Source organism: Hypomesus nipponensis, chromosome 2 (genome assembly GCF_054491055.1).
Source record: "Hypomesus nipponensis isolate SF chromosome 2, ASM5449105v1, whole genome shotgun sequence".
Lineage (NCBI taxonomy): Eukaryota > Metazoa > Chordata > Actinopteri > Osmeriformes > Osmeridae > Hypomesus > Hypomesus nipponensis.
The window spans coordinates 22,892,673-23,112,692 of NC_140362.1; the positions used below are offsets into that span (position 1 = coordinate 22,892,673).

General features: G+C 49.1%; 15 protein-coding genes and 2 non-coding genes across 42 annotated transcripts in view; 9 read left to right on the plus strand and 8 right to left on the minus strand.

Annotated features, from left to right (window-relative positions):
• Nucleotides 1-4,631, minus strand: part of esrp1 (epithelial splicing regulatory protein 1) — a 12,936-nt gene extending 8,305 nt beyond the window's left edge. For all 4 annotated transcript variants that reach the window (XM_084669087.1, XM_084669086.1, XM_084669089.1 and 1 more), the window contains exons 1-5: nucleotides 4,323-4,631; nucleotides 3,943-4,068; nucleotides 3,316-3,432; nucleotides 2,460-2,571; nucleotides 426-530 (exon numbers count right to left, since the gene is read on the minus strand). In XM_084669087.1, the coding sequence (XP_084525213.1) occupies nucleotides 426-530; nucleotides 2,460-2,571; nucleotides 3,316-3,432; nucleotides 3,943-4,068; nucleotides 4,323-4,454 (592 nt within the window). In that variant the 5' untranslated portion in view covers nucleotides 4,455-4,631. The remainder of the gene's footprint in view (nucleotides 1-425; nucleotides 531-2,459; nucleotides 2,572-3,315; nucleotides 3,433-3,942; nucleotides 4,069-4,322) is intronic.
• A 628-nt stretch (nucleotides 4,632-5,259) lies between these two features.
• On the plus strand, nucleotides 5,260-21,608 carry virma (vir like m6A methyltransferase associated). The gene is given in 28 exon segments (XM_084669090.1): nucleotides 5,260-5,364; nucleotides 5,781-5,893; nucleotides 6,216-6,302; nucleotides 6,653-6,701; nucleotides 6,819-6,981; nucleotides 8,163-8,282; nucleotides 8,415-8,657; nucleotides 9,470-10,179; nucleotides 10,281-10,418; nucleotides 10,918-11,144; nucleotides 11,271-11,792; nucleotides 11,967-12,121; nucleotides 13,116-13,198; nucleotides 13,287-13,380; nucleotides 13,536-13,924; nucleotides 14,042-14,197; nucleotides 14,749-14,984; nucleotides 15,680-15,932; nucleotides 16,390-16,607; nucleotides 16,907-17,039; nucleotides 17,150-17,308; nucleotides 17,595-17,749; nucleotides 17,878-17,974; nucleotides 18,127-18,293; nucleotides 20,301-20,665; nucleotides 20,933-21,079; nucleotides 21,205-21,272; nucleotides 21,274-21,608. Coding segments are annotated over 28 exon segments (5,463 nt in total). The 5' UTR covers nucleotides 5,260-5,298; the 3' UTR covers nucleotides 21,424-21,608.
• rnf41l (ring finger protein 41, like) lies at nucleotides 21,595-27,735 on the minus strand. Of its 4 annotated transcripts, XM_084669096.1 has the most exons (8): nucleotides 27,537-27,735; nucleotides 26,097-26,292; nucleotides 25,767-25,973; nucleotides 25,023-25,129; nucleotides 24,297-24,323; nucleotides 23,080-23,242; nucleotides 22,884-23,004; nucleotides 21,595-22,762 (listed from the first exon to the last, which is right to left on the minus strand). In XM_084669096.1, the coding sequence occupies exons 3-8, from the start codon at nucleotides 25,970-25,972 to the stop codon at nucleotides 22,415-22,417; spliced, it is 972 nt and encodes a 323-aa protein (XP_084525222.1). In that variant the 5' UTR covers nucleotide 25,973; nucleotides 26,097-26,292; nucleotides 27,537-27,735; the 3' UTR covers nucleotides 21,595-22,414. The 4 variants fall into 4 exon arrangements, with proteins under 4 accessions (XP_084525222.1, XP_084525219.1, XP_084525221.1 ...); XM_084669093.1 differs by lacking the exon at nucleotides 24,297-24,323 and having other exon boundaries at nucleotides 24,990-25,129; nucleotides 26,097-26,290; nucleotides 27,541-27,733; XM_084669095.1 differs by lacking the exon at nucleotides 24,297-24,323 and having other exon boundaries at nucleotides 24,990-25,129; nucleotides 26,097-26,267; nucleotides 27,537-27,733.
• An 845-nt stretch (nucleotides 27,736-28,580) lies between these two features.
• LOC146301720 (fibrinogen silencer-binding protein-like) lies at nucleotides 28,581-33,286 on the plus strand. The gene is made up of 3 exons (XM_084669092.1): nucleotides 28,581-28,754; nucleotides 30,366-30,772; nucleotides 32,140-33,286. Exons 1-3 carry the CDS (start codon nucleotides 28,719-28,721, stop codon nucleotides 32,693-32,695), a joined length of 999 nt encoding a protein of 332 aa, XP_084525218.1. The 5' UTR covers nucleotides 28,581-28,718; the 3' UTR covers nucleotides 32,696-33,286.
• Nucleotides 33,287-34,718: 1,432 nt separating this feature from the next.
• rad54b (RAD54 homolog B) lies at nucleotides 34,719-39,819 on the plus strand. Its single transcript, XM_084669091.1, has 13 exons — nucleotides 34,719-34,970; nucleotides 35,079-35,375; nucleotides 35,573-35,735; nucleotides 35,835-36,060; nucleotides 36,199-36,285; nucleotides 36,382-36,502; nucleotides 36,709-36,848; nucleotides 36,936-37,220; nucleotides 37,547-37,710; nucleotides 37,920-38,181; nucleotides 38,341-38,407; nucleotides 39,056-39,253; nucleotides 39,373-39,819. Exons 1-13 carry the CDS (start codon nucleotides 34,856-34,858, stop codon nucleotides 39,597-39,599), a joined length of 2,352 nt encoding a protein of 783 aa, XP_084525217.1. The 5' UTR covers nucleotides 34,719-34,855; the 3' UTR covers nucleotides 39,600-39,819.
• Nucleotides 39,820-45,321: 5,502 nt separating this feature from the next.
• Nucleotides 45,322-47,526, plus strand: gem (GTP binding protein overexpressed in skeletal muscle). The gene is made up of 4 exons (XM_084671488.1): nucleotides 45,322-45,991; nucleotides 46,141-46,217; nucleotides 46,336-46,540; nucleotides 46,761-47,526. Exons 1-4 carry the CDS (start codon nucleotides 45,640-45,642, stop codon nucleotides 47,042-47,044), a joined length of 918 nt encoding a protein of 305 aa, XP_084527614.1. The 5' UTR covers nucleotides 45,322-45,639; the 3' UTR covers nucleotides 47,045-47,526.
• A 3,574-nt stretch (nucleotides 47,527-51,100) lies between these two features.
• cdh17 (cadherin 17, LI cadherin (liver-intestine)) lies at nucleotides 51,101-60,610 on the plus strand. Its single transcript, XM_084669184.1, has 18 exons — nucleotides 51,101-51,136; nucleotides 51,763-51,858; nucleotides 51,956-52,093; nucleotides 52,258-52,393; nucleotides 53,664-53,822; nucleotides 54,458-54,616; nucleotides 54,925-55,124; nucleotides 55,264-55,395; nucleotides 56,037-56,187; nucleotides 56,269-56,478; nucleotides 56,581-56,657; nucleotides 56,847-57,035; nucleotides 58,600-58,844; nucleotides 58,949-59,079; nucleotides 59,244-59,468; nucleotides 59,566-59,676; nucleotides 59,744-59,860; nucleotides 59,968-60,610. Exons 1-18 carry the CDS (start codon nucleotides 51,101-51,103, stop codon nucleotides 60,054-60,056), a joined length of 2,601 nt encoding a protein of 866 aa, XP_084525310.1. The 3' UTR covers nucleotides 60,057-60,610.
• A 6,661-nt stretch (nucleotides 60,611-67,271) lies between these two features.
• On the minus strand, nucleotides 67,272-73,249 carry pdp1 (pyruvate dehydrogenase phosphatase catalytic subunit 1). Of its 3 annotated transcripts, none has more exons than XM_084669099.1 (10): nucleotides 73,167-73,249; nucleotides 72,522-72,566; nucleotides 71,725-72,016; nucleotides 71,432-71,599; nucleotides 71,065-71,276; nucleotides 70,158-70,239; nucleotides 69,977-70,071; nucleotides 69,612-69,780; nucleotides 69,183-69,401; nucleotides 67,272-69,105 (listed from the first exon to the last, which is right to left on the minus strand). In XM_084669099.1, the coding sequence occupies exons 3-10, from the start codon at nucleotides 71,962-71,964 to the stop codon at nucleotides 68,728-68,730; spliced, it is 1,563 nt and encodes a 520-aa protein (XP_084525225.1). In that variant the 5' UTR covers nucleotides 71,965-72,016; nucleotides 72,522-72,566; nucleotides 73,167-73,249; the 3' UTR covers nucleotides 67,272-68,727. The 3 variants fall into 3 exon arrangements, with proteins under 3 accessions (XP_084525225.1, XP_084525226.1, XP_084525223.1); XM_084669100.1 differs by having other exon boundaries at nucleotides 71,725-71,828; nucleotides 72,522-72,579; nucleotides 73,167-73,246; XM_084669097.1 differs by having other exon boundaries at nucleotides 72,522-72,579; nucleotides 73,167-73,246.
• Nucleotides 73,250-73,784: 535 nt separating this feature from the next.
• On the minus strand, nucleotides 73,785-85,688 carry tmem67 (transmembrane protein 67). Its single transcript, XM_084669101.1, has 28 exons — nucleotides 85,469-85,688; nucleotides 85,087-85,175; nucleotides 84,906-84,996; nucleotides 84,698-84,797; nucleotides 84,453-84,522; nucleotides 84,044-84,124; nucleotides 83,037-83,099; nucleotides 82,774-82,928; nucleotides 82,507-82,615; nucleotides 82,245-82,331; nucleotides 80,411-80,476; nucleotides 80,080-80,233; nucleotides 79,829-79,949; nucleotides 79,604-79,709; nucleotides 79,476-79,532; nucleotides 79,290-79,388; nucleotides 79,016-79,114; nucleotides 78,025-78,111; nucleotides 77,837-77,936; nucleotides 77,621-77,760; nucleotides 77,315-77,455; nucleotides 76,623-76,703; nucleotides 76,366-76,482; nucleotides 75,400-75,516; nucleotides 75,212-75,319; nucleotides 74,739-74,841; nucleotides 74,148-74,290; nucleotides 73,785-74,053 (listed from the first exon to the last, which is right to left on the minus strand). The coding sequence occupies exons 1-28, from the start codon at nucleotides 85,659-85,661 to the stop codon at nucleotides 73,973-73,975; spliced, it is 2,958 nt and encodes a 985-aa protein (XP_084525227.1). The 5' UTR covers nucleotides 85,662-85,688; the 3' UTR covers nucleotides 73,785-73,972.
• Nucleotides 85,689-89,561: 3,873 nt separating this feature from the next.
• Nucleotides 89,562-97,129, minus strand: LOC146301726 (uncharacterized). Of its 2 annotated transcripts, none has more exons than XM_084669113.1 (12): nucleotides 96,990-97,129; nucleotides 96,674-96,749; nucleotides 95,662-95,692; nucleotides 93,945-94,025; nucleotides 93,725-93,864; nucleotides 93,485-93,610; nucleotides 92,956-93,001; nucleotides 92,785-92,850; nucleotides 91,539-91,939; nucleotides 91,338-91,442; nucleotides 90,287-90,404; nucleotides 89,562-90,028 (listed from the first exon to the last, which is right to left on the minus strand). In XM_084669113.1, the coding sequence occupies exons 2-12, from the start codon at nucleotides 96,746-96,748 to the stop codon at nucleotides 89,985-89,987; spliced, it is 1,233 nt and encodes a 410-aa protein (XP_084525239.1). In that variant the 5' UTR covers nucleotide 96,749; nucleotides 96,990-97,129; the 3' UTR covers nucleotides 89,562-89,984. The 2 variants fall into 2 exon arrangements, with proteins under 2 accessions (XP_084525239.1, XP_084525240.1); XM_084669114.1 differs by lacking the exon at nucleotides 96,990-97,129 and adding an exon at nucleotides 96,941-96,959.
• A 187-nt stretch (nucleotides 97,130-97,316) lies between these two features.
• On the plus strand, nucleotides 97,317-109,123 carry tex10 (testis expressed 10). 5 transcript variants are annotated; one of them, XM_084669109.1, is made up of 17 exons: nucleotides 97,317-97,449; nucleotides 97,968-98,165; nucleotides 98,762-98,949; nucleotides 99,037-99,378; nucleotides 99,504-99,719; nucleotides 99,824-100,070; nucleotides 100,147-100,259; nucleotides 100,377-100,624; nucleotides 100,768-100,903; nucleotides 100,986-101,155; nucleotides 102,641-102,818; nucleotides 103,658-103,746; nucleotides 103,858-103,991; nucleotides 107,715-107,795; nucleotides 107,887-108,071; nucleotides 108,239-108,449; nucleotides 108,655-109,123. In XM_084669109.1, the coding sequence occupies exons 2-17, from the start codon at nucleotides 97,983-97,985 to the stop codon at nucleotides 108,763-108,765; spliced, it is 2,832 nt and encodes a 943-aa protein (XP_084525235.1). In that variant the 5' UTR covers nucleotides 97,317-97,449; nucleotides 97,968-97,982; the 3' UTR covers nucleotides 108,766-109,123. The 5 variants fall into 5 exon arrangements, with proteins under 5 accessions (XP_084525235.1, XP_084525238.1, XP_084525232.1 ...); XM_084669106.1 differs by lacking the exon at nucleotides 97,317-97,449 and adding an exon at nucleotides 97,546-97,652; XM_084669111.1 differs by lacking the exon at nucleotides 97,317-97,449 and adding an exon at nucleotides 97,729-97,748.
• On the plus strand, nucleotides 105,103-105,175 carry trnat-ugu (transfer RNA threonine (anticodon UGU)). The gene has a single exon. It is a non-coding gene; the product is annotated as a tRNA-Thr (tRNA).
• Nucleotides 105,585-105,657, plus strand: trnat-ugu (transfer RNA threonine (anticodon UGU)). Its single transcript has one exon. It is a non-coding gene; the product is annotated as a tRNA-Thr (tRNA).
• Nucleotides 109,117-128,469, minus strand: invs (inversin). Of its 5 annotated transcripts, none has more exons than XM_084669105.1 (19): nucleotides 128,254-128,469; nucleotides 127,728-127,840; nucleotides 121,567-121,654; nucleotides 121,099-121,262; nucleotides 120,000-120,173; nucleotides 119,553-119,720; nucleotides 119,237-119,417; nucleotides 119,038-119,147; nucleotides 117,935-118,106; nucleotides 117,498-117,653; nucleotides 116,303-116,424; nucleotides 116,101-116,208; nucleotides 115,763-115,869; nucleotides 115,079-115,288; nucleotides 114,039-114,319; nucleotides 112,628-113,162; nucleotides 111,415-111,578; nucleotides 109,978-110,064; nucleotides 109,117-109,838 (listed from the first exon to the last, which is right to left on the minus strand). In XM_084669105.1, the coding sequence occupies exons 2-19, from the start codon at nucleotides 127,734-127,736 to the stop codon at nucleotides 109,723-109,725; spliced, it is 2,952 nt and encodes a 983-aa protein (XP_084525231.1). In that variant the 5' UTR covers nucleotides 127,737-127,840; nucleotides 128,254-128,469; the 3' UTR covers nucleotides 109,117-109,722. The 5 variants fall into 5 exon arrangements, 4 of the variants coding, with proteins under 4 accessions (XP_084525231.1, XP_084525228.1, XP_084525229.1 ...); XM_084669102.1 differs by having other exon boundaries at nucleotides 121,099-121,265; XM_084669103.1 differs by having other exon boundaries at nucleotides 121,099-121,265; nucleotides 127,728-127,843.
• Nucleotides 128,470-128,672: 203 nt separating this feature from the next.
• On the plus strand, nucleotides 128,673-136,106 carry erp44 (endoplasmic reticulum protein 44). Its single transcript, XM_084669115.1, has 11 exons — nucleotides 128,673-128,825; nucleotides 130,503-130,575; nucleotides 130,895-130,934; nucleotides 131,632-131,747; nucleotides 132,323-132,507; nucleotides 132,635-132,750; nucleotides 132,864-133,038; nucleotides 133,175-133,286; nucleotides 133,428-133,569; nucleotides 135,052-135,154; nucleotides 135,589-136,106. The coding sequence occupies exons 1-11, from the start codon at nucleotides 128,769-128,771 to the stop codon at nucleotides 135,688-135,690; spliced, it is 1,221 nt and encodes a 406-aa protein (XP_084525241.1). The 5' UTR covers nucleotides 128,673-128,768; the 3' UTR covers nucleotides 135,691-136,106.
• A 3,128-nt stretch (nucleotides 136,107-139,234) lies between these two features.
• stx17 (syntaxin 17) lies at nucleotides 139,235-148,488 on the minus strand. 6 transcript variants are annotated; one of them, XM_084669117.1, is made up of 8 exons: nucleotides 148,382-148,488; nucleotides 147,510-147,829; nucleotides 147,362-147,427; nucleotides 145,280-145,499; nucleotides 143,383-143,700; nucleotides 143,013-143,063; nucleotides 141,885-141,971; nucleotides 139,235-139,645 (listed from the first exon to the last, which is right to left on the minus strand). In XM_084669117.1, exons 3-8 carry the CDS (start codon nucleotides 147,379-147,381, stop codon nucleotides 139,400-139,402), a joined length of 942 nt encoding a protein of 313 aa, XP_084525243.1. In that variant the 5' UTR covers nucleotides 147,382-147,427; nucleotides 147,510-147,829; nucleotides 148,382-148,488; the 3' UTR covers nucleotides 139,235-139,399. The 6 variants fall into 6 exon arrangements, with proteins under 6 accessions (XP_084525243.1, XP_084525242.1, XP_084525245.1 ...); XM_084669116.1 differs by having other exon boundaries at nucleotides 148,295-148,417; XM_084669119.1 differs by lacking the exon at nucleotides 145,280-145,499.
• Nucleotides 148,489-153,201: 4,713 nt separating this feature from the next.
• nr4a3 (nuclear receptor subfamily 4, group A, member 3) lies at nucleotides 153,202-177,480 on the minus strand. Of its 4 annotated transcripts, none has more exons than XM_084669124.1 (10): nucleotides 177,193-177,480; nucleotides 175,727-176,313; nucleotides 174,111-174,281; nucleotides 172,994-173,075; nucleotides 169,115-169,944; nucleotides 163,408-163,537; nucleotides 162,357-162,520; nucleotides 161,685-161,884; nucleotides 156,323-156,501; nucleotides 153,202-154,150 (listed from the first exon to the last, which is right to left on the minus strand). In XM_084669124.1, exons 2-10 carry the CDS (start codon nucleotides 175,922-175,924, stop codon nucleotides 153,891-153,893), a joined length of 2,214 nt encoding a protein of 737 aa, XP_084525250.1. In that variant the 5' UTR covers nucleotides 175,925-176,313; nucleotides 177,193-177,480; the 3' UTR covers nucleotides 153,202-153,890. The 4 variants fall into 4 exon arrangements, with proteins under 4 accessions (XP_084525250.1, XP_084525249.1, XP_084525251.1 ...); XM_084669123.1 differs by having other exon boundaries at nucleotides 175,727-176,828; XM_084669125.1 differs by having other exon boundaries at nucleotides 175,727-175,815; nucleotides 177,193-177,263.
• Nucleotides 177,481-220,020: the final 42,540 nt, after the last annotated feature.

Genomic DNA, 220,020 nt, shown 5'->3' on the forward strand with positions numbered 1-220,020 from the left:
ATTAACCACTAACCCTAACCCCTAACCCTAATCCTAATTAACCACTAACCCTAACCCCTAACCCTAATCCTAACTAACCACTAACCTTAACCCCTAACCCTAATTAACCACTAACCTTAACCCCTAACCCTAATCCTAATTAACCACTAACCCTAACCCCTAATCCTAATTAACCACTAACCCTAACCCTAATCCTAATTAACCACTAACCTTAACCCCTAACCCTAACCCTAACTAACCACTAACCTTAACCCCTAACCCTAATCCTAATTAACCACTAACCCTAACCCTAGCTAACCCCTAACCCTAACCCTAGCTAACCCCTAACCCTAACTAACCCCTAACCCTAACCCTAGCTAACCCCTAACCCTCAGAGAGAGCACTGGTGTATCAGTGTGAGGCTTGGCATGGTGTGTGGTCCTTACACAGGGGCTCTGAGAGCAGGGCGAGGATGACCATGGCCATGCTGCGGACCTGCTGTGCAGGCAGAGCGCTGGAGTCCACGTCTGGCTCCACACTCACACCTAGAGCTGGACACGCGTCAAGGAGCACACAGGAACCAGCAAGACATGTTTGATGGACACATGGTCGTGAGACTTTGTGTGTGTGGAATGGAGGGGGAAGCGGTGTGTGTGTGTAGGAGAGTCCTGTTGTAATGGGCGTGTGGGGCAGATCCTGTTGGCTAAACACAGTCTTTCTCTCAGGGCTCAGAGAAACGCCTCCATTGTGTTTTTATTTGCATTTCAAAACCTCCAGTTTTGCAGCCAACACCCTGTGGCCTGTGAACTGTGTGCGTGTAGGTGTGTGTAGGTGGGTAGGTATGTGTAGGTGTGTGTGTGTGTGAGTAGGTGTGTGTGTATGGGTATCTGTGTGAGTAGGTGTGTGTGAGTAGGTATGTGTGTGTGTGTGTTTTCTGCTGACAGCGTAAAGCTCACCCCTCAGGGGAGACATGGAGCAGTTTGGCAGGATGTGAACCCTCCTCTGTATCAGCTGTGTTCTGACAGCAGGAGAGAGGTGCTGTGTTCTGACAGCAGGAGAGAGAGGTGCTGTGTTCTGAGAGCAGGAGAGAGGTGCTGTGTTCTGACAGCAGGAGAGGGGTGCTGTGTTCTGACAGCAGGAGAGAGGTGCTGTGTTCTGACAGCAGGAGAGAGGTGCTGTGTTCTGACAGCAGGAGAGAGGTGCTGTGTTCTGACAGCAGGAGAGAGAGGTGCTGTGTTCTGACAGCAGGAGAGAGAGGTGCTGTGTTCTGACAGCAGGAGAGAGGTGCTGTATTCTGACAGCAGGAGAGAGAGGTGCTGTGTTCTGACAGCAGGAGAGAGGTGCTGTGTTCTGACAGCAGGAGAGAGAGGTGCTGTGTTCTGACAGCAGGAGAGGGAGGTGCTGTGTTCTGACAGCAGGAGAGAGGTGCTGTGTTCTGACAGCAGGAGAGAGAGGTGCTGTGTTCTGACAGCAGGAGAGAGAGGTGCTGTGTTCTGACAGCAGGAGAGAGGTGCTGTGTTCTGACAGCAGGAGAGAGGTGCTGTGTTCTGACAGCAGGAGAGAGAGGTGCTGTGTTCTGACAGCAGGAGAGAGAGGTGCTGTGTTCTGACAGCAGGAGAGAGAGGTGCTGTGTTCTGACAGCAGGAGAGAGGTGCTGTGTTCTGACAGCAGGAGAGAGAGGTGCTGTGTTCTGACAGCAGGAGAGAGGTGCTGTGTTCTGACAGCAGGAGAGAGGTGCTGTTTTCTGACAGCAGGAGAGAGAGGTGCTGTGTTCTGACAGCAGGAGAGAGAGGTGCTGTGTTCTGACAGCAGGAGAGAGGTGCTGTGTTCTGACAGCAGGAGAGAGAGGTGCTGTGTTCTGACAGCAGGAGAGAGAGGTGCTGTGTTCTGACAGCAGGAGAGAGAGGTGCTGTGTTCTGACAGCAGGAGAGAGAGGTGCTGTGTTCTGACAGCAGGAGAGAGAGGTGCTGTGTTCTGACAGCAGGAGAGAGGTGCTGTGTTCTGACAGCAGGAGAGAGGTGCTGTGTTCTGACAGCAGGAGAGAGAGGTGCTGTGTTCTGACAGCAGGAGAGAGAGGTGCTGTGTTCTTACAGCAGGAGAGAGAGGTGCTGTGTTCTGACAGCAGGAGAGAGAGGTGCTGTGTTCTGACAGCAGGAGAGAGAGGTGCTGTGTTCTGACAGCAGGAGAGAGAGGTGCTGTGTTCTGACAGCAGGAGAGGGAGGTGCTGTGTTCTGACAGCAGGAGAGAGAGGTGCTGTGTTCTGACAGCAGGAGAGAGAGGTGCTGTGTTCTGACAGCAGGAGAGAGAGGTGCTGTGTTCTGACAGCAGGAGAGAGGTGCTGTGTTCTGACAGCAGGAGAGAGAGGTGCTGTGTTCTGACAGCAGGAGAGAGAGGTGCTGTGTTCTGACAGCAAGAGAGAGAGGTGCTGTGTTCTGACAGCAGGAGAGAGAGGTGCTGTGTTCTGACAGGGGTAAGGATACAGTCAGCCATGAGCTGCACATCCAAGCCTTTCGCATCAGACGAGGGGAAGTGCTTCCTGAATTCTTTCCGTAGGTCGAAGAAAGAGAAGAAGCACTCTGGAAGCACAAGGTTCTGGAGGAGAGGGAGTCAGCCAATCAGCTTTGAAAGAGCTTGTCAGAGGATGATCTAGGCTTTTGCCTTGGTAACAGTTAGATGGCTAAGGCCAGCTAATGAAAGCTTATTGGCATTATATAAATATTTACTCATCATATAAATATTTACTCATCATATAAATATTTACTCGTCATTTAAATATTTACTCGTATCAGGACAGGTCTCCTAAATGGATGTGTGTAACACAAACAGGTGTAAGGCAGACTCGGCTCCAGAACTAATTAAATAAGGGGCTTTTTTTTCACAAGGGGGACACGCATTTACAAAGCATGTATGAGAGTCAAAATAAGAGCAGACCTGCATATTCTGCAGGAAAGCGTAGCAATCTTGATATTTAATTTATAGCCAATGCCAGTATTTATTATTTATACTTTAACAAAATAATGTTTTGAGGGGGCACAGTATGCCCCCCTTGGAGTCGACCCTGGTGTAAGGTGCGAAGGAATCTGATATGAAGAGGAAGAACAATGTATTTGTGTGTGTACCTACTATGCAACTTTCACCTTATGGGTCAACAAGAACTTTTTCACACAATCTTTACACTTTAAGCAAGGCTCACATTTCAACATTGTGTAAAACTACAAAAAGGAGTACAAGTTCTGACATAACATGTTCTTTTGTGGTTCTGTGAGCACAAACAGGTTATAGCGGTGGCTGAGGTCCACCCTGGCTCCGAGGTCTGTGACAGAGACGAGCTCTCACCTTGCCCGCAGCCTCAGGGTGGATGACTTGGCGGAGGTGGAGCGGCCCGTCGGTACACAAACACAGCGACGTGCCTGTGCCTGAGCTGTTCACTTCGTTCGTCAATCCGAGATGAAACTGCAAGAGAGGCGTTATAGAGAGAGATATTAGCCACAGGTAAGATACGGACACCTGCTGACATCATCCATGTGTGCCATGCTCGTACTCACTTTGGTTTGGGGAAACAGTAAGTAACAGTGAGTATTGGCTGTTTCTAAAGAGGCTGCACAGCCAGACAGGTTCTCGTCAACCTCATTATGTAAAGTATTCTCATTTGCCTTCAGGTCTAGTAAGATCCACACCTCCTTATCTATCAGCTCAACGGACTTTCTACAACAGTGACAACTCACACTAATTCAATTCCAGCATAGTGTGACCCTCGTCAATAAAGAAGGATTACTGACAGTGTTTCATTTCCCAAAATGACATGCAGGACCAAAGGTGACCATACCGTGTAGGCTAGGAGAACACAGTGGACTAGTGTGTCTATATCAACACGTCCGAAGAGAGACGATCAAGGCATTATTAACTGTGTAATTAGGACAATGAACTCAAAGAATGTAAAGACACACAGACTGTATATGATACCTGTCTTAAAGCGTTGTCGAGGTTGGTCACTGAGGGGCAGGCCAGAGATGCTTCCTCCGCCGGCTCGCTCTCAGCTGTCCGGTCCGACAGCTCTGGTTTTATGAACAACTCATTTAACTTCCCCAACTGGACCAGAAAAAACACATACCATACTTTACACAAACCGGTTTTTAGTTCATTGAATATCGGAATGATGAACCCGTAGAGGAACCATGACTATATGAAGCTAACATATAGCTTTTTAACAAAGTCACACCGTTATAAACTATAGTCTTTTGTGTGGCGCCCCCAAAAACGTAATAATCATGGATGGGAAAAGTGTACACTCTTATTTAACAATTTGATAAAGTAAGAGACAAAAATAGTATTGGACTTCCTACGTTTTGGTTCTTGAGATCCACCAGTTGCCAGACCAGCTGTACGATCTCCTTCTCATCTGATCCCAACAGGTCCCCGCTCGCGCCAGATGTGGTCGTGAAAAACAAAACCAGGTAGTCTACCTGTGCCGTCATTTTACAATAAATACCAAGAAACTACCCAAATCACAAGCAAAGTGAACGAAAAGAAAGTACAAACGCACCCTGGAGAGATACAGAATGCCACCCACACCTAGACGAGACACCTAAGCACACAGGTGTGCTGAGCACCTACAGGTATGTGGCTTTTGATTGCGTTAGAAATATAAACGCTCGCGCAGCTTCATAGCAGAGTAATGGCTGCAGGTTACTGCTCCGTCCGCAGCTACCTGGAGCCTGCGGACCACGTGACTCATGTAGATACCTGCCTGCTGCAGGTGGCCTCGCGGTGCTCTCAGAAAGGACGTGGCACTGCTCACTAGTATGGCAACTAAATAATATAACAAAAGATGTATCGCCATTCACATGCTCATTTTACATCGGTTGTTAAGACCAAAACCTAGAGTGATGCAATTAACGCCGATACCATCCATTAACAATGCAAACACTATAATATAATAAATAAGCCTTGTACACTTTAATTTGAATGTATTTTTTAATAATCTGATTATCTCGTTACTGTACATGAAAGTTAGTGAGACTAATATGTAGTCCTAAACACTGCAGTCATGTTTTTTTATACAAAAAAAGAAATAATTCTATATTTAAAACAAAGATTCTATAAAATAGTTCAAATTAAAAGTTCATAGCTGCTTTTAGGTAGCTATCGGGCGTACGATTTTAGAATCGTGTTATGTTTGATTACTGTAGGCTACTCATATCAAATCATATACATTTGGGAAGACAAAATGCTATCGATTGTAGAAACGAATGTGGAACAACCCGGAATTAGTATTAGCAAAGCGGAAGCTGTGTCAGTACCCCTGAGTAACAACAACGAATGATGGCGGGGGATACTTCAACAGAGCTTCTGTTTTTAGATACATTTAAACATCAGAGCGCAGAGGTAAAGCCAAGATTGTCCCAGATTACGCCGATTTTATAGCAAAGTGCACGTTGCTTAGACGTAGCCAGCGATATATCTAGTTATTAAGCAAAGCGGCTAGGAGTCACGTTAGCCAGACCGGGGCTTAACTAGCTAGCTTAGCTAGTCTACTACCTTCTCTAAGATCGCCTGCTAGCTAGCTCACCTTCGTAACCCACCTGTTAACTACTCTCTTCGTTTTACGTTAGACCCACTGCCCTAACAAATAGCCTACCAGCCAATCCGCATACTTTGACAATGTTACTAGGGGTTGAGCTAACTACACTACTGACGTTAGCTTGTCTGGCTGGGGATGTTGACATTTTAGCTAGTTAGCTATGCAAATGATTGTTGCCATGTGTTAATGTATTGGTTTTATACTACTGTTTATTCAACAGTTGACCAACGTAGACGTGGTTCGTTTCCCACGCGGCGTTTTGATCACAGAGGTGCGAGTAATTCCCCCGGGAATCAAAGCACACAGCAGTTTACCCGACTGTAGGGCATTTGGGTAAGCGAACGTATGCACACTTGCACATAAATAATCCCCTCCGCGAGTATGAAACCAAAATATATGTGTGATTCCCACTAAGCATGTTAATTACAATGTGTTTATACAGACACGTAATTTGGTCTGGATCTATTTTGGTCTAAAGGAGGTTGCCTGGTTGTGCCATTTCTAATAGAGCCTATGCAGATCACCATGTTACAGGACAGTTGATGCATTCTAAGAATCTCCTCTCTGTATAAGCCTGCCCAGAGGACATGCAATGTCAGTGCATCATGTGGAACAGTGTATTTGTAATGGGATCATGCTCTGGTTCTTCCTCCAGGGAGACATCTCCCCATGCCTTCCAGTTGGAGCTGTACTTCAACAATGTCACCAAACCCAATAGCCCGACGTTCCATCGACTGGGCAGGTCAGTCGCCCTTTTTCCTCCACCCCTTTTCCTGTCATTGCTGAGAAATATTCCCCCCTGCCTTCCCCCTCCCTCATTTGTTTCTCACCCTGGCTGTGTGTCTGCACAGGGTTCAGAGTGTTTAGGAAGTAGGTCAGTGTTTCACCTGTAAAACCTGTTGGGGTGGGGCTGGCCCTTAAGTCTGTCCTGACAGAGAGCCAAGAAGCAAGCGGGTGTGGTCTGATACCTCAACAGGTGTCTTTGTTCTCCAACTGGTCTCTCCAGTAACAGCAACCCCTAACCACACACCCCCATACACACACAGAAAATGTAATAGAAATGTCATCCATTGTGTTCTTGTCTTCCCTCAGTCTGGAATATGATGAAAACAAGTCCATCATCTTCAGGCCCAGTGGAAAGGTAGATCTTTCTCTCACCTCCTCACCTGTCTGGCTGTGGCTGGAGGCACTGAGCAGCCATGAAGAACTGATAGAGCTGACTGTGTGTGTGTGTGTGTGTGTGTGTGTGTGTGTGCAGGTGAACACAGACGGGCTGGTTCTGCGGGGGTGGTACACCAGCCTGACGGTGGCAGTGTATGGCACGGCAGAACGCTCACATGGACACGACCGAGACTCCCCCCCTCCCCCTCCCCCCCCACCCCCACAGCAGCAGGGCGGAGCCAAGAGGGTCATGAAGCAAGGTGGGTTCATGCCCCACACACACACACATCCACACCTAACATTCCCCCCATCTCAGGTTGATAAAGGACTGTTACTTTAACTCCTTCACCCATTCTAAACCTGGAGCTCATGTTCAAATTCTAACCACAACCTCCTCCAATCTTCTCCCTTCATGTTCAGATCCTAACCATAACCATAGAGCCACGTAAAAACATCAGCCACCAGGCGGGTAACCTGTACTTAGCTTGTCTCTTCTAACTTCCAGAGATGGCAAAAGTACACACATCCTTCACTCAAGTAGAAGTACAGATACTCATGTTTAAAAATACTCTCCCCCCCAAGTAAAAAGTAGCCATTACTACCAGCTGTTGGACCTCACATCATATTCATACATAAAGACACTATAGACACGCAGCACCTTCACCATCTCCCTCATGGCCATGGGTGGTCTAGGATGTCTCTGTGCTCAGTCATGTGGGCATCGCTAACTCGCTAACTCTCTCATCCATAACGTACCTATTAAAAAGATATATATTTGTCACCCTTTTTGAAACACAGTGTGAGAGGGGAGGACAGAGAACCCTAAAACAGAGTAATGCAGAGCCGAGCACAGTAGAGCACAGTAGAGCACAGTAGAGCACAGTAGAGCACAGTAGAGTACAATAGAGTACAGGAGAGTCCTCATCAATGATGCAATTTTTTTTTAACCTTATTAACACATTTGACAAATATTTTTTCAGCCTTTTAGAAAAGAAAAAAACACACCCAACATGCCACAAAAAGGTCTCTAGTTGGTTTAAAAAAAAAAATTCTAGAAGTTTATGTATTTAATTTTTTTACCTTTCAAAAGTTTTTTTTCCACACAACACGACAGCAAAACGTTTATAGTTTTATTTTTGTAAAAAAAAAAAATCACTTCTGGCTGGCTTTTGAATGTAAGAAAGTACAGATATTTGTGTAAAAAATTTAAGGGGTGAAAGTAAAAAGTTGTCAGTTGTCACTTTTTTTGTCACATATTTGTAGAAAAATGTGTTTTAAACCATTAGAAACTTTGATTAGAAACAGTTTTTCAAAAATATTTTTTCAACCTTTCTAAAAGAAAAATCTACTTCAGTACAGTAACAAAGTATTTGTTCTTTGTTACTTCCCATCTCTGCTAACTTCTCTGACATGTTTTCTCTGCACACGTGTGTCTGCTCAGAGTGGGATAAAGATGAACAGTACAACGGCAGCCCCCCGAGACCAGCCCCCCGGGGACCCCGCACCCCCCCAGGACCCCCTCCCCCAGACGATGATGAAGAGGAGCAGGTCCCAGTGGCAGGTCAGACACACACACACACAACACATCTATCAGTTTTAAAGTGACTGGTCATGCCAACATGCTCAGTTATCGGTATCAGAAGGACTCCTGAATGATGGTACTAATAATAAAACATGATGCTCTGTGACACAGTGGGGGTGGCGGTCAAAACGGAGTCATGCTCGGGGCGTGAAGACTCCCTGGAGGCCGTGACCCCTGAGAGGTCACTGCCTCTGGACGAAGCCTACTCAGATGCTGAGCCAGAGGGGGAGGAGCCAGAGGAGGAGGAGGAGCCAGAGGAGGAGGAGGAAGCACGGACGGACGAAAGTGTTCCAGACGAGGAGGAGGACGAGGAGGAGGAAGATGAGGGTGAGGAGATGGAGGAGATGGAGGAAGGTAGGGGGGCTCCAGTGTGTGAACAGGAACAACAGACAAGACGCCCTTTCCCAAACTGACCCCCCCAGCCCGTCACCACTAAGTTACTCTCCCAATGTGCCATGCCAAACACATGACAACATCCCAGAACGACCCAGTCCATCCAGACACACTGAGAGGGGCAGGCCAGGCCAGGGCTGGTTTGGGACTGGGCACTAAGACAGTGTGTGCTGTGGCATGCTGAGACAGAGTGTGTGTGCTGTGGCATGCTGAGACAGAGTGTGTGTGCTGTGGCATGCTGAGACAGAGTGTGTGTGCTGTGGCATGCTGAGACAGAGTGTGTGTGCTGTGGCATGCTGAGACAGAGTGTGTGTGCTGTGGCATGCTGAGACAGAGTGTGTGTGCTGTGGCATGCTGAGACAGAGTGTGTGTGCTGTGGCATGCTGAGACAGAGTGTGTGTGCTGTGGCATGCTGAGACAGAGTGTGTGTGCTGTGGCATGCTGAGACAGAGTGTGTGTTCTGTGGCATGCTGAGACAGAGTGTGTGTGCTGTGGCATGCTGAGACAGAGTGTGTGTGCTCATTACAGAGCAGCCTTGACCAGCTGCTTGTTACAGAGAACCGCCTCAGCTGTGACTGCTACTTGTGCTTCTGCTTGGGAACTTCAAATCCTATTAATTCGCTCTCCCCCCTCTCCTCTCCCCCCCTCTCCCTTCCTCTTATTCTTACCCTGCCTGCCTTGCCTTGCCTTGCCTTGCCCCACCCCTCCCCTTCTTCCTCTCTCTTGCTCTCCATTGCACTTCTCTCTCCCTCCCTCCATACCCTCCCTCTCAGGTGATGATGGCTATGAGCAGATCTCCAGTGACGAGGATGACCTGGACAACAGTTTCAAGCTGCCCAGCTTCGACATGGACTACACCCCCGAGGACCTGGCGTCTGTGCCCCCCGTCCAGTACGACCCATACGAGCGCCAGCTCCGCCCCCTGCTCTTCTTCACCCCCCCCTACAAGACCCGCTTCGACACCCAGCTGGAGAAGGCCAGGGGGGGAGCCGCGCCTGGGGGCGTGGACGGGCCCGAGGTGGAGGCTGTGGCCCAGCTGAGAGAGCTCCTGGCTGGGATTGGAGAAGACAGGGGGGCTGGCTGGGTCACAGCTCTGGAGCACGCTTCTGGACTGCTGGCAAAAGGGCTCGGCTGTTTAATTGGACAAGGGGAGGGAGAGTGGGAGGAACCTTTAGGGGTTCTGGTCCAATGGGCTCTTCAGGGTCTGAGTATGGATATTGCTCTGACCCAGCCCATCGCACTGAACCTCAGACAGCTGAAAGCTGGTGCTAAGCTGGCATCCTGCCTGGCAGAGTCCCCACAGGGCCTCACGGTGCTGCTGCGCGAGGGGGCCCTGGGCCTCCTGCTGGAGCTCCTCCACAGGGACCACATCTCATCCACACTGAAGCTGAGCATACTGAGGGCGCTGGATGCCTTGACCAGCGCCCCTGCTGGTGTGGAGGCCTTCCTACACTCAGAGGGAACACAGAGGAGTGGCTACCAGGTAAGAGGTTCTGGCAAACTCCAGAACCTGATCCTTTCAAAACATTTTTTAAGTTTGTTGTTCTGGATCTTGGTAGTTATGGGATGTTTTGCTCCTGGCAGCGCCTGGTTCAGCTGTTCCTCCGCGATGAGACAGTGAGGGTGGTAACTGCTGGCAACGCTGTGCTGCAGAAGAGCCACGCCTACGAGGTGCTGACTGACCTGCAGCGCACGGCCGCCGCCTGGAGCGACCCCCCACAGGTACACACACACACACACACCTGGAGCGACCCCCCACAGGTACACACACACACACACACCTGGAGCGACCCCCCACAGGTACACACACACACACACACCTGGAGCGACCCCCCACAGGTACACACACACACACACACCTGGAGCGACCCCCCGCAGGTACACACACACACACCTGGAGCGACCCCCCACAGGTACACACACACACACACACCTGGAGCGACCCCCCGCAGGTACACACACACACACCTGGAGTGACCCCCCGCAGGTACACACACACACACCTGGAGCGACCCCCCGCAAGTACACACACACACACCTGGAGCGACCCCCCACAGGTACACACACACACACCTGGAGCGACCCCCCGCAGGTACACACACACACACACACTCTCACACACACACACATACACTCACATACATCCCCGCAGGTACACACACAGCTGGAAACCACATGATGAGAGTTTACCTCCATGTTTCATTATGTCCTGGTGTCTCAGGAGGAGATGGAGGAAGCTGAAAGCCCCATGGAGGAGGAGCCAGTGTTAGGCCCCTCCCCTGTGAGTGAGGCAGAGCTGGACAGGATGGCAGGGGTTCTAGAGGAGCTGCACCACTTGTTGGAGACGGCCCCCCACAGCATGGTGCAGCCCCCTGGGAAAGCCTTCCCCACCAGCGCCCGCATCACTGGCCCCCAGGAGAGAGACGACCCCTACCCTACCCTGTACAGGTACACACACACACACACAGCCGGGATACCGCACACTGGCACTGTTGAGTGTAACCATACAGGGCAGTGAATGTAGCTGAGAGTAGCTGTTTGTTGAGTGTTAACTTGTTGAACCTGTGTCATCAGGTACATGCACGCGTGTCACTTCCTGGAGAGCATGGCGGTGGTGCTGGCTGCAGGGGCAGGCCACGTGGGCGTCACTCAGGCCCTCCGAGAGCTCCTACGCTTCCTGTCTCTCACCCAATCAGGGCTGCTGTTTCTCCTAGCCCAGCCCACTCCAACCAACCTGATTCTTCGTCTCTTAGCAACTGTGGCCGAGGCTGAGGGGGAGGAGCCTGTGTTCTGCAGGAGCGACAGCGAGCACAGTGGGCCTGGGGTGGGTGAGGAGGGTCTGGGGGCGTGGCTCATGCAGGCTCTGCACGCGCTCCAGAGCGTGTCAGAGTTGATGAGTCACGTAGCGGCGGGGGGTGAGGGTGGGGAGGGGCTAGAGGAGGGCGACAGTGCGGACGTGCTGGGCATGCTCCATGCCCTCTACCTCATCACCTTCACACAGACGGGCCGCAGCGCAGTGGCCCACGTCTTCAGCCTGGACAACAACCTGACATGCCTGCTCACCCTGCTGCAGCACCACGGCAAAGACAGCCTGGGGTGAGAAAGGGCTCTGTGTGTGTGTGTGTGTGTGGAGACAGCCTGGGGTGAGAGAGGGCTCTGTGTGTGTGTGTGTGTGTGTGTGGAGACAGCCTGGGGTGAGAGAGGGCTCAGTGTGTGTGACAGAGCATGCAGAAGGTCATGCATAAGATCATGTGTGTTGCCCTCCTCCAGAGAAGCTAAGGCCAGGAAGGCGGTCACCTATAACTACGCCTGCATGCTGCTGCTGATGGTGGTGCAGAACTCCAACGACCTGCGCATGATGGAGCAGTCAGCCTGCCTACTGCTGGCTCACGCCAAGACCGACGACACCAACACCAAGCTGCAGGGTAACACACACCACACACACACACACACATTCCACACACACACTGCTATCTCATACACACACCACTCTCACACACACACACACACATCCAACAACTCAGTGCTTGTTTATGTCACTTGTGATGATGAGTCGTGTCTCTCCTGAGAGGCACAGGAGAACCCAGATGACATGCAGACTAACGTGTGTGTGTGTGTGTGTCATACAGACCAGTGCAGACTAACGTGTGTGTGTGTGTGTCATACAGACCAGTGCAGACTAACGTGTGTGTGTGTGTGTGTCATACAGACCAGTGCAGACTAACGTGTGTGTGTGTGTGTGTCATACAGACCAGTGCAGACTAACGTGTGTGTGTGTGTGTCATACAGACCAGTGCAGACTAACGTGTGTGTCATACAGACCAGTGCAGACTAACGTGTGTGTGTGTGTCATACAGACCAGTGCAGACTAACGTGTGTGTGTGTGTGTGTGTCATACAGACCAGTGCAGACTAACGTGTGTGTGTGTGTGTGTGTCATACAGACCAGTGCAGACTAACGTGTGTGTGTGTGTGTGTGTGTCATACAGACCAGTGCAGACTAACGTGTGTGTGTGTCATACAGACCAGTGCAAACTAATGTGTGTGTGTGTGTGTGTGTGTGTCATACAGACCAGTGCAGACTAACGTGTGTGTGTGTGTGTCATACAGACCAGTGCAGACTAACGTGTGTGTGTGTGTGTGTGTGTCAGTCATACAGACCAGTGCAGACTAACGTATGTGTGTGTCATACAGACCAGTGCAGACTAACGTGTGTGTCATACAGACCAGTGCAGACTAATGTGTGTGTGTGTGTGTGTGTCATACAGACCAGTGCAGACTAACGTGTGTGTGTGTGTCATACAGACCAGTGCAGACTAACGTGTGTGTGTGTGTGTCATACAGACCAGTGCAGACTAACGTGTGTGTGTGTGTGTGTCATACAGACCAGTGCAGACTAACGTGTGTGTGTTTGTTTCAGAGCTCAGTAAGTGGCTGGAGCCTTTAGAGAAACTTCGCTTTGATATCAGCAGCATTCCTGCCCTCATAGACTACATTAAACAGGTATGTTCTGCCCCACACTCACTCACACACCTGCCCTGAGGTGAGTCAGGCTTCTGGAACATGCATGTGACTGAGTGTTCTGTACTAGAACCTGGAGAACATGCTGACTCTGGAGGGAACCGGCATGGTGACTGCTCTCAGAGTCCTCTCCCAGCTCGCTTGCCCTCCGCCTGCAGTAGAGGGTACGCACGCACACACACGCACACACACACACACACACACACACACTTTGAATCCCTTCTTTGTGTCCTCACCACACATGACCTCTTCTCCACTCTGCCCTGTAAGTATTCCAGTTGTGTCCTCACAGTATCTCAGCATCTCTGTCCTCCCGCAGGCCAACAGAAGGATCTCAGGTGGAGTTTAGCCGTCATCCAGCTGTTCTCGGGTGAGGGTCTGGACATGTGTGTGCGTGTTCTGCAGAAGCTGTGCAGCGTGCTGCTCCAGCCCTGGCGAGTCCATGGCCACATGGGGCCCTCGCCGCCTCGCTTCCTCATCCTCAGCGTGTGTGTGAACACGCTCCGCCTGCTTCGCTCCATGCTGATGGAGCTGCTGCGGGGCGGGGCCTTCCAGTTCAGGGACACGCGTGTGGCCTGCGTCCTCGTCTCCCTGCATATGATCGTGTGCTCAGTGCCAGCGTCTGGGCGGCTGGACGGAGAGGAGAGCAGGGTGCAGGCGCTCATCGTAGACGTGCTGCTCACCTTCACCCAGGGGGTCAGTGAGCAGGTGGGGCTCAACACACACACACACACACTGCCTGCCTGCCTGGTTGTTTTATTCATTAGATGAAACAGGAACACTCAGTATTTAGAGTGAATGTGAGTGTGTACCGTGTTCCCCCAGGTGACCCACACGGAGGAGACCCTGGCCAGCAACACGTGGTCTCTGATGTTGAGGGAGGTGCTGGGCTCCTTGCTCAAGGCTCCTGAGGGTATCTTCTCTGGCCTCACCCTGCTGTCAGAGCTGCTGCCTCTGCCCCTGCCCATGCACAGCACCCAGGTACCCTGAGCAGCACACAGCTGCCCATGCACAGCAGTAGACAGCTACCCTGACCAGTAGACAGCTACCCTGACCAGTAGACAGCTACCCTGACCAGTAGACAGCTACTCTGACCAGTAGACAGCTACTCTGACCAGTAGACAGCTACCCTGACCAGTAGACAGCTACCCTGACCAGTAGACAGCTACCCTGACCAGTAGACAGCTACTCTGACCAGTAGACAGCTACCCTGACCAGTAGACAGCTACCCTGACCAGTAGACAGCTACTCTGACCAGTAGACAGCTACCCTGACCAGTAGACAGCTACCCTGACCAGTAGACAGCTACTCTGACCAGTAGACAGCTACCCTGACCAGTAGACAGCTACCCTGACCAGTAGACAGCTACTTTGACCAGTAGACAGCTACCCTGACCAGTAGACAGCTACTCTGACCAGTAGACAGGTGTGTGGTATTTTGGCCAGGTGAAGAAAACCAGGTGTAGTCCAGTTTTTGTGATCCCATGCCCTGTCCCTCCATCCTGGTGATCCCATGCCCTCCCTCCCCCCCAGGAGATCTCGCTCCAGGATGTGGCGGTGGCCCTGAACACCAGGAAGCTGTGGAGCATGCACCTGCGTGTGCAGTGGCGGGGGTTTTCCGAGGCGCTGAAGTGTGTGTGTGGCACCAGCTGCCCCCCCCTGCTCGCCATGCTGCGCCGGGTGTGTGTCCAGCTGGCTGACCTATCCTCACCCACAGCCTCCCTCATCATGAAGAGCCTGCTGGAGCTGCTGCTGGGGGAACTGCAGCAGTAAGACACACACACACACCAGAACACACACACACACACCAGAACACACACACCAGAACACACACACACCAGAACACACACACACCAGAACACACACACACCAGAACACACACACACCAGAACACACACACACCAGAACACACACACACCAGAACACACACACACCAGAACACACACACACCAGAACACACACACACCAGAACACACACACCAGAACACACACACACCAGAACACACACACACCAGAACACACACACACACACACCAGAACACACACACACACACACCAGAACACACACACACACACCAGAACACACACACACACACCAGAACACACACACACACACCAGAACACACACACCAGAACACACACACACCAGAACACACACACCAGAACACACACACACCAGAACACACACACACCAGAACACACACACACTAGAACACACACACACCAGAACACACACACACCAGAACACACACACACCAGAACACACACACACTAGAACACACACACACCAGAACACACACACACTAGAACACACACACACCAGAACACACACACACCAGAACACACACACACTAGAACACACACACACCAGAACACACACACACCAGAACACACACACACCAGAACACACACACACCAGAACACACAGAAATGGAGAAGGGACTATGATGTGTGTGTGTTTCAGGGTGGAGGGGAAGTGTGTGTGCTGGAGCCAGGTCCTCCGTGTCCTGTCCCTATTGGACGCCCTGGTGTCTCAGAGAGCCTGTAAGAGCGCAGCTCTGAGCCTGCTGGCCAGCGTTACCCCTGGAGATGAGCCACCATTGGCCGACCTCTTCCCCTTGCTGCTGTCCCTATTGGCTGTCCCGGCTGACCCCTCCCTCCAGCAGCAGCACTGCAGCGAGCTGGTGGCGACCATCCTGCAATCTCTGTGTGACCAGGTACACCACACACACACACACACACCATACACACCACACACACATGCCATACACACACACACACCATACACACCACACACACACGCCATACACACACACACCACACCACACACACACACACACCACACACACACACACACACACCACACACACACCCATACACACACCATACACACCACACACACACCATACACACACACCACACACACACCATACACACCACACACACACCATACACACACACCACACACACACCATACACACACACCACACACACACACACACACCATACACACCACACACACACACGCCATACACACACACACACACCACAAACACACCCATACACACCATACACACCATACCATACACACACACCACACACACACACACCATACACCATGCACTGTCCCTCTGTCTACATTCCCCCTAACAGAGTGAGTGTGTGTGCCGTCAGGATATCTCCCTGGTGCAGTCGTCTCCAGGGGAAGGCTGTGTCTCCGAGGTAGATCAGCTGGCCCACGCTCTGCCAGGGAGAGAGCTGATGCCAGCCGTGTGCAGCGCCCTGCTGGAGGCTGCTGGAAACCCAGACAGCAGCCCTGCCCTCCTGCTCACCTGCATCAGAACCCTGATGTTCCTCACAGAGCACGACTATGGACTGTACCACCTTAAGGGGTACACACATCCATTTTCCTTCTGTCTTTCTTAGTTTTCTTAGTGTGTGTCTGTATGTTGTGTGTGTGTGTGTGTGTGTGTTAGTCAGATCGGGAGTCGGATGGCTGACCGGTTAGGGAATTGGGCTATTAATCAGAAGGTTGCCGGTCGATTCCCTGGCCGTGCAAAAATGTCCCAGGGCAAGGCACTTCACCCTACTCCGGGGAATGTCCCTGTACTTACTGTGAGTCGCTCTGGATAAGAGCGTCTGCTAAATGACTAAATGTAAATGTGTGTGTGTGTGTGTGTGTGTGTGTCAGGGCTCTGAAGAAGCATGGTGCAGGTTTGTGTTCTCTGTTGAAGAGACAGACGCTGTCCTTCAACAAGGACTCTACTGAGCTGCTGTCCGCTGTGCTGGACCTGCTCCGACAGACCCTCCACACCGACCCACTGGTACAACACAACACACACACATTGTAAATGTCTCTCCTACAGACACATGTTGCCCTGTGTGGTTTGTCACCTGTTTCCAGACAGCAGCTTGTGTTTGTTCCTGAGTGCAGAGCTGCCTGGGGGAGGAGGTGCAGGGCTCTGGGGAAGAGGCGCAGGGCTTCCCCCCCCCCTCCCGCTCGCTGGCCCTGACCACCTCGGAGATGAAGGCTGTGCTGCAGTGGGATGAATCTGACTCTCATCCTCTCACAACCCTGGAAAAACACATCATGGTATTCACCCAGTGCTCAGCCAGAACAGGCAGGCAGGAGGAAACTATCCCTGTGCTTGTTGGTTATCATCAGAACAAACCTTTTGACTGTGGTACCATATTTTGGGGAAAAGGGATTTTTTTTAAGGCTTTTCTTTGAGTCTCTCTCTCTCTCTCTCTGTGTGTGTGTGTATTATAGAAGCTCCTCTCTCTCTCTCTGTGTGTGTGTGTGTATTATAGAAACTCCTCTCTCTCTGTGTGTGTGTATTATAGAAACTCCTCTCTCTGTGTGTGTGTGTGTGTTATAGAAGCTCGGCAAGGAGGATGATGCGTTGGAGGTTCTGCTGGATAACGTAATTGGTTTGAGACAGATGTTGATAAGCTCAGCAGACACACCTCCTTCCCCAGACACCGAGCCTATTCTGCCCGCCCCTGAATCCCTATTGGTCCAGTTCAACCACAGGTACCGCCTCTAAGTGGCACAGGAATACATCCAAGTCTGTTGACACCCTTTATATAGCATGTGGCCACATTCCTTTGGTGTTGTGATTTTGGGAGACATGACTGTGTGTGTGTGTGTGTGGTCTCCAGGACTGTGTTCATCCTGTCTGAAGCTGTGGATGATCAGCTGAAGGCTCTGTGGTTCTCCCCCTTCCACACTGAAGACTTGGAGGCTGAGCTGCACACTGTGAGTGTGTACCGTCTGGTGTGTGTGTGTGTGTGTGTGTGTGTGTGTAAAGCCTGGTGTGTGTACCGTCTGGTGTGTGTGTGTGTGTGTGTGTGTAAAGCCTGGTGTGTGTACCGTCTGGTGTGTGTGTAACGTCTAGTATGTGTGTCCAGGTGAAGGTGGACCTGGTCAGTCTGGCTCAGGAGTGCTGTCCTGACCTGGACCTGAGGGCAGAGCTGGAACATGCCTTCCTGTCAGAGCCCTCCTCCCCTGGGCACAGCAAGAACCCCAAGAACCTCCGCCTGGGCAAACACAAGCATGAGACCTTTATCACCTCCAGGTCTCTCCACTGTTCCTCTCCACTGTTCCTCCACACTGTTAGACAGGGTTAGACAGGGTTAGACAGGGTTAGAGCAGGGTTAGAGCAGGGTTAGAGCAGGGTTAGAGCAGGGTTAGAGCAGGGTTAGACATGGTTAGAGCAGGGATAGACTGGGTTAGACAGGGTTAGAGCAGGGATAGAGCAGGAATAGACAGGGTGAGAGCAGGGTTAGAGCAGGGTTAGAGCAGGGTTAGAGCAGGGATAGACAGGGTTAGAGCAGGGTTAGACAGGGTTAGAGCAGGGATAGACTGGGTTAGACAGGGTTAGAGCAGGGATATATTGGGTTAGACAGGGTTAGAGCAGGGATAGACTGGGTTAGACAGGGTTAGAGCAGGGATATACTGGGTTAGACAGGGTTAGAGCAGGGATATACTGGGTTAGACAGGGTTAGGGCAGGGATATACTGGGTTAGACAGGGTTAGAGCAGGGATATACTGGGTTAGACAGGGTTAGAGCAGGGATATACTGGGTTAGACAGGGTTAGAGCAGGGATATACTGGGTTAGACAGGGTTAGAGCAGGGATATACTGGGTTAGACAGGGTTAGAGCAGGGATATACTGGGTTAGACAGGGTTAGAGCAGGGATATACTGGGTTAGACAGGGTTAGAGCAGGGATATACTGGGTTAGACAGGGTTAGAGCAGGGATAGACTGGGTTAGACAGGGTTAGAGCAGGGATAGACTGGGTAAGACAGGGTTAGAGCAGGGATAGACTGGGTTAGACAGGGTTAGAGCAGGGATATACTGGGTTAGACAGGGTTAGAGCAGGGATATACTGGGTTAGACAGGGTTATAGCAGGGATATACTGGGTTAGACAGGGTTAGAGCAGGGATAGACTGGGTTAGACTGGGTTAGACAGGGTTAGAGCAGGGATAGACTGGGTTAGACAGGGTTAGAGCAGGGATAGACTGGGTTAGACAGGGTTAGAGCAGGGATATACTGGGTTAGACAGGGTTAGAGCAGGGATATACTGGGTTAGACAGGGTTAGAGCAGGGATATACTGGGTTAGACAGGGTTAGAGCAGGGATATACTGGGTTAGACAGGGTTAGAGCAGGGATATACTGGGTTAGACAGGGTTAGAGCAGGGATATACTGGGTTAGACAGGGTTAGAGCAGGGATATACTGGGTTAGACAGGGTTAGAGCAGGGATATACTGGGTTAGACAGGGTTAGAGCAGGGATATACTGGGTTAGACAGGGTTAGAGCAGGGATATACTGGGTTAGACAGGGTTAGAGCAGGGATATACTGGGTTAGACAGGGTTAGAGCAGGGATATACTGGGTTAGACAGGGTTAGAGCAGGGATAGACTGGGTTAGACAGGGTTAGAGCAGGGATAGACTGGGTTAGACAGGGTTAGAGCAGGGATATACTGGGTTAGACAGGGTTATAGCAGGGATATACTGGGTTAGACAGGGTTAGAGCAGGGATAGACTGGGTTAGACAGGGTTAGAGCAGGGATATACTGGGTTAGACAGGGTTAGAGCAGGGATAGACTGGGTTAGACAGGGTTAGAGCAGGGATATACTGGGTTAGACAGGGTTAGAGCAGGGATATACTGGGTTAGACAGGGTTAGAGCAGGGATATACTGGGTTAGACAGGGTTAGAGCAGGGATATACTGGGTTAGACAGGGTTAGAGCAGGGATAGACTGGGTTAGACAGGGTTAGAGCAGGGATATACTGGGTTAGACAGGGTTAGAGCAGGGATATACTGGGTTAGACAGGGTTAGAGCAGGGATAGACTGGGTTAGACAGGGTTAGAGCAGGGATATACTGGGTTAGACAGGGTTAGAGCAGGGATATACTGGGTTAGACAGGGTTAGAGCAGGGATATACTGGGTTAGACAGGGTTAGAGCAGGGTTAGAGCCCCTAGAAGACCCCAGGGGTTTGAAGCAGCCCAGCTGGGAGCAGGGGTAGCAGGGGTAGTAGTTGAAGTTTCTGACGTGTTCCTGTCTCCCTGCAGTGGGAAGTCTGGCTACGTGGAGCCGGCCAAGAGAGCTCACATCATGGCGGCGCCGCGCGGCCGGGGGGGTCGGGGGGCCTTTGGACAGCTGTGCCGTCCTCACGACATCTTCCGCCAGCGCAAGCAGAACACCTCGCGGCCTCCCAGCATGCACGTAGACGACTTTGTGGCAGCGGAGTTCAAAGACATTGGAACACCTCTGGGGCTGCTGCCCCCCAAACGGCCCCCCAAGACCTCCCCCAAGCCCCCCACCAGAGGCCTGTTCATAGGGAACCGAGGGGGGGGAGGAGGGGGGAGAGGAGCGGCCTTCCACAGCCAGACACGCTTCTTCACTCCTCCACAGCCCAAAGGAGTGCTGCTGTCTGGTACACATGCACACACACATGCACACACACATGCACACACACATGCGCACACACACATGCACACACATGCACACACATGCACACACACATGCACACACATGCACACACACATGCACACACACATGCACACACATGCACACACACATGCTTTGTATTTGACATCCAGAGTGATCTCATGAGCTGTGTTTCTTGGTCAGAAAAGCCAGCAGAGATCTTAACCTTCCCTTGTCTTCACCCGTCTTCCTCTCTCCCTTCCCACCTCTCCAGGTAACTATGCTCGTAGAGAGGGGGGGCGTGGAGCCTCGTGGAGCGGTCAGATGGCGGCCCCCCCCCACAGAGCCACGTACAGCGAGCCCCGAGGAGGACAGAGTAACTTCACACGTGGCCCCATCCCCTCCAGACAGCCCCCCGCAGGTACACTCTCACACACTCACTCTCTCACACACACACACTCTCTCACCCACACACACTCACACACATGATCCTGTTCCCCTCTCTGTCTCTGTCTGTCTCTCTCTCTCTGTCTCTCTCTGGCTCAGGTGCGTATCGTCTGGCTCCGCGGGACCGCGCTCCAAGAGGCCGAGGAGGGGCAGGCCTGTCGTGGATGGGAGGAGGGGGAGGGGGAGGAGGAGGAGGAGGGGGAGGAGGAGGAGGAGGGGGGAGGGGGAGGGGGGAGAGGCTCTCAGGGGGGCAAGTTTAGCAGCGGGGGAGGAAGTGGGGGAGGGAGGGGGAGACATGTGCGCTCCTTCACCAGGTAAACTCACCTGGACAATGACTGCTGCCTGCCATGGGGCTTATGGACCAATCAGAACAGTGAGTGTAGACCATCTTCAAGGAAACGTGTCCTTCATGGGATTATGAGTGACGATGTGGACTTTGTGTTGATGTTTTATGTTTTGTTATTTTACATTGTGTTCACACTCAATAAAGACTTGTGAATGAGGATGTTTAATGTCAATATTTCCTGGAGAATTCCTTGGCATCTCTACCTGACACAAACACAGCATAGCAGTCATGGAGCAGCAGGTATATTGAAGACAGGAGATTCTGGGCAGTATTAGCAGAGTTACAATATGATTGAAACAGTCCAGTTCCAGAGATGACCTGCTTTATCACTGAAATGAGTATCGATGATTACACATTTGGCCTCAAATGCAACTCTTCTGTAGATTTAGTGAGACTAGCACAGTAATGTGCTGGAATCCTGATGTACACTACTGATGGTAATGTGTGTTCCAGACAAGGTTAGGAGAGACAAGAAGCATGTGAACAGCTAAACAGTAACTGGCAGGGTGAGATGGGGACACTAGTCTTTCCTTGCCCAGTGGTTCTCAAACAGTGTCAGGCCCCCCTAACCCTTTCAAGAAAAATATATCTTCCTCTAGCATTTCCCTGCCCTCATTATCACCCCTGTGCAACCACTGCCCCCCTCCCCTCAAGGCAGAGCCCCCCACAGTCTGTGGTTCAGGAGGGGGAGGGCAGGTTCAGGAGGGGGAGGGCAGGTTCAGGAGGGGGAGGGCAGGTTCAGGAGGGGGAGGGCAGGTTCAGGAGGGGGAGGGTAGGTTCAGGAGGGGGAGGGCAGGTTCAGGAGGGGGAGGGCAGGTTCAGGAGGGAGAGGGCAGGTTCAGGAGGGGGAGGGCAGGTTCAGGAGGGCAGGTTCAGGAGGGGAGGGCAGGTTCAGGTTCAGGAGGGCACGTTCAGGAGGGGAGGGCAGGTTCAGGAGGGGAGGTTCAGGAGGGGAGGGCAGGTTCAGATGACGGTGACCTCACGGTTCTTCTTCTTGATGCAGTCAAGGGCCATGCGGGGGCCGTCACCCAGCTGCGGCGATAAGGGCGGAGCCAGCACCAACAGGGACTGGGTGGAGGACAGTGATTGGGTGGAGGCTTGCAACGCCGCCTCTCTCTGCAGGCCTCTGGTCAGCTGCTCTCTCCACATTGGCTCCTGGTCTTCCTGCTGGCTTCTGATTGGCTGGTCGGCTGTGTCCTGTCTCCTGGTTGGCTGCATGGCTCTGAGCTCCGCCTCCACCAGCTGCTGTCTCCGGAGACGCTCCGCCCCCAGCAGAGCCCGTACGTCACACATCACCCTCGACAGCTGGCCCTGCACGCACACACACACACACACACACACACACACACACAGGTATGAGTCAGGTACACATGGACCTAAGAAGCAGTGATGCAGTGACTGATGGTGAGGAGCGTGTCTTGTGACTCATGACCTTGAGCTCCTCCACTTCACTCTTCAGCATGGACTCCTTCTGCACCATGTGTCTCCTCTGGGAGTCGAGTCGTGACTCCATCTCACTCCTCACCTCCTCCACCTTGTTCAGCATCTCCGCCCTGAGGGACGTTCACCACACCATCACAACCCCACCCTCCTTGCAGCTTCACTCACAGACTCCTTCAAGAACACACCTTAGCATCTCCACCTCAGCGCGCAGCATGGCAACACAGTTGTGCTGCGATTGGTCCACTGAGAGGAGGGTGTGGCCACAGCCGTTTGGACACGCCCTGCTTCTGAAGCCACACTCGGTCAGGTGATCCTCCAGACCCCGCCTCTCCACCTGCACCGGGCAGCCTAGCGGAGGGGGGGGGGGGGGGTGAGCTACCTCAGACAAGTCAGCTTCAAATACCAGATTTTTACATCTTAACTTCCCTGCCCCCACCTTCCCTGCCCCCACCTTCCCTGCCCCCCACCTTCCCTGCCCCCACCTTCCCTGCCCCCACCTTCCCTGCCCCCCACCTTCCCTGCCCCCACCTTCCCTGCCCCCCACCTTCCCTGCCCCCACCTTCCCTGCCCCCCACCTTCCCTGCCCCCCACCTTCCCTGCCCCCACCTTCCCTGCCCCCCACCTTCCCTGCCCCCACCTTCCCTGCCCCCCACCTTCCCTGCCCCCACCTTCCCTGCCCCCCACCTTCCCTGCCCCCCACCTTCCCTGCCCCCACCTTCCCTGCCCCCCACCTTCCCTGCCCCCACCTTCCCTGCCCCCCACCTTCCCTGTCCCCACTCCACAGCAACACCTCCACACAGACACTGATAACTTCCCTGCCCCCACTCCACAGCAACACCCCTTCACACAGACACTGAAGAGGACATAGAAAGATTTTGTAACAGTCTATAACAGGAAGTCACTCGTTTCCATTTGGGAATATCATAAAGACAGGACCAGTAGGTTAGGGTTAGAGTACACACATCCTTCTTCAAATAGAAGTGCAGATACTCACGTTTAAAAAGATAAAATGTTCAAAATGACTTTAAAATTGAAGTACTCGCTTTTTCACACAAGTTAAAGTAAAGAAGTGTGGGCTCTGACATATACTTAGACATAAAGTAGTCATTACTACTAGCTGTTTTAGTGTTTTAGTAAAAAGTTTTTTCTTAACCTTTCAAAACTTTTTTTTCACACAGTGAAAGGAGAGAACAGAAGATCCTAAAACAGTAGATTACTGCAGAGCAGAGTACAATACAGTATAGTAGTCCTTATCAATGAAGCTATCTTTTTTCTAAACTGTTACAAAAAGATGTTCTCACCAGTTCAAAACCCTATGTATTAGTATTTTGTTACTTCCCATCTCTGGTACCCAGTAATACACACCTCCCATGCACACTCAAACTGAAACCATTAAACATACCACAGTGGAAGCATAGATACTCTCCACCTGCAAGAGAGATGTCATACACATGTTGAGAGCCTGGCAGCACTCATACAACCATGGACTGTTTGGTAACCATTTCTCAAGTACAGTATGTACTATATGTTTAGCTTCCTTCTATTGACAGACAGGTTAGCTAAACAACCACACCCTTGTATGAATGTGTGTGTGATGTGTGTGTGTGATGTGTGTGTGTGATGTGTGTGTGTGTGATGTGTGTGTGTGTGATGTGTGTGTGTGATGTGTGTGTGTGATGTGTGTGTGTGTGATGTGTGTGTGTGTGATGTGTGTGTGTGATGTGTGTGTGTGTGATGTGTGTGTGTGTGATGTGTGTGTGTGTGATGTGTGTGTGTGATGTGTGTGTGTGATGTGTGTGTGTGTGATGTGTGTGTGTGATGTGTGTGTGTGTGATGTGTGTGTGTGATGTGTGTGTGTGTGATGTGTGTGTGTTCACCCTTCCTGAATGATCCCACAGTATCACCGTCTGTATAACATCCCCATGACAACCAGACTACCACCTGCCCCCCTCACAGCGATGGTGTCATGTATATAAAACCTTTGTTCTCTCTGACTCAGGGTCCACTCGCAGTGACTAACATCCACACAGCCCAGCTAGAGCAATAATGTAAACTACAACCACACACACACAGTCAGAAGAACAGAGAGCTGTACCTATGTTGGAGCAGCGCATGAGTGTGAACTCACACTCGTCCTCGTGTGTGTGTAGAGTCTCGAGGGGGCAGATCCTGTTACAGCCCTGCTCTGCATTAACACAGCGCACCTGCAGACGGCTCAGGTCGTTCCTCATGTACCTACAGCACAGAGAGAATGTTCCTCATGTACCTACAGCACAGAGAGAATGTTCCTCATGTACCTACAGCACAGAGAGAATGTTCCTCATGTACCTACAGCACAGGGAGAATGTTCCTCATGTACCTACAGCACAGGGAGAATGTTCCTCATGTACCTACAGCACAGAGAGAATGTTCCTCATGTACCTACAGCACAGAGAGAATGTTCCTCATGTACCTACAGCACAGAGAGAATGTTCCTCATGTACCTACAGCACAGAGAGAATATTCCTAATGTACCTACAGCACAGAGAGAATGTTCCTTATGTACCTACAGCACAGAGAGAATGTTCCTTATGTACCTACAGCCCAGAGAGAATGTTCCTTATGTACCTACAGCACAGTGAAAGGAGAGACAGAGAGAAAATGCAAACCTTGCCAGGAAAGAACATGAGAGAGTGATGGAGATCGAGAGGGTGATGGAGATCGAGAGAGTGAGAGAAGTGGACAGACGGAGAGAGCCGTGGAGAGGCTGTACCTGTGCAGGGGTCTGAGGGTGTACTTGTGCAGGGGTGTGAGGCTGTACCTGTGCAGGGGTCTGAGGGTGTACCTGTGCAGGGGTGTGAGGGTGTACCTGTGCAGGGGTCTGAGGGTGTACCTGTGCAGGGGTCTTAGGGTGCTGATGTCCAGGGGAATCCTGTCCTCAGGGCAGGACTGGTGCTGCAGTAGCCAGGCACTGATGCAGGCGCTGCAGTAGGCGTGCTCACATGGAGCCTGCAGGGGGCGCTCCAACACGTCCCGACACACACAGCACAGCAGACCCTCGTTTACATAGCCCACAAACCTCTCCAGATCATAACCCATGCTGCACAACACACACACAAGCACCAACACACACACACACACGTTAGACAAAACTGTCTCCACAAGTGTTACTCGTGTTAGTTTTATTACTCTAGTATTGAACGCCTCCGATCAGGAGCCTTACCTGACATGCACTCCGGTCTGTCTCTAACAGACTCTCCTTTTCTTTCTTCTTTTCCCTTTCTCCACTCCCCTCCCCCCTTACTCTCCTATGTTCCCTGTGGGACTCGTCTCCGTGGTGAGGTCTCCGTGACAACGGGGGTCCTGAGCCCCGGCAGCCAGCTGTTGGACGGAACTGTAGAGAGACAGAATTACACTCTCTCACACACACACACACACACCTTTATTAAAATGCAGGCTGGACATCTGCAGTCTGACTTATTACCTTTGTTATAACCTGATTGGTATTTTGACATTGTCTTTATAAAACATACACAACAGAACCATATACAGGACCGGCTCTGCAGGTGAGCGTCACAAACATCAAACTATAAGGACTGTTCAGTTATTCTCTCTCCCCTCTTTTCTTTTTTCTGTCATCAATATCCCCTCTTTCCTCTCTCCTCTCCCTCTCTCCTCTCTCTCTCTCCTCTCCCTCTCTCCTCTCCCTCTCTCCTCTCCCTCTCTCCTCTCCCTCTCTCCTCTCTCTCTCTCCTCTCCCTCTCTCTTCTCCCTCTCTCCTCTCCCTCTCTCCTCTCCCTCTCTCCTCTCCCTCTCTCCTCTCCCTCTCTCCTCTCTATCTCTCCTCTCCCTCTCTCTCTCTCTCTCCTCTCTCTCTCTCCTCTCCCTCTCTCTTCTCCCTCTCTCTCTCTCTCTCCTCTCTCTCTCCTCTCCTCTCCCTCTCCTCTCTCTCTCTCCTCTCCTCTCTCTCTTCTCTCCTCTCCCTCTCTCCTCTCCCTCTCTCCTCTCCTCTCTCCCTCTCTCATCTCTCTCTCTCCTCTCCTCTCCTCTCCTCTCCTCTCCTCTCCTCTCCTCTCCTCTCCTCTCCTCTCCTCTCCTCTCCTCTCCTCTCCTCTCCTCTCCTCTCCCTCCTTCCTCTCCCTCTCCCTCTCTCTCTTCTCTCTTCTACTTTACTCTCCCTCTGTCCTCTCCCTCAGTCTCCTCTCCCCTCTCTCCTCTCTCCTCTCCCTCTCTCCTCTCCCTCTCTGAGGATATGGGATTAACATGGATTACTCTCTCCTTGCCTCTGATTGGATTACAGATCAATGACAGAATCATTGCTTCCCACCCTGACTACAGGAATCAAACAGCAAGCGGCACACTGACATTACAAAAACGTTCGACCTATGTGTATGGAATGCTTAAAACACCAATGCAATTTAGGGAATTCTGCATGTAATGCACAGTTGGTTGTCAGATAAAGTCAAGATTAATCTAATATAAAAGTTCCAAAAGCATTGTTCGCAATATCAGTATTGTATAACATTGGAAATATCATTGTGTTTTTCCATCTATGTACTTTTCATTTTAGTGAGTGACATAAAATATATTTTCCAAGGAGCCTGCAAATACTGGGGTTCAAGGATTTGAAAGTGAGCGTAGAATACTATTCGAGGACACTTACCTACTTTCACTTCATGTCTTCTCAGTCAGAAGAATGATTTCGTTGTGAAAACATCACGGATTTGCCATTGCGTTTTCCACATGCCAATCCAACATTATTGCGAATCGGAGAAGTCAGTGATCGGACAGTGAAAGTCAGATTAAGAGGTAAACCCAATTTATTTGTCCATGATTGGGTGACGCCGGGGCCTATCGAGAACCAGAGAGCGTCTGCCCGGCGCAGATAACAAATCAGCCAAAACGAGTATGCCAACAGCAACTCTCAACTCCTCCCATTTAATTTGCATGCAGCCAATGGCGCTGCCAATCTGCGGAGCGGGACATTCGCCTACAGCAGCTGTGCTCTTGCATGAAAACCTCCACACACTCGTAACACAGCAAGAATGCAGTTTAGATATGTTGGTGAATAATATTTGTTTAGCATACTCTATTAAGGTATGTAACTAAGAAATGTAACCGAAATGTATGCTGTCAATTACTATGTGTGAGAACTGAAATGTGTTTTCCCTGAATAGACAAGCTTGCTAGCTACTAGCTAGCTAGCCAGGTTAGCTACCCTCAGCTTACTCAACACAAACTAGTTCTGTAGTTTACTAATATTTCGTAGCTAACTGACCAGTTTAATGGTCATTGGTAGTATTTAAGGTTTTTGTTTGCGACAGGTCGCTGGCCCGATACATGCTTGACAGATGCTGTCATTCTAGAACCATGCGCCGCTCCGGAGCTCCCAGCCAGCTGGGGAACCTGTCGAAAAAGCCTAGATTCGTCCCTCCCGGTGCCTCGGTGTCCGGTTCTCCTGTCTGCTTGCCCGAGCAGCTGATGCCCAAACTCAGCTTTGACCACGCGCTAAACAAGGTTCTAATACATCCGTTATCACTCAAAAAGAGCCCCATCCCAGATGTGACGGTATCTGATGTGGTCTGAGTGGGGCTCCTGTCAGTGGAGGAGCGCGAACTGAATACGTGGCTGAAGTTACAGATGGACAGCAAAAATAGAGTAAAAATAAATCTGTTCCAGGTCCAGAAGAGGTTGGCAGCCACCTTCTTACCCAGGGTGATATGTGATGAGAAGCCCGTGTCCTCCCCTGGGCTGACCACCAGAGCCCCAGCACCACACCTGTCCAGGGCCCTGTCCCGGGTTCTGAGTGCTACAGAGAGCAGTGAGAATCAGACTGATCCTGGAGATGGGCCTGCAGCTGAAGGCGACACAAGACCTGCAGGTAAGATCTACCTGCCACGGCTATGTGTGTGCGTGTGTGTGCCCTCTCCCTGCACGGTCAGAAGTTTCGCTGGCAGGCAGGAGCGGTGTTGGAGTTAAAGGAAGAATAATTTTGTGGCAAATTGCGTACTGTTAATTTATTTTATTTTATATTTGAACTCATCGTGGATATTTTTTGACGTTATGAACCATTTTTATTTTCTTTGTTCAGATGTAAACGGTGGTATGCTACAGCGTAACTTGTGGGTTACTATTGTCAGAGCACTATGAGACAGGCTATGTTGATTGTTGCTGCACACCCGGGCATGTGTATCCGTTCCGGTGATGGGCAGTTACTCCTGTCAATCACAAGGACGGTCTTGATATGGCTCACGTTTTCATCACGTCTGTACAGGAATATCCTTAACTGATTGTTATAATATCCTATCAAAATTATGCAGCCTTACCGCCTACCCTGCAGGACGTTAATACGTATTTTAAACGCCACAGCGCGACGCCAGTCTAGATAACTAGATAACGATAGTCGTGGTGAGGATTATTTTAATGCTGCGTCGCTAGCTTTTATAAATACACAACACACACGCACGCTTTGCCCAACTCCGATGAACCTTGTTTTAACCGGATGAGGCTGTTGGACGGACAGAAGGTCCAGCGTCATGCAAAACAGGCGGCGGTGCAGCGGCAGCGCGAGGCAGATTAGGACCGTGCTCAGGATCAGTGGGCACACGCGCTCAGGCTCCCCCCTCTTCCACAGAGCAACTAGTGCCTCGCTCTTTTCTCATTTCACACATTTTAACGTTTACTTTAGTTATATGTTTTACCCTGGACCACCTCCCCCTTCTTCCATCCATGCCTGGGCTTGATTCGTATGTTTATCGGTGAAGCGGATTTGGGATTTCTTTTGTCTAAAACCGCGCTTCCTCACGGGCATGCGCAGCACGCGCATGGTCTCGGTTAGTTAAACCAGTACTATTTTCATCTCACTTGCTCAGAACACATAAAGCTTTTTTCTTATACGCCGATTATATGTTATGAGACACATGATTTCCTCCTATCTTCTCCTCCTCCCACACCTTTATTAGAAGTGTACTGTAATGCAGAGTGTATGAGCGCGGTGTGCCTGGTTTGAGGTTTATCGAGACCGAGCTGTAAGTAGGTCGGGCTGGGTTTAAGCAGCTTAGCTACGTCAGACTAAGCTGGGAGGAATTCATCCAAAGCCCTCCGCGGTAGGCGGGGGCCTAAACGAGGCTGGCCTAGTTAAGCCTGATTCTTATTGTGTGCGCAGCCTGTTTGTGTTGTATAGCAGAGCAGAGCAGGGAAGACCTCGTCTGACAGTCTGGGTCTGTCTAAATGCATGTTAGACAGTTGTGATTGAGAAGAGGGGAGACAGACAGATTCAGGGGAGAGGTAGGAGAGAGTGAGACCTAAACCAGCATTAGCCTCATCTGTGTGTGTGCTCAGAAAGGTACAGACCAGAGAGAGAGAGAGAGAGAGAGAGAGGGAGAAACAGGAAGGTAGAAAAGGGAGAACAGAAGGCAAGTCTAAGCTAGTGTGCGGGTGTGGAGACGTGTTTAGGCCTGGTTCTGACTTGATGAATCCGCTATGCTCTAAGATGGCTTCAGGCTCAGTGTTCATGTCCAACATGGTGGGTAAGGCTCGCTCCTCCAACTTCACCCTGTCTGAGAAGCTGGACCTGCTGAAGCTGGTGCGCCCGCACGTGCGCATCCTGGAGGAGCACACCAACAAGCACGCCGTCATCGTGGACAAGAACAAGTGCTGGGACACGGTGGCAGAGCAGTACAATGCTCTGGGGGGCGACCGCCCACCCCGCACCGCCCAGGGCCTCCGCACCCTCTACAAGAGGCTGAAGGAGGCGGCCAAACAGGAAGTGATGCAACGCAGACATACCCAGAGAGAGTACAGAGGGAACATCTCGGAGCCCACCAGGAGAGTGATGGACATGATCCCTAACCTCTTCCACCACGTTCCCCAGCACGACAAAGAGCAGGCACTGCACAGGTATGGGAAACACACTCCATTACAATCACACACACTACTCACAATCACATACACCCACACTTCTACAAAGCCATAGTCAGTACTCCAGAAGTAGTGAGATGGATGGACATGCTCAGAGCGGGAGCCACACGGTGGGTGCTCCCTGTCACAGCCAGCCAGGCACACTAGTGTGCTGGGCCACACAGAGGGGAGGGGCTGGGCCACACAGAGGGGAGGGGCAGGGCCACACAGAAGGGCTGGACGACACAGAGGGGAGGGGCTGGACGGCACAGAGGGGAGGGGCCACACAGAGGGGAGGGGCCACACAGAGGGGAGGGGCTGGGCCACACAGAGGGGAGGGGCTGGGCCACACAGAGGGGAGGGGCTGGGCCACACAGAGGGGAGGGGCTGGGCCACACAGAGGGGAGGGGCTGGGCCACACAGAGGGGAGGGGCTGGGCCACACAGAGGGGAGGGGCTGGGCCACACAGAGGGGAGGGGCCACACAGAGGGGCTGGGCCACACAGAGGGGAGGGGCTGGGCCACACAGAGGGGAGGGGCTGGGCCACACAGAGGGGAGGGGCCACACAGAGGGGAGGGGCTGGGCCACACAGAGGGGAGGGGCAGGGCCACACAGAAGGGCTGGGCCACACAGAGGGGAGGGGCCACTAACACCCCACACCCTGCTGTCAGCTTACACACTCGTGTTGTTACACACTAGGGCATCCTTCCAATCACGCACACACACACTCCATAGTGTCCAATTGGTTATTATCGTTCTGTTGTGTGTATCTCTCTCTTTGTCTTTATAACTGCTGTCTTATGACTTGATTACTGAAATAAGTTAGCCAAATGTCATCAAATGTTATAACAAATTGTAGCCGATTTAATCTAGACAGATGTACTAATGGAGTTTGCCATTGAGGTATTTTTACATCAGTCATATATTCATTTAGCAGATGCTTTTATCCAAAGTGACATGCAGTAGATAAACTAAGATACATATACTGTATGTATATATATGTATATGTGTGTGTGTATATATATATATATATATATATATATATATATATATATATATATATATATATATATATATATATATATATATATATATATATATATATATATATATATATATGTATGTATATGTGTGTGTGTATATATATATATATATATATATATATATATATATATATATGTGTGTATATATATATATATATATATATATATATATATATATATATATATATGTGTGTGTGTGTGTGTGTATGTATGTATGGTAAGTAATGTAAACATATCACAAGTGGATGGTAATGCTGGTGTCCTAGGGAACATGGTGTCCTAGGTAACATGGTTTCCTAGGTAACATGGTGCCTGTGTCCCCAGGTTGGTGTACGCCAAGCCCAGCTCCCCCCTAGAGCACCCAGGGAGCAGCTCCTCTCTGCCTGGCCTGTCTGACTACCCCAGCGCCCCCCTCACCATCCACCTGGACGGGGCCCTGGCTAGGCCCGAGCAGGAAGACGACGTCAAGCCTCCGCCTGACCTCACCATCCTCTCCACCCGCGTGGGCCTGGACCTGGAGGCGGACCAGCTGGACCAGGAGGATGTCGGCAGCGTCCATGGTTACGATGGATCCCTCTCCCCCTGCCCCTCCTCCGTCAACATCCCTCTCTCCGCCTCGCCACTGCCCCTGCGGCGCGACCTCTACCCCCACGACCTCTACCCCCGCCACGAACCGGACAGGGTCCGCCCACTGCAGCTGGCCAAGGAAGAGCATGAGCTGGTGCTGGCCAATCACAGGAAAGTGGGCGTGTACCTGGAGGAGAAGAGGGAGGGGCTGAAACGGAAGCAGGAGTTGGAGGAGGAGCTTCTCAGAACAAAGATCAAAGTGGAGAAACTCAGAGCTGCCAGACTCAGACACGGCTTACCCCTGCCCCTGTAACACACACACACACACTTCCCCTGTAACACACACACTGCCCCTGTAACACACACAAACACACTGCCCCTGTAACACACACACTGCCCCTGTAACAAACACAAACACACAAATGCTGCCTACTCTTTTGCTTGAGTACACCATCAAAACACACTCAAACTTCTAATGTTACACATTATTATTATTCTTACTAGAAGTAACAAGCAATTCTGTTACACACACACACACACACACACACACAGGTGGTGTCCAGCTTTCAAAGTGGATGGAAAGAGATGGTGCTGGGATGTGCATTGCAGCTTGTGTCTGTGGATGACCCAGACCCCAGTCCCAGACCCCAGTCCCAGATGGACCCCAGACCCCAGTCCCAGACCCCAGTCCCAGATGGACCCCAGTCCCAGATGGACCCCAGTCACAGATGGACCCCAGTCACAGATGGACCCCAGTCCCAGACCCCAGTCACAGATGGACCCCACGGTGGTGGGGGGGCTGGGGGAGAGGGATGAAGGGATGTTTCAGTGCTCTGTGTTGTGATCTCTGTAGTCCAGACTTCTATCCTACCTTTCTTTTTTATTATTAAATCTGCTTGTTTCAGATCCTCTGGTCTTCTGTTTATTACACTTGAGACTGTCCTGCTAGACATCTGACCCCCTGCTCCCTCCTTCTGTCTGCGCTAGATCACTCCTGTCTGCTCTAGATCACTCCTGTCTGCTCTAGATCACTCCTGTCTGCTCTAGATCACTCCTGTCTGCTCTAGATCACTCCTGTCTGCTCTACATCAGTCCTGTCTGCTCCCTCCTTCTGTCTGCGCTAGATCACTCCTGTCTGCTCTAGATCACTCCTGTCTGCTCTAGATCACTCTTGTCTGCTCTACATCACTCCTGTCTGCTCTAGATCACTCCTGTCTGCTCTACATCACTCCTGTCTGCTCCCTCCTTCTGTCTGCGCTAGATCACTCCTGTCTGCTCTAGATCACTCCTGTCTGCTCTAGATCACTCCTGTCTGCTCTAGATCACTCCTGTCTGCTCGACATCACTCCTGTCTGCTCGACATCACTCCTGTCTGCTCTAGACCACTTCTGTCTGCTCTACATCACTCCTGTCTGCTTTAGACCACTCCTGTCTGCTCTAGACCACTCCTGTCTGCTCTAGATCACTCCTGTCTGCTCTAGATCACTCCTGTCTGCTCTAGACCACTCCTGTCTGCTCTAGACCACTCCTGTCTGCTCTAGACCACTCCTCTCTGCTCTAGATCACTCCTGTCTGCTCTACATCACTCCTGTCTGCTCTATATCACTCCTGTCTGCTCTATATCACTCCTGTCTGCTCTAGATCACTCCTGTCTGCTCTACATCACTCCTGTCTGCTGTAGACCACTCCTGTCTGCTCTACATCACTCCTGTCTGCTCTAGACCACTCCTCTCTGCTCTAGATCACTCCTGTCTGCTCTAGATCACTCCTGTCTGCTCTACATCACTCAGCCCTTATGAGGATGTCTCATTCTCTTGTCATCCATCAGTCATTAACTTGACAAGAGACCCAACTCCTGTCTGGAGGAAGGATGTGATCACCTGGAACCTGATGTATTTATTATATCATACATGCGTCATTAAGCACCTGCAGCTGTACTGCAGGACTTGTTAACCTTGCTTGGGACCTTGCTTGGGAGTCAGGTGGCTGAGCGGTTAGGGAATCGGTCTAGTCATCAGAAGGTTGATCGATTCTCAGTCGTGCCAAATGACATTGTGTCCTTGGGCAAGGCACTTCACCCTACTTGCCTCGGGGGAATGTCCCTGTGCTTACTGTAAGTCGCTCTGGATAAGAGCGCCTGCTAAATGACTAAATGTATACTAGCTAACCAACAACTGGTGGCTCTTCCTGGGCATGGAGCTGAAGGAAAGCCCCTGGCTTTAGATATTTGGATGGCCTCAGTGGATCGGTGACACCTACTGGTGAAGGAGTTTATTTCACCTTGTCATTGATTGTCATTGGTTAATCGTGTTTTCTTGGTCTGGTTGTTCCAGGGTCCCCCCAGGCCGGCCCCAGGTCCCCCCAGGCAGGCCCCAGGTCTCCACAGGTCCCGGAGCTCCTGGTGCAGTTGTCTTCGGTGCCTGGAGTGGTGGGGTCTGGCTGCGGTCAGGGAGAGGTGCGGTACTTCAGTGTGATGTGGTGCAAGGCCAGTAAGAAGAAGCATAAGCGCTGGGAGGGTGATGCAGTGCTAGTGACCAGAGGACGGAGCGCCACGCTCAAGGACATGGAGGGAAAAGACATCGGCAAGGGTGTGACACCTTTCCTCTCTGACTCCTGCCACTCTACCAGAGAATTTTTTTTCATTCTAATTTCTATCCCCAGTTGAATACACTGTGTGTGTGTGTGTGTGTGTGTAGGTAGTGGATACAAGGTGTCGGAGCTGCTCTCTCTGAGTGAGGGGAAGAGTCTGATGGTGGGGGGGAAGGAGGTGGAGATTATGGGGGTGATTTCAGACCAGGATTTCGCCAGAGGTCGCTGTTTTCATGACGTCCAAATCGACAAAGAGGAGCCACAATCAGTCCCGCCCCCTTCCCGAAGACCCGCCTCCAAGCCGTTCTGTCGACCGACGCTATTGGGTGCAGCGCAGATGGGAGGGGCCAGGCAGCCACAGGGGGAGCACACCTGCAGGCCTCGTCACGACCCACTAGCTCCAGGTACGCTTCCACCTCAAACCCAGAGCAATACATAGTGCCTCTGTCTGAATGAATGATTAAACAGTTAGATAGTTTGATCCTGTGTCTGTCTCTGTCTCTCCCTCTATCTCTCTATCGCACTCTGTCTCTCTATCTCACTCTGTCTCTCTCTCACTCTGTCTCTCTCTGTCTCTCTCTGTCTCTCCCTCTCACTCCAGGTGCTCTAGTGATGCCGCGACCCTCAGCCAATCACCAGTGGGCGTGTAACAAGGCGGGCCTCCCTGTGGTGGACGTGGTGGTCGACCCTCACCTGACCTCTCATCTGCGCCCCCACCAGAGAGAGGGGCTGCTGTTCCTGTATGAGTGTGTCCTGGGGATGAGGTGAGACCACATGACCAAACCCAGCTGGGTAGGAAGTGCTGTTCTTACAAGGTGCTGATATTAAACACACTCTGTGTGTGTGTGTGTGTGTGAGAGCAGGGCTGCAGGGCGCTGCGGGGCGATCCTGGCTGATGAGATGGGGCTGGGGAAGACGCTGCAGGGCGTGGCCCTGGCCTGGACGCTGCTGAGGCAGGGGCCCTACGGCGGAAGGCCCCTTGCTAAGCGGGTGCTAGTGGTTGCCCCCGGCAGCCTGGTCCAGAACTGGGTGGCGGAGTTTAACAAGTGGCTGGGCCGTGAGAGGATCAGTGTGTTCCCTGTGGACCAGGTGACACACAGCACATGTCCTGTTCACATGTTCACAGCACAATATAATGTGGCTTTTCATAATGTTTAAAATAACATGCCTTCTCAGTACTCATCCGTGTGTGCGTGTGTGCGTGCATGTGTGTGCCTGCACGTGTAGGACCACAGGGTGGAGCAGTATGTAGCGTCTCCTCTACACAGTGTTCTGGTCATCAGCTATGAGATGCTGCTGCGCTCTGTGGAACAGGTGGGTGGGGCCATCATGTCCTTTAACACCAGGGTACACCCCCCACCCCCGTCTCACTGTGTGTGTGTGTGTGTGTGTGTGTGTGTGTGTGTGCAGGTCCAGAAGCTGGACTTTGGGCTGGTGATCTGTGATGAGGGCCACAGGCTGAAGAACAGCAGCATCAAAACGTCTTCAGCTCTCAGTGGCCTCAGCTGTTCACGCAGAGTTATACTGACAGGTACACACACACACTCACACACAAACACACACACTTACACACACACTCACACACACACTTACACACTATCACACACACTATCACACACAAACACATATATTCCAGAATCTCTCTGCTAGGTCAATTTCATAATACACTTTGATCATTTAGTACAAACCATAAATCTAAGCTCAGCTTGCTGGTCTCCGTGGTAACCTTGGTGGCAGGCACCCCTGTGCAGAACGACCTGCAGGAGTTCTACTCCATCATAGAGTTTGTGAACCCGGGAGTCCTGGGGTCTGCTGCTGCGTATAGGAAGGTGTACGAGGAGCCCCTCCTGCGTTCCAGACAGCCCTCCTGTACAGAGGTACGCTGCTCCCCTGTCTGCGGCACAGGAACACCTGTCTGGCTGCACTCCATAGAGAAGTGCTTCATCTCTGCTGTGTGCCTGCAGGAGGAGAGGGTGTTGGGAGAGGAGCGCGCGTGCCAGCTCTCACGTCAGACTAGCTTGTTCATTCTGAGGCGGACCCAGGAGATCATCAACCGCTACCTGCCCCCGCGATCTGATTGGACGTTGTTCTGTGGCCCCGCCCCCCTACAGAGGGAGCTGTACCAGATGCTCTCCCAGCGCGTGTTCCGCACCTGCCTGCAGGGGGCGATGAGCACCACTCACCTGGCCTGCATCACCGCCCTGAAAAAGCTCTGCAACCACCCAGGACTGCTGTACTCCACTGTAAAGGTACACACACGTGCACACACACACACACACAGGGACACACACACAGGTACACACACGTGCACACACACACACAGCCTTGAGAGGAGCATGAGAGCCTCCCTGGACTGGACTAGCTGTTTTGTCAGATTAGCTGTTTTGTCAGATTAGCTGTTTTGTCAGATTAGCTGTTTTGTCAGATTAGCTGTTCTGTCAGATTAGCTGTTCTGTCAGATTAGCTGTTAGTTCCAGTTATTCTGCACCCAGATGTGAGGGATTACAGTGCATGTTTAGTGTGTTAGGGCGATCCATAAGAGTGTGTGTGATCCAGGAGAGTGTGTGTGATCCAGGACAGGACAGAGAGTGGTTTGGTGGAGAGCTCTCTGTATGAGGGGCTGCTGCATGCCTTCCCAGAGAACTTCTCCTCAGGAGGGTTCAGGAGTGCTGACTCAGGGAAGCTGCTCGTGCTGTCAGACCTGCTGGCTGCCGTCAGATACCTCAGCCCTTCAGACAGGTGAGTCTGCCTGCCTGCCGGGTCTTTCTGCAGGGTTGTCCTGGTCTCTAACTACACACGTGTGTGTGTGTGTGTGTTTGCAGGGTTGTCCTGGTCTCTAACTACACACGTGTGTGTGTGTGTGTGTTTGCAGGGTTGTCCTGGTCTCTAACTACACACGTGTGTGTGTGTGTGTGTGTGTGTGTGTGTGTGTGTGTGTGTGTTTGCAGGGTTGTCCTGGTCTCTAACTACACACAGACTCTGGATATTCTCCAGGACCTGTGTGTCCACCTGAGCTACACATTCTGCCGTCTAGACGGACACACTCCAACCATGCAGAGACAGCGACTGGTCGACAGCTTCAACAGCCCCCACTCCAAGACCTTCGTCTTCCTGTTGAGCTCCAAAGCAGGGGGGTTGGGGCTAAACCTGGTGGGTGCCTCCCACCTGGTCCTGTATGACATTGACTGGAACCCTGCTAACGACATCCAGGTTAGACAACGATAGACAACAACATGCTTGCTCTCCTCCACCAGGGGGCAGTGTCTGCTCTCCTCCACCAGGGGGCAGTGTCTGCTCTCTTCCACCAGGGGGCAGACCATGTGTGATGTGTGTTCAGGCTATGGCAGACCATGTGTGATGTGTGTTCAGGCTATGGCCCGCGTGTGGAGAGATGGTCAGAAAAAGACTGTGCATACCTATCGTCTGCTCACTGCTGGTTAGTACACATACATAGACACACATACACACACACATACACACACACACACACATACACACACACACATACGCTGGAGGTTGGTGACATTACATGTCTCTGTCTGTGTCTGTCTGTGTGTGTGTGTGTGTGTGTGTGTGTGTCTCTGTCTGTGTGTGTGTGTGTGTGTCTCTGTCTGTCTGTGTGTGTGTGTGTGTCTCTGTCTGTGTGTGTGTGTGTGTGTGTGTGTGTGTGTGTGTTTCTGTCTGTCTGTGTGCGTGTGTCTCTGTCTGTGTGTGTGTGTGTGTGTCTCTGTCTGTGTGTGTGTGTGTGTCTCTGTTTGTGTGTGTGTGTGTGTGTGTGTGTGTCTGTCTGTGTGTGTGTGTGTGTGTGTCTCTGTCTGTGTGTGTGTGTGTGTCTCTGTCTGTCTGTGTGTGTGTGTGTGTGTGTGTGTGTGTGTCTCTGTCTGTGTGTGTGTGTGTGTGTGTGTCTCTGTCTGTCTGTGTGTGTGTGTGTGTGTGTGTCTCTGTCTGTCTGTGTGTGTGTGTCTGTGTGTGTGTCTGTGTGTGTGTGTGTGTGTGTCTCTCTGTCTGTCTGTGTGTGTCTCTGTCTGTGTGTGTGTCTCTGTCTGTGTGTGTGTGTGTCTCTGTGTGTGTGTGTGTGTGTCAGGCACCATTGAGGAGCGTATCTTCCAGAGGCAGGTGTCCAAGCAGGGCCTCTCTGGGACAGTGGTGGACCTGGGGAAAGGGGCGGAGCACACCAGCTTCTCCTCCAATGAGCTTCGAGATCTTTTCAGTTTTACGGACACGCCCTCTCTCACTCACGAGCTGCTGGACTGCAGATGTAGCATGGACGGCTCGGCCCACGGTATGGAACACCCACACGCCACCTCTACAACCGTCATGCTCCAGTATTCATCAGTTAAACACCCACACGCCACCTCTACAACCGTCATGCTCCAGTATTCATTGGTTATCTGTTTTCAGTACCAGAGGAGGAGGAGGAGGAGGAGCCAGGAAGTGACAGGCCTTGCCAACTGGGTCGTCGAGGTGACCGTGGGGGCGTGGGCCAGAAGCATCTGAGCATGTCTGAGCTGATGCAGTGGAGACACTTCTCAGGAGACACACACACCTTTACAGATCCCTACCTGGAGCAGGCTCGCAACCACATCTCGTTCGCCTTCCAGTCTACCGTCTCTCTCACACCTCACTGACACCAATACACTCACGTCACTGCACCCAACCACACACTCACAGAGGTGTCAAGTAACAGACACCTTATGAGAAAATGTTATGGTTGACATGAATTATATTGTATGTATAAAGCATTGACCTCAGATTTCCCACCAGAGAACACAGCTTTGACTGGAACATTGTCGGGATTAACTGGATCATTTGTGTCTACATTTTTCATAATAAAATGAGGAAGCTGCAGTAATGTGTGTTATGTAGTGTTAATGTTAGCAATGGACAAATATCCTCTTGTAAATAATTGTGGGTTAATGTATTAAAGTATGTTTAATATTCATCTGAAACCTCACATGATAAACTAGATTAGCTATGCTGCAGTGTGTAAGAGAGAGAGATGAAAGCATTCAGGAAGCATGCAGGTCAGCTTTATCTAACATCCCCTCTGTCTCCAGTAATACTGGCCATGTTTCGGACAATTCAGTTATATTCCCAAAGATATGTTTTTTCCACACACTTAAACACAGACAGCATAGTTGGCATGGGAAGAATGTTTCTACAAGCTTCAACCAAGAAGAAAATGAGGATCTCTGCCCACACTTATTAGGTCAATAACACTTATACTCAGTGGCCTCTGCTGCCAGCCTGTGGGAATGTGAGGATGTGGTGGGCTGTGAGGACGTGGTGGGCTGTGATGACGTGGTGGGCTGTGAGGACGTGGTGGGATGTGGTGGGCTGTGAGGATGTGGTGGGCTGTGAGGACGTGGTGGGCTGTGAGGACGTGGTGGGATGTGGTGGGCTGTGAGGATGTGGTGGGCTGTGAGGACGTGGTGGGCTGTGAGGACGTGGTGGGATGTGGTGGGATGTGGTGGGCTGTGAGGATGTGGTGGGCTGTGAGGACGTGGTGGGCTGTGAGGACGTGGTGGGCTGTGAGGATGTGGTGGGCTGTGGGGATGTGGTGGGCTGTGAGGACGTGGTGGGCTGTGGGGACGGGGTGGGCTGTGAGGACGTGGTGGGCTGTGAGGATGTGGTGGGCTGTGGGGATGTGGTGGGCTGTGAGGACGTGGTGGGCTGTGAGGACGTGGTGGGCTGTGAGGATGTGGTGGGCTGTGGGGATGTGGTGGGATGTGAGGACGTGGTGGGCTGTGAGGACGTGGTGGGCTGTGGGGATGGGGTGGGCTGTGGGGATGTGGTGGGCTGTGGGGATGTGGTGGGCTGTGAGGACGTGGTGGGCTGTGAGGATGTGGTGGGCTGTGGGGATGTGGTGGGCTGTGAGGACGTGGTGGGCTGTGGGGACGCGGTGGGCTGTGAGGACGCGGTGGGCTGTGAGGACGCGGTGGGCTGTGAGGACGCGGTGGGCTGTGAGGACGCGGTGGGCTGTGGGGACGCGGTGGGCTGTGGGGATGTGGTGGGCTGTGAGGACGTGGTGGGCTGTGAGGACGTGGTGGGCTGTGAGGATGTGGTGGGTAGTAGGGATGTGGTGGGCTGTTAGGATGTGGGGATGTGATGGGATGTGGGGATGTGAGGACGTGATGGGCTGTGAGGATGTGGTGGGATGTGAGGACGTGGTGGGCTGTGGGGACGTGGTGGGCTGTGAGGATGTGGTGGGATGTGAGGACGTGGTGGGCTGTGGGGACGTGGTGGGCTGTGAGGACGTGGTGGGCTGTGAGGACGTGGTGGGCTGTGAGGATGTGGTGGGCTGTGAGGACGTGGTGGGCTGTGAGTGCCTGCTAATCCAGAGAGAACCAAGCTGCTGCGTGGGAGTTATGGATGAGGTGTGTGTCCCAGTTTGTCACAGCTGAATTCATGTGTGTCAGATGAGTGGCAGATTGAATGGACTCCAATGTGTCATGTTGTTACACAAACAGTGACCATGACCACTCATGCTGGTGATTGTTAGCCAGGGGTGTTGTGTAATCGCTTGGTTTCCAGGCTGTTCAGTGTTAGCAGTGTGTGTGTGTGTCAGTGCTGAACATGAGTCAGTCAGTAGATGATCTGAGTCAGTCAGTAGATGATCTGAGTCAGTCAGTAGATGATCTGAGTCAGTCAGTAGATGATCTGAGTCAGTCAGTAGATGATCTGAGTCAGAGTTGTGGTCTACAGAAGAAGATCCAGGGAAAAATCTTGGCTTGTGACCCGACGTCTTAGGAGACGTACGTCTGGGCTCTGTCACGTGGTCGGATGAATTACCCCCAAAACACAAGCAATCGTCTCTAGGCAACGCTGCTGCAGGCTCCTCCCCTCGCCTGACAGGCAGCACCTTGAACCGTACAGAGGGAGACCTCTGACAACAGGCGTTAGAACAGGCGTTAGAAGGTCACAAATGTCTCGTGTCTTCAGCCACAATGCTCCTGTATGTTCAATCCTCTTTCCCAACTCTGCCCTCTGGCTGCTGCTTTAAAATAACCCAATGCTGGTAGACTGAAAGAATGTTCTGTAGCAGTGATGGTGGAGCAGGAGGAAGAGTGAAGGGATGAATGACTGGGAGTCTATCCCCTGCACAGCCTGGTGTTTATCCCCTGCACAGCCTGGTGTTTATCCCCTGCACAGCCTGGTGTTTATCCCCTGCACAGCCTGGTGTTTATCCCCTGCACAGCCTGGTGTTTATCCCCTGCACAGCCTGGTGTTTATCCCCTGCACAGCCTGGTGTTTATCCCCTGCACAGCCTGGTGTTTATCCCCTGCACAGCCTGCTGTTTATCCCCTGCACAGCCTGGTGTTTATCCCCTGCACAGCCTGGTGTTTATCCCCTGCACAGCCTGCTGTTTATCCCCTGCACAGCCTGGTGTTTATCCCCTGCACAGCCTGCTGTTTATCCCCTGCACAGCCTGGTGTTTATCCCCTGCACAGCCTGGTGTTTATCCCCTGCACAGCCTGGTGTTTATCCCCTGCACAGCCTGGTGTTTATCCCCTGCACAGCCTGGTTCTCTGCAAGGAAGAATGGTGAAACCAGACTGTTCACCAGACTGGAGGGACCCGGCAGCCATTGTAACATTACTTTCCATTCCATAGAAACGGATAAACCTTAAACCATAGACGAGAAGCTTTACATGCATATCCATTCCCAAGATTAAAAGAGTACTGTGTGTCCCATCCATATGGGGGCTGTTCACAGAGGGGGATGTGTAATAGAGCAGATGCACCCTGCCATGTCGTGTGACTCCATTTCTTCTCCCCCATCAGGGTGCGTCATTACTGGGAGTGGGAGGTGGGACTGATGGGTAACTAGAGGTCGAGGAGATGCTGGTCCACCCAGGGGTGACAGGGCCGTGTGTACATCAAGCTCAGTTTGCCTCGCTCTCAACCTCTCTCCAGGAAAAAAAGACACTCACCCCATTAACCTGTTAATCCATCTCGCTTTCTCTGTTAATCTCTCTCTTTCTTTTTCTGTCCATCATTTTCCTTGCCCTGTTTGTCCTTCAGGCTGTTGAGAGGCACAGTGGGAGAAGAGAAAGAGACTGTTTTGCATGTCTAACCTTCTTGTCTCACACCTAAGGAGCTGAAAGAGAATCCTCTTGTTGGTTCTGTTCCAACCCTACCTTCCTCTTCCTCACTTGAGTCCTTCCTTCAGCCTCTAACCTCTCCGTGTTTTTAGCTTTACACCACCCTCCCTCAGTATCATCCTTCCTAAGCCTCACCTTGACCCTGCCTCCACTCCAGCCTCTAACACTCCTCTCCAACTCTGATCCTAAGCCTCAAACCTTGGAACCTCTAACCTTGGCTCTCGCTCTCACACCCAGCCTCACCCTGAGCCTTGGGCAGCGGTCCAGCCTCATGACGCCTGTCCTGGTTAGTCGGTAGAGACCTGGGGCTGTCACTCTCCTGGCTCACTGCAGGAGAGTGCTCATTGGCTCATTGAAGTGTTGTGCGATTTTGCCAGTGTTTGTGTGTGAGAAGAGAGAAGCTGCTATGAGACATCTGACTCTAAAATATGATGCAGTTTTACTCATTATGAATCTATTTCAATCTCAACATCCAGCTCCACCTGCCTGCAGCCTCTGGCCTGTACCAGTGATCTAGTCACGCTCCAGCACTTAACAGAGATTTGATCTCTCTCTATCATCTGTCCTGAAGATCAGATCAGACCAGGCCTTTAATGCATAGCAGCAGCTCTGACATCAGGACCCGATATAGCTGCCTCCTCGTAATCCTGAAAAAAAAGATTAATGACAAGCATAATCCTGCTATTACTGTAATAACTAACTCTTATTTCCATCCCTCGCTCACACGTAGTCACAGTATTTCTGCTTTTGTGGATCAACGCTGTTAACAGGTTTAAAGAGCAGCAGAGGGGTGCTCTGTGTGACAGAGGGGTTCTATGGGAGTGTCTTCAAAGCTTCATTGACAAAAACAACTATCTCAAAGTTCTCCCTGGTTGCTGAAAGCCTGCGTGGTATTGAAAGGAGAAATATACAATAGCTGCTCAACATGCATGACAACTTGTTTTAAATGTAATGATAAGCTTATATACGAGCTTGCCTTGTATTCCTGCCTGGTTCAGAGAAGCCGATATCTCTACTTGAGTTTGTAGTCTTCTTAAAATGGTTTAGTTCCTGTAGAAACTGGATTCTGGTTTCCACTAAACCATCAGACATACCAGCAGCCTGTCACTCATCCGCCACCTGATTATTCTGTTCAGCATCTGACTGCTGGCATATCTTTAAGCTATTTCCCCTTCAGGTGCAGTGTCACATGCCACTGTGTGAGTGTCTGAAGGGGCTCTGTTCATAGTTATGCACTACAGGAAACACATCTCAACACACCGTCCAGCCAGCCTCTGTCCCAGAGTGACACTCAGGAGTCTCACCCTGCTACTAAAACAGCACTCTGGATATTGGGATTAGAGATTAATCTACTGTACGTGCTGTTCAGCAACAGGTAGTGATCTCAATTATAGATCTCATTGCCTGAAACATTAGATCTCAGCAGGATTACTGAGTCAATCTAATGGCAACCCCTTCCTGGTGGTGTGTGGGTTTATATATAGCTGGTACAGTACTGTAGAGTCTGGTGTGTATGCGTTTCAGTTGGGTTGTGGTAAACACAAGTCCTGTTTGTGCTGTAGGTAGGCCGACTGCTCATTCACTGTCTCTATGTGTCTGCTAAATGACTAAATGACTCAATGTAAATGTATATCGTCATTCAGAGATGAAGTTGAAGAGACGTACACATTGGCAGCATTACAATTATCCTTAAGTGGAAATATATTAACATCAGCAGCAGCACCAACAACAGTACTGTTACACCGTGCCATCTGTTTGTGTCCGCGCTTTGGTCTGCCACAGCGGCTCTGTACTGAGCAGACTAAACGCGGTGGACTCAGGGGCAGGCCTACCCAATCTGTTCTAAGGCCTACCCAAAAACGAAAATACTATCTAGTATACACCGGGTGCACATTGCAAAGTAAATAAGAAAAAAACCCTGAAAACATGCCTATCCATATTTTTCTAGGCCTACCCAAAAAGATGATTCTGGCTACGCCCCTCAGTGGACTCCCATTGTAATAGATGACACTCTAAACTTGTCTTTTGTCAGCCGTTCTAAACAGTGGGAGGATAAAAACCAACCCCTCTTTGTGAACTATAGTCTGTCGATACTCCTCGAGCCTCCCTCCTCGTGGGAGATGACAATCCATGCCACCACCAGGCCCAGAGTGAGGGAGGGGGGGGGGAAGGAGGGAGGGGAGGGGAGGGGAGGCGGATTGGACTGGAGGGCCGAGTGACGTCAAGGAAACCCTCTCTCGCTCTGAAACCGTCTTTATTTAAAGCGCGGGGGGAAAGCTCATTAGAACATTACACTGAGACTGACTTAGCTTTGGATTACCCGGACTCGCGCTGCCGGAGGCATCAACAACCGGACAGCTCATCTGATTCGGTCCGTCGAGAACGCTAACCCTAACGCTAACCCTAACCCTAACGCTTCACTCCACTGGACAACCTGCAGCTCCTCACATCTGCAGTAGCAACATTTTGCGGATACCCAAATATTGACCATATCAATAATAATATTCCTACAGGATTTCGAATCAACAATTTATAGTTTAACGAGTTTTTTAAGTTTGATCAACATGCTTGGAAACATGCGTCGGCACAGTCTGCGTTTGCAGCACGAGCTTCACCGGTGGAGCATCTGCGACACCGGCAGCCACCTGCTGTCTGACAGCCTGACGCGGGTCCCGTCCTGCATCTCGCGCTCCAAGTCATACATGAGCTCTGCTGGGGAGTCGAACGGAAGCCGCGAGAGCTGGTCGTCTACCGAGTCTGTGGTCTCTACTGATTCGGTGTGTGATGTCGAGGGCAGCAAGGACCAGTTCCGCGTGGTGCTTCTAGGAGCCAACAGAGTCGGGAAAACTGCTCTCGCCAGCATCTTCGCGGGCGCAGCAGACAGCATGGATAGCGATGACTGCGAACTGTACGCAGGTGAGAAACCTAGATTTAACTACTTGATAGTTTCCTTTTTATTTGAAAGAGTTCAACTTTTGGTTGTCATTTCATCATCTGACTAAATATGAACAAGGTAATTACCAACGAATATGAATTTACAGTCCCTCATATTCTTGCTCTTTCAGACAAAGTCTGTGAGCAGGTTCTTACTGTGGATGGAGAGACTGTAACGTTCACCCTGGTGGACACGTGGGATGGAGAGGTAAGCCTAAGCATTGTCCATAACCAACTATTAAACTGCCATGTCTGCATTGCAAAAGACATAAATACCCACCACCAAAGCACAAGGGCCGTTTTCAGACATGTTTGCTGTGTTACAGGATGAAGGTGGCTGGGCTCAGGAACAGTGTATGCTGACAGGTGACGCCTTCCTCCTGGTCTACTCTATAACTGACCGGGCCTCCTTCCTGCGAGCCTCAGAGCTGCGTATATCCCTCCGCTGCCTGCGCGCAGCGCACCACACACCAATCATCCTGGTGGGGAACAAATGTGACCTGGTCCGCAGCAGAGAGGTGTCCATCAGTGGTGAGTGACACGTGTTTTGTTGTGCGATGTAGAACTATTTGTGTGTGCCAACTGATTTCTGACTAGTGTGTATCTACTTCTAACAGTATGTGGGTGTGTGATGAGTGGGCGTGTAGGCTATTGTATGTTTGGTTGTCAGGAGTTCCGACAAAGTTAGATGTGTTTCTCTGAACCTGGTGTGTGTGCTGCTGTCTGACTGGATTCTGTGCTGTGTTCCCAGAGGGCCGTGCGTGTGCAGCTGTTTTTGACTGCAAGTTTATCGAGACGTCGGCGGCCATGGAGCACAACGTGTGGGACGCCTTCCACGGCATCGTCAGGCAGCTGCGGCTCCGCCGCGACACCAAGGAGGCCAACGAGCGCCGCAGACACACGCACGCACGCGCACGGCGCCAGAGCATGCCCAGGAAGGCCAAGCACTTCCTGGACAAAATGGTGGCCAAAAACAACTCCAACGTGGCGTTCCGGCTCAAGTCTAAATCCTGCCACGATCTCTCTGTGCTCTAGGACCCAGAAGACACCTGCACCCTGGTCCACGCCCGCCTCTACACCACAGTCTACATTAGACTGATCCGTCTGAACTCAACTGTTATCCCAGTCGCCAGCCTCTGTGATGGACTGGAAAATCAGCCAATAGACGTATTGGCCTTGTCTGACAGACAGATCTGTGGAGAGTAATGACGCTTTCAAAGTGTGAGAGACAAACTAACGAGAGACTCTGAAAGAGAGAGCAGTTTAGAGGAGCAAGATGATGTCAGATGTTGGAGAAAGACAGCAATCCCCTCCCCCTCTCTCCTTCCTGCTTTTGTCTCTCCTCCTTCTCATCCATCGTTTGTGCGCCCTACCAAGTGCCAAGGTTACCCCAGCAACAGTAAGCCTACACCAATGAAACGTTGTTACTGTTATTTTCTAATCAGCGTCTGTATTGAGCTGGTCAACACTGTGTTGTCTGATTTGTGAGCACTGTCTATTGAATTAGTGAATAAAAAACATGAAATTCTTAAATGTAACCCTCTTTCTGTTGTGTGCAGTTCACTTTAGACCCAGTCACAAACCAAAGACCACAGAACTAAATATAATACACAATGAATATAATACATGATTAAGTTCAAGTTACTTACTGAGACAATGATCTTGTGTATACACAACAAGCAGTATACACACCAAGCAGTCATGGAATATAACCTTTAGACCTTAAAACCAAAATGGCGGAACAACCTCCATGGAGGTGTGTGTGTGAGTGAGTGAGTGTTTGAGGGTGAGTGAGTGTGCTTGTGTGTGTGAGTGTGTGTGCTTGTGTGTGTGAGTGTGTGTGTGTGTTTCTTATCTCAGTGTGATAGACAGATACTCCTGATCTTCAAAGTTTTGAGTTCCTCTGCCAGGCTTGAGGGTCAGAGCACAATGAGACACAATAAGGGCTGTGGGTTCCCAAGCTCTTAACGCTAAGAGCTTCGTAAGAGCGTTCTAAGAACGCTCTAGAACACTCTTAGAACGCTCCTAAGAAGCTCGTAGCGTTAAGAGCTTCTTAACAAATCTGGGAAACCCGGCCAAGGAGATTTACTCCTTGCTTTAGCATTGTACTTTCTGTTATTCTAATTTTGAACTTTTCGAACTCAAGGATTAAACAATTCAGAAAGGACATTTCCTACTTATGAAACGGTTTTGAGTTGTGTACATACACGACAACCCAGAATCTAATGTTGTTTACTTCCTCACTGTAGCCCCGGCCTGTTTGTATGTTTGGAATATTTCCCTGCTGTCAGCTGCTTTCTAAGAGGTCTCTAGGAGCATTTCAGGGTCATCTTATCTTTGTTTAGATGAGAGAGAAGAATATCATATTACAGTTAGATACAGTGACTCTGCATCCCTGGTCTGTGTGTGTTCAGTTACTCCTAGTAGTGGAACAGCCGAGACAGGAAGCAGTTCAAAGGTTGAAGTCTGATGAAAACCCTTCCGGTCAGGATCAGTCCTTATGAGGAAATCCAGTCACTTAACCAGGTCTGTAACTGATGAAGGTGACCAGGCTAGTCCAACAACCAGTCATGGGTTTAATCCCACAAATCTGCACACACACACTGCTAAAGGATAGACAATCTTGAGGTAATCAAATTGGGATTAACTGAACACTGAAACTTCCAAGTCCCATAATGTACGAGTACAATACCTCAGCTTCCTGTCTGACTTTCCTGTATCAAGTCAATTTATTAATTTATTGCATCCTTGGTACTCTACGCCCCTGCCTGTCTCTATCCTGGTTGCCATCCTGATTGGCTGAGCTAATCAATGGGGAGGGATGATTGGACAATCATTAGGTCCAATAAAACCTAGCAGGTTAGGCCTGGTTAACGTTTCACTAGCCGGACGGGGCTGCGGGGATACACTACAACCCAGGGAGAGACACAGAACTTCTCCTGCCAGGTACGTCTCTGTCTCTCGCTGCCTTTGCTAAGTGAGTTTCTCAGAGTCCTCCAGGACTGAAAGACTGGATCGTGTTGCCAGACGCAGTAGGCTGAGGGGGCTATATGTTGTTGGACTGAACGAAACCTGTGTGTTTGGTAATGTATGCTTCTCCTTGGGTGTGGGCTATGATCTTGACTTGACTTTGGTTGGGCCTGAGTCTCAGGTGTTCCCTTGTACTGTTTGTGTGTGTGTATCGAGGTTTGTCTTTGTAGTCTTTGTAACGCTCACATCAGGCAGTTCCTGTGAGAGAGCCTGTGTTGGAGTTGATGTCAGCAACAATGGAATCTTGACAAAGCAGAGGTCATTCTGTTTGAAGCTGTCAGGAGAGGCCTGTTGCAGCCTGACAGGCAGACCAGCACAGGACAAAGTCTGCTCATCTGAAGGACTTACTTCCATCCAGATTGGGAAATAATGATTATTGTTCAATAAGGAATTCTGTATAGTAGCGAGATTTTCGCATGCCTTGCCACGCCTTGATTTCATGTCATCCATCTTGGGTTATTTTCCGATCTTCTTTTGTTTTCTTCAATGGTCAGCTAGTTTGCTGTCTGCCAACCATGTGTGTGTCAATAGGTTGTATCTCTGTACTGTTATGTGTCTGTCAGTCTGCAGAGCTGGTCTCTTCCGTAGACGGTAGGGGAGAGATGTAGAGAGACCCTTGTAGAGTACGGGCGTGTGAAGGTTAGAGAGAAGGTGGGTTAGGGTTACAGAGAAGGTGGGTTAGGGTTACAGAGAAGGTGGGTTAGGGTTACAGAGATGGTGGGTTAGGGTTACAGAGAAGGTGGGTTAGGGTTACAGAGAAGGTGGGTTAGGGTTACAGAGAAGGTGGGTTAGGGTTACAGAGAGGGTGGGTTAGGGTTACAGAGAAGGTGGGTTAGGGTTACAGAGAAGGTGGGTTAGGGTTACAGAGAAGGTGGGTTAGGGTTACAGAGAAGGTGGTTGTAGCTTAGGGTTAGGGTTAGGGTTAGGGTTACAGAGAAGGTGGTTGTAGCTTCAGGGTCAAACAAAAGTTGCATACTGAGTGTGAGGTGAGGAACATGACAAACAGACAGACATGGTGAAGTGTGTTTGTGTCAGCCAATCAGAGCTCGCCATGGCAGACTGCTCAATGTCACCTTCAGTCTCTCTGTGCAATCCTGTCATGTTCCAAAGGAGTTACACACACACACAGACACTCAAACAAAGACACATATACACAGTGACATCCATTAGTGATAATGAATATCTGTAGGAAACTGATCAGGTCTGTGAACCGAACATTGTATTGAATTTCTCAAGTTATGAGTGTTTGTGGGTGTCACAAGAATAAGAAAACCTGGGAGCCTAGTTAGAGTTCAAACCCTCTGCAGTACTGCTGTTAGGAAAGAGAGTTTCCTGAACCTGAGCTCCACCCCTGAAGGTAGGCAGGAGGGAGGGGGAGGTGAAATCTTTATGGTTAAGGAGTGTCAGTAGCCAGGAGATAAGAAGGTGGTGGTTTGTCTCTGCATCCTTGTATGCGACTGTTTGGATAGAGGGAGATTCACAGACTGACAAAACTTCATAAAAACAGAAGCTCTCTCTCTCTTTTTCTCTCTAAACCACATACACACTCACTCACACACTGACTTTAGGCTCAGAGACCATGTCACATGGGAGGGTGACCTATTAACACCTGAGTTATGAGCAGGGGAAGGAGATGCAGGGTCACACCTCAAAGGTGACACGGCCCACCAGTGCTTTCACCGTCCCCATATGGACAGTCATCATATGGACAGTCATCAGTCATCAGTCATCATATGGACAGACAGCAGTCAGCAGCCTTTTCATTCTGACTTTCTGTTGCTTGCCAGGGGGCGGGGTCACCCTGTAGTATGGGAGGAGTTAAAAAAAACTCCTATACTAAAGGCCTCTGACTTCCTTTCTTTACTAAAAGTCTGAGAGTTTGAGATTCTACAATCCACAACTGGAGATGTCCATGTTTACACACATACTACAACATGTGCTTGCTTTTGTATGGATCATACTGAAAGTTTCTCCCTCTATCTCTTTCTCCTCCTCCTCCTCTCCATCTCTCCTCCTCTTCTTCTCAGAGTCTCCTCACTGAAGCTCATCAGAACTCCCACAATGCATCTGTTTCTGTTCTCGCTCCTCATCGGCATTGTGAGTACACTACCCCAATAGTACCAGTCATCAACACACTCTCACACACACCCTCACACACACATACACATGCTGGGTCAATTTCATAATACTGTTTGATTACTCATTACCTTTAAAGAGCTTTACCTATTAACTTCTATACTTTGAATGTTGGCAGTTCTGTTTGAATTATTTATTTCTGTGATTTCTGTGACCTTTATTTTACAAGGCCGGTTAGTTAAGAACCGACCTGCTCCAGTGCAGCAGGAGACCGTCACTAGAACCTACTAGTGACGCAATACAGAGTGTGTGTGTGTGTGTGTGTGTGTGTGTGTTTGAGGCTTGAGTTCTGAGTGCAGACAGCATGACAATATGCTGCTGGTATACTCAGTATCCATAGTGAATTATTACAGTGTTACTGAGAGAATGGCGTAGGGTGAAGGACACACACACACTCTCACAAACACACACACACATTCACACACACACTCCCTCAACGCCTGTGTAGACTTTGCTCTCCCAATCTCCAGTGTGGTGGAGGAATTTCATTACAATAAATCTGTCAAGTGAGTCAATGAATAACTGTCCTGTATGAGGAGTGAACAGATGTCAGCTGACCCCTGAACTCTGATGCTTCATTCTGATAGGCTGCTGGTGGAGGTCTGGATGACAAGAAGGGACCCCTGGAAGACAAGGTTCTGGACGTTCCAGAGGCCGCACCTGTACCCTACGCTCTTTATCAGGTAACACACACCCTACGCTCTTTATCAGGTCACACACACTTTTGATAAATCAAATCTGTGTCTCAATCCTTCTAATTCGCATTCTGGCCCTGTGCAGTTCCATGCAGCTAACCCTGATGTGAACAGCTTCAGGGTGAGTGGAGACTCGGAGGGGAAGATCCAGATCTCCAGAGATGGATGGCTCTACCTGGAAGAGGCTTTAGTCTGGGCCCACGCACACACACACACTCTGCAGGTAACACACACTCTGCAGGTAACACACACTCTACAGTTATTGTAACATATGTCGTTGCTTGTATTACATCAATGTGTTTGCGTGTGTGTGTGTTTGCATGTGTGTGTTTGCGTGTGTGTTTGTGGGTGTGTTTGCTTGTGTGTGTGCGTGTGTGTGTGCTTTAGGTGGAGGCGCTTGTCGACACTGAACCAGTAGAGGGTCCGTTCACTGTCACCATCAACGTGCTGGATATCAACAACCACGCCCCTTCCTTCAACCAGACTGACTATGTGGCTGTAATCAGGGAAGGCAGTGTTGCAGGTGTGTGTGTGTTTTAGACTATGTGGCTGTGATCAGGGAAGGCAGTGTTGCAGGTGTTAGTATTGTTAGCAGAGTCTGGTGTGTTACTGTATACCGTTAGCAGAGTCTGGTGTGTTATAGTATACTGTTAGCAGAGCCTGGTGTGTTACAGAGTGTTAGCAGAGCCTGGTGTGTTACAGTATGTTAGCAGAGCCTGGTGTGTTACAGTATACTGTTAGCAGAGCCTGGTGTGTTACAGAGTGTTAGCAGAGTCTGGTGTGTTACAGTATACTGTTAGCAGAGCCTGGTGTGTTACAGTATGTTAGCAGAGCCTGGTGTGTTACAGTATGTTAGCAGAGTCTGGTGTGTTACAGTATACTGTTAGCAGAGCCTGGTGTGTTACAGTATACTGTTAGCAGAGTCTGGTGTGTTACAGTATACTGTTAGCAGAGCCTGGTGTGTTACAGTATGTTAGCAGAGTCTGGTGTGTTACAGTATGTTAGCAGAGCCTGGTGTGTTACAGAATGTTAGCAGAGTCTGGTGTGTTACAGTATGTTAGCAGAGTCTGGTGTGTTACAGTATACTGTTAGCAGAGTCTGGTGTGTTACAGTATACTGTTAGCAGAGTCTGGTGTGTTACAGTATACTGTTAGCAGAGCCTGGTGTGTTACAGTATGTTAGCAGAGTCTGGTGTGTTACAGTATGTTAGCAGAGTCTGGTGTGTTACAGTATGTTAGCAGAGCCTGGTGTGTTACAGAGTGTTAGCAGAGTCTGGTGTGTTACAGTATGTTAGCAGAGCCTGGTGTGTTACAGTATACTGTTAGCAGAGCCTGGTGTGTTACAGTATGTTAGCAGAGTCTGGTGTGTTACAGTATGTTAGAAGAGCCTGGTGTGTTACAGTATGTTAGCAGAGTCTGGTGTGTTACAGTATGTTAGCAGAGCCTGGTGTGTTACAGTATGTTAGCAGAGTCTGGTGTGTTACAGTATGTTAGCAGAGCCTGGTGTGTTACAGTATACTGTTAGCAGAGCCTGGTGTGTTACAGTATGTTAGCAGAGTCTGGTGTGTTACAGTATGTTAGCAGAGTCTGGTGTGTTACAGTATGTTAGCAGAGTCTGGTGTGTTACAGCATGTTAGCAGAGTCTGGTGTGTTACAGCATGTTAGCAGAGTCTGGTGTGTTACAGTATGTTAGCAGAGCCTGGTGTGTTACAGTATGTTAGCAGAGCCTGGTGTGTTACAGCATGTTAGCAGAGTCTGGTGTGTTACAGAGTGTGTAACTGCGTGGTGTTCTAGGTGTTCCATTCACGCGTGTGTTTGCATCTGACCTGGATGACCCCGAGTCGCCCAACTCCCATCTGAGCTACAGCCTGGTCAACCAGATCCCCAACAAGCACAGCAGCCCCTTCTTCCAGATCAACATAGAGACAGGGGAGATCTCCACCACCGAAGAGGGTACCACACACACACACTCCCTCTCACACACACCAAATCAGGTGGCTGAGCGGTTAGGGAAGCAGGCTAGTAATCAGAAGTTTGCTGGTTCAATTCCCAGCAGTGCCAAAATGAAGTTGTGTCCTTGGGCAAGTCACTTTACCCTACTTGCCTAGGGCGAATGTATTTGTACTTACTGTAAAACGCTGTGGATAAGGTCGTCTGCTAAATGACTAACTGAATCCAATGCAAACACACAATTTTTTTCACACACACAGACACACAAACTTTCTCACACACATATTGGTTTTATGTACATAAGCAATCATTGGGAGAGTGAGGCCTTTAATCTGTCGATTTTAAACTGTAATCTGACAGTAGAGCAGCAGTAATCCCACACCAGGCCAGATTACCCTTGATCTGCTCCTATGCCTCAGATTGTCACTTAACTAATGTCAATCTGACCACACATTCAATGAGATATGTTGGTTTTTCAACCAATGAATCCCAGACTGTCTAACTGTAAAAACGTTCAACATTTAGCAATAGCTACATTGCTAAGGTAGATCAAGTTAGTCAGCTGGTGTGTGCAGGGCTCATGACAACAGCTTTGCAACAAGGATGATGTGTTGTGTGTCATTGTGTGTGTGTTACAGGACAGCGCTTGCTGAAAGCCAGAGAGGGGGTTGTGTATTCCAGAAGTCAGGATGGCAGCAGCCATGATGCCTTGAAGAGGAAGTTTGATGAGTACTGTTCCCCCATAGAGGATGTACCATACGAACTCAACCCCTTTTACACCTGTGTGGAGAGAGCAGGTATGACTGTGTGAGTGAGTGTGACGTGGAAACTATTCTACCAAGTCAGAAGGGAAGTCAGATGGCTGAGCGGTTAGGGAATTGGGCTATTAATCAGAAGGTTGTCGGTTCGATATCTGCCCATGTAAAATGACGTTGTGTCCTTGGGCAAGGCACTTCACCCTACTCCCCTCGGGGGGATGGTGTGGTGGTGTCTTTATATCCGTCAATGGTTCTGTCTCTGGTGTCAGCAGCTCTGAATGGGCCTATTCTCCTTTGGTCTCCTTTTACCGAACTCATGGAGCCCTTGTCTTCCTCTGTGGTTCCAGAGATGCGTAGGCTGAATCCCCTGGAGGACCCAGACTTTGTTCTGGTTGTGCGTGTGGAGGACCTGGGCGGGCAGTCAGAGAATGCTCTCAGCTCCAACACCAGAGTCAACATCGCTGTGCAGCAGAACCTGTGGGTCACCCCTGGACCAATCACAATCAAGGAACATCTAGTGACCACATACCCCATGTTGATTGCTAAGGTATGGAGTGGGATTCACTCAATACAAACAATACACTGAAACACTCAAATACACTGAAACACTCAAATACACTGAAACACTCAAATACACTGAAACACTCAAATACTGTACTCTTTGTACATTAACCCCCCCCCCCCAGGTCCAGTCTAACACGCACAGCGCCCTCTACAGGCTGGTGCAGAAGGAGCGCCTGCTTCCCTTCCCCTTCAGTGTCACCCCCGAGGGAGAGGTCATGCTGACAGAGCAGCTGGACAGAGAGGAGAAGAGCAGGGTAACACACACACACACACAACCGCCCACTCACACACACACACACACACACACACAGACAGACATACAAACCTAGCACCTAGTATTGTCCAGATGGTTGATGCTACATATGTACTGTATATATATGTAGCATATTACATTTACATTTATTCATTTAGCAGACGCTTTTATCCAAAGCGACTTCCAAGAGAGAGCTTTAAAAAGTGCATAGGTCACTGGATATAACAACAAAATAGCCCTTAAAACATTGCGGGTAGCCAAAACATGAAGCACATATTGTGAACAACCAAAATAAGAGAAAAGTTTGAGGGGGTTGGAAGCAGAGTTCATTTTGTTCAGAAATCTGTGGGTTTTAGCACCAGTTATGTGAGAAAAGAAGGATTTAAGGAGGGAGTGATACTTATCTAGGTCCAGACCGTCTTTGGACTTGAGCCATCTCCTCTCAGCTGCTCGAAGGGTGGACCGTTCTTCACGAATAACATCCGTAAGCCACGGGCAGGAGGGAGAAGATCGTGCAGGCCTGGTTGACAGGGGACAGAGTCAAGAGGGGAGAGTCAAGTGATGCAGTCAAAGTGGTTAACAGGGTGTCGGTGGCAGTGTTAGTGGGTATGTATACTGTTTATATATGTGTGTGTGTTCCAGTACACTGTGGTGGTGCTGGCTGAGGACCATGAAGGGAACGAGCTGGACCCTCCCATTGAGATCCAGGTGCTGGTGGAGGACGTGAACGACAACCCTCCGGTCTGCCACCTGGACGAGACCGTGTTTGAGATCCAGGAGAACGAGCTTCCAGGTAGAACCTCCTGCAGGTCAGGAGCACGTGACTCTGGTTCTTCTGGTTCCCTCCTGTGAGAGATGTCTTGCTTGTTCTCAGGGAGCCCTCTGGGCCAGCTGCAGGTCAGCGATGCGGACGAGGAGAACACAGTCAACTCCCTGCTGTCCTACACGCTCCAGGTCCAGGATCCTGAAACCAGCTCCCCCATGTTCTCTATCGATGACATCACGGGCCGTGTCCAGTCCAGACAGCTGCTCAAGAGGAGAGACGCCGCCGAGTATCGTCTCACCGTGAGAGTCCACGACCCAGGTAAAACACACACACATATGTACACACACACACCTAAACACACACACATATGTACACACACACACCTAAACACACACACACTCTTCCACTGTCCTGTCCTAGGGTTCAGCACAGAGTGCAAGGTCGTCATCAAGGTCATAGACGTCAACAACGAAGTGCCAATCTTTGAGCAGAGCGATGTGAGTATCTCCATAACGATGTGAATATCTCCATGATGATGTGAGTATCTCTACGACGATGTGAGTATCTCCATGACTGCTACATGCTCGTCTGGTGAAACTCAAAAGAAATGAGACCTTTGACTGACCTTTTGTATGTGTGGGTGTGGGTGTGTCTGTGTGCGTTTGTGTGTGTATGTGTGTTTGCAGTACGGTAGCCACACCCTCTCTGAGGACACCCCAGTAGGCCACACCCTCCTCACAGTGAAAGCCACGGATGCTGACGACCCTGGCAGCGGGAGCTCACGCATCGAGTTCCACATCACCGCTGGCAACGAGGATGGAGTCTTTGCCATGGAGACAGAGTCCAGCGGAGAGGGCAGGCTCGTTCTTGTCAAGGTATGAGGGAAAAAGAGACACACACACACACACTAGGGTTGGGTACCAAAACCCGGTTCCACTATGGAACCAGTTCCTACGCAACCGGTAGGAATCAGACTTGGTTAGAACGCAAATTTTGGTTCCTCATTTCGGTTCCACTTCTTGTGTCGACTGAAATATTTTCCCTCTGTCGCTCCGAAACGGATGTCAAAATATCACACTTTCTCTGTAGTCTACCGTTAGCTAGCTACCGTAAATGTACTGTAAATGACATATTTTCCCTCTGCGCTTACCAATACGGACGTAAAAGCATATTCACCATTCGCTGCACGTGATCACTGGTAAACATATTACACTTATTACACACATATTACGCTCATCTAAATAAATAAAAATGACGAAATGAAAATGTAGGTTATCGTTAGCTAGCTAGTTTTTAGTGCATCTAAAATGCCTAAAGTGAAGTGGTTGAAAGTGTGGCTCTATTTCACAGACAAGGATTCCAACATCGCAAAATGCAACAAATGTTTCAAAATGATTACATGCAAAGATAGCCTGGGTGCCAGCCGAACTTAGCCCCGCCCACAATTTTTTTTGGTTAGGTCTGGCATTGCTCCGTTGGGGAAAAATTATGCCTGAACCAGAGCTGTTCGGACCAATCAAATTGTCAGGACGGGCTTTATACGATGATGGACAGGTGACCAACAATAACGTAATCAACCACGTCACCAAAGAGCGCTTGGGTTGAATTTGTTTTCAACAAACATGGCTGCAGCTGGAGACCTGAGATGTGTAGATTCTGCTATCAGGTCTGTTTTAGAAGACTTCGACAGCGCATTCATTTTGAAAGAGGAACAGAGAAACGCGATGAAGGCATTTGTTGATCGAAAATATTTTGTTTTTGCCGTCCTTCCTACGGGGTTCAGTAAAAGTTAACATACTATGTTGCTCTGATTGGTTGTAGGTCTATCCATTTGAGCGAAGAGGCATTTTCTTTCCGGGTTCGGTTGAAACACTCCCCATAATCACAGCCCATTGGATCAGTATCAGACTCTGACTCTCAGATGACAACGTCAGGCTAGTGCAAAGGGGGAAGCACTTCGAATTTATTGAAACATGCGGCGACACGGGATACTTCTTAAAGCAGAGGGGTGCACCGCGTTCGACAGTTTGCAGACATCAGTCCCTGGTCACGGGACAGCCTCCCTAATTAGTCTGCCCTTTCAAACTCATACCTGTGTGTACAGGCCTCTTCGACACCATCTGAGAGAGTTTACTCCTGTGCAGGACATGCCATAAGTCAGGAGAGGTGTTGTATCTTGTATCTTAAAAATATTTAAGTAGGCTACTTTAAAACGTTAATATATAGTCAACATTTCAATCATTTTCAATTTAAAAAAAAAACTATAAAAGAGCCTTTCTTTGTTGTCATTTTTCAGTTTTTCAAGAATTTAAAATTGTTTTAAAAGTACCGGTTCAGCATCAGAATCGTAAAAATCCAAATGACACCCAACCCTAACACACACACACATTAATGTCACGTTATGATAACCCCCTCCCCCCACCCAATGTTCTCCTGCAGCCTCTAGACTTTGAGACCACACCCTCCACCAGACTCCAGATCGACGCCCGGAACCCAGAGCCCCTGATGGCCGGAATGCAGTACGAAAACCAGTCCACTGCCTTCGTCACGGTGGAGATCAATGATGTGGATGAAGCTCCGGAGTTTGACATGGATATACTAGACGTGGTCCTACCAGAGAACACCAGCCTGGGAGCGTCTGTGGTCACAGTAGGGGCCAAGGACCCAGAGGGAAAACTCATTGAGTATGGAAGCTGAGCCTTAGTTGCACCTGAACAACAAGAGGCGGTAGTTTGATACAGCTACCATACCAAATGCAGTTGAGTGAGTGTGTGTGTGTGTGTTGTAGATTCAAGCTGGAAGGTGACACCAAAAGCTGGTTAGAGATCGATCCAGCCACAGGCGAGATCAAGACCAAGGCCAAGCTGGACAGAGAGGTGCTGGAGGCCTTTGATGTCACAGTCATCGCCTTTGAGAAAGGTGAAAAACACAGCCAGTCACACAACCAGTCACAGCCAGTCACACTAGTCATGAACAGATCCATATGGATTCCCCATGAATCACAGATCAACACCCGATGTAAACAGTGTAAACCCTAACCCTAACTGTAAACAAACCCTGCTCATCTCGACGTCATTTCACAGCCAATCCCCAGCTGTCCTCGGAGCGTGTGGTCTCTGTGCGCCTGCTGGATGTGAACGACAACGTGCCCAAGCTTCTGGAGACCCAGGCCTTCATCTGCGTCAAGAAGCCCAAGCCTGTCATCCTGTCAGCCACGGATGCAGATAGCGCCCCCTACAGCCAGCCCTTCACGTTCACCTTCCCCCAGAGCAAGAAGTCTCCTAACTGGGACATCAGCAGCATTGATGGTGACGACCAGTTCTACCCCTAGTGGTGTCCCTCAGCTATGTCCCTCAGTCATGTTCAGCATCTGAGTCATTCTGGTCCCTGGTGTGTTTCCTATAGGTACATCTGCTAAACTGACCATGAAGAAATCTCCAACGGAGGACAAAACCTTTGTGATCCCCATAAACATTAAGGACAGCGCAGGGATGGGCGTCACACACAAGTTTGAGGGTGAGTTGGTACAGTGAGTGTTTGTGTCTTTTTCAAGGTTGTGTGTTCATGTGTTCTCCATCCACAGTGAGGGTGTGTAACTGCACAGAGCTGGGGTACTGTTACACCAAACCAGGTGAACACGGCTTCAAGTACGGAATGCCCAGCACCATCGGGATCCTTGGTGGAACTCTGGGATTCATTGGTGAGTCACGTTCATCTCCACCAGACCTCACACACTGCTGTAGTGTGTGCTGCCCAGAACACGGAGATGTGTGTTTGTGTTGTTGACTGTTTTCCTGTCCTCCCCAGTCCTCCTGCTGGTCATCGTGTTCCACCGCATCAAGAAGGATAACGAGAAGAGGAAACTGCAGGAGGAAGACACACATTCCATGCTGTAGAACAGCTGCTTGTTTATGTCAAAAGACAGTACACTAAAGGTTTTAGTTTTATGGATGTTATACACTATAGCTTGTCATAATCAAGTGTTTGTTGAAGTTCAATAACTTATTTACCTTAAAAGTTGACAAAATATAAAATAGTGATTTATTCATTTAGGTATGAATTTCAGTCATGATTGATGCTTTCAAACCTTTGTCTGAAGTTTCTATGCTACCAGTTAGGCGTATCAGTCACACAGTGAGGCTTTTACTGTGTGTGTACAAGCATCACAAAGAAGTCCTACTGTTATTGTAAACATTGTAAATGTACATTGAATAATTTTCCTCTGGCTGTTTGAATAAGTTGGTCATTGTAGAAGCTCACAATAATCCAGTTCTTTTCTGTTAGTAAGTGACTTGTAGCCAGGGTGGCAGCGTTCTAAAGAAGTGATCCAACAGCACAGATCAGTAACACCTTCATTCTCTCCTGGAGAGGTCCTGCGTGTGGACATCTGATCCAGCCTCAGTGATACTGTGGACAGGGGGTTTCACAATAAAAAAGAGTTTGAACTTTGGCTGTTTGTGTGTGTGTGTTTATGGACGTTTGTTTTGACAAAGGCTGTCCGGAGACATGTGATTGGTCCTTTGTTAGAGTTAACATAACAGCCAGTAACTTCAGGAACAACATGAACACCTCCACACTGCAGCCGTCTGTCTTCCTGCCTCTCTGAGTGACTAACCGGCCACTGACCTGTCTCTCTGACCTGCCTCTCTGACCTGCCTCTCTGACCTGCCTCTCTGACTGTGACCGGTCTCTCTGACCTGCCTCTCTGACTGTGACCGGCCTCTCTGACCTGCCTCTCTGACCTGCCTCTCTGACCTGCCTCTCTGACTGTGACCGGCCTCTCTGACCTGCCTCTCTGCCTCTCTGACCTTCCTCTCTGACCTGCCTCTCTGACCTGCCTCTCTGAGTTTTCTCCACCTCTTTGTCTATCCAAATGTTTGGATAGACTCATCTCTCAGTGTGCGTGTGTGTGTGTTAGGGTGTGTGTGTGTTAGGGTGGGTGTTAGGGTGTGTGTGTGTGTGTGTGGGTGTGTGAGAGAGAGAGTGGGAAAGAAGGAGCAGTGCTTTGTTCTCTGATAGATTCTTGTTTGTAAGACTTGCCTTTGTTCAGTGCATAAAGAATTGTACACACACACACATTCACTCTCCAAGTGACAAGGGAGCGCACACATACACATAGGTACACACCCACACACTCAAACAGCCCATGTGAGAGCGGAGTGTGTGTGTGCTACACGTGCTCTGACTGAAGGAGAGCGACTGAAGGAGAGCGGGGGTTTGTCTTACAGCTGCAGTCTGTGTGTATGACAGGGGGCCAGTACTGTGGAGTGGTACTGTGGAGTAGTACTGTGGAGTGGTACTGTGAAGTAGCATTGTGGAAAAGTACTGTGGTGTAGTACTGTGGTGTAGTACTGTGGTGTAGTACTGTGGGCTAGTACTGTGGTGTAGTACTGTGGTGTAGTACTGTGGTGTAGTACTGTGGGCTAGTACTGTGGTGTAGTACTGTGGTGTAGTACTGTGGTGTAGTACTGTGGGCTAGTACTGTGGAGTAGTACTGTGGAGTGGTACTGTGAAGTAGCATTGTGGAAAAGTACTGTGGTGTAGTACTGTGGTGTAGTACTGTGGTGTAGTACTGTGGTGTAGTACTGTGGGCTAGTACTGTGGTGTAGTACTGTGGTGTAGTACTGTGGTGTAGTACTGTGGGCTAGTACTGTGGTGTAGTACTGTGGTGTAGTACTGTGGTGTAGTACTGTAGTGTAGTACTGTGGTGTAGTACTGTAGTGTAGTACTGTGGTGTAGTACTGTGGTGTAGTACTGTAGTGTAGTACTGTAGTGTAGTACTGTAGTGTAGTACTGTGGTGTAGTACTGTGGTGTAGTACTGTAGTGTAGTACTGTGGTGTAGTACTGTGGTGTAGTACTGTGGTGTAGTACTGTGGGCTAGTACTATGGTGTAGTACTGTGGTGTAGTACTGTAGTGTAGTACTGTAGTGTAGTACTGTGGGCTAGTACTATGGTGTAGTACTGTAGTGTAGTACTGTGGTGTAGTACTGTGGTGTAGTACTGTAGTGTAGTACTGTAGTGTAGTACTGTGGTGTAGTACTGTGGGCTAGTACTGTGGGCTTGTTGATGACCAGAGAGGGGAGGTAATAAAAGGTACAAACACTTTGTTACTGTACTTAAGTAGATTTTTCTGGTATCAGTACCTCACAATTTTACTTTCACTCCTTAATTTTTTTACAAAAATATCCATACTTACAATTTCAAACCAGGCTCATTACATTAGTTTACGTAATATATGTTTTGGTGGCATGATCAATATTATTTCATTATTTTAGTCATTGTGCGCCTTTTTTTTCATTTCCTGACTAGAACAAACAAACAATCGTAAGCTAACATGGAGCAAGGCAGAAAGCAATAAGAAAAATTTCTGAAATGTTTAAATTGCTAAAACACTATAAAACCCCCATTGGCTGAACAAAGTTCTCAGTTGCCTGAACTCATGTAGTTTTGTGCCTGTCTGTTGTCAATACTGTAAACCATATCACATGGTAAAACACAATTTGCAGAATTCACTTGGACTTTTCAGCAAAACTCTTAACACATTCTGCACTCTTATGCACATGTCATCCATACTGGTAAACACAATTGGCAACAATCAAATACAAATAGAGAAAACATGTCATTGACTAAACACAACCACTCAAAATTGATTTCACTTGTTTTAAATGATGTGACACAACCCATATAAGCCAGTTCATAGAGCAAACAGGTTGTTGAAGGTGAGAAAATATTGCTTGTGATGTCTACCAAGTGCTCTGGCCTAACCCAGCCCAAAGACATGGAGAAGCACTTTGATCACATGTTTACTCCTTTGATTTGTGTCCCTTTTACTGTAGTATTGTGTACTGTAGTACAGTGCATTGTAGGCTGTATACTATACAATGAACAAATTGTATGGCCCTGAGCATTGTGCTTTCCATTTGTTACAGTAACAGTACTGACTGCTCAATAGATTTTGACTGGTTGCAGGTTCATATCAACAAAGAACAAGAGTGAGTTGTGAGTAGTGGAATACAGGGTACAGTACTGTATAGGGGTACAAGGAGGAAAAAGAACAAAAACAATTGCAAAGAGCAAAGCTGAGTAGTAATTTCTGATCAATTTTGAGCTACTATGATGGAAGATGTTTTCGTTCATCAAAAGACAATGACGAATAAATATAAAATGTATTTTAAGATTAAAAATGTACTTATCCCCGACAACTATATGTTTCAAACAATGTGTTTTCTATTTTTTGGTGTATTGTTTACTGACTGCTTGATAGTGTATATCATTTTAATCACTTTGTTTATGATTTGAGAGCAGTGTTTGATTTTAAGTACAGGTAAATCTGTTTTGAGGCCAAAGTCTGATTTTGAGCACAGATAAACTGTTTTGAGGTGAAAGTTTCATTTTGCAAGAGGATTCAGAGATTTTGTAATTAGTGCTTGAAGATGAGGTTTTGCCTTTACAGTTTTGAGAAGAGACATTTCTGATCACCCATTCCCTTCAGTACATGTCAGAGCCCATACTTCAGTATATGTCAGAGCCCATACTTCAGTATATGTCAGAGCCCATACTTCAGTATATGTCAGAGCCCATACTTCAGTATATGTCAGAGCCCATACTTCAGTATATGTCAGAGCCCATACTTCAGTATATGTCAGAGCCCATACTTCAGTATATGTCAGAGCCCATACTTCAGTATATGTCAGAACGTCTTTACTTTAACTTGAGGGAAATGGTGGTCAGTCTTTTTAAACACGAGTTTCTAGTATTTCCAAAAACAATGGACAGTGTTGATTAGTCATTTCGAAAGAGTATTACAGAGGAATACTGTCAACACAGGTCACATAACAACCAGCTGAGATGTGTGGGTGAGAGAGATAGAGATAGAGGGAGAGAGAGGGTGAGATAGTGGGAGAGAGAGAAGGAAAGAGAGAGAGGGAGAGAGAACAATGGGACAGGGAAAGTAACAAAATGAGAGTTACAAGCACATCAAGTATATCACGTCGTAATGTTACTGTTTCTCGAACAGTAACCTGGCAACACGTTCCACAACAACACACACAGCCCTGCCGGTGGGAAAGGGAGGGTTAGGGTTAGGGAGAGAAAAGGAGAAAATAAATGATGGGATGCATTGACCATGTTAGGCCACCTTTCTGACAAAGACACACACACACTCATACACACGTCGACACACAGCTGCATACACTCACATTCACACACATTCACTCACATTCACACATATTCACTCACATTCACACATATTCACGCACCATATATACATTTAGCAAAGTTTGCTGCATCAGTTGTTGTGGTGTTGATTCACATATTTTCTTGATTACTGTGATCAGATGTATTTTAAATCAAAGTTTAATTTAACTGTTTTTGGGCCCTGGCATAAAATGACAGGTAACATCATTTCATTAAGTCAAATCATCAGCAAATGTGAACTAGTTCTAGTCAGGTGAAATCATTATCATTCTGATTGGATTTTAAGAGCAGACTGATTGCTGTAAAAGAGGGGACTATTTGAACATACTGAACGTTTTTGCCAATAAAAGCTTTTAAAACCTAGGAAACGTGTATTACTGTTTCAGAATCACATAGAAACACGTGAACAAATTATCCACAAATACTGAATCAGCAAACTTTGAAAAACACTAAATTCATCACTGCCAATATTTTTGGCCACAATTGTAAACACAAAACACACACGCACACATTTACATTTAGCAAATTACTTATATTATAAAACTTATTTAAGATAATAATAATTCATAATAATTCAATCTTTTATTTTTTTATTATTATTATTTTTAGGGGTGCTGAGATGAAACTCAGGGGTGCTTGAGCACCTCTAAAAAGAGACTAAAATCGACACTGATGTAGTGTCAACCCATAAACAGTACAGTAATGTCCACGTTGGACTAGCTACTGTAGGCCATATTAAAACGTTAGCCAAAAATCCCAAGATTCAGCAACCCTTCAACCCTGAAGATAATTGACACGGAAACACTTATCAACTAAAATTACAGCAATAGACAGGGCCAGGGAGTTTTCAGGCCTTCTTTATGAGAATGGATCAATACTTTTTTGCAAGGTCTGTCAACATTTAATCGACCATATTCGGCGTCAAACTGTTGTGGAACATCTTCGGTTGCTCCGATTTAAGAACAGGAAGGCTTGCGGAATTACCGCAGATTTTTTTTTTTATCAACGGATTTTGTTTGGGCTTGCTCATCACTGAGTAAGTCTCTCGGTTAACATAATGTTTTACGTAGGAGAGAGAGAGCACACACGAGCATGTGTTAATATAAGTAAAGCCCTATTTGGGGTGGGCCCATTCACTGGACCTTTTCAGGGGCCCGGCAATTTCTATGGGCGGGCCTGGGTGTCTGGTGTGTGTCTGAGGGGAGTACGTGTGTGTCAGGAGCCAGAGTTGAGATATCCCAGGCTGGGAACTTTCTCTGTGAGGTTGTGTTATGAGTGGGGGAGGGCCAAGAGTGAGGATGATGCAGGTCATCTCTCGGAAATCAAAATGTTTAGATTGTCAGAAGACACAATGTGATGTGTCACACCCACACCCTGTGGACCAAAACTGTTTTATTATAAAGAAGTACAGAACATCCTGTTATATCGACAGACCCATACAATCAATCAGACAGTGAGCTGCAACTCTCTGCAGAAACATGCATCACCACCAGTAACCCTAACCCTGTCCTCTACTCTGTGCTCTACTCTGTGCTCTCCATTTCAGTGTGTCGGTGGAGAATCACCTCAAGGCTTTCTGCAGGAACATGCTTTAAAGGTAGATTGATGCCAAACAGACAATAAATAATAATCACATATACCAAGGCCAAACCCATGAAACACTAGCTTCCAAACAGACCTTTGTGAATTCATAAATAAATATGCTACTAGTAAAGAACTGGAATGATGATAAACACAATCCTGCCATTTCTTTGAAAACAAAACAGGAAACTTATGTAAATGTTTCCTTCATGGAAATAGAAAGCTATGCCAAAGTTAACAGTCAAAGGTGTCAAGGGGCACACTAACCCTAACAGATTAAATTTGGAGTGACAGAATGTCCCGATGCTAAAAAGAGACTAAACACAATAGAAAATAAGAATGAATAGCTGAATGTTCATCAAAAAGATGCTAAATCTACAGATTAACAGATCTTATTAATAAACATTTTAAGACATTTAACAAACTGATTCCCTGCAGAGGGCTGGGTTACATAAGCACAGAGATGGCCATGGCATCAGGACTGGGCACAGTACCCAGGCTGACAACATCCTAGCATCCTCTAGTGGAGAAGAGTTTATGTGCGTCGCTACGTTTTAGTTCTGTGGTGAACTTAACTCTCCACTTGTTGAGTCGTCAAACTAAACTGACCAGAGTTAGAAATCTGATCAAATGACCCCAGTCCTGTGGCTACGACTTCTTAAAGACCACTGCTTAAAGTGACATTCAACTCCTCTACCTAAATTTAACTTTGAATTTCTGTGTGTAAACACCCATTGGCACTTTCCTTTATGTGAGACTATGTTTAGCCTGTGTTCTGCAGCTCTCTCTCACCAACCGTCTCAGGAGGAGGGGATCCCTCACTGAATTGCTCCTCCAAAGGTTTCTAAAATCTTTACTCAAATTAGTTTTTTACTTGTCTTCCTTGAGGGTTTAGGCTGGTTGAGGGGCAGTTCTATGGGTGTGTGTGTGTGTGTGAAGCCCTCTGTGACACTGCTTGTAAAAAGGGCTGTACAAATACTGTACAAATACATTTGATTTAGAGTTGAGGGGGAAGATAAAGGATTGAAGAGTTCAAGAACAGACAGAACTGAGATGGAAGAGCAGAAAGTTTGTGTTGAAGCGTTGTGTGGCCGAGTGACGACTGTGAGCGAGACGACACCACACTGACCTTCACACACACACATGTACACAGTCCACACACACATTCACCTTTGGCGCTGCCAAACTACAATGTGTACTGTAACTGGAGACCAGGACAACCTTATGAGGGGCCTGGTGGAAGCAGCAAAACCACATTCCAGGGGCGAGGCAGCTAAGAGGACAGCCAATTCTGACGCACTCTGGTGTCTCCACACACTCACGCAGAAACAAATCACCTCCAAGTACTGAGTTTTATTAAAACATTTCAAATACAAAATCGTTATATTCCGGAAACCAAACTGTTAAGGATAAAGCACTCAACAGTGACTTACAGTATACAGTGTGTATAGTTGTGTGTATAGTTTAGGATATACACACATTTTGTATGGTTAAAAGTAAAAGTAACCAAGTATTTAGCCGGAGTCCCCTTGCTTTACATTCTCTCCTCAGCTAATCTAAACCCCAACCACAGTGGTCTGGTTATGACCATCTGAACAGTATGGTCGAGCTCTGACAGATCAGCATGACGACGACAGAAGACACTAACAATCAGGCAACCACCATAAAAAAATACAAATAAGGCTCACATTCAATTCTTGTGACCATTTTTTTTTACACCAAACTGTCTGAACACCCATAATGTAGGGCACCTCTTTGATTTACACCCCCGACACCAAACATTTACTGTGGGAGTAAGTATGGTGGGAATCCAAACCCTGTCATGTCCTTTCCTTACCTTCCTAAACATAGAATTACCTCTCCACAGCCCAGGCCTGCAGCAGTGCATTCTGGGATAAGGAGTTCTGTGGGACAGAGACTGGTCGAGCAGGAGGAGATTCAGTTACTAACCGTCACAGACGGTTAACGTCTGGAACTTCAAAGGGTCAAAACTTCATATCCTGGAAAGTTAAAGACTGAAGTTCTAGAACGTGTCATTGCGATATTAGTATTTAAACATATCAATAGAGATTTTACCACAGTGTTATTTGCTGTAAAGGACATAATAAAATGTTATCAAAAAAACATTTCCACATGCAGCTGGATGGTGCAGCTACAGTCCCTGCTATGCTGGAAGGAGAAGATTGGAAGCTGATGTGCAAAAGATGAAAAGGTTTATACACAAATGGAGTGTGTACATATTTTGAAATACAGTACAAAGCAAGACCAAACAGCATGTGCACACGCAATGTAACAGCAGTTGGGCAACCACAGCCCCCGGGAGCAAATCAGCTTTGGTTGGTTGACTCACTTGGCACATGAAACATGGATATGACCTTTTGTCTGATCTCCTGAGCCATGCAGCCACGTGTCTCTACAATGAGGGCAGCATGATAAGTCTACGATTATATATATATATGTGTGTGTGTGTGTGTGTGAAAGCATGGTACAGAATAAGTTGAATAGTGTGTTTGTGTTGATGGTAGAGAAGAGGTTAAATAGTGTTTGTTCCTGTGTGTGTCAAATGAAAAGAATGGGTTAAATATTGTGTGTGATGATGGTGAAGAATAGGTTAAATAGTGTGTTTGTCGCTGGTAAAGAATAAGTTAAATAGGGATTGTGTGTGTGTGTGTGTGAATGGTAAACTGCCCATGCTGCCTCCTCCACATTGTCCCTGTGCTGCTCCTGTTCAGGACTCTCCTCCCTTCCTCTGTGTTCCAATCACGTGAGGGTTGAACTCTGTGTTCCAATCACGTGAGGGTTGAACTCTGTGTTCCAATCACGTGAGGGTTGAACTGAGTGACGATAATGGTGATGTCATCGCGGTACATGCGTGCTAGCTCCTCGGGCAGGGACAGCATCTTGGACAGCCTCTCGTGGTCCACCGTGCCAAACTCGTTGTTCCCCACCGCGTGGCGCATCAGGTGTGTGGCTGCATTCTGATCCTCAAACGCAGACGACACGCGGGCCTTCCTCTCCTCCAGGAGTCCCTGCATCTGTCCCAGGGTGACCCTGTAGCCCCCCACCGTGAGGGGCTGCCGCTGGTGCACGCCTGTTAGGTACTCGCCCACGATACGGACCACTTCCTGTCTGTGGAGGGTCTCCCATAATCCATCTGTGCCCAGTACCTGTGAGAACAGAGAGGAGGATGATCAGGTGTCAGGTGATCATGGTGCCATGTGAGACACACTGGCTCCTCCCCTACCAGGAAGCGATCCTGCGGCCGCAGCTTGTGGTGTGTGATCTCAGGCTCGGCCGTCAGGTAGGGAGGTGTGTGGTAGTTAGGAGGGATGAACTTGGTGTGTTCGTTATCATGGAGCTGGTCAGGACCAGACTCCAGCACGCGCTTCTGCAGCTCGATGCTCCACTTAAACTTCACGTCCCCGAACGCCCGGAATGGCATGAGGAGGCCTAGCAGCCGGTCCTGAGAGAGAGGGGGAGAGAGATCACAGTGAATCAGGTACAACCCACGTAGTAGGGTTAGATGGTAGAGCACCTAGTAGGGCCGGGGTAGGAGGGCCAGGGTTAGAGGGTTGGATAAACAGGGCTGGGTGTAGAGGGGTTACCTGTCGTATGACGGTCTTCCTCTCTGAGGGTTAGGGCTGGGGTTACAGGGCTGGGTTAGAGAGGTTACCTGGCGTATGACAGTCTTCCTTTCCGAGGGCGGGTGTTCTGAGCGTATGCGTGTGACCTCGTCCTCGTTCTGGGCGCTGTGGTCGTTGGTGAGTGTGTGAGCGCTGAAGGAGCCGTCCTCCTCCTGCACCCCCAGCACGGCCCGCCCGTCCCCTGTGTTAGCCAGATACCTGAGGACACCCAGGCCAGCTCAGACACACGCAACATGGAGCTACTACTGACCTGATCCTGAAGCACTGGCTTTTCATTCAACTTGCATTCAGTCAGATATATTGGTAATAAATTCAGTCTTGAGTTCTGTATAGCATATGGAAGTATGGACAGAGAAGGGTGGAAGTGTGGATAGAAAAGGTGGAGTGTTCGTACAGGTCGGATCCATCGATGTGGGCCACACAGGCAGTGGCCCCAGAGAAAGCCACTCTCAGAACCCAGTAGTGCAGGAAGGCGTTAGGGTCTCCCACCTAGACAACACAACATCAGTCAGACAGCAGTCTGACATACACACACACACACACACATATACACAGACCTAACTGGGGTTTCCCACCTGAGCTTCCAGGGACAGATCACTGTCCAGCCTCTTGAAGGCGCTCTGCAGCGCCTCCCTCGTGTCGGGTACATCCCCTGGACTGAGGACGAGAGAGAGACCCACATAGAGAGAGAGACACAGAGAGAGAGACACACACAGAGAGACACAGAGAGAGAGACACAGAGAGACACAGAGAGAGAGAGACACACAGAGAGAGATACAGAGAGAGAGACACAGAGAGAGAGAGACACAGAGAGAGAAACACGGGGGAAGGAGACACAGAGAGAGACACAGAGAGAGAGAGAGACACAGAGAGAGACACAGAGAGAGAGACACAGAGAGAGAGACACAGAGAGAGAGACAGAGAGAGAGACACAGAGAGAGAGACAGAGAGAGAGACATTGGGAGAGACAGGAAAGGGGGGAAAGAGAGAGAAAAGATGAGAGAGGAGTGACATACGGTCTCCTCCCCCCTCAGGGTAGCTTCCAGATCATAACATTTAACACTTAGATGAGTGAGTTCTACATATTCCCGACGCTCCCACCGGAGTGAGTTATTTCTCAGAAACGGAAGCTAGCCAGCTTTAGTTAGCTTCCGTTACCTAGCAACCTAGCATAATACTTGTAGCAATGCTAATACCTGCTAGGGTTACTTGTTAGCTTCCTCCTTGTAAATTTTGAAGCCATACTATAGCGTTTGTCATATCGTTTTTGTCTATCGGAAAATAGTCAGTTGGAATGTTCAGAATCACACGTGTGACGGTACTCTGGGGGCCTGCTTTCGAAGGATCACATGTGACCCTCTTGCACTAGGGCTACCAAAAAGACCAATTCGCAGCAGCAATGTGCAAATAACACACCTGCTTTACATAACATAACAAACGGCACTATGACGAGAGCTCAGGCCTGGCCTTTGTCCCGCCCACCTGCTGAGGTCAATGAGCTCCTGCCAGTAGGTTCTGAGGCTGTTGAAGTAGAGCGTCTGGGCCTCCCTGCTGAAGTAGTCGTTGGGCTGTTTGTGCCACTGCAGGATGGGGCTGAGCGGCCGGCCAGCCTCCACCGCCGCCTCCAGCTCACACAAAGTGGAGTGAGGGAGCAGCGACACTGCCACGTAGTAGAACAACCTCTCACTCAGCGCCTGCACCGGGGAGTGCACACAACAGGAAGTACTTAGCCAGCATGCTCTGTTTACTACAGTACTACACCCGCTTAATCATCTAGATTCTCTAGTACCACTGTGACAGCTTCCACACTACCAAAGGCTGTAGGTGAGTGTTTCAGCCTGGTGGGTACCTGGGCACAGGCACAGCCGGCGTGGCCGTCAAACACGCCCAGCAGCATGCCTCGGGTCTGCAGGCAGGTGGCAGCACTGCGCCGGTCCTCAATTGGTGCATTGGCTGGCAGCTGGTTACTGTCAAACCCCATGACTGATGACACATTCTTCCCATCAAACTCTGGAACCTGGAGTCAACACCATACAACATACACCTTTAGCAGAAACTCTGAAACTGTATTGGGAAGACTTGAGTGTTTTGGTATGCGAGCACGGGTTAGGGTAGCCAGCATGTGTGTACGTGGGCTCTGACCTTGAAGCTGTACTCGTTGGCTTTGAGGATGGAGTTGACCTGGGGGGGGGTGAGGTTGTAGCTGAGCAGGTCCCAGGTGGTGTGGAAGCCCCGGTGGGTGGGGCCTGGAGGCAGAGGGGCATGCTGGGAGTTGGAGTACGGAGGGGAGGGGCGGTGGGCCTGACGTTGGCATGGTAACAGGCTTGCTCCCCAAAGCTTGGCACGGGGAAATCCTCGGAGCAGCTGTGATGTAACAGGCATGACTCCCAGTACACACACACACACTCCCTCACACACACTCTGTCAAACACACCTGAAGGAAACGTTAAGACATTAGTGAGAGGGTTCAACTACTCTCCATTTCATACATGTTCATTGATAACACATATTCAGTTGTTGTTGATCCTGTGGTAGTTTCAAGTATAACTAAATCAAAACCCCCAATTTCAGCATTAAGCAATCCCTTCACATAAAAAATATTGTTATAAGTTGTGCTTATAAGTTGGGGATTTTCACATTAATATTCAATGTGGCGGTTCCTTGGGTGCTAGGGATCTCATTTAAAAGAAAGGTTTTGGAGTTTAGTTACACTTTAAATACCCCTGGGAACTAACTGTTTGCCCATAAGTGGCTCCAGCATAAGCCAGCAGTGTTCAGGGTCAACAGGGGGAAGGCTTCCTATTTATAACCCTGAAAACTGATGTCCTGATGTTTGTTCCTAAACCGTCCTGGCCGGCCATGCCCATGACCTACTGAACTAGATACTTGGCGTGACTGTCTCGCCATCTCCACCCATTTATTATGTAATAATCAGTTACCTGTCTATTTGTAGAGCGCTGTCGCAGTGACTGATGTCTCCAGGCCTGTGAAAAGCGACTGGTAAAAAGCCAAAAATGTTGTTGAGTCACCGACTCTACTGTAACACAATAAAATATGAAAATACAAGCGCTATCGGCTATTGGCAACAAAAACTAACTAATGTTGATCATTTTTTAGACCTGTTTAGCCAACTAACGGTAGTGCATCCGCATGGTATAGCGGCCGCAGATAAGATGTCGAGTACACAACAAGCTGTTCCTGCCCATCCCATAGAAAGTTACCGTACAGCTAGCTACAGTAGTGTGGTCGTAGTTAGCGGTCGGGCAGGTTTGCTGAGGTCGCCAGCTCTTTCTGTAAACCTTGTATCAGTCTATTTGTGCATGCTATTATCATCTAATTGGGTAGAAAGGATACCATTTTACAATTCTTAGTCTAACTATTACAGTAGAGAAGTAGCTAAAGCGGTCCAACACTGTCCTGCGGCAAGTAGCCAGAACAGGCTCGCATGCTGGCTAGCTGCTTTAGATAACAACGCTGTCGACTAAACAGCAAGCCATTTATTGTCATATTTGGATGTGGATGTTACTTTTTCAGTGAAAATGACTTACAAATGCATTAAGTCAAGTAGCTAGCTATATACTCACCTTAATCGGTTGATTGTCGGTGAGCGGTGTAGTAACAGTGTCTGAACAACTCAACCCGCCTGCCTCACCGCCCACATCCTGATCTGGACCTGCACACGGGACGTTGATTGGCTCAGCTCATCTCTCTGACAGTTAACCCAGTACACACCGGTAATAGCCTCACAAAGTCCCTTCACTGGAGAAAAGGGTCATGTGTTGATGAACTGCCATATGCATAAGCAGTGGAGTACAGAAGCAAGTTATTACCTGCAGGTGACACTGTTCAGACAGGTCAGTAAAGGTACAAAATACTCGGTTAAAGATAGTATTTAATCTACAGCTCACTGTAGGGCCAATAAGGAGAAATAGTCCTAAGCATGCCTGGTACATCCAGACATGCCCAAGGTGTTGCTGTAGTCTGAAGGCCTGGGAGGGGGAAGGGATTGAGGTACCAGAGATGATAAAGAGCATTTATAGCACCATAAAATCTGCCCGTAATCACACCACCTTAGTTTACTATTGGTACCTGTGTGTTAGTGATGAAATGTCTGCAGCAGTGTGTTTAATTTGTGAAATGTGTCTGCAGCAATGTGTTTAAAGTTGGGTAATTTAGTAAAACAATATTAAAAACATAGTAAGTCACATTTATTTTATTTATTATAAAACATCAAATACAAAAGCGCAATCAGATATTTACATCATTTGCCAGGCGGTGAACAATTAGTAAAATACTGTATCTGTGTAAACAAATGGAACAAAATCACATGTACAAAACAGAAATGCTCTGTACACATAACTACGAAGGCTTAGACAGCAGGAAAATAACCCTAGATAAGGAACCTCTGATCCACCAATGTCTTGTTTGCAAGATTTCTCCGGCCAAAAGCGTTGCGGATTAAACGGATGATCTGAAAAACAAATGTGAATCTTTATCCGGTGTTCAAGCAACAAGGAACTTATTGTTGTGCAACTTCATCACCATACACACACACGCACACGCACCATCTGCTGTAGATATGTGAGCACAGCAGCCAGGGGGAAGCTCTGAGCCCCAAGGTCGACCACGCAGAAGAACAGGGTGTCGAAGACCAGCAGGGTGGCCTCGTTACCGTAGAACAACACATCACTGAACGAGTGGGACTCATCTGCAGGAACACACACACACACACACACACAGGAACACACACACACACAGGAACACACACACAAACAGGAAGGAAGGAAACACACACAGGAACACACACACAGGAACACACACACACACAGGAACACACACACAGGAACACACACACAGGAACACACACACAGGAACACACACACAGGAACACACACACAGGAACACACACACAGGAACACACACACAGGAACACACACACACACAGGAACACACACACACACAGGAACACACACACACACAGGAACACACGCACACACAGGAACACACACACACACACACACACACACACACACACAGCCAGGAGACACACAGGAACACACACACAAACAGGAAGGAAGGAAACACAAGTCAACAATGCTCTTGCTCCCATACTAAATGACCATCCTAAACAGAGGTTGGTAAAATGAGGTCAATACCATTATAGAAGATGCTTTTGTCGATAGGCTCCATGAACTCCATCCCAATGACCTTCTCAAGCAGGAGCTTGTCCTTCACTATGTAGTCCATGTCCCGATGGGCCTACACAGGATACACAGTCACTGATCTGGACCACGCATGCTGGTTAGGGTCAGGGCTAGGGTCAGGGCTAGGGTCAGGGCTAGGGTCAGGGTTAGGGTCAGGGCTAGGGTCAGGGTTAGGGTCAGGGTTAGGGTCAGGGTTAGGGTCAGGGCTAGGGTCAGGGCTAGGGTCAGGGTTAGGGTCAGGGCTAGGGTCAGGGTTAGGGTCAGGGTTAGGGTCAGGGCTAGGGTCAGGGCTAGGGTCAGGGTTAGGGTCAGGGTTAGGGTCAGGGTTAGGGTCAGGGTTAGGTTGGTTTGGCTGTTCTAGGACACTAACTCAAGGATGGTCCTTTACTACCAATGATGTGTGAGTGCACTACTGTGCTACTGACATGGTCTATAATGGAGCCCAAGAAGCGGTTCATGGTGTGGTAGGCCTTGGTGCTCTGGTCAAAGGGGTTGTTCAAGGACGCGTCCACCAACCGTGACGGGCCGTTCCTCTGGAGGACACAGGAGAGTCATCGTCACCCCTGTGACATATCTACAGGACTTGATACAACCATCCATCCCTCACACACACCCTGCTGAGGGGTTCCCGTATGCGGTCGTACTGCTGCCTGAGGCGGTTGGTGATGGATATCTGGAAGGTCTGGGTGTCTGTGTTGGGAAGCAGACCTCTCTGACCACACAGGGCCTCCTTCACACAGAGGACAGGGAGAGTGTTAGAGACACAGAGAGAGTTGGAGAAGGAGGCATTAGGAGGGAGGAGCAAGAGATAGAAAGTGAGAGAGACAAAGCAACAAAGAATGGGGTGTATACAAGAGAGATGCAGTAGCAGGTGGGAGTGTGTGGGTGTGGAGGATGTCACTGTGTGGAGGATGTCACTGTGTGGAGGATGTCACTGTGTGGAGGTGTGGAGGATGTCACTGTGTGGAGGTGTGGAGGATGTCACTGTGTGGAGGATGTCACTGTGTGGAGGATGTCACTGTGTGGAGGATGTCACTGTGTGGAGGATGTCACTGTGTGGAGGTGTGGAGGATGTCACTGTGTGGAGGTGTGGAGGATGTCACTGTGTGGAGGATGTCACTGTGTGGAGGATGTCACTGTGTGGAGGTGTGGAGGATGTCACTGTGTGGAGGTGTGGAGGATGTCACTGTGTGGAGGATGTCACTGTGTGGAGGATGTCACTGTGTGGAGGATGTCACTGTGTGGAGGATGTCACTGTGTGGAGGTGTGGAGGATGTCACTGTGTGTGGGTGTGGAGGATGTCACTGTGTGGAGGATGTCACTGTGTGGAGGATGTCACTGTGTGGAGGTGTGGAGGATGTCACTGTGTGGAGGTGTGGAGGATGTCACTGTGTGGAGGATGTCACTGTGTGGAGGATGTCACTGTGTGGAGGTGTGGAGGATGTCACTGTGTGGAGGTGTGGAGGATGTCACTGTGTGGAGGATGTCACTGTGTGGAGGATGTCACTGTGTGGAGGATGTCACTGTGTGGAGGATGTCACTGTGTGGAGGTGTGGAGGATGTCACTGTGTGGACGTACAGCCTCTCTCTTCAGGTTGCTGTTCATCTCCTCCATGTTGGTGTCTGCGTGGCCGTGAACAGAACGCCCATGGATGTAGTAACCAAAACACCTGTGTGACAGCAGGAGTACAGACACCTACACACACACGCACACTTAGAACAGCTGTGACTGCAGCAGTGCAGACCTACACACACTCAGAACAGACCATGTTTTCTGTGTCAAAGTGTTTCCCAGAGGTCTTACCAAGTTACTAATGCAGCAGAAGTCTTACTCACGTTACTAATGGAGCAGAGGTCGACAAACTGCCGGATCTTATCTTCCACAAAGCGCTCGTGGAACACCGTGAAGAACACCATCTGTCCAAACACACAACACGTGTTCTATCATCTTGGACTGTGTTTAGAGGCGGGTGTTGTGTTCGAACAGAGATACGGGACCCTCCATTGAGGCCAGTCGCCCCCTCACCCAGGTGTACCTGCAGTAGGCCCCTCCCCCTCACCCAGGTGTACCTGCAGTAGGCCCCTCACCCAGGTGTACCTGCAGTAGGCCCCTCACCCAGGTGTACCTGCAGTAGGCCCCTCCCTCTCACCCAGGTGTACCTGCAGTAGGCCCCTCACCCAGGTGTACCTGCAGTAGGCCCCTCCCCCTCACCCAGGTGTACCTGCATAAGGCCCCTCCCCCTCACCCAGGTGTACCTGCAGTAGGTCCCTCCCCCTCACCCAGGTGTACCTGCAGTAGTCCCCTCCCCCTCACCCAGGTGTACCTGCATAAGGCCCCTCCCCCTCACCCAGGTGTACCTGCATAAGGCCCCTCCCCCTCACCCAGGTGTACCTGCAGTAGGTCCCTCCCCCTCACCCAGGTGTACCTGCAGTTGGTCTCTCCCCCTCACCCAGGTGTACCTGCAGTAGGTCCCTCCCCCTCACCCAGGTGTACCTGCAGTAGTCCCCTCCCCCTCACCCAGGTGTACCTGCAGTAGTCCCAGGCAGAGCCAGAGGGAGGCCGCAAGGCCGTAGCGCAGTGTCAGGCTGGAGGGAGGGCTGAAGGCCTGCGGGGGGCGCTCCAGCACGGCCCAGGGCTCTCTGAGGGTCAGACTGGAGAAACCCACCACCTGGACAGAGACACAGGATGGGACAGGCTAGGACAGGACAGAGAGGGGATGGGACAGGCTAGGACAGGACAGAGAGGGGATGGGACAGGCTAGGACAGGACAGAGAGGGGATGGGACAGGCTAGGACAGGACAGAGAGGGGATGGGACAGGCTGTAGGGGCGTACCTCGAGAAGAAAGAGAACAGCCATGATTTGGAAGGTTGGGTTAATCTTGCGAATGGTCTGAATCTCGTTCCATTCGTTAGCAACAAAGTAAGTCCTCCAGATACTGACAGGAGATGGTTCCCGTTTCCCCTCAGCACAACCTGACAACACACACAGTAGATACTAGACACTGCTCTGATCACATGCACTCATCTAGAGGAGGTCCTGTGTATGTACCCTGGACAGTCCTGTGGGCTTTGCCGCGTGGTCTTTCCCAGTCTATAAGGAACACGTCCACAGACAGCTGCAGCACCAGCTTGTGGAGAAACTGAACAGTCTGAAACACAGATGCAGACAATGACCAGAAACATAATTCCTTGACTTACAGACACACACACAGTAAACTGAGCAGGATGAGGCCTCACCTTTAGTGCGAAGGCACAACCAATGTAGGTCACAAAACGCTCCTCTTGTGCAGGCAATGGCAAGAGCACAGAAACAAACTGCTGGGCCTGAAAACACGAGGGACATTAGATCACATGCAGCATATCTGATTTTCATGAAGCTAGCCTGGTATAGAGAGACAGCAGGGGATAACAGGACAGGAAAAGAGGGGAGCAGAGAGGGGCAGAGAGGAGAGAGGGGAGGAGAAAGGGGAGGAACTTGCCTCTAGCGTCTGATTGTGCAGCCCAGAAAAAAAGAAGATACGGAATAACCAAACATTAAAAAAATTAAAGAGATAACTGAATAAACTACCGTATTTCTTCGAATAAATGCTGCAGCGTTTAAAAAGAAAAAAGCGTTCATTTTTGGTGTGGCGTTTATTAAAGGGAGACGATTATTCGAATTTATCAATTATTTGTAGCTGCAGTGCAGCAATAGACAACTTTATTGCTGGCATTGTGACAAATGAATCATGCAGCTAAAAACGCAGGTTTCATTTACTACCGCTGACCTTCTTGTCTATTCTTTGTTTGTCTATGAGTGCGGCAACTCCCTATCTCATTGGCTATCAATTAGGTGTGTGTTGGTAGTAGTCTCAAATACAAGTGTTCTACATTGTGTAGAAATCTGAAGCAGCATGCCTAAATGTTCATACACGTTAGCTTTCAAACAGAAAGCTGTGCAGAAAGTTACGCACATGTGTAATAAATACTGGGGTTGAATGTAACCGTTTTCAGATTTTTTTAATGCAGCGGGGGTAACGTTTTTTCGAGGGCGGCGTTTATTCGAAGAAATACGGTATATACATTTAGTAAATGAAAGAGATAACTGAAAAAACTATATATATTTTGTAAATGAGATAACTGAATAAATTATATATTTTTAGTAAATTATACAAAATTGGGAGAATGCCTCACATCTTAGTCACACTGAGGATGTATAACAGCCTTGGATGAGTTTCACTGTGCTGACCTTGTAGAAGATGAGCCAGTAGAGTCCGGTTCCCCAGGTGATGATGAAGAACACGTTGGCCAGATCTCCAGCGTAGAACAACAGGAACTTCATCACAGTCTGAGAGAGGGAGAGAGGGGGGGAGAACGAGAAAGAGGGAGAGAAACCCTTCAATAACACTAGTCTGTGGAACAGAACATCTTCAATAACACTAGTCTGTGGGAGAAGAGGAAAGAGCAACAGCACTTTGACGTGTGAGAGTGTGGTGTGAGAGTGAGGGGTCAGGGTCAGGTACCTCCATGTCGATGAGGGGTGAGGCCATCCTCCTCTTCCAGCTGGCTGTCTTCAGGAGTGAGTACAGGACAGCTACACCACCCAGCACCCCTAGAGCCACCTGCTCCACACACAGAGGGACCCTGCTTAGTATGGACTGCTTACACTGGATCTATGCCACTGATGACTTACTGAGGTAGTGACTCACGTCTGTTTTGATGCGAGACTCATTTTGGTCCATTTCGTAATTGACTGCAAACGACACCTGAAAACACAGGGTGGGGTCACTGACTGGTGTGTGTTTGTAGGTGTGTGTGTGAACATTGGGGGACTTACTGAAACAGTCTGTGTGTTGGAGTCTGTGATGAGGATGTCAGAGTAGGCCACAGACAGCAGGGGGGGGAACACCTGACCCCTCTGGGTTTCTGGGACCAACTGGAACCTGTGCCAGCAGACACAGCAGACACAGCAGACACAGCAGACACAGCAGACACAGTCAAAGGAGGAAGTGCAAAAATGGCCATAAAAACAGTTGACATCTCATGGTAACTGGTGACCCACTTTATGTTGATGCTGCTAGCGATGCGGAGGACTTTAGGCAGAGAGCTCAGACTGTTCTCTCTGCCAGTGAGGGTGTCCACCACCAGCAGACGCCTCGACAGGTACCAGTCATTCATGTTCCCTGGAAAAACACACACACACGTAAGAACATGGCATAATATAAACGCTTTACACTCTGTGAAGAGTGCATTGTGTCTTGTGTGTATTGGAACTTCAAATGTTGTCCAGCTGCACATCCCACCATCTCTCACCCTGGTTGGTAAACAGGCCGTTGAACTGTTGGTTGAGGTTGCGTGTGGGGAGGGGGATCAGACGCTGGCTCCCTCCGATACTCACATCCACAAACACGTCGTAGAATACAGGCTCAGGGTACACACGCAGCAGCTCTGCTACAGAGAGCACACACTACACACACACACACACACAAAGGATAGAACAACCACTCAAATAAAACACTGAAAGGTTTGCACACCAGATAGGCTGTAGTCATTACAATGCAATGCTTCTTATGTAGATCGTAAGATCTTTAAGCACATAGCAACAACAGAGATTTCAAGAAAGTAAATGAACAGAGACACTCACACTCTCTTGGAAGGCCGTGCCAAAGGTGTAGGCTGCTCTCTGTCTACTGGCTGAATCAGGACACAGCTGGGAGACAGAGAAAGACAATGGTTCGTTATCCAGCTCTGCAGAAGCCTGCTTATGACCTTTCATTTGAATCAGGTATGTTGGAGCAGGGAAACATCTAAAACATGGAGGACAGGGCTGCCCTGAGGACAGGGCTGCCCTGAGGACAGGGGGGTCCTGAGGACAGGGGGTCCCTGAGGACAGGGGGGTCCTGAGGACAGGGGGGTCCTGAGGACAGGGGGGCCCTGAGGACAGGGGGGCCCTGAGGACAGGGGGTCCTGAGGACAGGGGGTCCCTGAGGACAGGGGGGCCCTGAGGACAGGGGGGCCCTGAGGACAGGGGGGCCCTGAGGACAGGGGGGCCTGAGGACAGGGGGGCCCTGAGGACAGGGGGGCCCTGAGGACAGGGGGGCCCTGAGGACAGGGGGTCCCTGAGGACAGGGGGGCCCTGAGGACAGGGGGGTCCTGAGGACAGGGGGGCCCTGAGGACAGGGGGGTCCTGAGGACAGGGCTGCCCTGAGGACAGGGGGTCCCTGAGGACAGGGGGGCCCTGAGGACAGGGGGGCCCTGAGGACAGGGGGTCCCTGAGGACAGGGGGGCCCTGAGGACAGGGGGGTCCTGAGGACAGGGGGGCCCTGAGGACAGGGGGGTCCTGAGGACAGGGGTCCTGAGGACAGGGGGTCCCTGAGGACAGGGGGGCCCTGAGGACAGGGGGGCCCTGAGGACAGGGGGGTCCTGAGGACAGGGGGGCCTGAGGACAGGGGAGCCTGAGGACAGGGGGGTCCTGAGGACAAGAGCCGGTTTGCTTTTCCATGGGCTAGAGAGCCACCACAGAGTCGTTACGTCACTGTATACGTCTCATCTTTCCCAGCAACATTTACATTACATTTACGCATTCAGCAGATGCTTTTATCCAAAGCAACTTCCAAAAGACAGCTTTACAAAAGTGCATAGGTCACTGATCATAAAAATGAGATAGCCCCCAAAATTGCGGGTAACCAAAACATGAAGCATACATTGTGAAAACTAAATAAGTCTCAAAGGGAAGAACCATAAGAGCATGTAGTTAAACAAGTTAGAATTAAACAACATGAATCTCGAAAAAGTGCAAGGGTGTACCTGCGTAAAAAAAAGCAAGCAACAAAAATATATTACACAGCAAGTATAGGATTTCTTGGCTATTGCGCAATACCCTGGTCTCGCAGCAGTATGACAACACTGGCATCATCAGCGCAACATTTGATAAACTTTTGCTGTATAATGCTTGTGTATTACATTTGTGTTAAATAGAGGCTCAATAGCTCATAACAATTGTGTTTGTCATTTCACTCATTTGATAATATTATGATAAAATGCAGCAACTAGTGTCTGCACTGCGATGCTAGCTAGGTTTTCGAAATGTTGGAGCAAATTTACAAATTAACTGTTTCATCAATAAAATAAGCACATTTTCAGCAACTACACTGCCCACTTCTCGTTACATTTTAATTCAGATGCTGATTTACACGTACGTTTAGCTGAAATATGAATTATAAAAACTTAGAGCAATGGCGGTCAAAGGATTCTGTTTGTCTCGTTGGTCAAGGTAACCCCGCCCCTGACGCAAGCGGTTCTTAGTTGGTTCCCACTAGACCACCTCTGTTGTGGTGCTACTTAAGAACCACTTTCCCTGGTCCGGAGCCGGTTCTTTGGCTGTCGAAAGAGAAAGAACTGGTTCGAGATTAAGCACTGGCTCCGAACCAGCACCCAAAATGCGTTGGTGGAAAAGGGGTACCATTGGACACCCTCACCTGCAGGTTAGCTCCTCCCACCTGCTCCCAGGACAGGAAGTCTCCCCTGGCGTTGTACACAGCAGCCAGCAGCTTGATGTCTGTGTTCTGGGGGACACATAGTGCTGTTGGTTACTGCTTTGCTTCGGAACAATATGCAAGTGAAAGTAACTGGGCTGTAGTTGGCTGGCTTTGTCGCAGGTAATGCTGTGATTGAGGTGTTGTATGATGAGCTGTTGTGGTAGGGTGAAGCTAGTGGCCTAGCGTTAGTTCTTGTTCTGACCCGGTTGTTTCCCTTGAAGCTGAACCCTGTAGGCAGTGGATCTGTCTGCAGCACGCGATTGGCTAGGCCTGGCTGGTCTCCATAGTAAAGCCACGGCAGATTGGCCCTCCTGAAGTCACATGGGAATGAAGGACCATGATTGTCTGTTTACACGAAAGGGTTAAAAAATGTGATATTCCTACACACAAGACCCTGGTATAATCGCTCGCACTATTGTAAGCATTCCTATCTGGATATGTCCGATCAGGATGACGGCGGAGATGTTACCAGTAGGAGATGTCCTGGGTGGACCCAAGGGCGGCGGTTGACCTGAACACGGTGTTGAAGAGACCACAGGCATCCATGCTGGCACTGCTGAAGGAGTGCATGTTCATCACACACATGTTGCCCAGAGCCTGGCAGGCTGTCCGGTTAGAGAACACCTGCAGACAACAAACACACGCATGTGCACACAACAGATCAGACACTGTGATTGGCCCAGGACACACAAGAGCAGGTAGATGCTGGTGATGGCAGGAGGCAGTATTCACCAGGCAGGCAGCTGCAGAGGAGTACAGGTTTTTGGAGAACCACGCTGACTGGACCGGAAGAGCCTGTGGGAGACACGGGGAGGAGACACGGGGGAGGAGACACGGGGGAGGAGACACGGGGAGGAGACACGGGGGAGGAGACATGGGGGAGGAGACACGGGGGAGGAGACACGGGGAGGAGACACGGGGAGGAGACACGGGGGAGGAGACACGGGGAGGAGACACGGGGGAGGAGACATGGGGGAGGAGACACGGGGAGGAGACACGAGGAGGAGACACGGGGAGGAGACACGGGGGAGGAGACACGGGGAGGAGACACGGGGGAGGAGACACGGGGAGGAGACACGGGGGAGGAGACACGGGGGAGGAGACACCGGGGAGGAGACACGGGGGAGGAGACACCGGGGAGGAGACATGGGGGAGGAGACACCGGGGAGGAGACACCGGGGAGGAGACACCGGGGAGGAGACACGGGGAGGAGACACGGGGGAGGAGACACGGGGGAGGAGACATGGGGGAGGAGACACGGGGGAGGAGACACGGGGGAGGAGACACGGGGAGGAGACACGGGGGAGGAGACACCGGGGAGGAGACACCGGGGAGGAGACACGGGGGAGGAGACACGGGGGAGGAGACACGGGGGAGGAGACACGGGGGAGGAGACACGGGGGAGGAGACACGGGGGAGGAGACACCGGGGAGGAGACATGGGGGAGGAGACACGGGGAGGAGACACGGGGGAGGAGACACCGGGGAGGAGACACCGGGGAGGAGACACGGGGGAGGAGACACGGGGGAGGAGACACGGGGGAGGAGACACCGGGGAGGAGACACGGGGAGGACACACGGGGAGGAGACACGGGGGAGGAGACACGGGGGAGGAGACACGGGGGAGGAGACACAGGGGAGGAGACACGGGGGAGACGACAGGAGACAGAAGGTGATAGTCAAATCATTGTCCCTGTCTGGGAGGCACTTAAGAGATGGCTGTTCAGTCTGTGCACTTACCAGCTGAGCAAAGTTAACATGTGTGTTGACTGTTGCAGGAAGGTTGTTAGGGGGGGCTGCTGGGAAACACAGTCCTCCGGCCTGAGAAGGAACACACCACATCCTGCCTCAGGCAGGTACACCACATCCATCCCTCAGGCAGGTACACCACATCCATCCCTCAGGCAGGTACACCACATCCATCCCTCAGGCAGGTACACCACATCCATCCCTCAGGCAGGTACACCACATCCTGCCTCAGGCAGGTACACCACATCCATCCCTCAGGCAGGTACACCACATCCATCCCTCAGGCAGGTACACCACATCCATCCCTCAGGCAGGTACACCACATCCTGCCTCAGGCAGACTCTGGGGGAAAAGTACTTAACAAGCTCATCTACAGACGAGAAACCCTGAAAGAACTCACCAGGATGTTGGAGGAGCCACACGTGCAGGAGGAGGTGGTGTTGATGAAGGTGGCCTGACATCTCTCACATCTGACAACACAAAGCAGCCCAGCCCAAAGACCAGGACAGGCCCTTTTCTATAAAGCTAGTTTACCAAATAAGCCTGGTAAACTCACTTTATGGAACAGGCCTCTGGTTTACACAGTTATGATGACCATGCATCTACAACATGGCTGTTGATGTGACAGGTGGGGAGTGTTGGTACCTGTTACCACGGCGGTCAGGTGCTGAGAATGTGGGCGCAACTCCACTGCACACCTCACACACTGCTTCTTCTAGAATATTCCCTTGAACATCCCTTTCCACTGAAAATTACAGATTCAAGACAACCTTGGCTCACACTTACCACCCAGTATGATGTCATTATAACAGCAGTCACACAGACATGCATGTTTGTTCTTTCAGACACTCACCCAGAATAGTGCCTTGCGGGCACTGGCACATCCCTGTCTCTGTAAGACTGCCTGGGCACTGAATGCACCCATATCTATCTCCAGTTACTGCCTACAGAGGGGGTAAGGGGGCACATCCAGATAAATACGTTTGAAAGCTCACAGTGCTTGGACAAGACTAATGTATAAGCGTTCTGCTTACAGGTCTGTCTGGAGGGCACTGTTGGCAGGTGATGGCCGCTGCCGCTGCCGAGAGAATCCGGAACCCCGGCTGGCACTCACAACTCAATCCTGAAGAAGGCAGAAATTAGACAGGTTAAGAAAGAATAACTATTTACCTAATAAACCATTTCTCGAATAGGTTTGCTAGATCAGACATTCCTTCCCACATGGGTATGCAGAGGCCAACTGACTCAAAAACATTCTCAAAAAGATGCATGGCTATGCTACGTTAGCTTACGTTATGTGCTAGGCTAGGCTACTAGCTACTACACATAAAGGTAACTAGCCTTGTGCTACAATATGTGGTTTTCTCTGATTCAGCTAGCTACTGTAGTGCTGGTAAGCTAGCCATTAATACGCACCATCTGCACTCTTTTTTTGACTTGAACCGCATTTTAAACACGACAGACTAGATATATCGAAATACTGTTCCGTGCCGCAGTCTGATGGCCCCTGAAATGATATTGCAAACTGCTGAGAGTAAAGTAAATTAGATTTTATTAAAATAAATAAAGTCAGTGTGCAGAAGTCCACAGACAGCGTCTCCGTCGCCATGGTAAAGTCTTGTTAATGTTCTGTTATTTACCCACAACCCCCTTCTATCTTAATGCACATGCGCCTCATCCCTCCCCCTCTCCCCCCTCTTTACAGATAGCGCGCGTGTTCATGTGCAAACTTTCTGTCCGAAAAACGAGCCTCTTCTGCTTTGGCTGAATACTGCATTTTACTGCAGTTATTAAAACCAGTATCTGATGCGTTCACCACATAAAAAACGGTGTTAGTCTGCTGGGATTTTTATTTGTATTTGTTTGCAGGTCTGTGGAGGAAACTGGATCAACATGACCATAGTACTACGGTTGCTGGGTCTGAATACTGAGGCAGGTTCGGAAGACATACGTAGATTTTGCGACTTGTACATGGAGTCAGATAGCTAAGCGGTTAGGGAATCGGGCTATTAATCAGAAGGTTGCCGGTTCGATTCCCGGACGTGAAAAATGACGTTGTGTCCTTGGGCAAGGCACTTCACCCTACTTGCCTCGGGGGGAATGTCCCTGTACTTACTGTAAGTCGCTCTGTATAAGAGCGTCGGCTAAATGATTAAATGTAAAATGTAATGTACATTCCAGATGGTGGTGTTTACTTTATCGGAGGAAGTTTTGTTGCATTTATCTTGTTCACCAGTGAAAGCAGGGCCGGCCCAAGGCTTAAGCAAACGAAGCGGCTGCTTAGGGCCCCCGTGGCCGCCAGAGAGCCCACAAGAGCACATTAAATTACAGTTTATTAACTTATTTTTAAAGTTACTCAGAGGGGCCCCCAAATCAATTCTGCTTAAGGCCCCATAAAGGCTTGGGCCGACCCTGAGTGAAAGAGATGCACAACGTGCACTGCGTCGATCAGGGCCAGGGGAATCTCCTCCGAAGGTCCCAAGTTACTCTTGGTGTCAGCAGTATTGCAAAGCTGCTACACAAAATAGAATCGAAGCTACAAAATATGAAGCTCCCTGAATCCTCCCTCCCAGGTAGGAGTCCTCTACCAGACCCTGCTGCTGCTCTGCATGTCAGGCTGGTTGCTGCTCTTCAAGGATTTCCATCAAAACAATGTACAGAAGAAAACAAATGTCTGTTTCCAGTCCTGCTGGGTCTGGTGTGCAGCCGTTCTTGGGAAGGAGCCAGGGAGACCAGAGCAGAGAGACCAGAGCAGAGAGACCAGAGCAGGGAGACCAGAGCAGAGAGACCAGAGCAGGTAGACCAGAGCAGGTAGACCAGAGCAGAGAGACCAGAGCAGGTAGACCAGAGCAGGTAGACCAGAGCAGAGAGACCAGAGCAGAGAGACCAGAGCAGGGAGACCAGAGCAGAGAGACCAGAGCAGGTAGACCAGAGCAGAGAGACCAGAGCAGGTAGACCAGAGCAGGTAGACCAGAGCAGAGAGACCAGAGCAGAGAGACCAGAGCAGGTAGACCAGAGCAGAGAGACCAGAGCAGGTAGACCAGAGCAGGTAGACCAGAGCAGAGAGACCAGAGCAGAGAGACCAGAGCAGGTAGACCAGAGCAGAGAGACCAGAGCAGAGAGACCAGAGCAGGGAGACCAGAGCAGAGAGACCAGAGCAGGTAGACCAGAGCAGAGAGACCAGAGCAGGTAGACCAGAGCAGGTAGACCAGAGCAGAGAGACCAGAGCAGAGAGACCAGAGCAGGTAGACCAGAGCAGAGAGACCAGAGCAGGTAGACCAGAGCAGGTAGACCAGAGCAGAGAGACCAGAGCAGGTAGACCAGAGCAGGTAGACCAGAGCAGAGAGACCAGAGCAGAGAGACCAGAGCAGGGAGACCAGAGCAGAGAGACCAGAGCAGGTAGACCAGAGCAGAGAGACCAGAGCAGGTAGACCAGAGCAGAGAGACCAGAGCAGGTAGACCAGAGCAGAGAGACCAGAGCAGGTAGACCAGAGCAGGTAGACCAGAGCAGAGAGACCAGAGCAGGTAGACCAGAGCAGAGAGACCAGAGCAGGTAGACCAAAGCAGAGAGACCAGAGCAGAGAGACCAGAGCAGGTAGACCAGAGCAGAGAGACCAGAGCAGGTAGACCAGAGCAGAGAGACCAGAGCAGAGAGACCAGAGCAGGTAGACCAGAGCAGGTAGACCAGAGCAGAGAGACCAGAGCAGGTAGACCAGAGCAGGTAGACCAGAGCAGAGACCAGAGCAGGTAGACCAGAGCAGAGAGACCAGAGCAGGTAGACCAGAGCAGAGAGACCAGAGCAGGTAGACCAGAGCAGGTAGACCAGAGCAGGTAGACCAGAGCAGGTAGACCAGAGCAGAGAGACCAGAGCAGAGAGACCAGAGCAGGGAGACCAGAGCAGAGAGACCAGAGCAGGTAGACCAGAGCAGAGAGACCAGAGCAGGTAGACCAGAGCAGGTAGACCAGAGCAGAGAGACCAGAGCAGAGAGACCAGAGCAGGTAGACCAGAGCAGAGAGACCAGAGCAGGTAGACCAGAGCAGGTAGACCAGAGCAGAGAGACCAGAGCAGGTAGACCAGAGCAGGTAGACCAGAGCAGAGAGACCAGAGCAGAGAGACCAGAGCAGGTAGACCAGAGCAGGTAGACCAGAGCAGAGACCAGAGCAGGTAGACCAGAGCAGAGAGACCAGAGCAGGTAGACCAGAGCAGGTAGACCAGAGCAGAGACCAGAGCAGGTAGACCAGAGCAGAGACCAGAGCAGGTAGACCAGAGCAGAGAGACCAGAGCAGGTAGACCAGAGCAGAGAGACCAGAGCAGGTAGACCAAAGCAGAGAGACCAGAGCAGAGAGACCAGAGCAGGTAGACCAGAGCAGAGAGACCAGAGCAGGTAGACCAGAGCAGAGAGACCAGAGCAGAGAGACCAGAGCAGGTAGACCAGAGCAGGTAGACCAGAGCAGAGAGACCAGAGCAGAGAGACCAGAGCAGGTAGACCAGAGCAGGTAGACCAGAGCAGAGACCAGAGCAGGTAGACCAGAGCAGAGAGACCAGAGCAGGTAGACCAGAGCAGGTAGACCAGAGCAGAGACCAGAGCAGGTAGACCAGAGCAGAGACCAGAGCAGGTAGACCAGAGCAGAGAGACCAGAGCAGGTAGACCAGAGCAGAGAGACCAGAGCAGAGAGACCAGAGCAGGGAGACCAGAGCAGGTAGACCAGAGCAGAGAGACCAGAGCAGGGATATGTCCAACTCTTTGGACTGCCTTTGTCTGTCACCAAGTGGGATGTGTGTGACTTCTTTAGAGAAGTTAAGTTTCCAGATCCGCAGATCTTCTGCTCTTCTCTTCAACAACCACCGGATAGGATCCGTCTGTGTGGAGGTGCGTGGAGCTTCAGAGGAGCTCTGGACTTCTGCGGTCCAGCAGTCTGAAGAGCCCCACTGCTCCAGATCATCATGTCCATCTCTCACAGCATGGACTGGGGGCTTGCACGGACCGGTCTCTGAAGGTTGTTCACAGTCACCCTGCTCAGGCTCCTGCCCCGTGCACAGGCTCCTGCCCCGTGCACAGGCTCCTGCCCCGTGCACAGGCTCCTGCCCCGTGCACAGGCTCCTGCCCCGTGCACAGGCTCCTGCCCCGTGCACAGGCTCCTGCCCCGTGCACAGGCTCCCACCGTCATATTGCAACAACTTTCTTTTGACCGTCGGACTGTCTCAGACCCCTCACATCAAATGTTAAAAGAAAGTGATTTTTATTTGTTGTGTCAGGTCATGTGACCCAAAGGCAGCACAAGGGCTAAATAAATGGCCTTCTATTATGCAGTTGTTTTATACTCCAAAGCTAGGGATTTTTGGTATTGAAAATGGTAAATATAGCATGTTGTATGTATGTTAGCATCATGTAACTACTGGACTGAGTTAGGGTTAGACTGTCTGGGACACCCTACATCAGCCTTTGAAGAGCAAACTCAAGTATGGAAGGATGACAGGAAGTGAGGATGACAGGAAGTGACAAACACCTGACAGTTGAGACTTTTATTGAGACCAGTTAAGTAGAAAGCTGTTTCTATACAAATTTTTGAACATGGATCTTTTCATTCTGCATACAGTCATCAACCTTTTACAGATAGCAAGTTAAAAATGTCAAAACAATGTAAACTGACAAGAGTTAAAAAGTAAAATACATCAGAGCTACAGATTTGGTCCAACGTTTTCATTACAAAAAAAATAAAACTAACTAAAATCTAATTTTAACTTGTAATTACACAATTTTACAACATCATGGTGTTTAGAAGGAATCAAAGCTCAAATTGATGGGCCATTGAACTCCTCATACTGGCCCACCCTCCTCTCTCTGGGTGTTTGTGGGAGTCGACTGCTGTAGTTTCCACAGCCATGGTGGAGCACGCAGGTGTGACCACCACGGTCACCAGGGAAGTGATGTCAGTTGTAGAACCTAGACGGACCATCAGAGTACCTGGATGGACCTGTAGAACAATGAGAAGAGAGGTTAAGCTTCTAAAGAACCTAACCCTTGGGGGGGGAGTGTAGATGGTCGTCAGGTTTGGTGAACGTGATCCATATGATGTGTGGAGGTGCTGTACCTGAAGGGGGAGGGGGTAAGTGCTGTACCTGAAGGGGGAGGGGGTAAGTGCTGTACCTGAAGGGGGAGGGGGTAAGTGCTGTACCTGAAGGGGGAGGGGGTAAGTGCCGTACCTGAAGGGGGGAGGGGGTAAGTGCTGTACCTGAAGGGTTTCCAGAGAAGCTGGCTGAGAAGCGGTCGTTGCTGCTGGGCATCCTGGAGGAGCTGGAGAAGGACCCTCCCAGAGAGGTCATGGGTGAACTCCTCGTCAGACTGGGCCCCTGATGCGCGCACACACACACACACACACACAATGGGGATTTTATGAAACAATCAATGAGCAAAATGGGATCAAATAAATATTTTGCATCTATAATTCTAAACAAGATTTATTCAACCACACAAGAGAAAAGTACAGAGGCAGAGTGAGGCAGTGGTATGCCCAGAGGCAGAGTTATGCCCAGTGGCAGAGTGAGGCAGTATTATGCCCAGAGGCAGTGTGTTACATACAGAGGCAGAGCGAGGCAGTGTTATGCCCAGAGGCAGTGTGTTACATACAGAGGCAGAGCGAGGCAGTGTGTTACATACAGAGGCAGAGTGAGGCAGTGTTATGCCCAGAGGCAGTGTGCTACATACAGAGGCAGAGTGAGGCAGTGTTATGCCCAGAGGCAGTGTGCTACATACAGAGGCAGAGCGAGGCAGTGTTATGCCCAGAGGCAGTGTGTTACATACAGAGGCAGAGCGAAGCAGTGTTATGCCCAGAGGCAGTGTGTTACATACAGAGGCAGAGCGAGGCAGTGTTATGCCCAGAGGCAGTGTGTTACATACAGAGGCAGAGCGAGGCAGTATTATGCCCAGAGGCAGAGTATGTTACGTACGGAGGCAGAGCGAGGCAGTGTGTTACATAGAGGCAGAGCGAGGCAGTGTGTTACATACAGAGGCAGAGCGAGGATGTGTTATTCCTAGAGGCAGAGTATGTTACGTACGGAGGCAGAGCGAGGCAGTGTTATGACCAGAGGAAGAGTATGTTACGTACGGAGGCAGAGCGAGGCAGTGTTATGCTCAGAGGCAGAGTGTGTTACGTACGGAGGCAGAGCGAGGCAGTGTTATGCCCAGAGGCAGTGTGTGTTACGTACGGAGGCAGAGAGAGGCAGTGTTATGCTCAGAGGCAGAGCGAGGCAGTTTTATGCTCAGAGGCAGTGTGTGTTACGTACGGAGGACACGCTCCTGAGTCTGTACTCCATCAACACATCTGTCAGCTTCTGGGTCACCTTCAGCACTATCTGAGCATCGCTCTCATTCTCGATCCGGAATGAATCCTGTAAACAAACACAGGACATCAACCACTTCCGATTAAATAAATCACGTTTAACGTTCATGTTATTCAAGTTCTGGTAGTCCTAACGTGTCCCCACCAGGTATTTGAGCAGGGTGGAGGGCAGGTTGCTGCCTTCTGGGGCTGCACCCATCAATCCTGGCCTGTCCACTGGGTCACTTCCTGACTGAACGCCCCTGAACTCTTCAGGGTAACGCCTTCCAGGGGCTTCTCCCAGAAGCCCACCCATCCCAAACCCCTCTCTCCTGCCACCCAGCCCAAAGCCATCTGCTCCTCCACCAACACGCTGACCGTCGTCTGGGAAACGCCTAGGACCCATGTCGGCCGCTGAGAAGGCCTGGCCTGGGGTGGAGCGGATCAGAGGGGGGTCGGGGTAGCCTCCCATGCCCAAGTCTCCACGCCCTCCCATGGGGTAGTCAGGCAGGAGGCCTCCCTGGGGTGGGAAGTCCCCTGGGTAGAGGGGTTCAGGAAACCTGCCACCTGTGAGGAAAACAAAATCATCATCGGATCATCAATGTAAGAGCATCCTACTGTACTGCCCACCAGAGCATCCTACTGTATTGCCCACCAGAGCATCCTACTGTACTGCTCAGCAGAGCATCCTGCTGTACTGCTCAGCAGAGCATCCTACTGCACTGCTCACCAGAGCATCCTACTGCACTGCTCACCAGAGCATCCTACTGTACTGCTCAGCAGAGCATCCTACTGCACTGCTCAGCAGAGCATCCTGCTGTACTGCCCACCAGAGCATCCTACTGTACTGCCCACCAGAGCATCCTACTGTACTGCCCACCAGAGCATCCTACTGTACTGCTCAGCAGAGCATCCTACTGCACTGCTCACCAGAGCATCCTGCTGTACTCCTCAGCAGAGCATCCTACTGTACTGCTCAGCAGAGCATCCTGCTGTACTCCTCAGCAGAGCATCCTACTGTACTGCTCAGCAGAGCATCCTGCTGTACTGCTCAGCAGAGCATCCTGCTGTACTGCTCACCAGAGCATCCTACTGAACTGCCCACCAGAGCATCCTACTGCACTGCTCAGCAGAGCATCCTGCTGTCCTGCCCACCAGAGCATCCTACTGTACTGCTCAGCAGAGCATCCTACTGTACTGCTCACCAGAGCATCCTACTGTACTGCTCACCAGAGCATCCTACTGTACTGCTCACCAGAGCATCACACACACAATAATACAAGTATTCACTAGTAGATACCTTTATCTAAAGCCCTGGACGGAGGAGGATTTGACCCTGCAACCCCCTACAGTCAAATGCTCCAACCACTGTGCTATCCCCATCTCCACAAATCACTGCTCACAACCCTTACCTAGTGGGGGCCCTCGTGGTCCCATGCCTGGTCCCGCTGGAGCCGCCATCTTAGGTATTGCTGAGCCTGTGACAAAGACATCATTTATGCCCAAATTGGTTTTATTTACATACTTAGTTCCCAAATAATTATCTTTTTAATTTCAAAATATACATTTAAAAAGTGACTTACGCAGTCCTTGGAAGGCAGCAACTTCACTGGGTTCCTTTAGAATCACCTAAACAAGAGATGATTAAGTCAACATTTTGCCCCATCTAACCCTAACAGGTAGGAATCTCTGTGGCTCGACTGTGTGGAGAACTGGCCCTGGGTCCCCCAGGGGCGTTTCTCAGGACCCAAGCACGTGCAGTGTCCACTGTCAAGTGGTTTGGATGAGAAGTTTGTGAGAAATAAATATAGTATTTGCCGCAACTTTGAGTTGCACTTAGCAAAGGATCTTGCAAGAAATTACATGGAGGGGGGAGGGGCTGTAGTGTCATGCCAAGAAATGCATTGCAAGAAATGTTGGCACCCCTGACTAGGAAGGTGCCACATGCAAGACACGTACTCTGGTTACTCATACTAGTCCCCTCAATGTACAGTAAGAATCATTTAATGACAACATTACCTGCACTGCTTGCTGTTCTCTTACATCCAGTCTAACCTACAAAAGTTGCAGTATTTTGGAAAGTCCCACCAAGATGATTTGTTTGCTACTCACTCTGAGCTGGCCTCTATCCTCAGTCCTCTCCACCTCCGCTGCCATGTCTTTGATGCTCTTCCTCACACCAGGGTCTTTCATGGCTGCTTCCTCTTCATACGGAACCTTATCAGGGTGGTTCCGCTTCTAGAACATGGAACATCACACTCAAGTCACGCACACAATTCTCTTTACTGGAGCGCAACATAACAGGCTATCATCATGCTAACCCTAAACCCATCATCATGCTGCCACCCTCACCATGTATCTGAAGCCATGTTTCCAGCCTTTGACGTGTGCCAGCATGTCATTCTGCAGGCGTGTGACCTGGCAGAGCTTGCACTGGTAGTGTGGAGGCACAGCCTTGCTGGGGCTGCGGTACTCCCATACGAACTGGAGACCTGCAGACAACACAAGACCAGTGAGCTGGTGCAGGGAGACGGGAGCAGGGGTCACCTTTTGACTTGGTTGCATTGCTCACCAATGATGGGCTCAGTGATGCCTTTGAGCTGTTTGGTGAGAGAGGGGATGGTCTGGATAGTGCCTCCTTTAGAGGTGAACACTGGAACATGAACAAGGAGGTCAATAAAGAACACACACACACAGTTTTGCACATCCCGCTAGGAGCTGGAGCATGATCCTGACCCAGTGTGGCAACAGGGCCCCATGACCTTTCACCTGACAACCATTGGCTGACGAGCCATATTCATTAAAGGGAGATTCTGTCATCACAGTGAGTGAAGTTCTAAACTCCTAACTGAAAGTGTAACAATAAAAAGGCCAAAGCAATGCTGTTCAAAAATGGCAGTAGTGAAGATTAGGAGGCATTTAATTCACTGAACAACAATTAGAACAACCCCCCCCCCCCCATGTTCAGCCTCCTGACAGCTGGAGGGGGAGTTCCACCACAGGACACGAGTACCACCAGGTGCTGCTCTACGGCCTGCTCCTTCACAGGACACGAGTCCCACCAGGCTCTGCTCTACGGCCTGCTCCTTCACAGGACACGAGTCCCACCAGGCTCTGCTCTACGGCCTGCTCCTTCACAGGATACGAGTCCCACCAGGCGCTGCTCTACGGCCTGCTCCTTCACAGGACACGAGTCCCACCAGGCTCTGCTCTACGGCCTGCTCCTTCACAGGACACACGAGTCCCACCAGGCGCTGCTCTACGGCCTGCTCCTTCACAGGATACGAGTCCCAACAGGCTCTGCTCTACGGCCTGCTCCTTCACAGGACACGAGTCCCACCAGGCGCTGCTCTACGGCCTGCTCCTTCACAGGATACGAGTCCCAACAGGCTCTGCTCTACGGCCTGCTCCTTCACAGGACACGAGTCCCACCAGGCGCTGCTCTACGGCCTGCTCCTTCACAGGATACGAGTCCCACCAGGCTCTGCTCTACGGCCTGCTCCTTCACAGGAGCTACTCCTGCATGGAGTCTGACCAGGCAGGCCACAGGAGGAGACTGATATCAAATGGGAAGGTTATCCCTGATAATAAAGGCTCATTAAGACAGCCATAATGTGCACAAGTAGCAGAGCACGGCAGGTATCCTGGTAGCATGATGCTCCATGCATCTTTATGCCATGTAGCTATTAAATGAAAGGGCTACTTCCCAATGGAAACTGCTACCCTTGAGCAAGCTACCCTTGAGCAAACAATGGTGATTGTGGTAGGGAGGGCGTGTCTTCAGCCTATAATGGAATAAATAATACTTGTGTGTGATGCAGTACGTCCTCTAATCCACCACCCAGGTAGAGGACCAGGTCCTCCAATACTTCCTGACACCAGATAGCCACACAAGTCCCTTCTTGATGTCACATATCAATATGCTTCTCAAGAGCTAAAACTGAACACGTACGTGTAATACCAATGTGGACAGTTAAAGAGGTTTCTCTGAGGAAGGATTGGTGTTCCTACAGTTGTTCAGTTTGTAGTTGGGAACCTACTAAATTCACGTTTCTGGATTTACAAAAGCTCATACAGAAATGAGATCTCTGGAAGAAATGTGACCAGTAACCATCACTGGTCAGCCCCACAGCCTAAAGCTATGAATGGGACTGGTCTGAAATCAGAGACTCTCAACTGTGCAAGTCATAGACATGCCTCACACCCAATCAGAAGCCAGTGATGAGGCAAAGGGAAGGAGTTCTCAGCTCCCATCATTGGCAGCGGAACTGTGTGGAGGCGGGACTTACCTATGTCTGCAGAATACTGCGGCTGCCTTCTCTGTCAATGGAGGGAATAAACCCAAATAGGGGAGAGAGACACAGACAGGCATTAGTGATAGAAGAGGCAACAGAGGAGGGGTGAAGTCCACATCCCATCCTTGAAGGAGACAATTCTTTCAGCTCATCCTCCACTGTACTCCTTGTGAGAGCATCAATGAGATCAATGTCTGCTTTTATTCATAAACATTCAAATTGAACATCTGGGCTTCTGGTCAGGTTTCTATAATGACAGCAGAGGTTGGATGAGGACAACCTTGTGCAGCCTTGTTGCAAGGAAAGAATAACCTCTGGATCCACATGAATCTTTTTGAGCTTAGCACATCTCAAATGTGCTGGAAAACTCTAGGCTAAACTCAAGCCTCATTGGCTGAGACAAACTCTGCAAAAGCATTTCATTGCCTTCTGTTGCTTGAGAATGTCTTACTTCAACAGAAGTTAGCAGCTATCCAGCACTAGGCACACCACTGAACCTGCCCTGAGCATCAGGAGCAGGTCAGAGAATTAAGAGCTCATACTGGTTCAACCAGCCTCTTTACCGCCGTACTAAAGTTGAGCACTCTCAGGACAAATCATGGCCCAGTACTACAGCCCCTCTGCTCTGGGGCGTCCCTGGATAACTACTGCTCCTCAGGCCTTGCTTCAGGCCCAGTAAAACAGACTGAGCTGTTACCATGAGCAGGCTCCTGTCTGCATCAGTCTTTGCAGCCTCAACCCCAGAAGCTGCCCGGGAGATACTACACCCCATTGGGTTGGTGGTGCTCTAGTTATGGGTAATATTGGCACTGGAGCATATTTATTAGTTCAATATTCCGGCCTCACTTCTGTCCATTACATTGGACAATATGAGGGGTAACGTTGATAGTATTTACCCATACTGAAATAAATGTTGATCAAAGGGGAGACAAACTGTATGAAATAGTTAATTGTCGATGAAGCCAGTAGAATATAACTGACATAAATTGGATTGGGCACATTTTACCTTTGCGCCTCCGTTAGCCATTTTAAACCTCTTCTGAGCTGGCGGTCCAGATGGTGTATTTGCGTTTCCTTCCATTCTGCGGGAATACAACACTGCTTGCTACGGTTTCATAACAATGTGAGCCACGGTGGGCAACCGTTTCTCTTCGGTCATAAACAGGCGTAGGCCTCAACTTCTAACCTAGTTAGACTAGCTAGCTAGCTATTAGTTGTGACGGATTTATCAGCCGACTCTGCTTAAGAACACAAAACATAGAATTAAACTTACCGTATATCACTTAGTTATCTGTATATATATTATATGTATGATAATTTACCTTACGTTAATTGTAAGTCGATTAGCTTCAAGCAATAATAAGACAAAAACACAAGTAAATCTTCGGGGTCACGCCGCAAACACCGCATGAACTCCAGCCACCACTAGTGCGTCGCGCTTCTGATGTCGACAGACCTTGTGCTGTCGGCTCCATTTGCCTGCACGATATACGTGTATTAAATACAGATTAACTTGTGTATTTGAACTCGTCAGAATATAATTTATTATAATTGCATTTTACTGTATCGACGCATCCGTTCATTCCGTACACTGAAAATGTATTTGCTAAAATATAGAAAACTGGCAAATCGTAAGACAGTCAGTTGTCCGTCATTGTTATCATTTTTTCTTACAGGGCCGTCTGGCGGTGTACCTGGATTGCGTTTGTTTCACAAGTGGTCAGCCAGGTCCACCCCTTGGAGGTGTATTGAACAAAAGACACATAACCTGTGATTGGAAAGGTAAGAAACGTGTCTGTGTCCTTTAAAGTCTGCCATCTAATCATTAGATTCTAATGAAACCGTTTTGCCGGTTAAAGCGATTCCTACTACAGAATGAGTCAAAACAATTGTACCGAGGATAAGGACCTGAGGCTCCAAATCAACACGAGCTTGGTTTTTGTGTTGTAATGCTGCACGCGCCGCACACGCTTGTTTAAATTCACGTGAGTTTTGTTTGTATCTTTATGGACCAGTTGCAATGTTGGTTATTGTTTTGTGGTTAAATTCCGTGTTCCAAAAAGTGATACTGCTGACAACGGGTAATGTGGCCTGCAGAAACAATGCGATGTGATAATAAACGTTAAAACGTAAACGTGACTTTTTCTCGGTGCTGCCCTTTATTCTTGGTTCGTGAGGTACACTTGGTTGGATTCTTCCAGGTGTACGTTTGCACACCTGCATACAAAGTTTATCAGTGTTAAGTCAGCACATGTAGGCTCAATTCTCTTCGTTAATCTTCTGCCTGGCTCCTCTGACAGAGTAAGCCTTCAGCGATGACTAAAAGCAAGAAGAAGAGGCAGGATGACTTCCAGAAGGTCAAACTCAAAGTGGGAAAGCTCAAACCCAAAGCAGATAACGCCACCAGCGTGAACTTCCGCACAAAGGGAATCCACCTGACGGAGCAGCTCAAGAAAGATACAAGTGGACCTACTACACGCAGACAACTCAGCATCAAGGTACAAACAGCACACCTGCACACTTGCACACAGTACTGAAGCTGTGAATCTGAGCGTAACTTCCCTTCCCATCCGCCCTCCCTCCCTCCCTTCCCATCCGCCCTCCCTCCCTCCCTTCCCATCCGCCCTCCCTCCTTTCCCATCCTCTCTTCCTTCCCTCCCATCCTCCCTTCCCTCCCATCCTCCCTTCCCTCCCATCCTTCCTTCCCTCCCATCCTCCCTCCCTTCCCTCCCATCCTCCCTTCCCTCCCATCCTCCCTCTCTTCCCTCCCATCCTCCCTTCCCTCCCATCCTTCCTTCCCTCCCATCCTCCCTCCCTTCCCTCCCATCCTCCCTCTCTTCCCTCCCATCCTCCTTCCTTCCCTCCCATCCTCCCTCCCTTCCCTCCCATCCTCCCTCTCTTCCCTCCCATCCTCCCTTCCCTCCCATCCTCCCTTCCCTCCCATCCTTCCTTCCCTCCCATCCTCCCTCTCTTCCCTCCCATCCTCCTTCTCTTCCCTCCCATCCTCCCTCCCTTCCCTCCCATCCTCCCTCTCTTCCTTCCCTCCCATCCTCCCTCTCTTCCTTCCCTCCCATCCTCCCTTCCCATCCTCCAGGATCTGCTGTCCCAGCTGCACCACTACAGCAGCAGTGTGAAGCTGATAGCCCTGGAGGGCCTGAAGGAGCTTCTGACCCTCCACCCCTCCGTGCTGGAGCAGCACCTGTCCCGCCTGCTGTCCGAGGTGGCAGCCGTGTTCACAGACAAGGACGCCAACGTACGGGCGGCCGCCACGCGCCTGCTCAGGTCACAAGTATTTTCTCTTCCTCTGAGACAATCAGATAGGAATCCTGGATAACCCTGAATAAGTAAACGTCTGTCTTGTCTGAGCAGGTTTGTGGCTCAGTGTGTTCCTGCCGACCGTGCGGCCCCCTTCTTCCCCCTCCTCAGCGCCCACCTGTCCTGCGCCATGACGCACATTGAGGCAGGCATCCAGAAGGACGCCCTGGCGGTGCTGGATGTACTGCTGGACCACTACCCCGGCCTGCTGGCCACGCGCCCCGCCTTGCTGCTCACCAACTTCCTGGAGCTCATCTCACACAGACGCGTGGTGGGAGGGGCCAGTGTGGTGGGAGGGGCCAGGACCCAGGAGACCATGGGGAGGAGTTGGGCGCTGTCAGTCAACCCTAGCAGGGCTGTGACTGGCCAGCAGTGGAGACTGACTGTTCTCCTCAGGTGAGGACAGGCGGACCCTCCCAGACCTCCACCTGCAGCAGGAATGAGAAAAGTGTCTGACTGATTTGGTGGTTGTGTGTGTGTGTGCGTGCGTGTGTGCGTGTGTGTGTGCATGTGTGTGCCAGGCTTGGGAGGTTCCTCCAGGCGGTGGTGGAGGAGAGGCCAGCAGAGGAGGGGGGGGTTCGAGTCCCAGGTGATGGAGTGTTTCTGTCCAGCGGAGAGAGAGGGGTGAGCACAGCCCTAGAACTCACCTGGGAGGAGCTCACCTACAGCAGGGTCGGGGTTCAGCTGTTTGAACACTCAGGAGCCAAACCCAGTCCACACTCCACCTTCAGACTCAGGTGAACACAGCACCACCTCTCTGCAGAGATCCAGGAAGGTGCCCTCTGAGGGAGGACTGCCAGAACACCTTTTCTCCTTTTCTCTTCTTTTGTTCCCTATACAGGCCCGAGGTTGAACCAGGGTCTGGAGCAGGTGAGGGCTTGGACTCAGCTGAGGCTGTGCTGGGCTTTGCTGCCACGCTGGTACCCCTGCTGCTGGAGGTGTGGGTTGAAGCCAGCGCCAGCGAGCGGGCCCAGACTGACAGTGCTCACCTTCTCACCCCAGACTCCATGGCTCTCATGTTCCAAGTCCTCTCCATCCTGCAGCTGGTCAGGAGGCTGGCACCGCAAAAGGAGCACCAGGACACCCTGGTGAGACACACACACAGACACACACAAATCGGATGTGTGGTTTGTGAGTGACAATAATTGTGTTTTTGTGTCATAGGATGCTTGGTTCCGTAGTGAGTACCTGGCTGATTTTAAGCAGCACTTCATGAAGAACTTCCCCTACGGAGCCCTGGACACACCTAAACCCCGGAGGAAGGCCGACGCCAAGAGGTGAGGCAGGCCAGACCCATCCTGTGGTGGTGCTGCACAATGGCTTCACCCCCTGAACCAGCAGTTACACTTGTGAGGAAAGGAGTCGTGTTAGTAACATGTTTGTTGCTTGGTCAGGACCAAGCAGATGGCAGCGGCCCCTGGACAGACAGTTGAGCCCCTGGCCCTTAACGTGGCCCTGTGTCAGGTCATGGTGTCCCTCAGCCAGAGGGAGGGGCCAGGACAGGAGCCCGACGCTGATTGGCTGATGCCCCTGAAGACGTTTGTGAGAGAGACTCTGTCCAGCAGCGTCAAGCTGAGCAACAGACACCTGCACACTCTGCTGGACACGGTGTGGAAGATGGTGCTCACACAGAGGAGCTGGGGTGAGGCAGCATGGGGAGTTAGGGTTAGGGTTAGGGTTAGGGTTAGGCTGACCCACTGTGGGGAGGACCCTACAAACATGGGAAGCCTCCATACAGTCATTATTTCAGTTTTTAACTGTGTGTGTGTGTGTGTGTGTGTGTAGCTGTAAGTGAGGACTTGTTGCAGGCTGTGTGTGTTCAGTACAAGCAGAGAAACCTGAACCTGCAGACACGCTCCCTGCTGCTGTCCTTCTACAGCAGGCTGTACCTGCAGGAGCACAGACACACACACATCGCAAGGTAGGAGCCTTGAACACAACACATGTACTGATGTTTGCTTTCCATCTGAGTGAGTTCTGTAGCCCAGCCTGTGTGTGTGTAGGAGTCGCGTGCTGTCTCGGTGGTTGGCTGCTCTGCCTGTGCAGCTGTCCCAGCTGGGCCACCGTAACCCCGCCCTGTCCTCCTGGCTGCTGCTGTCCATCCAGGCTGCAGCCTCGCGGGGCAACAAGGACCTACTGAACAGCCTGCAGGCTAACGCCCTCCAGCTCTACGGTACAGGCACACACGTCAGTTGAAACGGAAATAATAAGTAAATCACACAATTACTACCAGTGTATTAATACTTGTTTGTGACCTTCCACAGCAGTGGAGTGAGTCAGTTGTTGTCACACTTATGGAAAAATTATTCTATTCAATTTTTTGAATTTTAAAAGGCATTGAATTCTCGACGACGACGACGAAATTCAGGTTGCTCAAATTCAAGCCTAAAAAATTGAGAAAAAAAAAATTGGCTCGATTTTTTAAATTTAAGATCCATCTCGAAAAATTCAGATGACAACATCCGGGATATCAAGGATAGGTAGAGCAATCGAGCCTCCATGCAAGATTTGATCCCATGGGACTCACCAAAGCATGGTTGTATTCACTGGTAAACATCATGCGTTATCTCTTCTCTATTGCTTCATTGCTCTATCTATCCTTGGTGTCCCGGATGTTGCAATCTGAATTTAAGATAAAAAAAATTCGGCTCAAATTTGATAGACTCAAATTTTTTGGGCTTGAATTTTTTAGGTTCGAATTTGAGCTACCTGAATTTCCGAGCCTTCACTTTTTGGATCTGAATTTTTGTTAACATTGAAATATATATTCATGTGCGAATTTGGTGTTTCACAACATGATGTCGCTGATCAGGATCATCCTCAAGGGGGCAGTACAGCTCTTGGTCCAGAACAGGACAAGTCAGACAGCTGGGTTTGGTTGTGTGTGGCATAGAGACTGGGGGGGGGGGCTGCCACAGAGCAATTGACCCTCACAAGACTCCTTTTGTCTGCGATGTCTGTGACATAAGCAGCATGCGTCAGAGACCACCGTAACACACACACACACTCACCGTAACACACACACACTCACCAGAACATGCACACGCTCCATAACATGCACACAGTCAGGCTCAGGATTAACTGTCCTGTCACTAAAGTGGATATGTCTGTCTGTGACTGTCTCTGTCTGACTGTCTCTGTCTGTCTCTATCTGTGTCTGTCTCTATCTGTGTCTGTCTATCTGTGACTGTCTCTATCTGTGACTGTCTATCTGTGACTGTCTATATCTGTGACTGTCTATCTGTGACTGTCTATCTGTGACTGTCTATCTGTGACTGTCTCTATCTGTGTCTGTCTCTGTCTGTGTCTGTCTATCTGTGACTGTCTCTATCTGTCTAGGGCGTGACTCACCACTCACAAACGCTTTCTGTTTTCCCACCCCTTACAACAGTTGTAGTTCCTCTTTGATCCCCCAGGAGGGCAGTGTGGTGCTATGCATGCTACGGTTAAGGGGCTGTCTTTACTCTATGCTGATAGTGTGTGCAGGGGTTAGGGTTAGGGTTAGCGCCGCCAGGAATTTTGGGCCCCATGAAAAAACAAAACAAAAAAACATTTATCATTTATTTTCGTTTTTAAATTTTTGGGGGTTCCTGTCAGTCAGGGGCTCTTGGAATCGTCATAACCTTTCCTGTGTGTGTGTGTGTGTGTGTGTGTGTAGATCCTCAGGAGGGCAGTGTGGTGTTGTTGCCGGCTGAGTCTCAGCAGCGATTGGTGCAGCTGCTCTATTTCCTCCCTGTGATGTCACAGTCTCTACTGGCCAATCTGAGTCGCTGCTGCACTGCCGGGCGCATCTCAGCAGGGCTGGCCGCGTCGCTCATCCGCATCATCCACTTCAGGTCAGAACAACAGTGTGTGTGTGTGTGTCAGTCGGCAGTTGGTTTTGCTCTAAATGGAATAAAACTATTTAGTCCCTAAAGTCACAGCTAGGATCATGCCACTAGATTTGTAGCTGTCACTGAGTCACAAACGTGTATGTTAATACACGCATGCATGCGCACACACACATGCACGTACACACACACATGATGAATTGAAGAGCTGTGATCTTCACATCCTCTGGTCGGCACTGATGCTCCTTATGAGGCTTATCAGGCCTAGTCTGCTGTTTGCATAGAAGTCATGCCCGCTGTTTGTAGATAACTGTCTTCTGGGCCATGCTCTGGACCCTGGTGCATGGCTGTGATGTCATCGCCTGCATCACTGCTGTTACCCTGTGGTTGAGCTTGTTACCCTGACGTTACTGGGGCAGGGCTTCACTAACCTGGCAAGATGGGCAGTGTGTGTGTGTGTGTGTGTGTGTGTGTGTGTGTGTGTGTGTGTGTGTGTGTGTGTGTGTGTGTGTGTGTGTGTGTGTGTGTGTGTGTGTGTGTGTGTGTGTGTGTGTGTGTGTGTGTGTGTGTGTGTGTGTGTGTGTGTGTGTGTGTGGATGAAGAGCACAAAGAGCTCTTTAAGATGTGGAATGTAGTTGAGTCGTAACAGAAAGTTGGCAATATCTTTCTGTCTGCACGTGTCTGTATGACTCATGGAACACACACACACACACACACACACACACACCAGCCCCTGCAGCATGTTTCCTGATGATGACAATATGTCCTTATGACCATTTGAATGGTCAAAGTACAATAACTACAGGTAGAATAATAAAGGGGGGGGGTTTGTGTGTGTGTTCCAGGTCTTCTCTGAGCGGCTGGTCTGTAGGGAGCCAGAACGTGGCCCTGCGAGATGTCGACTACATCAGCTTCCTGTTCTCCACTCTCACAGGTCAGGGGCACGTTCCTGTGTACATCAGCCCCAGACTTCCTGTGTGCTGTTACCCTGCTCATGAACACAGTCCTTCCTGTTTCCAACTATATGTATGTATGTCTCTCTCAGGCTTCTCATCTGATGAGCTAGCTACTCTACAGGAAGCGGGTGATGGAAGTGTCCTCCCGCCCTCCCCCTTGTCCCCCCTCAGCCTGTATCACACACCCCTGGAGCAGTTCACACACCACTGGGACGTTGTAGAGGTAAGTGACTGAACCCCCCCTGCACGCGCACACACACACCTAAACCCTTGTAGGACCAGGCCTTGTGTTGTCGCCCAGCTGGGCCTGGGAGAGGGGATCAGGCCTTGTGTTGATGGCCCAGCTGGGCCTGGGAGAGGTGTAATGTGGAGGAAGGGATTATGTGTGGAGGGGGTAGTATCATATGAGAGCATGGAGTCATGGGGGGTTATCTACCTGCAGATGAAGGTGTTGGTATTCCAGGCTTAGCTCTGGTCTCTCTCTCCCCCTGGTCTCTCTCCCTCTCAGAGAGGGAAGCTTTATCCTGCCTCTCAGGCTAAGTGGGGACTCTTTATCGCGTTGCGCAGGTTGGAGATATGTGCTTATCGGGGAAGGCGGAAACGGAGAAATGCTAATGAGAGCCCCTGGCATAACGGGAGTGTGACATTTCTGTTCGAAAATTACCTTTAACGCAGCCGTGGCCCAGGGCTAGAAGTGTGTGTGTGTTGGGGGGGGGGGAATAATCACTAATTCTGCTCCTCAATTAAGGTCTCAGATCGTGCCTCTCTCATCTCTCTGTCTGAGTCAATCCCAGACTAGAGGAGAGGGGCGGGGGGGGGGGGGGCGGCTGGGGGACGGTATTGAGGGACGGACCTCGTCAGCTCTGATTCTACTAATGAGATGGGATTGTTTTTTCAGGGCAGCGAGAATGCCAACAGGTGCACAGGTCTTGGGGCTGTCACAGTGATGGAGAGAACACACACACAGCTACATTTGATAGATGCTAATGAGAATTTTGATTTGAAATTAATGAGGAAAAGTTGAGTATCGTTTCTCAGTTGTGAAAGTTAGTGTGATTGCCCTCTGTCTAGCTTGAACTCTTCTACCTGGTGTGTGTGTGTGATGGTGGATGGACTGGTGTGTTTTCATAAAGACCATAAAGAAGCATGAAGTGACATTTTCCTGGAGAGCAAGTTGTTTGAGGTACAGGATGTGAGGTGTAACAACCTTCAAGTACGTTTTGGACACAATACCTTTGTGTGCTGAGACGTACTGCGCAACCGGTCTGTTTAGTTAGGTTTACCATCTGGGTGTGACTTTAAGTAGTGCAATTGATAAAAGCTCTGACATCTGAGGCTCCATAGCTCAGTGGTTAGAGCACTGGTCTTGTAAACCAGGGGTCACGAGTTCAAATCTCGTTGGGGCCTTACTATTGCATTTTACTCTCTCCAACGGGTTGATTTTTACCTTCCAACCAACATGAATAAAGATTGGAGACTGAGGTAAGAAGCTGACGACCTTTAGTAGTATATACCAATCTGCGTACCCCCTGAAATCTACAGATGTTTCCCCTCTTCGAAAGACACCTTTCTAGGGAAGAACATACAAGGGTTCTATACCTTTGTCTCAGAGTGGATGATTGGATGAGGCTGCTCTCAGTTTCACCTGGTCAGAGCAGAACCTTCTTTAATACTGCAGTATTCATCCAGTACTTAAAGGCAGTATGTCTCTTTAGTCATTATGTTCTAACCTGTCAGTCCAGTCTGATTTGACATGCCTGACTGTGTGAAAGGTGTGCCTCTTTTAAAAAATGTTGACGGGTGTTTGTTCACGTGCGGCTCCATAGCTCAGTGGTTAGAGCACTGGTCTTGTAAACCAGGGGTCACGAGTTCGAGTCTCGTTGGGGCCTAGATCCAATGCTTTTAACCCTGAGTTGTTTGTTTTACCACTAGACCAGCAGTTCCAAAACTTTTTACAAGTTACAATGATCAATAGAAAACAGACAACACAGCTCTGTTAAAATGGTTTTGATTTAGCAATAAGGTACGAGAGGTAGTACTGTATCGTCAATAAAGTATGTGTTCATGGGTTTGCTTAAATAAAGCACACCCCGTGACTCACTCTCAACCAATCAGAATGCTTGATTTCATCTACCAGTATTATAATTTACATTATTACTCGGCTGTTCCTATTGCTGAAGAATGCCCCCATTCACTTGAATGGGGCTTCCCAACGTTCTGCGGTCAATTATTTTTTAAACAGAGCGTTGCTATGAATAACTGACCGCTGTCAAGGGAAGTGGACAAGTAACAACAAAAGTGATTCAAACTGTAGTTTCTAGTCTTCATCATCATTTTCAATAACACTTTTTTGCTGCTTCTAAATTTCCTCATGGCTGTGTATGTCTATCAATATGGCTCATTGGGAGGATGGCGTCAGAGGGCAATACGGATCAGTATCAGACCGTCGAGGAGGGCAATACGCGGCTGGCATGACTACCCATTAGCCAATCAGAACGCTGGTGCTGTCGTTGCCATATAATAATTAATATTAATGATTACACTATTAGACCACCATTACATTTTTCCTCTCGCGCCCCCCCTAGAGGCAGCTCGCCCCCCCCCCTAGAGGCAGCTCCCCCCCCAGAGGCAGCTCCCCCCCCTAGAGGCAGCTCCCCCCCCCTAGAGGCAGCTCCCCCCCCCTAGAGGCAGCTCCCCCCCCCAGAGGCAGCTCCCCCCCCCTAGAGGCAGCTCCCCCCCCTAGAGGCAGCTCCCCCCCCCTAGAGGCAGCTCCCCCCCCCTAGAGGCAGCTCCCCCCCCTAGAGGCAGCTCCCCCCCCCTAGAGGCAGCTCCCCCCCCCTAGAGGCAGCTCCCCCCCCCAGAGGCAGCTCCCCCCCCCCTAGAGGCAGCTCCCCCCCCCCTAGAGGCAGCTCCCCCCCCCTAGAGGCAGCTCCCCCCTAGAGGCAGCTCGCCCCCCCCCAGAGGCAGCTCCCCCCCCTAGAGGCAGCTCCCCCCCCCTAGAGGCAGCTCGCCCCCCCCCAGAGGCAGCTCCCCCCTAGAGGCAGCTCCCCCCCCCCAGAGGCAGCTCCCCCCTAGAGGCAGCTCCCCCCCCTAGAGGCAGCTCCCCCCCCCTAGAGGCAGCTCCCCCCCCCTAGAGGCAGCTCGCCCCCCCCAGAGGCAGCTCCCCCCTAGAGGCAGCTCCCCCCCCCTCTAGAGGCAGCTCCCCCCAGAGGCAGCTCCCCCCCCAGAGGCAGCTCCCCCCCCCTAGAGGCAGCTCCCCCCCCAGAGGCAGCTCCCCCCCCCCAGAGGCAGCTCCCCCCCCTAGAGGCAGCTCCCCCCCAGAGGCAGCTCCCCCCCCCAGAGGCAGCTCCCCCCCTAGAGGCAGCTCCCCCCCCCTAGAGGCAGCTCCCCCCTCTAGAGGCAGCTCCCCCCCCCCAGAGGCAGCTCCCCCCCCTAGAGGCAGCTCCCCCCCCCCTCTAGAGGCATCTCCCCCCCCCTAGACCTGGCCCAATGGCCCAATTTTTGTATGAGCCTAATTATTGTCTCTTTTAAAACCAGTGATTTGATTTCATTAATCTATATACCATTATTATTTAAAATCCAGAAAGTCATGGAACATGTGTGAACTATGCCTTATACATTGTCCCAGACTGTGAACTATGCCTTTAACATTGTCCCAGACTGTGAAGGTAATGTGGTTAGCCTGATGAACGGCTGGTTGGGGCAGAGAGAGTGATGTGTGCGTGCCTCTCATGTTCCCTGTAATGTCGTTACTGCTATTAGATTTCACCCCACTTACACACACGTGCTCACTCACTTCCTTATTATTTGTAGGCTCATGAAACATTGTAAAAAAAGAAAAAAGGTCTAATTCTGCTGTCTGGCCCCAGGGGCTCAGAAAGAAACTATTATTAAATGTGTAATTGAAGGAACAGGAAGTGATGTATCTGTCTGTCTTTGTCCACAGGAAGTGTGCCACTGCCTGGAGACATCAGGGTCGAGGTCCCAGTGTTTTGATGTGCTGCAGAACGGCATTTGCAACTACCTGGTGAGAATTAGGTCCTCCCACCTGAACACGTGGACCCGGAGTGTTTCATACAGCTTCCCAACCCTGTCCTTCTCCCACTACCCTGCTGCAGACCAAGCTTCAGGTGGTTCCAGACAGCATGGCTGCAGGGCTGCTGAGAGCCATGGCACGCCTGCTGGAGCCCTCTGTCCTGCCCAGCGAGGCCCTGCTGCGCTTCCTGTCGCTCTGCTGCCTCAGCCTACTGGCCCTGCTCTCCTCCCTGCAGCACGACCCACACTCACATACCAACCACAAGAGGTCTGTGTGTGTTTCGCTCAGTCTCATGCTCCTAGACAAACAGAATATCAACAATATTTAGATAATGGAGATCAATCCGCTTTGATGTAGTTCAGGACTGAGTGCGTGCTTCTAGTTTGTGTGTGTGTGTGTGTGTTTAACTCCAGTGTCTGCCTCCCTCTCCCCAGGGAGGCGGTGTGGGATGCGTGTGTGTGTGCTCTGAGCAGTGTTCCCAGGCTGCTGCGCATGCTGCTGCAGTCTCTGCGCGTGGCTGACCTGTGTGAGGACGAGCTCCCTCAGCTGGGCCACATCCTGACCCTCCTGCTGCAGCATGCGGCCATGCGCAGCCACCTGCTGGCCAATGCTGCGGCGCTGCAACACATCCTGCAGGAACTGACGGTGAACAGCCTCTCTCTCTGTCACTCTCCTATCTCGATCTCTCTGTTCCTCTCTCTCTGTTTCTCTCTCTCGCTCTCTCCAGTGTCTCTAACAGACACAGTGAGTCTGTTACAGTAACAGTGAGGTTACACTGTTTGTCACATCTGACTGCGTGTTCTGACTGTGTGTGTTCTGACTGTGTGTTCTGACTGCGTGTGTGTTGTAGAGGTATTGCCGTGGCGAGGCGAGGCAGCAGTGGTTGACAGACCTGATGTACTGCTACAGTGTCACCATGGCCAGTCACCATGGCAACCTGGGTCTTCGAGAAATCTACTGACCACACCCTTCACACCTGGAGCCTTCATCCCCTTGCCGGCCTCTCCAGAGTTCCAACACAGGACCACATTGAATAGAGCAGACAGGCTTCTTGGCCATATGGGCTAAAGATGCACGTGGGCTCTGTACATTACATTTCTATGTTTGATTTTTTGTGAATTCCCAGAAATCGATCTCTGGCCTGTGCTCCTCACAGGCACAGGCCACACCCCTCAGACAGGCACAGGCCACACCCCTATGTAGCCTCTCTCTGGACCTCCCACTCTGAGATGGCTGTACAGTGTTCCAGCCTCCCACTCTAAGATGGTTGTAACACATTTTCACATAAAAGTTTAATAAAATGTGAGTTACGTTTGTAATTTTATTTTTTTATTCCAATAATTGTTATAAAACAATTTTGACTGTTCAACACTGAAGTATGGTAGGTCCAGACTGGGAAGACGTTTGCGCGTGTCAGACACATGAGCGTGTCTATAACTGACACATGAGCAGAAGAGATACTGGAGAACGACACTGCAGAGATTAAATATTCCATGTTCCCATGGAAACAGGTTATATCTGATAGCGGTATGTCTAAAGTACATCTGAGTATCTTTGTGTGTGTGTGTGTGTGTACATGTACATCTGGCTGCAGGTGGGCTTACGGTATGACCTGTTGTTGATAGACTGTCTCCACACAGGAGGAAAGGTTATCTTGGATGAGAGTGCATGTGTGTGAGCTCCTTTCTCTACAATGAAACCAAAAGGTTATCTTGCACACACACGACTTCCACAGACATCACCCTGCCCTGTGAGGTCACGTCTGTGATGTCATGGCTGTATTTAGAACAGCCGCAGGGAGTGGTGCGATCTGGCCAACACCTGGAGTGAAGCCGCCGTGGTGAGAGGATGAGGGACTCCAACATGTCTCAGTGATGTGTGGGGCTGTGGCCCTCCATGGCCTCCAGCCTCCATGGCCTCAGTGCTTCCCTCGGCCTCCAGGCCCCTGCCCGGCGCTGTGGGGTCGGAGGTGGTAGGAATACTGCCTGGCTTTACCCACTGACTCAGACAGGTGCACACACTCCATACTGCTCACTGTAAACACACATAGACACTGTAAACACACACACTCTGTAAACACACACACACACACTCCATACTTCTCACTGTAAAGACACACACAAGCTTGACTTGAGGCTGTGGTTCCAGGCGTACAGTGTTGGTGTGTACTTACGCTGGCTGGGTGTGTGGAGAGATGTGCCCAGCAGGACCTGGGAAGGAGGCCCTCTGAGCCAGGGCCCACGCCTGGCTAACGAGCTTCCTGCAGCCCAGGAAACAAACATGAAACTAAGTACACACCAAAATAAACAAGATGTTATTTTATACAATCTTAAACATGTATTATATTCAAATGTTACCACTTTAATGACTGTACCCATTGGAAGGATTGCAAAAAGCTGCCATCATTTATGGGTCTGCACTATCCCAAACTGTCTGTTTAGATGGTGTGACTGATTAATCGTTTCTTTTATTGTTATTATCTGGTTGTCTGGTTGGGGCCTTTGACCCAATACTTTTTGAACCTAGCCTGACCCCTGCAATGCAACAGGACATCTTAAGGTCATTAGATACAGCAAGTACCAAAGACGCCGCTCACATAAACTGGTGTCCAGGTGTGTTTGTCCAGGTGACCAACAGCCTGATGGAAAATGAGTGTGTGAGAGAGATGGGGAGAAAAGAATGACAATGGTTCATGGATGTGTGTGTAGATGGAGCGAGTGTGTGTAGATGGGGCGAGTGTGTGTAGATGGGGCGAGTGTGTGTAGATGGGGCGTGTGTGTGTAGATGGGGCGTGTGTAGATGGGGCGAGTGTGTGTAGATGGGGCGAGTGTGTGTAGATGGAGCGAGTGTGTGTAGATGGGGCGAGTGTGTGTAGATGGGGCGAGTGTGTGTAGATGGGGCGAGTGTGTGTAGATGGGGCGTGTGTGTGTAGATGGGGCGTGTGTGTGTGTAGATGGGGCGAGTGTGTGTAGATGGGGCGAGTGTGTGTAGATGGGGCGTGTGTGTGTAGATGGGGCGTGTGTAGATGGGGCGTGTGTGTGTAGATGGGGTGAGTGTGTGTAGATGGGGCGAGTGTGTGTAGATGGGGCGTGTGTGTGTAGATGGGGCGAGTGTGTGTAGATGGGGCGTGTGTGTGTTGAGCAGACAGCTCTACGCTGTCGTCTGACATTCCCCCTGACAGCTTTGAACTTTTCATAGAGACACGACTGACAGTGCAAGTGTGTGTGAGGGAGAGAACACAAGACAGAGGAGAGAGAGGGGGGGTGACCACGTCAGAGAGAGGGGGGTAAAGCTGTGTGTGTGTGTGTGTGCATATTGGCCCAGATTCCAGACCACTCTGCCGTCATCACCTGCTGATGTGTGTTGAAGGTCATGACTGTCTGCAGCCCCGCCCCTTCTGAGGAGGGACGTCTATGCCCCCCAGGGGACTGACCAGAAGGGGGAGTTCATTCCTACATACGTCCACTCTAACCTAGAAAGCTCAATTTATGTGCTCAGTGCTTTCCTTTTTTTCCTGGAATCATGTCAAACATCAAACCAGAACAAATTGATCAAATTTCTCCTGGCATGTTACACACAGACCTTAACAGACCTTATTATTATTACCCACCATAGATGCTTTGCAGCGCTGAGTTCTTGCTGGCTGCTGACTTAGTAGGCGGAGCTTGGCCGGAGGTTCGGTTCCTGTTGGCTGAGTGAAGATGGGAGGTGGCCTCTGCAGGCCCCACCCCCTCTGAGCCCAGGCCACATCTCTGTCTGCCTTGGACATGAAAACTACACAGGAAGCAGAAGGACAACAGGAAGCAGAAGGACAATAGGAAGCAGGAGGACAACAGGAATCATGAGGACAACGGAAGCAGGAGGACAACAGGAAGCAGGAGGACAACAGGAAACAAGAGGACAACAGGAAGCAGTAGGACAACAGGAAGCAGGAGGACAACAGGAAGCACGAGGACAACAGGAAGCAGGAGGACAACAGGAAGCAGAAGGACAACAGGAAGCAAGAGGACAACAGGAAGCAGGAGGACAACAGGAAGCAGTAGGGACAACAGGAAGCAGGAGGACAACCGGAAGCAGGAGGACAACCGGAAGCAGAAGGACAACAGGAAGCAGGACAACAGGAAGCAGGAGGACAACAGGAAGCAGTAGGACAACAGGAAGCAGGAGGACAACAGGAAGCAGGAGGACAACAGGAAGCAGGAGGACAACAGGCCCTGGAGTTAAAGGAGCCATGTTAAGCTCCTGTGGTGCCCTGATCTCATCAGCTGTTCCACAGCAGCAACTACCTTACCCTCCCTGGTGGCTCACCGTGACCATGCAAGGCCCAAGGTAAGGTCAAGTGTAAAGTGGCAGGACACATGCTGGATTGTAGGTTTCTGTTCCCTGTATGTTGTCTGGAGGTGGGCTAATACTGGGCTAATACTAGACCGAATGTGTTTATCATCTTCTTTGGCCAGTATGATGAGAGACAACCCTACCTGACTCAGCTGGGACCCAGGGCATAAAGGGGTGGGAGAATCTGTGTGTGTGTGTGTGTGTGTGTGTGAGAGAGAGATCATCAGAGAGAGAGGCAGCTGGAAGTTATTACAACGATACGCCTGAACTTTTAGCCTCTTGTTAAAACAGTGTGAGCTCTTGGATTATACCTCTGCACCTCCCCTCCCCACCCCATTGGAGAAGTGTTGGTGGGAGGGCGGTAACATGTGGGCACCACATGGTACTGCCCTGGTCCCAGAGCAGAACAGACCGTACCCGCTTCTAGACACTCGCTAACACACAGCAGGCCTTACACAGTGCTACACACACACACACGCTACACACACCTTCTCCAGGCACGCTGGATGGTCGAGGCTGCTTGCTGCCTGCTCCTCACCTCCTCTCTGTCTCCTTCCCCGGCTCCCCCACTGCTGCAGGCGTGTGTGTGTGTCAGAGCGTGTGTGTGTGTCAGAGCGTGTGTGTGTGTGCTCGCAGGAACAGTGGATGTTCTTTGTGAATCATCCATTGCAGCGCATAGCCTTGGGCAGGGAGCGTGTGCGCAGGGTCTGCTCCCTGCATTAACCAGTGGGTGTTCCTGTACAAGACTGTTTGTGTGTGTTTTGATGGGGTGTGTGTGTGTCTTCCCTCGATTGTCCATCTTTATTCTAGGAATGTGTTCCTTGGTGTCGCAGAATGTTTGTGTGTTGGAGGGAGTGTGTGTGTGTTTGTTGGAGGGAGTGTGTGTGTTTGCAGAGATGCGTCTCTTTGCCTTGGGGGTGGTGGGGGGTCTGTGTTGGGGGCTGGGGGCGGAGCCAGAGGCCACACGGTCAGAAGTCATGGGAGGGGGAGGGGCTGGAAGCCTGGAGGGGCTGCTCCTGTGTGCTGGGAGAGACAGACAGGAGAGAGACAAGAGAGACAGACAGGAGAGACAGACAGGAGAGACAGACAGGAGAGACAGACAAGAGAAACAGACAGGAGAGAGACAAGGGAGAGAGACAAGAGAGACAGACAGGAGAGACAGACAAGAGAGACAGACAAGAGAGACAGACAGGAGAGACAGACAAGAAAGACAGACAGGAGAGAGACAAGAGAGACAGACAGGAGAGACAGACAGGAAAGAGACAAGAGAGACAGACAGGAGAGACAAGAGAGACAGACAGGAGAGATAGACAGGAGAGACAGAAGAGACAAGAGAAACAGACAGGAGAGACAGACAGGAGAGACAGACAAGAGAGACAAGAGAAACAGACAGGAGAGAGACAAGAGAGACAGACAGGAGAGAGACAAGAGAGACAACAGGAGAGACAGACAGGAGAGACAGACAGACAGGAGAGACAGACAGGAGAGAGACAAGAGAGACAGACAGGAGAGACAAGATAAACAGACAGGAAAGACAGACAGGAGAGAGACAGACAAGAGAGATAGACAGGAGAGACAGACAGGAGAGACAAGAGAGACAGACAGGAGAGACAAGAGAGACAGACAAGAGAGATAGACAGACAGGAGAGACAAGAGAGACAGACAGGACACAGACAAGAGAGACAGACAAGAGAGAGACAAGAGAGACAGACAGGAGAGACAGACAGGAGAGAGACAAGAGAGAGAGACAAGAGAGACAGACAGACACCTTCAACTGCCTGCTAATCGTTGCTTGGCTAGCGGACTCCCCATGCTACATTGGTATATGTGTGTCTGCACTGGTGTGTGTGTGTGAATGTGGTTGTGTGAGTTTTTGTGTGAGTGTGTGTGTGTGTGTACCTCTGTGTCTCCGCTCCACGTCTGTACGTGTGTGTTCATGTTTGGGGTTTCTCTTCCCCCTGGGCAGGGTTAGGGTCTCAAACACCACTGGTTCCAGCGTGGGCTCGGCCAATGACAGCTGCTCCAGCTCAGCACGGGCCAATGAGATCTTCTGTCTCTCTGACCTGGCCAATGAGATCTTCTGTCTCTCTGACCTGGCCAATGAGATCTTCTGTCTCTCTGAGCTGGCCAATGAGATTTGATGCTCGGCTTCCCGCCTCCGTAGCTCCTCCTCCCGTTTCCTAAGCAACCGGAGATGAGCGTTTTGTTTCCCCCACATTCATGTCTCCCACACCGACACACAAACCGACACACACACTTCACGTTCACATAAACCTGCTACTCCTTCACCTGCACGTTACAGACACATGACCATTCCCAAACAGACATCTTCCATTCCAGCATCACTTAGAGGAACAGATCCTCAATGATGTCACAGCATAACTGCCTCCCGCTTCATTCCTCTATTAGGATTGTTTCACATCGACGACAGATGCAGAACACCCTCTTGAGAGACAGTCAAATGCACAACAGCTGGTCTGAATAATGAGCTTATTGTGTGTAGGATGAAGAAAGCCTCTATCCATAAATGATGTCACTAGAATGTGAGGGTGATGGTGAGCAAATGACGAAGGGAGACAGAGAGAGACAGGTGGAAGATGTGTGTGTGTGCAGGGATGACAAAGAGACAGGGGGAAGATGTGTGTGTGTGTGCAGGGATGACAAAGAGACAGGGGGAAGGTGTGTGTGTATGCACGGATGACAAAGAGAAAGATGGATATGGAGAGTGTGTTTCAGTATGGATGGGGAGAGTGTTTCAGTTTGGATGGGGAGAGTGTTTCAGTTTGGATGGAGAGAGGAAGATGAAGAAAGATGGAGAAGGACATAACCAGAGATAGAAATAAAGAGGAAATTGAAACAAATGAAGAAATGTGTGTGTGTGTTGATGCCTCAGTGTAAGGTACGTGTGTGTGTAAGGTACGTGTGTGTGTGTGTCGTACTTGGCGGCGTCCTTGCGTAGCTGCTCGTGTCTCATGAGCAGGTTCTTCCTCTCCCTGAAGGCCTTGCGGACGGTGAAGCCCTTGTACAGGGCCTGGATGGAGGCAGCAGCGATGTCCTGGATGGCTGCAATGGACAGAGCTCCGTGCTCCAGCATGTACTGGGTCACCTCACTGTGCTCCCCCAGAAGAGCATAGTCCAGAGGAGTGTACCTGCGCACGCACACACACACACACACACACACCCACACACACACACACACACACACACACACACACACACACACTGTGAATCTCTAGACTGTTCCATCCCAGAAGAGTGTATTGGTGAGAGTGAGCTCACCTCGTGTTCCTCCCCCTCCTCCTCCGCCCCACCCCCCCTCTTCCTCCGCCCCACCCCCCCTCTTCCTCCCCCCCCCTACTCCCCCTCCTCCCCCACCCCTCCTTTTCCCTCCCTCCTCCCCCGTCCCCCACCCCTCCTCCTCCTACCCCCCACCCCCTCCTCCTCCCCCCCCACCCCCCCCCTCCTCCTCCTCCCACCCCCCCCATCTCCTCCTCCCCCCCTCCTCCTCCTCCCACCCCCCCCCCATCTCCTCCTCCCCCATCCTCCTCCTCCTCCCCCCTCCTCCTCCCCCCTCCCCCCTCCTCCTCCCCCCTCCTCCTCCTCCCCCTCCTCCTCCTCCTCACCTCTCCTGGTTGTGTTCCATGTGATTGGGGAAGGCACCACAGCCGAGCAGCAGCTTGACAGCATCCAGGTAGCCGTTATTACAGGACCAGTGGAGGGCTGTTCTGCCCTGCACACACACACACACACACACACACATCGACACACTGTTCTGCCCTGCACACACACACACACCAACACACTGTTCTGCTCTGCACACACACACACACCAACACACTGTTCTGCCCTGCACACACACCAACACACTGTTCTGCCCTGCACACACACACACACACATATCAACACGCAGTACTATAAGAACGTGTGTTAAGGTAAGTAGGTTCTGTGCGTGTGTGCCCACCTCCTTGTCCTGTATGTTGGGGTCTGCTTGGTTTTCCATCAGGACAGCCATGCAGGTGATGTACCCTCCATAAGCAGCACACTGCAGAGGGGTCCTCCCAGCCACATCCTGAACACACACAGGACACACATCCATAGGACCACGGTGAGTGAGTGTGTGTGTGTGCGTATGTGATTGTTTGTGTGTTTGTGTGTGTGTGTACCTGTACATTGGGACTGATCCCGTTCTCCATCAGCACCTGGCACACCTGGGCGTTTCCCCCAAGCGCCGCCCAGTGGAGAACACTGTGTCCATCCACATCCACCAGGTCAACACGGGCACTGCCTACATACACACACACATATGGTATATTTATACCATGGTCTGGTTAAATACTCGATTCTGATTGGCTGCAGGGGTGTCCGTTATTGGGTGATAACGGACAACTACTGCGTCATTGCAGCAAAACTGTCTTTTCACCGTACTAAATTATTCCGCTGCTACACAGGAGCCTGTACAAAGTATCTGAAATAAGTAACCATAACAACAATAACGGAGTCAAAGCCTCCATTTACAATTTTGAAAGACTTTAACAAGCTAACTTGTATTTACAACAATGAGTGACTACAATATTTATTTTAACCTATTTGAAAAATGTTTCTTTTCTGAATGTAGTGTGTCAGTGTCACGTAACCGCTCATCTCACATCCCATTCGCCACCTCGCTAGTCAATCTACTTCAGACAGGCTGCGGCCACACGACAGTCGCAGCAACTCTACACATGGCCGATTATTTTCTTCTTGAAAATCTTGATTTTATTTGGGGACAATGCAGGGGTCGATAGCTGGCTAGTCTTGTTGTTAAACATACTGTCAAATTATAATCACCGTTTGGAGAAAATGTCAAATGTCAACTACTAGTATATGGCCAATATTGTTTGTGAAAATCTTGATATTGATTTTGGGACAGTGACATAGCTGGTTAGCTTGCAAATCTTATTGTCAAACATACTGTAAAATTATATTTACTGTTTGTCAACCGCACACACAAAGTTATTGCCTCGGAATCTTGCTAGCATAACGTTAGCTTTCGGGCTAATAGCTCAGCCAAGGGAAAGCCGGTGTTGGTTCTATGAGCTGAGCGGACTATAAAATACCAGAATTGGCTAACGTTAAAAAACGTTATTTAGCAAAACACCTGAAAACATAAATGAATGTTTGTAAAAAAAAAATCGTTGGCAAGTGACCATGGTATAAGTGGGATAATGCCCTTCGAGGTGTCCAATATCACTTGATAATGGACTCCGTGGAAGCAACCTCCGCATCCACATCGTCCATTATCAGGTGATATTGGACACCTCGTCGGGCATTATCCCATACATTCATATACAACACATCCATATCCAGTTGGCTGCTCACCTCTGATGAGCGTGAGGATGACGTCTCGATGGCCCATCTCACACGCACGGAACAGCGGCGTGTGTTTCATCACGTCCAGGACGTCCACCTGCGCGCCCTGCAGGAGCAGCACGCTCACCGTGGTCACATGGCCCGACAGAGAAGCAGCATGCAGCGCTGCAGGAGCACAAACACAGGAGAACACACACACAGGAGAACACACACACACACAGGAGAACACACACACAGGAGTGAAGAAGAGGAGAGTAGGGGAGGTGAAACAGAACTCTTCATCCCTTTGCTCCAGGCCATTTCAGCTACATCCCTGACCAGCTATCTAATCACTCTGCTCACCAGTGACCCTAACCTTCACCAGTGACCCTAACCCTGCTCACCAGTGACCCTAACCCTGCTCACCAGTGACCCTAACCTTCACCAGTGACCCTAACCCTGCTCACCAGTGCCTCCATACTTGTCCGTCATGTTGATGTCGAGGTGGGGGGTGAGGGAAAGCATGGTGCGGATGACGTCATCGCTGCCCTTCCCAGCAGCCCACAGGAACGCCGTCCGGCCCTCCAGGTCCGGCTCGTCCTTCACTGAGGGGTGGGAGAGGAGCACGGCCACTGTCTCCTACACACACACACACAGAGTAACTATGCTGTGAGTCTCCGACACATATACTGATGTGCTGTGTGTGTGTGCATCAGACTCACCGCATGGTTACTCTGTGCTCCATAGTGCAGGGGCGTGTGTGCATCAGACTCACCGCATGGTTACTCTGTGCTCCATAGTGCAGGGGCGTGTGTGCATCAGACTCACCGCATGGTTACTCTGTGCTCCATAGTGCAGGGGCATGTGTGCATCAGACTCACCGCATGGTTACTCTGTGCTCCATAGTGCAGGGGCCTGTGTGCATCAGACTCACCGCATGGTTACTCTGTGCTCCATAGTGCAGGGGCGTGTGTGCATCAGACTCACCGCATGGTTACTCTGTGCTCCATAGTGCAGGGGCCTGTGTGCATCAGACTCACCGCATGGTTACTCTGTGCTCCATAGTGCAGGGGCGTGTGTGCATCAGACTCACCGCATGGTTACTCTGTGCTCCATAGTGCAGGGGCCTGTGTGCATCAGACTCACCGCATGGTTACTCTGTGCTCCATAGTGCAGGGGCGTGTGTGCATCAGACTCACCGCATGGTTACTCTGTGCTCCATAGTGCAGGGGCCTGTGTGCATCAGACTCACCGCATGGTTACTCTGTGCTCCATAGTGCAGGGGCGTGTGTGCATCAGACTCACCGCATGGTTACTCTGTGCTCCATAGTGCAGGGGCGTGTGTGCATCAGACTCACCGCATGGTTACTCTGTGCTCCATAGTGCAGGGGCGTGTGTGCATCAGACTCACCGCATGGTTACTCTGTGCTCCATAGTGCAGGGGCCTGTGTGCATCAGACTCACCGCATGGTTACTCTGTGCTCCATAGTGCAGGGGCGTGTGTGCATCAGACTCACCGCATGGTTACTCTGTGCTCCATAGTGCAGGGGCCTGTGTGCATCAGACTCACCGCATGATTACTCTGTGCTCCATAGTGCAGGGGCGTGGCCCCCTGGCTGTCTGAGGGGATGCTGCCAGATGAGTTCCTCTCCAGCAGCAGGTGAACTATCCTGGCATGGCCTGCCACACACGTAGAAACACACCTCAGACATGAAGCTGTGAAGCTGTGATAAAGAGGACAGATGCTGCTGGCACACACACTCCCCTACCCAGCAGAGCAGCCCAGTGTAAGGGGGTTCGGAAGAGGTTGTCATATGCTGTGACGCTGCAGCCTTCATACGAAGTCAGCACCTCCACCACCGCCTCATTACCATCGGCGACGGCAAAATGCAGAGGAGTGCGGCCCTCGTAGTCCTGCCAGTTCAGCAGGGACTCTGTCGGAGCTGCTTCCTACACACACACACACACCATGTATGTATGTATGTATGTATGTATGTATGTATGTATGTGTGTATGTGTGTATGTATGTGTGTGTGTATGGTGTGTATGTGTGTATGTGTGTGTGTGTATGGTGTGTGTGTGTACCAGGATGCAGTGCACGGTATGTGTAGCACTGGGTTCCTGGCTGTGTGCAGCCCAGTGCAGAGGGATCCGACCCTCACTGTCTGGGATCCCAATGTTGGAGTCATGCTTGATCAACAGACGAACATGCTCCGGACGGTTGTAGAAGGCTGACCAGTGGAGGGCTGTTTGCTGGGGGGAGGTGAAGAGAAAAATAAAGACAAGGAGGGAGAGAAAGAGGGAGAGAGAGAGAAAAGACAGAAAGACAGAGAGGGAAAACGAGAGACACAGACAGAGAGAGAGAGAGTTCATGGAAATGGTTGGCTATTCTGAGCCATACTAAAGCCAGTCATGTCACCTGACATGATACTGATGCATATTGGATTATTACAAAACATAGCAGTCTGATACACTCCTCCCTCTCAGACTAGACTGTGTGTGTGTGTGTGTGTGTGTCAGCGTGTAAGGTACCTTGTTCCTGTCCTGGGTGTCCACTTCCCCAGGACCTATGTGTTTGAGGAGCAGGGCCAGGGGTTTGAGGGAGGAGTGTTGGGTGGCCAGGTGGAGAGGGGTCATCTCTTCTAGATCCTTCTGGAGCCAGTCAGCCCGTCTGGAGAGCAGCAGCTTCAGGAAGCGAACATTACCCTACAAGACACACACACGTACCGGGCTGAAGAACAGATTCAATCACTCATTCGCCTCAACAGTGGTCATGACATGAGCCTCAGACAGCAGCAGAATCAACACACACACATCATCCCCATTTCTCACTCTCTCTCTGGCGTCTGATCTAATCCTCTGATCATCCATCTCTCTCTTCTCCTCCAGGCTTTCTCACTCTCTCTCTCAGGCTCTGATAGGCTGTCAGAAGAGGAGGGTGGCCTGGCTAAATACCCACTTACACCCTGTCATCCCTCCAGCGTCGCCCCACCACCTCCACCTCCCCTTGTCACAGGGACTGGAGACTGCTCGGGCTGGCGAGGCCACGTGATGTGTGCTCACTCTGTTTGCCTTCCTGTGACCACTGCTCCGCTCACTGACAAATCTATCTAATGTGTGAGCATGCATGCCAGGGTGTGTGTGTGTGTGTCAGTGTGTGTGTGTGTGTGTGTCAGTGTGTGTGTGGAAGGCAGCGGTCCATCCTCCCTATTCTCCAATTAGATCAGTAATCCCAGGGCCTTCTCCCAATCTCAGGCAGCTATTGATCAGATGTCAGAAAGAGAAAGGACCTCCCATCACACACACACCAACACACGCACACAGGCACACACACACACACCAACACACACAGGCACACAAACACACAAAACAACACAGGCACACACACACCAGCAAACACACACACCAGCACACACACAGCAGAGTGAGAGAGATGCCTCAGCCCCCCTCAGCAGTAAGTCATGAGGATGATCCTTCCACTAGGGGGCACTGCCACCCCACCTGTAACAAGCATTCCAACATTTCCAGCGTTCATGTAGACATCCTAGGATTCCTGGTGGGACAAACTTCCCCCAGTCTCACCTCACTTCCTCCCTGCTGATATTTTATTGTGGGGCTATGATGTGTGTACCTTCTGTGCAGCGAGATGCAGGGCGCTGCGCTGGCTGTGGTCGGTCTTGTTGACAGAGGCTCCCGCCTTCAGCAGGACCTCAGCACAGTCCAAACGATCTGCCAGGACGCAGTACATCAGCGGGGAGCGACCAAACTGGTCCTCGTGGTTGCACAGCGCTGGTTCTGCTGCATATATATATACATACATACAGGTGTGTGTTAGAGGTGTGTGTGTGTGAGAGGGGTGTGTTAGGAGTGTGTGTGTGTTAGGAGTGTGTGTGTGAGGGGTGTGTTAGGAGTGTGTGTGTGTTAGGAGTGTGTGTGTGAGGGGTGTGTTAGGAGTGTGTGTGTGAGGGGTGTGTCAGGAGTGTGTGTGTGAGGGGTGTGTCAGGAGTGTGTGTGTGTTAGGAGTGTGTGTGTGTTAGGAGTGTGTGTGTGAGGGGTGTGTTAGGAGTGTGTGTGTGAGGGGTGTGTCAGGAGTGTGTACCAGTGAGCAGCTTGGCAAGGGTGCTCCTGTCTCCATTGACGGCAGCGGCGTGGACCTGGGAGCCCGGAGAGGCGGAGCTAAGAGACGCCTGGTCAGATGGTCATACAGGACACAGGGTTACCAAACCTAACCACACAGGACCCAGGGTTACCAAACCTAACCACACAGGACCCAGGGTTACCAAACCTAACCACACAGGACCCAGGATTACCAAAAGTAACCACACAGGACCCAGGGTTACCAAACCTAACCACACAGGACCCAGGGTTACCAAACCTAACCACACAAGACCCAGGGTTACCAAACCTAACCACACAGGACCCAGGGTTACCAAACCTAACCACACAGGACCCAGCCCCCAGCACACACACTCCATAACAGAGACGTCTGACTGTGACTGTGTTTATGCATGCTGACAGGAGGGGTAGGGGCCCCTGCTGAGGGGTTCAATCTCTTCCTGGCCCAACCTGAGCCTCATGAACACTGGATAATCTGCAGACAGGAAGCAGCTGGGGGGGGAGGTGAGGGGGGGGGGGGGGGGGTGAGGGGGGGGGGAGTGTAGGAGAGTGTGTGTATGAGTGTGTGTGTGTGTGTAGGAGATTGAGTTTGAGTGTGTGTGTGTTTGAGAGTGTGTGTATGAGTGTGTGTGTGAGCTGCACGGGGGGTCTCTCCCCATGTCTTATTCATGTCTCATTAATACTGCAGCGGGCAGGTGTATGTGTGAGTGTGTATGTGTGTGTGTGTGTTGTTGAGAGTGTGTTTGTGTGAGAGAGTGTGCACGAAGGGGAACCAGTCCATGGGGTGCAACAGAAAAATCAATTACTGCCCTTAAACACATAAACCTATTAACCTGGGGGTGGGCGGTATACCGGTATGAACGCGAATACCGGTATTGCGTCGTGCCATGATATGGATTTTGCCATATCATGGATATCACGATATATTCATAAATGTATTAAGTAAAGTGTTTCTGTTTGGTATACAATATAATTCATGTGATACAGCCCAGTGGGCTAGTTTTAATTTGTATCATTTACAAAAAAAAACATTTAAGCATGTACACTGCACACATTGTGCCAGCAAATGAAAGTCAACAAACAAGCTGGCGTAACTCCAGAGGAAACAAACATTCATATGAGTAATCTGCTTTTGTTGACAAGTTTAAGCAAGGTTTAATGATGTCCGAAAATAACCCCAGTGGGGTTGATTTGCCGGACGAAGAATTGGTTAACAAAAGGGGGCCTCTGCTGTTCTTTGGAAAGGGTTTGGTTTCAAGTTATCTGACATCGACCAACAAACAGTAGCCTACTCTGTAAATTGTGTTGTTAAATTGTGCTAGCCAAAGGTGGAAACACTAGCAATCTCTTTAACCACCTGAAAGCCATGCATGTGCACAGATACAAACAATCGTTGATTGTAGGCCAACAGAATAGAGTATTCAGCCATGTAATCATTGTTTATAGCTAACTCACTACAAATATTTAACAGTTTTCTTGCGATCCCATAAATGTAGGCTACTGTTGAACGCTTCCATTCAAAGCACTGCAAAAGTTGGAAAATTCAACTCATGCGACACACCGGAGTTACCCAATCCAAATCCATCCGAGTGCGATAGATTAGCCCCTGCGGTGCGGATTGCATTGTCATGACATTTTAAGAATAACAAATATATTGTGATATATACCGTTACCGTCAGTGCTTATACAAATTATACCATGATAAACATTTTAGGCCTAACTACCCAGTCCTACTATTAATCCACACAAAGTCAAGTCTCCCAAATGGATACTGTGTCTCCCAGCTAGGGAAGAGCACCTCTGGATATGTGCTGTGTAAACTCTCCTTCAGACCAGCTGTGTAGACTCTCTTTCAGGCCAGCTGTGTAGACTCTCTTTCAGGCCAGCTGTGTAAACTCTCCTTCAGACCAGCTGTGTAAACTCTCCTTCAGACCAGCTGTGTAAACTCTCCTTCAGACCAGCTGTGTAAACTCTCCTTCAGACCAGCTGTGTAAACTCTCCTTCAGACCAGCTGTGTAAACTCTCCTTCAGACCAGCTATGTAAACTCTCCTTCAGACCAGCTATGTAAACTCTACTTCAGACCAGCTGCGTAAACTCTCCTTCAGACCAGCTGTGTAGACTCTCTTTCAGACCAGCTGTGTAGACTCTCCTTCAGACCAGCTGTGTAAACTCTCTTTCAGACCAGCTGTGTAAACTCTCCTTCAGACTAGCTGTAGAGGATGAGAGCCAGAGGTGAACCTCCTGCTAGATGCAGCCATGGCAGGCAATGACACATGAAGGAAGAGGAAAGGAACATGGATCTCTCATTCTGATCCCTCTCATTTTCTTCACTCTCCTCCTCTTCTCTTTTCCTCTCTTTCACTCCTCTCTTTCACTCCTCTCTTCTCCTCTCCTATCTTTTTCCCTCCTGGTAAAGAAAACTCCTGTAGACACTGCGTGCGGCATGGCAGTTACCCATCCTACCTGGTGCTTTCTCATGCTTTGCCAAATAGGCTTGCCATGTCACCAAGGGTAATAGTGGTTAGGCACTGCAACTACTGGAGAGAGAGAGAGAGCTAGTGAGAGAGAGACAGAGAGAGGGAGGTAATGCATAACTATGTAGTGTGAGAGTGTGTCTCTGTGCTTACGTGCATGTGTGTGAGTCCATACTTCTGTGTGTGTATGTGTGTGAGGGAACGTGCATACATGCGTGCGTGAGTACATGCGTGTGCATGGCCCACACTCGTGCTTGTGCATGAGACATGTCGTGGGAAGTGATTTTCCGTGAGAGAGTTTTTATGGGAGTTTTGCTGAGATCCACCACAAACACACACACACACACACACAAACTCCTCTAATTTCCAAAGATCACAAACACACGCGCACACAGACAGCACATATCCTTAATCTAACGCTAATATCTAGCACATGGTGCAATCAGAAAGACGCCATATGGCACCACCTTCACACAGCTAGCACAGTGTTGTGCTGCTCGGGGTGTTAACAAGCAGAAAGAGCAGAGGTAAGATGTATCTCATCTGTTCACACAGCTCCTACACACTTCCACTGGTAACTTTCTTTGGATGACAAAAAAAACTATAGACTCCATCTTGTGTCAAGTAACTATGAAATATGAATTCATGTAAAAATAATGTCATTCAGAAACCACCTTATTTTAAATATTGACGTTTTTCCATGGTACATTCATTACACAAATAAGACCATTTGCGTTACGGTAAGAACACTGTTTTAGAAACACCCACAGTGTTTTAACTGGATGAAAGGTTTCCATGGTTTGTGAAATATAGTATTTGGGTTCAGACAAAGCCCGGCCAAAAACAACATGGGGTCTTGTTGAGATCTACAGAGGAGTTTTATTCATCAGGTCCTGTTTGGCACTGAACAAACCTGTCACTCATTACCATGAACACAATAACACAGTCAACTATTGATCTCAACTGAGGCTGAGACACGTTGTGTGTGTATAGGCCAGCAATCGATCTGGGTTGATGCTGGCAGTATTTAGTATTTATCCATATTCAGTCTCATATTACTGGGGTTTTTCAAACGCCTCAGAAACACCCTTATGAGCTTTCAGTCACACTACAGGAGAGGCCGACATAAACATCAAGTCTGCAAGAACAACACTGAATGGAAAATGTTGAGACATTAAATGCAGACAGGGCATCAAAGTGTGTGTGTGCGATGGAGGATAGAGTGAGGGCATGCTGAGTAAACAGTGGGGATGAAGCTTGAAGCAATTCTTCCCTTTTCATGACAAACACACATTCTCTCTCTCTTACACACACACACACACACATTTTGACGCCCTGTCTGATGCAACCTCCGTCTCCCTGTCTTTCCTGAGGATCAAACTGAATCAGGCCTTCAAGTAGCCTATGCTCAGTGTAACACTGTGCCTTACGGAGCAACATAATCAAATAACCACCTAGACCTGATATTTCACCTGTGTGTGTGTGTGTAATAACCATCTAGACCTGATATCTCACCTGTGTGTGTGTGTGTGTGTGTGTGTGTATTTTCAGATACAGGCTTGAGGGACTTCTCTCCAGAATGAGTGACAAGTAAAGAGGCAGGAGGAAAGATAACATCATCCTTTGGGGACTTACAGTCTGCTAGAACCGGCTCTGGGGCACTTCCTGGTTCCCCAGGGATCAATGAGCAGCCTCCCTCGACTAGGGGCCGGGCCATGGGGCGCAGAAGGGCCAATCAGCAGGGGATAAATAGCTGAGTGACACATAGATCAGCTAATTTACATCATTACCAGGTTGCTCCCTGACAAATGAGCCCCCAGGGCCAGAAGCCAATCACCAGGGAGAGTAATGCAATTAGGCGGGACCTCAGCTGTCAATCTCCCAGCCATGGGGGTCAGACAGTAGTGCCTGTGGCTAAAACACCACAGCATGGAGCGTCACTCAAGCACACACAAACACAACCTTCTGGAGGGGATTCCCATACTTACAGCGTGGCCTGACCAGGAGTATGTATGGAGGGGGGGGGGGCACAGTATGGGAGATCTAAGTTGGGGATGGAGGAAGCTTCTCTGGGCTTCTGTCTCAGGGACTGGTAGGGGGGGGGCATACGGTCCTCAGGAGAGGGTGAGATTGGCTGTATGCTTTCTCCAAGGACTTACACTTGAGAGTGCGTGTCTGTATGTGTGTGTGTTTGAATGCTGCGGTCCTCTGGGGGCAGGTGTTGTGTTGGTGGTTGTGCTTCCAGTCTCAGAGAGGGGGGGGTGAGGGGGGGTGAGAGGAGGATGATGGAGGGGGGTCATAGTGGTATAGAGCATGGCTGCATTTGACTGGCATATAATCGAGTGTTGTTGGTAATGAGGCTTATCTTTGCCTCATTAGGGTGTGATTTCATACCGGAACATTCCACTCAGTCGATAGGGTTCTGCCCCACGTGTCACTAATCTAACACTGGGTGGGTGTGTGTGCGTGTGTATAAGAGTGACTGTGCGCGTGTGTGCGTGTGTGGCACTCCAGTGTGGTCGATGCTGCAGTGACTGGCCGTCTGTCAGGATGTAGTAGAGATTAATCAGAGTCATCGACAGCCTGGCTGTGTCTCAAATGACACACTTTCCCTATGTTGTGTATTCCATTTCACCAGAGCCAGTAGGCCACTGCGCTGCAGTATGTGGTGTCATTTGAGATTGATTGGGCAACCCATGAACTACCACTACAACTACCATCCCCTCTGAAGAGGAAATGGTAGAGTCCTGTCCACCAGCTCCAGGTGGGGCTGACACCATGGGCCTTGGGAGCAGGGGTGTTATGACTACTTCATCAGTAATGAGCCCCAGGAGGAGGGAGGGTTGTGGTGCTACCTCGTCCTCATCCACCCTCTCCATTTCACACACCTAAGAGTGTCATTGGACTAAATCTGTGATCAAATTAAATGTCCAATTAGAGTTCAGAGAGCCATGTGGCCGCCGGCGAATCAGAGCACAGGGACATAATCAGCTGGAAAAACAAACACAAAATCAATGAGAGGAAAGAGAGAGAGAGATCGAGGAACAGGAAGGAGAGAAAGACCAGCAGACAGGAGAGTCTGCAACTATGATGGGGAACTATTTGGCAAAGGTTTTCTGTAAATAGTTTGTTAATGCTTGGCAAACTGTAGATTGCACTACACTAATCCAATATAGTACTCTGCAAATATTGGTTCACTGTACTGTTCGGATAACCCTAACACTGGGCCATGCTAAGCCTAAACACAGGCCCTTGTGCTGGATACATATCACATTGATGTAATGGTTAATCAACTGAGAATGTTTACAAGGCATTTTCCATATGCTCCCTCTCTCTTTTTCTCCATCACACAAACAAACACACAAACAAACACACAATCACACGTACACACACGCGTTTGTGTCTGTCTCCATCTGGGAGTATCTGACACACCGGGAACCCCCTATGGACAGCTTTAGTCCATCAAATATTTATGCTGGGATTCAATTCAACATTCAATTGACTTTATAATTATAACACCGACTGTAAACACAGAACCCCCACCACCCCTCCCCAGTCCAGGGTAGACTGGACGAGAAGGACCAGATCACAGTACAGAAACCTGAAAAATTTGGCTATTCAGAATATTTCACCTTTGTTTGTGTGTGTGTGTATGTGTTGGACTCTTACCATGGCCATGCTGTTGTGCTAAGGGGTGGCCTCAGCAGCTGTTACCCAGCTCAGTGCATCCTTGGTGGGTCTGAAGGCTTGCCCAGCTCCCCTACCTACCCTGATCCCTGCTCCTGCTGGGCCAGAGAAAGAAGCTCACCCACACACTGAGACATGCCCACCTGTTCACACACAATGCCAAATGTCTGTTTCTAATACACAGATATACCAATAGACACACATGCATACACGTGTCTTTTCAAGCACCAAATCCAGGGCGAGTTTTTAGCCGAAATAAATGGAATGAACGGATATACTTATTGCAAGAGGTATCATGGAAAACTGCACACATTTTTGCAACAAAGCCCAACATTCTCTTAGAGATAATGCAAAGACTGACACGCTGATACAGACAAGTAGGCTAGTCATTTGGAATAAGTTAGATCGCTGGTATGGATTAGGAAATGTTCTAACAGTAATAATGTTCATGAATCTTGTACTAGCTAGTAGCATTGTAGCTAGCCTAGCTAATAATGATGCAACTCACCTTAGTCCTTACCCAAAATCACAGATGTCAAACTATGAATGTAGCTAGCTACCTAAAACTAGAATATCAAGATAATACCATTGCCATTCTAAATCACTTTGTTTACATGGCTTCGTTCTTATTTCTTTTTTTTGCTAACAGTACCCTTCGCTTCGCCTTTCTCTTCAGAAAATATAATGGGTGAAGTTGTCCAAGCAAAACGTTTCGGACCGCAAACATCTGGGTGGCAACGTAAAAATACTACAAATCCCATCTCTACTGTTTACCCAAATACACGGACATGTTTGAAGTTGTTTTGCTGTCACCATCAGCACGCAATCCTATCACTTGATGAACCCCACTTAACTACATTTCCCATCCACATAAGTGGCATATCCCGGAAGTCTTTATCACATTACCGTGGTCACCGTGGGTTCTGTGGAAGCTAAACTCTCCGTCCGTTTCCTGCTGCAGTGAAGTCAGTGGCGTCGAGAAAGACCGAACAACATCATAACCTCTACTAACTCCACTATACAATGAAACTGTCACCAATATTACCCTTTATCGATACCCGCTACGTCACGATATTGCTGGTAAGCACATGCGATGTAACTTTGTATGCCGAACTGCTTCACCTTCTGAGCTGCACTGTCACAGCTAGCTGCTAAAGTTAGCTAGCTAATTCACTGTATAGGAGACAGGCTAGTTAGCTTAATATTTCATGGTGGAGGAGCAAGAATCACAAATGGCCATCGGCCTTTGCTGACATTTTCTCATAATATCTTTTCAAAGGAAGTTTGGTAAATGGCTAGTAAGTATGACCTGACAATGTAGCACACAATAATCAATCTATCTTAGCAGACAAACATAGCGCTCGCTAGTGTGCGAGCCCTCTTGCTAGCACAGCCTGCACAATCAGCCACTCGTTTCTTCACATGCATCTAACGTTAACGAGCAACAAGACTAACCTTTAATCGTTTTAAAAAGTTAGCTGGTTATTCCAAATTCACAAATATTTGTAATCACTTACTCTTCTTTATGGGCTGAATCTTAAGTTATGTAAAGTCAAGGTTTGTGAGTAACTCGCTAGCCAGCAAATTGCATGCTTTCCTGTTAGAATATTACAGCTGGCCGTCAGTATATGGTGTTTATGCAACATATTTAATAAAGTAATAAATCCATCTTATCTCGGTTACTTTGTTAGTTAGTTGCAGATTGCACTTGATATCCGTGTGTTCCTATGGATGCTGCTAGCTAGCTAGCCGGTTTGTGAATTCCTCTGTTGTGGCTCATTTCTATTGGTTTACAACCCGGAAACAGACACGCTGCCGCTCTGCTGCTCTGCTGCTCACAGCTGAGGCCTGTATAACTTTTCCACCCGCAGGGTAGTGCTTCTTACATTTATTTTCCACAGTCCTTGTTGATCAATATCTTCCACATAAATGCTTTTGAATACCAGTCATGTCCTTTATTCTTCACCAGTAGATGAGGTATCTTAAGGGTGTAGGAGAGAGACCAGGAGGGCAGTGTCTACTTTATGGTCACCTAGTTGGCATCCACACCCTAGATTCTGGAAATAGCTTGTAATGAGTGTTTTTGGTGGGGAAGGAGCATGGCTGTACACAATGCAGAATCCTATGGACACAGCACTGAAACATAAGCTTGTTAACTTAAACAAATATTGGAGCATTGTATCACAGCCACATCCTGCTTAACAGGATGTCACATGACCTGATACCTTCAGATGAGCACCTTTTCCCCTCAGAGTCCGTAACCACCTTTAGGTTGAGCCTCTGTCCTGTGTCCTGTTGCTGTGTTGTTCATGTGTGGAAGTGCTGCTAGCTGCTGCAGGAAGAGGGGGCATGAGATTGGTCTGTCATGCTGGTGTAGCTCTAGTGTGGTATTGACCCACATTTCAGACTTGGTAGTCTGAAATGCTCTTCAGATAAATTTGTCTGCCTTGTTGCACATTGTGTAATATTTATATACCAATCGAGGACTGTTCATTTGTGTGTGAATCAGGTTTTTCTAGGACTGTTCATTTGTGTGTGAATCAGGTTTTTCTAGATGCTGCATAACAAGCTGGTGTTCAGATGCTGTTGGCTCATCTCTCTCTCTCTCTCTCTGTGTGTGTGTGTGTGTGTGTGTGTGTGTGTGTGTGTGTGTGTGTGTGTGTGTGTGTGTGTGTGTGTGTGTGTGTGTGTGTGTGTGTGTGTGTGTGTGTGTGTGTGTGTGTGTGTGTGTGTGTGTGTGTGTGTGTGTGTGTGTAGGTGATGGGTCTTTCCTCCCCAGGGAAGGCTGAGATCACCAGTCTAGATTCTGGAAACATCGATGACATCCTCAGTACGTCTTGCTCTTTCACATTCTACCATTCTACTCATTTAGCTCATGCCTTTTTTCCAAAGCAACATGCAAATAGTGTGTTTAGAAAGTACAGCACAAAATCAAGGAACAGAAGTGAATAGTTGCAACAGTATTTCTGTGGTCAGTCAAGAAAGGGTCTCTCTCCCCTCTCTCTAGGACAGATAATTGTACCCACGCTCAACTATTTATACTCCCCCCCCCTCCCCCCCATTACTCAAAGTTTCTTAATTAACACTTGTAATTCAGAGTACTGTTTGTGTGAATACAGACAGTTTAACATGTGTTGGCTTATTTTCAGATAATGCAGGAGTGTCGTTGGTGAATTTCTATGCAGACTGGTAAGTGTGTTCCTGCTCCCTCCTGTCACATGACACGCCACTGCCAGCATCAATATCAGATAACATTCTGCATAGGTCACATCCTGTTTTAAGATAACCAAATGATGCTGTCTTAAGCCTGTTGTTATCTTGTCACTGGGAAGAGACAGTCAGGTGTTAGTGGGTGTTCAGGGTTTCCCTCAGCACTTTTCAGTTAAGGCGGCCACCTAAGCAACACATGCCTGCCGCCTTAACTACGTTTTTTAAAATACATATCCAATATCCGCCATGTTACTCTGTCCTGTTTTAGGGTTAGGGTTCCCAAACGCCAGTCTCCCTTCTCTGCAGAACGCATTAGTCTACCCCGGTCTGACAGCAAACCCCACACTACCACCTTAACTAACAAACCCTGGTATTGCCGTGCTAGGTGTTGTCACCCCCAGTGAACAGACAGTCAGGTGTTAGTGGGTGTGGCTGTAACAGTGTTCTCACCCCCAGTGAACAGACAGTCAGGTGTTAGTGGGTGTGGCTGTAACAGTGTTCTCACCCCCAGTGAACAGACAGTCAGGTGTTAGTGGGTGTGGCTGTAACAGTGTTCTCACCCCCAGTGAACAGACAGTCAGGTGTTAGTGGGTGTGGCTGTAACAGTGTTGTCACCCCCAGTGAACAGACAGTCAGGTGTTAGTGGGTGTGGCTGTAACAGTGTTCTCACCCCCAGGTGTAGGTTCAGCCAGATGCTCCACCCCATCTTTGAGGAGGCGTCCAATGTGGCGAGAGAGGAGTACCCAGACGCCTCCCAGGTGGTGTTTGCACGAGTTGACTGTGACCAGCACTGTGAGTTACACACACACACACACACACACACAAACACACACACACTGTGACCAGCACTGTGAGTTACACACACACACACACACACACACACACACACACACACAGGCCTCAATATTTACTGTATTATAGAACATTTGTACAACACACACACACCACAATATGTGATATGGCCCACATCTGAACCGCACACACACACACACACACACACACATAGACCATCAGGCACAGCCTTTGAGATAAAGCAAATTAAAGAGAATTATTGATGACCTGCAAACTGTTTGAAGACTAATGACAAAACTGCCACAGCCTGTGAAGATGGGAGGCTTAGAGACACCCTGTAGAGAGACTGACACCTGCCACACACACACACACTTACACACACATCTATATTTACTCTCCGCGGGGGCTTGCTTTCATCTTTGAGATCAGAGGAGACTGACGGCAGTGTCTTTAGACGCTGGTCTCTCTATCAGTAATTCCCCCACACTCTTTCACTCCTCTTCTCTTTCTTCCCCGGCCTGTCCTTTACATCCCTCCATACCTGGGTGTTAACCCTCCCTGTCCTGTGTGCATAGCGGACATAGCCCAGAGGTACCGCATCAGTAAGTACCCAACGCTGAAACTGTTCAGGAATGGCATGATGATGAAGAGAGAGTACCGGGGTCAGAGGTCAGTCACAGCCATAGCAGACTTCATCCGCCAGCAGAAAGTCGACCCAGTTAAAGAACTCCAGTTCCTGGAGGAGGTCAATACTGTGGATGTGAGTGGAACACACGCACTCACCTAGAACCACACGCATGACACACATTCACCTGGAACGACACACGCATGACACTCACTCAAAATCCAATAATTTGTTTAAATAACTCCTCTGTGTCTCTCTTCAGAGGAGTAAGCGGAACGTCATAGGTTACTTTGAGCAGAAGGACTCGGACAACTACCGTACCTTCCAGAAGGTGGCCAACATCCTACGAGACGACTGCTCCTTCTCTGCTGCATTCGGGTGAGACGGGCTGTGTCCTGACAGCCTCCTGCAGGGTCAATACTCCTCCTGGCTCACACACATGCTTTCTGTCTGGGTTTCTATCATGTGATAACCCCCCTTCTCTCGGACAGTGAGGTGTCTGACACAGAAAGATTCAGTGGAGACAACGTAATCTACAAGCCTGTAGGAGAGACCATTCCTGACATGGTGTACCTAGGCTCGCTAACCAACTTTGACCTGACGTACGCCTGGGCGCAGGACAAGTGTGTTCCCCTGGTCCGAGAGATAACCTTCGAAAACGGAGAGGTGAGCTCTCATTCGGATGGCCAGACCAACACACACACACACACTCCCGACACACACACACAAACACACTTGTACACTTCCACTCCCCCTGCACTAAACAACCTCATATATCTGTGTGTCTATGTGTGTTGTCCAGGAGCTGACAGAGGAAGGGATTCCGTTCCTCATTCTGTTCCATCTGAAGGAGGACACCACCAGCCTGGAGAAGTTCCAGCACGAGGTGGCTCGCCAGCTCATCAGCGAGAAAGGTAGTGTGTGTGTGTGTGTGTGTGGCTGGATGGGGGGGGGGGGTTCCAGTGCATCAGCTGCTGCAGTGAACCAGCTCACCTTGTTCGGGTTAGCCATGTTGGTGTCCTACTTCCTGGTTAACCAGGCCTCTCCCTTCACAGGGTCTATTAACTTCCTGCATGCGGACTGTGACAAGTTCCGCCACCCTCTGCTACACATTCAGAAGACGCCCGCTGACTGTCCTGTCATCGCTATTGACTCCTTCAGACATATGTATGTCTTCCCTGAATACAAAGACCTGGCGTGAGTACCCTCTCTTCTTATCCTGCTGGTGATGGGACTCTGTGTGTGTGTGTGTGTGTGTGTGTGTACAGTATGTATATACACATTAGGGCTGTCAACGAATATTCTAAATTCAAATATGTATTCGAATAGAGGTTAAAAAAACGAATTTCGAATGTTAAATTAATATACGAATGTAAAAAAACAAACAAACAAAAAACAGCGACAGTGCGTCTGTCTGCTTTGCGGGTGGGCGCGTGCCTGAGCGTCACTGCTGACAGTTGACTTGCGTGGAAGATGGCAGTAAGTGCAGAACCCAGCTGGACCGCAGCAGAAAAAGTGATTGTAACCCCAAAAATCTAAAGAGTGATGCTTGGAAATATTTCGGATTTTGGTCAGTTGATGGTAAACTTGTTGAGCCTACAGCTAAAGTAGTGTGTAAACTATGTAAGCTAGAGTTAGCGTTAGCTTACCATTCAACAACTAGCAACTTGAGGCTACATCTGAATGAGAAAGAAAGAGTGCGTGTGTGTGTGTGATTGAGAGGCCAAGGTCTGCGGTCTTGGCCATTAGTTCATTTACTTATTTTTGTATAGATAATTTGTCAAATATGTTTAAACTTAAATACATTAGACCTACCTACAGTATACAAGTAGTTATGTTTCGTTGTATTAACTTGTCCTGTTATTGACGTACCTAATGCGCAACCAGAAATTCGGATATATAATTGAATATATGTGTTTTTTTAAAGGGAATATTCGAACGTCATTTTTGAGCAATTTTGACTGCCCTAATACACATACATAATGCCTTCTGCTTCAGATTAGTCTTTGGGGTACCAGAATGCATTTTGACCATCCTGTTGAATGAACTGCAGTCAGAACCATGTCTGTGGAGCTGCAGATAGCGTGTTGGCGTGTTGCCACGGTTTCCCATTAGATTGCTGTCAGATGTTGAGTCTAACACTAACCACCCTGAGATGAAGTGAATCTCAGACGCGTCGCCCCTCATCCAGTCTGCAGCAGGCCGGGACAACAAGCTAATGTGACATGATTTGGCACGTGCAATTAGTGCTAAACTAATCTGGTCTAATCTAATCATATTTACACCCCACCCCTCCTCCTTCCCAATCAGGGTTTGATCAGACTCACCCCTCAGGGCTGACCCCCCCCCCCAAACCAAATTACATCACCAGCCCTCTCTGCATGTGGCACACGGTGAATCATTTCATTTGCAGGATATATGTTTGTGTGTGTGTGTGTGTGTCTGAGAGAGAGACTTCTCGGCTCCTCTGACGTGACTCTGAACACTGACCCCATCTCATTATCCAGAGCACAGCTGGGGTTGTGGACAGATGGTTCATCTCTCGTTCAGCCCAACACAGGGTTGTCCAATCAGAATGTGTTTATTCCAATCAGCTCCTCTGTGTGCTCAGCCCATGTTCATGTGTTTCTGTTTGGATATGTAGCTGGAACCGTGTCTCCTCCTTTGTGTGTTTGCTAGGATCCCTGGGAAACTGAGGCAGTTTGTGCTGGACCTGCACTCTGGGAAGCTCCATCGAGAGTTCCACCACGGGCCTGACCCCACGGACAGCACACCTGGAGAGGTAAGGCAGGCCAATCATGGCCTGTGTGTTTGTAAGGGTGCGTGTGTTTGTTAGGGTGCGTGTGTTTGTAAGGGTGCGTGTGTGTTTGTAAGGGTGCGTGTGTGTTTGTAAGGGTGCGTGTGTGTTTGTAAGGGTGCGTGTGTGTTTGTAAGGGTGTGTGTGTTTGTAAGGGTGCGTGTGTGTTTGTAAGGGTGCGTGTGTGTTTGTAAGGGTGCGTGTGTGTTTGTAAGGGTGCGTGTGTTTGTAAGGGTGTGTGTGTGTGTTTGTAAGGGCGCGTGTGTGTTTGTAAGGGTGCGTGTGTGTTTGTAAGGGTGCGTGTGTTTGTAAGGGTGTGTGTGTGTGTTTGTAAGGGTGTGTGTGTGTGTACGCGAAAGGGTGCGTGTGTGTTTGTAAGGGTGCGTGTGTGTGCCTAACTATGCGTGTCCCGTCTGCAGGAGATTCAGGTAGCGGCGAGTGACCCTCCAGAGAGCTCCTTCCAGAAGCTCGCCCCCAGTGAAACTCGCTACACCATTCTCAGGGACCGCGACGAACTGTGACCTTACGATTTGAGCGTGACCCTCAAACCCCAAACCACGCCTCGGGGTCAGGGAGAGGTCAGGGTTAGGGTTGGGACAGGCCAGTGGGACCCAGCAGCAACTCCCAACACCCCCTCAGCACCCGTAGGGAGGAGGAGAGGAGGAGGAGGTGGAGAAGACGAGGAGGAGGAGGAGGAGGAGAGGACGACACGGTCCAAGAAAAAATTGTGTTGGAATATTCTATATTTTCATAACTCTTATGTGTACAACTTTTATTTTGGATAAAAGGAGGAAACAGATGAAGAAGAGAGTGCGGGTTAGAGGCATTAGGACAACTAAAAAGGCCTTTTTACTTTTATTTTTTGAGCTTGTAAATATGTTTGTGCTAAGTGGGCATGTCTGTCATCCTAAATTAATTAAATCCAAGGTTTTCTTAATTTTATTTTTTTCCTTTTCATCACCCTGTTTTATTTTTTGGGGAATTATTTTATCATGTTTAGAAAACCAGACAAGTGGGCTCCCTCAGTGTTTGAGTTTCAGTAGGTTGTTCTACTGACACTGTGTTCTAGAAGGTTCTTATCTGTGAGTAGACCAGCCTGTCTGGGGGAGGAGAGGGCAGCTGCTCTGGGGAGGAGGAGAGGGTAGCTGCTCTGGGGGAGGAGGAGAGGGTAGCTGCTCTGGGGGAGGAGGAGAGGGTAGCTGCTCTGGGGGAGGAGAGGGTAGCTGCTCTGGGGAAGGAGGAGAGGGTAGCTGCTCTGGGGAAGGAGGAGAGGGTAGCTGCTCTGGGGAAGGAGGAGAGGGTAGCTGCTCTGGGGAAGGAGGAGAGGGTAGCTGCTCTGGGGGAGGAGGAGAGGGTAGCTGCTCTGGGGAAGGAGGAGAGGGTAGCTGCTCTGGGGGAGAAGGAGAGGGTAGCTGCTCTGGGGGAGGAGAGGGCAGCTGCTCTAGGGAAGGAGGAGAGGGTAGCTGCTCTGGGGAAGGAGGAGAGGGTAGCTGCTCTGGGGGAGAAGGAGAGGGTAGCTGCTCTGGGGAAGGAGGAGAGGGCAGCTGCTCTGGGGGAGAAGGAGAGGGCAGCTTCTCTGGGGGAGGAGAGGGTAGCTGCTCTGGGGGAGAAGGAGAGGGTAGCTGCTCTGGAGGAGGAGGAGAGGGTAGCTGCTCTGGGGGAGGAGGAGAGGGTAGCTGCTCTGGGGGAGAAGGAGAGGGCAGCTGCTCTGGGGAAGGAGAGGGTAGCTGCTCTGGGGGAGAAGGAGAGGGTAGCTGCTCTGGGGGAGAAGGAGAGGGTAGCTGCTCTGGGGGAGAAGGAGAGGGCAGCTTCTCTGGGGGAGGAGGAGAGGGTAGCTGCTCTGGGGGAGGAGAGGGTAGCTGCTCTGGGGGAGGAGGAGAGGGTAGCTGCTCTGGGGGAGGAGAGGGTAGCTGCTCTGGGGGAGGAGAGGGCAGCTGCTCTAGGGAAGGAGGAGAGGGTAGCTGCTCTGGGGAAGGAGAGGGCAGCTGCTCTGGGGGAGGAGAGGGTAGCTGCTCTGGGGGAGGAGAGGGCAGCTGCTCTGGGAGAGGAGGAGAGGGTAGCTGCTCTGGTAGCATCTCAACACTGATGTGGCTCCCTCTCGTTCTCCCTCCGCTATCGAGAGAAAGGATTAACTCTGAGGTACGGGATAGGAAGACACTAGGGAACCATGCTGCGGTGTTGAGATGCACCCCTCCTCTTCCTGATACTAAATGTTGATAGATGGAAACATGTCCTTGTTCTGCCTTACAGAACACTCCTGTTTCAGGGGGAAATATTGCCTTGAAGTGAAGATCACTGAACTCCAACTGATAAAACATGTTTCCTCACTCCTGCTTCTTGTCCAGGTACCCCTGGTCTCATCATCATCATCTTTGGTCAGACACAGCTAGAGTAGATAGGAAGATAGGAAGAAGAAAGGGAAACCTTCCTGCAGTGGAAACCTTCCTGCAGTGGAAACCTTCCTGCAGTGGGGTAGAATCCCTCTGTGGTCTGGGCTGTGTACCGATACCTCTAACCTGCTTCCTCTCCTACATCCCCCCCTCCTGTAGGCTCCAAGCCCAGTGGGAGGGGGACAGTAGTGGCCCACATGGCACTTCTGCTTCTCTTGTTTTGTAGTTTTCTAGAAACCGGAGGAGAGTATTGGGACCGTCTTTCCTCAGGCTAAGCAGACGCCTGACAGGGTTCATATCAGCTCACTAACAGGGTGGGGGTAAGGAAGTGTCATTTCTAGATCAGTCATCTCAGAGGGACAGAACGCAAAACAGAAAGAATAAAACCATTTTACAGGATCCTGTTGGGTTTCTTTTCTTTTCATTCACGATTGTCATTGAACATCCCCACATGAGAACATCCCCACATGAGAACACTCCTACATGAGAACACACAGGTGTCTACTGGGAGGGTTAGTTAACCCTAACATCAAGCAGGAAAAGAGGAGGACAGGTCTATGGGTGGAGGAAAGAGGAGGTTGATGTATTTCTTTTAGATCTGTTTCAAAGCAGAAAAACCCATAAGTGTAAATTAAAGGCAGACATCTGTATCTCACTGTAGTGTATCCTACTTCTATTGTATGCACCCACCTACAGTCAAAATAACATCCTAAAAATATATAGAACCAAATGATGTCTAAAGTGACAGTTACTACACACTATTCACAACCATTTTCCACCTAAAATAAACCGGATTTAGTCATGAAGCCGAGAGAGTTAAAGACCTGTGTGGCTCTCTGGGTCTGGGGTTGGAAATCAGGTCTCTGGAAAAGCCTATCTTGTAGTGTTTCAGGGGTAGAGACAAGAGCCTGGTCTCTCTCTTCTCCAGTCTCTATGGGGCAAGACCAGGTTCAGGGTAGAGAGGGTCCTCTCTGGTTCAGGGTAGAGAGGGTCCTCTCTGGTTCAGGGTAGAGAGGGTCCTCTCTGGTTCAGGGTAGAGAGGGTCCTCTCTGGTTCAGGGTAGAGAGGGTCCTCTCTGGTTCAGGGTAGAGAGGGTCCTCTCTGGTTCAGGGTAGAGAGGGTCCTCTCTGGTTCAGGGTAGAGAGGGTCCTCTCTGGTTCAGGGTAGAGAGGGTCCTCTCTGGTTCAGGGTAGAGAGGGTCCTCTCTGGTTCAGGGTAGAGAGGGTCCTCTCTGGTTCAGGGTAGAGAGGGTCCTCTCTGGTTCAGGGTAGAGAGGGTCCTCTCTGGTTCAGGGTAGAGAGGGTCCTCTCTGGTTCAGGGTAGAGAGGGTCCTCTCTGGTTCAGGGTAGAGAGGGTCCTCTCTGGTTCAGGGTAGAGAGGGTCCTCTCTGGTTCAGGGTAGAGAGGGTCCTCTCTGGTTCAGGGTAGAGAGGGTCCTCTCTGGTTCAGGGTAGAGAGGGTCCTCTCTGGTTCAGGGTAGAGAGGGTCCTCTCTGGTTCAGGGTAGAGAGGGTCCTCTCTGGTTCAGGGTAGAGAGGGTCCTCTTTGGTTCAGGGTAGAGAGGGTCCGCTAGTGCCTTGCATGTGTTTGAGTGGGAGTGTGAATGGGTGAATGAGAGGCAAAAAATGTAAAGCACTTTGAGTGCCACTAAGGTAGAAAAGCATTATATAAATGCAGTCCATTTAACAAACTTTATTGAGCAACTTGATAAAATGTTAGAAAGGCCATATTAAAGAAGAGGAGTATCAGTCTGTTAGCTGGTTGGCCAGTCTGAAGGAGCAAGGAGAGAGGTCGCTCCTCAGCTCAACCTGTGATTGGACAGATGGAGGGCGGGGTCTGGGGTCACCGTGGCGCCGGAGCATCTGAGGGCATGTCGGGCGGTGCTGTCAGCCGCTTCATCTGGCTCTCCAGACGGGTGTTCCGGCTCTTTTGGACCAGGTTTCCCCCAGCGAAGCCCAGCGCCCCGCCCCCCAGGGCAGCCGCCACCCCCACTGCCTTGAAGCCGGCCAGCAGGCCCAGCGGACCTGCCAGCACGCCCCCCAGCACGGCGCCTGCCACCGGCAACACAGCCAGGCTGTACCCCATCGCCTGCACACACCCAGAGCAGAACACACACTCAGAGCAGAACACACACTCAGAGCAGAACACACACCCAGAGCAGAACACACACTCAGAGCAGAACACAAACTCAGAGCAGAACACACACTCAGAGAAGAACACACACCCAGAGCAAAACACACAGTCAGAGCAGAACACACACTCAGAGCAGAAAATACACTCAGAGAAGAACACACACCCAGAGCAGAACACACACTCAGAGCAGGACACACATCCAGAGCAGAACACACACTCAGAGAAGAACACACACCCAGAGCAGAACACACACCCAGAGCAGAACACACACTCAGAGCAGAACACACACTCAGAGCAGGACAGGGGCTTTAACATGACTGTAGAAAACAGAGGGCAAACTGAAACATTTATTGAAATTGAATAGTTGACAGTGAACACAGACATGCATAGTTCGCACACACACACGCACCTCTTTGGTGTTGAAACCTTTGAGGTCTAAAAAAACACTATACGATAAGAGTGTTCAGATGTCTCTGTGCTTTCATGATCACACACACACACATACATATAAACACAGATGTGAGGACTCACATACCTGGCTCCCATACCTGCATCAAAGCTTTGCAGTTTAATTATCCTCATTTATTAAAAAAAAAGTCCTAGAGATGTACTGTGCGTTATTACTGCAGCTATCTTCAGAGAGGAAGATGCTCTGGTAATGAATGACTGATTCCTCTGACCATCCACACTCACACTCATACACACAGAGTTGATTAACACTGAAATGTTGATTAAATTCAGCTCATATTCCCCTTCTACCCCACAGCAGCTCAGGTAAATCACCTTTCATAAGCTCAGAGTAGTGAGCTCTGTAGTTCTGGTGGTGTGTGTGTGTGAGTGTGAGAGAGAGTGTGTGAGAGAGTGTGTGTGTGAGAGAGAGAGTGTGTGTATGTGAGTATGTGTCTGTGAGTGTGTGTGTGAGTAAAATTGCCTGACCTGACGACATATAACATACCCGAGCTGACACAATACTGCTACCACACCACTGAGGGAGGGAGAGGGAGAGAGAAACAGTGATAGAGAGAGGGATGGAGATAGATCGAGGGAGAAACAAAGGTAGACAGAGAGAGGAATGGAGAGAGGGATGGAGAGACAGAAAGAAAGTGATAAAGACAGAAAGAGAGACAGTGATAGAGAGACAGTGATAGACATGTTTATGTGTGTATATGTCCTACAGCAGGTGTCCTTCCCAGGGACAGGGACTGACCCTAACAGAGGTACAGAGGTACAGGACACGTATGCCCAGATGACTTCCTGTAGAATTTTCCACACGAACAAGAAATAGTGAGTGAATCTACAAGCCACAGAAAACATCTGTTTGGCTCATAACATACATCATTGAGCTGTCTCTCTATGTTCAAGTCTTTGTGTGTTTGAGAAAGAGAGCATGGGGGAGAGATAGAAAGAAAGAGAAATGGTGGAGAGAGTGTGAGGAGAAGAGAAAGAGAGAGTGTGAGGAGGAGCGAGAAGGGGAGGAGAGGGTAAAGAGAGAGGAGAGATAGAGGGTGAGGAGGAGAGATCGAGGATGGGTAGGAGAGAGAGATACAGAGAGGGTGAGGAGGAAAGAGAGGCTGTATTGAGCTGACAGCAGGATTCGGAACGCTGCTCCTGAAGGGCTATTAAACAGTCCTTCAGCCTTCTCCTCTTCACACCTCCCTCCTGCTACACAAACTACATCAGCCCTCCTCTCCAGCCCTCTCATCGCTACCCTCTCTGTCACTCTCCCTCCTAACCTCCTCCTCCACTCTCTCTCTATTTCCTTAATTGCAGCTTTCCTCCGTTTTCCAGCGGATCAATAGGGACAAATGCTGTGGAATGGCTGGGAGGCAAAGTGCCATCGATCTCCCAAACAACAAGCACATGCACGCACACACACACACACACACACACACACACACACACACACACACACACTGACAGAAACACAAGTAGACAGGCAGGTAGACAGACAGGCAGGTAGACAGACAGACAGACAGGTAGACAGACAGGCAGGTAGACAGACAGGTAGGTACAGAGGCAGGTAGACAGCCAGGCAGGTAGACAGCCAGGCAGGTAGACAGGTAGGTAGAGGCAGGTAGACAGACAGGTAGGTAGAGGCAGGTAGACAGACAGGCAGGTAGACAGACAGGTAGACAGACAGGTAGGTAGACAGACAGGTAGGTAGACAGACAGACAGGTAGATAGGCAGACACACCTTCCCCAGGCTCCTGGTTCCCTCCTCCACACTGGCAACTGCTGTGTTGACGTTGTCTTCTATGCTGTCAATCTTCTCCTGCTGGGACTGCCAGACAGGGGTTATATACACTAGAGACACACACACACCAGCGCCCAGATACATCTGCCAGTCTAGATCCTGCTCCTGGCTCAACACAGACCATCAGATTAGGGAGGGTGTGTGTGTGTGACCCTGCGGGTGGTGAGGGGGATGGAGAGGCTTGAGGTGGGTTCAAGGGGGATTAGTGAGGAGAGGGAGGGGGGCAATATTGTGAGCAGCTCATGAAATATTCAGAGTGGCAGCTGTGTCTTTCTGTGTGTCTACATCTCTCTGTGCAGTGGACAGTCAGCTTAACCAGACAACAGATCCTCCCTCCTCCTGCTCCTCCCCCATCTACACCTCCTTTCACTTCCTCTCCTTTCCATTCCTAACTCTTCTGCCTTTTCTTTCCTCCTGTTCCTTCTCCCCTCCCTCCTCATCCTCCGTTCCTGCAGGTTAGACACCAGGAGGAGAGGGTTTAGGGAGGTCTAGAGTCTACAATCAGACAATACTGGTGGGTTGAGCTGGGCACCTCTCCTTCCCCCTGTCCAACACGGTCTGCAGTTCAGCTGCTCTCGAGAATCACCAGGGACCTTTCCACACAGAGATGAGTGTTTACACAGTGTCTGAGAGCTTGAGTATTGGTCCCTCAAGGACACCAGTCACCCCAGAGAGACTGCAAGCCCTAAAAACATCTCTCTGCTTTCTCCCAACCCTACATCACCTTGTGCACGCTTTCTCTCTCTCTCCTTTATTACCGCACCTTCTTCTCTCTCCTATTTCTCTATTTCTGTCTCCTCCATCTTCGTCCCGGAAGAGAGTGATAATCTGAACCGTCTGTTCTCCTCCTGCTTCACCGTACGCCCTGTTCCTCGTTTCCCCTGCGCGCTCCGTCTCCCTCCTCCTCCTCCTCCTCCTCCACCTTCCTGCAGTAGAGCAGAGCAGCCCCCCCACCCTGGAGCAGCCTCATCAGGCAACACACAGCCCCCCCCACACACACACACACAGCCCCCCCCACACACACACACACACACACACACACAGGTAGAGCAGAATGGGTAAACTTACATGCACCAGTAGAGAGAACTCTGTCACCAGACCACAGAGCTGCTGCAGGTCCTGACAGACACAAACATTTTAAATGAATCTTATCAGGTTTCACTGTATTCATGTAGAACTGACTGTTTACACTCTAACATGGTACACAGCTGTGCTGACTGTTTATGTTCTAACATGGTACACTGCTGCCTCCTGGCTTGGTGAGGGCTCTCTCTGGTAAACTCTTGAACAGAAACACAGTTCCCTGTTTCACCCATAACACTAACAGGAACATAACACTTCTCTCCTGAGGTCTCTTTAACACTATACAAAACATTTGTTGTCCAACTATTAATCATTAATGTGAATATTTGACAGACACAAATGCACGCACACGCACCCCCTCTAGAGTGTCCCAGGACTCAGCAGCACTCTGGTCAGCAGGGATCTCTGGAAGGCGGAGCTGGGTTTGAGTGGCAGGTGGAGGATGGCACAGATCATCATCATCATGAGAACGGCCTGGTGGACAGGTGGAGGTGTGGGCGGGGTGGAGGGGGACAGGTGGAGGGGTGGGGATTGAATGCAAAAGCAAAAAATCGCATGCTGAAGCTGATGCCCGGTCTCTGATTGGCTGGACCAGTCTCTCCAGGGTGGGGGCATCTTCAGGACGGACACGCCCACACAGCTTCTCCATCTCTCTGATGTTGGCCCGGAGCTGCTGCAGAGGAGGGGGTAGGGAGAGACACCGAGAGAGAGTATAGAGACAGAGAGAGTATAGAGACAGAGAGAGTATAGAGAGACAGAGAGAGTATAGAGACAGAGAGAGTATAGAGAGACAGAGAGAGTATAGAGACAGAGAGAGTATAGAGAGACAGAGAGAGTATAGAGACAGAGAGAGTATAGAGAGACAGAGAGAGTATAGAGACAGAGAGAGTATAGAGAGACAGAGAGAGTATAGAGACAGAGAGAGTATAGAGACAGAGAGAGTATAGAGACAGAGAGAGTATAGAGACAGAGAGAGTATAGAGAGAGTATAGAGAGAATATAGAGACAGAGAGAGTATAGAGAGACAGAGAGAGTATAGAGACAGAGAGAGTATAGAGAGACAGAGAGAGTATAGAGAGACAGAGAGAGTATAGAGACAGAGAGAGTATAGAGAGACAGAGAGAGTATAGAGACAGAGAGAGTATAGAGAGACAGAGAGAGTATAGAGACAGAGAGAGTATAGAGAGACAGAGAGAGTATAGAGACAGAGAGAGTATAGAGACAGAGAGAGTATAGAGACAGAGAGAGTATAGAGAGAGTATAGAGAGAATATAGAGACAGAGAGAGTATAGAGAGACAGAGAGAGTATAGAGACAGAGAGAGTATAGAGAGACAGAGAGAGTATAGAGACAGAGAGAGTATAGAGAGAGTATAGAGAGAATATAGAGACAGAGAGAGTATAGAGAGACAGAGAGAGTATAGAGACAGAGAGAGTATAGAGAAAGTATAGAGAGAATATAGAGACAGAGAGAGTATAGAGAGAGTATAGAGAGAATATAGAGACAGAGAGAGTATAGAGAGAGTATAGAGAGAATATAGAGACAGAGAGAGTATAGAGAGACAGAGAGAAATAGAGAGAGTATAGAGACAGAGAGAGTATAGAGAGAGTATAGAGACAGAGAGAGTATAGAGAGAGTATAGAGACAGAGAGAGTATAGAGAGAGTATAGAGACAGAGAGAAATAGAGAGAAATAGAGAGACAGAGAGAGAGTATAGAGAGAAATAGAGAGAGAATATAGATTGAGTAAATCGAGGCAAAACGAAGAGGAGGAAGGTTCAGAGCAGGAAGGAGGGTTAGGGTTACAAAGTATAATAACAAGGCTTTTTAACCCTGAATATGTGAGCATGACTGGGAGGATTACCTCTATCCCATCAGGCTTCAGGGCAGAGTACACCTGAGGTCAGGGGGTTAACAGACAGCCAATACATAACCCCGCTCCCTCACTAATTAGACATGATGAATAAACATAAACACACACAGGGACACACACACACAGGGACACACACACACACGTACTCACACACAGGGACACACACACACAGGGACACACACACACAGGGACACACACACACAGGGACACACACACACAGGGACACACACACACAGGGACACACACACACAGGGACACACACGACTGGATTAGCACTGAGCCAGTTCGCCCTCAGAGAGATGCACAACTGTCAACACGCTAATTACCTGTTTGCATAGACTACCTAAAACAGACACAAAACAACCCCCCTCCTCCTCTCACTGTGTGACGGGGTGCAGGCCTGTGGTTAGGCTGAGCTGTCACTCTGACAGTGGGGGAGAGACATTGGCATCTGTTTCCAGCTTGCTGACACTGCCAGGGTGGCAGGGGGCCTCTCTCTCTACTGGACCCCCAACTAAACCCCCTGCAGGTCCTGCTGGCTGCAGGTCCTGCTGGCTGCAGCTCACAGCCAGGGAGACAAACCCTGTCAAACCTCTCAACTCTGAGATACACAAACACAAACAGACACACACACATACACACAGGGAAGAAAATATCAAATCTGACAAACATATGCAGGTAAAGAAGCAGGGTACTGTGAAGTTTCTCCTTAGTCCCTCTCTCAGCCAGCATGTCCTTCTGCATTATGACCCCTCTTCTGCATTATGACCCCTCTTCTGCATTATCACCCCTCCTCTGCATCATCACCCCTCCTCTGCATCATCACCCCTCCTCTGCATCATCACCCCTCCTCTGCATCATCACCCCTCCTCTGCATCATCACCCCTCCTCTGCATCATCACCCCTCCTCTGCATCATCACCCCTCCTCTGCATCATCACCCCTCCTCTGCATCATCACCCCTCCTCTGCATCATCACCCCTCTTCTGCATTATCACCCCTCCTCTGCATTATCACCCCTCCTCTGCATTATCACCCCTCCTCTGCATCATCACCCCTCCTCTGCATCATCACCCCTCCTCTGCATCATCACCCCTCCTCTGCATCATCACCCCTCCTCTGCATTATCACCCCTCCTCTGCATCATCACCCCTCCTCTGCATCATCACCCCTCCTCTGCATCATCACCCCTCCTCTGCATTATCACCCCTCCTCTGCATCATCACCCCTCCTCTGCATCATCACCCCTCCTCTGCGTCATCACCCCTCCTCTGCATCATCACCCCTCTTCTGCATTATCACCCCTCTTCTGCATTATCACCCCTCCTCTGCATCATCACCCCTCCTCTGCATCATCACCCCTCCTCTGCATCATCACCCCTCCTCTGCATTATCACCCCTCCTCTGCATTATCACCCCTCCTCTGCATCATCACCCCTCCTCTGCATCATCACCCCTCCTCTGCATCATCACCCCTCCTCTGCATTATCACCCCTCCTCTGCATCCTTACAGAGGGTCACACACTCTCAGCCAGCATGTCCTTCTGCCTTCTTTTGTCCTTACTCACTTGTCCTTCTTTTGTCCTTACTCACTTGTCCTTCTTTTGTCCTTACTCACACACACACACACTCTCTCTCACACACACACACTCTCTCTCAGACACACACACACACTGTCTCAGACATGGGAAAGCACTCTGCCCCTCCCATGGGGTAGTACAGGGTGGTGGTGAAAGGATAAGAGTGCCAGTGTGTGTGTGTATGTGTGTGTGGTGGTGTGTGTGTGGTGGTGGCGTTTTCACCTTCAGAGACATGGTGACTTTCCAGTGAACACATTCCATGTCACACCAACACACACCAACACAGCACCTCAACACACACACACCACACCAACACACACTAACACACACCCCTTCAACATACGCAGAGACACACAAACAAGGCGCTGTACACGCTTGATGAGGACTGTGTGTGTGTGTATCTCTCACACGAAGGCTCAAGACACACTTGTTCCGGGAGTACAACGGTACTTAGGAATGGTTTGCTGGACCCAATGTTAGTTTCCTCAAGGATCACAATGACTCTTGCTTAGAGACTTATTGCTCTTGTTGGTTAGTGGTAACTCATTTAAACTGTATTCACTGCAAAATATTCTAGTTTAGTTGCTCTTGTTTTTATTTTTACTGCTGCTGCTTTTTCTATAGGTACACTTGCACTTAGAGATTCATGTTGTTTCAATTGTAACTTGTTTAATGCTCTTATGGTTCTTCCCTTTGGCACTTATTTTTTGGTTGTTCACAATGTGTGCTTCTTGTTTTGGCTACCCGCAATGTTCTGGGGCTATCTTGTTGTTATTATCAGTGACCTATGCACTTTGTACAGCTCTCTCTTGGAAGTCGCTTTGGATAAAAGCGTCTGCTAAATGAATAAATGTAAATGTATCTGCGTGTGTGTGTGTGTTTACCTGTACAGTGCGGCTGGCATTGATGTGCTCCTGATGCAGACGATCCCACTGTTGGCATCGCTGAAACTGACAAGAAACAGTGGCCAGCTCCATGTGAGTGTCACTGAACGTCACAGCTCCATATGTGACACATGTGAGTAGCTCCTACCTTCTGGATGTTGCTGTGGTGTTTCTCCAGCCTCTCCAGGTCGGTGGGGAGGACTACTGTAGTGAACTTGTGGATGGGAGCCTCCAGGCGCCTCAGAGTCAACTCTGCCATGACTGGCTGCTGTCACACCAGCTTCACCCTGACTGGCTGCTGTCACACCAGCTTCACCCTGACTGGCTGCTGTCACACCAGCTTCACCCTGACTGGCTGCTGTCACACCAGCTTCACCCTGACTGGCTGCTGTCACACCTGCCTCACCCTGACAGTGTCCCCAGCAGCTCCCTCACAGCACGTCACGCAGGCACGCTGTCTCTTGGTAGCTGCAGATCACAAAAATAAATCACACATCCCTTAGACACACGTACTCCTATACAACTAAACGTTTTCTAGCTAATTTAGCCATAGTTTCAAATAACGTACAATGAATTTAGCCAACTAACAAGCTATCATGTTTCAAAACAAAAGTGTTTAGCTAGTCAATGTTGAACAAGTGTTTCGTTTCAAGACAACCACATAGTAAACAGTTTATTAGCAAAGGTAGTCACGGGTTGTCCGAGTTTAGTTAGCACAAGCTAACATTGGTTACATAGGCCTAGTTTGTTTGCCAACGGGAGTAACTCACTAGCTAGCTAATCTGTTGAGCTTGCTGTACCAGCTGGATAACTAGCTACTGTACTGTAGCTAGCTAGTACTGGACCTATACCAAGCAGCCAACCATCTACCGAGCGTTTCAGACAATATAGGATGCAGATAACACAGACAGCTATCAAGCTATTTAAACATACGGTAAAAGTTGTCGATGGAATACAAATCGATAAGACGGTGGGTTGTCTTCTTAAAATGTGTCTAGCTACAGTATCGTCTTAACTTACTGTTAGTAAACAACTTCTTGTGCGCTGAAGAATTATTTCCGACCTAAAACCAGAGTTGAAACTTTTTGGCCGTTTCCTGTTCGGACGACCCGCTCAGTTCAATTTGGTGAACAATTTGAGAATACAAAATGAAATAACCTTTATTAGTATTGGCACATGCACAACTGTTAACAGCGAGGGAAACGTTATTGGATTTTATTTCCTTTTCTTTCTAAAAGCAACCATTGAACGTGCATCGGCCAAGTAATATCCCTATATTGACTGCATGAAAACACAACATCGATCCTATACTATCAAGCAAAATTACATCGACCATGAGAGGACAGTTTGAATCTCTCTCTTTCTCTCCGTCTCCCGACAACTATCAACTTCTGCGCTTCGTCCATTTTTGTGTGGTGGGACAAGTTATCCCTTACCTCTCAGTGTGAGAAATGGTTGAAATGCTTACAGTTTAATTTCAGTTTTTTTTATTCGCTTTGGTGCTATTTTCACAAGTAGGCCTACTCTTAGTACAAAGATCCAAACGGATCACACTTGTAACGCAGCTAGTCATTGTTTCAAAACCTGATGGAATGCTTTCAGTCCACATAATCATTGTTTCAAACACAAGATTATTGTAATATGTAATGGGAACATTTGTTTTAAACACCGAAACACAACGGTATGATCTTCTTTCAGTTTAGTACTTCTATCAGTTCATCCAAAAGCAAACAATACAAGACACATGTTTCAAATCGGCCTTAGAAGTGCTGAAATTAATATGCTACAGTACTATATGTAAAAGACAGATTACAGTTTCACATTAGGCAATACACTTACATTACTCACATTTACATTATCTAAAACTTCCAAAATACCCATCCTATGTGTAATCATGTGAAGGATCAATGAAGACATTGTCTACAATCATTTGGCCAACTTACATTTATACTATTTTTCAGATATAATTGTAACATAAGTTTACTTTCTATTATGTAACTAAATGAGAACAAAACATAACATTTAGAGGCCCCATGCCCACCTCTCTGACCTCTCTGTTGGTGCCCATGCCCACTTCTCTGACCTCTCTGTTGGAGCCCATGCCCACCTCTCTGACCTCTCTGTTGGTGCCCATGCCCACTTCTCTGACCTCTCTGTTGGTGCCCATGTCCACCTCTCTGACCTCTCTGTTGGTGCCCATGCCCACCTCTCTGACCTCTCTGTTGGAGCCCATGCCCACCTCTCTGACCTCTCTGTTGGTGCCCATGCCCACCTCTCTGACCTCTCTGTTGGTGCCCATGCCCACCTCTCTGACCTCTCTGTTGGTGCCCATGCCCACCTCTCTGACCTCTCTGTTGGTGCCCATGCCCACCTCTCTGACCTCTCTGTTGGTGCCCATGCCCACCTCTCTGACCTCTCTGTTGGTGCCCATGCCCACCTCTCTGACCTCTCTGTTGGTGTACATGCCCACCTCTCTGACCTCTCTGTTGGTGCCCATGTCCACCTCTCTGACCTCTCTGTTGGTGCCCATGCCCACCTCTCTGACCTCTCTGTTGGTGCCCATGCCCACCTCTCTGACCTCTCTGTTGGTGCCCATGCCCACCTCTCTGACCTCTCTGTTGGTGCCCATGCCCACCTCTCTGACCTCTCTGTTGGTGCCCATGCCCACCTCTCTGACCTCTCTGTTGGTGCCCATGCCCACCTCTCTGACCTCTCTGTTGGTGCCCATGCCCACCTCTCTGACCTCTCTGTTGGTGCCCATGCCCACCTCTCTGACCTCTCTGTTGGTGCCCATGCCCACCTCTCTGACCTCTCTGTTGGTGCCCATGCCCACCTCTCTGACCTCTCTGTTGGTGCCCATGCCCACCTCTCTGACCTCTCTGTTGGTGCCCATGCCCACCTCTCTGACCTCTCTGTTGGTGCCCATGCCCACCTCTCTGACCTCTCTGTTGGTGCCCATGCCCACCTCTCTGACCTCTCTGTTGGTGCCCATGCCCACCTCTCTGACCTCTCTGTTGGTGTACATGCCCACATCTCTGACAGATCCCTTGTCCACAAGCTCTTCCTATTCCCTGCTGTCTATCCGGCTCCATGTTGAAATAAATTGCCAGTGTTTACGCCCCCACTTTACTGTGACGTATATCTAATGACCAATTGTGGTTACCCCAATCTGAAATCAAGTAGCAATAACGAGTATTCATCATTAGTGGTTAATTTATATGTTCGTAAAAAAACACATTTTATTTCTGTAGTTCTCAAAATCTATATACTGTTGCTGAAATGAAAATATATAGGTTTACCAAATGGTTCAGTGATTAACCATTAAGATCAGTTGGATTAAGTGTTGGTCAAATGCATTTACGCAAATTAGATGAGAAGCATATCAAAAGTATCTTGAGCATTGCATTGTGAAAGGCAATTACTTCATATGAAAGGTATTTCTTTGATGACACACTGATTAGGTGTGGTGTAAAAGTGATTGTGTATTTTGTGCATTGTATTTTGTCAATTGAACATGTGATTCCATGTTTGAAAAAACAGACTTTTTGAAGATAAGCTTTGATTTTTGTATTAACAGTTGTGAGGTTTTACCACATACTTGTGAAAATAGTACCAAAGCGAAAATGTATTATTCCACTACAGATAGTTATAAATCTTGTGCAGTCACCCGCCAAGTAGTGTGTGTGTTTATGTGTGTGTGTGTTCATGTGTGTGTATGTTTTTATGTGTGTGTGTGTTCAAATGAGAGCTCTAATTAAGACTCTGGGAGTATCTGCTATCTGTCAGCACTAATCGATCGAGTGGGAAAGATTGACAGCTCCTTCTGTGTGTGTGTGTATATGAGTGAGTGTGTGTGAGTGTGTGTGTCACTCTTCAAATAGAGCTCTCTACTGTGTGTTGGTGTTATGTTACTCGTCACTCAATGCTGTCACCAGAAATAGAGGATTAACACTCTCTCTTTTTTTCTCTCTCTCTCTGTCTCTCTCTCTCTCTCTCTCTCTCTCTCTCTCTCTCTCTCTCTCTCTTACACACATGCACACAAACACATTCAAATAATCTGACAATACAATCCTTGTGCTTGTCCTTTCACCTGGGATCTGATCAGTTCTACACCTTGTCTCCTGTCAGAGAGCTTGTTTGGTGATGAGATACAGGGATATTATGCTTTCTCACACACACACACACACACTCACACACACACACACGCACACACACACACATGCACTCACTCACACACACACACACATACACACACTTACAGACAGGTAACTAATGGCAGTGTGACAGTGATTGTGGGCTGTATACGGTGGGGAGTGCGTACGTGACTGAGAGAGAGAGATTGAGTGAGTGATGGCGGTGACGGTATGGATGGCATGTGCTGTGAAATGTCACCATGGCGATCGATCCTGTTTAAGGAGGCTGGAAGCTGATCTGGGCCTCACGCTAACATGAGGTGGCCCTTTCCTGCCTCCTCATCCCTCCGTCTTCTCTCCTCACCCTCCTAATCCTCCCCTCCTCTGTCAGAGAGCCTGGGCTCCCCAGGGAGGAGAGGAGGCCCTCTATCTGTCAAGTGGCAGCCCCCCCACCCCCACACGCTTTCTCTCACACACATGCACATACGTCCACACAGGCAAACCCCCACACAGACCTCCAGTCCCACAGGCTCACATCGGCAGAAGAAGAAGAAAAATACCAGACACAGTCAGAATAATCAGAACTAGTTTATGATTTCAAAGTGCTGAACAAAAACTCCAGTGAACCAAAGAGAAAGAAAAATTATCCAACAGTAAATTCAAACCAAAGAAGACAATGAAAAATATTTTTTAAAGAATTTTGTTTTGTTTTTGTTTCTATTCTTCAAAAAACAATGCACAACTTGTACCACAATATTTGAAAAAGCTAAAAACACTTCAAAATATTAGTTTTGTATATATATATATATATATTTATTTATAACTCTAGAATTTGCTTAAGTCTTATTTGAAACTGCTGCAGTGAGTGTGTTAGTGTGTGGTGAAGGCCTGGAGCCACTATGAGACAAGACCGTAAGAGCAGGAGGCCATGATAGCATAGTCCATCTTACAACACACCATGCATGTGATCCTGCCCCTCACAGTACCACATCCTCCACACCCTCACACGGCCTCTGCTATATAAACATAGAAAAAGAGCATGACTGCGGAATGTTTTGCCTGTCTTCTTCTGGTGTCAAGCTACCTGCCTCCTCTTCCTCCTCTTCTTCCTCATGTTCCTCTCAGAGAACAGCAAATGTTTTAAAAGCAAAATTATGCTCACGTTCATTCCTCCATAGTTATACTCAAATCTTGATTAAAAAATGACTTAAAGACAAAAAACCCGACAGCAGGTTGAAGTCTGGTACGCCTGGGCAGACTGTCTCTCTGGACAGACTGTCTCTCTCTGGGCAGACTGTGTCTCTGTCTGGGCAGACTGTCTATCTCTGGGCAGACTGTGTCTCTCTGGGAAGACTGTCTATGTCTGGGCAGACTGTCTCTCTCTGAACAGACTGTGTCTCTGAACAGACTGTGTCTCTCTAGGCAGACTGTCTATCTCTGGGCAGACTGTGTCTCTGAACAGACTGTGTCTCTCTAGGCAGACTGTCTATCTCTGGGCAAACTGTGTCTCTGAACAGACTGTGTCTCTCTAGGCAGACTATCTCTCTGGGCAGACTGTGTCTCTCTGGGAAGACTGTCTCTCATGGGCAGACTGTCTTTCTCTGAGTTCCATTCTTATTAGTATTTACATAATTTAGAGTTTGAAATTAAACCTTTGTCCTTGTTTAATAAGACAGCACTTAAGAAATTGCACTTAGATACCAGAGCTTTAATCACTCCAACGTGTTTATTCTGTGATTTCATGTGTTCTGTAGAAGATTCCATCGTGTGTCTACGCTCACAAACACACATCGTGTACTGCTGTGTTTTTAACGTGTTCATGCTGAATGTGGCCATTTGCTGACAATACAATTTAATGAGAAAACATCCCCTTCCATCCTGTATACAGGAGAGCATGTAGGACCCAGCAGGGGGCTGTGCAGCAGTCTGGTCCAGCCCCCGCCGGCCCTCCTGATCCACAGAGCAGAGAAGCAGGCCAGCGCTCAGCCACACACTGGCTTCACAAACGCTGTCATCTTCCTCAAAGTGAAATGAGACTCAACACAGACGGAGGGAGGAGAGGGAGATTTTTTTGGTAACTTTTCAGTTTTATCTTTTTTTTCCTTCCTCAGATGTCCTCCCTCAAATAAAAAACAAAAATCAAAGGATGTAATAAAAAAAGAATTGGTAAAGCATTTTATTAAGTCTGTGTGAAAAGCAATCTGATAGGTTGTCCTTTTGAGTGAAAAGCATCTTTGATTGGTTGCCCTTTCGTGTGAAAGCGTTCCGTTTGGCTGTCCTGGCTCTGTGCAGATCAGAGGTTGTGAGTACCTTCAGTCTGGAGGCATCTGTGCGCTCCTGGCAACAAGGCTCAAACAGGACGTGTGCGTTTACAGGTGGTGGCAGAGCAGCCAGCGTCAGTAGGGCAAAGTGTCCAAGAACCTGTCAATAAGGGGAGGGGGCGGGACAAGATCCTCCAGCTTCAGGTAGAAGATGCGCTGGAGGCCCTGGGTCCTCTGGGAGCGAAGCTCCGCCTTCAAGCCCAGCACACGGCTGAGAGGGGGTGTGGCTTTAGATGAAGAGGAGGGGCCAAAGCCCAGATGGTCTCTAAGGCAACAGATCACCTTATTCTGCAGCTCCTCAACACGCTTGGAGTCCTTCAGACCAGGCACCTGCTCTGTAGAGAGAGAGAGAGGGAGAGGGAGATGAAGTAAAAATAGAGATGTCCACAAACGTGTTGGGATGTGTTGGGAAAAAAGACACAAGCAGACAGAGATACAAAAAACACACCGACAACCCAGCTAGCCCAGCTGAAATAGCATCTTATTTTATATTGAATTCCGTCTCATTAGTTTGTATGGCTTGTGTTCTGAACAGGCTTTAACCTCTCTTGCTCACTTCAGATCAATAAACACCTTAACCCAATAAGACCTATGTAGTCACACACCCACACACAGTCCTGCACACACACACACACACTCTCACACAGACATACACAAATAAACACAATCACATGCTCACATACAAAAACCACACACACAAACACAAATATTCAATCTCTTTTAAGAGGTTGACATAAACACAAGTACTCAACAATTAGCTGATTATTCTGGACTGTGAGCAGCCAATGAGATTAGACACACAAACATACACACTCAGCTGCCCATAGCAACCCTGTTGTCCCCCTCAGCAGACTATGGTGAGGGTCACTAATGTCACACTAACTCATTGTATTTAGTACAGGGTGTTCTGCCGTCACACGCACACAAGCACACACACACAAGCACACACACACACAAGCACATACACACACAAGCACACACACACACACACACAAGCACACACACACACAAGCACACACACACAAAAGGTGGCAGAGTGGTTAGGGAATTGGTCTAGTAATCCGAAGGTTGCTGGTTCAATTCACGGCAGCGCCAAATGACGTTGTGTCCTTGGGCAAGGCACTTCACTCTACTTGCCACGGGGAAATGTCCCTGTACTTACTGTAAGTCACTCTGGATAAGAGCATCTGCTAAATAACTAAATGTAAATGTAAAAACGACACACACGCAAACGCACCCATGCACACACCAAACGAGTGTGTATGAAAGACCGAGATGTGATAATGTGTGTGTTCTTTGCTCCTTATCCAGTAGGACTTTATTCTAATTTCATATTTTGAAGTTTTATTTCATTAGCGTGAAACAAACACGAGCTGTCATGGCAACCGAAGGTATTTCTGAGTGAGTGTGTGTGTGTGAGATGTGTGTGTGTGTGAGATGTGTGTGTGCGTGAGATGTGTGTGTGTGTGAGATGTGTGTGTTTGCATAGTGTGTTGGGATGTGTCCCCTGTGCACATGTATGTACTACAGGGGTTGAAACTCGGTTTGAGGCGTCTATTATCACCGAGCTTATTTATTGTTTGTTTATGTGACTCTTTTGTCTGTTCTATGTCTGGGGTGGCCATGTCTCTACATCCTCCCCTTTCACTTCAGATTTCACGCCTCTTATGCTCGCTCTCTTTCTCTCTCTCACGCCTCTCTATCCCTCCTCTCTCTGTGAGAGCGAGAGGTCCTGGGGAGGGATCGATGGCTGTCTTTCTGCAGAGGCCACTCTGGCACGGTCGATGGCTGTGTGGCTCTGGTGGTTCTACAGTGGCAGTTTGTGCTGTGCTGTGCCGAGGTGGCAGAATGCCACTGAGAACAGTGCCGACGCCATTCTGGAGCTGGTCTCGACGGTGGGCCGGTCGATCCGGCACGGAGTTAAGTGCTTCCCCAGGGAGGGTTGGAGGGAGTGGGGGTCAGGAGGGGGGAGGGGACTGGAGGAGAGGACGGGGGGAAGGAGGGAGGTGAGGTGTAGGCATGGGGAAGAGTGGATGGTTCATTTGATATTACCTAACCTCTGAGTCTGTGGTCAAAAAAGGGAAAATGGTCTCAATTGGTGAATGATATTAGATGATCTATTTCTGCTCTGCTCCTTTTTTTCACCAGCAAACACCTGTCAATCACTTAACAACCATGTGTTGCACACACAGACACACACACATGCTGTTCACACTTACTACAAACTGATTAAAAAGACAGGTGTTTAGCCTGTGCAGCAGATGTATTTGGATATCAGGTGTACCTACACGACAAAGGTGTGTGAGTGTGACCGTATGTGTGTGTAGGTGTGTGTGTGTTCAAGGACAACTGCAGGAGCAAAAGTGGACCCGGGATGGTCCAATTCCAAGCTAAGGAGCCTCAAACGGATAGTTTCACCATGTAATTCTCAGTTTATGACAGCACGGTGTGAATGTACAGGGAACCAAGTTGACTCCAGCTCCAGGGTGGTGTGTGGAGCTTCCTACCTGTAAGTAGCACCAGCGCCGCCAGGCAGGCAAAGACCGAGCCGTCTAGGTTGAGGCTCTGGAGGTGGGAGGACAAGTCTCTGATGGAGTCCAACCACTCTCCAAACCCACGAAGGCACTGGAACCTGTGCAGCACCAAGCCGTTACAGAACACCAACTTATCCTCCGTCAACATTGATCTGAGGGAGGGAGGGAGGAAATAAGAGAGGGAGACAAATGAGTTAAAAATCTAGATAGTAGATTAAATCTGGACATACCAGATAGATGGAATTGTTTCCGTTGTAACATCTGTGGATTCAAGTGAATTTCAGTGTGCTTCAAATTCAATCCACAATACAGAAGAGGAGGACAGGAAGAGGAAGACAGGAAGAGGAAGACAGGAACAGAAGGACAGTAAGAGGAAGTCAGGAAGAGGAGGACAGGAAGACAAGGACAGGAAGAGGAAGACAGGAAGAGGAGGACAGGAAGAGGAAGACAGGAAGGGGAAGACAGGAAGAGGAAGACAGGAAGAGGAAGACAGGAAGAGGAAGACAGGAAGGGGAAGACAGGAAGAGGAAGACAGGAAGGGGAAGACAGGAAGAGGAAGACAGGAAGAGGAAGACAGGAAGAGGAAGACAGGAAGGGGAAGACAGGAAGAGGAAGACAGGAAGAGGAAGACAGGAAGAGGAGGACAGGAAGAGGAAGACAGGAAGAGGAAAACAGGAAGAGGACGACAGGAAGAGGACGACAGGAAGAGAAGGACAGGAAGAGGAAGACAGGAAGAGGAAGACAGGAAGAAGAGGACAGGAAGAGAGGACAGGAAGAGGAGGACAGTATAAGTCCTGATGGAGGATGAATCTGGACTGAAACAGGCTCTATTATTGGTTCACAATGAGCAAGTAAACAATTAGTAAAATGAGAAACAGTGGCAGCACACACACACACACACACCCAGACACACACACGGACATACCCAGACACACATGCACACAACACATTAAACACACACTGCACATCAAACGCAGGCATGCAGCTTGCGTTTTCCAAATTATAGCATTTTAAAACATTCCTGTTTGGTTGTGGTGGTGTGGGGGAAGGTGAAGGGTTAGGGCACAGGGCCGGGGTGTGTGTTTGGCAGCTGCAGCAGTACAGCAGTGTGTGTTTGTGTGTGTGTGTGTGTGTGATTGAATGTAGGTCTCATCTAGATCCCACAGGAGTCAAGCTGTGTTGACGCCACAAAGTAAGAAAGCCCCTATCCTGTGAGGGCTCTTTACTGCTCCTAACCTCTGGGAGTTATTCAGAGTCAGTTCCAGAATCACAGATGGTTGCTGCTCTGCAATTGTGTGTTTCTTATGTGTGTGCATAGATGTGGGCATGTCTGTGTGTGTGCGTGTATGCGTAAATGTATGTGTTGGTGTAGTGTGTGTGTGGATTTGTGTGGATATGTTTGTGTTAATGCATATGTGTGTGTGTGAGTATGTGTGTGTGTTTAGGTGAGGCTTTAATGTGCCTGGGCTGTGGTTCACAGTGGAAACACAGACCCCTAATGAGGATATGAAAAAGCCTCTTAGATGAATTTAACTATCATTTACTCACGACACACAGCCATGGCTCTTCCCCACAGAGGGAGAGGAGAAGAGGGGGGGAGAAGGAGAGAGAGGGGGAGAAAGAGGGGAGAGAGAGCGAGACAAAGGGAAAAAGAAGGAAGGAGGGAGGGAGGGATGGATGCATGTTCTTTATTATTGACAGCCGAGCACTGCTTCCTTCATATAAAAAATCCTGCAGAAGGCTGATGGATCCACCACAGGAGAGAAGAGAGAGGAGAAGGGTAGGAGAGGAGAGGTGGAAGGCAGGAGAGGAGGGCAGGAGAGGAAGGCAGGAGAGGAGGGCAGGAGAGGAGGGCAGGAGAGAAGAGGAGGAAGGCAGGAGAGGAGGAGAGAAGGGCAGGAGAGGAGGAGAGGAGGAGGGGAGGAGGGGGGAGAAGAGGAGGGGGAGACATTCAAGAATAGAACAATGTGAGTGAGAGTGATGGAGTGAAAGTGGGGAAGCAAGAGAGAGAGAGAGGGAGAGAGAGAGAGAGAGAGAGAGAAAGAGAGAGAGGGGGGAAGAGGGGGAGCCTTAAATTACAGTCTGTACAAACATTTGCTCTCTGTTGGTTTAGCAGTTATGAGAGGGAGATGAAATACTGTGTGTCTAATTATCCTCATTACAGCTTAAGAGGGACTACAACCCTCTTAGCGCACACACACACACTTATACTTTAGTTTTTTATCAGAACAGGCTAGTTGAGGAAAGAGGGTGTCCCAGTGGCAGAAGGTTTTGAGGGGAGGAGAGGGGGAGCTAAGGGGGAGGAAAGGGATGGATGGAGGAGAAGGAGAAGGCACTAGAGAAAGATTGAGAGAGGAATGGGTCTCGAGAAGAAATGGCAGAATGGAAGGATGAAAGTGTGCTGGAGAAACAGCAACTCTGTAAACACCCGAGCACCAGCAGACATTACAAAGAGATGTACCATGACTTACTCACACACACACCCACACACACACTCATGCACACATGGATACACACACACTCAGGATGGACAGATGGAAACAAACATCACTCACTGCTGGATTTCTGCCACACATTTTGTTCTCCCTTGACTACACCGTCACCACGGTAATTGACCAATAACCACGGAAACCATTTAAAAACGGAACACAAACTGCAATGCCAGCCTTGACGGCCGAGGCAAATATGCTGCACTCTCTCTGAACACACACACACACATGCGTGCTGTCTCTCTCCCTCTCTCTCTCTGAACACACACACACATGCATACTGTCTCTCTCCCTCTCTCTCTCTGAACACACACACACACATGCGTGCAGTCTCTCTCCCTCTCTCTGAACACACACACACATGCAGGCTGTCTCCCTCTCTCCCTCTTTGTTACACAAACACTTTGTCATCAGCCCACACACACAATCACACACACACAAACGCACACACAATCTCACACACACACATTAACCTAAAAAATTCAGAGTTCAGCCGAGGGTCAAAACAAAGCCACAACTTCAGTCACTGTACTGGTGTGAGTGTGTGGGTGTATGTGGGTGTGTGTGTATGTGTGTGCATATGTTTGTGTGTAATGTGTGTGTGTGTGTATGAGTGTGTGGGTGTGTGTGCGTGTGCGTGTATGTGTGTGAGTGTGTATGTCAGTGTGTGTGTTTGTAGGAAGAGTCAGAAGGTAGAACACTGCTCTGAGAGCGTTGATGTGACTTATCCAGTGCTGTGGGAGTTTGGCTGATACTGAGGTGAGGGATTTGGTGGGTGTTTGCGTGCATGAGTGTGTGTGTGTGTTGGACAGAGGCCTCTGTGAGTCCCAAGCCTAGAGTGAGTCAGGAGCCCAGGCTGGTGCCCCCTGGTGGGGCTGAGTTGCCACCACCCACCCCTACCCACCCTGCACCTGCGCTCCAGGCTGGGCACCAGGGAACGTTGTTCCACACCACACTGTGTTTGTCTGCAAGTGTTTTTGTGTGTGTCTGCGTTGGTTCCCTAGACGATGGCTTGTAACCCCTCCTCTCCATCCCATAAATTTACCAAAGCACATGCCCTAGAGGGTCAGCCCGGTAACCCTTGGCAACCCGGCAGCCCAGACGGCTCTGGGGCTGCTGACAACAGCCCGGCAGGTATCCATCCCATCTCTCCACAGCTGCTCTCTTACTGTCTTTCATGTGTCTCTCTCTCGCTTTCACTCTCTCTTCTTTCTTTATCTTCTCTCTTTCTCTCTCTGGCTCTCCTTCTCGTACACACAAACACAAATGAAAATTGACACTGCCTATAAACAGACACAGAAGGGCTGAAGGGCTTGGTTCAGTTCCTACATCACATGATGATGATCTCTCTAGGATCACGACTCATCACACAGGATTCATTCATTATTTGATATTACAGTCACTTTTTCTTGCCGCATCATGCTTAAACCAACACACCTCTCAAACCCAAACACACACACATCCATCACTGTGCGTCACATAACGGACTAATAACAGAAAAGGGACGGATGTTTGTGGGTGTTGCCACTGTCGTGGTGTTGGACTCATAATTCATAATCCTGTTGATATGATGATTAGTCAGTTCACTCCTACTGCTCTGGGCGGACACTCATAAACACGCACACACTACCTCACTACCTCATTACCTCACTACCTCACTACCTCATTACCTCATTACCTCACTACCTCACTACCACACTACCTCACTACCTCTCTACCTCACTACCACACTACCTCATTACCTCACTACCTCACTACCTCACTACCTCACTACCACACTACCTCATTACCTCACTACCTCACTACCTCACTACCTCATTACCTCACTACCTCATTACCTCACTACCTCACTACCTCACTACCACACTACCTCATTACCACACTATCTCATTACCTCATTACCTCATTACCTCACTACCACACTACCTCACTACCTCACTACCTCACTACCTCACTACCACACTACCTCATTACCACACTATCTCATTACCTCATTACCTCACTACCACACTTCCTTACTACCTCGCTACCTCATTACCTCACTACCTCACTACCTCACTACCACACTACCTCACTACCTCATTACCTCACTACCTCACTACCTCATTACCACACTATCTCATTACCTCATTACCTCACAACCTCACTACCACACTACCTTACTACCTCGCAACCTCATTACCTCACTACCTCCCTACCTCACTACCTCCCTACCTCACTACCACACTACCTCACTACCTCACTACCTCACTACCACACTACCTCACTACCTCACTACCTCACTACCACACTACCTCACTACCTTACTACCTCACTACCTCACTACCACACTACTTCACTACCTCCCTACCACACTACCTCCCTACCTCACTACCACACTACCTCACTACCTCACTACCACACTACCTCCCTACCTCACTACCTCACTACCACACTACCTCCCTACCTCACTACCTCACTACCTTACTACCACACTACCTATCTACCTCCCTACCACACTACCTCACTACCACACTACCTCACTACCTTACTACCTTACTACCTCACTACCTCCCTACCTCACTACCTCACTACCTCACTACCTCACTACCTCCCTACCACACTACCTCCCTACCACACTACCTCACTACCTCACTACCTCACTACCTCACTACCACACTACCACACTACCTCAGCCCTGTAGCCCTGTAGCCCTGTAGACCAGTAGACCAGTAGACCTGTAGACCAGTAGACCTCTAGACCCTATGTTGACATGTTTGCACAGTGACATGGTGAAACTCACGGACATCACCACAGTGTTATGAACACATGTCAAGATCATCAGCACGTAGTTATGGCAACATCACCTGTGGGCCAATCGCAGCACGAACAACTCCAGGAAGGCGGAGTCAATGAGCAGGCTCTGGTCGTCGCGGTTGAGCTCGGAGAAGCCCGGAAGCCGGTCAGCCCAGCAACGTGTGGTATCCATGGAGGCAGTGAGAAGCCTATAGAACAGCTGGATGTGCTGGGCGTCCGACAAGGAGGAGGGAGGATCCGCCGCACTAAACTATGGGATATGGAGAAAGAGAGAGAGATAGAAAGAAAAAGAGACACAGATAGAAAAACAAAGAGAGAAAGAGAGAGGAGAGAGAGTTTTAACACACTTGTATTACTGGACACTACACTATGCTCCGTATCACATATATATAACCCTAACACTATGCTCCGTATCACATGGTCCAGATAGCACAACAATACATCAATAAAAAAACTAAACAGTAAAACACTGAAGACACAAACACGTCTAATGCATCCCCAAACAGGAGAGAAACAGAGAGAAACAGATAGGAAGAGAGATAGACAGAGAAAGAGAGAGAAGAGAAATAGGGAAAGAGAAAGGCAGGTAGAAAGAGAGAAAGACAGAAAGAGAGAGAGAGAGAGAGAGAGAGATATGTTTAGATAGACACTCCATCCTCTCCAGCTCCCTGGGTCTCAGAGCACCACGGTGGTGGACTTGTGAGTGGGAGGGTGAGTCGTACCTGGCTGTAGTCCAGCTCGCGGGGGGTGCAGTGGGAGTAGGCCCTGAGCAGGGCGGAGAGTAGGCTGAGGGGGGGGGACGGGGGGGACGACTCGGTCTGCAGGGGGCTCTTTGGTTTGGAGGGCAGGCGGCCGCGACGCCCCTTCAGGTTGTCAGTGCGCACCACTGAGAAGAGAGAGGAGAAAGATAGAGATCAGAATCCAACACCAGACAAGAGAGAGAGAGACAATGAAAATGAGAGAGGAACCCAGGGATAGAGACGGAGGGCAGGAGAGGAGTGAACAGTGAAACCACTAGAGTGATCCACTCTGAAGACAGATACTAAAGATCCACATCTCAGATCCACATCTCAGATCCACATCTCAGATCCACATCTCAGATCCACATCTCAGATCCACATCTCAGATCCACATCTCAGATCCACATCTCAGATCCCTGAGTTGTCTCTCTCTCTGTGACCAGCAGAGGGCAGTGGAGTGTGCAGTGAATCACTTAATGTGAGAGCAGAGAGTGAGAGAGGACATCAGTGTGTGACAGACAGAGACACGGTCATAGGACTGAATACACTAACTAAGTGAGTTGCAGTCTGTAACTGCTTCAGACAACTTGTCCCCCAGACACTGGTCCAGCACTGGTGAACTCCAGCACTGGTGAACTCCAGCACTGGTGAACTCCAGCACTGGTGAACTCCAGCACTGGTGAACTCCAGCACTGGTGGGTGTAGCACCAGACCCAGACCCAAGCCCGGTCCTAGACCAGCACACCCATCACCACCAGTAAACATTGGTGTTGGGGTGATGAATAAGGATCAGCTCCAGTGAGAATGAGATGAACTATCAGTGACTTTGTGGAGTGTTGTATTGGACCACCTGTGTGACTGTGCAATAGGCCAGGCCATTACCGGGCAATCAGACTCTGATTACAGATATACACAAAGCTGTCACCATGGATATCAGGGGGTCAGTCAAATTGACTTGATTAAGAGGGTGGGGGGTTGTACAGGATATAAGCTACACAAGTGAGTGATGGCGTGCTGGTGGATGTTAAGTTACCTTCCTTCACCATGCCAACGCTGAGGCACTTCTGGAAGCGACAGTACTGGCAGCGGTTACGTCTCCTCTTGTCCACCGGGCAGTTTTTACTGGCCAGACACACATACTTGGCATTCTTTTGCACAGTTCGCTGCGGGAGACACACAAATAACCGTATCAGCCGAGGCAACTGAACACACACCGGAGGAGAGACACAATCAGCCGCCAAAACACTTGATTTACTTAATCCAATTCGTGTTTTTTTCTCTCCAGCGAAGAAAGAAAGCGGAAACTCGCAGGTCAAATTTTAATTACGCTCTGAAAGGCGGCGGTGACATCAGTATAATTAGATAAAATTAATTTCCTAACATGCCTCGCCTGCAGGAGGGACAATTTTATTAGCGCCACCGCTGACAATGGGGCTGAGCGCCTGGCGTGCCGAGCCGGGTCCCGCGAGACAAGAGACAGCGGCCACAAAGCTGCATGATCAGATTGTTTGTGAAGCTCGCGGGTCAGCTCATGGCACCTCCGGGGCCTCGCGCATCGCGCCTCTCAATGGGCCCCGCGGGAACTGTTTTCTACTCGGCTGGCTCGCGCGATTATTACTGACCTTATTAAAATGAAATCAGAAACGGGCCGCGCTTGGCCGGGCGCGCTCCCCTTGTGAAGAAGACACAACAGAAGCCTGTATTGAGATGTCCGTGCGCTGTGCGCGCGCTGAAGACTGAGGCTCTGCACCTAACCGCTGACTGACACAGCTGAGCCGGACTACACATCAAATACACAAACCAGTTGCATATGCGGCCTGTAAAACTATTTAGGAATCACATTTGCTCCAACATCAAGACGTCCTGAGACTTATGAGCAGTTTAAGTCCATAAAAACGGTCAGTTCTGGGTGAACATTTGTTACTCATTGAACCACATGAATGCGCACCAGTGAACCGTTTTAGTGTGGGTGTGTGTGTAAGAGAGAGATTTTGAGAGAGAGAGAGAGAGAGAGAGAGAGAGAGAGAGAGAGAAAGGGGGAGTTAGGGAGTCTCGTTCGTTAACGCCTCTAAAACACATCAAAACAAATAAATCCAATTAGGAACCCCTCGCGCCACACATGCCTATTCCCCCGGGAGACCAATAACACACCAATTATTCCATATGCTCCGGCGTAAGGGCGGAACTGGCGCGTAATGGAGGCCAGCGCGGGATGAGAGAGGTTGCCATGGCACCCCTGATCGCCGTGACGGTCTCGCTCTCATCTCTTAAATTGTCAATGACCCATGTGCGCGGGGATAAGTTAGTAATGGTCATTAGCCAACTAAAGCTAACCTGGTTGTAGAGAATTGCATCCTTTAAGTTTAGCCTAAACTTAACACGCTGAGCGCAGCCGCACAATCCTGACGCAGTCCGTACGGACACGCAGCTATTCTTGCTTTGCTTCTATTACCTAAATCATCCTATTAGGGTTTTGTTTCGATAGAAAATTTGACAAAAATAATATCAATATTCGATGAAGATGCTTAAGATAGCATAAACCCCTGCAAAGACATAAGTCAATAAAAACAGATACATCGAAATATCATACATCCGTTATTGGTCCGTTATTGTGATAATTTGCACACATAATTTAAATTTCAAAATTCTCACACGTCTCCATTTCTACCAAGCACAGGTATGCTCATGAAAACTTGCAACGCCTTTTCAGAAAATCTTTACCCGTTTTAAAAACTGCCTCGACAGAACTCCCCCGTTGTTTACTGTGTTGCCTTAAGAGTTGCTGTAAAACTCAATACTGAACCATTTCTGAGGAATGTTGATTTTGTAGATTTCTCTCCCTGAAGGAGTGTGACCCTAAGCCTGATCTAGTCATGGCTGTATGTTTCCTAGAACCCCTTCATCTCTAATAAATGGATCCGATTCTGATGAACTGAGCTCTTATGAGTGTACGTTGTGTCCTGTTCCTCTGGCTGTGGCTGCGCGTGGACGTTGTCTGGGACCTGGAGAGAGAACAGTCTTGGGTGCAGCGTGACTGGCGTCAAAGCTCAGACGCCACGCATCACGGCTAATGCAGCCTAACTCACTCATCGCTGATGCTCATCAATAGACCAGAAGGCAGGAGGCATGTGCACACACACACGAACACACACACTGATAAGATGAGGAGGGCAGTGGAGGATCACGTGATCAGTCTGTTTATTGGGGCTTCAAGTTCCTGGTCTCAGAGGCAGTTTTTAAAAACAAAATGTTGATATATAATATCTGTTTGTTGAACTGCTAATGTGTGTTTGTGGGTGTGTGTGAGAGATAGAGTGAGAGGCAGAAAGAGCACATGAATCAATGTATCAAATGTAAAACAAACACATTAATTGCTGTGTCTCCTTCCTAAAATAACTCCATATCTGCAGATATACGGATTTAATAAAAATTCATTTCAAATTTCTGGGTAATTAGCACTAATTAATAAGCATAACAGAAATATGATTCTAAATGTGGTGACTAAGTTCAACCTCCAGACAAGGTTTTCAGAAGTGGAAATTGAATAAAGGCTGATTGTTCTGGCTGGGGTGGACGAGGACCAGGACCAGGACTAGGACTAGGACTAGGACTAGGACTAGGACTAGGACTAGGACTAGGACTAGGACCTGTAGCAGAACCAGGACTAGGACTAGGACTAGGACCTGTAGCAGAACCAGGACTAGGACTAGGACTAGGACTAGGCAGGGCTGACTGTGCTAGCTGGGTAAACAAGAATCTGGGAGAAAAGAGGTACAGAGAGTCTTTTTTTACACACACACACACACACACACACACACACACACACGCACACACGCACACACCATGGGTGTTCTCAAAGGTTGGGCTGAGGCTTGCTGAAGCAGATTCATGACATGTAACATGTGCTAATAGCCCAAGCTTAAATTGAAAGCCTTTGGGGACCCTCCTCCCCCACTTATCATGGCCTATCAGACAGCTCTCTCTCTCTCTCTCTCTCTCTCTCTCTCTCTCTCTCTCTCTCTCTCTCTCTCTCTCTCTCTCTCTCTCTCTCTCTCTCTCTGTCTCTCTCTCTCTCTCTCTCTGTCTCTCTCTCTCTCTCTCTCTCTCTCTCTCTCTCTCTCTCTCTCTCTCTCTCTCCAGGCAGTATGACTGTTACTGCACTGCTGTCCGTCTCTAATTAAAAGTGCTGGGGCAGATTAGCATTTATTTATTTATCTATTCATGATTCATTTAATTCTTTTTTAAATAATGTAGTTATCTTACAATGTATGGGGGTGGTGTTTGGGACAGTGAGATTGCTGTACAGGAACATGCTTCAGGGTTCACATGCCTGCATGTGTGTGTATATCTATATATGTGTGTGTGTGTTATTGGTTAGTTCCCTTCACCTCTCAATGACTGGTTGGAGTAATGCTTCCTTGGTTCTGTTGGTTTTACGTTCTCTCTATATCCAGCCTCTTGATGTCTTTCTTTCTCTCTCTCCCTCTTTCTCTCTCCTCTCTCTCTTTCTCTCTCTTCCTTTGTCTCTTTCCCTCACTATTTATGCTGGTACATTATGTGTAATTTATGGGGCCATTTAGGGTCCACTAACATAAGACTACGATATTGAACGTAGTTACTACAAAAACATTAACTCCTACTCCTCCTATTCTGATTTTGAAATAATGTTCCAGAACAACTAAAATTCATAGTGTCCATTAACATATCAATAGGAAACTCTACAGTACCTACCAGGTTCGTTGTGAGGAAAAAATATATATTTAACTGACAGCAAATTAATGCTTATTCAAGGGAAAATTACTTTAATTTGGCATTAGTGCAAATGTTTTCAAATTATATAACAATGGATCCATAATAACACTACTATGAAATCATACACTAGATTAGATATAATTAGTTCAAAATTTGATACAAAATGCAATGAACAGTACATAACACTTTCTGTGTTCTGGTTAAGACTTTGTAAATACCAGCATTCAAAGTTTCCTGACCGATTCAATGGTAAACAAGTAAATCCAAATAATGTTGTCCAAATGGTCTATGGCTGATTAAAATCTGGATGTGTATGAATGTTTTTGCATGTGTTCGTTTAATTGTGTGTGTGTGTCTATACGTGTATATGTTCATGTGCATTGGAGTGTGAGAGAGTCTGTTTATGTGTGTGTGTGTGTGTGTGTGTGTAGCAGACATTAGTGATCTCTGACAGGCTGTGTGCTGACTTGTGTAGCTAACACACAGCCTGAAGCTTGCTGCCACCAGACGCTGTTTCATTAATTACTAAATAAAAACAAATTGTGAAACTAATTGAAAAGAGGGATAATTCATTTCCACCTACCAGAGGCGTTATTCAATTATCTCTGTGTTTGCACTCTTCGTCCTTCTTTTACTCTCTCTCTCTCTCTCTCTCTCTCTCTCTCTCTCTCTCTCTCTCTCTCTCTCTCTCTCCCTCTCTCTCAATCTATTTCTCTCTCTTTCTTTTTCTCTCTCTCTCTCTCTCTCTCTCTCTCTCTCTCTCTCTCTCTCTCTCTCTCTCACAAACACTTTTACTGCATTCGTTCACTAAGTTTCTCCTAACTTCTCTCCTAACTCTCTATAACATATAAAGTCTTAAAAATCCATTGTTTTTTGTGACATGTTTCAGTGAGCACCAAATCAGAAGTCTGCAAATTATTCAAAAAATATAAACAAATCTATAATAATACTGAGTGAAATCACTGTAAACCTTTTGCACTTAAGTGTTTGAAAAAATATTAGTACACTTTGAAAATGCCTCAGACTAAAATCAGACTAACAGTATCATCCTTAAATGGTTCCTTGTGTAAGTATGTGTGTGTACGTATGTGTGTGTATATGTGTGTGTACGTATGTGTCTATATATATGTGTGTATGTATCTGTGTGTATATGTGTGTGTACGTACGTATGTGTGAGTGGGATGCGTAATATAGGATGTGAGAGAACAGTCATCCAAGTAATTTAATGTTTGATGAGAAGAAATGACTCACGTCAACCAAAATATTGACAGGCTATTAGAGTCAATATTCTAATGTTGTTTTGCGATCTCTCTCTGACGAAGTATGCATGTGTGTGTGTGTGTGTGTGCGTGTGTGTGCGTGTGTGTGCGTGTGCGTGTGTGTGTGTCTTGCCAACCAAATCCTTGGTTGTCTCTGGGAGGACACATATTTTTAACAAACCCTGCAGTCATGCAACACACACACATACACACACACTCTGCTGTGCTGGTCGCTGTGGGAGACGACCCTCACAGGCACCTTGTGCCTTGGTAACGCCTCTGGGACGATTTAGAGAGCACTCAGTGAAGACAGAGAAAGAGAGAGAGAGAGCAAGAGATACAGAGAGAAAAAGAGAGCGAGAGAAAGAAAGTGAAAAGGCAGACAAAGACACAGAATGAGACTGAAAGAGAGACAGAGAAAAGGAATCCCTACCACCCTGCAGAACACACGTGAGTGTAGGACAGCAGCTCAGAGAGAACTCCAGCTTTCAAAGAGGAGTTGAGCTGAACAATGGCACTAAGGCCAGCCATAGGACCTGAGCTGGCCTCATGAAGTACCAACTGAGGTAATGGTGAGGAAAGGAGGGAGAGAGGAGAGAGAGAGAGGAGAGAGAGGGGGGGGGGGTGGGGGGAAGGAAGGAAGGAAGGGAAAGAGGAGACCGAGTGAGAGATCAGAGAGGAGAGAGTGGCACAGAGAGGGCGAGTTGCCAGGTGGCCAGGTGACTTTACCTTGAAGAAGCCTTTGCAGCCCTCACAGGTACGAACCCCGTAGTGCTGGCAGGCAGCGTTGTCTCCACACACAGCACAGGTGCCCTCCCCCGGGGGGCCCCGTGGGGGGGGCGAGGGCAGGCTGTCCCCCAGCAGGGTGGCACAAGGACCCAGAGCCAGTGAGCGGAAGGCCAGGCTGCTGCCCCCGGCCCCGCGGTGCAGCTGGTACATGTGTTGCTCCAGAGGCGGACCATGGGGGTGGGGAGCTGAGGAGGATGAGGAGGAGGAAGAGGAGGAGGAGCGTGCAAGCCCACCCCCCAGCCCCTCGTACCCCCCTACGGTGCCCCCGCTGTGGGGGGGCGAGTGCTGATAGAAGTGGGAGAAGCGGGGGGACTTGAGGGGACCAGAGCCCAGGGATTCCAGGTGGGGGTGGCTGGATGGGCCCAGGGAGTGGTCCTCCCAGAGGAAGGAGGTACCTGGCTGGGGGGGCAGAGAGGGAGTGGTGGGGGTGGAAGGGGGGGACTGTTTAAAGTACATGGAAGAGGAGGACATGGCCTCCAGAGTGGGGGCTGAGGGGTAGCTATCCTCCTCCTTCTTGATGGTGGGTCTGTGGGAGGGCGTCTGATACAGGCAGGACGACTTGGGCTCGTAGCTGCCCTCCACAAACACGTTGAAGCTGGGCAGGGATGTGGTCGCTGCAGCTGAGATGTCCCCCCCGCCCAGGTCCAGCTTGGTGTAGTCTGGGGTCATGAGGTCAGAGCTGTAGCTGTCGCCCGGGTAACCGAAGGACTGGCCAGAGTAGGCAGAGCCGGGAGGGGCGGGCCCATACTGAGCCTGCACACAGGGCATGTCTATGGAGAGGGGGGAGGGAGAGAGAGAGAGAGAGAGAGAGAGAGAGAGAGAGAGAGAGAGAGAGAGAGAGAGAGAGAGAGAGAGAGAGAGAGAGAGAGAGAGAGAGAGAAAGAGAGTAAAATGGTCAAAAAAAATTTTTTTACATTTGATTAATTGTTAGACAAACAAGCACATTGTTGGTAAGTTGTTAGTATCAAGCTCCAACACTTTTAGCCAATTATGATTGTGAGGATGAAAGGCAGATGAGAGGCAGAAACCACCCTAACCACAGGTGTAGGGTCAGACAACACCACTCAATAACCCATAAATAAGCACAACTAGACATAACCCCACAACTCCAGCCATAACCATAGAACACATTCAGTATGAGGTGACCCCTGGACCAGGAGGTGCAGGAGGGTTCAACATAACGGAGTGCTTCAATCAAACACATCTATGATAGGACATATGTCAGGTTATAAACCATTTATAAATTGTCAGCTGGTGTACATGGTGACCTGCAGTGCTGAGGAAACCTGGCTTGTGTTCAGTCACATGTGAAGGGAGGGTTTGGAGCATATGAAGGGAGGGTTTGGAACATTTACTTGTTGATTTACAGTTGATGTTTGCTTATTTGTCCCTGAAGCTCAAACTTAATCTTCAAATCATTTGACAAAATGGCCACACACACAGTGAATATTTAGACAGAGATTCCACCCGATTAAACAACAAATTAAACAATTACTGTTTGTTTAACAATTAAATGATTTACTGTGACAATACTACAGTAATAAGGACTATACTGTACTTCTTAGTTGTGTAAGTGTGGCCATGTGGCTGTGTGTGTGTGTGTGCGTGCGTGATTCCTATTTCTGATGCAGTTGAAGAGAGGCAGATAGACTGACTCCCGCCTGATGTTGGACCCTTAACAAACACAGACACACACACACAGTTACACACAGACACTCACGCACGCAAACACTCATGACACACACACACACAAGCACACAGACACTGCAAATGCTATCAAGGGACTTTTTTACAGCATGGCTGCAGTGACATATACTAAATTCAATTAAATGACTGATTGGCGGGAGATTTTTTTTTATTGTAGTAGTTTAATAGAGTGAATGTGTTTTTTAAATTCTATCAGAAATCTTCAGAAATGTAAGCCACATCCAACAGCAGGAGCAGCAGGAGCGTTACATAACAAACACACACCTGTATGGCAACTGAAGTGGTTTGCTGTTTTACCTATTTGAATGTGTGCGTGCGTGCGTGTATGTGTAATCAGTCGTGAGTGCCACGGCACCTAGGGTTTGCGATGTTTGCTCATCGCCCTCAAGCAGGGAACTGTCAACAGAGCGCGGCTCCCGTTGACGCTCAGCGTGCGTTGTCGTAATCGCCCTCATTCCCCACGCGTCATATAAATGTAGACTAATATGGGCCATATCACTGCCGTTCACCGAGTCGGCTTCCTCTCCGAAAAACACACAAACCCACATAGCTCACGCACAGGCGGCATCAGCTGGAGTTCGCGTTTCTGTAAGAAGTCCATGGTCAATAATAAACATAATACTACAAAGCAAGTGTACACATTAAATACTATAGTTAGGCCTACTTCCTAATAGCAAAAGTATTTGTTTTACAGGCCTTGTTATTAAATATGCGTGCTTACTTTCTCAAATCAATTTAATCCATAAAAATTGTGCACATGCATGTCTTGGGCACAGAAAATATATAATTATCCCATGATAAAGACTGAGTAAGGGGAGTGAGGCGTTCATTAAAAGTAGTTCCAAAGACAATCAAATCATATCTGATGACTATGTCTACCTAAGGACAAAGTCTCTACAGTTATTCAAAGACTCGGAGAAAGATCTTTATCAAGGACACTAATCTACATGTCACGGTGATTTGCCAAGTGCGCCCCGTGCTGACCGGACACGGGGTCAAGCGACAGTTAAGTAAAAAAATATCAGGAAATGGGTCGCGCGCGTTCTACTCATTCACCGAATCTGGAACTCTGGTGGGCGAGTAAAGCCAGACGCGCTTTAACGTCATCACCTCGGTTTTATAACGTCATCACCTGGGTTTTATTTCTATGACGGCCTTGCGAATGACCAGGCAGCTCTTCTACCACCTACGCGGAAAGACACATGCACGCGCGTCACATGACGTCATTTCGCCACTTCAGAGGCATCCGAGCAGCACACAGACAGAAAGTTGAGTGTGATGCACGTGGGCTGCAGAGCAGCACACAGACAGAGTGTCAGAAAAGCCCAAGACAGAAAGGTGAGCGTGATGAACGTGGGCTGTAGAGCAGCAGTTCATTGGCTAACAACACTGAACCTCACTTGTCATACTTCTCTCTCTTTAAATTGCTTCCAACCATGATTTTAAAAACCTGTTATTTAATGACACTCATTCATCCTGAGTCATAACCAAAGTGTGAAGGAACTTCATCTCAGTGTGTGATTAACAAGGTGTGTTTACGTGCGTTTTAACACAAGTGTGTGTGTGTGTTTGTATTGACCTCACCTGGGTATAGTATTTGACTGAAAGATAGATACTGTGATAATGTAAACCCAATCTGGCTGATATATTTACCCGAACAGTCCTCCTTTGACGTAGGTCAGCTTGAACTGTAAGTGTACATACAAACATACACGTTCATGTCTGATGAAGCTGAACTCTGCCATTCTGTGTACATGCACACAGACACCTGTCGAGAGAGCAGGGCTTTCTCTAGCAAAGACAGGTAGGTTCTATTGACCATCCAGCAGCACACCAGTGAAGACTAAGTGTTCATGCTGTATCTGTAAATGTATGGAAGTGTATGTGTGTGTGTACGTGTGTGCGTGGGTGTGTACTGTGTTTGGGTGTGTCTGTAAGTGTGTGTGTGTGCGCGCGTGCACGCGTGCGTGTACGTGTGTGTCTGTGTCTGTGTGTGTGTGTATGTGTGTGTGTGTATGTGTGTGAAAGAGAGTGAGAATTGTTGGGAGGACAGGGGACAGCAAGCAGAATCAGACAGGACTGGTGGACAGACAGGAAGGGGCAGTTTCTAACCTCGAGATGAACATTTCAACTGGACAAACTGCAGCTGTTCCAATAACTGAGCGCGTTTGTTCATTGTCAGAATGCCATAGATCTAGCAAACAAAACATGATGTGCAGACATAAGAACAAACATTCTGCTAATCAAGCTCTTATCAATAAATAGTAAATAATTTATTTTTTATTCAATGGACTACAACATCAAAATAATATGGTATGTTAAATTCAACCTTTTTGTCTCTCTCTAATACACACATACACATAAAGTGCAGTGACAAAGGGAGAATCATTCAATCTTTGACTGTGGCTTTTGGACAATGTGCCATTTAACACACCATATGATGGTTTCAAGAGAAGGGTTAGAGATACAAAATGCAGGTGAACGCATATATCGGCCTATATATAAATGTATATAATATATTTAATATAACTGTGGTCACGTCTCACCGCAAATTAGAGACTGCCACGTGTCCATACACCACATTTAACCTCTTTGAAAATCGGAGAAAAACAACCACATGCTTCATTTGGGTAATTTATTTTTGTCTCAATGGTTTGAAGACATTTAATCTCATTGCGTAATTTGGCGGATCGATATCTAGGCTACAGATTGCATTTATTTGATTTCTTGTCCTGCTTTTGTAGGCTACTTAATGTGACTTTTATCTATGTCGGTTAACAGATGCCACATCTAGATGGACATTTAAACTCGCTACTACAGTCCTATATCTAGATGGACATTTAAACTCGCTACTACAGGCCTATATCTAGATGGACATTTAAACTCGCTACTACAGGCCTATATCTAGATGAACATTTAAACTCGCTACTACAGGCCTATATCTAGATGGACATGACTCGCTACTACAGGCCTATCGGCGCCTGTTGACAGAAACACAGACACACACGAGCACACATACATTTGATTTTATATTTAAAATCAAAGACAAAAATATTTGTTTGTTAAGTTTATCGTATTTAAGAAATATAGTATATAATGGTGATATGAAAATTTATTTATAGTCTGCAGGATAAAAAAAAGTCTGTATAAGGAGGGCGCGAGCTTAAGCACCAAGAGCACCAAGAGACTGATATTAGAAGAGGAGATGGGCTGCGGGACTCGAGCATACCTGGTGAGAAAGCTTCGCGCTGAATGATGCTGGGTATCCGGTGATGGGGGCTTGCACGGCTATGGCGTGGACAGCGCTCCTGTAGAGAGCAGGTCTCAGCTGGATCGATGGAGGAACTGTCCGGTCGCTGGGGCTCTGAGCTCGGCAGCGCGTGCTCTTCCGAACCACGGTCTAGAGAAAAGACAAACGGGTCACGAACATCAAACCACAGGCACGCGGAGTCCCGGAATGACTCAGACGGAAACAAAGTGGAGGATTGTAAACAAACCTAAAAGATTATAGATAGATTATACCACCAGTTTACACTATCTATACCACAAGTTTACACGATCAAACTTATTTTAATAAAGAGATATTGCACAGAGGAGAGGCGTTGTAATTAATCCGAGGATAAAACGTGTATGTTTTCAGTTTCTGTAACAGAAAATGAAAGGAAAAAATAGTTAAACTGACTAAAATATAGCAGCACATGTAGCAAATGCCCCACGCCGACCTTTTTAACGGCACTAACCTACAATAATAATGCACAATTCTACATTAAATTCAAACAGGCTACATAAGCCGTCACCATAAGATTACATAAAAAAACATGGAATTAAATACTCTAGGCTATTGAGTGGAAATCTATTGCTATACCGTTACAGCGTTGTCATGCACAACAAAATAGGCTTAATATAATTTTGACTTTTGGAAAGGCACTCTTTGGGGAACGATTGACAACCAAACGAATCAATTCGATTATTGAGCAATCATTTTGTGGTCATAAATAAATATTCAGAAACATTTAAAATGTTCTTGATTTAACCTTGTGGTATTTTATGATCAGGCCTCAGAGTCCGGTACTGAATATCCAGAATGACACCCATCTGATTTCCCAAAGCACCATAAAGCCGCAAAGCACAGTTCGGGTCTCGCGCACCTCGCTGCTGTGGAGCGCACGAGGGAATTTCAAAGCTCCGAGCGCCCCCTTTCTGCTGCTCATGACCCCGAAAGACAATACGGGATCTCTGTCTCCCTGCCCTCCCCACGTCTCTATTGCTTACCTCTACCATCACCAGGATTCTCTTCTCTAGAACCCTGTTTCACCCCAGATGAAATCATTCGCCTGACTCTGTCCCCAACTTGTCTTGGACGGTAGATGTTTTCAAATCCGAATTTAAGACACAATTACTACAATTGATAGGCTACTTCTGCCAACTGCTTTCAGACTGCCACCGGAAGATCAGAGTAAAACTAAATAACAACTAGTCATCTGACTTCATGTTTGAAGACGTTTACTTTGAAAATCAATTATTGCCTGACTTGAACTTAGCGTCTTCTCTCTTGATTCACTCGTCTTTGACAGCAAGCGCATCAAGTAGAGGAAATGTCGATTATACATTTGCCTTGGAGCTCATTCTTAATATGTTCCGTTTTTTTCTTGGCTATTTCGACGTTGTCCAGGACCTACATAGCATGCACTGAAGGTTACCCGATGTGTCTGTTTATAGTGCCATATTATATAACCCGTTTATGTTCATGTCAAAACACAGGGGTCCAGGGTCTACTCTTTATTTCTCTGTATCCGTCTCTTTCCTGCCGACCGGTGGGTGCCGGTACATTGGGGTCTTGCTCACCGGTAACCTAGAGAACGGTGAGGGAGCTCTAAAGCACGCGCCCTGGAGCGCCGGTAGCCCCCCGCGCCAATAAGCCAGACAGTGCGAGGCTTCCAGCAAACATAAAAAGAAAAGAAGAGAGATAAAAAGAGCGAGAGAAATATATAAGTACAGTAAATTAGCCATGAGAGCGAGACTGTCAGGAGTAAGAACTGTCATCACACACGCAAACACACACACACACACACACACACACACACACACACAGAAAGAGACAGAACCGAGAAAGAGAGAGAGAATGAGAAACGATCAGTCTTTAAAACTTGTAATTTAATCTGACTCAGTCCTAGGTAGGCCTGTATGTTGGACTAGCCAAGGCATGTTTGGGCTGATAAAATACACCCTTTAAGACAATTTGCACAAAACTTAACCTCGGGCAAGTTGAGTGCTAAACAGTTGGGTCTGGTTTTAGTGAAAAACTGATTTATTTTTCAGCAGACTGGGAAGTCCAGTTGTTAGTCCTTGTGGGTTTGCCAGGATGACAGCTGACATTTACGGTTGGTCTCGGGACATGCATCTTGCCCTCCATTGATCGATACATGTGTGGCCTGTTTATAAAACAATGACCAACGTTTTTACTATCACAACGCGTGCCCAAATATTACCTGAAAAGATGCAGGTTGTGGTAGATATATTAAAACAAATACTCCTGGAAAAATATCTACATGTTTGTGGTATTAAACTCTTAGGATAACATCTAAAAGTTAAAACTAATAGAGGGTCAATAGAGGGTAGTCTCAACATTACAATTCAACAAGCATTTCAGACAATGTTTTGTTTCTTTTTGTGTCAGGCTACATCAATGTACTTCTCTCTCTCTCTCTCTCTCTCTCTCTCTCACACACACACACACACACACACACACACACACACACACACACACACACACACACACACACACACACACACACACACACGCACACACACACGCACACACATTATTCAATTCATTTAAATGATATAAAACCTTTGCTAAGAAAACGCCTGCAGAAAAAGTAACATCCCAAAAAGCTTCTCTGTTCTCAGTCGCGGGCTTGGAGGATTTCTCGCTGTTCTGGCCCCTCTTCATTGTATGGGTGAAACGTATAACATTACCATGACAACCAGAAAGAATATGACACCTTTCCTTGGGCAAATTAAATTCAAATTCGGCTCCATCTACCCCCGGAGACACTAAAGCCACACACAGACCAGTCTACACCGACACACTCTCTCTTGAGCCGGGCTCGCAGAAGCAACAGGTCACCATGCACGAGGAAGTTAAGAACAACGATTTAAACAAACAAACAAACAAACAACAATTCAAAAGACTTAAGGTCACATTCACAAACAGATCACAATTATTGACGTTTTTCTGTGGGCATAATGTTCTCCTTAGAGTATAAAAGAAAACCCATTCATTCTCAGAAGCAAAGGCTGCTACTTACTTGTTTGCTGTAGCGGTTCCGTCTTTACATATGATATTAACCTCGCATATAAAGTCACATGTGAATGGTCCCAGTATTGTTATCAAAAAGGACTAATATAAAACATATCACTTATTATAATAACAAAGGAGTATGCCGCGGAAGGAAACTATGTTGTTTTCTTTTTCTTTTAAGTAGGCTAATCTAAAGTTGAGTAGAATAAAGTCCTGTGTGCTAGAATTGTGTTCCGTCCGTCCGTGACTGTGTCAGTAATGATGCTTGTCTAAGTTGTAACGCGGGTTTGTTTATGTGCGCGGTCTGAGGGAGAAAGTCTAATAGAGCATTTATGTGAGTCTGCCTCCACATAGAGCGCTTGGTATGCGCTACGTCAATGTGACGTAATGGGAGAGGTGACGTCACCAACTGTAGCTCCCTCTCGCCGTACAGTAGGCTACCGGACACATAAGCCCCACACACAGTGCCAGAAACAGAGAGGGAGGGACAAAGAGGGGGGTGTGGGGGGGGGGGGGCTGAATTTCAGCACTTTCAGACGCTGAAAGCAAGTAGATTTTATGATTGTTGGACAAAATGACTCCGTAGGCAAGCTTACTGTTTAACAGACAGGCTATTGCAAATTGAGGTTCCAAAACATTTGAAAACGGCCTCTAAATGTATACAGATTTGTTATATCTGTGTATGTCTAAAATACATATAATCACAATAGCCTTTTACCATCAGTCATGGCGAAATATATTCAAAAACAACAACAACAACGAGCATGCTTTATCAACAGGTGCACTCTCAAAATCGTAAACACTTCTCTCCATGAGAACCTGTGTATATTTAAAGAAACAAATTGACATAGGTTAAGTAAGCCATTAGTAGACACATTTTCCTATGGTATTTTTAATTTTTATTTCTCAAATCGTATCCAACAAACAAGCTTGAATTCTACAAAATATTACATTATTAAATGTCAATCATTTGAAATGCAGCTTGGTGGTTTGTTGGCCACAGTAGATTACGCCTCATCTGAGCAAGTATTGAAAATCTGAAGGAGCCACCTAACCCAGCCCGCTACGAGGACAGCCTTTCAAGAAACGATGCGGCGTTGACAGAAACCTCAAAAATAAAACACAGGGCACGAGCCACTGAGAACTTGTAAATCAACGACAACCAATTCCGAGACACGTACATCTCGGTCACGTTCTAATTGTAGCCAATGATCTGCTCCCAGAGGCGGGCCCAGGACTTGACGCACTGAGGCTCGTGATTGACGCAGGCGGTGTTTCTAATTTTAGCACAGGGAGACGCGGCTGTGTGAGATAGCCGAAGACCCATTCATTGTACCGGGGCGGGCCTGACTATTTTAGAGAGGCGATTGTGATCTAGCCAAGCCAAATATAGTCGTAGACAGGTATTTTTAGCGTAAAGCGTCTCATCGTATCCACTTGGCAAAGGACGACCAAACGATATCTCTGAACAGGCTACTACGATTTGTATATAAAAAATCTGCTACAAAGTCGGCTAACGAAATTAAATGTTAAGTAAACTGTTCATGAGATTGTTTTACAGTCAGCTGATGATGTTGTTTGGCTTGCTTTAGTTGAGGATTTTTGTCATTAAGAGTCATGTCGCGCTATATGGAGACAGACGTCCACAGTGAGCACTCAACTACAGTCCAGTTAGAAGGTCTATTTTCAACCAGCAACACGTTTGGAAGAAGGGAATATAACACTAGAACCGAAGCAGCATCAGAAAGATCAAATCAGGTTTGTAAACGTGATAGCTACATTTGGTAGTACGGTTTCACACCAGTACGCATGAAAGTTTACATATGCATTAGGAAGGACATCTATTTAGCGTTTTGTAAACAGCCTTGTGTCGATGACTGGGATCGAATTTTATGTGGCGAAATTACAGCTTTCATCACTCTGCTTAGGGTTTGACGTGCGGGACAGAGTGGCTACTAAACAGCATCGGGCTCCCATGGACGGGGAATCCCCTTCTTGAAGGCGGTTTACCTGCATTTCTGCTGACAGTCTCGGTGTGCACGCGGGAAAAGCCCTATCGGTGTTACCTGGTGTCAGAGTAGGTCCTACACGATGACGTTTTTATCGCCGACCGTGATTGGGTTACGGTTTTCCCTCTGTAGACAGGTAGCTACTGTGATTGGGTGAGGGTTGTTACTGTGTAGACAGGTAGCTGCTGTTATTGGTCATAATGCATGCATAGTGCATAATAAAGCATGCTACATGTCAGGTCATACTTTTGCCCACCCGCATGCTGACAATGTATGCATGCCGAATGAGCATGATGTTTTGTTAAGCACTTGTTGCACACATGATGTGGTGATGTCTAACCACAGTGAAGTCCATGAAGAAACGTCCCATAAGTGCACACTAGCACATTTGGCACCCTAGGCAAGATTTATCACCAGCAACCCCCCCCCCCCAATCAGGGTGTTCCCCCCCCCAACCACAACATATGACGTGGCGTGGTTGGCACCCTTTGCTGGTAGTGCAGGAGGGTTAATCATTACATTACATTTAGTCATTTAGCAGACGCTCTTATCCAGAGCGACTTACAGTAAGTACAGGGACAGTCCCCCTGAGGCAAGTAGGGTGAAGTGCCTTGCCCAAGGACACAACGTCATGTGGCACAGCCGGGAATCGAACTGGCGACCTTCTGATTACTGGCCCGACTCCCTCACCTTTCAGCCACCTGACTCCCATTAATTAATGGATGCACTTGGGAAAATGCAGCCCCCCATATTCATGCTGTCCTAGACGGCTGCCTATGTTGCCTATAGGAAGGACCAGCCCTGCTCCACACCATCTCCCTGAGACCACAGACACCTGGCCACTGGCTTCATCTATGGTAAATAATACTGAGAGGTGTCGAGTTTCTGGAAACTGAGTTAATGATATGACAAGCGTGAGACAAGCGTAGCTGGTTTCATTTTAAAGTGACAGTTGACAGTTAATCAGGATGATCACTTTTGCACGTTTTATTTTGGACTGTGAGAAACTCTTACGATCATACTGAAAGGTAGAATGTTAGACTGTTCTATCAAACAAACCCCCCCACACACACACACCCCAATCTAGTCTCCTTAGATGCATCCTCCGTTTCCTTCCTTCCCTATATGGTTTATGAAAAATACAAACAAACAAAGTTGCTTCTAGATCAGATGTATTACAAGTGCACCCCCCCCCCCCACACACACACACACACAAACACCATGAATCCATCTGATTAGTGTGTGTCAGTGTGACCATAGACCCTGCTCTGACCTACCTATAATGACGTGACTGGGTCTCTCTGTATAATACAGGCCAGATTAACCTGCTCTCTTATTTCAACAGACAAACGGAAGAGATTAGGGATTACATTTCAGTTGTGATGACAGAGCTGAGAGTGTGAGATGTAATCCCTGTCTCCCTGTGTGTACACCAGTCAGACACAGGTGTGTGTGTCTGCCTCCATATGCACACACCCAAGCAAACACACACACAGGCAAACACACACACACTCAGGCAAACACACACACACAGGCAAACACACACACTCAGGCAAACACACACACACAGGCAAACACACACACACAGGCAAACACACACACTCAGGCAAACACACACACACAGGCAAACACACACACACAGGCAAACACACACACACAGGCAAACACACACAGGCAAACACATACATTCACCTGAAAACAATCCGCCCACATTTTTATGGGACATTTACAGTGAATGCCCAACCCTTGAAGAGCAAGGTATTCCCAGGTCCAACACTGTCTGAAACACCAGTTCTGCGTGGGCAGTTTTGTGAGAGTGGGAAAAAGTGTGTTAGAGGTGGGTATGTGTGTACAGTATTACTGTATAATGACTACATGAAAGTAGTCAGGAGGTATTTGAGGTGTAACTACTCAGCAGCAGGTTTGTGTTTGTCACATATGTTATATAGCTTATATATGTTATATTGCTTATATATGTTATATAGCCTACCAGAGTCTGCTCACCATCAATCTCAAACAGTTTTGTTTCAAAGGAAGTTTTGTATGCAGACTGAGAGGCTGTGGGTGTTGTACCAGTTTATGGTCAAAGTCTTTGGTGTGTGTGTGTGTGTGTGTGTGACAGGGCACCTGAAGTAGGAGTCCAGAAAGTGCTGAGGGGTTTTCTACATATCAGCTAACCATGGACAGGAAGTTTATAAGGATCGTCAGTTTGAAAGCTCCAGACAAACCTCTAGCACTCTGTGCTCTGGTGACATTAGAGAGGGGTGAACCAGAGAGTACAAGAGAGACACAGGAAGGCTTTTATCTCTGTGTCACTAGATCTGTTCTAACTGTACGTCAGAGCAAGGGGGGGGGGGTCACTGGGGTCACTGGGGCGAGGGCAGAACGCTGAATAGTTGGATTCTCCTCCTTCTCTCTCACACACACACATACAATACACACACACATACAGTACACACATACAGTACACACACACACACACACACACACACACACATACAGTACACACAGAGAGAGTAACCCATACCAGGGGGTTCCTTCAGGGACTGCCCTTCTGAAGTAACATAAGCCATCCCAGGCTTATCACACCACTGCTCACAGACAGAACAGGCACACACACAAACACACACACTGAATATGGGTACATATGTGTGTACATATGTGTGTGTGGGTGAGAGATCTTTACTTGCTTGTCTCTATTACAGATGTATCTCACCACAGGGATTGCATCCTTCATGATCTGGCTAACTTCTAACTTCTGTGTGTGTGTGTCTGCATAACATATTGATTACAGCTGTGGAAGAGATGTTTAGGTGTGGCCTGCACCGTAATTAAGTGTAATTATGTACAGGTTAGGGTTAGGGTTAGACAGGTTTATGGGTTAGGGTTAGACAGGTTTATGACATCGACAGGTAGGTGTAGTGTCCCACTTCAAACATCCCAGTGGGCCTCAGCTCCCTCTTGGTCTGTGCTCTCTCTCTCTCTCTCTCACTCTCTCTCTCTCCCTCTCTGTCTGTGCTCTCTGTCCCTCTCTCTCTCTCTCTCTCTCTCTCTCTCTCTCTCTCTCTCTCTCTCTCTCTCTCTCTCTCTCTCTCTCTCTCTCTCTCTCTTTGCATACAATGAGTGCATGTGCACTGGTAAGAGCTGTTCCTTTTTGACTTAACAATCCATCGAATCATATTCCCTTAAACTTTGTGATGCTGCCCATCACTACTGACACGATTCCTGTTGCTGTAGTAACAGCAATGTCGCAGGTAACAACTGAAATATAGTTTGATTAGCACAGCCAGTTAAAACTGTGATGAAGAATGATCTCTGCAATAGTTGAAAAAATGAATGTGTGTTATTGTGTATCAGAGCAGTTTGGTTTATTGTGTGTGCTTGCCTTTCGCAAGGCACAACCTATATTCTCTCTTATATACAGTGTATGTATTTATTAGTATTATTTTCCCACCATGAAATATCTTTCAATCTTTACACTACACAGACTGATTGTTTGTTTTGGTCCCAATTGCGTTGCTTGTATCTCCCCGAACGTTCTGTTTGACGGTTTAGGCATAATTTCAGTTTTAATGGTAGCTAATTAATACATTTATTTTTATTTATTCACAACACCACTTCAAATATTACAATAATACAGTTGGGGTACAAGGACCAATTGGGTAGAGTGAATGGGTCCCCCAAAGAAGCTAGGAAAGCTTTTGATGATTCATGAAAGGGGAGTGGTACAGACTATAGGATACACAATTACCACAGATGAAGATAAGTAGATGCACGAAGTCACATTACAATAGTTAAGGTGTGATTCAAAGAGAGTTTTATACAGCGTGAGAAGGGCAGACAGAGGAAGGAAATGTCTGATCTTATAGAACAAGCCAAGATATTTGAAGTTTCTTTACGAGGCAGTTGATATGATATTTAAAGTTGAGCGATTCGTCAATGAGGACCCCCAGGAATTTAGTGGAATACACTCTTTTTATCGCAAACTTTTTTATATGCAAACTGAGGAATGTCTGCCTATCACTTTTATTTAAATGTTGATTTGAGTCGCCTTCCCTCGTCTTGCTCATTGGTACCAGTTATCTACACTGTCATAAGAATGTGGAACTAAGGATTAACCATCCCCTTCAGCACTTGTCTAAAGGACAGTTTCAATGAGGCTATGTGTTCTGTCATGTCAGAGACCAGAGAACTAAGCAGGGGAGTTATTTGCATAATTGTCAATGTAGCCGGGAGTGATGTTCTCATGAAGTTCTCATGTTCTCTCTGGAGACTGGGGGGGCTACATCCTTGCAGGTTTGGTCGGTACCTCCTGTAATCATTATTTTTTTGTAATTCTTTTTTCTGTGTGTTATGGCCTATAATATTAATTGTAGGCTATAATCTTACAGTTTTTCTCAATTGCTAAGACACCTTTCTTGAATGTGTACTGTGTTTCCCCCAAACTCTAAACACACATCTTCATACCTACACTGTTTTGGCCAAACCCTTGACTTTTGACCCAAAATCAAACACTGTAGTCAAAACCATATTATCTGTTTATCTTATGATATTATCTTAGATATGTTTCATCTCATGAGTTTGACATGATGTAAATCATAAAACTGCAATTGTCCTTCTTACAGGCTGTTTATTTTCTATTTACATTATACAGCAATTGCATTTTGAGCTCTTGTTACTGTAGTGGTCACAGGATACAAATAGTAGTGCTGCACAAATGTATTGCTGTAAATTGGAATTTGGGGAACAAAGGCTAAGAAAACAAGGAAACAAACAAATAATTTTTACCTGGGTACCTGGGAGCTTGAGTACGCAACAGTACTGTTCTTTCTAGGTCAGCATCCTGTCTCTGACCAGGGTCAGGCCAGAGATTTTCCTCAACATCACAGGCAATGTTTTCTCAAGCCAAACAACAGGGAAAATGCCCTTGAATGCCTGAGCCATCCAGTGGGGACTGGTCAATAGGGGCAGGTGTGGCAGTGCCCCACCTGTTATCAACAGAAAGAACTGCAACAAAATAGTTATTTTTAATTTCTCAAACATTTTTATTTTAGTTTACTTCCAATAATTTACTATCTATGAATATAGCGTCTTACTAAATTGTTTTGTTTCATTCGTTTGTGTTAAGATTTTATTTCATGTTCATTGGTCCCTGCCTTGTTGCTTCAGACTGCGTTCTGCCAATTCGAGTTAGCATAGGCTAATCGTGAAGGTGGGGCTCTGGTGGGGCTAGCCCCTGTCTCACAATGCAATGTACATTGGACGTGGGAAAGTATTAATACGCATGCTCAGAATATAATATAATGTAAAGTAGATCACACAAATTTGATGCTAGTGGGGCTGAGAGCCTGTTGCCCCACCACAGCGTCATTTCGTATTTCAGACCTGATTGGCTATCTGTCTTTCTGGCGCCAACATTAGTCGTCAAAAAGGAGAGCGTGGTGGGGCTAGTCCCTGTCTCACAATGCAATGTATATTGGAGGTAGGAAAGTATTAATACGCATGCTCAGAATGTAATGTAATGTAATGTAATGTGGATCACACAAATTTTATGCCAAGTGGGGCTGAGAGCCAGTTGCCCCAATACAGCGTCATTTTGTATTTGCACCCCGATTGGCTGCTTGTCGCCAACATTAGTCGGCAAGAAGAACGAGGAGATGTAGCTAGATTGTCTTAGCTACCTTGTTAGCTTCACAAACGCCAGATAACTTGAGAACATGAATAAAGTGGATTTCATAATTGAGCACCGGTTATATACCCTTATATACCCTATAAACCCTTAATTTGGAGGAGAAAGTTGAAGTAAAGCAGCTTAAGTGGTGCCCATCAGCCACGATATTGTCATCGCTCAAACTGCTGATAAAAGTAACCTCAGGTTTAACGTGGAGTGTTTTTTGAAGAAGAAGAAAAACGGTTAGTCTAGTTAGCATACAAAAGAAGGTACTTTTCTCTTCGAGTGAACTCTCAGCCTTGGTGAGTGAAAGCATATTTTGTCATCCTGCCTTTGTGGCGCTGGTCCGTGCATTGGTCATATTATGGGGCTGGATTGATAGATAAAGATGGTGACGTGTCAGTGTGTCCATGCTTATCTGGTTGTTGTCATAGAATGGATCTGTATCCCTAAAAAGTTGTATTTCTGCTTCGTTGTGGCCTTCCTGTTGTATTGAGCTCATTGCTGTTTGCGCATGGCCCTGTAGGCACATTGGTTCTGAGCTTGGTTGCATTCCTAATTTAGGTTTGTAAATATGACAGTGATAATTTTACATGTGTGTGAGAGACAAGGAGAGCAATTACACAAGAAGGTCTCTCTCTCCAGTTTGTGTACTACAACACCTGGTAGAAGCAGGTGTCAAAAGTGTTGTGTGGAGCCACGCTGTTTGTTGACGTGTTAAATAAACACATCAGTAGCAAGAGGGACTTTTGTAGCTTACTGGTATCCTATATTTTGAAATGTTTTTTTGCCCCACCAATTTTTTACCTGTAAAAACGCAACTGGAGCCATCCCTGACAACAATCCATAGCAATGTCCCACAAGCTTCTTCCATGGCTTGGAGAAGGTTGTTCTGTCATAGGGATTTCTGTCATAGTGTGGCATGGATCTCATGTGAGATTATTGTTCCTCTTCATCTCCCTTGTCCACCTCCTCTCATTCTGACAATTCTGCCTCTTCCTCTGATAACAGCGCACAGCTTTCGTTCTGTAACAGCACTGTATGCTGTACCATGTCATACATCGTCTTTTCTTTTGAGGCTTTTCAAAAACCAAAACTCCCCACACAATAGTTTTGTTTTTAATTGTAATATACTAGCCGGTGTTGGCTAATGGTGTCATATAGAGATGCAGCACAACAAGGATACACCCTCGCTCGTCTGTCCTGACGACGCTGAATGAGCTGCTACTTAGTGGTGGTGTAAATTGATATAAGATTTGGGCTACCTGCCTAATGTACTCTGGTATGTGAGAGAGTGAGAGAGCGAGCGAGAGAAAGAGAGAGAGAGAGAGAGAGAGAGAATGAGCAATTGGGTTTGGGTATGAAAGAGAGTTCATGTATGTGTGTGTGTATTTGTGCATGGCAGATGTATCATCCCCTATGACAGACCATCATATGAAACTCCTTTATAAAGGACTGTTCAGTAGAGCGCGAGATATATGCAAATAGAAAGATAGAAAGATGGTTGCGTGTCTCATCAGGACAGCTTAATTAGTCCTTGTCAAGTCTTTCATTTTGTGTTGCCTTTTATATCAGTGTTGAGTGGTTTCATTCAACTTCACACCTGCAACTGGAAAAACATGTACGGCAAGTTGTTTTAGGTGTGTTTGTGTCTGTGCATGTGTGTAACTGTGTGTTTGGATATGTGAACATAAAGGAATCTGTAGTGTATGCAAGACTGATCTTAAGGCAGGTCAACCTGATAACATGTGATGCTGCATTCACGAAAACACACAACCATAGTGCACCCTTATTTAGTGGGAATAGAGCAGGTGGACATGTGTCAGGATCGTATGTTGCAGTGGTGTGTGTGCAGGGGAGGCCTGGTGGACAAGCTAGCACAGCTCTTCTGTGGTGTGTGGAGTAGACCAGGTCTGCTCAGAGTCACATTAGCAACTCACCCCACTGGCCTTCAAACGTCCACGAGCCACTCCGGTCTCTGCCTGGTGGACGTTGCTGCTCCAGCCTTCCTTTAACCCTTGTGTTATCTTCATCATTGTGACCCACTGTCGTATTGCAACAACTTTACCGCATACAAAAACAAAGTAAAGCATTTTCTTTTAACCGTTGTTGGGCTGTCTCAGACCCCCCACATTGCAAAGGTTAAAAGAAATGTGACCCAAAGGCAGCACAAGGGTAAATAAGACTAGATGGAGGTGTGGTACAGTGTACAGACCACTCCCTTTGACCTTTACCCTGTCTCACCAACAAGTTGACCTACTGCATGTCTCTGACTCATCATATCAACAGTGTGATGCTTGCTCTATCAAAACTGACATTTACCACACAGAGCATTCTCATGCTCGATACCAAGGCTCCAGTCTATGCCCAGGTGGGAACATGGGTTCCTCAGGCCTGTAACCTCTTCCCCGAAGCCCCACAGCATGTGGTGAGTCAGAATGTGCCAGAGAGATTCCCTTTGATGAGATACAAAAGCCAGATTAATACATGAGAGTTAAACATGGTTGTCCTGATGAGTAGCTGCCTAACTGCATACCTGAGTGGTAGGTGTGCTCACCTGTTCCTGGCACTGTGTGGGTGTCTGGCTTTGGTGTCATATCTCTTATGCAATGAGTATTTGATGCAATGGTGATGGAAACTACGATGCCTTGCAAGCCTCACATCAAGAAGGCCATGGGTTAGATTTCCTCATATTCTGTGCTCTGGAGAGTTATCGCCAGCGCCTGTCTGTGTGGGGTTTGCATGTTCTCTCTCTGTGCTCACATGGGCTTCCTCTGAAAAAAGAATCAGAACACAAAAGCATGTAGAACAGAGAGATCCCTGTTGTGGAGCAGAGAGAGAGAGAGCGAGGAAGAGAGAGACACACACTGGGCAGTGAAAGTATTAGTGTGCAGACCCTCCCTCCGACCCTGTGTTGAATAATCTTCTTACTCACCGGATGTGAGTCACATGCAGCGTCAGGCCTGGCATGGCTTTGTTATCTAAATGTTTGGTCAGTAATGTTTCTGAATGTTTGGACTTTTCGTTCACTGGTGTGATAGAAACCTTCATTGGGGCTAAGGGCTTGCAGACACAGTGTGGGTTCGGAAATGAAGGTGAGCAGGGGTCATGGTTGGGGTGAAGGGTGAGCAGGGGTCATGGTTGGGGAGGATCTTCCAAATGCTTTGAAAAGGGTTAGGGTTAGGTTGCTATGACACACAACTATTTACTTCTTGTACTTGCTCACATCTTAATGAAAGAAACAACCAAACGTTACTGTGGTAATTTACCTATGTTCAAGTTCAAGTCTTTTATTGTCAGGTACACATTACATTTACATTACATTTAGTAGACGCTCTTATCCAGAGCGACTTACAGTAAGTACAGGGACATTCTCCCCGTGGCATGTAGGGTGAAGTGCCTTGCCCAAGGACACAACGTCATTTGGCACGGTCGGGAATCAAACTAGCAACCTACTGATTAATCGCCCGACTCCCTAACCGCTCAGCCATCTGACTCCGCCGTACACAAAACAACACAACTTGAACTTGAACTGAATGTGACTCAAATGTCCATGAACTTTAAGTGTGAAAACAAAGGTTACACAGCTAAATTGTGCCTTGTTCAGACATGAATGAGCTTGACATCTAATCCCAGAACTGAGAAGCGGGCTTGGGCTTGTTTGTAGGGGGGTGGGGTTTGCATTTTCTATACAAATTCATTGTTTTTCTTCAGACTGGCAAATTTACTGGAAGTGGCTGCTTTAATTAAAGTATTTTATTGTCAGATGCACAGAACAACACAGGGTCAGACTGGGCACTGAAATTCTATACTGAAGGACACCACAATACAAAGCAACCTGGCATCATATAACATATAAGTACACAGAACATAGATTACATCTATGATAAGCTAAAATATAGTAAACCTAATATACAATAATATTAGGGATGCACCAAATCCAGATTTTTGGGGTTCGACCGAATACCAAATACACTGGTTAAGATTCTGCCGAATCCGGAACCGAATACCGAATCCTACTCCCATCGTCAGTCCATTAACACAGTAAACACATTAATAAAGAAAACAACGTCCACAGCGGTGAATTTTAACTGTAATTGTGTATTGTTTAGGGTCCTTGCCACCACGAGACAAATCGGGATTGCAAATTGAACACTAACTCGACTTGAATTGCCTTCTTTTGGCTGAAGGTACTACCAAACAACACCTTTTCTGCTCACAAGTTCCATTTTCACTTTCTCTCAGCCTATTGCATTGAACGGTCCACCTACGTATACACCTTCCCGTAATCAACGGCGGCGTCATTATGTCGACCAGCGTAGCGCGCGTAGTGCAAGCGTAGGCAGGGCTGGACTGGGACAAGAAATCAGCCCTGGCATTTTTGGCCATGGCAGCCCACCAAGATTATTTATACGATATGCGGAGGCACACAACATACCAGAGGATATATGCGCATATTGTGCTGTTTCAACAATTAAAATAAAGCGCAGTAGCCTACATGGATGAGAGTAACCATGTTGAAAAATGCATACACTCTTTCACTATACTTACAGAGACTTTCATCTTTGGAGAGATGGCTACAATGCCACAATACCCATCTTGAAGTGAAAGTGGTTGTCAAAGAAACATTGCTAGAGATGTCTTTTCAGTGTTTAATGAAAATACTGTTTATACAAACGTGTACATTGTTTATAAAAATAGAAATTAAACAATTAGGTACGATCATAATTTTAATCTTTTATATAATAGCCCAAAATAACCTTTTGTTCTTTCAATGGCCACATGTAAAAACAGGAGTGGAGATTAAAAAAGCTGTCTTCCCTCAAGGAGGTGATCAACACTTGCTCTGGAGCAGTTTAATACATATGCCTCAGCACACTGTCTATGTGCCATGCCTCTCTCATGCTCCTCTATTCTTTGGTGCACATGCCTCCAGTCTGTCATGCCTCCAATGAAAGAACTTGGGTCATTGGGCTTGCTAAAAGCAAGGCAAAGAAAACAAAATAAAGCATTACGTTCATCACTATAAGTCAGCCATTTCCATGCCATGTCGTCCGTTCTTGTGAAGAGCCTCTGGATGACAGGGTTTGTGGCATTCTGCTGTGGGTGAAACTTAAAGAATTCCTGCCTTTTTGTGGAATGAGGGCGGCTAAAATAGTCTACAACTGCCTGATCTTCCTGTGACTCCTCCACTCCTACTCCAACAGTCTGACTTGACTAAACATAGAGAAAGAGAGAGAGACAGGAGCATTAATTTCACTAGTGTTATTTCTCTGGTTACCTACTAATGAATAATCATTATTAGCAATTAGAAATAGCAATATTTCACTATTACATGATAATAAATAATAACTGTAAGCTATAACACCTGCAAACTATAACATAATAGCAAGCAAGCTAAAATAACACTGTAAATTGGACACAAAGTCTACTCATAGCGCACACACACACACACACACAAAAGAAATATTAGAACACATGTTTTCTCCAGGGAATACATGTTTGTCTAAATTTTGTTTATTAAGCTGGCTCACAAACAAGTTTTATCTATGTTTTCATGTCCCAAAAAAGCTGTTTACCCATAAAGCCTAATAAATTAATAAAGCAATTAAACACTGACAGCTTCCTCACATTAATGTTGTTCAAATAGCAATAGCAAAGTGATGCTCTTTCAATACACAGTCAACAGAGCTATTTAACTCCCCAAAGAAAAGCTAGCAAATGTTTAGTGGGCTAACTGTTGTGTTAGCTAAAATAGCCACTTTGACCGGGCTCAGTCTAGATTACTCTGTACAACATGTTGTTATAACGCAGGAGCTAACTGTTAGGAAACTACATACTGTGTTAAAGTTTAGGAATCTAGCTTAACAAATATTTCTTTATCAACACAAACTTAAATTTCAACTTCTTACCGCCGCCACTTCGTCTGAGGCTGAGCTCGGCCCGGCGCCACCCATCTCTGCGCTTGGCCTCGGCCGCCATTCAGTCACCTCTCCGTCCCCATCATCACCGACATCCTCCTCAGCCTCCGCCGCCGCAATTTCCACCGTCGCAGGTGCTAATGAAGCCGGGCCAGCTGTCGCGGCAAACATGTCCGATATTTTAGCACATGTTGCAGAGTTTGCCTCTAGGGCTTTTCTCTTTTTATCTCGGACTTTCTCCGCGCCTCCTTTCCGTTTTTTCTCCATTTTTCTGTCAGTGTCAATAAGTGACGTGACGTGACTGATTGACAGCCGAGACCCAAGGGCGGGACCTCGGCCCTCTGCTGTGTATGTGATTGGGCCAGGCCCAGCATAGAACTAATCATAATGAGTAATTGCCTGAGACCGCCAGGGACAAAGTATTTTTTTTAAACTTTCAGGTGAAGTTGACAGCCTGCCTGGCCTGCACGCACCTATGTGCCATGGGGGACCTCGGCCCTCGGCCTCGGCTGTGTGACTTGGCCGGGCCGGGCCGGGCCAGGCCGGGTCCATAAAAAAAAAAAAATTGTAATAATTATATTTTAATTTTTTTTTTTTTTTTTTTAATGGACCCGGCCCGGCCCAAAATGCCTGCCGGCCCACCGGGCATTGCCCGGTACGCCCGATGGCCAGTCCAGCCCTGAGCGTAGGGTTCGGATTCGGTGAAAAAAATTCTAAGGTTCGGCCAAAACTGCAAATCCAACTGCAAAACTGCAAAAAAAAGTGCAAATCACCCCCCCTAATATGAGTACATCCCCCAAATGAAATCAACTCCCCCCAAATCGGATGACTTGTTCACCTCCCCCCAATACAAAAACACGCTCCCCCAAATGGAAAACGACATTACATTAACTCTGAACGGAAAGGGGAGGTACTACACTTTAGCGCTGATTGGATGCTAGTAGGCTAAGAAATTGATCGACAGAAGTAAAAAATGCAATAGCCTGACAGAGTAACGTGCACTAGGACATTTATTTGGGTATCGAAGCATGTAGCATATGCTACGTATGCAAAAGCATAAATTGCGTGTTAAACATAGCCAAACAACTAGTCCACCTAACTCTGTCATTATCATGAACTTGATCGTTTTGGTTGGAAGGAAGAGGAAACATTAATGTTTACAATTCAGAGTCATGACACTACTCTTTATTTTAATCAGGGTAATTCCTATGAAATAATCTCAGATATGCTGTTAACGTTTCATAATATAAGTAGCCTATGCGCACGCTAAAAACGCAGGAAGGCAGGACTTTTCAGAAGAAAAAACCATTAGTCCACTACAGAAGAACGAAATGCCACAATGACAGAGTAACGTGGACCAGGATATCCTGATCCTGGTCCACGTTACTCTGTTTCGTGTTAAATGTAAAAAACAGTTGTTTGGCTATCGATTTTTACATTTAACACAAAATACTTTTGCTTAAGTAGCCTACTATTTGCTACATTCTTCGATAGCCTAACAAATGTTCTGGTGCACGTAACTCTGCCAGGCTATTGCATTTTGTACTTCTGTCGATCAATTTCATATTTCTTGTTAGTTAGCCTACTGCATCCAATCAGCGCTAAAGTGTAGTACCTACCCTTTCCGTTCAGAGTTAATGTAATGTCGTTTTCCATTTGGGGGAGTGTTTTTGTATTGGGGGGAGGTGAACAAGTCATCCGATTTGGGGGGAGTTGACTCGTATTCGGGGGGAGTGTTTTTGTATTGGGGGGAGGTGAACAAGTCATCCGATTTGGGGGGAGTTGACTCGTATTCGGGGGGAGTGTTTTCATTTGGGGGATGTACTCATATTAGGGGGTGTGATTTGCACTTCAGGGCCACCGTACAAAACCGAACCCTGTCAAAAAGACCAATATTCGTCCGAATCCGAATTCTGGATTTGATGCATCCCAAAATAATATATAATATTCAATACAATATACCAAGAGAGGGTGAGGTTGAGGGTGGGGGTTATCTACTACATACATACAACATCTCTCTTTCACTTATCTACTACATACAAACTACATCTCTTTCAGTAAATATATAAAAAAAGTTGTGTAGTGTTGTGGGAAATTGTAACTCTGTCATGTATCAAAAGGTACTATGTACGAGCGCACAACCTGAAAGCTACAAATACACTACAGGTGAATATCCTCTGTCTGTCTGCTCCTTAAAGCTACAGGTGAATATCCTCTTTCTGTCGGCTACTGAAAGCTACAGGTGAATATCCTCTGTCTGTCTGCTCCTTAAAGCTACAGGTGAATATCCTCTGTCTGTCTGCTCCTTAAAGCTACAGGTGAATATCCTCTTTCTGTCGGCTACTGAAAGCTACAGGTGAATATCCTCTGTCTGTCTGCTCCTGAATGACACTGGCTCGAACTAGCAGCCGACTGGTATTATTCGACAGACCAGGCAAGTAGGACCTCAGGGCAACAAAGGACAAAGTCCTGACAATAGCTGACCCCCCCTCACACACCCACACTGATACAGACCGCTGATAGCTGTACTTACGGTGTTTAGGATGCACCTACAGTGTTCAGGATGTACCTACAGTGTTCAGGATGTACCTACAGTGTTCAGGATGTACCTACAGTGTTCAGGATGTACTTACAGTGTTCAGGATGTACCTACAGTGTTCAGGATGTACCTACAGTGTTCCGGATGCACCTACAGTGTTCAGGATGTACTTACAGTGTTCAGGATGTACCTACAGTGTTCAGGATGCACCTACAGTGTTCAGGATGCACCTACAGTGTTCAGGATGTACCTACAGTGTTCAGGATGTATCTACAGTGTTCAGGATGCACCTACAGTGTTCAGGATGCACCTACAGTGTTCAGGATGCACCTACAGTGTTCAGGATGCACTTACAGTGTTCAGGATGTATCTACAGAGTTCAGGATGTACCTACAGTGTTCAGGATGTACCGTTCTACAGTCACCAGTTTCACAACAGAAACAGACTGGCTAAGGTAAGCAGCAGGCACATGACATCAGCACTGTTCATGACCACTGCATGACCGTTGACCCTTAGTGTAAGTGTGTGAGTGTTGGGGGGGGTTGTACTTGTCTGTGTGTGTATGTGTGAAAGAGAAAGAATTGTTCAATGTCATTCTCCACTAACCCTGGATGGCTCATGAGTTACATAATCATCATAACTATTGGCTTTTGAGGCTGTGTGTGGAGCTATGCGTATTTTTGACGTTGTGGAAGTTCTCTCCTGGCCAAAGCCATGGAAATGCTCCACTGCCCCACTGCACTCTGGGAAGGGTGCCATGCAGGTGTGTGTGTGAGTGGGGGGGGGGTTAGAAGATGGGCCTGGTGTAAAGGGGGAGGGGCTACAAATAATTTGCATTGTGGAGGCCAGAGAAGGGTTTTCATGCATGCTGAGAGAGAGGCAGACTTGCTCCTCTCAACAGACCACTCAGAGCTGTATCAAGTGTTGCTCTACACGTCTTGTTCCAAATGTCGCAGCCTCTATCTGTCTCTCTAAACGCAACCTTGTTCTCTAACTTCCACAAAACTGAAACAGAATCTCAGAATTTATCTCCATCCCTCTCCCTCGCTTTTTTTCTCTCTTCTTTTTATTTTTTTCCCCCTGACTTTCTTCCTCCTCTCTTCCCTCACTCTTTTCCCCTATTCCCTCCCTCTCTGTCTGCCTCCTGCCTCTCTCTCTCTCTCCCTCTCTGTCTGCCTCCTGCCTCTCTCTCTCTCTCTCTCCGGGGAGGAATGTAACTTCAGAATGACCCTGTGACTCATCCCTCCCACTCTGACCACACCAGCCCAGCCTGCCTCTACAGACACAAGCTCAGTTGTTGCTTGACTCCACGGTGGTGTGGACCTTAGCTGGACAGCTGTTCCTGCTTAGCTGTGATGTCAGTCGTGATGTCACAGGCGTGGCGTGTGTGAAATTGGCCAAGGGTGCTCCTTAGCTTTCAAGGTGTGTGGGAGGTGCTACAGGCCGCTGTTCCGTCTGAAGGGAAAGGTGAAAGCTGGTTTCTGCTGACCTCTGTGTAGGCAGTTTGTTTTTAACTTGACCTTGTAGGAAAGAGTTCTTGGATTTGTGTGACAAGGGAAGATCATTTGTTTTTTGGAGATTTGGACAAAACATGGATCTTCCCTTCCCAATTTACACATTCATAGATAAGAGTGTTTGTGTTTGTGAGTGCATGCTTGTGTTTGTTTGTGTGTGTTTGTCTGTGTGTGCGTGTGTTTGTCTGTGTGTGTGCGTTTGTCCAGTCATGGTCTTCATGCTGGTGGAGTCATACTATCATCGTCATGACAACTCAAACCATCAACAGCTACGTTGAAATTCAAAACACGTAACTCTTTCCCACGCATCAACAGCAATTACACACGCAATGAAGAAACAGAAGAAGGAAGCATCAAAATAGATGTTTACAAGTTAATGATTCAAAATAGGTGTGCAAAGTCAGGAGATGTTGATATGAGTGTATTTATGTAAGACCCACTTTCCCCTGCTCTGCCTGTCCTCTCCAGTCTAGTACACAGCAGGCCCTGGTGCCTGTACACAGCCAGCCCTAGTGCCTGTAAACAGCCGGCCCTGGTGCCTGTACACAGCCAGCCCTGGTGCCTGTAAACAGCCGGCCCTGGTGCCTGTACACAGCCAGCCCTGGTGCCTGTACACAGCAGGCCCTGGTGCCTGTACACAGCAGGCCCTGGTGCCTGTACATTGCAGGCTCTGGTGCCTGTACACAGCCGGCCCTGGTGCCTGTACACAGCAGGCCCTGGTGCCTGTACATTGCAGGCCCTGGTGCCTGTACACAGCCGGCCCTGGTGCCTGTACACAGCAGGCCCTGGTGCCTGTACACAGCCGGCCCTGGTGCCTGTAAACAGCCGGCCCTGGTGCCTGTAAACAGCCGGCCCTGGTGCCTGTACACAGCCGGCCCTGGTGCCTGTACACAGCAGGCCCTGGTGTCTCAGTTGTATCTGTAGTCCCGATATATTTGTGTGTGTATGTTTAAACATGTTCATGCATGTGTGTGTGCCTGTGAGTTTGTTTTATGTTCATTAATGTTTGTGTGTGTGTGTGAGCGTATGTGTGATTGACATGGAGCGTTTACCTTGAAAGAGACTCCCTCCCTCCAGACTGCCCCATAACCCAGACTGCCCCTAACCCTAACCCCATACCCCAGACCAACCCTAACCCAATTTCCCTCCTCTCTCTCTCTCTCTCTCTCTCTCTCTCTCTCTCTCTCTCTCTCTCTCTCTCTCTCTCTCTCTCTCTCTCTCTCGTGCCAAGTACACAATATATACTGGGAAAATTGCACACACTCCAACTCAAGTGACCCATTTTCCCGACCATGGAGTGGGGGGGGGGGCTGTCAGGGTGAGTGACTCTTCCCATTAGCCCCCCTCCAGAGGACTGGTCCATGTGCAGTTATGTGCGTCTGACCAAACAATACACTTCACTTCCTGTGCACCAGTCTATTCATCTGACAATAGTTCTTGTCCCATGTTGTAAAGTAACAAAGACATCAGCAACACTGGGCCTTGTTGCTTGCTGGTTCAGCTCATCATCACATGATGGCTGTCCTGTGCCTGGTACACACCTCACCTGCTCTGCCGTTACTGGCTGCTCTGAGCCTTAACTCCAACCCTTCCACAACCACCACAAGCATATGACAGACATGGAACTAAGACAATTCTCACTTACACATTTGGTGTGTGTAGTAGGCCACACACACACACATGCACATGTGGAGATAAACACACATCCATGCATATACCCTGCAAGACTGTACACACACAGACCGCACACACACACACACACACACACACACTGTATACACACACACAGTGTGAGTGTATGTGTGTGTACAGTGTGTGTGTATACAGTGTGTGTGTGTATGAGTAAGTGTGTATGTGTGTGTTAGTGAATTTACCCTAAAAGTGAGAAGTGGAAAAGCAGACGGACACTTCCGCTCCCTGGAGTCTATAAATAGATCGTCTCCACGGTGACAAGCATCATTTCCTCTTTCTGACAGGAGGTTCCACAGGGCACACACACGCATCCACACACACACACATACACTCTCACACGCATCCACACACACACACACTCTCACACGCATCCACACACACACACACAGACTCACACACTCTCACACGCACACACACACACCACACACACACACACGCATCCACACACAGACTCACACACTCTCACACGCATCCACACACACACACTCACGCACACACACACACCACACACACACACTCTCACACGCACACACACACACGCATTCACACACACACACACTCTCACACACACACACACACACCACACACACACACGCATCCACACACACACACTCTCACACGCATCCACACGCACACACAGACTCACACACTCTCACACGCACACACACACACCACACACACACACGCATCCACACACACACACTCTCACACGCATCCACACACACACACACAGACTCACACACTCTCACACGCACACACACACACCACACACACACACACGCATCCACACACACACACTCACGCACACACACACACCACACACACACGCATACACACACACACACTCTCACATGCACACACACACACGCATCCACACACACACTCTCACATGCACACACACACACCACACACACACACACGCATCCACACACACACTCTCACACACACCACACACACACACGCATCCACACACACTCACACACTCTCACACGCACACACCACACGCATCCACACACACACACTCTCACACGCACACACACACCGCACACACGCATCCACACACAGACTCACACACTCTCACACGCACACACACACACACACGTTTCCACATGAGATGTGACAGAGCACCATGTTCAGGCCAGTGTGATGAAGGGTGTGTGTGTGTGTGTGTCTGTGTGAGATGAAGGGGGGGTTAGGGGAGAGGGGTCACATGTTTAGGTTTGTGTTGGGCATTCTGAGAGTGTGTAGATACTATGTTACTGTGGCTAGTGTGTATATGTGTGTGTTTGTGTGTGGCAGTTTGAGAGAGGTGGAAAGTGGTCTGTTGTAACGGCACACTGCGTGGGAAAGAAGAGCAGCTGTTGACTTCAGCTCTCAGACACGCACAGAGTAGGGGGCTAGGGAGGAGAGAGATAACAGAGAGGGTGAGACAGAGATAGAAAGAGAGAGGGTAAGAGAGAGATAGAAAGAGAGAGATAGAAAGAGAGAGGGTAACAGAGAGATAGAAAGAGAGAGAAAGAGAGAGATAGAAAGAGAGAGATAGAAAGAGAGAGGGTAAGAGAGAGAGTTGGAAAGTGACGCCTCACCAGGTAACGTGGGCTTGTGGTGTTTTCCAAACCGAGGAACTGGAACCGATGATGACGAGGATGTGACATCATCGTCACTCTTTCTTTGTCTGACTGTGTCCTCTTCCCCCCTCTCTGTCATCCTCCCCCTTCTCTTCACTACAGTAGTAGGCGTGCTCGGGTCTGGTTTTGTGAATGAGATGTCTTGTTTACTCCCTGACAAAGCTATTTCTGTCAGCACTGGTGATGAACACACGCACACACACACACACACACACTGGCAGACACACACACACACACACTGGCAGACACACACACACTAGCAGACATGCATTTACACACACATGTGCACTCAGATGCACGCACACACACCTCAGCCACAGTGACTTCCTCATCCCTCCTCTGAAAAAAACCTCTTTGTCACTGTATCTGCTGTGTTTGCGGTGTGTATGTGTGAGTGTGTGTGTGTGTGTGTGTATGTTTGTGGTGTGTGTGTTTGTTTGTGGTGTGTGTGTGCGTGGGTCTGTGTGTGTATGAGTGTGTGTGTGTTTGTGGTGTGTGTGTGTGTGTGTGTGCATGTGTGTGGTGTGTGTGTGTACGTGTGTATGCTCCCAGCCCTACAAGACACCTACCACACACAATGCCTCAGGAAAGCAGGCAGGATCCTAAGAGACTGTTACCACCCATCCTGACTTATCCCTTTGCCTTCTGGCAGGCATTACCGTAGCATTCGGTCTCACACTAGCAGACTGGACAATAGTTTCTACCCAAGGGTCATCAGGCTTCTGACTGGACATTCATATGGACATTGATACATTTTTCGCTGGTTACTTTACATTGATACATTTCTCACTAGTCATTACATTAACAGATATTCATTTAGCAGATACTTTTATCCAAAGCGACTTCCAAGAGAGAGCTTTACAAAAGTGCATAGGGCACTGATCATAACAACAAGATAGCCCCAAACATTGCGGGTAGCCAAACATGAAGCATACATTGTGTGTGAAAAAAACTAATAAGTGCCAAAGGGAAGAACCATAAGAGCATGCAGTTACACAAGTTACAATTAAACAACATGAACCTCAAAAAGTGCAAGGGTGTACCTGTAGAAAAGCAACCAACAGTAAAATATTTCACAGCGAGTACAATAATTTTAAATCAGTTACAACTAACCAACAAGAGCAACAAGTCTCTCAATAAGAGTCATTGTGATCCTGGAGGAAACTATCATCTGGTCCAGCAAATCATTCCTAAGTACCGTTGTACTCCCGGAGCAAGTGCGTCTTACGCCTTGTCTTGAAGGTGGGGAGACAGTCAGTGTCTCTGATGGAGGTGGGGAGACAGTCAGTGTCTCTGATGGAGGTGGGGAGCTGATTCCACCACTGGGGGGCCAGACAGGAGAAAAGCTTGTGTTGGGACCGGGCGCTCTTGAGCGGTGGGACCACCAGACGGTTGTCAGAAGAAGACTGTAGGTGGTGGGTGGGGGTGTAAGGCTGCAGGAGAGACTTGATGTAGTCGGGTGCAGTCCCGTTCACTGCTTGGAAGGTCAGTACCAGGGTCTTGAATCTGATACGGGCCGTGATGGGTAGCCAGTGGAGATGAGGAGCGGGGTAACATGGGAGCGTCTGGGTAGACTGAAGACCAGGCGAGCCGCCGCGTTCTGAATCCTCTGGAGAGGGCAGGTTGCACATGCTGGGAGACCATCACTTTACACACTGTCACTCTTAGTTCGTTATTGGACTATTGGATAGTATATTGCATACTATTTTGTAAATTTAGGAGGTTTATTATTATTTTATTTCTATTCTATTTTAAGCTTATCATAGATGTAACCTATGTTCTTAGTACCTTTATGTTATGTTATGCCTGTCAATTTTTCATTTTCAGTTTGTTCGTAGACCATGATTATGTGGTTAATTTTCATTTTCAGTTTGTTCGTAGACCATGGTTATGTGGTTATCTGATCATCTGGTTATCTGATTATGTGGTTATCTGGTTATCTGGACATGTATAACTGTCTGTCTGTCTAGTGTTATATAGACATGTATAACTGTCAATCTGTCTGTCTATATTTCTTTTTTTTTACCCAAATACCATAACAACCTGAATTGTCCTGAATTCCAGTTGTGTGTGTGTGTGTGTGCATGCCTGCGAGCGTGTGTGTATGCGTGTGTGTGATGCATGTGTGTGTGCGTGGGTATGAGTGTCTGCCTGTGCATGTCCCACTTCCAGGACATCCAGTGTTTCTCCTCCATTGGGTCTTCCGGATGAGGAGCTTCTAGTCTGTTAGTCTGTCGATGGCCGTATGGATTGGTAGATTCGGCATTTCTGCCTCTGCCCCACACAAACATGCATACGCACCCATGCACACACACACACACAGCCAAAGACACATTCTCCCTCCATATCTGGTCCAGGAATCTGGTCTGTCTGGTTTGAGCAAAGTTGTAAAGATAAAGAAGAGAAAGTACACGCTCATACATGCATCATGATCCCCCTTAAATGATTGAGAATGCTCTGTCTGCCTGTCCGTCTGTCTGCCTGTTTCCCTGTCTGCCTGTCCGTCTGTCTGCCTGTCTGTCTGTCTGTCTGTCTGTCTGTCTGCCTGTCTGTCTGCCTGTTTCCCTGTCTGCCTGTCCGTCTGTCTGCCTGTCCGTCTGTCTTCCTGTTTCCCTGTCTGCCTGTCCGTCTGTCTGCCTGTTTCCCTGTCTGCCTGTCTGTCTGTCTGCCTGTTTCCCTGTCTCCCTGTCCGTCTGTCTGCCTGTTTCCCTGTCTGCCTGTCCGTCTGTCTGCCTGTTTCCCTGTCTGCCTGTCTGTCTGTCTGCCTGTTTCACTGTCTGCCTGTCCGTCTGTCTGCCTGTTTCCCTGTCTCCCTGTCCGTCTGTCCGTCTGTCTGCCTGTTTCCCTGTCTGCCTGTCTGTCTGTCTGTCTGTCTGCCTGTTTCCCTGTCTGCCTGTCCGTCTGTCTGCCTGTTTCCCTGTCCGTCTGTTTGCCTGTTTCCCTGTCTGCCTGTCCGTCTGTCTGCCTGTTTCCCTGTCTGCCTGTCCGTCTGTCTGCCTGTCTGTCTGTCTGTCTGTCTGTCTGTCTGTCTGCCTGTTTCCCTGTCTGCCTGTCCGTCTGTCTGCCTGTCCGTCTGTCTGCCTGTTTCCCTGTCTGCCTGTCCGTCTGTCTGCCTGTCCGTCTGTCTGCCTGTCCATCTGTCTGCCTGTCCGTCTGTCTGCCTGTTTCCCTGTCTGTCTGTCTGTCTGGACACTGAGAGCCTCATGTACGTACATTCCCAAAGATAGCGCTATTAGCGCCATGGCCAACCCGCAGATTGCGCACGCTGTGATACTTCAGTTTACGTCGTATTTACGAAACATGCAAGTCATCGGGTAAACAGCGCCTTTCTCTGCCCACTATACCGCACATTGCGAGCATTTAAACGTGCAATTGAATGGGCCTCCTTCTCTCTTTCTATCATGGATCAGCCACCAAAGTCGAAACAGTGATGATTGTTTGAAATGATCCTGATGCCAATATGTAGCGAGGAGTTTAACAACTGCTGGAATGGAATGTGAACGCTGAGTCTGAGATTTTATGTAATCTTTGATTTCTTCCAGTAACTGTAATATTGACTGCTTAATATGTAACGCGTAATGATTTCATGTTCACTCAATTCAAAAAGTGTGATCCTTGTGGCAAAAATCCTTTGGCCTGTCTTGCTCGGTTACGGCTGCCATTTCACCAGGAGCCATGTGCGCATCCTGGTTTACGCCTGCATTTAAAAAGCGTAGAATTTTCAACGCAAAATAGAGGTGTGCTTTCACAGGCGATTTTTGTACATACCGCGGAATCCATCATTAGGCCACTTAACGCATCCCCTCCCATCTCTTTATGGAAACTCCCACTTTCCCCTTGACCCTCCTGTGAATGCATATGCATGACACAAAAAGCGCAATTTGCCATTTTCAGTTTCTGCGACAGGCAGTCTGCGCTTTTACCTCAGTGCGCCATGTTTGTACATACCTCGCCATGCATTTACGCGCAAATTGCGAAACAAATACGCCTGAAGTGGGCGCAAAAGCGTTAGTACATGAGGCCCTGAGACAGAAGGCTCCTTATGTAAAGAAAGATGCCTCAAGACAGACTAGCTGTGTGTGTGTCCTGTATCAGAGTATGTGACGGAGATCATGTCGGTTTCCTGAGGCCACAGAGTGGTGGAGGGTGAGGAGAGGGGAGAGCGGGAACAGTCTGTACTGTCAGAAGAAGATTCAAATCCAGTTGATGTCCTGAAGGAGAATATGAGTGGTGAACTTGTGAATTGAACTGTGTACTCGTGGTGGACCCAAATATGTTCTCCTGAAGGATCATTGACCTGGGTTAGGGGTCCTTCTTAACACACTGAGGGTTCTTCAAGGTCTGGAGCCAAACGATTAGAACTCAATCTTGGATTCCTTTTTCAATATTCCCCTCTGGGTGAAGCTCTGCAAACTTTTGCTCCACAGATTTGCTGCAGTGTTGCCGTGGCAGCAGGAAAAATCTCAGTCATCTTGTTAGCAAAGAGACCGGATGCTCGTCTTAAAAAATGTTGTCACAACGAGTCGTACGCATTAACACACACACATACACACACCTTGATGATACTGTAATCCAGGGAAACCCTTCCACTCACACACTCACACAGTAATCCAGTTAGAGCATTAGGTGTCAGGTCTGTGAGGAGCTCCATGCAGCCTGCTCCAGTTATTGGTAGTTAGATGGAGCAGTCCAAGTCTTACCCTAAGGGGAGGTCTAACCCTAAGGGGCTTATAGGCCCAGGCACGCCAGCAGGGCTGCTACACTTCACACACACACACACACACACACCTCACACACACATAGAACCCCCACACACACACACACACCACACACTATTAATACACTCACACACACATGATGCTCGTGAGTCAACAGGGAAAAGCCCAAACTGACTTCCACTCAGCATGAGAGATGTGGAGAGCTGAGCAGCTCAGTGTGTTTCCTCTACGCACGACCACGCAGGCTGTACGGGATCATCCCCAGGGCCAACCCACGTCTGACTCACGGCTGTGACCCTGTGTCACACACCCCTATGTGTGTGTGTGTGGTTGTTATGGTGTGTGTGTGTGTGTGTGTGTGTGTGATGGTGGAGTGTGTGTGATGGTGGAGTGGCTCTTGTCCAGTCCTTGGTGTCCCTGGGTTTCATGAAACCCTTTCATGTCTGAAGCAGCCTGTGTGTGCTTCTAACCCTAACCCTATCTCTGCGAGGACCCTCAGGTCCTGTTTGAGTGAATGTGTGTGTGTGGTTGTTTACATGTGTGTGAATCTATTTCTCCTCGATTTTAGAGGCTCTCCATTCATCAACGTACCACAAGAGCCATTCAGTTGAAGGCTGGTGTATAGCCACGCACACACACACAGTCACACACACACTCACACTACACAACTGCTTGTTTGTATCAGTGGTTGCTTTGAGAATGAGTTTCACAGACACAGTCATGTGATGAGCTGTGCATTAGCAGGAAAGCGATTTTCTCTAATGATAGTGATCTCTATCTGCCTGCCTGCCTGCCTGCCTGCCTGTCTGCCTGAACCTTGGTCCTAACAGTCCCACATCACAGTAACGTATGTTAATATTGCTCCCCTCTTCCTCTCTTCTGTTAGTGTTCCTCCCCTCTGCCCCTCCTCCCCTCTGCCTCTCCTCCCTCTCTTCTGTTAGTGTTTACGTTTACATTTAGTCATTTAGCAGACGCTCTTATCCAGAGCGACTTACAGTATGTACATGGATATACCCCCCGAGGCAAGTAGGGTGAAGTGCCTTGCCCAAGGACACAACATCATTTTGCATGGTCGGGAATTGATCCGGAAACCTTCTGATTACTAGCCCGACTTCCTAACCACCATCTGACTCCCTGTGTTGCTCCCCTCTGCCCCTCCTCCCCTCTGCCCCTCCTCCCCTCTGCCTCTCCTCCCCTCTGCCCCTCCTCCCCTCTGCCTCTCCTCCCCTCTGCCCCTCCTCCCTCTCCTCTGTTAGTGTGTTCTTTCTTTGGGAGTGTAAATCTGTGTGTGTGAGTGTCTTATCAGATGCGTGTGGCGCAGAATGATGAAGACATATGTCTCAGCCCCCCCCCTCTCTCTCCCAGCCCCCCCTCTCTCCCAGCCCCCCCCTTTTTCCAGCCCCCCCTCTCTCCCAGTCCCCCCCTCTCTCCCAGTCCCCCCCTCTCTCCAGCGCCCCCTCTCTCCCAGTCCCCCCCTCTCTCCAGCCCCCCCTCTCTCCAGCGCCCCCTCTCTCCCAGTCCCCCCCTCTCTCCAGCCCCCCCTCTCTCCAGCGCCCCCTCTCTCCCAGTCCCCCCCTCTCTCCAGCCCCCCCTCTCTCCAGCGCCCCCTCTCTCCCGGCCCCCTCTCTCTCCAGCCCCCCCTCTCTCCAGCGCCCCCTCTCTCCCGGCCCCCTCTCTCTCCAGCCCCCCCTCTCTCCCAGTCCCCCCCTCTCCCGGCCCCCTCTCTCTCCCAGCCCCCCTCCCCACTGTGTGGGGGGTGTCTCTTGATGCTGCAGGGTAAAAGCGGGGCTCAATAGCTCTGTGGAAGTGTGTCTGCCAGAGGCGAGGTAGGCGATATTGAGGCTGATATGTTCTGATGGACTGGCACTCGCACACGGACACAGACCCTGCTAGTGTAGGGTTGGGGCTAGTGACTCACAGACAAGACACACATTCCCCCTGTGGGAACCCCTCCAGAACACACACACTCACACACTCACACACACTCACACCCTCACACACACGCTCACTAACACACACACAGACACACACACTCACTAACACACACACACAGGATCTTGCCAGTTCCCGTGTCTGCCCCAGCATCCCTCTTGTTTGTTTGTGTGGGCAAGTCAGGTGGGGGTTGAGGGGCAGGGGGGCAGGGGTGAAGGGGGGCAGAGTGGGGGTCTCTGGGAGTGGGATGGGGATTGGTGAGGGTGTCCCTGTCTGGGAGTCTGTCAGGAGGGTAACTGTTATCAGGGGGGTAACTGTGATCAGGAGGGTAACTGTGATCAGGAGGGTTCACTGTGATCAGGGGGGTAACTGTGATCAGGAGGGTTCACTGTGATCAGGGGGGTAACTGTGATCAGGGGTGTAACTGTGATCAGGAGGGTAACTGTGATCAGGGGGGTAACTGTGATCAGGAGGGTTCACTGTGATCAGGAGGGTTCACTGTGATCAGGAGGGTAACTGTGATCAGGAGGGTAACTGTGATCAGGAGGGTTCACTGTGATCAGGAGGGTTCACTGTGATCAGGAGGGTAACTGTGATCAGGAGGGTTCACTGTGATCAGGAGGGTAACTGTGATCAGGAGGGTAACTGTGATCAGGAGGGTAACTCTCGTCTCACTGACTCACTTCACATCAGACATTAAAACATGAGTAAAACACCTTCATTAGACCCGTGGTCTGTTGTAGGTCAGTGTGGATAAACACACACACACACAGACACACACACACACAGACATACACACACAGACACACACACAGACACACACACACACACACAGACATACACACACAGACACACATACAGCCGTTGGGATTCATGTAGATGAGCCATGTGACTCCAAGCGTATGTTCATTATAATGGTGCTGCAAGCCTCTGAGTGACAGATATAACACACTTACACACTCTCACACACACACACACACACATATTCTCACACACACTCACTCTCACACAAACACACACTGGGAGATTATCCAGGACGTGCAGTGCTGGGTCATTCCTCCTCTCAGCTGTGGTCTTGGGACAGCTTGTCCAGTACACACACACCCCTACACACACACCCCTACACACACACACCCCTACACACCCCTACACACACACCCCTCCCTGTATTGTCAACACACTATTGACAAAACAAACACATTCGTTTTGGCGTATATCTTGTCCGGCTCTCTGTCAGGGACACTGTCTCAACATCCGTGCAGAGAGCTAAGAGACCCGTTCACCTCTAGGTAGAAGGTACACAGAACCACAGGTGAAGGCCAGGGTGGTGGAGGCAACAGGAAGAGCACACTGTCCGTTAGGGTCATGTGACACTGAGCAGTGTGTGTGACTTCCTGTCTGGAGTGGGTTGCCTGCTGCAGTCTGTGATGTGATGGTGGTTAGGGTTGACAGCGCTAACGTCTCTGAGTAGGAACATGAACCAGCTCCGCCGTATTTCTATAAACTGTTTGACTCCCCCCACACACACATTCCCCCTGCACACCCCCCCCCCACCCCCCCACCCCCCCTCCCACACCACCCACCCCCCCAGGACGGTGCTGCAGGTGAGGAATCCTCGACCTCACAGCATCACCCCCCCACACCAAACTGGAGCGAGTGTGTGTAAGTGTGCCCCTGTGAGACAGGGCATGAGACAGGGTGTGTGTGTGTGTGTGTGTGTGTGTGGGAGTGTGTGTGTGTGTGTGTGTGTGTGTGTGTGGGAGAGGGAGAGGGGATCCTCATACCATAATAGGCCTCTCTGGCCAGGGACCATCTCGTGAGCAGACAGGGCCCAGGCTAGCCTGAAAAGGAAGAGAGGGGGAGAGGAAGTATAACTCACACTCTCTCTTTCCCCCTCTCTCCCTCTCTCTCTCTCCCTCTCGCCTTCTCTTCCTTTCTCCCTCTCTCTCTCTCTCTCTCTCTCTCCTTCTCTTCCTTTCTCCCTCTCTCCTTCTCTCTCTCTCCCTCTCTCTCTCTCTCTCCCTCTCTCCTTCTCTTCCTCTCTCCTTCTCTTCCTCTCTCCTTCTCTTCCTCTCTCATTCTCTTCCTTTCTCCCTCTCTCCCTCTCTCTCTCTCTCTCTCTCTCTCTCTCTCTCTCTCTCTCTCCTTCTCTTCCTTTCTCCCTCTCTCCTTCTCTCTCTCCCTCTCTCTCTCTCTCTCCCTCTCTCCTTCTCTTCCTCTCTCCTTTCTCCCTCTCTCCTTCTCTCTCTCTCTCTCTTCCTCTCTCCTTCTCCCTCCCTCTCTCCCTCTCTCACACTCCTTCTCACCTGACAGATCAGACAGGGTTTTCCAGTAGGAATTCTGAGAATGCTGGAAAAATGATCTTTCTGATATTAGACATTTTGACTTGATTCCCATCTCACCTACATTACCTGGAACACACATACATACACACACAGACATCTACATCCTCATCCACATGTGCACACACACGGTGGGAGGAGAGGGAGGGAGACAGAGGGAGACAGGGGGAGAGAGAAAGAGGAGAGGGAGGAGAGGGAGGAGAGGGAGGAGAGGGAGGAGAGGGAGGAGAGGGAGGAGAGGGAGGAGAGGGAGGAGAGGGAGGAGAGGGAGCAGGGAATGTGCCTGGAATCCCTGTGCAGGCTGACACACAGGTGAGGAACACCTCCAGCCTCAGTCAGGGAGAGGAGGGTTCCACCCAGCCTCAGTCAGGGAGAGGAGGGTTCCACCCGAAATGTGGTGCTGGAGGTGATGGAGATGGAGGTGTTGGAGGTATGTGTGTGTCCTTGTGTAAGTGTGCTTGTGTGTGTGTGTGTGTGCTTGTGTAAGTGTGCTTGTGTGTGTGTGTGTGTGCTTGTGTAAGTGTGCTTGTGTGTGTGCCAGCAGCCTTGTATAAGTGTTGTGGGGCAGGTTTGAGGGCCGAGGCACAGCCAGTTGCTGTTTGAAACTGGAGCTGTTCTGTGTGACAGGGCAGGCGCGTGTGTATCAGTATAAATAGCAAAGCGTGTGTGTATGTTCATGTTCACAGACTGGTAACTGCAGCCTAGCTTATAAGGGAGATCAGTTTCCATCATACTCCGTGACGTTAAAGCACCTGATTCAGCAGGTGCTTCCCCCTCCTATAAACACCCCCATCCTCTTTCACTCTTCCCCTCGGAACCTGAAGGGTGTCTGGGGGTCCCCGGTGACAGATTCTTCCAGGAAGTTGTCAGGTGCTTCTGGAGAAAAGAAGCACCCGGTCTCCCTGACGCCCTGCCAGGGGGGGCCTGCTGCGGTGGGGGGGGGGTAATGGTGGTAGGTGGGGTGGGGGGGGGGCAGTTTTCTAGTCCCAGGGCTGTCGTTGGAATACCAGTGAACCCAGTACCTCCTTTCCTCATCGATCCTGTCCCAGCTCAGTACAGGGTGAGAACCCTCCCCAGCTCAGTGCAGGGTGAGAACCCTCCCCAGCTCAGTGCAGGGTGAGAACCCTCCCCAGCTCAGTGCAGGGTTAGAACCCTCCCCAGCTCAGTGCAGGGTGAGAACCCTCCCCAGCTCAGTACAGGGTGAGAACCCTCCCCAGCTCAGTACAGGGTGAGAACCCTCCCCAGCTCAGTGCAGGTTGAGAACCCTCCCCAGCTCAGTACAGGGTGAGAACCCTCCCCAGCTCAGTACAGGGTGAGAACCCTCCCCAGCTCAGTACAGGGTGAGAACCCTCCCCAGCTCAGTACAGGGTGAGAACCCTCCCCAGCTCAGTACAGGGTGAGAACCCTCCCCAGCTCAGTACAGGGTGAGAACCCTCCCCAGCTCAGTACAGGGTGAGAACCCTCCCCAGCTCAGTGCAGGGTGAGAACCCTCCCCAGCTCAGTGCAGGGTGAGAACCCTCCCCAGCTCAGTGCAGGGTGAGAACCCTCGTGGTTTCAAACGTTTTCTCACGGTGACAGACAAGTCTGTGTACTGTACATCCTCATCACTCCAGTTTTCACAGTGATTCGCCCGTGAGGAGCACTCTTATAATGGAACACACAGACACACACTCATTGATACATACACATATATACACACACACATAGACACACACACATATACACACACTGTACAGGCTCCCTCTGAGGTCAGACTTAGTTCACGTTTTGAATCTGATGTATTTATGTATTGATGTGTATGGTTGAATGTGTGTGTGTGTGTTTGTGTGTGTGTGGTAACCCTGCTCTAGTTGTATTTTTATAGTCTGCTCAGACAAAGGCCTCCAGTCAGGCTTCTCTGAGGGCTAACCCTAACCCTCTCTGAGAACTGGACCTCGGGAACATGACCAACGGCTGTTGCGTCACACAGTGTGTATATCAGTGTGTATATGTATGAGTGTGTGTGTGTGTGCAATATCTCTTGAAAAGACACTTGTTTTATATAAAAAGAGGAAAAAGGAAAAAAAGCGGTCTGAATATTCAGAGAGAGAAGTAGGGGAGGGGAGAGAAGTAGGCGAGGGGAGAGAAGTAGGGGATGGGAGGGGAGGGAAGGGAAGGGAAGGGAAGGGAAGGGGAGGGGAGGGGAGGGGAGGGGAGGGGAGGGGAGGGGAGAGAAGTAGGGGAGGCGAGGGTTTCTTGCACACACACAGACACACACACACAGACAAACATGTATACAGACACACACACACAGACACACAGACAGAGTGTATAATCTGTCCTGTAGCTCTGCTTCCAGTGCCATTCTTCCTGTGTTTTCAAGTCGTTTTTTTCCCACCTGTCATGACGCACTCTGGTATAAAGAACCTGCTAAGAAGAGACCAGGGAGGGGGGGGGTGAGGGGTGGTAAAGTGACACTACTCCAGGGAACTTTGTTCACAGTGCTCCAGTTTTACACACAGCCTATTTATAGCGGCCAGTTCTTTTCTCAGTGTCTGGACCAGGCTGATACGTCATCGCACACAGGCATCAGATGTCACCCAGGATTTACATGGACAACCTGCCAACAAAGGCACACCCTTTCCCCTTCATCCCTGCATCCCCCTCTGCCCTCCATCCCTGCATCCCCCTCTCCCCTCTCCCCTCTATCCCTGCATCCCCCTCTCCCCTCTCCCCTCTCCCCTCTCCCCTCCATCCCTGCATCCCCCTCTCCCCTCCATCCCTGCATCCCCCTCTCCCCTCCATCCCTGCATCCCCCTCTCCCCTCCATCCTTGCATCCCCCTCTCCCCTCCATCCCTGCATCCCCCTCTCCCCTCCATCCTTGCATCCCCCTCTCCCCTCTCCCCTCCACCCCTGCATCCCCCTCTCCCCTCCATCCCTGCATCCCCCTCTCCCCTCTCCCCTCCATCCCTGCATCCCCCTCTCCCCTCCATCCCTGCATCCCCCTCTCCCCTCTCCCCTCTCCCCTCTCCCCTCCATCCCTGCATCCCCCTCTCCCCTCTCCCCTCTCCCCTCTATCCCTGCATCCCCCTCTCCCCTCCATCCCTGCATCCCCCTCTCCCCTCCATCCTTGCATCCCCCTCTCCCCTCTCCCCTCCATCCCTGCATCCCCCTCTCCCCTCCATCCCTGCATCCCCCTCTCCCCTCCATCCTTGCATCCCCTTCTCCCCTCCATCCCTGCATCCCCCTCTCCCCTCCATCCCTGCATCCCCTTCTCCCCTCCATCCCTGCATCCCCCTCTCCCCTCCATCCCTGCATCCCCCTCTCCCCTCTCCCCTCTATCCCTGCATGCCCCTCTCCCCTCCATCCCTGCATCCCCCTCTCCCCTCCATCCCTGCATCCCCCTCTCCCCTCCATCCCTGCATCCCCCTCTCCCCTCCATCCTTGCATCCCCCTCTCCCCTCCATCCCTGCATCCCCCTCTCCCCTCCATCCTTGCATCCCCCTCTCCCCTCCATCCCTGCATCCCCCTCTCCCCTCCATCCTTGCATCCCCCTCTCCCCTCTCCCCTCCACCCCTGCATCTCCCTCTCCCCTCCATCCCTGCATCCCCCTCTCCCCTCTCCCCTCCATCCCTGCATCCCCCTCTCCCCTCCATCCCTGCATCCCCCTCTCCCCTCTCCCCTCTCCCCTCTCCCCTCCATCCCTGCATCCCCCTCTCCCCTCTCCCCTCTCCCCTCTATCCCTGCATCCCCCTCTCCCCTCCATCCCTGCATCCCCCTCTCCCCTCCATCCTTGCATCCCCCTCTCCCCTCTCCCCTCCATCCCTGCATCCCCCTCTCCCCTCCATCCCTGCATCCCCCTCTCCCCTCCATCCTTGCATCCCCTTCTCCCCTCCATCCCTGCATCCCCCTCTCCCCTCCATCCCTGCATCCCCTTCTCCCCTCCATCCCTGCATCCCCCTCTCCCCTCCATCCCTGCATCCCCCTCTCCCTGCATCCACCCTGTCCACACCTGGTATGGAGGGGCTGGCCTAGTTTCAGGCCTGGTGGGAGAGAAGCAGTGAGCAGGTGAGAAGAGGGGTGTAGTGTGAATGAGGTGATGGTGGGGGCGGGAATGGTTGTAGGGCAAAGAGAGATTCTGACAATAGTGCCCTGGAGAGGGTTAGGGTTAGGGTTACAACTGTATTTCAATCAGGAGAGACCTGGGATGAGTAAATTGATTTATTTTGTTTATTTACAGAATGATAAATGTACTACAAGTATTTGGAGCTTAGACCCCATGGGGAACTATAGATCAAAAGGCGCCTGCCCAACATCCCCCATGGAGTCCAGACACTGGTGGCGAGGTGGCAGCCTGAGGAGTCGAAGAACAGAGACAAGGAACCGGGTGGAGACGGGGAGGCGGAGGGTCATGCACATAGCATGGACAAACTAAACAAGGCGTCATTGTGATAGGCTGACTGATACGAGGAACATTTGACTGTGTTAATTGATGGACGAGAGCGCTAATCGACACTGAAATCCAGAGGACAGCCCAACATAGAAAAGTGGGAAAGTAGACGGTTGTTAGCGGGTGGACTAAGTAGTGAAACATTATTGTGTATTCCCGAGTGCAGGGATTGGTCTTGCCTGACTGAACTTGCGCAAAGCTCCATTTGTTCTACTGGCTGGACTACCCCAGCTTTACAATGTCCCTAACCCTAACAAAAGATTTGTCACACTAAATGCTTTTCTCTGCCTATCTCACTTCTCTTTCCCTTCCCCTCTGTCCTGACTATTTTTCTCCCATATACACTCAGGGCCTCATTTACTGACGCTTTTTCGCCCATTTCAGGTGTATTTGTTTTGCAACGTGCGAATAAAAAGATGGCGCAGCATGTACAAACATGCCGCACTGAGGTAAAAGTGCAGATTGCCTGAACTGAAAATGGCAAATTGCACTTTTCCGTGTCATGCATATGCATTCACAGGAGGGTCAAGGGGAAAGTGAGAGTTTCCCTTAAAGAGATTAGAGGAGTATAAAGTCTTAAAAACAGGTGTAAACCAGGATGCGGGTTTCCTCGCATATGCCTCCTAGTGAAATGGCTTCATTAATCCGAGCAAGACGAAGACATAGGCCAAGGAGACGAACTGAAAGGATTTTTGCCACAAGAATCACACTTATTCAGTTGAGTGAATATGAAATAATTTGCGTTACAGATTAAGCAGCCATTTACATTTACATTTATGCATTTAGCAGATGCTTTTATCCAAAGCGACTTCCAAGAGAGAGTTTTACATAAGTGCATATGTCACTGACACATAACAACGAGATAGCCCCAAACATTGCGGGTAGCCAAACATGAAACATACATTGTGAAACCAAATAAGTCCCAAAGGGAAGAACAATAAGGGCATGTAGTTAGACAAGTTACAATTAAACAGCAAGAACCTCAAAAGTGCAGCGTGTCTTGAGCCTTTTCTTGATGGTGGGGAGACAGTCAGTGTCCTTGATGGAGGTGTGGAGTTGATTCCATTGGGGGGCCAGACATGAGAAGAGCTTGTGTTGGGACCGGGCGCTCTTGAGCGGTGGGACCACCAGACGGTTGTCTGAAGAAGACCGTAGGTGGCGGGTGGGGGTGTAAGGCTGCAGGAGAGACTTGATGTTGTCGGGTGCAGTCCAGTTCACCGCTCGGAAGGTCAGTACCAGAGTCTTGAATCTGATACGGGCGTTGATGGGTAGCCAGTGGAGAGAGATGAGGAGCGGGGTAACCATGCCATGCAATATTACAGTGACTAGAATTTGTAATTTTGGTCCATGTGGCATTTTTTTGTGTTGGTGTGGAATTCTGGCCTTGTATAATATTTAAATTTGCTGTCACCTCATGAAAAAGCACATAAATCTTTCACAAAAATCTTTGTTTTCGCTGTTTTGACTTTGGTGGCTGATCCATGATAGAAAGAGAGAAGGAGGCCCATTCAATTGAGCATTTAAATGCTCGCAATTTACGGAATATTTGGCGGAGAAAGGCACTGATTACCCGATGAACTGCAGGTTTTGTAAATACGACGTAAGCTGAAGTATCACAGCATGCGCTTCCGTGGGTTGGCCATGGCGCTGATAACGCTACGTTTGCAAATGTACGTACATGAGGGCCTCAGTCCTGTGTGTAACAGTCTATGAGGCCATAGCCGTGAGGGCCAGAGTGTTTCTGTCTCTCAGGTTACAGGTGTTGGGTACAGGCAGAGATGTGCTGTGAATTCTACTGCCCCATCTTGGCCTTTTTCTCCTTCTCTCTGCCCCAACCCTATCCATCCCTCCATCCATCCATCCATTCCTCCATCCATCCCCCGTTCCCCTGCTCCCTCCATGGCGTAACATGTCCTGTAATTAACAGAAGGCAGAACACACATGCTGTTGTGATTGACACAGCTTAAGTAAGAAGGAATGCTTGGAATCTATGTGTGTGTGTGAGAAAGAGAGGACGTGGGACTGTTAGTTGAAGCTAGTGCAGCTTAAGGGACTTGTTCTTTCTGGAAGTCTTTTGTGCATTTGTAACGTAACACAACATTGAGTTCATCAAGACTGGAGCCATGATCACCACATCTCCCTCCTGGAGACCTCAGGGTTATCCTGGCATACACCAGGAGACAAATCAGTGTGTCTATGTGTGAATCCTCCTCTGTTTTGCCATCATGACTTATTGTCCCTAAACATTCACACACATAAACACACACACACGTTCACACTCACACACACATACACACTCACACATTCACACACCTACACACACACACACCCCACTCTTGGCCCTCCTCTACCTTGTCTTGAACCACATCTGTAAACTAGTGTTTTGTTGATGGTGGGTGGTGGTGTTTCAGCTCTGAGTTCCCTCTGTGACGCTGCACACACACTCCTCTGTGACATGTCACAGTGAAGAGGAGGGGGATTCACATCAGAATTCACCCACCGATGTACCAGGGACATCCCCATTATCTCTGTTTAAATCTGCCACTCTCCCTCTAGCTCTCTCCCTCCAGCCCAATCTCTCTCTCTCTCTTTCTCTCTCTCTCTCTCTCTCTCTCTCTCTCTCTCTCTCTCTCTCTCTCTCTCTCTCTCTCTCTCTCTCTCTCTCTCTCTCTCTCTCTCTCTCTCTCTCTCTCTCCCTCCCTCCAGCTCTCTCTCTCTCCCTCCAACTCTCTCTCTCTCCCTCCAGCTCTCTCTCGCTCCCTCCAGCTCAATCTCTTTCTCTCTCTCTCTCTCTCTCTCTCTCTCTCTCTCTCTCTCTCTCTCTCTCTCTCTCTCTCTCTCTCTCTCTCTTTCTCCCTCCAGCTTAATCTCTCTCTCTCTGCCTGTCATTCTTCTCTCTTTTTTACCCCTTCTTTCTCAGTATTTCTCTCTCTCATCTGTTTTGTCACCCCCCTCTCTCTCTCTCTCTCTCTCTCTTTGACGTGGCTCCTGTGAGTGACCCAGGAAGTTGTGGCCAGTTTCCCAGCCCTTCTGTGGGATTCCATTACAGCTGCTGCCGTAGTAACAGGCCACACCCCTGTGTGTTCCACGCTGCCAAAAACCACTGCATGCTCGCATCACAGACCAGACCTGCACGTAGGCGCGCTCGCATCACAGACCAGCCCTGCTATGCTCATGCAGTCTGCCTCTGACATCCCTGCCGGAGCAGTGACACACAGAGATGACATCACAGAGGCTTGCTTGTAGTTCCCACGACTGACTAGTTGTAGTTCTACCGGAAGTGATGCATTGTGGGGAGCCATCTGTGGGAATCTTTGAGGAGGTTTGTGAAACGTTCAAGCACACACAGGAAGAATGGAACAAGTAGATAGAAAGGATGTAAGCAACTGTCGCACTGTGTGGAGTGTGTGTTTGGGATGTACATTTGTACACCTGTATGTGTGGTGTGCGTGTAACAGAGTGTGTGTGCGTGTGGTGTGTGTGTGTGGTGCGTTCTTGTACTGGATGCATATTTGATGTCCGGGGGGACAGCTGGACATGTCTTCCACACGAAACAGGAAGAACACAGTTGTGTGTGTGCATGTGTGTGTGTGTGTGCATGTGTGTGTGTGTGCATGCGTGCTTATGTGTGTTATGGATGGTAAGATCCACCGGTTCATCGGAGCTTCAGCATAAAAGCTCACGATGCGATTGCCCGGATCAAGACAGTGTGCACCGGATACAATGTGGGATGAAATCGTGAAAAACGTTCACTTTTTAGTTAATTTATGATTTACTGTCTGACAAAGAAATAATTGTACCTTATTAAATTGCATATTATCATATTCTTTCGCATCGCATCTCGTTGATCCGCATCGTGTCGAATCACACTGCATCGCAATAGGGGTGAATCGTATCGTATCGCATTAGTAGTTGCTTTTATGTATCTTTAATGTATTGGATCGTTGGCAGTGCATCGAGATGTGTATCGCATCATCCTCAGTGATGGAGATGCACATCCCTAGTGTGTGTGTGTGTGTGTGTGTGTGTGTGTGTGTGTGTGTGTGTATGTGTGTGTGTGTGGAATAGATTAATTGTGCTCCGGTAGCTCTGGGTAGAGTGTGTACCATACAAGCCCACACGCAGCTACCCGGGTTCAATTCCGGCTCGGACCATTTCTTCATGTCTTCTTCTGTCTCTCTCCCCCATACATTTCCTGTATATCTCTGTCTCTGTCCAATAAAGCCTTCCTTCTTTTCTCCAGGGCTTGGCCCCTCATGCCTCCTCTCCCCCTCCCCCTCCCTCTCCCCCTCCCTCTCCTCTCCCCCTCCTTTCCTTTCCTCTCCTCTCCGCCTCCCTCTCCTCTCCTCTTCCCCTCTCTTCTCCCCTTCCCTCTCCTCTCCCCCTCCCTCTCCCCTCCTCTCCCCCTCCCCCTCCTCCTCCTCTCCTCTCCTCTCCCCTCCTCTCCCCCTCCTCCTCCTTTCCCCCTCCCCCTCCTCCTCCTCTCCCCCTCCTCCTCCTCTCCTCTCCTCTCCCCTCCTCTCCCCCTCCTCCTCCTCTCCCCCTCCCCCTCCTCTCCCCCTCCCCCTCCTCCTCCTCTCCTCTCCTCTCCCCCTCCTCTCCTCTCCTCTCCTTTACTCTCCCCCTCCCCCTCCTTTCCCCCTCCTTCTCAGGTAGTCTCCCGGGAGCATACCTGCCTATTGGCTGTGGACAACACAACATGCAAATCAGCCTTATGGAGCAGGAGGAAGGCAGGGGAAGACCAGCTATAGTTAGACTGGGTGGAGGAGTCTGGGCGACCAGGGACGTTAGTGAGACAGAACAGGGTTGTCTTGCCTGAGGCGTAATTTCAGAGTGACAGCTCAGGGTGGGGCGTGGCATGTCCCCTCCCCCCAAACATGTCTGTTTTCTGGCCTCCCTTTCACCTCCTTTCCTCTCTACCCTGACCTTCCCCCAGGGCACCCCTTCCCCCCCCCTACCCCTCTCTCACTCTCATCCTCCCTGTCGTAGCAGCCTCTCCTGATATCTCTGGACTCCTATCCTCATATTCCCAACACCACAGGAAGCAGAGAGGCAGCCATGGAAAGAGAGAGACGGGGAGAGACATACAGAGAGGGTTATAAGTAGACAAAGAGTTAGATAGAGGGTAAGATGAGAGAGAGACAGAGTTGGAGAGATAGATAGTTGAGGGTTAAATAGAGAGAGTTAGATATATAGAGGGTTACACAGAGAGATGGAGTGGGTGGAGAAAGGTGTATTCCCGAAGGGGGGTAAGTTGTATTAGCACTGGTTGGACCTGAGCATTGATCTCATGAATAATAGAACCACATTCATGTTGTGATGTTATTAGAAGTGACATCCATCCCTGCCTTCCTCACACAAACACACACAAATACACACACAAATACACACACACCAATGCAAAGCCAGAGAGCCTGGAACACACATTCAGTTCATCTAACCTTAACCCTATCAGTGTGTTTAATCCGAAGTGACAGCCCCTATGGCCTGTGTGGTCAAACCCACATGTACACTCTCTGGCTAGTCATATATACACACACGCATGTCTGCACACACACATGCAGGTACATGGGTACACACACACAGAGGCTTGTGGAGGTAAACTATATGTTTAAGAATAACAGCCAACCTGGAGTTGTTGGGTGAAAACAAAGTTATTTCTGTTCAGCAGCAAATCTCAGACAAGCAGAACCAGATTTGTGAATTCTCTCCAGGCTCATGACAACATGAACATCTGCTAACCAGACAAGTTCCTCTGCTTCTTTGGGTTGTCTTCTCAAACACTCAATAATACATACACAGGCAGCAGGATGAGAGAATGTGTGTGTGCACGTTGTTGTACGGTTCACATAGTCACAGGAGACTGGCATAACAAACAGTCACATGCATACACACAAGGACACACACACGCTTGCACAATCTCAGACAAACACATACCAGTCATATTTACCTTCTGTTTCTTCTCATCTATCATTCAATGTGACTAATCTCTGTGAGAAAAATCTGCTAGTCAGCACTTTTGGCCCCCAGCAGAGTGATAGATCGCTCTTTGTTAGACTAGTTGATGTTGTGTTGTGTTCTTAATGTATGCATGTATGCATGCACGCTCTGGATAAGAGCGTCTGCTAAATGACTAAATGCAAGGTTACTGTGAGCCTCTGGAGCAGGCAGCCCTGGTGAAGAGGGGAGGGGAGGAGACAGGAGGTGAGGAGAGGAAAGGAGAGGAGGGGAGGGGAGGGGAGGGGAGGGGAGGGGAGGGGAGGGGAGGGGAGGGGAGGTGAGGGGACAGATATTTTATTTCTTTCAAATATGTTTTACCAAACAATAACCCAACCTGTCAGACCAAACCCACCACCACCACTGCAGTGCCTTTAAGAAGTAAAACAACATATAATGAGACATCTCCAAATCTGCTGAAAGAAAAGTCCCCTCCCCTCCTCTGTTGTCCCCTCCCCTCCTCTGTTGTCCCCTCCCCTCCTCTGTTGTCCCCTCCCCTCCTCTGTTGTCCCCTCCCCTCCTCTGATGTCCCCTCCCCTCCTCTGTTGTCCCCTCCCCTCCTCTGTTGTCCCCTCCCCTCCTCTGTTGTCCCCTCCCCTCCTCTGTTGTCCCCTCCCCTCCTCTGATGTCCCCTCCCCTCCTCTGTTGTCCCCTCCCCTCCTCTGTTGTCCCCTCCCCTCCTCTGTTGTCCCCTCCCCTCCTCTGTTGTCCCCTCCCCTCCTCTGTTGTCCCTGTCCCCTCCCCTCCTCTGTTGTCCCCTCCCCTCCTCTGTTGTCCCTGTCCCCTCCCCTCCTCTGTTGTCCCTGTCCCCTCCCCCAATCATCACTGACGCACAAGGAGTGGAAAATACAGCCCCTAAAAATACCCCTTGCATAAACACACACACAAGTAGACACACACCAGTACACACACACCAGGCCATACCACTTTAATATTAGAAAGCACAAGACTGACACCTGAACCTGTCAGAGGAGTTGTGTCTCCCACTCAGGAGCCAACCCCCCCCCCCGGCCCCTGCCCCCAAAGAGCCCCCCCCACCCCCCCCCTCCCCCCCCAGTGTGTCCCGTGTGTCTGGTCTGATGTCCCGTGTGTCTGGTCTGATCCGGCGAAGCAGCAACAGTCAGGGGGACACACATGCCTGTGACATCACAGCCCAGTTGGCCTGCATGCTGGTGACAGTCACACGAGACGTCATCAGACACAGTTACCCACCACGGGAGGGAGGGAGGGAGGGAGGGAGGGAGGGAGGGAGGGAGGGAGGGAGGGAGGGGGGAGGGAGGGGGGAGGGAGGGAGGGAGGGAGGGAGGGAGGGAGGGAGGGAGGGAGGGAGGGAGGGAGGGAGGGAGTGAGGGAGGGAGGGAGGGAGGGAGGGAGGGAGGGAGGGAGGGAGGGAGGGGGAGGGAGGGGGGAGGGAGGGAGGGAGGGAGGGAGGGAGGGAGGGAGGGAGGGAGGGAGGGAGGGAGGGAGGGAGGGAGGGAGGGAGGGAGGGAGGGAGGGAGGGAGGGAGGGAGGGAGGGAAGGAGGGAGGGAGTGAGGGAGGGAGTGACTGAGTCAGAGAGGGTTGTTTCTGCCATAAGACCAGAGGGGCTCTCCCCAGTGTTTAGGTGTCTGCTGTGTGAATCTCCTGACTGAGTCTCCATGGATCAGCTCCTTTGGGTTAAACAGAGAATCCCTGTTATGACAGCAAAGCAAATATTTTTTATGGAAATAGGGTTATAGTGACAGGTGTTTTAAGTGCATGTGTCTGATTTGTTTGAGATAAATAGAGATAGAGATAAGTATAGTCAAGTCAAGTCAATGTTATTGGTCCCACCAGTGGAAATGTGCTTGTGTACAGGTATTAAAACACATTCAATCCATCATAAAATACTACATAAGCAGCATACCTGACACCACACAAGACAGCACACAATACAGTACAATACAGTACAATACAGTACAATAGGGCTCCACTTGCTCCCCCTTTTCCCACCCCCTCCTCTCCCCCTCCTCCCCCCATATTCCCTTTCCCCCCTCCTCCCTCTCCCCTCTCCTCCCCCCATATTCCCTCTCCTCCCCCTCCTCCTCCCCCCATTTCCCTCCCCCTCCTCCTCCCCCCATATTCCCTCTCCCCCCTCCTCCCTCTCCCCCCTCCTCCTCCCCCCATTTCCCTCCCCCTCCTCCTCCCCCCATATTCCCTCTCCCCCCTCCTCCCCCTCCTCCTTCCACCATATTCCCGCTCCCCCCTTGTCCCCCCATATTCCCTCTCCCCCCTCCTCCCCCCATATTCCCTCTCCCCCCTCCTCCCTCTCCCCCCTCCTCCCCCCATATTACCTCGAACCCCCTCCTCCCCCTCGTCCTCCCCCCATATACCCTCGAACCCCCTCCTCACTCTGCCCCCTCCTCCCCCCATATTCCCCCTCCCCCCTCCTCCCTCTCCTCCTCCCCCCATATTCCCTCTCC

What these genes read in the sequence shown, in the direction of transcription:
- rnf41l (XM_084669093.1), bottom strand. Translation starts at nt 25,972, where the DNA reads ATGGGTTATGATCTGGAGAGGTTTGTGGGCTATGTAAACGAGGGTCTG. An exon ending in ACCCTAAGACCCCTGCACAG is followed by an intron (nt 25,130 to 25,766) that starts GTACACCCTCAG and finishes TCTGTGCTGTAG; the next exon opens with GTACATGAGGAACGACCTGA. An exon ending in GTGAAGTGGAGGAGCTCAAG is followed by an intron (nt 22,763 to 22,883) that starts GTCATGAGTCAC and finishes GTGTGCGTGCAG; the next exon opens with GGCCAGCTGTCGAGGGTGAT.
- LOC146301726 (XM_084669113.1), bottom strand. Translation starts at nt 96,748, where the DNA reads ATGGAAGGAAACGCAAATACACCATCTGGACCGCCAGCTCAGAAGAGG. An exon ending in AGGATAGAGGCCAGCTCAGA is followed by an intron (nt 93,002 to 93,484) that starts GTGAGTAGCAAA and finishes TCTCTTGTTTAG; the next exon opens with GTGATTCTAAAGGAACCCAG. An exon ending in ACCACGAGGGCCCCCACTAG is followed by an intron (nt 91,940 to 92,784) that starts GTAAGGGTTGTG and finishes TTTTCCTCACAG; the next exon opens with GTGGCAGGTTTCCTGAACCC.
- LOC146301720 (XM_084669092.1), top strand. Translation starts at nt 28,719, where the DNA reads ATGGGCCTGCAGCTGAAGGCGACACAAGACCTGCAG. An exon ending in AGGCGACACAAGACCTGCAG is followed by an intron (nt 28,755 to 30,365) that starts GTAAGATCTACC and finishes CTATGCTCTAAG; the next exon opens with ATGGCTTCAGGCTCAGTGTT. An exon ending in AAAGAGCAGGCACTGCACAG is followed by an intron (nt 30,773 to 32,139) that starts GTATGGGAAACA and finishes CTGTGTCCCCAG; the next exon opens with GTTGGTGTACGCCAAGCCCA.
- invs (XM_084669102.1), bottom strand. An exon ending in CATCCTCACGCTCATCAGAG is followed by an intron (nt 116,425 to 117,497) that starts GTGAGCAGCCAA and finishes GTGTGTATGTAG; the next exon opens with GCAGTGCCCGTGTTGACCTG. An exon ending in CTACGCAAGGACGCCGCCAA is followed by an intron (nt 114,320 to 115,078) that starts GTACGACACACA and finishes CCGGTTGCTTAG; the next exon opens with GAAACGGGAGGAGGAGCTAC.
- tmem67 (XM_084669101.1), bottom strand. Translation starts at nt 85,661, where the DNA reads ATGGCGACGGAGACGCTGTCTGTGGACTTCTGCACACTGACTTTATTT. An exon ending in CTGTTCTCTTTCTTCTCGAG is followed by an intron (nt 77,456 to 77,620) that starts GTACGCCCCTAC and finishes GTCTCTGTCCAG; the next exon opens with GTGGTGGGTTTCTCCAGTCT. An exon ending in GCAACCTGAAGAGAGAGGCT is followed by an intron (nt 75,517 to 76,365) that starts GTACGTCCACAC and finishes CTCTGTGTGAAG; the next exon opens with GAGGCCCTGTGTGGTCAGAG.
- stx17 (XM_084669117.1), bottom strand. Translation starts at nt 147,381, where the DNA reads ATGCCAGCCGCACTGTACAG. An exon ending in AGTTCTCTCTACTGGTGCAT is followed by an intron (nt 141,972 to 143,012) that starts GTAAGTTTACCC and finishes CCTGTCTGGCAG; the next exon opens with TCCCAGCAGGAGAAGATTGA. An exon ending in GAACCAGGAGCCTGGGGAAG is followed by an intron (nt 139,646 to 141,884) that starts GTGTGTCTGCCT and finishes GGGTGTGTGCAG; the next exon opens with GCGATGGGGTACAGCCTGGC.
- erp44 (XM_084669115.1), top strand. Translation starts at nt 128,769, where the DNA reads ATGAAACTGTCACCAATATTACCCTTTATCGATACCCGCTACGTCACG. An exon ending in TCCTTCTCTGCTGCATTCGG is followed by an intron (nt 132,751 to 132,863) that starts GTGAGACGGGCT and finishes TCTCTCGGACAG; the next exon opens with TGAGGTGTCTGACACAGAAA. An exon ending in CGGACAGCACACCTGGAGAG is followed by an intron (nt 135,155 to 135,588) that starts GTAAGGCAGGCC and finishes TCCCGTCTGCAG; the next exon opens with GAGATTCAGGTAGCGGCGAG.
- pdp1 (XM_084669099.1), bottom strand. Translation starts at nt 71,964, where the DNA reads ATGCCTGTTACATCACAGCTGCTCCGAGGATTTCCCCGTGCCAAGCTT. An exon ending in CACATCGATGGATCCGACCT is followed by an intron (nt 69,781 to 69,976) that starts GTACGAACACTC and finishes GGGTGTCCTCAG; the next exon opens with GTATCTGGCTAACACAGGGG. An exon ending in GGCCGCAGGATCGCTTCCTG is followed by an intron (nt 69,106 to 69,182) that starts GTAGGGGAGGAG and finishes CTGTTCTCACAG; the next exon opens with GTACTGGGCACAGATGGATT.
- nr4a3 (XM_084669124.1), bottom strand. Translation starts at nt 175,924, where the DNA reads ATGACAGTTCTTACTCCTGACAGTCTCGCTCTCATGGCTAATTTACTG. An exon ending in GCGAGCTGGACTACAGCCAG is followed by an intron (nt 161,885 to 162,356) that starts GTACGACTCACC and finishes CATATCCCATAG; the next exon opens with TTTAGTGCGGCGGATCCTCC. An exon ending in GTGCTGCGATTGGCCCACAG is followed by an intron (nt 156,502 to 161,684) that starts GTGATGTTGCCA and finishes TCCCTCCCTCAG; the next exon opens with ATCAATGTTGACGGAGGATA.
- cdh17 (XM_084669184.1), top strand. Translation starts at nt 51,101, where the DNA reads ATGCATCTGTTTCTGTTCTCGCTCCTCATCGGCATT. An exon ending in GCAGGCTCGTTCTTGTCAAG is followed by an intron (nt 57,036 to 58,599) that starts GTATGAGGGAAA and finishes GTTCTCCTGCAG; the next exon opens with CCTCTAGACTTTGAGACCAC. An exon ending in TGGAACTCTGGGATTCATTG is followed by an intron (nt 59,861 to 59,967) that starts GTGAGTCACGTT and finishes TGTCCTCCCCAG; the next exon opens with TCCTCCTGCTGGTCATCGTG.
- gem (XM_084671488.1), top strand. Translation starts at nt 45,640, where the DNA reads ATGCTTGGAAACATGCGTCGGCACAGTCTGCGTTTGCAGCACGAGCTT. An exon ending in TGACTGCGAACTGTACGCAG is followed by an intron (nt 45,992 to 46,140) that starts GTGAGAAACCTA and finishes TTGCTCTTTCAG; the next exon opens with ACAAAGTCTGTGAGCAGGTT. An exon ending in CAGAGAGGTGTCCATCAGTG is followed by an intron (nt 46,541 to 46,760) that starts GTGAGTGACACG and finishes CTGTGTTCCCAG; the next exon opens with AGGGCCGTGCGTGTGCAGCT.
- tex10 (XM_084669109.1), top strand. Translation starts at nt 97,983, where the DNA reads ATGACTAAAAGCAAGAAGAAGAGGCAGGATGACTTCCAGAAGGTCAAA. An exon ending in AGACTGACTGTTCTCCTCAG is followed by an intron (nt 99,379 to 99,503) that starts GTGAGGACAGGC and finishes TGTGTGTGCCAG; the next exon opens with GCTTGGGAGGTTCCTCCAGG. An exon ending in ACCACTGGGACGTTGTAGAG is followed by an intron (nt 103,992 to 107,714) that starts GTAAGTGACTGA and finishes CTTTGTCCACAG; the next exon opens with GAAGTGTGCCACTGCCTGGA.
- rad54b (XM_084669091.1), top strand. Translation starts at nt 34,856, where the DNA reads ATGTGGTGCAAGGCCAGTAAGAAGAAGCATAAGCGCTGGGAGGGTGAT. An exon ending in ACCCTGCTAACGACATCCAG is followed by an intron (nt 38,182 to 38,340) that starts GTTAGACAACGA and finishes ATGTGTGTTCAG; the next exon opens with GCTATGGCCCGCGTGTGGAG. An exon ending in CATGGACGGCTCGGCCCACG is followed by an intron (nt 39,254 to 39,372) that starts GTATGGAACACC and finishes ATCTGTTTTCAG; the next exon opens with TACCAGAGGAGGAGGAGGAG.